At 47.4% G+C, this 288,358-nt stretch overlaps 1 protein-coding gene, 1 long non-coding RNA gene and 1 other non-coding gene across 4 annotated transcripts; 2 read left to right on the plus strand and 1 right to left on the minus strand.

Annotated features, from left to right (window-relative positions):
- Positions 1 to 31,383: 31,383 nt before the first annotated feature.
- Positions 31,384 to 209,084, plus strand: Ror2 (receptor tyrosine kinase like orphan receptor 2). Of its 2 annotated transcripts, none has more exons than XR_012910359.1 (9): positions 31,384 to 31,699; positions 176,724 to 176,801; positions 188,990 to 189,277; positions 190,082 to 190,112; positions 194,586 to 194,713; positions 199,381 to 199,695; positions 201,201 to 201,412; positions 204,954 to 205,156; positions 206,560 to 206,660. XR_012910359.1 is itself a non-coding variant. In XM_075969619.1 (9 exons), exons 1-9 carry the CDS (start codon positions 31,603 to 31,605, stop codon positions 208,003 to 208,005), a joined length of 2,832 nt encoding a protein of 943 aa, XP_075825734.1. In that variant the 5' UTR covers positions 31,384 to 31,602; the 3' UTR covers positions 208,006 to 209,084. The 2 variants fall into 2 exon arrangements, 1 of the variants encoding a protein (XP_075825734.1); XM_075969619.1 differs by having other exon boundaries at positions 201,201 to 201,446; positions 206,560 to 209,084.
- A 63,865-nt stretch (positions 209,085 to 272,949) lies between these two features.
- Positions 272,950 to 273,994, plus strand: LOC142848758 (uncharacterized). The gene is made up of 2 exons (XR_012910468.1): positions 272,950 to 273,287; positions 273,747 to 273,994. It is a non-coding gene; the product is annotated as an uncharacterized LOC142848758 (long non-coding RNA).
- A 4,928-nt stretch (positions 273,995 to 278,922) lies between these two features.
- On the minus strand, positions 278,923 to 279,139 carry LOC142849139 (small nucleolar RNA U3). Its single transcript, XR_012910537.1, has one exon. It is a non-coding gene; the product is annotated as a small nucleolar RNA U3 (small nucleolar RNA).
- Between the last annotated feature and the right edge of the window lie 9,219 nt (positions 279,140 to 288,358).

Raw genomic sequence — 288,358 nt, forward strand, 5'->3', positions numbered from 1 at the left:
CTTTCTGGAAACTGGAGAGGAGCCTTCCACACAACCAGAATCTCTGAGGGCTTGGAATCCAAATAGGATCTTCTCACAGAAATCCCTTCCCCTGTCTCCTGAAAGGGGCCTTTCCTCCACCCTTGTCAGTCTCTGAGGAACAAGAACAAATAACGTAGGGTCACACCACGTTCACTGCATGGCAACTAGTATTAGGGCCTTTCTCCCGACACTCTTGAATAACAATACTCTGAAGGGTCACTTCTTTAAACATCCTGTACATTTATGTAGTGTGTGTGTGTGTGTGTGTGTGTGTGTGTGTGTGAGAGAGAGAGAGTGTGTGCATGTGAGTGTGTGTGCATGTGAGCGTGTGTGTGCATGTGTGTGAGCGTGTGTGCATGTGTGTGTGTGCATGTGAGTGTGTATGTGAGCGTGTATGTGCATCTGTGTGTGAGCGTGTGTGCATGTGTGAGTGTGTGTATATGTGGGCAGAGAGGACAACTTGAGGGAGTCCGTCTCCTCCCATCATGATTTTCTTCTGTCAGAAGGGTTTTCTGGGAGCTGAGATGAAAACTGATGGTTAAGAGCGCCCGCTGTTCTTCCAGAAGCCCCGGGTCCCTGGCACCCACATGCTGGCTCACAGCTGCCTTAACTCCAGTTCCAGGAGGTCCCAAGCCCTCTTCCAGCCTCCTTGGGCACCTGGCTCATAGGTGCACATACACGCAAGTATGTAAAAACACATGCAATAGAATGGTTTTTTGTTGGTTTGTTTGGTTTGGTTGGTTTGGTTTTGGGTTTTGGTTGCTGATTGTTCAAGACAGAGCTTCTTTCTCTGTGTATGTAGCCCTGCTTGTCTTGGAACTCGCTCTGTAGACCAGACTGGCCTTGAACTCAGAGGTCTTCCTGCTTCTGCCTCCTGAGTGCTGGGATTAAGGTATATGCCACCAACACCCTGCTAAAATGTATCTTTTAGAAAAAATATAAGGCTGGGCAGTGGTGGCCCATGCCTTTAATTTCAGCACTCGGGAGGCAGAGGCAAGCTGGTCTCTGTGAGTTTGAGGCCAGCCTGATCTACAGAGCAAGTTCCAGGACAGGCTCCAAAGCTACAGGGAAACCCTGTCTATACATACATACATACATAAAAGAACTCTTTGAATTAAATTGATTTTGGTTAAAGTTCCATTCCAAGTTTTAACAAAACATGGTGAACAGATGTTGTTATGGGGAGCTAATAATCCTGCCCTCCTTACTTAGGTAAGGAGACAAGAACTGGTTAATCTAATCCAGCACTCAGCACGCGACCTGCTGAGGTCTTGAGCGAGTTTGTTTAAGGAACCCTGTTTCTCAAAGCCAAACATTAAGTAAATTAAAATACTTTACCATATTAAACAAAATTTAACAGATCCCGTTTTCCTGGTGGTACTGTTTTCCAAAGGAGAATATGAATAAAATCTATTTTACAAGCTATCAAAATAATTTGCCTAACACCATACCAATGTAAAGACACATGTGAGTGAGTGCCCGAGGGGAAGCCACTGTGCACGCCTGCACCAGGAGTAGGAACCGCACTGCGTCTCTCTAGCAAAGCAAGATTTTCACTGTGTGAAAAAAGGCTTAGCGTCACGGTGCAGACTATCTAAGGTAGTATTTTAATGTAGGAGGCCAGGGGGAGGCTGGGAGAGGCTAGGGGAGGAGGGTGGGTCAATGGTGATGTGCTTAATACTCAAACGTGAGGCCCTGAGTTCAGATCCCGAGCACTCAGGTAAAATGCTGACCAAGGTGCAGAGGAGAGACAACAGAATGCTCTGCTGAAAGGGAACATGTGTGCCCTTGGGGGAGGGAGGGTGAACATGATGAAATTCTCAACTAATCAGACAAATGTTTTTAAAGATTTGAAAAGGGGGGCAGGTGCTCCTGGTGAACGTCTTTAATGTCATCACTAGGGAGGCAGAGACACAGGTGGATCTCTGAGTTTCCTGTCTCAAAAAAGAAAAGAAAATGGCTCCTGAGGAATGCCACCCAAGGGCCATCTCTGACCGCCCCATGTACACAAATAGACATGCACACTTAGAGACACAAGAATAAATAATAAATGAGATCGCTAAGTTAAGATATATGAGTGAGTGTTTTATTAGTATATACTGGGGTACATTGAGGGCCATGTGTATTCCACGGGGCTGGGCTGTTGCCTGGGACCCTGTTGGTGTCCTAGGGCTACTCTGTCTCTAGGATCAAGCCGATCTGGATGGCCTTCACTGCTACCTGGGGCCATGGTGATATCCAGACCCTGGGGGCTGCCGAGGACCATGTCTGGGTCCATGGTCCTACTGCAGCTGGGGTCTGTGTTGTAGTCTGTGGCCCGTGCTGCCACAAGGGTCCACATAAAGCCCTGGTGTCTGGAATTAAAGGCGTGCGCCACCACCACCTAGCAGAGTGTTTGATATTCTTGCAGAGAACCAGGGTTCAATTCCCAACCCCATATCCAGCAGCTCTCAAACTCCTGTAACTCCAGCTCTAAGGGTCTTCTGTGGCCTCCAAGGGCACCACACTCAGGTATACATATACTCACAGAGAAACACAGTTATATGAATCACACTCAGGTGTGCATACACTCACAGAGAGACACATATATATGAATAAAAATATAAATCTTTTTTAAATGGCTATGATGAGGCATCTAGGATGTTGTGTACTTCACTCCAATTCAAGCTTTTGTCTTTTTGTTCGTGTCATAACCCCACTATGTAGTCCTGGAATATATGGAGATTAAGCTGGCCAAGCTGGCCTCAGACTCACAGACCTTGAATTGATTCTCCTGCCTCTGCCTCCCAAGTACTGAGTTTGCCGGCATTGAACCATGCTAGACTGTTTTCTGAGATGGGATCTCACCATGTAACCCAGGCAAGACTCAAATTCCAGTCCTGTCTTAACCTCCCAAGTGCTGAGATGACGTGTGTGCCACCATATCCGACGAAGTTTCAGGCATGTGTGTCTATGTGTATGTGTGGTGTGTGCACATGGATACATCCACATGTATATGAGTGACTGTATGCTGTGTGCACACACATAGAGGCCAGAGATTAACGTAGGTATTTTCCTTTATCTCTCCTCTCTTCATATTACAGTGATCTAGGAGCTCAATAACTCGGCTGGTTTAGCTAGCCAACCTGCCCCACGGTCTGTTTACTGAGGGCTGGGACTGCAGATGCTGCCATGCCTGTCTGGCTTTGATATGGGTTCTGAGAATCCAAATGCTAGTCCTTGGGATTGCGCAGCACTGTTTTATCCACTGAGAGCCCCCACTCACCTCTGCTCCATTAAAAGGAAAAGGAGCCAGGCGTTGAAGGGACTCAAGCAGGCCCCACACATGGCAAAATCTGCCTGCCATGTTTGCCATGCTCAGGCTGCTAAAGCCCCTTCTTGCGTGGTGGCACTTGAGGGCTGAAGACAGCCTGGTGGATGAGTGCTCATCTTGACAGTTCATGGCCCTGGATTCAAATGCTACCACTGCCAGAAAAAAAAATCACTAAAAATTTGCTGGGAGGTGATGGCACACACCTTTAATCCCAACACTCAGCAAGCAGGTGTGGATGGATCCCTGAGTGTAAGGCCAGCCTAGTCTATAGTACAAGCTCCAAGACAGCCAGGAGTACACAGAGAAACCCTGTCTTGGAAAACCAAAATATATAAATAAATCTAGCACCCAAGAGGCAGAGGCAGGTAGATCTCTGTGAGCTAGAAGCCAGGCAAGAAGGAGAAGAGGAGGAGGAGAGGCAGGAATTAAGTGTGGCCATAAAGCTATTCGTATACCTTTGCCACATTAGCAGTATTTTCCAGTCAAATCTAACCGTGTCACAGGAAGCATTTGTAACCACTTTCTGCAGCAGAGACTGGTCTTAACAACTTCCTTTCGATGGTTCCCTCTCTAAGGACCACCGTGTCTTGATGGCCTAAGCAGACAAGTCCAAACTTTGGCCCACTGTACCCCACCCACCCTCCACCAGCCTCATGCAACCAGAGACAGCTACAAATATGGCCCTAAATCATAAAAATACTTAGAACATTGAGGTTTTGTTTGTTTGTTTGTCTTTGCTACTTTTTTTTTTAAAAAAAGAGGAACATGGGGTGTACTCACTCATATTTGGTTTCTAGCCGTAAATAAAGGACATTGAACCTATAATTAGTGATCCTAGAGAAGCTAAATAAGAAGGAGAACCCAAAGAAAAACATAGAGGCATCCTCCTGAATATTAACCTTCATCAGGCAATGAAAGGAAACAGAGACCGAGACCGATACCCACATTGGAGCACCGGACTGAAATCTCAAGGTCCAAATCAGGAGCAGAAGGAGAGAGAGCATGAGCAAGGAACTCAGGACCGCGAGGGGTGCACCCACACACTGAGACAATGGGGATGTTCTATCGGGAACTCACCAAGGCCAGATGGCCTGGGTCTGAAAAAGCCTGGGATAAAACCGGACTCCCTGAACATAGCGGACAATGAGGAATACTGAGAACTCAAGATCAATGGCAATGGGTTTTTGATCCTACTGCACGTACTGGCTTTGTGGGAGCCTAGGCAGTTTGGATGCTCACCTTACTAGACCTGGATGGAGGTGGGTGGTCCTTGCACTTCCTACAGGGCAGGGAATCCTGATCCCTCTTTGGGCTGATGAGGGAGGGGGACTTGATTGGGGGAGGAGGAGAAAAATGGGAGGCGGTGGCGGGGAAGAGACAAATCTGTAATAAATAAATAAATTTAAAAAAATAAAAATAAAAAAATAAACTTTGTTACTCAATTACATGATTCTCCAACTCGAACTTGACAACCTCATACCTCAATGTCAAAAAGTCAGCATTCCGGCTGAGTCTCATGTCAAATCAGTTCTGCTGGCTTCAGGAGGGAGGTAATAAGAGCCCAGACTGACGCCCAAGAGCAAGCAAGGGAAAAGCTGGTTCAAGAATCTTCCCAACACAGTGGCTGGAGACAGAGGTGGCAGGGACAGAATTGATGGCTTTCCTTTGTTCTCAGTCTCTGCCTCTTCTCCCACAGCTGCCTGCCGGGGACACAAGGCTGGGCTGGGAAAGCAGCATTGTTGAGCCTGCAGGTGGCTACAGTTCCTGCCCAAGCACCCATCTCTCTCCTCTCCATACGAAGAAGGGCTCCCCCAAGTTCCCTCCAGATGGAACCTGAACCCGTGACCTCCCCACATAAAGACATCCGCGACACCCACCACACCATCTGGGGCTCATAAAATTGCGCTCTGTCTTTTCTTGGCTCTGGGGGCCGTTCAAAAGCTGCAAGGCCACATTCAGGACTACTCTGCTTTACCCGCAGACTCTAATTCGGAACACATTTCCACACAGAGAGGCAGAACAAAGCCCAAAAGCTCTGGAGTTCAATTTACATTCTCAGTCAGTGAAAGAAAATGGAAATAAAAAACAGTTGTGGGGAACTCATTTGTAACTGCACCGCAGCTCCAGGAGTGCCTTTCCTAGCATGTCATGGAAGAAAAGACGCTTTTAAAGCCACCACAGAAAAGCTGACGTGACCAAAAAAGGAGAGGTGAGGCTTGTTGTTTTTTTTCTTTCTTGAATTTGTTTTAGAGTGCAGATGACAGAGTGTGAGCACTCTCAATCTGGCAGACACAAGGCTGCTCCACTCTTGCCTGCTGGGGGATCTTACCCTTCTGGTCTTCACTTGTATGAGTACTGCCAGGCACTAGCCACTCCATGTGGTCCTGGGAAGTTTCCACCCAAGAAACTCGAGTTTTCTTTATGCTGGACCAGGCTTCCTAGATGACTGCCGAGCTGGTGTCATGTACCAGCACCGAGATTTCCAGGTACATATCTGCTGTCATAAGTAATGCCTGGCTCGTTCAGAGGCGGTGGGGGGATCCCAAGTACTTCAGGCACGGTATCAGCCGTCCAGTTAAAAATTGCAGTGCAGGACATGTGGTGTGCTTCCCTGATTAGACGGCTTGTAGGGCTGGAGGGATAAGGGGCCCCCTGTGCATATTCTACCTACATGTCACTTGCACATGGAAAGGTTGCTGCTCCCCTGGTGCCCTTTCTGACCATCCTGTGTGTTACCTTTTTCCTCTGCTGCTGTTGGAGACAAACCCCAAAAATGTCTGAGTCCTGTTATCGGTGCCCACAGAGAATGCCCGCGCTTTCGTTTGTTTCTGTAGGATCTCTCGCACATTCTGGCTGTGTTTTTAGACCTGTTTCTACTGCTCTATGCATATATGAAGACATGCAGCGTCACTTAATGACTTGTTTCAGCCCCACGTGTGGTGTGGAGCGAGGCAAATCTGGGGCTTGTTAAATATTTACAGGTGGACTTCAATGCTTTGATCCACAGTAAATTCAGTAACTTTCGATTTATTTTTCAGGGTATTTTTAGGCGTATGTTATTTTTATCCATACGATATATATAGGGGCCTGTGCGGGGGTTGTGCTCGTGTCTGTGGAGAACTGATGAAGCCAGAAGAGGGTGTGTCAGGTCCCCCGGAGCTGGAGTTACAGGCAGTTATGAACTGCCTGACATGAATGCTGGGATCTGAACTTGGGTCCTCTGGAAGAACCACACGCTTTGAATTGCTGAGCCAACACTTTAGCCCCAAGTTTTCAGGTTTTGGATTGTTTTGCTTTAACATTCGTAGATACCCTGCCAAGAAAATCCACTCAGAAGAACATTTAGATTTTGTCTGAAATGGTTAAGAACAAAATCTGTTTGCTAGCTTCCCAGTCCCGATTCCTAATCTCTTATTTCCTTGCTTAGCCCTGGTAGAGACTAGAATAGCTAAGATTAGCTGTCCCAGATTTCCACGCCACTCAGTTTGCTGTGTGGTCAGTTTTGACCTCACTGCTCCAGGCTAGGTTCTCCAGGAGAAAGAAAGGTGTTGATCTGCCCCGTTCAGCTCCTGCTGGAAACTACTATGGCCCCTTCTGGCCAGAAACACCCAATGCAAATCTGCCATTGTGCCCAGCCAGGGTACAAGATCATGAGAGGCCCTGGATCATGAGTGGATTGTGGTATAGAAACTAAATAGTAGCCAGGTGATGGAGGTGCTCAGGTGGATCTCTGAGTTCAAGGCCAGCCTGGTCTACAAAGCAAGTTCCAGGACAGCCAGGGCTGTTATACAAAGAAATCTTTTCTCAAAATAGTAAAAAAGATCTATATGGTATAGGATTATAGAAGAATCTATATAGTATAGGATGTATAAAAGAATCTATATGATATAGAAGGAGCAACGTCCCTTCAGGGAAAGCTGAAAGTGTGCTAACACTTTCAGTTTGACAAGAAGCCACAGTGCAGATGCTCAGTGAGCCCAGTGTTAGCTCGAGGGGAAAGGACACAGCCCAGTCAAGAACAGATGAGAAAATAAGTAGCTTTGTAAATATTTATAAGAAAGCAAAATTCTAAAAAAAAATTAATAAACTATTTGACAGTATTTTCATATTCTCATAACTTGATCTATATTTTTTTCTGATAACACAGGGCTATGTATGCATTTTTTCTGTGCCATTATAAAATGGGTTACAGATTTTATGCCATGCCACCTTTCCAAGAAATAAGACACAGCTGTCCCCTGGTATCCATCATGCATTGGCTGCAGAACCACCTTGGAGGTAGCCAAAGACCCTGAGTACCCAAGTTGCAGAGCCTACACACCATCCTCTCCATAGAAAACCCTAAGTACGCAAGTCACAGAGCCCACGCTCCCTACTCCCCACACATCTGGACAGTCATCACCCACATTCCCTCCTCCCCACACATCTGGACAGTCATCGCCCACACCCCTCCTCCCCATACATCTGGACAGTCGTCTAGAGGATGATGAGACTGAATCTGCACATGCTCAACACACACACACACACACACACACACACACACACACACACACACACACACTGCAGCTGTTGCAGGGAGCACCAAGACACAGACATGAAACACAACAGAAAACAGTCCCACTGTCCTGGATGGAATGGGCTTCGTGCTTGGTGATTTTAGCTTTGCTTTTGGAACTTTCTGGAACAGTTTTCAAATATTTTTTTCCAATCAACTTTACTTGAATCTATGGGTAAGGAATTTGTGGACACGGAGGGAGGGTTGTGCCTCACCCCTATAGCTCTGGTACCTTGGTCGTGCTTATCAAATGTGATGATTTCCACATATATTCCAACCCCTACTTCTAGTCAGTATTCAGGTGTTTCCATTTAGACTTTTTTTTTAAATACCAGGATCCACATGCTGGAGGTGGCTCAGTGATTAAGAGCACTGACTGCTTTAGCGAAGGACCCAGGTTCAGTTCCTAGAACCTACGCGGCCACACACAACCAGCCCTAACTCCAGTTCCAGAGGATCTGCTACCCTCTTCTGGCCTCTTCAGACAACAGGCATGAAGCGCCCTGATATACATGCAGGCAGAAAACTCATAAAGAAAAACAAACAAATCTTTAATAAATAAATATGATTCCGGGTCCCCTGAGATTCACAGGTGTGATGACTGGGCTTTGTAGCATCGTATGTACCCTCAAAACTTAGGGTGTCAATGTGTTACCTGGCTGATGAGTGGGGGAAGTAAAAGAAAACAGTAAAAGAAAACAAAACACAGAAACCAGATCTGCCACCGCATCGTGTTTGAAGCTGTGTTAGCCCACCCAACCACTTGTTTCGTCTGGACATTTGCTCGGCGCTAAGGCTTCATCAGTGTCGTGGAGGGCAGAGTTTAGGGTTTTTCTCAGACTATTTCCTCCCAGGGTTATTCTCTTGGGTTTTGTATTTTGTTGTTTGTTTGTTTTGGTTTTTGAGATAGGGTTTCTCTGTGTAGCTCTGGCTGTCCTGGAACTCATTCTGTAGACAAGGCTGGCCTCAAACTCATAGAGAGCCACTTCCTTCTGTCTCCTGAGTGCTGAGATTATAGACCTTCACCATCCCTGCCTGGCTTCCTGGAGTATTCTGAACCCATACTGTACCTCTGAGCTGTATCCTTAGTGACTTTGCCAAAGCAAACTTGCACGTATCAAGGCAAGGAGCTCCACCAAGACAATATGGAGCAGGAGCCTCAGTTCTACAAATTGTAAGATCCATCAAGAGCTAACAGCTAGGCCTGGTGGCTACTCAACAAGCTAAGGCAAGAGGATCAGAAGTTCAAGGCTAGCCTCAGCAACTTAGAAAGACCTTTTCTCAAAAAGAAACAAAACCAAACAACAATAACAACAGAAACCAGGAAGGGTATACCTTAGTGGTAGAATGCTTGTCTAGAATGAATGAGGGTCTATAGTCATTCCCTGGGGTGGTGGGAGGACCTCTTGGATGATCTTGAAAGTTAATCCTTTCCCCGTTTGAGCCCTCAGGTGAGCCCAGCCCTGTGTCCCACCGGATAAGGGATGTGTAACCCGCAGAGGATGTGACGTGATGAACAGGCATTCCTTTAAGACACTGACTGGAAGGATCATTTGTTGCTCAGCAGAAGTGGACTGATCCAGCCTTCATATATGGCGTCCATGTCTCAAGCAAGACCCGTCCTCAGGATCAGGCTAAGTAGGACAGTGTGCTCTGGTACCTAAAGTTCGGAGTCTCAAATGCCAGACCCACGAAGCCCATCTCCACCTAGGCCAAGATCACAAACATCTAACCAAGCAGACCACGTGTTCTCTGTCACTTTCTGTTTGTCTCAATATTCAGAGACACGTGCTGCTCACATTGAGCGTCTGTTATTGACAAGGTTGTAATTGTTGTATCCAATGCCCTGTCTCTGTGTACAGTCACTGTAACCCAGGTTTATTTATTTATTAATATTTATTTATTTATTATGTATACAATATTCTGTATGTATGTATGTTTGCAGGCCAGAAGAGGGCACCAGACATCATTACAGATGGTTGTGAGCCACCATGTGGTTGCCGGGAATTGAATTCAGGACCTTTGGAAGAGCAGGCAATGCTCCTTAACCACTGAGCCATCTCTCCAGCCCCGTAACCCAGGTTTATAACTGTGAGGTCTGTCCTCATATCTGGAGTTGGAGATTGGGAGGGGTATTTGGCTCTGTAAGAGAAAAACCATATTATTTGGTATTTCCTTGTTGCTTTTCATTTATTAGGCAAACAACACAAATGGAGTAACAATTGTCCCAGACAAGATGATAAAATATATAAACAGCCAGGTGGTGGTGGCTCATGTCTTTAATCCCAGCACTCAGGAGGCAAAGGCAGGCAGATCTCTGTGAGTTCGAGGCCAGCCTAGTCTACAAGAGCTAGTGCCAGGACAAGTTCCAAAGCTACAGAGAAACCCTGTTTCAAAGAAATACACACACACACACACACACACACACACACACACACACACACACACTTCTTTCCTAATCCTAATATTTTCCTGAGAAATTTCTAGTAGTGAGTTTATCTCTTTACCCATCGGCCTTTCTCCAATCTGCTACACTTCCTAGTCCGTTCCTCTGTGCTTGGTGTGCTAAGTACAAAAGGACTTGAAGACTCTTTTAAAGTTCCTGTATAGCTTCACAGAGAAACATTTGGAGGTACACCTATGTGTACTTATCTATCTGTCTGTCTGTCTATCTATGTACTTATTTATTGTGTGTATGGGTGTTTTACCTGCATGTATGTCTGTGCATCATGAGATTGTCTCGTTCCCCGAGAGCCAAGATCTTCTAGAACCAGAGTTTCAGATGGTCATGAGCCACCAGGTAGGTGCTGGTAATCAAACCAGGATTTTCTGCAGAGCAAGCAGTTCTCTTAACCACTGAGCCATCTTTCTAGCCCCCAGAGGTTTGTTTATTTATCTTTTTACATTTATTTACTTCTGAGTCAGGGTGGTGGTATCAAGGCATGTGTGTGGAGATCTATTGGTTCTCTCCTTTCTACCACATGGGGTCCAAGGATCAAATTCAAGCCTTCAGCCTTGGTAGCAAGGACCTTCACTTGCTGAGCCATCTCAACAACTCATAGAGTTTACTAAAAGATACTGACTCATTTGCTTGTGGAGTGAAGTGGTTTGATAGGAATGATCTCACAGATTCATGTGGTTGAATGCTTGCACCATAGGGAGTGGCATTATTAGGAGGTGTGGCCTTGTTGAAGTAGGTGTGGCCTTGTTGGAGGAAGTGTGTCACTATTGGACAGGCTTTGAGGTCTCATATGCTCAATCTATGCCCAGTGTGGCACACAGTCTGCTTCTGTTGCCTGTGGGATAAGATGTAGAACTCTCAGCTCCTTCTCCAGCACCATGTCTGCCTGCATGACACCATGCTTCTTACCATGAGGATAATGAACTAAACCTCTGAAACTGTGAGCCTGTCCCAGACAAATGTTCTCCTTTATAAGGGTTGCCATGGTCATGGCATCTCTTCACAGCAACAGAACCCTAACAAAGACATGGACTCTGAGGTTTCACAGTGTCCTGTCTACAAGCTGGAAACAGAAAGCCAGTTCAAGGGCCTAGAGCTGAGGTGGCAGAGATCATCCTGAGCCTGGAGCCTGAGGACCAGGAATTCAAGGGGCAGGAGAGCATAAATGTTCTAAATCAGACTGAGGGACCCAAGTGTCCTCGACCTTTTGGCCAGTGCAAGCCCTCTACAAATTGGATAGCAACCAACATTTTGGGTTATGGTAGAGGGAGTCTGCCTTCTGCATGTCCACCAATTCAAACGGTATATCCCTTCTGTAAATGCCCCCACAGACACCTTCATAAACAATGTTTAACCAGCTGTGTGGTCAGCACATGGCTCAGAGAAGTAAACAAATGAAGTCATTGGTCATGGCTACCACTCAGCATGCTGTCCTGGTCCCGCTATAAATCCCAATGACATGAGACCAAACATTTCTATAGGGGCTGGAGAAATAACTCAGCTGGTAAAGTGCTAGCTGAGCATACATAAGGACCCGTGGATGATTCCCAGAACCCGTGTAACCCATGTGTGTCATATAGCACTTAGAATCTGAGCACTTGGCAGAGAGATCCCTGAGGCTCACTGGTCAACCAGCCTGACCAGTAAGCATAACTCTTGGTGGGAGACTGTGTCTCAAAAACCGAGTTGGAAGTCTCCTAAGACACAGCACTGGAGATTGATCTCCACATGCAAACACATGTGTGCACATACATGCACATCATGTCTGTAGCCAAGTGTGGTGGGACAGGCCTGTGCTCATAGAACTCAAGACAGAGAAAGGAGGACCCCAGGAAGTTTGGTAGCATATGCTACCGCTGAATGCTGCTCATCACTAAAACCCAGACGCCATGTGCTCCTGCTCAGTGGTCACATTTTCAGACAAGAGGGTGACTAGGAACTGTGCAGACAAACAGCCAAGAAGTCTCCCTAGGGGCAGGAGAGATGGCCTCATGGCTAAGAGCATGGACTGCCCTTCTAGAGAACCCAAGCTCGAGTTCAATTTCCAGCACCCATGTTAGGCAGCTCACGACCTCCTGTAACCCCAGCTCTAGGAGGATCTGAATCCTCTGCTCTCTGCTGCCGACACCTCCACACAGCCCTGCACAGCCCCCTCACATGGCACACCACACACAAACACACAATACACAAATACATGCCCACACCATACCACAATACCACACCCACACTCCCACCTCTCTCTCTCTCTCTCTCTCTCTCTCTCTCTCTCTCTCTCTCTCTCTCTCTCTCTCTCTCACACACACACACACACAATTGAAACTAATTAAAAAAAACAGGTCTTAAAAAAAACTAAGGTTAAGTAAAAGAAGTCTTTCTGGGTATTTTGCATGAAGATGTAGGAACGGGAAGGATGGGATATGAGCAAGTACACTGGATTTGGACGGAAAAAGAAGTAACAAGGGAACCTGATGGGATGCGGTGTTGTGTCATCTCCACTCATGGCCCCCACATTGCAAGATCATCAGAGTCTTCGGCTCCCAGAAGCTGGTCCTGGCTGCTCCTGGGATGGTGTCTGCTTATGAAAGACACTTGTAAGAGATCAGGAAGATCAAAGAGGCGAGACGTTAAGTGGAACAGATCAAGTGGCCAGATGTTGAATCCTGTGCATCTTGCCAGGCTGTACTGGCCACTCCTACACATTTGCTGAGCAAGTTTACAAAGATCCAGTTGGGAATCAGGCCAATTTGTTTTTCCAGACAGGGTTTCTCTGTGTAGCCCTGGCTGGCCTGGAACTCACTCTGTAGACCAGTCTGGCCTCAAACTCAGAGATCCACCAGCCTCTGCCTCCCGAGTGCTGGGATTAAAGGCGCGTGCCACCACACAGGCCAAAATTTTTCATGAATCTGTGAATCTGTTTTCCCATCTGTCAATAGTTATGGGAGCCCTAATTCTTTCTATTAAACTCCTGATTGGACATGGGGAACATGCCTGTAATCCCAGAATTTGGAAAGTAGAGGCAAGAAAATCAGGGGTTAAAGGTCATTCTCATACAAAGCAAGTTTGGGTCTAGCCTGGGCTACATGAGATCCTGTCTCAAAAACACAATACAAAATAAAATAAAAACAAACTAATAAAATCCTTGGGATAAGTAGAAACCCTTGGGAAACCAGAAATCATAGAATTCTTTTCTTAATCTGAAAACACTTTGACTGGCATCAGGGTATGTACCTGTAATCCTAAACTGGGGAGACAGAGAAAGGAAGGGCCCTAAAACTCCCTAGCCAGCCAGTGTTTCCCATTCCACGGGCTCCAGATTAAGTGAGAGAACCTGTCTCAGTAAAGCAGGAGGCTAAAGAGATGGCTCAGTGGTTAAGAGCATTTGCCACTTCTCCAAAGGGCAGGGGTTTAGTTCCCAGCACCCACAGGACAGCTAAGGCTGCTATAAGAGTTGCCATGGTCATGGTGTCTCTTCACAGCAATAGAACACCTAACTAAAATAACATCTGATATTGGCCTCTGTCCCTCATACACATGTGTGCACATAAACACATATGCATACATACACACATACAAAAAAACCCACTCGTACTACTGTGAATTAGAATAAGAGCCTCAAGCTCTTATACACTGAAGTGGTGTAACAGAATGACAGATGCAGAAGTAGAACTCAGAACAAGTTTACTGAAAGAATTTTTTATTGTTTTTAATGCACTATACATTTTTCACCTTAAGTTCTTAATGATGTAGCTTACAGTAGACTTCAGTTGTTAAATAAAGACTCCTCCAACAGCACAAGTGTAGGTTGGTGTTTTGCACTTTTAAAAAGATTGATTTTTATTTTATGTTTATAAGTGTTTCATCTGCCTGTATGTATGTGCACCAAATGTGTGCAGTGCCTCCAGAGGCCAGAAGAGGGGATTATAGCCCCTGGGACTGTAGTTAACAGATGGTTGTATCATCTTCAAATAGCAGTACTTTGACTTCTTACTTTCCAATTTGCATCCCCTTGTTCTCCTTTGATTGTCTTAATTGCTCTAGCTAGAACTTCAAGTACTATAGTGAAGAGCTATGGAGAGAGTTGACAACCTTGTCTTGTTCCTGATTTTAGTGGAATTCCTTTGAGTTTCTGTCCAGTTGATGTTGGCTGTTGGCTTGCTGTATGTTGTCTTTATTGTGTTTAGGTATGTCACTTGGGTTTCTGATCTCTCCAAGCCTTTTATCATGAAAGAGTATTGGATTTTGTCAAAGACTTTTTCAGCATCTAATGAGATGATCATGTTTTTTGTTTGTTTTTTTCTTTTGGTTTGTTTATATGGTGGATTATACTTGCTGGTTTTCATGTGTTGAACCTTCCCTGCATCTCTGGGATGAAGCCTACTTTATCATGATGGATGATCTTTTTGATGTTTTCTTGGATTCGGTTTTCAAGGATTTTACTGAGTACTTTTGCATCAATGTTCATGAGGGAGATGGGTCTGTAATTTTCTTTCTTTGTTGAGTCTTTGTGTGGTTTGGGTATCAGGGTGACTGTGACCTCATAAAATGAATCTGGCAATGCTCTTTCCATTTCTGTTTTGTGGAATAATTTGAGGAGTCTTGGCAATAGCTCTTCTTTGAAAATCTGATAGAATTCTGTGCTAAAACTGTCTGCCCCTGGGCTCATTCTTTTGAGACTTAATGACTGCTTCTATTTTTAGATCTATTTAAATTGTTTATCTGATCTTGATTTAACTTTGGTAAGTGGAATCTATCGAGAAAGTTGTCCATTTCTTTTAGATTTTCCAATTTTGTGGAGTATGGGTTTTCAAAGTATGACTTAATGATTCTTTGAATTTCCTTGGGGTCTCTTGTTATGTCCTTCTCTGTTTCTGATTTTTATTAATTTGGATATTCTCTCTGTGTCTTTTAGTTAGTTTGGGTAAGAGTTTGTCTATCTTGTTGATTTTCTCAAAGAACCAACTCTTTATTCCATTGACTCTTTGTATTATTCTCTTTGTGTCTATTTTATTAATTTTGACCTTCAATTTGATAATTTTTTGTCATCTACCCCTCTTGGGTGTGTTTGTTTGTTGTTCTAGAGCTGGCAGGTGTGTTGTTAAGTTGCTGCAATGAGATCTCTCCAGCTTCTTTATGTAGGCACTTAGTTCTTTGAACTTTCCTCTTAGCACCGCTTTCATTGTGTCCCATAAGCTTGGGTATGCTATGAATTCATTTTCATTGAATTGTACAAAGTCTTTAATTTCTTCGACCCAGCCAGTAGTCATTCTGTAGAGAGTTATTTAGTTTTAATAAGTTTGTAGACTTTGTGTTGTTTCTGTTGTTGTTGAAATCCAGTTTTTGTTTGTTTGTTTGTTTGTTTTTTGAGACAGAGTTTCTCTATAGCTTTGGAGCCTGTCCTGGAACTAGCTCTTGTAGACCAGGCTGGCCTCGAACTCATAGAGATCCACCTGCTTCTGCCTCCCCAGTGCTGGGATTAAAGGCATGCACCACCACTGCCTGGCTAGTCCATGTCTTTTTATTGGGGAATTGAGTCCATTGATATTGAGAGAGATTAACAAATAATTTCTTTTAATTCCTGTTATTTTGTTGTTGGTGGTAGTGTGTGTGTGTGTGTTTCCCTTCTTTTGGTTTTGCTGGTATGAGATTATTTGCTTGTTTTTTTCACAGGTGTAGTTAACCTCCTTGGGTTGGAGTTTCACATCTAGTACCTTATGTAGGGTTGGATTTGTGAATAGATATTGTTTAAATTTGACTTTGTTATGAACTATCTTGTTTTTGCCATCATATTGATTGAAAATTTTTCTGGGTCTAGCAATCTAGGCTGGCTTCTGTGATCTCTTCAAGTCTGCAGGACATCTGTCCAGGCTCTTCTGGCTTGTAGAGTGTCCTTTGAGAGGTGGAGTGTAATTCTAATATGTCTGCCTTTAAATGCTACTTGCTCTTTTCCCTTGCAGCTTTTAATATTCTTTCTTTGTTCTGTATGTTTAGTGTTTTGATTATTATGTGGAAAGAGGACTTTCTTTTCTGGTCCAGTCTGCTTAATGTTCTGTTAGCTTCTTGTACCTTTATAGGCACATTTTTCTTAATGTTAGGAGAATTTTCTCCTATGATTTTTGTTAAAAATATTTTCTGGGACACTGGGCAGTAGTGGCGCATGCCTTTAATCCCAGCGCCCAGGAGGCAGAGGCAGGTGGATCTCTGAGTTTGAGGCCAACCTGCTTTACAAAGTGAGTTCCAGGACAGCCAAGGCTACACAGAGAAATCCTGTCTTGAAAACACAATAATAATAATAATAAAATAATAATAATTTTTTTCTGGGTTTTTCAGTTGGGATTATCCTCCTTCTATTCCCATTATTCTTAGGTTTGATCATTTCATAGTGCCCAAGATTTCCTGGATGTGCTGCATCAGGAATTTTTTAGATTTAACATTTTCCTTGACCAATGTATCTATTTCTTCCATATCTGCAATGCTTGACACGCTCTATTCCATCTCTTGTATTCTGTTGGTGAGGCTTGCTTCTGTAGTTCAGTTTGTTTACCAAGATTTTCCAGTCCCAGAATTCCCTGTTTGTGTTTTATTTAGTGCTTCTACTTTCATTTTCAGGTTTTGGAAAGTTTTATTCATTGACTTCAGCTGTTTGTTTTTTTTTCTTGGCTTTCTTTGAGGGGCTTATTCATTTCCCCCGGTTGTTTGTGTTTTCCTGGATTTCTTTAAGGGATTTGTTCATTTCTTCTCAAAGACCTCTATCATCTTCCTAAAGTTGGGTTCAAGGTTGTTTTCTTGTGCTTCAGCTGTATTGGGATATTCATAGCTTGCTATAGTAGGATAGCTGGCTCTGGTGGGGACATAGTGCCCTGGCTGTTGTTGATTGTGTTCTTACACTGGCATCTGAGCATCTGGGTTTGGTGTAATTGTAGGTTTAGGTGCTGATTTCTGAGTTTGTCTTTGTCGGATGTTTTGTTCCTTGGTTTCTATTTTCTCTTTGCTCTCCGGTCATTGTGGATTCCTGGTAGCTGGGATGATCTCTAGTTCAACAGGAAGTCTCCATCCTAGTTGGGACTTCTGGAGGTTAGAGTGGCCTTTGGTCCAGCAGGGGTTCTCTGTCATACTGGGGGAGTGGTCCATGGTGATGAGAAAAGGATCAGGGATTTCGGACAGTTAGGGTAGGCACTGAGAGAATGGTCTCTGTATGGGCAGCCTATCTGGGGTTCTGACCACCGTCACGGTCTCTGCTCTAGCAGGGAGGCTGCCTGAGTTTGCCTATCTGTTCTTGTGGCTGGCGTGGCCTGCAGCTGCTCCTCAGACTGGCATGGCCTGCATCTCCGCAGCAGATATCCACCCGAGGTGGGAGTGGGGGCATGGCAGCGGGGACAAGCGGTGAGGTGGGAAGGAGTGGCAGCAGATTGGGTTTTTGGGAACACAGCTGAGGGTGTGGTAACAGGGCAGGTGGACCGCCTGTCTGTTCTGCCTGGGGTGGCCTGCGCCTGACTGAATTTATTTTTTCACAACAAATTTAGACCTCAAATTTATCATATTTTCTCTTTGATTCTACTTTTCCCTTTGGCTGAGCTAATTTTTTTTTTCTGTTTTGTTTGAAAGTCACCCATCATGCTTCTATCTGTACTGATTATCTTCAGTAAAGGATAAAGTTAAAACAAAGCCTGTGGCTGGCCTTGAATTCACAGAGACCCAAGTGCCTCTGCCTCCTGGGTGCTGGGACTCAAAGGCGTGTGTCGCTGCACCCAGCACATAAAGAACTGTATTTTAATTCTCCCCCAAGGTTTTCTAGTCCACATTGTATGGCCTTGGTTTTTTTTTTTTATCATATCTTAAATGCTTGGGGATTTTTATTTTTATTATCAGTGCTTGTTCAGCTTTTAATCTTTTATTATGCTTATTTAATTTGTGTGTGCTTGTGGGCTTATGAACGTAGGTCAGGGACTAATTTGCAGCAGCTGGTTTTCTCCTTCCACCTGGGGATCAAACCTGGGTGGCCTGGCTTGGTGGCAAGTGCCTTCTGAGTCATCCCATCAGCCCCTTGCTAAGTTTCTTGACTTGCATTTTAGATGACCGTATTTAGAGTAAAACCAATTTTGAGGTCAAGTTGTTTCACGTGGGAGACAAGTGCTCTATCCACCAAGCCACCTCCTGGCCCTAATTAATGTACCTCAATGATAGCATCTTTCCTGGCTAGTCTTAGGTCAACTTGAAGCATGCTCAAGTTATATGAAAGGAGGGAACCTCAACTGAGAAAATGCCTCCATGAGAACAGCCTATAGGGCATTTTCTTAATAAGTCATTGATGCAGGAAGGCCTAGTCCACTGTGGGTGGTGCCACCCTTGGGTGGGTGGTCCTGGGTTCTATAAGAAATCAGACAGAGTAATTCCAGAGCGAGCAAGCCAGTAAGCGGCTCCCCTCCATGGCCTCTGCACCAGCTCCTGCCTCCAGGTTCCTACCTTGTTTGAGTTCCTGTCCTGACTTCCTCCACTAATGAACAGTGATGGAGAAGTGAGAGCCAAATAACCCCCCCCCAACTTTCTTTTGGTCATGGTGTTTCATCATACCAAAAGAAACCCTATCACAGCATAATTGTATCATTACCTTCCAGTGGGGTATGGAGTGAGATCCTCCATGATCCACCCTGCCCTACTGGAACGCCTTCCGACTCCGTTCCTCCCTGGTGTTTGAGCCACTGAGAGGTGGGCTGGGAGTCTTGAGGTCTCTTACAGTGGCTTGTCTTCTCTGCCTGGTGATGTCTGGATGCTCCTTACCCTTCTAGTTCTGCAGCTGTGCCATACGTTCCAGATGGGATCTTACTTTCATGTCTTCTCCTGGAGGCTGGCAGGCCCTTCGAGTCTGAAGATTCACATCTTCATTTCTGGAAATGTCCTAGTCATCACCACGGCCTTGCATCCGTTATTTATACCCCTAGGAATTTCCGGGAACTGCCTTTGAACATATGTGCGGTCATCCTTCATCACATCCATCTCTCCTTGGCACTCTGTTCCAAGGTTTGCATTCTGTGACCTTTCCTCCACATCCCAGAAAATCCCCATTCTCCCCCGCCCCCACCTCCCCATCCTCTGAACATTGCTGATCGGCGTTAACAGTGACATTTTAATTTCCTGGCCATGTGTGTCAGATCTAATATTCCATAGGGTTTAAGTATTTGGCTTCTTTGGCCCACAGCCCTGCTTTTGTTTTCTGACTTATTGCCCATATTTGAGCAGTTCAGGAGCACTGATAGAACGGATTCTCCTCATTGCTTCATTCTGTGCCCATGTCCTTGTCTTGCCTGCGATGCTGAATGGCAACTGGAGGAAAGGCCAATCCAGATGGGCAACAACCTGCAAAGAGATCGAAGGATTTCCTTCAGGTTTCGTGAGAACAGAGACGATGCTGTCTGTGCAGGTGGCAGTACACCAGGGGCTGAGATCTGCAAGGATAAAGGAAGGCAGGTGGGGAGGGTAGCCTGAAGCATAGCACAGGTGGGAAGAGAATCAAGATCACATGATGCGGATGCTGAATGATCTGGAAGCAGCAGTGAACAGGAAGGAGGATAGCTACCCCCCTCCCCAGCTCTGTCCAGGCTTACAGAGGCATGGTTTTCTTGAATGACGTAAGGGAAGGAATCCTGGCTCAGCCCACCTCTTGGCCTGCTCTCCCAGCATTACCCTTCCATTAGATCAGGATGGAGCTCACCCAGCTCAGCTCACTGACTGACCAAGTCACTCCACTGGGGGCTGTAGACCCAAGTCCCCAGATTCCCACCAGTGGATGGCGGGCCTGCTCTTCCTCTTCCCACTGCCTCCTCGCTCGTAGCTCCAGAACTCCCTCTTCTTTCACAGAGAAAAGCAGAAGTCCTTACCCTCTGTAGGTTTCGCTGAGTAGACTTGTCTCTTTCTTCTCTCCGTCCAAGACACTGACCAAAGCTCAGGTCAGCAAAGCCCATCTGTACAGGATTGCTGACACGTTCTCTCCCTGCTCTCTCCTGCAGCCAGAGCCCGCTGCAGCTCTGCTGGGTTAATCTCATCACAAATCAAATGTGCTACGATTTATTCCTTCTTTTAAAAATCCTCTCTAAAGCTGGGAAGACAGCTAAGCTGTTGAAGAACTTGTCTTGTAAGCATGGAAGCTCAAGTTAAAACCCCAGAACCCATGTAAAGAGCCAGGCATGGAACCTAGGGCGTCAGGGTCAGGCAAAGCCCTGGGGCTTGCTGGCCTAGGCTGCCTGGAAAATTCCAAGCCAAGGAAAAACCTTTTCTTAAAAACTAAGTTGGCCCATTGCAAAAGGCCTCCCAACAAAAAAGGACTATGGAAAAGTTCAGATGAAAACTAACAATCAGATTAGTGCTGCTCTCAGCCTCAATCGAAAAACTTCCATTTGTGTGGTCAACGCTTAATGCAGAGACTCCCTTTTAACAATGTATTTATGTTATATGCATTGGTGCGTTGTTTACATGTATGTTTGTGTGAGGATGCCAGATCCCCTGGAACTGGAATTACAGACAGCTGTGAGCTGCCATGTGGGTGCTGAGAATTAAACACAGGTCCTCTGGAAGTGCAGCCAGTGCTCTTAGCTGCTGAGCCATCTCTCCAGACCCTAATGCATAGACTCCAACAGTCAATGCCCTGAGAATAAAGGGTCGTTGAGTGCCCAGCCCCAAGTGGGACATCTATACCACCATGTATCCCAGCGCTCAGGGAATGTCTTGGAAGAAGGGCCAGAAAGAATATAAGAGCCAGCGGATGGGAAAGAGCAGTGTGAGGAGCTGTTCTGTGGGAAAGACACAGTGGTGGCTGCTGCTGCTGCTCCTTGCTGCTGCTCCCCACCCCCTTTCGCCTGCATCTCTCGCTGACCCCCTCTCCTCCCTTTCAGCTTCTCCTTCTTGTTGTTCTGGATCTCACTCTGTAGTCCAGGTTGTCAAGGAGTTCATGATCCTCCTGCTTCCCCAGTGCTGAGATTACAGACATGAAACACAGTTCCTGACACCAACATAGCTTCATATATATATATATATATATATATATATATATATATATATATAATGTATACAATATTCTGTCTGTGTGTATGCCTGCAGGCCAGAAGAGGGCACCAGACCCCATTACAGATGGTTGTGAGCCACCATGTGGTTGCTGGGAATTGAACTCAGGACCTTTGGAAGAGCAGGCAATGCTCTTAACCTCTGAGCCATCTCTCCAGCCCCCAATATAGCTTCTAAATGCTGGAATACCCTGGTTCCCTGGAGGCAGGCACATTGTTTCATGCCAACTACACAGCAACAGTCACTAATTCAAATCTCCAGTCACAGACGGGGTTGTAACTTAGTCGGTAGAGCACTTGCCGAAAAAGTACAAAGTACTAAAATGTACAAAGCCCCAAGTCAGTCCTCAGCACCACATAAAGCAGACATGGTGGTTCCCACCTATAACCTCAGCTTCACATCGAGTTTGATGCCAGCCTAGGATACACGAGACTTTATCTCAAGTAAAATAATTGAATGAAAAGCTGGAGCTGCAGCCCAGTTAGTCGAGTGTTTGCCTGGCATTTAAGAAGCCCTGGCTTTGACTCTCAGGACCACATTAAAAATGGGGCATAATGTAGCCTGTCTGTCATTCTGGGACTTGCTAGGTGGAGGCAGGAGGATTACACATTCAAAGTCACTCTGGGAGGTCATAGTGAGTTCGAGTCCAGCCTGGGATTGGCGAAACCCTGTGGCTAACTACAGTCTCCTGTCTAGACCTTTGCTCTGTGTCTCACCCGTGCAATGATACCCTCAGCATTTCTGCTTGAGTTTAGAGCTATTCCAAACTGAATGTCTACAAAGGAATTTCAGCTTTCTCCTCGCAGCCCCTTAGCAATTGTTTACATCCCAGTGTAAATATCACCAAGACTGGAGATTTCGTGTCCTCCTTGAGTCTTTTCTCTGTCTTACAGGCCATGTTAAATCCTGCAGGAAATATGTTGACTCTGTTTTTGGAAAATAACTCTAAACCAACCAATTTATGTGACCCAGACAATGCTTTCATTACGAACCAGACAGTTGAAGGTCACAGCAGCCTGTACCCGTGTCTTAGGATTCTCTTCTTCCTATTCTAAAGTTACATGCAAACTGACATCTAAGAAGACACACAAAAACCCAACTCACATCTTGTTCAAGTTCCCTTTCTGTTGCTGGGATGAATTACTCCAACAAATGCAACTTAGGAAAGAATTTACAACTCCAGATCGTGGACCATTATTGAGGGCAAGTCAGGACAGAATTCAAGCAGCTGGTCACCCCAACTTCACATTCAAGAAGAGAGAATATTCATATTCATATTCTTGCTTGCTTGCTCTCAGTTAATTTCTCCTCTCTTTGCCTAGGGAATGGTGCCACTCACCATGGGCTGAGCGTTCCCATACCTATTACCTATCAGGACAATCCCCATACAGACATGTGCACAGGCTCACCTGACCCAGATAGTTCTCATTAAGAATCTCTTCCCTGCCAGAGGTAGAGGCACATGCCTTTAATCCCAGTACTTGGGAGGCAGAGGCAGGAGGATTTGTGATGTGGGATACCCACTGGATGCTGTGAATATATTTTATTACCACTGGTTAATAAAGAAGCATCTTTGGCCCATGGCAAGGCAGAATATAGCTAGGTGGGAAATCCAAGCAGAGCTAGAGGAAGAAAGAAGGTAGAGACAGGGAGACGCCAGCAGCCACTGGAGGACTAAGATGCTAGAGCACTACCTGTAAGTCACAGGGCACGTGATTATTAGAAATAGGTTAATTTATATGTAGACCTAGCTAGTAAGAAGCCTGATCCATCAGTCAAGCAATTATAATTAATACTAAGCCTCCAAATGATTATTTTGTAAGCAGCTGTAGAGACCAGCAGGAAGGAGAGAAACAGGTTCAGTGGGACCAGGTGAGACAGAGAAAAGTCTCCAACTACAGATTTTTGTGTGTTCGAGGCCAGCCTAATCCATATGGTAAGTTCCAGGACATCCAGAGCTAGACATTGAGACCCTGTCTCGAGAAAACAAAAAGCCAAAGAAGAACAAAAGAGTCTTCCCGCTTGATTCCAGGTGGCAGAGAATTGACCTTCCAAACCATCCATTCTCATCTCTCTTTTCGCCAACTTCCCTCACAACTGTGTCATCTGTAGAAAGGACAATAACCTGCCCTTTGGCTGGCACGCCCACGTGATCAGGCCTTGACCCTATATATTCTGTGGTTCTCCTACCTCTCCCTTACTCACCCCTTCTACAAAGCTCCCTCAGTCCTCCCACTGCCCAGAACACTGTCCTCTGACAGGTTCCTGTTCCGCTCCTACTCCTTGTCCTCTCCTCAGTGGATGCTTTCCTCCCCACTACAGATTGTCCCCACATTTCGGCATATTGTCTCCTTAGCATGTATCTCTACCAAGAACCTAAGTGGACTGATTTTTATTGACTATTTACTTGGAACTTAACTCGCCCTACGAGCTGACTCCAATGGTCTCTTAGATTTCTCTTTCCCACTGTTCCATCATCTGACATTATTGAGATTTCAAACCCACCCAGAGAGCTGATTACTTCCCTGATGGTGTGTGTGGATTCTTTCGCTCCCTGAAAGGACCTGGCCTTTTAAAGCGATGTGTACTCATTTTCCTTTGAGACTTACATTTCCAGCTATAAGATGACCACGTCAAGTGGGCTTTTCCTCCTGAAGCAGGGCTCTGACACTCCCCAGATGTGTGGGCCGTTCCTTTGCAGGAGCACACGGGGACTCCTGTCCTGTCACACAGGAATGCATGATTTATGTATCTCTAGGGGGGTGTAGATTATACAAACGACACATTGTGCCATGAATTCCAGCCTGGCTCCTGTCAGTATTTATTTGAGAGTCTGGTGCCATGTCATAAAAATGATATGAGTACTAACAACTAGAATTTATGAGGACTAGCTGAAAACTAAGATTGATAACTTGTTGAAATAATAAAGCAAAAAAGGTTTTTCTTCTTAAGGGGAGAAAGAAATATTAGTATTCACGTGGGATGGAAACCATGTCATTTTTGGTAAATCCCAACCTAACCAACGAAGCAATAACATAACAAGATGGGAACTATCTTCAAAACAGGTTTTTCTTTCACGTGACACACTTTCTGAATTTTTATATATAGTAGTTCTCCGTGCCTTGCTGTAAATTGACTACGAGAAAGTGATGTCAAGTGAGTATCTGCCCAGCACATAAAGTGGTCTGTGGTAGGCCGCACACACGGTGCGCAAGTTGGAGCAGAGAGGGCCGCTTATTTCCCTGATTCCTACTGTGCCTCTTTCTTATTTCCCAAACTGGTCCAGCTTAGATCAGGATTGGTGTGCAGCTCTCTGGATGCAAGGCTCCTTTTACATCCACAAAGACCCTATCTCTGTAGGTCTGGGTGTGAGCTATGGCCCTTCCCCCGCAAAAAAAAAAAAAATCCCAAAAGACAGAGGGTGGTGAGAGACAGCATCACACAGCCACCCTCTTACACACAGAACTTCTGAACTGTAAGGGACAGTCACCCATATCTTTGTCATCTCACACTTGAGGACAGCCTAAGTCCCTGAGAGGATCCCTACACCCAATTAACATCACAGAGTGACTTCATTTGCATATGGGCACACAGAGTCCCCAGATGCACCAGTCACATGTCCTACTAGCTTGATGGGGGTTGCTAAGTGTGACACTCCCAGTCCCCCCCTCCCCCCGCACCCCGGGAAGTCATTCACCTTATCTGAAGTCAGCAGATCCAGTTTTTTCCCCAGCAGTCGGATTCTCCCTCTCAGGGTGGAAGGAGTGTGAGAAGGATCAAGGCCACCTGTAAGAAATAAATGCAGGGCTGGAGAGATGGCTCAGCGGTTAAGAGCACTGACTGCTCTTCCAGAGGTCCTGAGTTCAATTCCCAGCCATCTGTAATGAGATCTGGCGCCCTCTTCTCTCATGCAAGTATACAGGGAAGGAATGTTGTATACATAATAAATAAATCTTAAAAAAATAAAACAAAAAAAAAGAAAGAAATGCATTCATGTCTACAAAACAGTCATGCTCAGACCCTCCGGAGGGGATGGGGCTTTGCTCTTAATTCCCAGCATTTGAGAACAGTGTGAGAGGTAATTTTTTTTAAGCTTCATTTATTTATGTATTTTTATGAGTATTCTACTTGCATGTATGCCTGCCTGACAGAAGAGGGCACCAGAGCCCTTTCCAGAAGATTGTGATGATGTAGGTGCTGGGAATTGAACTAAGGACCTCTGGAAGAGCAGCCAGTGTTCTTAACTGCTGAGCCATCTCTCCAGCCCCTCAAGTGAGGGAATTTTGTTATGCAAGTTTTGTTACATTTAACATTCTTTTTTTAAAAAATATTTCTTATTGTTTATTTACTTTATTTTATGTGCACTGGTGTGAAGGTGTTAGATCCCCTGGAACTGGATCTTCAGACAGTTGTGAGCTGCCATGTGGGTGCTGGGAACTGAGCCCTGGTCCTCTGGAGGAGCAGTCAGTGCTCTTAACTGCTGAACCATCTCTCCAGTCCCACATTTAACATTCTTATAACAAGTAGAAGCCGAAATGCCTGCCTCTTCTCCTTGTGTTCGCCCCAGTTTCCAGGCCTTTTATAACCAAGTACATAAAACTGAGTGGCTCAAACAACAGAAGGGATTGTCTACAACTTCCGTTGGTCCAAGACAGAGATGAAGCTTTCGACAGCATCAAAGGCCTGGGGGGTGGAGGTAGGGGGTGGAGGCCAGGTTGGGATTTCATAAAACCTTTCTCCTAGCTAACCTCCTTAGCTTGTGGTGATGTGACCCAAACTTCTTGTGATGACTTTTTCATCCAATTTCTTCATTTCCTGAAGATAGCAGTCAAATTGGATTAGAGACCACCTTATTTGCCTCCCTGTGGTCTAAACTCTGAACTGCGCCCCATGCTGCTCGAAAGACGATGTTGCCTGACGCTCAGTAGGTTAGTGAGCTATTCCAGCCAGCTCTCAGTCTCCAGAAGAGAGTGGGAGGAACCTCTGCATTGCAGCACGCAGGAAAGACATGCATATGGCTGGCATCTGGAATGGGGCAGTCCTGTCCCTTAAGCCTTCGGCGGCCCAGGCTAACTCTGGTCGTCAGTGTTGTCGTGGAAGAACAGAGGGAACTGTTAGATTCCCGATTGGATTTTAGAGCCAGACAACTGGTATGGACAGATATCACACACTGAGTGTCATGGGAGGAGACCCTCTCCACATGTCATGTCATGCCACATGGCACTTGTCTCTGTATAAATGACGGGGAATGAATGTCCCATCTGCACCCTCCTGTGACCTGTACTCACTGATAGAAGGCTTAAAATTTCAGAGTTTCTTTGAAATATTTTCCTTTATTTATTTATTTTTGTTATGTGCATGGGTGTTTGCCTGGATATATATCTGTGCACCATGTGCATGCAGGGATCACAGAGGCCAAAAGAGGGTGTTGGGTCCCCTCGATTGGAGTTATAGATGGTTATGAGTTGCCATGTGGGTGCTGGGAATCGAACTCTGGTCCTCTGGAAGAGCAGTTAGCGCTGTTAAAACACTTTCCAGCCCTCCAGACAGGTTTTCAAGCTACAACACTCAAGCTTCGTGATCTAACCATTGTACCTACTGGTGTGAAAACTGGGGTCTTGTTTCACCATGCCTGGATCTAAATTTGTAGAGACATAGGCCAAGTGACTTAAACAGCTGTACACAGAGGTAAATAGCTGGAGAGAAAATATCTTTTATGAAAATGTTGTGGCTCCACATGGATTGTGAGGTCAGGACACACCTGTGAAAAGGTTCATGTGGCCATGTGGTTGGAAACGGAGAAGCCACTGCTGTTGTCTTTTAAAGCTTGGTTAACTTAAGAAGGCAGGGGAAGGCTGGGTGAAAACATTGACTGTGTTTGTTTTCGAGCAGCCTCTGTCCCCTTCCACTCTTTTTAGCATGCATTTCTTTGTTGTGTATGTATGTATGGGGGTGTGCATGTGCAAGGCATGTGTGGTCAGAGGACAACATGTGTGTGGTCAGAGGACGACATGTAAGACTTGGTTCTCTCCTTTCCTATGTGGGGCCCTGGGATTAAGTTCAGTTTGTCAAACTTGGTGGCAAGTGCCTTTGCCTGGTGGACCATCTTGCTGCCCCTTTCTTTTTCCAGAGACCTGCATGCACACTACTGTAATGTCTTGAGTACTCTTGAAGCCACACTAGCGCACCCTTAAGCTTCTTCAGGTCCAGAGGGAAAACAGACCTAAATCAGGAAAGCTGAAGAACATGGATAAGCTAGCTTTTCATCTCTGTGACAAAATCCCGGAGACAGACAGCTTATAAGGCGACAGGTTCATTTTCGCTCATAGCTTTTAGTCCTGGCTGACTGTGCCTGTACCTCTGGGCCTGAGACATCACAGTACCTCACTGTAAGAGCTCCTCTAACAGTGCATGGAAGTGGGGTGAGGGGGCTGAGTACCGATGTCCCAAGAGTATGCTCTGATCTACCTTCCTTCCACTCACCTCCACGTCCTCAGCGTCCTATAGCACACAGAGGGGAATCCCACATCGCAGGAGGCAAAGGCAAGATACACTCATGGATATCCTTGGCTACAAAACAAATTTGAAGCTAGCCTGGATATATGCCACCCCCGTCTAAAAAACAACAACAACAAATGAACCCACCAAAGCTCACCTTGGCGCATAGGAGTGGTTGGTGGTGGGGCTGGGGAGATGGCTCAGCAGTTCAGAGCACTGGTTACTTTTGCAGAGGACAAGTTCCCAGCACCCAGTGGCAGCTCACAGCCGTTTGAACTCTAGTTTAGGGGGATCTGATGCTCTCTCCTGACCTCTGGCAGGAAATATAGCGCATAAACAAACAAACATACAGGACTCACACATGCATGTAAAATAAAAATGAATATAGCTAACAACAGCGGTTGGGGATGTAGATCAAACTCCTGGCCCAACATGGAGAAGACCTTGAGTTAAATTCCAAGCCCCCCATTTCAAATAAGAAGAAACAGATTTGAAGAGATAGTTACCAAAAGAAGTTTACTAACAGGCTGTAGGAAACACAGGACAAGCTAGGTGTGGTAGTGCACACCTTAATCCCAGCACTCAGGAGATAGAGGCAGGTGGTTCTCTGAATTTGAGGCTAGCCTGCTCTACAAAGTGAGTTCCAGGACAGCCAAGGTTATAAAGAGAAAAATCCTGACTCGACAAACCCAAAACCAACCAAACCAAACCAAAGTAAAACAAACAAAAAGAAACACAGGAAAGATACTATAGTACAAAGCAAGGCACTTGACATTGCTGTTCATAGGAAAATGCAGATTAGCTCATACACGGCCACCCCGGTCTCCAGGCTCTTCTTTCAATATTCCAGGATCCCTGTGTCAAGCTCTCCCCAGGAGATTTCATTTGGTTTCTTCGTTTCCCTGGTGTGTGCTGGGTGCCGTCACAGCCTTGCCTGGCTCCCATCCTCCTACCCTCTTAGCAGTGCTGGCTTCCTTCCCATTGTGAAGCTCCAAATGGCGTCTCCTCCTAAGGGCCATGCCAGTCAACCCCAAGGATTCCTTTCTCCTGCTATTTCCCTGGCCCTGAATTCTTCATCCACAAAAATGTGAAATAATAAATATTGATAAAGACAGGTGGGAAAATGAAACTCCATGTTGGCTTTTGTTCGAAGTCACCTTCAGTTAACCATGGAGGAAGCTTGTGTTTTCACATCTTCAGTTTGACTTGTGTTTGTCCTTCTGTTGGGAATCAACAGGAATAAGACAGAGGGGAAGCAGCCAGAGTTACGAACATAGTGAAATTCAGAGGAGCCAGAAACTGGGCAAAGATAATTGTAAAAGAGCCCTAAGGAGTCGCATTCCACAGCCCACACTTCTGGTCCCAGCCCAGAAACTCTGTGTATGTGTGTCTGTGTCTGTGTTATTTTTTGGTCAATGACTGGGGATATGAATCTGTGTTAGAGATTTGTTTAGTATGTGCAAGGCCCCGGTCCCAATCCTCAGAAACACACACACATGCATGCACACACACATACACACATGCACAAAGCAAAAACAAAACAACAATAAAAAACAAACAAAAACACCCAATCAAACAAAACCAAAACCAGGATCCAGTTAGTGGGATGCGGTTGTGTGGAAACAACAAACAGCTGCGGAGATCCAGGCGATGGTTCATGAGAGAGGCTCCCTGGGAGTCACAGGAGCAAACAGCAGAACCGTGGAGGCAGTGGGCCTGGAGATTCAAGCTTCGCAAGTGAAAGAGGTGAGAGAGGCTCGGAGACCCTTCTCTGCAGCCCTTGACTGGTTTCCCCTAGATCCCAATAGTGGGGTTGCTCTGGGCTGAAGAGGTGATTGGGTGGGTACAGTGCTCTGTGAGCATGAAGACTTGAGTGTGACTCGTCAGCATGCAGGAGAAAACTGTGTCGTGGTGTGCATCTGTCACTCCAGCACTGGGGCAGGAGGGTGCAGGGTAGCAGAGAAGGTGCAGACAGACAGGTTTACCAGGGTCTGTGGATGGCTAACACAGCAAGTTACAGGTTCAGTGAGAGACTGTTAATTTAATAAGGTAAGTGGGGGGCAATAATAGAGAAAGAACCTGTTGATATATAGTCTGCACCCAAAACACATGGGGGTGATGAGAAGTGTGTGTGTGAGCACACACACACACACACACACACACACACACACACACACACACACTGTGCTCCAAGCCCACTCTTAGACTTTGCTCATTCTAAAGAAACACTGAAGGTGAAAAGAGGACAACCCTAAAGGTTCACCTCTGGCAACCTTTGACCCGTGCTTGCAGAAAGATGGTCTGGCCAGGGGTGGGATGGCGTCTCCTCCCAAGTAGCCCTGGTAGGGCCTCTAAAGTCCATTAGTACTGAAGATGGGAACTGGAAGAGATGTTTCCCAGTCAAACTGGGCCGGAGTGTGGGGCCAGTGCCAGCTCCGGCTTTCTGTGACTATGACCACAGAGACTCATTATCTGCCGCGCCTGAGGTTGTGAGGGCCACTTTTGAGGAGAGCAAGCTACAAGCCTTGCTCCCTCACCCCAGTTAACAGGTACTGGAGCCCCAGCAAATACTGATCAATTGGTAATCAGTTAAACAGCACAAAGCAAACAACAGAAAGGCAGGAGACTCCAAATGCTATCTCCAAGAGAAAAAACGAAAACATTTCCTCAGCTCCAAACAAGAGGCCCAAGCCTTCCGAATCCAGATCTGGGCATGTGCTAAACAAAAGCAAGAATAATCAAGAAAGCATGCGGTCTGAATTGCGTACAAATGTCTTTTTATAAGTGAAGCAAATTAAGTTTGCGTGTTCTGGAGAGTTCTGCAGAGAACAAATAGCATTCTGCTCTTTATGGGTAAAAAGACACAATTTGCTTTCAACAGTAAACGACAGGCCACTGGGACTTCAGATACTATCGCCGTCCCGCGGGCAGCCTCCTCATGGCTGCACTTGGAGTTTGTGCTCATTTCTTAGGAGGGTCCTGATAGTCCCCAAGGGGCTTGGCGGGGCGCCCATGGAGACCAGGCAGGTTATTTTCTGGAACATCTGTGCCAAGACCACACCTCCCTTTTGCGCGTCCCTGCCAGGATTTCGAAGACCTGGTAACTGAGTTTCCTCATGGAGGTGAGACTGACCTTCCTTAAGCGTTGCCTAGTTTCTGATTTGTGACCCAGGTCCTTAGTTTTCCAGGTCCCTTGATGGTGGACGGCAACAGTTTCGGGTGCCTGGGAGAGTGGATGAACCAGAGCCTCCACCTTTGTGCCTAAAGATCCCAAGTCGCTAGCGGGAGGGCGGGCGCAACAGGCAGCTCCTAGGACAACACACGGCTGTGGAGAGGGCTCCTTCCCGCGCGCTGGGGTCGCCGCCCTCGAGTCGCTCCGGCAGAGGGCGCCGCCGCCGGCCTCTCTGCCCATCGGGGCGGGCGAGCCGGGGACCCTGCCTCCTGCGCGCCTGCCCGCGTTCCGCCCCCCGCGCTCGTCCCGGCGCCCTGCCGGACGCCCGAGCCCGCTCTCCGGAGCCTCCGCACCCTAGCGGCGCACCGGGGCACGGAGAAGGGGTAGGCAGAGTGGCCTTCGAAGGGAACCAGCTTGCGAAGCGCGTGGGAGGAAAGCGCGGACGCGTGGAGGGGAGGGGTGGAGTCGCCCCGGCCCGAAGCCTGAAGGCCGAGCGCTCAGTAGGAGACCCGGCACCCACGGCCCGCAGCATGGCTCGGGGCTGGGCGCGGCCGAGGCACGCGCCTCTGTGCGCCCGGGCCGTCTGGACGGCGGCGGCACTCCTGCTCTGGACGCCCTGGACCACAGGTAAGGACCCTGCGTGCGCACTCCGAGCATCGCCCGATCCTCCACCACTCTCTACTGGCCGCCTCGCGGGCGCCGGTCCTCCCGATCGAGGGGCGCCAGGCGAGGCCATGCTCCGCGCTCTCGGCGCCAGCTTGGGCCCGTGCCCTCCTTAGACGCCTGGGGCTGGTTCCAATGAGATGCGCTCCAGGGACCACTAAGTGTTTCCAGAGGCCGCGGTGGGCAGCGGCAGGGAGCTTTTCCCAAGTGCGTTCCAGTCGGGATGTGCACCCATAGACGTGCTCCGTGTGTCCCAAGACTCGGTACTCCGTCGATTCCCCTCCACACGCTTCTCTTGTACCTCGTCTGCCCCCAGATGAAGTCCTGAGTTAGTCATTTTCCCAGGAACAGTGGGGGACGCATGATCGAAGGTCTTGGTTTTCCTTTTGTTGTAATTGGTGACCGAAGTGGTGTTTGGCGGGCCCTTCGCAGTGGGGGCTCGGCCCCCAGGGCTTGATATTGCGCGGCTGAAAGGAGAGTGCTTTTCTCTGCCTGCCCGTAGTGTTTCTTCCTCCTTTGGGGGATTCCGCGGGTGCTTGGTTAGGATCAGGAGACCCCCCTCAATAAGCACAGAAGTGTTTTGGAGAATACTTGAGCAGAAAAGACTGTGGTGGCCAGAGGAGGTGGAGATGATCCTCCCAGTGCTAATCCCAGAGTATCTACTAGCTATCAGGTTTGCGGCCTGAATCCCCGCACCCTGCTGGCTTGGGTGAGGAAGTCCCAAGAGGAACAGGGACTCAAGAAGTTTGCCTTAAGTTTCTGAACTGCCTGAGGTGCGCTATACTGGGACAGCAGCGTCAGTGTCCCCCAGCTACCAGCATTCCTGCAAGCAGGTGAGAATTAAGGAGCAGTAGCAGGCAGCAGGGTTCCGGGGCTCTTCAAGAGTCCTGCTGTGCAGGGCGCTGTCTCGCATCCGACCAAAGGGAGGAGAGAAACGTTGAGCAGCCTTTCCAGGGGGCGTTTGGGCTTAAACTGATGCTGATGGCGTCCACCGTTTCTGATGACTTCATTTCCATTGATACCTCTGTCCACGAAGGCAGGAACCGCTGAATGCAGGATGAGAGAGTACAGCACATGCTATATTAATGTCATTACCAGTTTGCCTCCTGTAGGAATTCCCACTGACTCTTCTACCATCAAGAATTTGTTTTGACCAGCACTCGGGAGGCAGAGGCAGGCGGATCTCTGTGAGTTCGAGACCAGCCTGGTCTATAGGGCTAGTTCCAGGACAGGCTCCAAAGCCACAGAGAAACCCTGTCTCGAAAAACAAACAAACAAACAAACAAACAAGAATTTGTTTTGAAACTCGGGGGTGGTACACTGGTCGCCTCCACAGGGATTTTGGCCTTTGCTGGTAACCTAGTGGCCATTGCTAATCCTGCAGCCTGGGGGCTTCTTGAGGTGTAGCTGGGGTGGGGGATAGGGTCTGCCATAGTGAGAGGTCCTAGGTGATGAAGGAGTGTGAAGCCCTGGTACCTTAAAATCAAGTTTGTAACCAGAATAGAAAAGTCCTCCTGCATTTATTTTGGATGTAGCAATTTGAGCACTGGCTTCACCCATGTGCAGAGGAACACGTCCGATGAAAAAACCATCAGACCCATTTTCCTTCTTTCCTTTTCCTTCCTTCCTTTTTTTTTTTTTTTTTGAGCCTTATGTGGAAGTTACATTACTTTGCTGATGAAATGAAATTCCCACTATAGAAAGAGTAGGCTATGTTTCTTTTCTTTCTGGATTGCTTCCTCGTTAAGCTGACAGAAAACACATACACACAAATACATAGATATGGAAATTATTAGAGTAAATTTGGGTGTTTGAGATCTTTTTTGTTGTCAAAGAGAGAGTCTCAGCAATTGGGGAGTTCTATAATTGAAATAATTTAGGATGTAAAAACACGGAAAGGTTATTTTTAAAAGGGTATATATTCTTTTTTTGTTTTGTTTTGTTTGTTTTTCGAGACAAGGTTTCTTTGTGTAGCCCTGACTGTCCTGGAACTCACTCTGTAGACCAGGCTGGCCTTGAACTCACAGAGATCTGCCTGTCTCTGCCTCCCGAGTGCTGGGATTAAAGGTGTGCGCCACCACCACCCAGTGGGTATATGTTCTGATCCCATACTTTCATCAGAATTAGGGAAGGCAGGAGTGACGTTAGCCTTCTCCTGCCGCTCCTTTTGCCAGGGCCCAGTTTGCTTCTGGTCCAGATCCCTGGAGTGGCGATCTCAATAGTCTCTTAGAAGAGAAGAAATGATACCATCTCGTGTAAGAAGACTTTGTGGAAACAGGAAAGATTCTGTGTACGTTGTACAATATGTTTTTCTTACCATGGCAGAGGACCAAGCAAGCAACAGCTGCACATTGGAAACTTTTCAGTGTTTAATAACAATTTCAAGTTGAGCCCTGACATCAGTGGAGAAGATTGACACCCTGAGAATCTGAGTGCTGTGGACTCCTGTGGGATGTACAATGTCAGGGAAGGGATTCAGTCATCCAGGTTCCATTTAAAACAGAACAGCTCCAAACCTTAGTTTCCTCCTGGGAGGCAGAACTGGGGCTGGCACTCTACCTCTGAGCTCCATCCCCAGCCTTGTGACTGCACTTGATTTAGTTAGCCTGGTGTAGCTCGAAAGCCAAGAAAAGCTCTGCTTGATATTTTTGCACAGCAAACAAAAACAAAAACAAAGCCATTGGCTGAAAAATGTGCATTTCTGGGAGCAGTTTTGATGATGCTTCTCTGCAGCAGAGTGAAGTCTCTGTTTTTATTGGTGGACATTGTGTCTGCTGTTTACTTGGAGGCTAGCTGTCACTGGTGTTTGTGTGACTATTACTGAGACTCCTCCCCCCCTCCCCTTTAAACAGCCTAGACTTCGCCTGGGGGATTGAGAAGCCTGGCGGGAGCCACATTTCATGCAGGCCTTTTGAGGGAGGACTCTTTTCTGAAGGAAATGGATTAGGTGCTCAGGGGTTGGCTCCTTTAACTGGTAGGGGAGGTGAATCTTCTCGGGAGTTCTTTCAACCTGGAACTGACTGTCCTTTAAAGAGAGTTGTGGGGTTGGCCAGTCTGGGCAGGGGTCATTAGGAAACACTGGTTATAACCTACTACTACTAAATGTTATCCCTGCCTGAAGGTTCATGAAGTGTCCTCTAAGGTGACATAGGTCTCCCGGTGTTTATCTGTTGATTTTCTGGGGACCTGGAGAGGAAGCAAGGATAGACACCTTTACTTGCTACCCACTGGTGACCACTGGGTTTGCTTTGCTGCACCCCATTCTGGGTTCCTTGGCTGGCACTGCTCTTTCCAGTGACTGCTTAGAGGGGACCCCACTCCCCAACGTCAAACACACGGGGTTTGAAAGCAGAGTCAGGGTTACTAGCCTAAGGGCTGTTGGGTAGAAAGAGCCCATTTGGTCACTGTGGCTTTGGAGGGGTCTTGATTTGCACCGTTCCATTGATCCGCTAGTCCCATTTAGGGGCTCAATGGGTAGTGTCATCTATGCAGTTTTGGAATTATAAAAGAATCAAAATACCTAGAGGAGCTGCAGCCCACGAATCATGGCGGGAGCTGATGGTGCTCCGAGGCCCCTCTTTGCCTAGCATGTATTTATTTGGTTTTGTTGAGGAGCCTGCCAAGTTGGAAACAAGGGCGCGACAGCTCTGCTTACATGTGCAGTGTTCGTAGAAACTGTCCAGGATGTAATCTGTTTGAAGTTCTCTTGACAGAGTGGCCAAGGAGGGTGGTTGGACCATGTTGAAGGTTTTCATAACAGTTTTGAAAACGGGATTGTTTTTGGTTTGATTAGCTCACTGATGCGATATCTGGGGGGTGTTTTCTTTAGGTTCTAATCCTGCTACCACTCCCCCCCCCAATAAAAAAGCCAAAGGGAAGGAAATAATTACAGAAAAAAATTTGAGCCCAATTCTACTAAGTAGCTTGGCCTCTAGAAGGTCTTAAGCTCCAGTGGGAAGTGTGTGTGTGTGTGTTTAATTGTGTTGGAATGAGCTTCAGTAAGCACTCTACACTTCTGAGATGTTATCAGGAGAATATGGCTGCTGCCCTGAACCTCCGGGAGTGGGGGAGGGCTCCCCCACCATTACCCATACCCCAGCCTAATGGCTTCCACACCCTTCTGGAAGGACAGCTCACCGGATATACAGTTAAATTACAGAAACATTTTGGCTTGAACTTACTGTAACTTTTATGCTGTGGAATATGGGAGCTGCCAGGCACATGTGACTATTTAAGGTCAAAATTATTTTAAAAAATACATTTACTTCCTTCGCGCCAATGGGCACATGGCGGGTGTCTTTAGCCACATGTGGTCAGCTGGTATTTGGTGAGGAACTGCAGTGAATCTGTGGGTTGTGTTCAGTAGTATTGGTTTCTTTACAGTATTGTCTTCAGTTCATAAACACAGATATATTGACGGCTTTCATTTCACTCATCCGTGTGTTATAGCCTTCAGTCTTTCGAGTCTTTTGCTTCCATAATTAACAACGCCTAAGTATTTTCTCTCTTTTTTGTGTTACGATAATTGAATTGCTTTCTTGATTTCCTTTTTTTATACGTGTGTTATTTGTTATTAGTAAGTTTATAGAAGTTAACTTATACAGACTAATTTTTTTTTCCTGTGGGTTTACAGAATTTATTTGCTCAGCTAGCACTTTGTGGCTCTCAGCCTCTGTATAAGGTCGTATTAGTTAACTGCAGACAGACGATTAAACTTCTCATTTATTTATTTAGTCTAATTGCTCAGTCTTGAACTTCCACCACTGTGTTCAACATGGGTTCAAAGGGGACACCCTGTTTTATTCTGATCCTGGAGGGAAACCTTTCAGCCTCTATCGCGTTCGGAGACTTTCCTTCTGTTCTCAGTGTATTCTTGAACCCTTTGTAACAATGCTTTGTCTTTTGGAACATGTTGAAGCTCTACTCATTGAAACTGTGATGTTCAAGTCCAGTATAGTGATGCACACCTTTAATCCCAACACCAGGGAGACAGGATCTCTATGAGTTCAAGGCCAGCCCTATCTACAAATTGAGTTCGAGGATAACCAGGATTATGTAGAGAGACCCTGTTTCAAATGAAAGAAATATGTACTTTTGGAAAATGTAATGTTAAGGCCCAAAAACTAAGGTCCAGGAAACTAGAACTGAATGCTAGTGGGTAAGCAAGTGTTATTACAAATGGTGACAAGACACCCATGGGATCCAAGAGAGAGGCACTTAGTTCATGTCAGTGATGCTTTGCTTGTGTAGCCTCAGCTGATGGGGAAAGCCATATACCATCGGCAAACACACCTGGCCTTCACCTGGATAGCGTGGATTTCCATTGGAAATGGCACTTTGTAGACACGAGAGGACTGAGCGAATGGGAAGCCTGCTTAGTGCTGCATCCAGACATCTCTGTGTAACGAGGGGATGCACACGTGCAATGGGGGGAGTCGAGAGGAGATCTGGGGGAGTGGGTTGGAATTGGAGGTGTCGGTATGACTCATGACTCCTGTATAACCACACGATGCATCATATTTAGTGGCAGACCCATAGTTTTTAAACCATGTTCTTTTTTTCTATAACAGCTTAGCACCTCATTAGCGCTGAGTGTTCCCAGTTCCCAGTCTTTAGTCCTCTAAATCCCACTGCACATACGAGGAGCTAGAGTGTCTTGGGGCGATGGCTGAAGATATGCCATGGTTGAGAAGGTCAGGCTGAGCTGGGGCATGGTCTTGGGGTAGTGGTTCAGTGGCCTGACACGGTCAGTGTGCTGAGAGCACACAGGGGCCAGTGAAGGCTCCCCAGTAGCCAGACCTGGGGCAATGAGACAACCTGGACAGAGTCGAAATCTGTGACTCAATTATGACAAAAATAAGTCTGAAAACCACATGTGAGTCTTGTAGGACATGTGATGTCACACAGATGTATCGTTCCACAGTCCTGGGAGGTGGAATTACATGGACAGTGAGCCGTGAGGTCCACAGTTTGGAAACTGTTCGGGAGAACCTTCTTTCCGTCTTCCGCTTCTTGGTGGCTCCTGGTTTCCATGTGCACACATGTCTGTCTTCACCTCTGTTCTGTCCCCACGTGGCCTGACTCCTTCAGTTCAGACGGCCATGATTAGAGTTCACCTTGAATCCTGGCTGCGTTCATCTCAATTTTCTTATTGTGGCCACAACGGCGCTTTTCAGTGTGGATCACATCCGAATTCTGAGTGGTCATGAACTTTGAGTGATGGTTTTCCTTATCTGCAAGGGGAAAAGAAATAACTAGGCCAGAGAGAGTTACTGTGACCTTCTCTAGGTGACCAGCAATGTTTCTAGCTTGGGTGATGAAGAGCCTAACCAAGGACAGGAATCGGGTCCTAAAGCAAGACTGGCAGGCTTAGGAGGTTCTTATTTGGAACAACTGTGTTGTATTGCTATCTGTCAATGCTGTGTAAGGTAGGTAGTCTGCAGAACAATGAACAGAAAAGGCCACTAAATACAAAAGGAGTTTGACGTCTTCATCAAGACAGTACAAACTAGACTGAGTGGTGGGAGTCAGAGCAGAGCAGGGGTATGGCATTTGGTGTGCAATTTGCCACTTTCAGAGCTGATTGGCGCTGCCTGCTGGCATGTACTCCGTGGTCTGCTGAGCAATGAACATGAGGCTTTGGTATACAGAAACCATAAAATCTGCACCATGTGAGTTAAATACTCAGTGTTCTTTCTCCATGTGGGTTGCACACCAGATACAGTGACTACACATGAGCACAGGGCTCTATGGATACCAAGAGGGATTTCCAAATCTTTCTGGCTAGCCCAAGGTAAGATTGTAGCAGCAGTGGTTTGCCCTGTGTGTGGTGCTTTAAACTGTCTTGGTGCGCTTGCTCCTCCCACTCTGCTCCATCCTGCTTTTGACAGGCTGCCCCTGAAATAAATTCTTAGGGTGCAGAGGGGAGTCGTATATTAACGAGGCTGTTCCTTTTCTTCTTCATCCTAATAAAGAAGCTATCTTCTGCTGTGGTTCAGGATTCAGGAGCCCCAGTGAACCCTATCCTTCATCCTTCCTATAGGACCCTAGTGAAAGAAGGAAGCTATCTTTTTGTTGTTGTTTTTGCTTTTTGTTTGTTTGTCAGAGTTTCTCTGTGGATCAGCCCTGACTGTCCTGGAACCTGCTCTGTAGAGCAGGCTGGCCTCAAATTCAGAGATCACACTGCCTCTGCCTCCCGAATGCTGAGATGAAGGGGTGTGGAAGGCAGCTATCTTTATACTGATATGCTCTACCTCTTTTTAGTCAACTATAGATTGAAAATGTTCAAGAAACAAAATCTAGGAAAGTTTCAAAAGTCAAAATGTAAGCTTGTAATGTGGGAGCTCTAGGTGACAAGGTGTCCCGTGGTCCTTGTAGATGAGGGGTTGTGTGAGCTGTGTGGGCCATGTGGACAAGGGGTCCTGTGGGTGCTTTGTTACTGTAGGCAATGCCAGGATGATTGCTCTCACCTGGGAAGAACGGAGCAGGTCAGCGTATTTAGTTCTTTTCTCTGAGAGACTTACCTCTCTTTTGATTTTGGTGTCCTGTGGGTCCTGGAATAAACTGTGGGTGGGCCGGGCAGAGGGACAGAGCCGGGACTGCCGACATCAAGAGTGCATCACCTCCTCGTCAGCTGTCTTGTTTCTAAAACCAGAGTTTGCAAGGAAGCGGGCTGGAGTCAGCTTAGTGAGCAACTCCAACGATTCTTTTGTTTTGTTTGATTTTTTTTACAATTTTTTTTTTTTTTAAATTTTTGAGACAGGGTTTCTCAGTATAGCTCTGATTGTCCTGGAACTCTCTCTGTGGACCAGGCTGGCCTCAAACTCATAGAGATCTGCCTGCCTATCTCCCAAGTGCCACTATCCTTGATTCCAACAATTCTTAAGGGCATTATTGGTGCAGCTTGACTTTTGGGGCATCCTGTGAGCGGTTAGAGGGGTGGAGGTTAAGACAAGGAATTTCATCTTGTTTCTCTGGGTTTTCAGACTGCTCTTGGGGAGTGGGGGAGGTTTGGGTTGTTCTTGGAGCTTTCTAAAAGCATTTGGTGCTCATTCCACTCTAGACATATTTCATGGGAATGCTGTGTAAGTTGTGCCTGCTCAGGCCCATTGTGTCCCCTGGTGTTCCCCAGATAGTCTGTTTTCCTGGCCGGCTCTGTTTGAATGAAATCCTGGACATTACAGCATGAACTGTAGAAATCCCCTTTCTTGTGTAAGTGGCCAGAAGAACGGGAATCTGAGGGGTATGGCTATTTCTGCAGTCCCACGTTTCCAGTGTGTGTGTGTACACATGTGTGTGCTTGGCCGTGTGAGCTTGTGTGGAGGCCACGCCATATTTTTTCGAGACAGATTCTCTCACTGATCTGGAGCTGATGACCTGGAGACAGTGAGCCCCCTGGGACCTGGCTGGCCTTCTGCCAGTGCTAGCCTCAGTGACTGCCATCACAACTAGGTTCCACGTGGGTTCTGGAGATCAAAGGTTAGGTCCTCATGTTTTGTGCGACTCTTTACCCACAGGTCTATCTCCCATTCCCCAGTTTCCAGTATTTTAGGGGTATTAAAATGAGGGTCATTTTGACTTTTAATAACATGAATATTGTACTAGTAAGATTGAATAATGGTTCCCTCTGCAAAAAAGGAAGTTACATTGTGGTCCTGACTCTTGTTTCTTTGAATTGTGGCCTTCCTTTGTAGAGTGGGTCTCAGGAGATGATATATTGAGGTCTTTGGGGTGTGTCTGATTGCTGAGGGACAGTGTTGTTACTAAAGGGAAGGTTGACTGGATGGTGGTGGCGCACACTTTTAATCCCAGCACTCAGGAGTCAGGCAGGTGGATCTCTGTGAGTTTGAGACCAGCCTGGTCTATAGAATGAGTTACAGGTCAGCCAGGGAGGGCTACACAGAGGAACCCTGTTTTGAAACAATAAAAACATAACCAAAACCAAAAGGGAATGCTTGAAGGGACACCCTCACTGTTGCTGGGATGTGATTGTCAACCCTGGTGATTTTTGTACACACAGGAGTCCTTTGAAGGGATGTAGAAGGAGTGGCAGGCTGCATTCCTGCCCAGCTCCCGCATGGCTAGCTTTACACCCGAAATAATAACACACAAATTGTATTTATTTAAACACTGCTTGGCCCATTAGTTTTAGCCTCTTATTGGCTAATTCTCACATCTTGCTTTAACCCATATTTAGTAATGTATGTAGCACCATGAGGTGGTGGCTTACCAGGAAAGATCTTAACCTGTGTCCATCTCAGAGAGGAGAGGCATGGTGACTGCTCACTTCCCTTCTTCCCAGCATTTTGCCCTGTTCAGGCAGCTCTAGCAGAGTGAGGCAGTTGGGCCCCATTAATGACTAGGTCTGTGAGAAGTGCTAGTGTAGGCCCATTAGCCCCTATGGTAGATCCCTAATCAGAAATAAATAGATGTTGGGCTTATGGCTATAGAGGCCGGCAGTCCATGAATCTGGTCCTGGTGTGTGGTTAGGGCCTCATGGAGAGACAGAGCAAGTATTCCAGCTGAGGTCTTCTGTTCTTACAAAGCTACCAATACCTTGATGGACCCCTCTCCCCATTAACTCACATAACCCTAATTCCCTCCCAATGGCCCCACCTCTAAATGATTTACCGTAAAGTTTGAGGATTAAGTTTTCAGTCTGTGAATTTCTGAGATGCATACTCAAGCCCCCACACAGTGACATAGACCCTTGAGCAAGTGTCCGTTTACTGCTGCTGGCTGCTGAGTCTGTGGCCAGAGTCAGGGCACAAGAATTTACCTGACACGGGGCCTCCACTGCCAGCAATGTGTTGCCGATCCTGGGCCCCAGGGCGGGGAGCTGATTGACCCTGCCTCCAGCACTGGTCAGGGTTAGTATGGAGAGCCAGAGACACACTCTTGGAGTGAGTGTGGTTGAAGGCAGCTCTCTCTACTGTGTTCAGCAGCTTGGATCGCGGGTCACCCAGTGCCTCTGCACAATTTAGGTCAGCTAGGATCAGGGCACTACTGCCCTGCTGGGAACTTTATGACCGCTTTGCCCCATGACAGGGTATAAAGGGTCCAATCTTTTCAGGACCTTCTGCAGCAGAGGCCTGCACCCCAGAGCTTTTAGGTCAGCTGCCTTTCCTTCTTGCTGTCCTCTCGGGGTGGCTGCCTAAGGAGAGAAAGGCCATGATTAGATTTGAAGCTTTGATGGGGGTAGGCAGTCCTTCATAGGGCCCACTCAGGTTTCAGAGTGGACCAGGTTCACCAGGGACCATGCGGCTCCCCGGGGACGTCTGCCTGGATCCTCCAAGGACTTCTCCGTCCAAGCCCAGGCCCAGGGCATCCAGCTCCCTACTGTCCTTTGGCCCTTGTTTTCCTTACAGAGGGCTGGGCAAAGGCAAAAGCCAACAAAAACAAACACCCTCACTGCCGCTGGGATGTGACTGTCAACCCTTGTGATTTATGGACACACGGGAATCCTTTGAAGTATGAAGCAGATGGTTTCACCTCTGGGGACTGAGACCCTGGGGTGTGTGTGTGTGTGTGTGTGTGTGTGTGTGTGTGTGTGTGTGTGACAATAGCTAGGAAGCGAAGGGGTTCTAGGATGTGCTTTTTGTCCTTTGTATATCTAGGCACTGTCTTGTCTTTTGAACAGAAGGACAGTTCCTCCTGCAGCAGAAAGAAGGGGATGACGACAGCAGGGTGCAGGGGTACTTGATTAGCATCTCCGGGAGAAGCATTGAGTCAGCACACCACTGGGTGTTGGAGGTAGATGCCCAGGGAGCTGGGTACATGGGAGTAGGTTACTGAGGGCGACCCTGGTGGCTCTAGAGACTTGAGAGAAGATAGATTTTAAGAAGGAGCCTGCTGACTACTCAGGATAGGAATGCGACTTGGAAGGGCTCTGTCTTCTGAGGGTGTTAATAGTTTTGCCAAGAATATAATTTCTCTCATGAGTCAACTGGCTTGGATGGGCTTCAGTTTTCCCTAGCTGTTTGCAATATTCAGTGTGTTATTATTTTCTTTAGGAAGCTTTATTTTGAACATAAAACACCCTCACCCCTTCTTCCAATGGGAAAATCCATTGTTTCGCAAAGCAGAGTGTTGCACCAGTTACCTACCTCTCGTTAATGGAGGGTTGGATGTGTTTTCAGAGTTCAGATGGGGTTCACTTTATCCCAGACTTTGCATGCACCCGTCTTCTCATCCGAGAGTATACTTCTAAGAAGAAGCAGGGGTCAGATTTCTCCTACTCGGCTGTATTTCTACAGGCCGTAAAGGCTGTGGCTGATGAAATAAATACAGAGAGAGTGAAGGCCAGCATGGAACATAAAGGGAGCTGTTGAAGAGTAAGTTTTAAAATTCTCTTCATCATTGCGTTTTTTCCCCCAATCAGAGAATGAATCCTGCAGTGAACTTGGGGGAAAGTGTTGGGAGTGGGAGTTGGGATGTTGAGTGAGCTTTGGCTTGGACCAACTTTTATAAGTATACTCAGAAAACAAAACAGGGATGGAGAATGGAGAGTCGGCAAGCTTTGCTTGGACCAACTGCTTAATTTTTAACGATTTATTTATTTACTTATTCATTTAATGTGCCTGAGTGTTTTGGCTGCATGTATGTCTGTGCATTTGTATGCCGTGTGCTCATGGAGGTCAGGGAGAGGGTCAGACTTCTGGAACTGGTGTTACAGACCTTTGTGAGCCGCTTTTTAGGAGCTGGGAATTGATTGAACCTGGGCCCTCTGGAAGAGTAGCCAAGACCCTCAACCCCTGAACCATCTCCCCAGCCCTGGAGCAACTTTTATGAGTGCCATTGAGACACCCTTCCCAGGTGAGTCAGTGGGCAGTTGAGCCTGTCAGAGCATCAGTCTCCTCTGTGCGGTTTCAGAACCTTCCCACCCTCCGAGGAGCACCCACACCTGTTAGCAGTTGGTCTCCACTTCCCAACTCCCTTTTCCCAGGCCCTGGCAAGCACTAATCTACTCTCTGTCCTTGAGGATTTGACTGTCCTGGAAATTTCATTTAAATGGAATGATGGACCCTGTGGCCTTTGAAACTGGCTTCTTCCATTTAGCACTGGTTTTCATATTGGTTAACAAGCACAGCCGCTTTAGACCACACACAGCGAGGCTTCTCATTGTTACAGTTCCTGCAGGCCTTCCCATGGTATGCAGGTTCTGCTGCCTTGCCAGCTCAGTACTTGGGAGTGAAGCCCAGGACAGTCAGGAGTTCCAGGCCACTCTTGAGAGCGTACGCAGTTCAAGACTAACTCCCGATAGTGAGACCTAGCTCAACCAAACCAAACCAAACCTAAAGCCCCATTCCATATTACTATAGTTCCAGCTTCTTCATTAAAAAGCAAACAACAAACAGAAAATATTGCTAGTATCTGTCATTTGTATATTCATGGTTTATTTCTAATTAATTTTAAGTTAGCATTTGAAATAATGGGTTTCACTGAGGCATCTTCTTTCATACTTTGTTCTTTGCGTTCCTCCTACCCTGTACATCCTCCTGCCCTGTCCTTGTGGTCCCTTTGGCCCAACAGTCCCATTTTTACTTTCATGTCATATTTAAGCATCCTTTATTTCACAGGTCTTCTGATTCTTAAGTATTACGTGAAATAACTTTACATCAACCAGACTTCTTCTTCTCCTTCTCCTCCTCCTCCTCCTCCTCCTTCTTCTTCTTCCTCCTCCTCCTCTTCTTCCTCCTCTTCCTCCTCCTCCTCCTTCTTTTCCTTCTCCTTCTCCTCCTTCTTCTCCTTTTTTCCCCAGCAGTTGTTTGAGTGCCTGTGGAATTGCTTCCCGGAAGTAAGATGCTTTTGTCTAAGTTACTACAGGCCCAGTCTTCCTTATCCTTATCTAAAATATTTGGGACCACAAGTATTTCAGATTTCAGAATTGTTCAGATTTTGCAATATTTTCATATGTGTAGTGTATATTTATGGGGGTGTCGCATCTCAACATGAGGCTCATCTCTGTTTTGTACACACTGAGCACACAAAGCCTGAGAAGCTTCTCACAGCATATGTTCTGTGCAAAAAGTTCTGAATCTTGGAGCATTTTGAAGTTTGGGTCTTCCCAGTAGGGGTGCTGGGCCTGTAGGATTGAAGTTTTCATAGCTGATAATGTGATAGTTGCCCATCCAGAAAGTGTGGGACAGCAGTTTCTTCTGAGTTGAAACATCTCATCCTGCAAGAGAGCTCCTTAAGACTCAGGAATTGGCTAACTCAAAAGTCTCAGGAAGTCCCTGAAACTTATGGTTTCACAAAGTCTCCCTCTCTAAGGTTAAATGAACGGTAAGAGGAGAGGAGCTTCCGGCCTGTGGAGCTGCCTGGAAGTTGTGCAGTGAGCTCCAGAGTTCCATGGAAAAGCTCCCTGGTGTTTTGCGCAGTCAGCATCAGGTCCCTGGGGACACTTGGTGTTTTGTGCATCTGTGAAGTAGCCACTTATTGATGGGACATTTCATGATGATGCCACTAGAGGTGACTTTGGGTTCCTTCCCGAGGTTCTTTGGCTGGGTTTTGGTGGTCACCCGATTAGCCACACCTTTCTCTGTATTTTAGAGTTGAATCTCTCAGGCGTTTTAAAGATGGAGCATGCCAGCTAGGAGAGTGGAGTGGCATGTCTTTGCAGAAGTTGCCTAGGTGGATTGCAAATTGACTTAATGAGGATTCCCACGGAACCTGTATCAGTTTGTGCTATTATGATGAAATACTAACACAGGCAAGTTCAAAGGTCGAGAAAGTGCTAGCATTTGGCTCTCCGTTCTGCAGGGTTGACTTTGTTCTTGGTTCCCTAGTGAAGGCAGCAAAGTACAGCAGGAATGTACGTTAGAGTGAACACACATTAGGAGCAAGAGCTGAGAGTGACTGAGAGGCTGGGGTCCACAGTCCTCTTTTAGGGCACACTAGCAATGACATAAAACCTCCCAATGGTTCCCCTCTTCTCAGCAGCTCTCCTGCCTCAGTAGCATATTTCTTGGGACCAAGCCATCCCATGTGGACTCTCTGGGGACTTTCATCCAAACCACAGCAGGTACTCAAAGAAAACTCTGGTGCCCATTTTCTGTGTCTTTTATTGTCTCTTATTCTGTGGGTGTTCCTTCCTTATCTTGGTAGTCATGAGATTGGCTTTGCAGGGTGGAATTCATTCTGTCCACTGGCCATGCCATGTGAAGCTGCCCTCAGGTGCTCTCCCACTGAAAAGTGTAATCTGAGAGAACGCTTACTGACCAACGGGAAGCTGCCATGGCCACGAGCGGCACTAGTGACTCTTCCGTGGCAGTGGCTGAGCACTGCTTCCTTGGCTCCTGAGTGGTCAGGTGTAGGAAGCTTTGCATGAAGCCATACAGTGACTTACTTTGTTTTTTCTGACACCATGTTTCCCAAATTGGAGTCCAGGGAGGATTTTATTTTGAGAACTGTTAGAAGAAGTTTGGGTGTGGAGGTTTATTGTTCCTGGATTTATAGAAACCACAAGAGGATGATCCAGTCTCCCACAGATCACTCAGAGCTACGGCATGCAAACATACTAAAGTCGCATGAAGCCATTAATCTGCAGAGACCATTGTCATCTACTGTCCCTGCTTTTCTCCTGTAGCCCTACAGCAACATAAAGTAGAGCCTGAGTAAGACACACGGGTTGTTGATTAATAACATTTCCACTTAATATTTTGGGCTATAATCAGAATTAGTTCCTATCCCTTGAGTCATTTCAGGTGAGCTCTGTATTCTTTAGACTATAAATGCCAGGTGGCCTTCTGGGTAGGCCTGGAGTGCATATGTGTGCGCTCACGCTCTTGTGGGTCCCTTGTCCAGATCAGGAATTACAATAGCTCCTTGATGTGCAAATTCACTTTTCCTGCTTTCAGTTACGTGAAGGTAAACATGGTCTACATTTAAAATGAAAAATTCCGAAAGTGAAGAATTCTTGTCTGACTTGCATGCCGACCACCCTAAGAGGTGTGTCGCCTTTCTGTGCCCTCTCTCCTCTTCCTTTATGGCACCTTCACTTTTGTTGTAGAGCAGTTTCTTCTGATTTCAAACATTTTCTCCTGGTAGGAAGTTCCTTAAAACTCAGAACGTTCAAAAGAAGACTAGTTAAGACTCAGAAAGTAAGCAACCCGTAAGTCTTAGGAAGTCCCTGAAACTGACCGGATTCACAAGGCCCTTCTGTCTCCAAGGTTATGTAAGCAGTAAGGATTCCAGAGAGGAGAATCTTAGTGTAGCTGCCTTTAAGTTGTGTAGAGAACTTTAGGGATCATGAGTAGCACCTTGCTGGGAAGGGCTTTTTGGTGATGCAGCTGTCTTTGACTCACCCCTGCTCCCGTAAGTACCCCTTACCCATACTCCTGTAAGTAAACCCAGTAAAACTCATTGTTTCACCAAGTTGGACTTTGGTGCCGCTATTGCTTAGGTCTGTATGGTTTCTCTATTTGGGACGAGTGGACATTCATGTCTCCCCTGACACAGTGTCACACAGAATCTTTGTCCAGTGTATCCACAGCATGTACGTTACCCTTCCTGTTATTCCATCCACAGACCCTTGGTTACCAGCTCAACTCTTGTAATATCGCAGCGTTTGTATTCAAGTAAACCTTACTTTACTTAATAATGCCCCAGACACAAGAGGAATAATGCTGGCAATTTTATTACAGTGTTATCGTCTCTCTTTTATTGTCAGTTATTTTATTTTTTTTATTGTTGTATATGTATATGTGCATGGATGGAGGGGGCGGGGGTGTGTTTAGGTCAATGGACAATATTCTAAAGTCAGTTTCCTTCCACTTTTGTATGGGTCTTGAATCTAATTCTCAGTCGCTAGGCTTCTTTCCTCTCAGCCATTTCTTCAACTGTTAGTTATTTTTAATTTTACTCTGCCTGCTCACTAAATAAAACTTTGTCACAGGTAGGTGTGTACTGGAAAAAATAGTATTTATAGGGTTTGCTACTGTTCGTGATTTCAGGCATCCAGGGGGTGGGGTCGTGGAATGCATTAGCGTGGCTTAGTCAGGACATTTGAATGGTGAACCCAAATCCAGCAGGGCTGTTTGGGTTTCTGATAATGGGTCTTTCTACCCACCAGCACCTGCGAGAGGGAGTGTTCACAGGAATGTGAATCTTTCTCTCTGTGTGTGGCCCTCAGGGCTCAGTCCCACATTGTGCTGTATGGTATGCCATAGGATCGTGTGATTTAAAAATAAAGAAAAGATTTCCTTATTTTTACTTTTTGTGTGTTTTTATATATGTATGTGCCCCGCATGTGTGCCTGGTGCCTCGGATCCCCCAGAACTGGAGTTAACAGAGTTGTGAGTCGCCATGTGATGCTGGGAACCAAATCCGGGTTTTCTGCAAGATCCGCAAGTGCTGTTAGCTGCTGAGCCATCATCCTTCCAGCCCCGCTCAGCTTCTCTTACATGAAAAGAGTTTATTCTTTGCATTGCTTGTGAGAAGGGAACCACTCCAATGAGATACCCAGGGCAGCCCAAGAAACAAGCTTTGCTTGGGAGGATAACTGAACAAGCAGAGGGGAACAGGGAAAGGGGAAGGGAACAGAACAAGGGGGAAAGCCGTTCTTGGGTTTCTTCAGGAAGGTCAGGTCTTGTAGGGGAGAGTTTGGGATGGGTTAGGGTTTGATGGTGTGGGGGAGAGTTAGGGTTGCGATTAGGGTTAGGTGGTTTAGAAGAGTGTGTGGGTTGGGGTTAGGGTTGAGGTTAAGAGTTTGGTGTAGGAAAGAATGAGGACTGGCCTGGGTAGTTCTGTTACCTTGGGAAACCTTGGGTGTCTCCAGCTGTCTGGTTGCTGGTGATTAGCTTCAGAGTTTTGATGGTAGAGATGTTTTCTGGTAGGATTTTGTACAGGAGATGGCTTAAGGCGGGGCTTTGGTGCCCCTGGAAAGATCCATGAACTATCCCTTGGCTGCCCCTAAGATTTTCCAGCGCTTGGTGGGATGGTCTCCATAGTCAGTGGAATCTCACGTGCTATGTATCAAGGATAGAAAAACAAGGTTGGGAAGATAATCTAGTCAGTAAAGTCCTTGTCCAAGACTCGGTCCAGTTCCCACCAACCCACATAAAACAAAACCACCACCACAACAACAACAAATCAAAACAAAGATATAAATAAATAAAAAACTAAATACAAAAGATGGGCATGGTGACTCATATTTGTAATCGCAGTGCTGGGTAGGGACAGAAAAGCCCATGGATCTCTGGAGCTCTCTGGATAGCCTAGCCTAGCGCAAATGGGAAGTTCTGGGCCAACAAGGAACTCCAGCTCAAGAGGTGGATGATATCCTGGGATGTCGCTCAAGGTGGCTCATTGTCTTCCACACATGTGTACCTTCATAACATGAACACACATGACTCTCTCTCTCCCTCTTTCTCTCAAAAGAAAAAAAGTGATTGCCTGTAGTGTATGGAAGCCACGTTATTTGTTCCTTACTGAGGCGATAACTGTCTCCAAGGTCCTTTTGATGGCTTCTCTGCCCATGTGCCCATCATCATTGAAATCTGAAGTGTTGTTCCACCTCACGACCCCCACCCCAAAGAGTCCAGTGAATGGGCTCAGTGTGAGGGGTTTCTTATTGACAAGCTGTCACATTACTGTAACTCATGAGGTAGTCTTGAAGTCTCTAGTGCTTCTCATGCCATTCTGAGGCAGAATTAGTCACTCAGATATTTGGACATTTCTTTAGTCCTTTGCCATACCTCTGTTTTGCTTGGCAATTAAAATTCATTTAAATAATGACAAATTTTCTTATCTTGGAAGGTTCTGGAATGAAGTATCAAGAGGCGCAAGGTTTGCTTACTGCTGTTGCTACACTGTGTAATTAGTTGATAGCCGTTCACCACAATCTGGCTGTTTCATCAAAATTTAGAGAAGTAATTAAATTACAAAGTGTGTCTCACCGTTGTATCAACCAAACAAGGAGCCTGGTGGCCACCCCACTGGAGCCTCCATTGTCATCAATTTCTTATGGACACCCAGGTTCTGTGCCTTTGCCCCCTCTTTGCAACCACTTGTGTGACAGGAACCTGTGTGTCTCTGCTTCGTTGACTCCATGAAACCTCAGGCTCCTTCTCTGCTGAGCAACTGCTCCCTTCCTGAGAGCTGATTGTTTAGCGCTTCTTTTTCTGCTTTCTTGTTTTGTTGTTAATAATGCTTTTGTTTTTCGCTGGAGAAACCTTTGGCATGAGAGGAAGATGGACCAGGGCTGAGTGGGAGGATGCTCAGTGGGACCAGAAAGGGTGTGGCCAGCAGAGCCCAGGGATGTGACATGCGCACAGATGGATGTGTGCTGAAGGAGAAGGGCCCTGGGCAGCGCTGCTGGAGCTGGTCATTTGACCCACAGTGTGGTGCTGACCAGCTTCAACGTTCTTTGTAAACAGCCATCTTGGTGTGATGTGGCACCACAATGGTCGTGATTTACATTTTCCTGGTAATTAGTGCTCTGAGCATCTTCCCAGGTGATGGTTGGTATATATTGTTCGTTGCAATTATGGACATTGAACTCTGGGCCTAGTGCGTGCCAGCCGTGCATTCTACCAATTGATGTATAGGCCCAATCAGGAATGGTTGCCCTAGTCCCTTACCCAGCTTTTACTTGAGCTAGTTATTATTTATTTATTATTCTTATTGAGAGCATTTCATTTACTTAAAAAACAAAAGACAGCATCATTCTCTTTCTGGGGTTGGCAGTGGGATATATAGATAGATGCTTGGGCCTCTCTTCACCACCATAACTGGTTTGCTGATATAACATGTGGAAGGCTAATACCCGAGGACTATTAAGGGGAAACTGAGGCACAGCCAGGTAGGAGAGAGAAGACGTGGTAACACTCTCATGCTGCTTTTCGGCATTCCTCAAAGGGCTCCCCAGATGAAATGCATTCTTGACGACCATGTTTGTGTGAAGTGTGTGATTCAACTTTTCCACTGTCAGGCTCCCATTTTAATAACAGCTTTCTGTGGTTCGCATGCCAGAAAACAGCACTGTAAGGAACACAACCCAGTCTTCTCTAGTGTGTTCGCAGTCCTGAAACTGACACCATAATCAATTTTAGAATGTTGTCATTGCCCCCTAAAGAAACCGTGTACCCCTTACAATCATAGCTTTCCCAGGGCTCTGGCAGCTGTGTGTGCTCTGGGCTCCGAGAGCTCATTTTTTTCTGATATTTCATATAAATAGAATCATTTCCACATGTGGCTTTCTGTGGTTGATTTCTTTCATGCAATACAGTGTTTTCAAGGTTCATTCATGTCCTGTGGGTGTCGGCACTTTGTTCCTTTCAGAAGTAAGGCAAGTTTTTTTTTTTTTTTTTTTTTTTTTAGAATAGTTTAAAACTCACAGAACTTAAAAGCCAGGGCTGAGACGGCTGAGTCAGTCATGCGCAAAGACCCGAGTTTGATTCCCAGAGCCCGTGTGAGAAGGTGGCTCATGGTCGTGTGCACTTGCCATCCCAGGGCTGGGAAGGTAGAGTCTGGTGGATCCCTGGAGCTCACTGGCCAGCAAGCATAGTTAAATTGTCAAGTTCTGGGCCAGTGAAAGACCCCGTGTCAAAAACGCAGTGGGAGGATAGAGCGATGGCTTGGTTGGTAAGGTGGTGGCCACACAAGCAAGCATGAGAACCTGAGTTCACATCTCCATCACAGACATAACAGCCAGGCACGATGGTGTGGGGCTGTAGCCCTTGCACTGGGAGGGTAGGGAGTCAGGAGGATCCTTGCAGCTTGCTGGCTAGCTGGTCTTGCTGAGTCAGTGAGTTCTGGGTTCAGTGAGAGGCCTTGCCTAATAATAATAATAGTAATAAATAATAATAATAATTGTGTGCAGGCCAATAGAGAAAGACATCTAATGCAGATTTGCAGGCTTCTGGCCTCCATGTGTGCACACAAAGGTGTGTACATTCATCTGTACATGCCTGTGCATGTGTTTGCAAACACACACACACATACACACACACAAAGGTGAACTGTACTGAGGAATGACAGCTTAGCCTCCATGTGCATGTTTACTCATACATGTGCACACCTAAACCATGCATGTGCATGTACATGAGTACACATACGCACACGTGTACGCCCATAGCCCACACCTCACTTCCCTGCTTACTAACATCCGTGTGCCCTTCTCAAGACTAGGGAACCCATGCGGCTGTACCATGTTGACAGTAGTCTACCCGTTAGTCCCATGTCTTTGGTTTCACCTGATGTCCCTTTTCTTTTCAGGGGTCCACTCAGGCCATGATGTTGTGTTTGGCTGTTCTGTCTCTTTCCGCTGCTCTTTACTGTGGCCGTGTTTCACACTTGACTTGTGTGGTGACCCTGGCAGCTCTGAAGGGCCAGTCAGTGTTTGGCAGAGCACCCCATAGCTGGGCTTGGTCTGATGTTTTCCTTCTGGTTTGATGGAAATGATGGACTGAGGGGAAATGCGCAGTGTCTTGGTTACTGTTCCAGTGCTGCAATGCAGCAGCATGATCCGGGCAACTCTTGATACAATAAAGCATTTGGTTGGGGCTGGCTTACAGTTTCAGAGGATTAGTCCATTATCATCATGTTAGTATCATGATGGGGAGCCTTGCAGTGGGCAGGCAGGCACGGGGTGAAGAACTTTGCATCCTGATACACAGGAGAGAGAGAGAGAGAGAGAGAAGAGAGAGAGAGAGAGAGAGAGAGAGAGAGAGAGAGAGAGAGAGAGAGAGATATGCTGGGCCCAGTGTGGGATTTTAAAACCTCGAGTTCACTCCCAGTGACACACTTCCTCAAACAAGGCCACACCTCCCCATCCTTCCTAAATAGGATCACTCCCTGGTCATGAAGAGTTAAGTATGTGAGTTTACGGGGCCATTCTCATTCAAACCACTACACACAGGGCTTTGTATTGTCGCCCTCAGTATATCACACCAAGGGGACCTGACGTGGAGATCGTCATTGCTACTGTTGAAGTCCATCTCCTCTCTTCCTTTCTTACGATGGAATAATCTTTCGTTGTGGGACTAGACCACAGTTCGTCAATCACGTGTTGCCGGGCACCTGGGTTGCTTCTGATTGGCTGTGAAGCACACGCTCTGAGGAATGCCGTGTCCGTCATTTTTGCAGCGTCTTTGTTATCATTTTGGGTAGATGCCTAGCCGTGGACTTGTCATGACCTGTGGGAGCTGCCTGCTTAATATTTTAGGGCAATTGCCAGACTCTGCTCCAGTGACTGAAGGAAGGTGTTCCCACTCAAACACAGTGTGCCAGCCCTTCTGTCTCCAGAGTGACTCCCACTAACGTGTGAGGGTTCCAGTCTATATTACTCTGTGCGTGTGTGTGGTGGTATGTGTGTGCCAGGCACATTATTGGTAGTACTTTTACGCACTGAGTTATCTTGCAGCTCTGTCCCAGCTTCTCCACAGCCACACTGACACTTTTGTTGTGTTGTCTTTTCGGTTCTGCTGTTGTTAAGGCGGACCAGCGTCTGAAGACAGCCTCCTTACACTTTCAGTGAGTTGTGAGTCCTAGGGCTGCTTCCATGATGCTGGTGGCCCGCCAGCTGGCCCCTAGCTGCCTCCCTCCCAGTACATAAACAGCAATAACAATATGGGAGGGTTGGCAGATGCCGCTACCTAGGTCCCAGGGTAGCCTTGGTAGTGTTTCCAGCTGGCCACGTAAGTCAGAATATCCAGGATGATAGGTTTATAAGGAGGAACGTGTGGAGGGTCAGTCATGGGCTGTTGGCTCTGTTGCATTCGAACTTGAAGTGAGGTAGAAAATCATGGTGGGAGAATGTGCTAGAGAAAGCTGCTCATGGCAGCTGGGAGGCAAAGGCAGGGAGAGGAAGGGATAGGGCTCCACCATGTCCTTCCAGAGAATGTCCCTGTCGACCTGACTTGTCCCACTCAACCTGCCTCTTCTAATAGCCCCAAGACTGGTGGCCGAACCTCGGACCTTCAGTGAGTCTTCCAGGGTGTTTCTTGTTTGCGCGATAACTCATGCCTTCCACTTTCAACATGGAGTGCTTCTTCTGTCATGGAAGGCTGTGGCCCACAGGGCCATTCCTGGTGAGGACGCCTGGCCCTCTCTGCCTTTTGCATAATGCATGTGTCCCCGGTCTCGGGCTGTCCATGAATTGTGTTGTCTTGATCGACTTCAGCCCTTTGGGGCTGGGGGGGAGGTATTATTTCTCTGCAAATTATTTCTTACTCACGTCTGTTGTTCTTTGTTTCTCCTCAGCTGACTGATAGGTGACCTTGACCGAGCAAGATGGAAGGCGTGTCAGTAATAGGGTTAAGGGACATAGGACAGCAGGGGAGACAGAACAGAGATTCCCCCCTGAGGTTTGGTGGTGGGGGGTAGAAATCTGTGCCAGTGCCACAATGACCGGGCTGCCGTTTGCTCTCCAGCTGTTGAAGAGAGTGGGAAGAATGCAGAGGGGTCATAGAGAAACAAATGACCTTCCGTGAATGGAAGGGGATGGAAAACAGAGAAGCGGCACATGAGTAAACAGGGGATTAATTTTGGAGCCACTGTGAAGGGAAAAAGCCAGGGCTCTAGAAGAGAAGCTATTGACTCATTGGTTGCCTCAGCCTTAAGAGCTTTTCCACAGAGCGTGGAACTCCTTGAGCATTTAGAATGCCTGTTCCTTTCAGGGATTTTTGCAGAGGATCTTCTTTTTCTTCCGCATTGATTTCTTGGGAGACAGTGGTGGTCTATCCTCACTCATGAGGCTGCGTATCCTGAGTTCCTGCCCAATCCCATTTCCCAGTTACGAAATAGAAATGCCCCTGAGAACCGCCGTGCTGAGACAAGGACAAGCACTCTCAACACAGTCACCATCAGTGTTTGGAAGCGCAGCTTGACGTCCACGTGACCAGAATGGGGAAGAAAAGAACCATCATGGAAACAGATGGGATTGGCTGGCTGATGCTGAGAAATTCTCAGACTTTTCGGCTTTGACCGAAGGAGTGTGAGCTCAGTTGGCATTTGGGGTGGAGCAGGAGGCCTAGGGGAAATGGTGGGGAGGACCCAGGGTCTTCTCAGGGTTACACCCCAGTGGAGAGGATGCTTCAGTAAAACCTTGAAGTGTGTGCCCAGAGGATTAGGGTCTCATTTTATTGCAAAATGTATTTTTATTAATGTATGTTCACTATATAAAATAACAGGTTTCATTATGATAACTTTCATGTTGTATATTGTGTATCCACATTTACCTCCTATTGTCCTCTTCCTCCCTTTTCCCCCTTCCCCATTGGTTCCTACCCTCCTCTCAGATAGTCACCCTTCCACATTCCTTATTATTTATATATATATATGTCATAAATATACATATGCATATATGTAATTTTGTATGATCTAGATCCCAAAAAAGAGAAAACATGATACATTTGTCTTTTTATTTTGATAGGGTCTCCCTATGTAGACCTGGCTGTCCTGGAATTCATTATATAATCCAGGCTGATCCAGCAAGATTCTCCTGCCTCTGCTTCCCAAGTCTATTTGTCTTTTTTATTGCAGGCTTTGTTTCTTTGGTTCTTGTGGTGTTGGAGAGCCAGCCTGGGGAAGTGCTCTACCACCAAGCCACATCCCAGGCCCTAATGCAGGGTTTTGGACTCCTGGCAAGAACATGGAAAAATTCCTGGGGCCAAAATGATTAGTGGGGAGGAAACAAATTTCCATGATTAGATCAGGCCAGCCTTGGCCCCAAGCCACAGCCACTCTCCCTCCCTCTGGGTTGTGGCTCTTTTGAGTGCACCCAGGATGTGATTTCATTCTGATCCCAGGAGCAGCTGGCTTCCTGAAGTCCTTTTTTTAAAAAAAAAAAATATTTATTTATACAATATTTTGTCTATGTGTATGCCTGAAGGCCAAAGAGGGTGCCAGACCTCATTTCAGATGGTTGTGAGCCACCATGTGGTTACTGGGAATTGAACTCAGGACCTTTGGAAGAGCAGGCAGTGCTCTTAACCACTGAGCCATCTCTCCAGCCCCTCATGAAGTCCCTTTAAAGGTGTTCTCAGAGGCACTGTTCCATGCCATAGTAGAATTAAGAAAGAAATGCTAGGAATTACCCAACGTTCAATTCTTGGTCCTTTGAGAATTTAGGCAGGCAGCTCTCTGTACACTTCTTCCTTCTCCATGGGGGAAATGGAGAGAGACTTATTGAACTCTGCAGGCTGCAAGAGGAGACCAATTCCTTCTAGAAGGGGTGACTCCTGCACATTAGGTATGTAGGTGTTATTGGGGGCTGTCCTCAGGTCTCTTCCATGATCCCCAGTGAGGCAGAGACTGCTCTACCTTGTTTTACTTTCTCTGTCTTATGAGAAAATTTTTATTTTAATTTTATTTTTTAATTTTTTTATTGATTTTATTGAGCTATATATTTTTCTCTGTTCCCTTCCCTTCCCTTTTTCTCCCCTTCCCTTCCACCTTCTCCCATGGTCCCCATGCTCCCAATTTACTCAGGAGATCTTGTCTTTTTCTACTTCCCATGCACATTAGATTCATGTATGTCTCTCTTAGTGTCCTCATTGTTGTCTAGGTTCTCTGGGATTGTGATTTGTAGGCTGGTTTTTCTTTTATGTCTAAAAGCCACTTATGAGTGAGTACATATGATATTTGTCTTTCTGGGTCTGGGTCACCTCACCTAATATGATGTTTTCTAGATCCATCCATTTGCCCACAAATTTCAAAATGTCATTATTTTTCTGCTGTGTAGTACTCCATTGTGTAAATGTATCACGTTTTCCTTATCCATTCTTTGGTTGAGGGGCATTTAGGTTGTTTCCAGGTTCTGGCTATGACAGACAATGCTGCTATGAACATAGATGAACACATGTCCTTGTGGTATAATTGAGCATCCTTTGGATATATACCCAACAGTGGTATTGCTGGGTCTTGAGGTAGGTTGTTTCCTAATTTTCTGAGAAATTGCTATACTGATTCCCAAAGTGGCTGTACCAGTTTACACTCCCATCAGCAATGCAGAAGTGTTCCCCTTTACCACACATCCTCTCCAGCATAAATTGTCGTCAGTGTTTTTGATCTTGGCTATTCTTACAGATGTAAGATGGAATCTCAGAGTTGTTTTGATTTGCTTTTCTCTGATGGCTAAGAATGTTGAGCATTTCCTTCAGTGACTTTCAGTCATTTTAGATTCCTTTATTGAGCGTTCTCTGTTTAGGTCTATATCCCCCCTTTTTTTAAAAATTGGATTATTTGTTCTTTTGATGACCAATTTCTTGAGTTCTTTGTATATTTTGGAGATTAGCCCTTTGTCCGATGTGGGCTTGGTGAAGATCTTTTCATATTCGATAGGCTGCCATTTTGTCTTGTTGATCATGTCCTTTGCTTTACACAGCTTCTCAGTTTCAGGAGGTCCCCACGTGGGCAATATTTTGAAGTGAAATGTCTCCTACAGGCACTTGAACACTTGATCGCTAGCTGGTGGGACTGTGGAAGGTTGTAGGGACTTGTGGAAGTGGAGTCTTGCTGGAGGAAGTGGGTTACTGGGAGGGTGTGTGTGTGTGTGTGTGTGTGTGTGAGAGAGAGAGAGAGAGAGAGAGAGAGAGAGATTCTTGTCTCTGTCTCCTGTCTCTTTTTAGGAATGCCGAGATCACAGATATGTCCTGTTATGACGAGCTTTATGTGTGTTCTGAATTTTGAACTCAGGTCATCCTCACACTTAGGCTGCAAGCACTCTACCCATTGTACCCTCTCGCCAGCCCTCGTTGACTGGAGGTTTGTAGTACTTCCTGGGAAGCCGAGCGCATGCCCGGGGAGGTAGCCTTCTAATGTGTTTGCCTGATGCAGCCATCCTGAGCGGTATTCTCCTGCGGCGTGGTTGTCGTAGGCAGGCCTCGGGCCACTGTAGTTGTCTCTTTTGGATGCCAGGTGTTTGCTGGGTACAGGCTCTTCGGTATGATGTGGGTTGCGTTTGTCTGTGTTTAATGTAAATCTCAGATGAATCACTGCAGCCTAGGCTCCCATATGTGGAATCAGCATGTCCTTTAGAGAATTGGAGGTGCAGATATTTCTAGTCAGTCTTGCATGTTTGCAACCGACAGATCCGATCAGGTGACCTCTGCTGCATGTCATTGATCCCTCTTCTACACGGAACGGTCTGAGATTGGCTCTTCCGCCACACTGCTGCCAGTGCCAGACACGGCCATTTTGTTTCTTCCTGATATATCGATGGCCAAGAATAATAAGCATGACTGTACTTAAAATAAGAACAGATGATTTGCAGAAAAAGCCAAGTACTTCCTTCCTTTTGAAGGAAATGTAGATTCTCAATGAATTAAAATCCAGAGATGGAGTGGAGGCAAAGCCAGCTCTTTCCTGACATTAAGCCTGGGAACCTTGGAGGGGAGGCGGCTTGCCATTCATTCCTGGCTTTCTAGGTGCAGGGGATGGGTGGTTTTTAATAGGACGAGCAGTTGCTTGACTCTCTCCTTCCCTACCCCCACCTCTCTCTCACACCCAGGACCTGGAGTTTGTTATTAGCCTTGTCTCTGCTCCCCAGCACTGGGATCGCAAGTGCAGGCTTTTTTGTGGGTTCCAGGGGTCAAACTCAGGTACTCACGCTTGTGTGGGCAACACTTTCTTGACTGACCCATCTTGCCAGTCCTTCTTTGGCTTTTTAGAGTAGAAACGAAACGGTTTGACAGGTGTGTGTGCTGTTCTTTGCATTTGATGAGCCTGCATCACCCAGACATGTGTTTGGTCCACACGTCTTTTGAAGGGTTCTTCGAGAATGCGGTCTAGTCGAGGGGGCTTAAGCAGGCCTCCTTGTGTCAGAGTGCACATGTCCTGCTCTTGTTAACCCGGCCTCCGGATTGGCGCGCTGACCGTGTGATTCGGAGACAGATCATTTCTTCTACAGAGGGGGAAAGTAATTAGCAAGCAATTTTAATTTTCTCATCAGAGAGAAATTCTATAGGTTGTTTTTGGCAGAGCAGTAGGTTTCGTTAGGCCCTGTGGACTCTGGTATTCCATAAATTCAAGAGGTTAGGGCTCATTGTGGTTTATTCTTAAAATTCCTCTTGCTGGCGTGCTGCTGACAACAGCCGGATCTTCCGTGATGTACTAATTTGGGGTGATATGGAAGGCAGGCTTGTCCAGGCTTTTTAACTGTCTGATGTGTAGGTTTTATGGGTTTTCATAATGAAGTTATAAGGTGTTTACATTTCAAGAATTCAAGTCACTTTTCCTAGTTGGCACCCTCCATGTGAGATCTCAGCGCTGTTTCTTTTGGCTCTATTGAATGTTTGAAAATCTCAGCGGAGCTCATTTTGGGTAATCTTTTAACTATGCCATTAATTTTATTTGTTATTAATATCAGTTTTGAAATTACAGAGGTAAGATGCTGAGTTTACTTTCAACATTTTTCTTATGGGCCAATATTACCGCTCTCCATGGTGACACTATGCACCTTGTAAACATCTCGTATAAACATTTGGGGCGAGTGTTGCTGCAGGCTTGCTTTGCGGGATTAAATGAGTTGTTAAGAAGCTCTTAAGGCCAGGGCTTGGCTTTGAGAGAGTGTGGTATGCATTTGTTAAGATGATTTCTCGAAAGACTGCTTGTGTTCCTCGTTCAAAAGTCACTGAAAGGTTCTATTTTTCTTATGACGCTTTTGAGGGTCACCTAGTTCACACAGTTAGATCTGTTCCCTGGTGCTAGAAACTGAACCTGAGACCACACACACACAGACACACACACTCACACATAGACACAGACACACACTCACAGACACAGACACACATGCTCAGAGACACACACACAGACACATACACACACAGACACACACTCACAGACACACACGCACACACACTAGTCCAGAACTATAGTATTTTACCCAAACACCTAGGACAATAGTTTTCAACCTGTGAGTCACGACCCCATTGAGGTTGAAGGACCCATTCACAGGGGTCATCTAAGAGGGCAGAAAACACAGATATTTACAGTATGAATCATAGCAGTAGCAAAATGATGATTGTGAAGTAGCACTGAGAATAATTTTGTGCTTCAGGTCACTACAACATGAGGAACTGTATTAAAGGGTCCTCGCATTGGAAAGGTTGAGAATCATTACCCTAGGAAATGTTTTGAATGTTGTTTTGTTGTTGTTGTTTTGCTTTTTTTTGTATCATTTACCACTGAAGAAGGCACAGGATATGTCTCTAGCTACCTCAAGGGTTGAATCTATGAAAACTAACCTTACACTCAAGTCCACTCATGGGTAGTGTCCCTGTGTTCTGACTGCCCTCCATCAAAGCTCAGATTAATATATTTTTTTGAGAAAGATATTTTGCACGTGCACACGAGTGTGTGTGTGTGTGTGTGTGTGAGAGAGAGAGAGAGAGAGAGAGAGAGAGAGAGAGAGTTTGTGTGTTTGCAATGCCAACAGAGATTAGAAGAAGGCATAGGATTCTCTGTAGCTTGAGTTAGAGGCAGTGATGAGAAGCAAGATGGATGCTGGGGGACCAAACTCTGGTCTCTAGAAGAGCAAGCAGAGTAACTGCTAAGCCACCTCTCCAGCCTTCATACAGAAATTAAGACCGGTGTGAGGTCTTAAGAAGGTGGAAACTTTACTTGTGTTTGGAGTGTTTGACAGGTAATTAAGGCCAACTGAGGCAGTAAGTGGGGGCCTAATCCAAGGGGACTGTGGCTAGGATAGGCTCTGATGTCCTGCATCACCTTGTCACTCTGCAGAGTCCCCATTAGCCAGAAAAGGGGGGGCAGTGCTGGGTTTTGTATTAACCCCTTTTTCCTTACTATTTGTCCAGTCTGTGGCTTCAGTTCCAGCAGCTGAAAACAGTTAGCATTCACCTGGAGAGCCAAGATCCACAGCAGCGAGCTGCTTCCAGTCCTCCCCCACCCAACCCAGTCATGTCACCGGTACCTCTGGACTAATTTTGGATCCGCTCTGTGTCTTATCTCACTTGTCCTGGGGTTTTACATTATGACATTGGCAAGGAAGTTCCTATTGTAGCTAGTTCGTGACAAGCCCCCGTGGTGGCATGAAGATCAGGCTCTATGGTTTGGCTCCTTCCCAGTCTCCCCTAGGGGCAGCCTGTGTGGGTGGCTAGCCTAGCCGGATGCACCCTGAGCCTTGGAGTGGGTCAGCCCTAGTTCCCTGTGGCATCTTGAAGAACCAGTACAGGCAGGAGGCTCACAGCACATCGAACTGTTTTCTGGGCCGTTTAGACCGGAATTGCCGCCTGTTCTGAGAAGGTGACCGCTGTTTAAGGAATGGTTTGTGGAGAGATCTCAGGGATTTGGAAAGCTGACTCTGCCCAGTTTGAGATGTTGGATGGGAAGCACCCAGGGTCCTAGCGGGGCTGTTCATGCATGCGGGGCTGTTCAGGCATGCTTTTCTCAGAAAGACGTCTGGCCATTCCATCTCCACCGTTTTTCTGGTTTTTCATTGCACAAAGTTAGACTTTCCAATAAGGAAAGAAACGTAGAAGTGGCTTGGGAAAGGCCAGCCACCTAGATCCAGCCACGTGTGTTTGGGAAGGGCATCTCTTGAGTATTGCCTCCTGGGGCACCAGGGCTGGCCCATTTGCCGGTGTGAGGAGGGGGCTGGAGGACTAACTGCAGCTGTGAAGGGGCAGGGGTGTTTGGCTTGGAATAACTGGCTTCCTGTTTAACATTTGAAGACAGGCGAACAGATTGCTTGCTTTTTGTGGACTTCTTGTGCTGCCGTATTCAAGCCCTTGATTTAAAGCCACAGCAACTCCAGTGGGGAGTTGTTGCTCAGTGGAGGCGGAGCTTCAGTTTTATAGGCTGTGGAGGGGAACAGAGGGATGGTGGCAAGGCTCATGGAACAGAGTGTCCTCAGTGCCACGGAACTGTACCTATAGAGCACCACAGGATAAAGGGGCTTCTGAGCTACATCTACCAAATTACAGACATGTACTTTTGGGGGGCGATCCTGGGACTAGAACCTGGGACCCCTCTGTGTCAGACTGACTGTCCTTCTGCCAAGCTTCATTCCCAGCCCTGGGCTAGGGGACTTCCAGACAGGAACCAGGCCATTTGACATTGCTTTGTACTTTTCAAACTGTCATTGGTAAGAAACAAAGCCAAACCAGAGCTTGCCTTCCGGTTTTTCAAGATACAATAAGAAGATTCATAGACAAATAGGGATAAAAGAAGATATAAAATCTACTTACTAGTGCAAGACAACCGACTGTAACTCCAGGACAAAAAGTCCCCTTGAAACAATTGAAAGCAGCATTTGTAAGCTCTGCAATGAGGGAGGTGGTTGGTTGTGCTGGGAGAGGTGGCCCCTGCAGTCCCAGGGACTTGCAGGGTCTCTTGGGTCCAGCTAGAAGACCCCTACTTGAAGCTGAACTGTCCCTGTAAATGACTGAGCCCCTGAGGACTTTGTAGTCATGCTCGACAGGAGGCTGCATGCCCGTCTCCTGGGTTTCTACTCAAAGGCTGCTCTACAGGGGCTCGGTGGGTCAGGGCTGTAGACACCCCAGCTTCACACACGGGAAAATAAGAGCGAGAGAAACGTTCAATTTTGTGGGTACTTGTGAGCTTTCCCAGTACTCTGGAAGGGCCTCACTGTATTGGGGTGAACACTTCTCCCTGTCCATCTCCTGCAGAGGTCACTGAACCTCACTAGCTGACCTGTCCTGGTGTTTGCTGTGGTTCAAGAACGTCCTCTGTTTTGAGTTTTAGCTTTGTTTTGCCTGCTTAGCAATCAGTACTCCGCACCCCACCCCACCCCAAACTTCTCTTCAAATGGCAGTGTATCCTTTCTTCATTAATAATAGTTTCTTCGAACCAGCAATTCCAAGATGTTCATACTCTAGTCTGTAATTTTCTATATTTCCTTTGATAGAGAGTCTTTTCGGGGCATCTGGGATATCCCAGAAAAGCACCACTGGGTTTAAAAGGGAAAAATAAAACATGCTGATCTGTCTCCTGTCTTCCCTCTTGGAGGTTTGCCTCAGTTTCTTCAATTTTCTTCGTTTTTACTTTTCAGATCTACGATGATTCATTCCCCCTACCCGCCTGTCGCTCACAGAAACCCCGTGATGAGAGGGTTTGTGATCTTTAAATTCAGGAAGAGATGAGTTTTAGATTCTGTGTGGCATGAGCATGTGCTGTGTGACATGCATGGGGTTTGTATGTGGTGTATGTGTGCTTTGTTTGGTGTGTTGGGTGTGCTGTGTGACATACATGGGTAGGTACACCGTCCCTGTATGCTGTGGTGTTTGCGTGTTGTACAGTGTGTGTGCTGTGTAGCTGTGGCGTGTGTGCCGTGTTGCTGTGGCGTGTGTGGTGTGTGTGGTGTGTGCTATAGCGTGTGTGTTGTATGTCTGCCGCAGTAGGGACCTCCTGCTGAGGCCCAGGTAGGCTGCTGAGTAGATGGTACCCAGGGACATTGAGTTTGCTTTACTTCATCCCGGGCCCTCATTGATTTGGATCCAGAGGCCCCACTGCCCTGGGAGGTGTCAGACATGAAGATCCCTAAGGACTAGGAGGAGCTGTATGAAGAATCAGGGCTATGTGACTCAAGACACTAGAGGTGGTTGGCCCTGACAGGTCCCCCTGTGCCGGGCTGTCTGCAGCCTCCGGTGGGTGGCACTCCACTGGCCTAACCATGTGTTGAATGAGGTTTAGGGTGAGCAGGGAATTGTAATTCTCACTTCTAGGCTGGGCCACACACTTTCTGTATCAGACACTCTAGTGGGAGACAGAAAGGTTGGACTCCAGGATTGTGGCATCTCTGGCTTTTGGCCTAGGGACTGTCACCCACTTCCAGAGGGAGGCCGGACACTGTGCTGTATGCTCTAACCTTTGTAGGCCTGTGCCTCTTCTTTGTGGCCTGAGCCCCTTCCTGAGACACGTTGGTTGCTACCTATGAGAGCTGTGTGCTGTCCTGGAGAACTGTCCCAGGGCCAGGCAGGATACAGTAGGCGGTTAGTAGAAGGTGAGGTTTGGATCTGAGGACCACACCTCACAGCCTTTGTCATCCTCGGTGCTAGCTCTCTGAGTCTGGGTATAAAGAACGATGTACGGAACACATAGTGTGGTGATCTTCACCCCTCTTGAAGTGTTCCTTTAATATCCAAAGTCTCTCTTTTTAAATGTTTCATCTGGGGCTGGAGAGACAGCTCAGTCAGTAAAGAGGACCTGGGTTCAATTCCCGAAACCCATGTAAAATAAAAAAAAAAGGTGCTGGGCATTTTAAACCCTAGTACTGGGGAGGCAGGAGCTATGAATTCCTGGGGCTCACAGGGCAGCCAGCATTGCCTAGCTGCGTGAGGCCCAGGACAATGAGAGACCTTGTCTCAAAAAAACAAAGACCAAAAGACTGGGTGGTGTTTGAAGATTGAGTCACCTGAGGTTGCCCTCTGACCCCCTCGTGCATACATGTACATCCATGAACACAAAATAAAACTATCCCATCCACCCACTGCCACTTCCTGGAAACTAGACGGGGTTTTGTGCATAAGAACACAACAGTGTCCATTTAACGACATGAAGCAAACATGGGCGCTTTATTGCCGTGCGCTTCGGGAGACCCCGGGCTGAGGTATTTTTATGAGCTCCTAGCAGGCCTGTTCTAGAAACTCACTGTGCTTGCTTTCAAAATTCCTCTTTGTTTGTGCGTTGCTTGAAGGTTCTCCGGAAGTGCTGGGATGTGGAGAATGTGGCCTGGGCTATGGAATGAGCCCGTGTGTTGGGGTTAGGAGAAATTTTCGTATTACCTCTACAGAAATTATGTAGGTTTAGAATAGTTTAATCAGTGTCTGCCCTTAAAATACCCCGGGAAGAAATCTAGGGACTTGGGAACTGGGCTTCATTTTGGAAGAAAATACTGCATAATGAATTGGCACAGGCTGCCCAGAGAGTGCCTGTGGTTAAGGGGTGGGGGTGGGGCGGCACACGCTGTGGGGGAGCCTGTAACTAGCTGTGCTCCTGGGCTTGCTGGGGCAGGAAGACCAGGCAGTGGATGTCTGAGGCTACTGAGTCAGTCTCTGTCTGTCTGTCTGTCTCTCTCCGCACTCCCTCCCTCTTTCCCTTACTCTCTCCCCCCTTTCTCGCTGACCCCTCTTTCTTTATCCCTCTCCCCTTTTCCTCCCCAGATTCTCCTGTCCTTCTCTCTCCCCCTTGCCCCCCCTCTTTTCTTCCCCTCTTTCCTTCTCTCCACCCTGTTCTTCTTCATCTCCCTGTTTTCCGAGATTGAAGACATGTGCCCACACTCTTAGCCTTCTTAAAGTGGCAGTTTTAGCTTTCCGTGCATTCATGGATTAGAGACGTTTTTTAATTTGTCCATCTCTGTCTTTTTTGTTGTAAAATGCACACGACGTAAAATTTACCCTCTTGTACACTTTCCATTGCGCTTCTGGTGGGATTCAATGTCCTCTCATCCCTGGGTATCAATGCCTAACTCCAGAATGCTCCATAGTTGAAGCAGAAATCCCTGTCCCTTGAGGATGCTGCTTCTGTTTCCTGCCCCCAGCTGCCAGCAGTCACTATTTCCTTCTGTGCCAATGACTCCACTATGCCAGGGTCCTCGTGGGAGAAGTGGAAGTATCTTATGGTCTTTGTTCTTGCCGGCCGCCTTACGCTACAGTGCCCCCTGGGTCTCTCCATGTTGTAGCGTGTCCCAGAATTCCATATCTGGGTATATGGCTTTAGTTTCTTATAGTTCTAAGGATGGAGCCCAGAGTTTAGTGTGCTAGGCAGGCAGTCTACTGTTGGTGTCAAAGGTTCATTTCCTTCCACGGTACAGATAAAATGTTCCCGCACTAACTCAGTCTGAGCAGGTTCATGTCAGATCATGTCAACAGTGCTTTTCCTGGTTTTTGTTTTGTTTGTTTGTTCATTTGTTTGAGACAGGGCTTCTCTATATAGTCCTGGCTGTCCTGGAACTCACTATGTACACCAGTCTGGGCTTGAACTCACAGAGATCCACCTGCCTCTCCCTCCCAAATGTTGGGATTGAAGGCGTGCACCACCACAACTTGCTGTCTTTTATTGGTTTTAAAAATAATCTTTATTATTTATTTTAATGTTTAAGTTTGTGTGTGTGTGTGTGTGTATTTATATGTGTGTAGAGATCAGAGAGTAGCTTGTGAGAGTCAGTTTTCTCCTGGCATGTGGGCCTGAGGCCTTGAACTGAGGTTGTCAGGTTTGGTGGTAATACCGCCATCAGCTGAGCCGCCTCACTGGCCTTATTTATTTTAACTGATTTTGTTGTTTATTGTCCCTTAGAAGAATGGCCTAACTCTTCCGAATGGCAGCGTGTGCCACATTTGTGTCAATGGCCCTGGCCTGCCACAGTGCACATTCGGAGGAGGTCAGACAATCTTGGGTGTCTGTTCTTTCTTGCCACTTTATTTGAGACAATCTCTTATTGTTTCCACGAGGTGACCCTGAGCTTTCAGGGGTGCGCCTGTCCCCATTTCCCATCTCACTGAAAGAGTGCTGGGATTCCAGATGTGTGCTGATGTGCCCAACCTCACATGGGTCCTGGACTTCTGAATTCGAGTCCTCAAGTGTTTGAAAAGTGGCAGTCACTTTGGTCCATCTCTCCAGGACTCTTCCGTTTTGTTTTCAGTGATGTAGGTTGAACTCAGAGTCTAGCGCATGCTAGGCAAACCGTCTGTTGCTGAACTGTGTGCCCAGCCCTACTTTTGTCAATTGATTTTTTGGGGAGCGGGTGGAAGTATTAGGGATTTGACCCAGAGCAAGTACTCTCCCAGTGAGTTCTGTTGTAGAAAGTTCTGTATATGTGTTGCTTTTATTGGTTAATGAATAAAGCTGTTTCGGCCAGTGGTTTAGCAGAGTAAAACCAGGCAGGAAATCTGATCAGAAATATAGAAAGAGAGTAGGCGGAGCCAGGGAGACACCAGTTAGCTGCTGACTCCATGTAGCTGCCAAAGGAGAAGAACTGCACCAGCAGGAACCTTACCAGTAGGCTGTATCCTCTTGGTGATACACAGATTAATAGAAATGGGTTAATTTGAGATATATAAACTAGCTAGAAATATGCATGAACCATTGGCCCAACAGCATTGGAATTAATCCAGTTTCTGTGTGATTGATTATTTGGGTCTGGGCAGCCAGGAAACAGATGAGCAGCCTCCGTTTACAGAGTTCTTTTATTACTATCTCATTTGAGATAAGGAAATTCAGGAGGCTGTGGGGAATGTAAATGAGATGCTCCGTCTTTTCTCCCACAGAGTTTAAGGACACAAAGGATGCTCCATCTCTAGCTTGCTTTCTGGTGCTGTGATAAATGCTACGACCAAAACCAGCTTAGCAGTGGAAAGGGTTGTTTTCATCTTCCAGGTTACAGCTTATCGCGGAGTGAAGCCAGGACAGGAGCTGAAGGCAGAAGCTGAAGCGGAGGCCCCGGATCAGTGACTGGTGCTCACTGGCTGTCTCCTCGTGGTTTGTTCAGCACTTGCCTAGGGATGGCACTGCCCACAGTGGGCTGGACCCTCTCATATCAATTAGCAATCAGGCAAACATCCCCCAGACATGGATGGCCACAGGTCAGTCTCATCAAGGCAACTCTACAGTAGAGGTTCTCTCTTCCCAGTGACCCTAGGTTTGTGTCAAACTGATTGCCATCATCTTAGCAAAGATTTCCATGCCCCATGTTGGGATTTTTGTAAGATCAAAGTATTTGCTTAAGGTCGCATCCTGTTCTTAAAAAGTTGCATTTTGTGCTGGTCAGTGCTGGCACACGCTCTTCATTCCCAGCACTTGGGAGATGGAGGCAGAAGCAGGTGGATCTCTGTGAGGTCAGCCTGGTCTACAGAGCAAGTTCCAGGACAGCCAGGACTACACAAAAAAATTACTGTCTTGAAAAACTCAAAACCAAACCAACCAATCAACCAACCAAACAAACAAACAACCAAACAAACAAAACAGTTACACTTTGCTTCTCAATTCATTGCTCTGTCTATTCAGAGCAAGGCCCAGGACCTGTATGAGCTGCTTTTCTGCTGTGCTGATAAAAACACCATTATCCAAAGTAACTTATGAAAAAAAGTGTTTATTTTGACATATGGTTTCAGAGGCACAGTCCAGGGAGGCCTGGCAGCAGGTAGTCGCGAGGTTGCATCTTCAACCACACCCAGGGGACTCAGAGAGTGAACTGGAAGTGGGGTGAGGTTGTCAGTCCTCACCCCGCCCCCAGTGATGTACTTCTAGCAAGGCCGCCCCTCCCCAATCACCCCCACTAGGTGTGGCCCAAGTATTCACATATGTGACCTGTGGGGGACGCTTCTCACTTAAACCACTGATGGACCCCTTTGCCTTGAGATAAAAATCCAGTAGGACCACCCGAATGCCTGTGCCTGCTTGTGTATACCCCAGATGCATGTGCCTGCTTGTGTATCACCATGCACCTTTCTGCAGAAGTCACACTTTTGCTTTGCTGAGATACTTTGAGTTGTGTGGTCATTTTTGATCTTTTTTGATCTTTTCTTGAGACCCCAGACCCATTCCTAACACTGGGCTGAGTCCCAGTGAGGACCATGGAGTCTGGAGGAGTTTGTAGCCTAAGTCATGTGGCTCAGAGGCCCAGGACAGACAAATCCAAAGTGTTGTGTTAGAGGCTAATTCCAGGCTTTTGGATCGGATTTTCCTAGAGGCAGAACAAAGAAGGGACCTTTCCAGGGTGTGGGGAAGTTCCCTAGTGTAGTGAGACTTCCAGTTAAAAAACGACACACTCTGCTTTGGCTTGGAAGGAGATATATTCTGCCATGTGGGGTAGGTAGGAAAACACGAGGACAGCCTTCTACATGTTCCTGGCTGCTTTCTGTCCTGCTTGGTGAGGCAGTTTGCAGCCTAATTATTGTGGGATTCTCAGAAGCCTGTCAGCTTGCATCCCGCCACCCCAGGGAGGTTGGAAGGAATCTCAAGCCAGCTGGTTGTGGTCTGAGAGACTGGGGAAAGAGGAGGCAAGCTTTGGACTTTCTCAGTGGGTGCCTTGGTTTCTGCAGTTTCAAAGTCAGTGTTAAATCTGAAGGTTTGTTGAGTGGGTCCAAGGAACTAATCTGTGTATTTAAAGGAAATTCAGGCCTGGCGGTGGTAGCGCACGTCTTTAATTGCAGCTCTCGGGAGGCAGAGACAAGCAGATCTCTGTGAGTTTGAGGCCAGCCTGGTCTACAAGAGCTAGTTCCAGGACAGGCTTTAAAGCTACAGAGAAACCCTGTCTCGAAAAAACAAAACAAAACAAACAAAAATCAGATGCTTTCAATTCTCTTGTTTGTCTAAACTTTAGGAACCACCCCCTTCATGATAGACCTTATTAGTGGGTACAGGGGTCCTGGAAAAACACAGTAAAGCTTCTAGCAGGATTGGAAAGGTCAGAGCACTTCAGCCTTCAAGCTTTGTGGAAGGCAGGGAAGCCATAGAGCTAACGTTTGCCATGAACTAGACTTTTTCTCCAGTGGGAGAGCAAGGTTAGCTCTGAATTGGGACAGGGATTGGCCTAGGCTAAAGCAGGTGTTTTTTGTGGTTCCACATACAACTCTTCTGGGGCCCATGAGGTATGACTTCCGGAGGGCATCTGAAACATGGGTACAAACGTTCTGTGTGGATCTGCCTTCCTGATGGATGCGTGCAGCTCGATGGACCGTAGTTTGCATTCTGTGTGCAGTTGTAGACGGAGTGACAGCATCTGTGCAAACCTCTACAGGTTTCTCACACTGTTCCCTGAGCAGGTCAGTGTCTGCAGCCCACGGTGTCTGCACTGTGTTAGGTGTTCATCATTTAGAGCATCTTCAAAGTATATATGGGAGGCTACTCTTAGGCTCAGTGTAAATAAACCCTTCTCCATTTTATTTGAGGGACCTGAGCAGCTTTGGAGTTCAGTGGCCTCAGTGAGGCCCTGGAAACTGATCTCGTGTGTGTGTGTGTGTGTGTGTGTGTGTGTGTGTGTGAATGTTGTAGTTGGTACTTTCTTCCTTGTGACAAATGCCCTACAAAAGCAACTTAGGGAGGAAGCGGGGCAGGTGAGAGGGCTCCGTGGGTAAAGGTGCTTGCCGTTTGCCACCTGAATTTGATCTCTGAGACCAGCATGGTAGAGAGAGAATTGACCTGGAAGTTGCCCTCTGACCTCCAAACTCACATGCACACACAATAACGAGTAAGTTCAATACAATTATTTTAAAAGGAAGGAAGGGTTTGTGTTGGCCGAGGATTGAGGAGACAGCCAATCACCGTGGGGAGGATGGCGGCAGGAGCGAGGGGCAAAGTCAGGAAGCTGATGTCCTTCTCCCTTTCTCCTTTGTATGCAGTTAGGGTTCCAGCTCATGGGGCGGTGCTCCCTACACGTAGGGCGAGTCCTCTCATGGCAGCTAACCTAATGTAGAAACTCCCCTCACGCACGCCCAGAGGTTCGCATCGTGCGGATTCTAAGTCCCACCAAGTAGACAATCAAGATGAATCACTACAGCCGTGCAGTTTATACTGTCCCATCAGAACACAGTCTGAACACACGTGATTAGTTTTGCAGCCAAGTGATAAGGGTCACAGTCCCTTCAGGTGGAGGAACACCAGGAATCAGAACAGCGGTAGGGGAGCCCTAGGAGATGGAAAGTGGGTTTGGTACCCTTCTCTGTTATTCAATGTGGTCAGCATGCGTGTGCACATTAAAAATGAATTTTGTAATCAATTAACTGACTAAACAGTGATTTTTTTATTTCCAAAGGTTTGTAATGAGAATCACTTTCTTACAATCAAATATGGGCTATGAGCTTGGTTGTTCCCACTCCCAAGGAAGGACTTACATTCCTGTTTTTATAGATGTAAAGTCTAAAGGCTGTGACAGTTTTGGAGGCTTTCCCATTTTGGCTCTGAGTCTGCGGCACAGGAGAGAAGGCAGGACCTTTGCCTCTGCTTTGCATTTGGTGACTCTGACCTCCCAGCATGACTTTCTGGTAGGTTATCTTTAGGTTCAAACTTTTGCTCAGGTTGGCCTAGAATTGTAGCCCAGGCTGACCTCAAATTCTTTGGAATCCTCCTGTCTCAGGCTCCCAAGTGCTGATATTCCAGGAGTAGTTGCCACATACGCCCTTTTTGTTTATTCTTTCCTTTCCTGTGTGCATGCATGTGCGTGTATGTGTGTGTGTGTGTGTGTGCGTGCATGCATGTGTGAGTGGCTGCATGCATGTTCATGTCAGAGAAGGATTCCAGGTATCTTCCTCTATCTCTCTTGGACAAGGTTGCACTGAACTTGCCATCTGAGCTAGGCTGGCTCCCCATAGGGCTCCACTATTTGCCATCTCTGTCACCCAGTGCTGGGCTACTGAGATGCACAGCTTCTCTGTGGGTCCTGGTCATTTGAACTCAGGTCGTAGTGCTTGAAGAGCACGTACTGTACCAACTGAGCCATCTCCCCAGGCCCTCTTCTGTTTATCCTTGACAGCCTTTCTGTTCCTGGATGCTGCTGTTTTTAATTTTTCCTTGGCCGCCTAACTGATTTTAGTGCTGTGGTCATTTGGAAGAACCGATGCCCCCAGTTGCCCTCGTCTGCAGTGCCGTTTCATTTCTTCGTGTTTGCAACAGCCACGTGCAGATGGCATTCTCTAGCCCCTCCAGACCTCTCCCAAGCTGTTCCCAGAAGAGGATTGCCAGGCGTTTACAACCTGCCTTCCCCACGGTGTCAGTTGGCCAGCTCTGGCTCCCTCCTGCCTGGGAGGGCAGCTTGTACACAGTGCAGGATCATTGACTCTTCCACAACACCTGTGCTCAGGTGGTCCAGCCTTGTTGCTTACTGGTCTTCTAGGAGCCACTTGTCTGTGTTGGCTCCAGGGTGTGCTGCAGTGGGTGTGGGGCAGGGCTCTTTGTGAGACCCTGTGCAGCAAACTGTGCCTTATCTCAAGAGCCACTCAACTCCGGATTAAAGGCAGTGGGATCTTTTGGTCTCTAGGTACTTAGAGATTAATGTTTTACCAAATTATCAAGGTTGCGTCCGCAGGTACCTAGATATTGTACTTCTATTCTCTTTCCCAGTGTGTGTGGATACACACGTGCTACTTGTATGCACTTACGTGCTTGTATGTCTGAATGTGTGTATGTAGTTTGATGGTCTGTTTGTGCATGTGTGTAGTACATGCAATCAGTGCTACGTGTTTGCTGTGTGGACATATACATGCATGCACACAAGTGCAAGTATGTGCACTTGTGATTTCCTGAGGTATGCATGCTTACAATGTGCTTATTGTATGTGGTATAATACATTTATTTGTGTTGTGTTTGTGTGTCTATCTTTATGAGTAGTTTTTTTGGTCTGTATGTATTTATGAGTGTGTGCACATGGTATGTGGTATGTATTATATAGGAACACAGGCTTACATTTTGGATGTGCATGTATGTTTATGTATGATTTCCTGGTATTAGGGAGAAGACAATATGGAGAACTCTGAAGAACCAGGGGCAGATTCCTTGCCTGTCCTTGCCTTGCCCATTTCTCCATGATAGAGGGGAAGGATCCTGCTGCATCCTGCAGCTGTGCACATGACAGAGAGGAGGGGTCTGCTGTGTCCTGCAGCTGTGCAGACTGCTGGCTGTCCTAGTCCATAGAAGACCTGCTTTCCCTGACCATCTGACAATGACATTGCCTTACTCCGTGTGCACTCCTGTGGACCCTGGGAACAAATAGGGTGACATCCTCATGCTGCCAACATGTAGAGTTCCCAGGCCTTCCCTTTGGTAGAGAAGGGTGCAGGCTGATCTTTTGGGGTCTTACACAGAGTACATACTTGGACCCGAAGGTCCTGCCTTTATTGCTTCTCTTCAAATATTTAAGGAAATGTCTTCGCTGGCCCTGTTTTCTCTACAGTGCTTGTGTCCACAGTTGCCCTTTGCGAGGCTGCCAGCGCGCAGGGCACTCTATTAATTTGCTGATTAATTCACGTGCCCTTACTTCAAGACATATATTCCTTTCCCTCTGCCCCCTCATGCGTTCATGGCAAGCTCCACCTTTGCTTGGGCTTTTGTAGAGGCTGACGATTAGGGAACAGACTCCGCTGGACCCTGCATCTGCCATTGATGGTCTTCATGCTGTGCTGAAGCTGGGCTGCCCTCCCCGCTGCTCAACTATGCTGAAGCTGGGCTGCCCTCCCTGCTGCTCACCTGTGCTGAAGCTGGGCTGCCCTCCCCGCTGCTCACCTATGCTGAAGCTGGGCTGCCCTCCCCGCTGCTCACCTGTGCTGAAGCTGGGCTGCCCTCCCTGCTGCTCACCTATGCTGAAGCTGGGCTGCCCTCCCCGCTGCTCACCTGTGCTGAAGCTGGGCTGCCCTCCCCGCTGCTCACCTATGCTGAAGCTGGGCTGCTCTCCCTGCTGCTCACCTATGCTGAAGCTGGGCTGCCCTCCCTGCTGCTCACCTGTGCTGAAGCTGGGCTGCCCTCCCCGCTGCTCACCTGTGCTGAAGCTGGGCTGCCCTCCCCGCTGCTCACCTATGCTGAAGCTGCTTCAGCGATAGCTTCGTGAGCACAGGGGGTGATGGGGCGGAGAGCAGGAAGATGGCTTCGTGTAAAATTAGGGGATTTTGGGTCATGGGTGCCTCTGGCATTTGGCCTTCGTTTGTCACCAGGTGACTTTTCTTCTGTTACAAGTGTGGCGTGGATGCTGTTCTTGGGGCTCTAGACACCATTTGTAAAGAGTGAACAGGATATGAGCTGCTTCACCGAGCAGACAAGGCTGTTTTGGCTTTTCAGAACTCTGCGATTACACGTGGTTCAGTGGCCTTGTAAGCCAGGGAGACCTGATGGTGCCACCCAACGGGGCATGGGTGTGTGTGAGTCTCTCTGTGGCCTGGCCTGGCCTGAGCTCGCTGTGTGGTCCTGTCTCACTTTTCAGGCATCCTCCCCCTGTCCTCTGAGCTCCAGGCACAGGGCTGCCCCTCTGCACACAAATCCACCTTCCTCAGCACTGCTCCTCACAGGGATGGAATGACCCAGAGGCTCCCTCATAGGCAGACCTCACAAGAGGAAAGTTGGGTCCCCTCACTGGCTTCTCAGTCAGTTTCTGTCCCGACCTCCCTCATAGAGCTGTGGTGTGGACCTTCCGAGGCCTCTCGTGTTTGCCTTTGGAAGAGTGAGTTTCTGAGAGACGCTGCACCCCAGACTTTCTGCCAGGCATGCCTCCGTGTCTGCTCAGCTACACTTCACTTCAAAGCTCTGGCAGCCTGTCATCTGCCCACAGGAGGCTCAGGGTCACCCTATATCCATCCAGTCCATATGTGTTTGGCCAGGTGGCTCCTCTCCCAGCTTCTAAGTCCTGCTTGCTCAGGGTACTGCTGGATGTCATTGTAGTTCTGATCTGTTGAAATCTCCCTCCAGAGACAGAACTTTGTGCTGAATTTATCGCTCCTTCTTCAGACTGACTTATCCTTTTTAATAGCCTAATAACCATTGATGGTGTCTTAGAAGAAGAAAATGTTCCAGAAAACCTCGTTTACCTTCTTTCCTCTACATAAGGGGTATGAGAAAATCTGCCCTGCATCTCTCGCAAGGTTATTTTGACTTCAAAGAAGAAACTGATTTGAATGTACAAAGAAAATTTAATAGAATAGTGTAATATATATATACATATATATATGTATATATATATTCATTAGATTGCTTGACTGTGAGATGCAGTGGAGACTGAATAGTCTTAGCCCTCCACTTACTTAGTGGGGGTGTGAGTTTATTTTGACCTCGGTTCCTGCTGGGATACAGGAGCTCCCCCATAACATGCACACCTCCAGTACGGCAGTCACCTGAATGCACCCTAGCTCCCAGCGCTACACGGAAGAGCCGCTTTTGTGAGGCACAGAGGCCCTCCCCTCCCACTTTGGGCACTCGCTCTTTCAATGAGCTGTGTTACCCAGAGGAGAGGATGTGAGGAGGCCGTGGAGAGCTCTGGAGCCCAACGGTGTTTGCTGGGTGCCTGCCAAGCAGAGAACTGAGGCCTGTCAGCGATGATTAAAGAGCCCAGTGTTGGAAAAGAGCAGGCCTTTATGCTGGTGGTAAAATGATTAGAAAGTAATAAGAAAAATGCAGGTTTGGACAGAACATTGTTTTGTTTAATCAGTTCTAAGCCCAAAAGAAAAAAAAAAGTGAAGTACCCTTGGAAGTATCTTTTATAGGGATTACGATATACATCTGAACATTTCTTTTGTCCAGTTTATGAGCTTAACATTTAAGGGGTAGGGGGTAGGTGAGTCCCTCTCTCTATTCCTCATGTCCGATGAGGCAATTTCTCTAATGGGATCCAGAAGTAGGAGAAATTGAGCGGGAAGTGTGTTGGTGTGGGCAGGCACCCGCTGGGGAAGTAGACTCAAGTCACGATGGCTTCTTCTTTTGGCTGCACAGAGTTTGGGAAGGGCTAGGTCTCCCTAGAGGAGGAAAGGGAATACCTGGGATTGGATCACTGTAAAAGGATCCAGGCATCTGAAGAAAGTGAGGCTTTTATTGTCTTGGTGTTTCTGGGGAGAAAGTAGCCGGGGATGGAACTGTGGAGAAACATGGTCAGAGGTGCGTCTGAAAAGACGCAGGAGATACAGAGTGAGGCCGTGGCGATGCTAACACAGTGGCACTAACAAGGACAGTCTGAGGTGCCATGGTCCCAGTGGGGTGCGGCTCTGTCTATGCACAGGAAGTGAGCTGTGGGAAGGTGGCAGACAGGCAAGGAGACAGCTGGGAAGGCCTTCCCAGGCAGGGCCCTAGGTTCTCTGGAGCCCTGTGGGTTTTATCCTTCCTGGAAACATTAAACATTGGTATTTGCCCAAAGTGGCGGCTGAATATTCTTGGGTGACTTGGAGATTTTTGACATGTGTTAATAATGCTTAAACAATTCCAGTTCTCACATGTTTGTTGGGAGGCGCTGGTGCTGGGGTGGAAGGGACCTGAGATTCTGTTGCCGAACAACTGGTCCATAGACTAAGGGGAGTGATGTGGGAGTGTCATATATCAATCTGTTGATTTCATTGTTTAAGCAATAAAGAAACTGCTAGGCCCATTTGATAGGCCCACCCTTAGGTGGGTGGAGTAAACAGAAGGGAAGGCTGGGAGGAAGAGGAAGTGAGGTCAGACTCGACAGCTCTCCTCTCCGGAGCAGACGCAGCAGAGACGCCATGCTACCTGCTCCAGGGAAGACGCACACCATGCCCCAGCTCCGACCCAGGATGGACTTAGACTAGAATCTTCCCGGTAAGCGCACCTAGGGGCGCTACACAGTTGATTAGAAATGGGCCAGAGCAGTGTTTAAATGAATACAGTGTCCGTGTAATTATTTGGGGCATAAGCTAGCCGGGCAGAGCCAGGCGGCTGGGGTTTTGGGGACATAGCCCCGCCGCCGCACCCATACTACTACAAATGACGCCCAGACGTGTGGCTAACTAAACCTACTTAAAAAACCTGAGAAGGCTTAAAAATAATGGAGAGAGAGTTTAACACAGATTTTTGCTGTTTGTTGGTGGCGTGCTGTAGAGAGATTTCCTGATTCGGCAACAGCAGCAGAAAAAACGCTGTGTCATTTCAAAGAGTGGCTTTCTGGGCTGTCCTGCCAGGGCAAACTCTGACTGTTTGAGGCAGGAGGGCCGGCTACCGAGAGAGGATTTGAGTGTTGTCTGTTGTAGCTCGCTGGCTGGCAGGGACCTTGCAGCCTGTACCTCAGCCATGAGGCTGGAAAGCTAAGGAATGGACTGGATCTAGCTGGCAAAGCCACGCCTTTAGTCCTACTGATATTGCTTGGCAAATTAAAGGCTCTTGTCATCAGAAAAAGAGAGATATACAGTAAAGAGAGATTCAAAGACAGAAAATTTCTGAATGGTTTAAAGTGTGTTAAAAATATATGCAGACTAAAAGTTAAAATTCTTAAAGCAAACTTCTGTGACTTCAAGGTGTGGTAGCACACGCCTTTAATCCCAGTGCTTAGAAGGCAGAGATAAACAGATCTCTGTGAGTTCAAGGTGTAGTAGCACACGCCTTTAATCCCAATGCTTGGGAGGCAGAGACAGGCGGATCTCTGAGAGTTCAAAGACAGCCTGGTCTACAGGGTTATTCCAGGTCAAAGATATGCGCTCAAAAAGCAAAAAGTTAACCTAGAAATGTTGCAGCTTAGCGCCTAGTGATTTAAAGGTGTAAATCAAAAGTGCTCCTGGATAGTAAAAAATTGCAGATTCACAATAGGACAGATTCAGACCACTAAACGAGTCACACTGTTGGATGAATGTACGTAGGCTTGAGAGAGAGAAGAAAAGGAATATAGAGAATAAAGTTAATGGTTAAAAAAAAAAAAAGGTAAAGTCTTTAAAGAGACAGAATAAAGTAAAGTGATAGAGTAAAAATAAGCCGCGTGAAGATGAAAAATTCACAGAGAGTCTGGATTCTTTGTATTATTGTGTTTTCTTTAAAATTTTTGACTGTGAAGGAGCTAAGTACAGAGAGATATTTCATTACATGGGCTGCCAAGCTAAACCAGAATGGATATAAGGGTATTACGATTTCAGAATTTGGGTCTAAGGATATGATGCTTTGGAGAGAGTCTTCTTTTGTTTTCACAGAGGATGAGACTCTATGGATTTCTTCTATTCCGATTTGGTATGATGGACCACGTCCTCCTGAAGGGTTGCTGTGAACATCTTCAGAAAATTGCTTTGCTCAACTGCCAACTGAGATGACCCTGGCACACAGGTTATACCATGAAAGACCTAATTAACGACGCCCCTATTCAGCAGGAAGCAGTTTGGAGAGAAAAAACTGCGCCCATGTTCCCAAATATAGTTTATAAATGTTCTTTTACATTTAAAGGGGGAAATGATATAGGTATGAATAATTTGCATTGGTATGGATTTTAAGGTCAATTTTGTTATATGTATAAATGTTTCTGATGTAACTTTTACTTGATAACTGTTTTGTTATATGTAATTTTGCTATGTTAAGGTTAAAGCCTTCCTTTTTTTGTTTAAACAGAAAAAGGGGAAGTGATGTGGGAGTGTCATATATCAATCTGTTGATTTCATTGTTTAAGCAATAAAGAAACTGCTAGGCCCATTTGATAGGCCCACCCTTAGGTGGGTGGAGTAAACAGAAGGGAAGGCTGGGAGGAAGAGGAAGTGAGGTCAGACTCGACAGCTCTCCTCTCCGGAGCAGACGCAGCAGAGACGCCATGCTACCTGCTCCAGGGAAGACGCACACCATGCCCCAGCTCCGACCCAGGATGGACTTAGACTAGAATCTTCCCGGTAAGCGCACCTAGGGGCGCTACACAGTTGATTAGAAATGGGCCAGAGCAGTGTTTAAATGAATACAGTGTCCGTGTAATTATTTGGGGCATAAGCTAGCCGGGCAGAGCCAGGCGGCTGGGGTTTTGGGGACATAGCCCCGCCGCCGCACCCATACTACTACAGGGGAGGGGATGTCTTATTTCTCCATTTACACATATGTACTTTGATGGTTAGATTTTTAAAAAGTGTGTGTTTGTGTATGTGTGTGGGTGTGTATGTATGTGCATATATGTGAAATGTGTATGGAGGTCAGAGGTCAGCACTGGGCATCCATTTCCCTTCAGGCAGTCTCCCTTGGAACTCTCACCTCTACCTAGAATTCCCCAATTCTGGTAGTCCAGCAGGTCACCAAGCCCCAAGTAGCAAGCCTCCCTAGTGCTAGAATTACAAGAGTTCATATGCCTTCTGGATATTAAACTCTTTATGTTCATGTGAAAAACTCTTTACCAAAGTTGTCTCTCTAGCTCTTGATCCATTTTAATGCTGTTAGATAGCGTTTTCCTTGGTGTCAGGATATTCCATCCTGCATAGAAACCACATAAGGTGCTAGAGACTCCTTACCACTCAGGAAGCAAACAACTCAGAAGTCTCAGGAAGTCCCTGAAACTTACAGAACACCCCTCCCTCTCTGAGGTTATATAAGCAATAAAAATGGCTGAGGATAGGAGAGACTCTACCCTGTGGAGCTACCTGCAAGTTATCCCAAAGCACCAAGGTTCTAGCTTGGGGCCATCATCTGTGCTGACTGGGATTTCAGCAATACAGCTGCCGTTCAGTCACCCACACACCTGAAACTAACCCCCATTCACACTTCCTCTTAGCAGTCGTAAAGTTCTTGCTTCACTAAGTTGGGCTAAGGTGGCAGGAGCATGGGGCAGAGGCTGCTTCTGTTCTGACGGGAAGAGAGAACATAGTTGGAACCAGGCAGAGTTATATCCTTCAAAAGCCCATGCGCTGGGATCTACTTCTTCCAGCCAGGCCCCTCCTCCTGAAGACTCCACAACCTTTCAAGCTAAACACAGCGGGGTACTAAATGGGGAGAATGTAAGTCTGTGGAGAACATCAGATTCAAACCGAAGTAGGGCTTAAAGTCCCAGGACTGTGCACTTGAAAAATGGTCTCTTTTGTGTTGTGTAGATCTTGACCACAATTTTAGGTGGAAGAGAATCTCTGAATGTGATTGGGTGGGGCAGTTGGTCCCTGAGGGATTGGGATATGTTTTGAAGGCAGAACAGCGGGCAGGCAGCTGGGAGGGTTCTCAGATGTAGATATCTTGTATTACACATGCGCAGTGTTAGATCTTGTCCGCCTGAAAGTGACTTCTCAGAGATTTCTTCCTTGGGTTGGCAGAGCAGAGCAGTGTGTCCCATGGTGCTGGGGAAATCCATAGCAGTTGCAGATTCATTGATTAGTCTATTGTCTCAGTTGATCAGTCCACTACTCATTTATTAGTCTACTCTACACTACAGATGGGTACCAAAGGCCCTCATGAGGGAGGTGTGGGAGGAAAGGCATCACACTTCAAGCCAGTGCCAGCCTGTGCCTACCAAGTGCCTGATGCCACTCTGAGCACCATGTATAATACTGCATTTGGTTCCTTTGGCAACCTTTGTCATTTAGGGTTGACACACAAGGAAACAGAGGCGTAGGCAAGAGAAAGGGGCTGTCCAAGGTCACAGCCAACCGTGGCAAGCGGTGGGTGGGCTGCATCCTTGGGCGGATGCAGATGCAGGCAGAGTTTGAGCACACTGTGTCATGGTATGCTTCCCAGGAACGGAATAAGGGTTCCTTTCCCTCTCTTCATTGGGCAGAGTCCTGTAAATCTCTACTTTGTGACTGAGATCGGAAGTCAAAGGTTCAATCTATGAGAGCGATTTGAGGGGCCTGGGCCTCACAAAATTAAGGATGTGGATCATCTGTAGGAGGTGCCTGGTGCTGACTGGCGGGGACATTTGTCCTACACTCCAAAGGAACTAAGTTCAGATATGGAATTTCTCACCCATAGAAGCCTCCTTTAATCAGCTGCCAATATTTTAAGCTGCTTGCTGTGTGGTGATGTTTGCTATGAAGCAACAGAATGCCGAAAGACTGAACACTTGAAAACACAGATGTAAACATCCTATATAGAATTCAGCAAGCAGAACATGGGAATGCATTAAAGGGATAACAATGAAATGTTTCTCTAGAAATCCAAAGGTAATCCAGCAATTAGGAAATCCGTGAGTGTATGATGTATGTGCATGTATGATGTGTACATGTGGTGTGTACAGATCAGAGGACAGCCTCCTCTGATGTCACTTCTCAACTTTCACCTTATTCCAGATGCAGGAATTCTGGTGTCCACTGCTGCATAGACCAACTTAGCTGGTCCTCGAGCTCCCAGGGCTTCTCCCGCCTCCAGCTCTCATCTCCTCATAAGTGTGCTGGGTTTGCAGACACATCCATGCACTGATGCATCTGGCATTTCTCTAGGTTCTGAGTTTCCAAACAGGCATGCACAGCGTCTCAGCCCTGGCCCAGTATCTTAAAATTCCACATTCAAAGGAACAGATCCGAAGAAAGAATAAACTCAGTGACTGCTGGAAATGCTTATTAAATTTCAGAATTCCTTGCAGGGGAGGATGGAGGCAAAATAGTCCCAGTTCTTTAATAAAGAGAATCTTCTAGAATCCATGGTGAGTGTTACATTTTGAAATAGATCATTGAAAGTACAAAAATGCAAATGTTTGCTTCTGATCTTGTGCTGTGTTGTGGAAGTCCAAGGCACTGAGACTTAGAGATGATTTGAGGAATTTGTCATCAGTGGTGCAGAGTGGGGTTGCTCTGAAAAATTCAAAGGAAGCAGTTGAGAATCAGGAGCTCTGAGGAGGCAAGGTGACTGCGGATTAACATCCATCAAGAGAAATGCTGAAAAAGAAAAAAAAATCACAAAATGCCTAGGAGCCAGTCTAGTACGAAATATGTCATGTCTATTAGAAAAAGTTGTCTGGGGGGCTGGAGAGATGGCTCAGTGGTTAGGAGCACTGCTTGTTCTCCCAAAGGTCCTGAGTTCAATTCCCAGCAACCACATGGTGGCTCACAGCCATCTATAGTGAGATCTGGTGCCCTCTTCTGGCCTGCAGGCATACATGCAGACAGAATACTGAGAATACTGTTAAATAAATAAATAAATAAACAAACAAACCTTTAAAAAAACAGAAAAAGTTGTCTGGGCTGAAGAGATAGCTCAGCAGTTAAAAGCACTGGCTGCTCTCCCAGAGGTCCCAAGTTCAAGTCCCAGCACCCACATGGCCACTCACAACTGTCTGTAACTCCAGTTCCAGGGGATCTGGCACCTTAACACAGACAGAGATGCAGGAAAAATGCCACCACACTAATTGTCCACTTTAAGAGCCCTAAGTGAAGATGGTACCCTTTAAGTTGGGGAAAATGTCACTTCCTGTCTCCTCACCTACAGAGCCCTCCTTGTTAGTTCGTATCCTCCACAAGTTGACTCAAAGATGCATGTGGCAACGTAAAGACTAAAAATGTCCAGGCCAGGCTGTCAAGATGGCTCTGCAGGTAAAGGCGCTTATCCCCCAGCCTGGTGATGTGAGCTTGCTTGATTTCCCAGGACCCTGCTGAAGACAGCAGGTTGTTCTCCGGTTTTTACATGTGCACTGTTGCGTGGACTACACCCCACCCCTTGCAGAAATAGATGCTAAAAAAGTGACCTCGAGGCTCTGTGGAAAATTAACATCCGTAAAGATGAGAGCGTCTTCCTAGATATCAAAGCATGCCTGTCTTAGTCCATTTCCTGTTGCTACAATGGGGCCCTATAGATAGGGCAATTTTATTTTATTTTGATTTTGAGAATCTTGGCTGTCCTGGAACTCGCTCTGTAGACCAGGCTGGCCTTGAACTCACAGAGCTCCACCTGCCTCTATCTCTTGAGTGCTGGGATTAAAAGTGTGCACCCCTACTCCTGGACTCTCTTTTACTTGTCCTTTTTTGGGGGGTGGGGGAGGGCAGGTAATTTCTTAAGAATAAAGGTGTACCGGGCTTGTGGCTTTGAAAGATGAGATGTTCAAATGTGGCAGTCATTTTTAGTGAGGTCGTTGGAAGTAGGTGACACTCGGCAGACCCCAGGAGAAGCACAGGGCATTGTGTAGCTTGAGACAGGGAACCTCTTGAAGTGAATGATTTGTATTTCTTTTATCTCCTAGAGAAGATTTCCCACTTAGGGACATAGCTCAGTGGTCTATTTTTCTGCTTCAGTGGGGCCCCCGGAGCTTGGAGGCCAGAGCTTTGCGTTTTGTATCTGTCCTACCAGCTACAACCCAGCTATGTCTACGGGCTGGATACCCCGGCCCGTGTTTCTTCTAGAGATATCATTTCAAATGATCTATGTCAGGCATAGAATTGTGATGTTCACCCCAAAACAGGCAAGGAAAATGGCCCGTGAGATAGAGGGGGCTCCCCTTCCAGTTGGAAGACCCTCCTTAATCACTGTGCCATCGCCTTAATCACTGTGTGGCCCTTTCTCTTTACATGACGTTTGTTCCTGTGCAGGGTCTTCATCCCTTTGAAGCCCAGCCGAGTGTTCTCAGAGTTGTAATCACTGTCAGCCCATGATTTGGGGTGAGCAGAAGTAGCTGTGTGTGCTCCCCAGGAGCCCAGAGAGAACTGTAGCCACTGAGTGGAAGCTGGGCTGGCTGGGAGTGGGTGGGACGTGGCTGCTCTGGGGACAGAAATGATGACACCTTGGTCCCACAACATCAGGCTATTAGGTTTCTTGCTTGGCCCTGTGGGAAGTGGTGACTGTTGCCAGAAGCTGAGGTTAACACATCCTAGCCTGGGGCTGACACCTTGGATCTTTGGAAACCCAACACTTGGTCCTGCTGTCATGTGAGGTACCCCACAGGAGCTCCTTGGGATCTGTTCTATTCTTGATTTTCTTTTTGGACCTTCCCAGAAACTGAGGGAAGGAGGTTCTAGCTTTTCTGACTTGCTGCTGAGCTTGGCTGGCAGCTGTCTCTGCTGGAGTCCTTTTCTCCCCTTCCCCTGGAGCTTCTTCAGCCTGCAACCAGAGGGCTAGTGAATAGCATGGACACCCAACGCCCTGTGTGTTCCAGGTCAGCTCGGTCACAGCATCCCCCAGGACAGTGCCAGGGGAAAGGGGAATGTTCCTGTGTGTGCCAGCTACACATAACGACTTCCCTTCTCTCATTCTGGAGGCCCCTAAAAGAGGAGGGCACACAAAAGTTTGCAGACCACAAAATAGGTGCTTCTTTGATCAGATCTCAAGAAATCCCATCAGTCTTTCCAGAGCCCGGTTTTAGACACACAGTGTGCTCTGGGCTGACTTTGAGGCTGATGCCACCGTTGGTGTTTGGTTTTGAGACAGGGTCTCCACTGAGACTGTCTTCCAACTCACTATTTAGAAAGGGTTGACGTCCGACGTCTGATCCTCCCCCCTCCAGCTTGCCCAGCGCTGGGATCATAGGTGTGCCCTAGTCCTGGTTTATTTGGTGTTGGCAATCAAACCCAGGGCCTCCTTCGTGTTAGACAAACTCTCTACACATGGAGTTATATCCCCAGCCATGGCTTTTGTGTTTCATATGCTGATGGGATGTTTTATTGGCTGAAGGGTCTACTGACATCTTCTGGACCACCCTAGTTGTAGGTGGCTTTGCCAGGAGTCACAGAGCTGTGGGGAGGGTGTTGGAGGTGGTTTCTGTCCATGTCTTCAGTGGGAGGACCAGCAGGCCCTGAGCTCAGGTTACCTGACAAAAGAGATACATTCCCCCCCGACTTCTTCCACTGTTTACTGTACCATGTGGCCACCAGCTGTGAGTGTGGTCCTTTCTTGACAGTACCCATAAGCAATGGCGGCAGAACAAATTCCAGACAGGGGCCTTCTCAGAGCGTACTCTTGCAGGTTTGACTGACCTGTTTAGCAGCCCCAGAAAGGCTGTCACCCCAACCTGTCACCCCTTCTCTCCTCTGCTTTGCTCAGCAATGGAGTGGAGCCAGCACTTGGCAGATTGCTTAGGACCAAGTGTTACTCCTCTGAGTTTCCTGGGGCCTCTGAGCCGGCTGCCAGTTTCCCTTTTACCGGTGAGGTAGGTGTTGGGGACCAGGCCCAACTCTCTGTTTTCTTACGGTCTCTCTTCCAACTAAAGTGATCCCTTTGGTCACAGGGAGAGCCTTGTTGGTCAGAGCCAGTGAGGGGAAAGAAAAGCGGATGGAGCTATAAACATTAAAAGTGGGGAAAGAACACCCACCACCAAGCTGCCTGGACTTGTCCCACCCTCTCCGCCAGCGCATTTTCTTTGGTGAAGAAAGGACTGCTTCCTAAGCAGAGCACACCCTGACGTCCTGGGCGCCCCTACGGCTTCTGGTTTCTCCCTAGTCATTTTGCTGGATTGCCTCATCTCCTATACACAGAGACATGTAAGGTTTGCCATGTCCTCTCTGAGGAGGTAATAAACATCTTTTCTGCCTCCCCTCCCTCCTTGCCAGCCCACTTGCCTGCACAGGACAGAGGGTGTCTCCTCAGCTGAGGGGTAGTGCTAAAATGTAGCCATTAAGTTTCATTGGAAGACGGCACCCAGGGTAACAGATGAATCCTTCCTGCAGGCCAGTGGTTTGTACTTAAAGTCTGTTCCCTTAAACCCACAATCACGGAGAAGCGGAACAAGTGGACTTAAAGCATAAAAAGCAACTGGCGAGGGGTGACCTTGGGGAGATCCCCAAGTCAAGAAATGAGATCCCCGGGAAGTAGCACTTTGTCTCCATCAGATGCACAAAAATGCAGAGAGGCCTGACAATAAATACCAAGTGCCGACAAGATGTGTCCAGAGGAGATGCCCAGTCTCCCAGGGCTTCTGGTCAATATACCAGCTTCTGGAGCAGTAGAATATCCATCCAGAAAGGAAGCGTCAACCCAGCATGGAAGGGGAAGTGTGGAGGCCTAGAGGTGATGTAGACAGTCAGAGGTGTGAATGGAATGAGCCTGTCCACCCAAGCCAGGTGGTGGACCCCCCCCCAGGACAGGATGGTGCTGCTATGGCAATGCTCATAACTTTGTAGGGATTTGAGAAAAAGCAAATAGCCCAAATGTTTCCTAGAGGGGAAAAACCTGGTTTTTCTCCTGACTGCACCGTTGCCTTCAGTTCGGAGAGATCGCTGCACACTGGGCAAAGTGTATACCCAGCTTCAGTTTAAAGACATAGAGGCCTAATCAAGGTGACGTGATGCTCTGTGTCACCTTCGGGTAATAATGGCATGGGATTGCTGTCAGTATAAAGTTAGAGTCTGGGGCGCCTTCAGAGAGAGGAGGAGCGGGCCTTCACCAGTTCTCGGGTTCATTCCCTCTGAAATATTATGTACTAAATTAAAATAACCCAAATGCGAGGAGCAAGAGGCTTCCCCAACTTCAGAAAATGGACTGCTAAGGGCTCTTCTTTCTTCTTGCCAGTACAGCCCACCCCTACTCAGGATAGCCGCTAAGCCCTGTCCCTGGGGAGGGTCCTTCTAGGCCTTTCTTTCCTCTGTGGGTCGGCTGTCGAGCCAGGGACATTAAAAACGGCCTTCCTGGGGATTGTGAAAGGGTTTGAATTTCCTGACCATCCTGGATTAAAGGAACACAGGCAGTCTGTCCTCCCAGGGAGCTGCTGGAATAAGTTTTTAGTATTCCCAGGGCTCCTTGTGGGGCTTTTAAATGTTAAGTAATGAGTTCGTGACCGGTGGAGAGAAGAAAGATGCCCGCCAGGTAAAGCTATCTGTACCTTTCATCTGTTTAATTTCCCGGCTTGGGGCAGCTCACCCTGAGCCCTGCAATTACACCCTTCCCATCATCCCCCAGATGGGGAACCCAAGTTTTTTTTGTTTTGTTTTGTTTTTGAAATGAGAGAAACTTCATCCCAGGATGGAGTTAGGTTTGTATTTCCAGAGAAGCTGCTGGCTCAGAGGCACTTCCTAGCCCTCCTGCACGAAAGAGGCTTCCACCCAGCGTGGGGGAGGATGAGAGGGTAACTTGGAGATTACGACGGAACTGGGAATGTAGTCGTTCTTGGGGAATGACCCTGGGAGTGCGGTCGTGGTCCAAACAGAGCCTACCATGTAGAGAGTCACAGAGCAGACAGTTTGGTGTGGAACCAGCTGTGTAGATAGATGTGAATGATCCATGTCCATGGGCTTCAGCCCAGGCTACTCTGGTCTTGTTTGAAGTCTCTTGAGACTGCAAGGGGGTGAGAACGGATTGGACACTTTCCTTAGGCACCGCCACACCCTGCAGAAGTGGTGGGAGGTGGTGGACCCTCCCCGTTCCAGTGATAATGGCTGTCCCCACCTTGCATTTTGGTGAGGGCTCCAGTCTTTTCAGAACCTCTCTCACCCAGGCATTTGGCCCTCTCCTTTGTGACACCCCTGTGCAGTGGCCCAGGACCAGGTGGCTGGAGACACAGGCTGCCCAGTGGGGGGGACGCTCTTGGGCCCACCTCCCCCACCTTGTCTCTGCCACCTTACCCCTGGGAGAGATGAAGACCTATTGAGAAGGCAGGCTTTGTTCGAGGCAGGGTGCTGGAAGAGTAGCTGTTGATGTCACTGAGCCTCATCCCTGCCACCCACCTCCTCGCTGAGGCATCTTTGTTAACCTTTTTGACCCCTTTGTTCTCCTTCTGCCTTTGTTCCGGGGAAGCCACGGGGAAGGCTGCCCGGGTGGGGGTGGGGGCACCGACAAATGGGTGATAGAAGCTGCCTAGCTTGTTCTTGGGAATTTTCTGCAGAAAGTGGGAGCAGGGCCACTGGGAACGACTTGGTCGGCTTCCTGGGCTCCAAGTCTTGTTAGCTTGTTCTGTTAGAAGGCTTAGTGAGCCTTCCCTGGCAACACAAAAACTACCCAGCGGAGGCAGTAAAACTGGCTCCCAACCCATTAATCACCTCTCAGCACGGGAAGCTGTAGCTCAATTTAGAAAATGTGAGTTAAAAGGGCCCGAAGTCTTTCCAGACTTAACTCAGTACATGCAAATTTCCAGCTGATTAAGTCCTGACGCTCACTTATGGGGGGAAAAGTGAAAAAGAACGAAAAAGAGAAAGCCCACGTTTTGCCAGACTGGAAGTGGAAGAGTGTTCCGTTCCATGGTGGGAGCGGCCTTGGCTGGGATCAACAGTACCAGGACTCCGCAGGCTCCAGCCAAAAAGCCGAGAGAGGAACCAGTTCCTTAGATCTGCCGGATGCTGACGGATGCAGTCAGATGGAGGGGTGTGATTCAGGGAGGCCCTTCAGCAGTGCCATGCAGGCAGTGTTAAAACTGTCTTCGAGACTGGCATGCAGCTCAGTGTGTGGCAGGCCTGGACTCCAACTCCAGCACTGCAAATAACCCTCAAACTGTCTCAGGAAAGGGGGTGTCAGGCTCAGTGGTTAAGAACACTTACTGATTTCTCAGAGGACTGGGGTTTGGATCCCAGCACCCATCTGTAGTTCCACCTCAAGGCAGCTTTTCCAAAGCCTTTCCTCTTGGCCTCTGTGGCGCCTCTGCACATGTGCACGCGCACACACACATTCACGAAAATAATAATAAAGCAGAAGCAGGTGTGGAGGATAGAGACCATGAAACACCAACTCTGTCTCTACAAGACCTGCTTTCCCTTTTCTTTATGAAAAGTGATCAAGAGTGACTCTTCAGGGGGACAGTTAGGCCAACACCACAGTGTCCTTCCCCAGTCCTTCCTGGAAGAATCTGCTGGGTCACAGCATCTGCCAGCATGCAGGTGTTGGAGCCAGGGAACTAGTCAGAAAAAAAATCTGTTTCAGAAAATCAGAACGAGGTAATGAAGCTTTGGCTGTAAGAGCAGGACCTGCGAGGTGTAGACCTTTTTCAGTTCTGGGGCCGGATCCCATAAGACCCCACACTTCTGGGGCTTGCTTGGCCTTGCATATGATGGTGCCTGGTTTGTCTTATGTGGAGGGATGGAGAGGTTCTGGAGAGCACAGCTCTTTGACTTCTGGCAGTGTGTGCATATGCTGGAAGTATTCAAGGTTTGTGGAATAAAGAGAGCTGGCATCATTACCTCTGCTGGGGAGGCAGGGTGTGACGGGACAGGAAGGAAGGTGGAGGAGAGCATTACTCTTCAGTCTCCCGTGACTCCTGAGTCCATCTCTCACTCTGTGTGTGTGTGTGTGTGTGTGTGTGTGGTCTGTGTTAGAAAGATAAATATAACTTAGAAAAAAGAAAGTAGAACACAGTTTTAAACGGGTGTTCCCTCTCTTTGCCTGTCCCCTGCCAGCAAACTTTAGAAGGGTGCTGTCACCTCTTGTTGTGGGATGGCACCCTGTGTGCCACTCATCTCTCCTGCAGGTACAGGGCCCAAGATCCTCTTTGTTGTCAGTGCTGCCAGCCGTGCTGCTTTCCTGCCAGTCAGTTTTCATGGCCTTTGGGGAAGGTTCGTCTCTGTCTGTTAAAGGACAATGTGTTTTCATTCTGTGTGCCGTATGTCCCCACAGTGAGTGTGTGCATCTGTGTGTGCTCTGTGTGCTGTATGTCCTCACAGTGAATGTGTGCATCTGTGTGTGCTGTATGTCTTCACGGTGAATGTGTGCATCTGTGTGTGCTGTATGTCTTCACGGTGAATGTGTGCATCTGTGTGTGCTCTGTGTGCTGTATGTCCTCACAGTGAATGTGTGCATCTGTGTGTGCTCTGTGTGCTGTATGTCCTCACAGTGAGTGTGTGCATCTGTGTGTGCTCTGTGTGCTGTATGTCCCCACAGTGAGTGTGTGCATCTGTGTGTGCTGTATGTCCTCATAGTGAGTGTGTGCATCTGTGTGTGCTGTGTGTGCCGTATGTCCTCACTGTGAATGTGTGCATCTGTGTGTGCTGTATGTCCTCACAGTGAGTGTGTGCATCTGTGTGTGCTCTGTGTGCTGTATGTCCCCACAGTGAGTGTGTGCATCTGTGTGTGCTCTGTGTGCTGTATGTCCTCACAGTGAGTGTGTGCATCTGTGTGTGCTGTATGTCTTCACAGTGAATGTGTGCATCTGTGTGTGCTCTGTGTGCCGTATGTCTTCACAGTGAATGTGTGCATCTGTGTGTGCTCTGTGTGCTGTATGTCCTCACAGTGAGTGTGTGCATCTGTGTGTGCTCTGTGTGCCGTATGTCATCACAGTGAATGTGTGCATCTGTGTGTGCTCTGTGTGCTGTATGTCCTCACAGTGAGTGTGTGCATCTGTGTGTGCTGTATGTCTTCACAGTGAGTGTGTGCATCTGTGTGTGCTGTATGTCTTCACAGTGAATGTGTGCATCTGTGTGTGCTCTGTGTGCCGTATGTCCTCACAGTGAGTGTGTGCATCTGTGTGTGCTGTGTGTGCTGTATGTCTTCACGGTGAAATTGTGCATCTGTGTGTGCTCTGTGTGCTGTATGTCCCCACAGTGAGTGTGTGCATCTGTGTGTGCTCTGTGTGCTGTATGTCCTCACAGTGAGTGTGTGCATCTGTGTGTGCTCTGTGTGCTGTATGTCTTCACGGTGAAATTGTGCATCTGTGTGTGCTCTGTGTGCTGTATGTCCCCACAGTGAGTGTGTGCATCTGTGTGTGCTGTATGTCCTCACAGTGAGTGTGTGCATCTGTGTGTGCTCTGTGTGCTGTATGTCCTCACAGTGAGTGTGTGCATCTGTGTGTGCTCTGTGTGCTGTATGTCTTCACGGTGAAATTGTGCATCTGTGTGTGCTCTGTGTGCTGTATGTCCCCACAGTGAGTGTGTGCATCTGTGTGTGCTGTATGTCCCCACAGTGAGTGTGTGCATCTGTGTGTGCTGTATGTCCTCACAGTGAGTGTGTGCATCTGTGTGTGCTCTGTGTGCTGTATGTCTTCACGGTGAAATTGTGCATCTGTGTGTGCTCTGTGTGCTGTATGTCCCCACAGTGAGTGTGTGCATCTGTGTGTGCTGTATGTCCTCACAGTGAGTGTGTGCATCTGTGTGTGCTGTGTGTGCTGTATGTCTTCACGGTGAAATTGTGCATCTGTGTGTGCTCTGTGTGCTGTATGTCCCCACAGTGAGTGTGTGCATCTGTGTGTGCTCTGTGTGCTGTATGTCCCCACAGTGAGTGTGTGCATCTGTGTGTGCTGTATGTCCTCACAGTGAGTGTGTGCATCTGTGTGTGCTGTATGTCCTCACGGTGAATGTGTGCATCTGTGTGTGCTGTGTGTGCTGTATGTCCTCACAGTGAGTGTGTGCATCTGTGTGTGCTGTATGTCCTCACAGTGAGTGTGTGCATCTGTGTGTGCTGTATGTCCTCACAGTGAGTGTGTGCATCTGTGTGTGCTGTATGTCCTCACAGTGAATGTGTGCATCTGTGTGTGCTGTATGTCCTCACAGTGAGTGTGTGCATCTGTGTGTGCTGTATGTCCTCACAGTGAATGTGTGCATCTGTGTGTGCTGTATGTCCTCACAGTGAGTGTGTGCATCTGTGTGTGCTGTATGTCCTCACAGTGAGTGTGTGCATCTGTGTGTGCTGTATGTCTTCACAGTGAGTGTGTGCATCTGTGTGTGCTGTATGTCCTCACAGTGAGTGTGTGCATCTGTGTGTGCTGTATGTCCTCACAGTGAGTGTGTGCATCTGTGTGTGCTGTATGTCCTCACAGTGAGTGTGTGCATCTGTGTGTACTGTATGTCTTCACAGTGAATGTGTGCATCTGTGTGTGCTCTGTGTGCCGTATGTCCTCACAGTGAATGTGTGCATCTGTGTGTGCTCTGTGTGCCGTATGTCATCACAGTGAATGTGTGCATCTGTGTGTGCTCTGTGTGCCGTATGTCCTCACAGTGAATGTGTGCATCTGTGTGTGCTCTGTGTGCTGTGTGCTGTGCTCTGTATGTTCATAGAGAGTGTGTGCATCTGTGCATGTTCTGTGCTGTATGTCTTCACAGTGAGTGTGTGTTGGAGGCCACAGGTAAAAAGCAGGGTGTGTAAGGCCCAAAATTAACCTGTAAGTAACTTTCTGGGATGATGGGAGTTGTAGTTCTTGAAAAATAACACCAAAGCCACAAGGGAAAAGTACAGTGGCCGCATAGGTTTTCCTTAAACAGCTCTTGCAAGGTGTGTCTCAGGGGCCACTCAGCTGGAAGTTCCAGAGAGTACCCTGACTGAAGACCATCTTGGTCAGTATTTAATATTTAAATAAAACTTGCTTCAAATTTGGCCTCAAATGGTGGAGCTGGTTTTTTTATTTCTATTTTTATTTTATTTTTAGTTCTGACAATCTCAGGATTAATAAGGGCCTTCCTCAATTCCTCTCTACCTTGTTTCTTTGAGACAAGATCTCTCACAGTGTTTGGAGCTTATCTTTCAGCCAAACTGGCCAGTGAGCTGCAGGGACCCACCTTCCTCTGCCTTTGCCCAGCCCATGTATTATACATGTTCAGCACGTATGTTACAAGTGCACACTGCCATACCTGGCCTTTCATGTGGTCACTGAGGATCCAAACTGAGTCCCTCATGCTTGTCTGCCTGCAAGCCCCTCCCAAACTGAGCCACCTCCTCTTTCCTGAAAACCAGAGCTAGGAGTTTCCTGGAGGAGTCTGACACTGTAGCTGGTGTTTAACTGTAGTCCGTGGAGAGTGAAGGTCGTTCCTTCTGCATGTGCCTCCTAGACAAGGCTGGGGGCCGCGGGTACAGTTCCGGCATGTGCTCCGAGTGTCTTGTAGGAGGCCAGCCAGGTGTGATCGGGAGCCTCTAGAATCCCAGACGGTGGACGTATCTAGGTGTTGCCCAAGGCACACACATTTGGTAGGTAGCAAGCTTGCCTATTTGGGGATGTGCTCAGGTTGGTTGGTGTGGAGTTCTTTTAAGAAGCTAAGAAAGAAATGCTGGCCTCTGTGAGGCCATCTGCTCACCCACGGAGAAGGCTAGGGGTGGCCCCAGGAGTCGGAACAGTCTTAAGACCCAAGAGCCCTCAGGTAGTGTGGCCTTTGTGGTGTCTTGGGCAAGGTTCATTCACTCATTCTCTTCCTTCCCCTGCCCGTGTGTGCATTTAGCGAATGTGTGTCATTAAAGTGTTACTCTGGTATTTTTTCCATAGCTATTAAAGGACTTATCAGGTCTTTTGTTGGAGAAAGGCAGGGTTAGTACTAGGACCCTGTGGCATTCTAAACACTATGGAAGCCCTCTTAAAGCTCCAGGCTTAAGTAAATTATGGGTTCTCCACCCTACAGCCTCTTTGTTGGCCTCCTTTTGATGAGAAAATAATTGATTATCTTTGGGGTTCATAATCCCTGGAGGTATTTATAGCCTTTCCTCTGAGCTCAGGAGCAGTTTGCAAGTTCAATCTAATTACAGCCCTGTCAGTGCTGCCCCAAGGCCGGGCCAGGTACCTCGGCTCCATGGCCCTTCCTCCTGGCTCAGCATAGCTCTAACTCTGAGAGAACACAGAGGCTTGTCTAAGTCTGTCAGCGGAAGAGACAGGAACCAGGCATATAGGTAAGCTTTGGTGACAATGTGGGTTTGGGGCCAGACCGGTACAGAGAAGTGACTGTCCCCGTATAGCAAGTCACACACAAGTTTCTGATTTCTCAGTGTAATGTGAAAGGTATGTTTATACTACACTCGGGTCTATTAAGAGTGAAATAGACTTATGCCTAAAAAAAATGAGCAAACTGTAATTAAGTTCTTTATTGCTTTAAAAAAAAAAATGCTGTGCTCGTCTGAGCCAAGAGGAGCGAGTCATAATCTTTGTTCTGGTGGGGCGTCTTGCCTCGGTGCCGATGGCTGCTGACTCAGCAGGGTGGTGGTTGCTGAAGGCTGGGTGGTGATGGCAGTTTCTTAAAATAAGACAGTGTGCCGCATCCTTGGGCTCCTCGCTTTGTGAACGATTTCTCTGTAGCTTGGGACAATGTCTGATAGTGTTTTTACCACCAGAATATGGCATTCCAGACAGAAGCCAGTCCTTAGATCCTCAGCCACTTGTCAGCTGAGTTCCTGCCATGTTCTTTTTTGTGTTTGTGTGCATGTATATGTGGGGGTGGTAGCTTGTGTGCTGAGGAAGGGGCCGGTGGGCAATGCTGGACCATTTTCCTTCTTCAGGTTCTGTCCACCCTTTCTTTTTTAACGTGACAAGATCTCATTAATGGAGCATACCCATTAGGCCAGGGGAGTCCCAGGGATCCCTCTGCTTCCTTCTTCCTAGTACTGGTATTACATTTACACCACCATGTCTGCCTTTTTAAAAGAATATTTTTATCATTATTTTTAAGACAGGGTCTCTTCACTATGTAGGCCAGGCTAGCCTCGAACTCACAGAGCTCCATCTGCCCCTGCCTCTGCCTCCCGAGTGCTGGAAATAAAGGTGTACAGTACCACGCCTGCTTTTAATGTGGCTTCTAGGGATTGAACTCTGGTCCTTAGACTTGTGCCGCAAGCGCTTTACTGATTGAGCCATCTCCCAACCCCAAGTCCATACGATAGTCTAAATCCTTTTGTTGTCATTTCAACCACACCCCAGCCTCTTCCCTCGGAATAGACTCCATATCAGGCAGCTAGTTTCTTTGTTCATGTAACAAGCAGCGCCTCACATGTGGTCCCCATGTTCCTCCTTGCTCTCTCCTTCCTGTCTGTAGGCACTCCTTCGCTGGAGTCCTCCTCCAACTCCTCCATAAGGACTGGAGGATCCTGGAGGATATGTCTTCCAAACTCTCGTCAGTGCTGCTCCTGTGCATCACGGATGTGCTTCCAAATGAGGATGAATCCTGTCCAGAAGGGTTTCATTGGCTTCTGCCCAGGTCCCTCAGAAGAATCACCCTTGATGGCAGTTACAGTGCCATACAGAATATGCTTTGACAAAGATGAAAATTCAGGATGACCGTGTTCTTTACTTGTTTGGTCCACGGTTAGATGGTACAGTTATCATGGTGGACAAGTCATGTTTGGTCCACGGTTAGATGGCACAGTCATTGTCATGGTGGATAAGTCATGTTTGGTCCACGGTTAGATGGTACAGTCGTCATGGTGCACAAGTCATGTTTGGTCCATGGTTAGATGGTATAGTTGTTATGGTGCACAAGTCATGTTTGGTCCACGGTTAGATGGCACAGTCATTGTCATGGTGCACAAGTCATGGCCATAGAAGTGTTAGGCAGTGGTCATATTGCACTTACAATTAAGAAGCAGAGAGAGATGAATCTTTGATGTTCAGCTTTCTTTCTTTCTCCTTTTTTTTTTTCAGTCTAAGAGCCCAGTCCATGGAATGGCACTGCCCACATTCAGGATGAGTCTTCTCTCCTCAATTAACATAAGCTAGATAATACCCCCATAGCCATGCCCAGAGACTGTGTGTTCAGTAAATCTGAGTCCTGTCAACTTTATAATCAGAATCAATCAACACAGACTCCTTGGTTCAGTTCATATTGAATGAATTCAGTGTTAAAGGCCGTGAAACCTCCCCACACATGTCCACTAGCACGCTCAGGGCTATCTACATTCTCAGTGATCAGTCATACTTTGGAAGGAAATTCATCCCCTGCCCCCCCTTTTGAGCAGCAGGTCTTGGCAGTGAGGCTGCAATATTTAGTAAACCACCGTGTGCTGCCACCTGGCCTTGTTTCCTCTTACAGAACACACAGTAAAGTTAAAAGTTGGCCTATGCTTTAAAGCTTAAAAACCAGTTGCCGGCTTCTCCTCTGTAGATATGAAATCAAATCCCCAGATGACTTCTTCTTCCAACGTAGATCTGTTTTGTCAACACTGAAAAGTGTGGCTTGATATAGCTGGCTTCATCCACGACCCTTGCTTGGTATCCTAGATGACTTCTTCAGCTTCTACCCACTGCTTTGTGCTGTACCTTTTATGTTCGGATATAACTGTCTTCCTTGAACCCCACCAGCCAGTCTTTGTCATCGGCAGCTTCCTCACCGATGAGGTCAGGTCATTGTGAGTGTGCTGTGGGAAGGGACGCTGGAACCCCAGCCTCCTCTTTTTGTTTTTTTGTTTTGTTTTGGGGTTCTGGCTGCCATACAGTGAGTATCTTTGCTTTTCACGTGTTTGGCCATGATGTAATTCTTTATCCCGAACTTGAATGAAGCAACTGGGCCAATTGCTCGTGCACCCAAGTCTGAAACTGTGACCCCCAAACAACCTCTTCTTTTAAGTTGATGGATCTGAGGTGTTGTGTCCGGGGGTAGAGAGCTATTCAGCATTATTCCTGCTCTGAACCAGGGGTTTCATTTCTTGACCTCAGAGTGGTGATGAAGGAATTTCTCTCTTCCTTGAGTGAGTTCAACTGTAATGAGGGCTGGGGGCCTTCCCTGGGCAGGTGACTTTGTCAGCTGCCTTCCAGGTGTCAGCAATCACTGTTCCATGTCACAACTTGATTTTCAACAGGTAGAGACAGAATTACAGACACTAAGTCTTTGTCAAGCCAAATACACCCACCCCTTCCTACAGCTCTGACAAGACCACCAGAAGTGCTCAGGTGGAACCCCTCCTCCTCTTCAAATTTCTCTCTCAAGGGAGAAGGGAGAGTTAATTTGTCAGAAGGTATTTACAGCTTGCATTTTCACGGAGGAGAGCTCCCCCGAAGGCATCTGTGGGAGTCAGCTCTGGACCCCAGTGCTTAGCAGTGGGTGGATTACAGGCTGTCAACGCAGCCCCAGGGTATTGCCTGGCCAGGCACACCATGCCCCTGTAAAGAGGGATGTGTGTCTACCCTGGGTTCCACACCTCCCTGACCCATGCCTGGGACCCCAGCAGAGCAGACCCTGCTGCACCTTAACTTTCCGTTGTGACCTTTGCAGTGCTTCCCAGAGAGAGAGCTAGCTCCCTGTGGTTGACAGAGAGGTTGCACCAGGTAGAGTGATGAGGGACCAGTTGATGAGCTGAAGAATCGTAGGTGCCGCCAGCCTGCTGATGGGCATAGACCTGGGTCTAGAACTACCTCCTCGAGGCTCACATTTAGGAAGGAACTAGGGGCGTTGGGAATCTCAGAGTTCAGCTCCTTACCCTTCACTGAAATGACAGGGGGTCTTCTGTGATGGACAGCGCTAACTCAACACAGGAGCTGTCCAATCACTTATGTGAGAGTCCACACTGGAGAGCCTCCCACAGACCATGGGCTCGAGTTAGTGGGAAATCTCTTCTTACACAGACATCTTCAAAGCGAATGATGAGAGCAAACCAGCCGGGCATAAATGAGTGAATGGTGAGTGGGCAACTGTTGAGAGTTTCAAGAGCTATGAACTCCCCATAGGTAGGCATTCTGTCTGTTGCTGTGTGACAACACCACGCTATAATTTAGGGGTGTTCTAAAAACAGTGGTTTTGTGTGTATGTGTGTTGTATGCTTGTGGAAGGTGTGCACCCTCATGTGTGCAAGGGTGCAGGCCAGAGGTGATATCAAATGTCATCCTCTGTCACTGTCTACCTTAAGTTTTTTAATGGAATCTTGTTTAGATTTATTTATTTTATGCACATAGCTGTTTTGCTTGCGTGTTTATATCTACACCATGTGCATGTCTAATATCTATGGAGGTCAGAAGAGGGGGCCAGATCCTTTGGAACTGGGGTTACAGATGGTTGTGAACTACTATGTGGGTGCTGGGAATTGAACCTAGGTCCTCTGCAAAAACAAGTGCTCTTAAACACCGAGCGGTCTTTCAAGTTCTGCCTACACTATTTTTAAAGACAGAGTCTCACTAAACTTATAGCTCACTGACTGCCTAGATTTGCTGACCCTCGAGCTCTGGGGATTCCCTGTCTCCTCCCATTTCCAACTCAGGGTGACTCACCTAAACAACCATGGCCGGCTTTATGTGGGTGTTGGGGATCAGAGCTCAGGTCCTCATGCTAACACATCAAATGCTTCACTCATTGAGCCATCTCCCCAGTCCTGAAAGTGATAATGTTTTGTACCACATAGTTGTGAGTTGGCGGCTTCTGGCTTGATGTTTCAGAATTGAGGGTAGGCTTCCTTCACCAGAGAACTCCAAGGCAGGCTCTTGTGTTTGGCTTCTTCATAGTTTAGCAACCAGGTTCCAGGAAGGATTCTCCCAAGAGTGTTTTTATAATAGGAAGAAGTGAATCTGAACAGTTGGACTCCATTCTGAACTGTCAAGGGCCACTTCCTTTCCACATAGTGGCTCACAGCAATCCCAGGGCCTGCTGGGATTCATGGAGAAATTGCTCCTGACCAGGGTAAGCCAGAGTCACCTTGCAGAAGAACTTGTAAGTATGAAACACTGACGCAGCCTTCTCCGGAAAAGCGCAGTGTGTCAGGTGGGAAGGTCAGAGTTGAATATCAAATCACTTTGGAATGGGTATTTACACTTCCGTGTTATAGACTGTGAACACACACCGTCTTCAGCTTTCTGAGTGGGTTCATTCATTATTCAGACAACTTTTAGCTGGTACCTGTTGCGTGGCCTTGTGACCAATAAGTGACAAGATGAGGTAAATGGATAAAAAGAGTTCGAGATGAGTAAAGGTTTAGATGGAGAAAGACAAAGAGAGTGAGGTTTTTGTATATGTAGTGTGTGCAAATGTATATATTTAATCTATGTGATTTATAATATATATATATATATATACAGTATCTTGTTTATTCTTCATGCATACATGCAATATGCCTGGTTTCATCTATATGTGTGAGTGTATATACATATGTATTTATCTTCTCTACACACGATGGAGACTAATGTGTACACAGAGGAAATGTTAATGTCCCAGTGAAAGGCATCAGAGCAGGGCTGTCTGAGAGCTGTTGGATGACACAGGGTGGTAGCCCACCCCACGCTGTTCTTTCTGAGCCCCAGAGAAGTTGTCAAAGCAGGCAAGGCCAACTCTGGGTGGCAGAAGCCTTTAACATGGGCACAGGCACCTGCTCAGAGCGGCTGCTTTCAAGTCAGGAGTTGTTGGTGACCTGTAAGAAGCGGCTGTTCTCCATGTTTATGTCACCAGGTCTCAGGCTGTGTTGGGAACTCTGCTAATAGCATCTCAGACATGGAAGATGTGCTCATGTGGGGCTTTTCTGATCCCACAGGTGCCACGGGATAAGTATTTTCCACAGGTATGCAGCACTGCTCATGCTGGCCTTGCTGAAACCCTCCCTGTGCAGTGTGATGTCACTATGTGGTGTGATGTCACTGTGCAGTGTGCAGTGTAATGACAGCCCTATGCAGTGTGATGTCACTGTGGTGTGATGTCACTGTGCGGTGTAATGTCATTGTGTGGTGTAATGACAGTCCTGTGCAGTGTGATGTCACTGTGGTGTGATGTCACTGTGCGGTGTAATGTCGCTGTGTGGTGTAATGACAGTCCTGTGCAGTGTGATGTCGCTGTGTTGTGTGACAGCCCTGTACAGTGTGATGTCACTGTGCGGTATAATGTCATTGTGTGGTGTAATGACAGTCCTGTGCAGTGTGATATCACTGTGGTGTGATGTCACTGTGTGGTGTGATGTCACTGTGCGGTGTAACGACAGTCCTGTGCACTGTGATGCCACTGTGTGGTGTAACTACAGTCCTATACAGTGTGATGTCCCTGTGCCGTGTGACGTCCCTGTGCAGTGTGATGTCCCTGTGCAGTGTGATGTCCCTGTGCGGTGTGATGTCCCTGTGCGGTATGATGTCCCTGTGCCGTGTGACGTCCCTGTGCAGTGTGATGTCCCTGTGCCGTGTGACGTCCCTGTGCAGTGTGATGTCCCTGTGCAGTGTGATGTCCCTGTGCAGTGTGATGTCCCTGTGCAGTGTGACGTCCCTGTGCAGTGTGACGTCCCTGTGCAGTGTGACGTCCCTGTGCAGTGTGACGTCCCTGTGCAGTGTGACGTCCCTGTGCAGTGTGACGTCCCTGTGCAGTGTGATGTCCCTGTGCCGTGTGACGTCCCTGTGCAGTGTGATGTCCCTGTGCGGTGTGATGTCCCTGTGCGGTGTGATGTCCCTGTGCGGTGTGATGTCCCTGTGCGGTGTGATGATGTCCTTGTGTAGTACAGCAACAGCCCTGTGCGGTGTGGTAGCCATGTGCAGTCCAACATCCCTGTGGTGTCTGGGGTTGTCTGCAGGCTGTGGGACCAGTGAGTCAGATGGAAAAGGGAGGCTTCTTTTTCCTTTGCCATTTATGTTTTCAGCTTTTAGTGTTTTATTAAATATTTAGAAATTGCTATAGCATATATTCTAACTGGTCTTAATAATAAAAACCCTGAGTCAGATGTTATGGGGTGAAAGCTGAAAGCTCAGAGAAGTAAAGCAGTCAGCCACTAGTTCTTACCTCTACGAAATTTTCAGACAAAAGGGGGCAAGATCCTTTCTGTACAAATCCTCAGATTGAGGGCCCTGAGCTCCTGTCTCCTCTCACCTTACATTCCTCTCTCCGCCCAGCCATATCCCTTCCTGTCTCCACCTTTCTAGTGCTGGGATTAAAGGCCTGTAATTCCCAAGGACTGGGATTAAAGGTGTGAGAATGTAGCCCCAGGGTGACCTTGAACTCAAAGAGCTCCACCTACCTCTGCTTCCTGAGTGTTCTGGGATTAAAGGTGTGCACCACCACTGCCTAGACTCTGTGGCTAACTAGTGGCTAGCTCTGCACTCTGATCTTCAGGCAAGCTTTATTTGTTAGAGCACAAACAACATATTACCACGATTTGCTTTCAATCTTTAATTCTTTCCACATCATAGGAATATGCATGCTGAGGAAGTGGGAAGACTGGCGGTCCTCACAATAGTCATGGGAATCAATGAGGGGTGAACAGCACCACCAGGGTAGCGTCGCTATGGAGACTAGCTGTGGTGATCTGTGTCCTCAGAACCGGTACCTTGGGCAGCCCACATACCAGAACTTTTCTGCTCTGTTCTCAACAAATTTCCTTGGTTTTAAAACAATGGCCTTGGAGCCTACGAGTGTGTGACTGTTTGGACAGTTGTGTCAATCAAGCAAAATACCATTCTCTTCTTTAATTACTGAAGTACCCAAATGCTGGCTTAAATTGGCAATTGGCAAGCCTTTTCCAGGGAAGACCAGGTTGCCCATGGCTAGGGTTTTCTGGGCAGACTGCCTCCCTCACTAAGCTATGGTGTGAGAACCCCTGGAGACAGGAGAAATGTGACAGTCTCATTCCTGTAGGAATGCTGTCGTGGTTGTGTGATCCTCCCAGGACACAGTATTTTATAAATATGGTTGTGGGATTTTCTTTCTGCATGGTAAATGTGGAGGCGTGGATTGCTGGCCCTGTGAGAGCCCATGTTCCTAAGAGCAGTGCTTGTGGTTTTCCTGTCTTAGTGACCCTCTAATCCTTCATTCCATGTCCTTCCAGCCTCCATTGTTTCCAGTAGGAAATCTGCTGTCACTAGGCTGTTTGTCTGTTATAAGACATGGTAGGCCCCGTTCAGATTGACAAATCATGGTTTGTTCTCTGTCTGTAATCTCTTTCTCTCTGATGTCTCTTTAAGAGTTTTATCCACTTGTCTGCAGTTTTCAGAGGGTTGGTGCCCATTGTTTTTTGTTTGGTTGCTTGTTTTATTTTGTCTTTTTTTTTTTTTTAGCTCACCCAGTTTATTTTGTGTGTCTGATTCTTTACCTCTCTTTCTAAGCCTCTTGACAGTAAGAATGCCAGGCATTTCATGATGTCCCATGGTCTTTTATGCTCTTGTCACATTTTAAATATTTGTATGTGTTTTATATTTTTAAAAAGTTTATTTTAGTATTTTTAGTTATATGTTTATTTGTGTGCTTGCATGTGGGTGGACAGATGCATGTGTGTAAGTGCCCACAAAGACTAGAGGTCTTGGATCCCTTGGAGCTGAAGTGATCGAAGGTCGTGAGCTGCCTGACTTGGGTGCTGGGAATCAAACTCAGGCCCCCTGGATGTGAGCAGTATGTGCTCTTGACCCCAGCCTCATAGGTTCTACAACTTTTTTTTGACATTTCTCTGTACTGTCTTTGGATGATCCATGGAGGTTTTGTTTTTGTTATGAGAAGTTTTTATTCTCAAATTCTATTTTTCTTTCAAAATAACTTTTATGTCTTTTCAAATGTTCTTTCTGTTTGTTTCTGAAGTTGCCCTTACTTGTGGAGGATTTTACTCGTAGTATTATTGAAGTCTTTGCTGGTTGACTGCAATGCCTGCAACAAATTGTTAATGTATGCTGGTCATTTGAGACGTTCTTGGGTCTTTTTGTGTTGAGAATTTTTGGATCGTGTCATGGGGAGTTTAAAATTATGTTTTGGTTCTCAGGCTGAGAGTCGGTGCCTTCCTTTTATTCAGACTGTTCTAACAGAGTCCACAGAGATGTGTGGGGTTGAGCTACAGGTTCCCAGCAGGGCTCTGTATCTGTACTTCTTGGGTGTGCTGCTTTCCAAGCCTTTGTGTGCAGAGCAGCGGATCTACATTGCACACAGCACACCCGCGCGAGTCCCAGACCAGGGTGGTGCTGGGCTGCAGACCTGTGCTCGGCATGTGTAGCCCATGGGTGGTCAGTGGAGTCTATAAACAACCCAAGGGGCTGGGGTTTTCAGTGTTTTCCTCTTTATCATGTCCCTGGTTCTTGGAGTCTCCTGGGGTCCCTTCCCATCCTACAGCCCCAAGCTTCGGACTTTAGCTGCCTTGCTCACCTGTATCGCACCCATGTCTGGGACCACGTAGGTGGAGGATAGGGAGATAAAGAGAACAACAATGGGTTTCGGGTACACCTTGAATCCTAGGTCCTCTGTGTGCACAAGTGGGTTCTTCTCTGAGTGTGAAGCCACTTATTGCCTGCCCACCCTGCCCTACCGCCATCATGCCTGTAGTACGGTGTGGAAGCCAGAGGGAAATAGGAAAAAGAAAAATACAATGAAATAAAAATTAAAACTTATATCCTCAAACCTGCAATATTCCCTGTATTTTCCTCTTTGTGCCCTTCCTTACCTCCCCTCCTCTTCCTTATGCCCCCTTCACCCTCACCATCTTCTCCTGCCCCTCTGCCTTCTTCCACGGTGGATGGAGTTAGAAGGCTGTCTCCAAGTGAGGGACTCTTGGCCTTGGAATTTCTGGTTTTTAGATGTATAAGAATTAAATCCCTGTTCTTTATAAATTAGGATTCGGTAGCTCTTTGTGCAGTTATAGCTGCATGAATGGTCTGATGCCAAACTGATTTTGTTTCTATGCAAGTTTGAATGTGTTGTGTGTTGGTGTGGGTATGTGCACATCTGTGTACCTGTGTGCATAGAGAGGTCAGAGGGTCAAAGGGAGTATTGAACGTGTGTAGCTGCTCTCCACCTCTCTTTCTCTCCTTATTTTTTCTTTCAAGAGGCAGGATCTTTCAGTGAATATGAAGCTTTTCATTTTGGCTAGAGTAGCTAGCTAAAGAGGTGCAGGATCTACCTCCCTCCATCCCCATCAGCATTGGGGTTACAGGCATAGGTCACTGTATTTGGCTGTTCATGTGGTGTCTGGGGTTTGGACCTAAAGTTCTCAAGCTTGCACAGCAGACACTTAATTGACAAGTCATCTCTCTTGCCTCCTATTGCTTATTATTATCTTTTGGCGCACGTATGTGTTTATGTGTATGTACAGTTGGACGTGTACATGCATGTATGTTTGTGTATGTGTTTTTGTACTCTCAGGAGATTGATTTCAAATGTCTTCCTGGATCCTCTCCACCATATGAGGCAATGTCTCCCACTGATCCCAGAGCTCATCTACTGTTTTGGCTAGTGTGTTTGACCAGCTTGCTCCAGGGACTCACTGTCTCTGTCTCTCAGGGGCCAAGATGACAGTCAGGAGGCCCTCTAGCTTTTACATGGGTTCTGGGGACCTGAACCCCTTCTTCATACCTGTAGGGCAAGCACTTTACCGACTGAGCCCTCGCTCCAGCCCCTAATGCCTGTTTTCTAAAAAGGTTAATTTAACATTGTAAAGTTAAATGTAAACATTTAACATTTCATAGCCCCCATGTGCCCAGTGGTTCCGGCTCCAGGGCAGCATTGTTCTGCTGTGGAAAACGGCTCTGTAAACAGACAGCAGGCAGGTGTGCGTGCCCGTGTGCATGCGTGCGTGTGTGCGTGCGTGTGTGTGTGTGTGTGCGTGCGTGCGTGCGTGCGTGTGTGTGTGTGTGTGTGTGTGGCAGAGAGCAGATGTGTTTAATCCCTTGCCCATCCACCAGAAAGCCTTTCCACTGTCATCACCATTGTACCTAAAGGCACTGGAGTGCTTGACTCAGGTAAAGTGAGACAGGGCTCTTTCTTCCGTGTGTGCCAGTACGTTTGGATGGCACATGCCCCAGAGGCAGCAGCTGGAAGGAAACATCTGTTGTGGCTCAGTTTGGGAGGAGGCAGGACCTGGTTAGAGAACTCTGGCAACCGGGGTTTAGCTGGTTCACAGGTTCTGGGGAGCTAATGCCAGGGGCCCACATTTTGAAAATATAATGTCACCTTGCTCTTGTCTAGTTTCTTTTGAGACTAGGTCCCACTTTGTAGTCCAGGCTGACCTAAAACTCATTCTGTAGACCAGACTGGCCTCCAATTTGTGGCAATATTGCCTCAGCCTCCTGAGTGCTGGGATTGCATTGTGAGCCACCATGCTGGTTTCCTTGTTCAGTCTTAAGCAGTGGGAAGGATTCATCTGTAGACAGTTGATTTTCTTTCTTACTTAGATGACAACCTTGGTTACAGGATGCCCCTTTTAAAATGATGTGATGAGCTGGGCGGTGGTGACACACTTTTAATCCCAGCACTCAGGAGGCAGAGGCAGGCAGATTGTGAGTTCAAAGCCAGCCTGGTCTACAAAGCCAGTTTTCAGGACAGCCAGAGCTCTTAACGAAGAGAAACCTTGTCTCAAGAAGTGGAGCAGCAGTAGCAGCAGCAGCAGCAGCAGCAGCAGCAGGAATGAGCCAGATGTGGTGGGACCCTTCTGAAATCCTAGGATTTAGGAGCCTGAAGCAGGCGTGTTACTGGGGAAAGTCTTTTGGGGGGTTCTTAGACTCATTCATAAAAGTATTTAGTGGACTCTGAAGGAGCCTGGAAGGACAAGTTTTTAGAGTTTAAGAGAAAAAACACGATGCAGATTTGGTGAAAATCCAGGCCTCCCCTAGGAAGAGCTGGAGGGAAAGTCATATCTCTAACATCAGGCACAAAGTAGAAACAGACAGCTTAGGTGAGCCGAGGAGGAGCCTTCAGAAGCGTCCGGTGTGGTACCTGATCCCTTGGGCTTCGCATCGCATGTGCTCAGTTTGTCAGCTACTGCCTGGTGAGGACCGGCTGCCAGTCCTCCAAACTGCCTTATTCCACATGATGATCCTCTTAAGAGACTGGCTTATGCTTTTTTAACGTATATCAGTGATTCTTTGCATATATGTCTATGCACCTCATACCCATACCCGATACTCAATGAAGCCTGAAGGAAACAGATCGCCTGGAACTGGAGTTAGAGGTGGTTGTGGGCCACCATGTGAGTTCTGGGAACCGAATCTGGTCCTCTGGAAGAGAAGCAAATGCTCCATGTTATCTTCTGTAGCATCTCTCAGTCCCTCTCCTGTCGCAGGAGGACTGGGAGTTTAAGGCCAGCCTGGGCTACAGAGCAACAGCTCACCCTGCTAGTGGGAAGGTGGAATGACTCCCTTTCCTTCCTTATTTGATGTCTACAAACATTTATTGGTTGATATAATTGTATACTTATAAGATACAGTGTGTGCTTTCATTTATGCATGTATTAGAGGAAGATTCTGTCACCAGGTTGATGGTGTGTGTGTGTGTATATGTGTTGGGAACACAAGAATCCTCTTGAACATTTTAACTGTGGTCATCATGCAGAACTGAAATGTATTCCCTAGTCTGAGACTTTGGTGAACATCGTTCCTGTCCTTCTGCCTTGTTCCACGCTGCCCCTGTGGCTCTGGTATCTGCCTTCTTACCCATCATTTATCTATGATTACCAAACCATCATCCTGGGACCTGAGTCTCTAAAGAGCGGGAAGGTGTTAGCAAATTTAGCTTCCCGTGATTGTGACAAAATGCCCGTGGTTGTCAATTTATAAAGAGAAAAGGTCAAGCTGGGGAGATGGCTCGATAGATGAACTGCTTGCTGTAGGACTGGCTTCTGGATTTCCAGAACCCGGGTCACTGCCAGGCAGACATGGCAGCCACCTGTAATTTCAATGCTCTGAAGGTGGAACATGCTAGCTAGCTAGCCTGTGTGGGTGAGTCCTGGGGTCGTCTGCCTCAGTGAATACTCTGGAGAGCGACTGGAGAAGACTGGCTGTCAGCCTCACCTTGGGCCTCTACACACATGTATGCACACATGTGCACATGTATCTGCATACATACTCATGCCCACACATGTGAATACACATGCATATCTGCATACCACACATATTAAAGTAAGAGAGAGAGGGTTTATTGTGTCCCATCCTTCCACATCTCACTCAGTGGTCTGCTGCCTTGACTCTGGGGCTCAGAGCTCATGGGAGCTTCCAGTGGAGATATGTTTGCCTCGTGGCTGTCAGGAAGTCACCACCTCCCAGTAATGCCCAAGGCTCAGGACAACCCTTTATCACAGGGGGCAGCTGCACCAACCATACCACAAAAACATGTAATTTTTTAAATTTAATTTGGGCGAAAATGTAAAAATGAGTTTTGCCATTGAATCTTTTGATTCCTTGGCTCCCTAGCCTGGAGACTCAGGACACCTCTTACAGGTAGCAGGTTTGTAATCTGCCAGCTCATGGCTTAAAGGCCATGGTGGAGAAGGGGGTGATGGCCTTCATGTTGTTTCCCCCTTTATCCTTTGAATAGTGTCCTTACGGTGGTCCCATTGTCTCCATGTAGAATCACTGTATCTGAAATTCATACTGAAAAAGTTTTAGCCTTCCTTAGCCTGCACGCTGGAGATTCTGCTTACTACAGAGAATTCCGCGGAAGAGTTGGCTGCTGGGAAGAGCATTTTGCAAGGAGCTGTACGCTTCCCACTACTGGGACTCCCATGCCCTTGAACTTACCTACATTTACAAAGCTTGTGGGGTTAAGTCACTGTTAAAGAATTTTATCTTCATGACCCTCCCCACTTCCCCTTTGGAGCAGACAAGGGGAAGACAGAATGGGGTGCGTAACAGCAGCATAAATAAAACATATGGCCCCCGAGGATGGTCCAGATGTGATTTATCTGGTCTTTTCTTTGTCTTTTAAGTAAGTTGTCTGCAATGAGCATGGCCTGAAGACATTCCATCCTCATCAGTGTCTTGGCAAGCCCTCGGGGACGTGGGGAATGGTTCACAGGACTTCTGCTTGGAGGAGGAAGCTAGACCTGAGACTGTCTTGGCAAGGTGGCTGGCTTGCCACAGACGTCTGATTCATGTGACTTTCACAGTCCAGGCCAAGTCCCCTTCACACACTTTGATCTATGGCAACGTTTTCCTGCAAACTTTGGCAGGGGAATTTATAACACATAAGGCATAATTGAGAGCGCAGCTCTTAAATACAAGACTTGACTTCCTGCCCCTCCTCTGTGCACGTTGACACTGGTCCTATTTCCCTGATCATCTCTCTCTAGAGATGCCCATGGCTATGTTCCCAGCATCCTCGGATGGGGCATTAGAGACACATGGTGTGCTCATGATGCTGGGAGATGAAGCTACTTAAAGAAGCTGTCCAAATGCCTATGGTTTCTGGTTTTGTTCTAAGCACTCTGCCACCAAGCTATACCTCTAGCCTCCAGTGCCTTCTCCATTGTAGGAACCAGACGTATTCTGGCTAAACGCCAGTCAGAACTGCAAGGTTTATTTTATACTGTTTCAGGGCAAAGTGTCCCATCACCTAGATAATCCAAGCTGTGTGTTATGGAAGGAAAGGATTTTTCATCTCATGTGACCAGGATGAGAGCTTCATATGTTCAAAGGGACCTGGGCACCCAGTCCCCAAACTCTACTGCTATGTTTTGGGTCAGGAATGTCTGCCCAAAACCCAGATATTGAAGGCTCCTAGTCTGTAATGATATTGGTAAGTAGTGGGGAGCTTTCAGAGGTGGGTTCTAGTGGGAGGAAGTTACATCATTGATAGTGTGTCCTTAGGGATACTGCACTTTCAGACTCTCCCTGTCTCCTTCTTCCTGACTGCCATGAGGTGAAGAATTCTAAACCATGTGCTCGCCCATGCTGTGCTGTGCTGTGCTGTGCTGTGCCGCGCTGCTACAGCCCAAGGTAATGCCACAGCTCACTTCAGCTCTGGCTGAGGGTCAGGCTGAGAGGCAGTGTTTGTTCTCTGTGTGGTTTGCCTAGGTATTGGGAGCTCACAGCTGCTAACCTCCAGCCTCTCCTCATTTCCCTCATTGGCCACTGTGTTTCCTTGCCTGCCCCCCCTTCCACCTCATTTTCTTCTAGCTTTGTAGTTGTCTGGGTTTGTTCTCCTTCACTTCCGTTTCCAACATCTCTAAATTGGTCTTTTAAAAGCAATCAGTGTTTTACTAGAATATGCTGATTAAACCCAGTAATGGGTTTCACTATATTTTACATATGTGTATGTCATATTTTGATGATTTTCAGTGTCCATTACTCTCTCTTATTCCTCTTTGATTCTCATCGATCCCCTTTCTACTTTAGAAACATCTATTTTCTTTCCATTTCCTGTCTCTGTGATAAATCGCCCGACAAAAGCAACTTCTGAGAGAAAGGGCTTGGTTTGGCCGCTGCTCAATGTGCAACCCTCTGTCATAGCAGGGGCATCAGGGCAGCAGGACCCTGCAGGACCCGAAGAATCCCATCCCATTCACAGCCTAGAACAGACAGCCGTGGAACATGCACGCTAGTGCTCGGCTTGCCTTCTCTATGAACACAGCCAGGACCCAAACCCAGGGAACAGTGCCACCCACTTTAGGCTGAGTCTTCCACCTTACCACAGTCAAAACAGTCCCCCCCCCCCAGACATACCCATAGTCCACCTAATCTGGACGGTCCCCTCACAGAGCATCCCTTCCCCGGCAATTCGGTATTATTTCAAGTTGACAGTGAAGACTAACCTATCCTAGGTGGGAAGTGATATTTCCTAGTAGTTCGAAATTGTGCTTTGTGGGCGGCTACCAGCACTGAGCATCTCTGTGAGCATTTCTTGGTCATTTGTGCTTTATGGGAGGAAGAATTGCTACTTAGATCTTTTCGCTATATTTGATCAAGTTGTCTTAAACAACAGAAATTCACATCTGGCCCTTTCGGAGGGAGGCTGTGAGCTTATGTGCAGTCAGTAAAATCAGCCCCCCTCTGCTGTGGTTCTTATGGTACAGAAAGCAGCAAACTCTCCACTTAGTCTAGCAGTTAATTCCATGTCAGGGCCACACCCAAGTGGCTTCAGGGTCAGCCTAATCGATTCCCATGCTACACCATTAAATACCATTAAGGTAGTTAGAGAGTCAGCATGAATTTAGGGAAAGTGCAGACACACTTCTTTGTAGTGTTCTCTCTCTCTCTCTCTCTCTCTCTCTCTCTCTCTCTCTCTGTGTGTGTGTGTGTGTGTGTGTGTGTGTCTCTTTCTGTGTGTGTGCATGTGTGTGTGAGTGTGTGTGTGAGGGAGAGGATATTTATGTAAGTGCATGTGTGAAGCCACAGGATCTCTCTCTCTCTCTCTCTCTCTCTCTCTCTCTCTCTCTCTCTCTCTCTCTCTCTCTCTCTTTTCTGTGTCTCACCGACCTGGAACTTCCTGAGCAGGGACTGATTGCAATGATCCCCAGGGACTTGTCTTTCTCCACCTTCCAGTGCTAGAATTACAAACATATGCCACCATACACCACACCTGTTTTGTTTTGTTTTTAATGAGGGTTCTGGGGCTCCAACTCAGGTCTGCTGATCAAGCTGTCTCCCCTCTGTATGTTCCGTCAACTGCCTGTTCCCAGATAGTGCCTGTTCCCAGATAGAGCGATTCCTCCTTCCCAGGCAGCTCTTTGTCCCCACTCCTGGGTTTCAGTGTCTTGTTTGTCTAGAGGGCAGAGGGCAGCTCTGAATGCTGACTTCTTTCACATACAGGAGTCACTGAGTGCTGCAGAAGGCTCCGATGACAAGTCCATCTGTCCTTGGGACCCCACAGCCTCCCCCTCATGTGAGGAGAAGGGGCTCTCAGAGACTAGAAACCTCCCTGAGCTACTCAGCATCTCTCCTTTTCTGTCAACCCAGAAGCCAAGCCCTTCAGGCTGTCTTGTTTTTTGTTTTGTTTTCTTCCCCCAAGCCTTACTCACACCACCCCTATTCAGAGTCCCTAATTACCTCCATGAGGCTGTTCCTTTTTCCAGTCATTCCAGAGAATGATTCCCTGGACCCTTCTGGAGCAGAAGGGTCTGGCCTTGCCTACTGCTTGGGGAAGACCTTATATGATTTTCCTAACTCTAACCGCTCCAGGCTGAGGCATGCCCCTTCAGTGACTCCAGCACCCACCCATTCCTATCCACTGGAAAGATGTCTTAAGATCTTCTTTCTAGAACCAAAGACTCCAGAAAATGTTCCAGTCTTCCAAGTGTGTGCCGGAGACACACCTTCAAACACTCCTGAGCAGAGCAGAGACCCTACTCAGACCCTTTGCAATGGTGTCATCCTCTCTAGAGGGACCTCCCAAGTTCCCACGGACGACCACCAGGACCTTGTGCTACTCCGAATCCAGGCTGCTTGGCTTCCTTCTCTGAGGCCACTCCCTGGAAGGGATGACTTTCTTGGTTACCTGGAGTCCTGTGTGACACCCTGGCGTTGTGTGTGCTGCTTAGGTGTGTGTGTTGCTGGCAGGTGGCGGGTGGAGTGGCGACAGGGAGCAGCACACAGTTCTGATCCCTGTTCCTGTACCCGGTTTGACTGAACCCTTCTGTGTAATCCTTCCTCTGCGGCATGTGGAAACCCTAAGAGCTGAGTGTTCTTTGTAGGAGTCCTTTGTGTGAATTAATGTGATTTTTCTCCCTTGTTTTCAATCAGGACGCTTCTGTGTGTGGAAGCCCTGCGCTCTTTTAAGTATCCATGGGTCCTCGATGTTAGCCTGCGTCCTCAGTCTAGAACCCTGGCTAGCCCTTCCCCATCCCCACCAGACAGGGTTTGATTCTGTAGGTATGGGGTAGGGTTAGTTCACTGCTCCACCAGAGACCTCTTAGGGGCTGCAGCTGTTGTGGCTGCTGGCCGTTAGATGTCTGGAGAGCCACTGTTTGTGTTCTTATAAGCATGACATGTGCCTGTTAGTGTTGTATGCATTCCTGTGAATGTACGTGTACTTTGTGCATATATACCTGTAGGTAAGTCACCAACAATCGGTGCCACTCTCCTGGTTAGCCCTGGTGTGAGACAAGGAGCTTGGGTTGGTGGCCTTAGGAACTCGGGTCTTATCCTTGGGTCCTGCCAGGTGAACTATGGTCTTTGTTCTCAGGTGTCTCAATCAAGAGAGCAGGTTGTGCCTGGCCTTCCTTTCTTCTTCCCAGGGCAGGATCAGGACCGGATTCTGGGTGGGAACCAGCCTGCATTTTTATTGGCTGGGCTGTGCGGCCTCACGCAGGCTCCCTCCGAAATCCAGAGGAGGATCTGTGGGTGAAGTTTCCACCCTCCCCCTCACCATCACGTTAACCCCCTTATTTTCTCCTGTTCATTTCAACAGGATTTATGCTTGATTAAGTTACCCTCTTTTATCATAATTAAAGAAAAATGTGGCGGGTGAGCAGCGAGGACCGTGTTCAATGAAAACCAGATTGTTGAACCTGCAGGGAAACAAGGGCCGCCCTGTTGCTCCCAGCCCCGCCCCGGGAGTCTCCTCCCCTGGGCACAGAGAGGAGGCAACCTAAGCTCTCAAAGGGGAAGTCTTTTTCCCTGCCTGACTTCTCAGAAGGTGGCAGGAGACAGTGACCCTGCCCAGGCATGTCATTCCTTGGCCTGCATCCTCCTGAGAGCTGGGCAGGGTCACCTTCTGCTCAGGGAATGACTGCAGGCCTCAGTCTGTGAAGGCCCTTTCTTAGGAAAGCCTCTGAGCCTTTTCAGATACAGCTGGAGTGTTTTCTATAAGTGTGTTGGGAATCGGTTTGGGAATTGGTTTGGCTCTTGTACCCTCTTGCACAGGTTAGCAGCCTCATAAAGGCAAGGCTGTGTGATACCGCAGTGGCTGCTCTTGGGGTCAGAATGCCTTGGTCAACGTTGGCTGTGGCGTGGTCTCTGTGCTGAAGGGAAGATGGCCTTGCTGTTGCTTCTGACATGGTTTTCTTACTTAGGAAACCGAGGTTCTTAGTTTCAGCAAGAAAAGAGTTTAAAAACGGACTCTGAAGGAAGACCAAGGACAGTCTTAGCCCAGTATGAAGCAACAGAAGCAACATGGGCAGCTGCCAGGAGGAGGGGTGATGGCACAAGAGCCATGGCCTTTCAAGTTAAGCACCAAGGCTGAGAACCAAAGAAAGCCCAGCATGTTAGAGAAAACATGCTTAGGCTTTTGGGGAGAGAGAGGGGCCAGGGAGAGGAGGAGGAAAAAGCATGTTTAAAGCTTGGCAAGGGCCTGAGATGAGAGGGCACCTGGTTCCAGCTTCTCCTGCATGCACCATGGACATGGACGAATGGCTAGAAATATAAATAGAGACAGTTCATTAAGAAAGAGACATGGCTCAGTGGTTAAGAGCAAAGCTTGATCTTCCAGAGGATCCAAGTACAATTCCAAATACCCACATCACGTGGCTCACAACCACCTGTAACTCCAGCTTCAGGGAGGTTTGACATCCCCGGCAACAGCTCTCACATGCACACATTCACAGATGGACACATGCACACAAGCGCAGACAGACACATGCACACACTCACAGACAGACACATGCACACAACCGCAGACAGACACATGCACACACTCACAGATGGACACATGCACACAAGCGCAGAGAGATACATGCACACAATCACAGACAGACACATGCACACACCCATAGACAGACACACACATACATCCATAGACACACATGCACACACCCATAGACAGACACATGCACACAACCGCAGACAGACACATGCACACACCCACAGACACACACATGCACACACTCACAGATGGACACATGCACACACCCACAGATGGACACATGCACACACCCATAGACGGACACATGCACACACCCATAGACACACACATGCACACACCCATAGACACACACATGCACACACCCATAGACGGACACATGCACACACCCATAGACACACACATGCACACACCCATAGACACACACATGCACACACCCATAGACACACACATGCACACACCCATAGACAGACACATGCACACACCCAAGACGGACACATGCACACACCCACAGACACACACATGCATACAATCACAGAGACACACATGCCCACACCCACAGATGGACACATGCACACACCCATAGACACACACATGCACACACCCATAGACAGACACATGCACACACCCAAGACAGACACATGCACACACCCACAGACACACACATGCATACAATCACAGAGGCACACATGCACACACCCATAGACAGACACATGCACACACCCACAGACGGACACATGCACACAACCGCAGACAGACACACACATACATCCGTAGACACAAATGCACACACCCATAGACAGACACATGCACACACCCATAGACAGACACATGCACACACCCATAGACAGACACATGCACACACCCACAGACGGACACATGCACACACCCACAGATGGACACATGCACACACCCATAGACAGACACATGCACACACCCACAGACGGACACATACACACACCCACAGACACACACATGCATACAATCACAGAGGCACACATGCACACACCCATAGACAGACACATGCACACACCCACAGACGGATACATGTACACAATCACAGATGGACACATGCACATAATTTAAACAAATAAGAATAAATTACAAAAAAAAGAAAGAAAAAGCTCTCCCAAAACTAGAATGGGGACAGTGAGCTGAGGAAGGAGTCCCCCAAAGCGCTGGACCAGGAGATATGTAGCTCTTTATAGGACTTTTTCATAGCACCTCCATTTTTCAGAGCTGTGTCTCTGGGGTTTTTCTCATGCACACTCTGTTGGTTAGATGAAGCCCAGGTAGGGGAAAGGTTTCCCGTCGTTCCCAGCCAGCTGGAGAGTCTTCTGTGCGTTAATCTTGATGGTGGCCTGTAGTCACCATTCTCCTGCCACACTTTCTAGGACAGGCTGGGATTTAAAAACTGCTGGACCCTGCGAAGCTGTATATAAGAGGGGTGGGTGGACCTCCAGGGAGTGGCGGTGGGTTCAAATACCGCAGTCTGCTGCTCTCTTGGCCGCACCACATACAGTGTGCACCGAGTCCCCTGAGGTGGGGGTGCTTCTAGGCTAGGAGTTAGCTTGCATCTTGGCACTTCCAGGGTCACATAAGGAGGCAGGGGATGGCGACTACAGGCTGAAACATCAAGATTAACACACGAAAGAAGCCAGCTGGAATTCTCTTCTGTCTGTTGTGCGTACAAAAGCTGTTCCCAGTGCATAAAGTCTTGTGTATCCCATGCTAGCCTGGAACTCAAGTGTAGCCAGAGGATGACTTTGAAGTCTGATCCTCCTGCCTCTACCTTCCAAACACTGGAGTTGCAGGCTGGGTTTATGTAGGGCTGAGGCTCGAACCTAGGGGCATGTGTGTGCCAGGCAAGCACTCTACCAGCTGAATTCTGTTGGTGATTGGGGCCCTTGCCAAATGTTGGTGTGGCTGTCTGTTTAGAGGCAGAGCCTCTGTTAGTGTTCTACAGCTGCCACACCAAGATCCGCACATAGGACAGTTTAGGCAACAGACATTTCATAGGCGGTACACGCCTTTAATCCCAGCACTCGGGAGGCAGAGGCTATCAGATCTCTGTAAATTCAAGGCCAGACTGTTCTACAGAACGAGTTCCAGGACTGGCTTCATAGCTACTGAGAAACCCTATCTCGAAAAACCAAAACAAACCAAAAACAAAACAAAACAACACACACACACACACACACACACACGAAAACAAAACTTTGCCACAGTAGTTGAAAATGAATGACAGGGCTCAGAGCCTGTCGCATCCATATCTGCAGTCTAGACCCTCCTACACAGAAAATGAGCAGTTTAGGTACAGCTTCCACCCATTCTACACTTCTCAGGCTTGACTTTTCCCGGGGTTCCCAGGAAGAGAGTTCTCTCTCTGTCGGCTCCTTGACTTGAGTGTTATCTCTATTTGATGGCTCGGAATTGCCTGACACACAGGCCATTAGAAATAGAGATCAAGAAATAAGATCAAACCAATGCATTTCCTCCTCTCCATTCTCCATAAAACACATCCGCCCCTTTGGTGTGAGAAGACTCAACTATCATTAGTCTCCTGCCCCAGGTGATAAACCTCCTCTCGTCTCTACTTGCTCTGAAGTATCCCATAATATAAATAACTTTTCCTGCAGCGGGCTCATCTGTTTTCCATTTCGAGGTGGTTTTGACCATGTGGGGCGGGGGAGGGGTGCAGACTGGAGGGATGCTGGCTGGTCTGGGGTTTCTGCAGAGCCAGAGCCTGCACTATTCTGCCCTGGACAGGGAATCTAGTGGGTGTTGCTTCCGAGATCAAAGACGCACTCCAGCCCAGCCCAAGGCAGGAACTTGAACTCCAGGGACCAGCAAGTTGGGTGGCACTGGAGACACGAAGGAAGTCTTTCTGTCTGCAGCACCCTGGCAAAGAGGAGCAGGGTCCCGAGCCTGTATTGGGTGGGCGGTTCCCCGCACCCCCATCTCCTACCCTAGCCTGTGGCATGCTCCATCTGGAAATGAGAAAAACAGCCCTGGGAAGACCTGCCATGGAGCATGGTGGTTCAGCCAGGCTTTGAGGAACAGGCAGAGTGGAAACTGACCCAACTGTCTCCTGGCATCCTCCAGTCTCTGTGGAAAATGGGGGCCAGTTTAGTGTGGGAGCCCTTTCTAGTAGAGGGCTTGTGGGGTTTGCAAATACAAACTACCTCCTATTGGGGGATGCATATTCCATTTAGATCTGTGACAGATCTTGTGTTCAAAAGACTGCCTACCTCTATAGGTCAGGAGACAGGTCAGGCCTCTGGTTCTTAGGACAGTGTGAGGCCACAGAGTGAGTCACTGACTCAACAAATGATCAAGTATTATTTTAACATATTTAAAAAATACACTTATTTAATTTACATGTGCATGTGTACACACCCATGCATGTGCCTTGGCACACATGTGGGGCTCAGGGGACAGTTTTCAGGAGTTTGTAGTTCTAGCCTTCTGCCATGTGAGTCCTGGGGATCGAACTTAGGATGTCAGGTTTGGTAGCACGTACTTTTACCCAATGAGCCATCTTGCCAGCCCTGAGGCATCAGGTATTCTGCTGGCGGGTGGCCAGCTCCTGTGAAGTCACTGCTCTCCTGGCTCCCAGCACTTTGCAGAACTGACCGCTACCAATACCTATACTCTCCCCGTTGGAGTGTGTATTGAGAATGTCCTGAATCTCCCTGGATTAGCTTCTGTCTTCCCCGTGACCCAACTGTTGCCTCATCTTTCTTTCAGTTTCCGCAGCCCTGCTCACTGGTACCTCCACACTGCGTCTGGTGGTTATCCTGGCATCTACATGGCTGCTTTCCTCAGCACATCTTTCTGACCAATACAGCTAATTTTGGGAAAAGCCTTGGGTATTTGGATGTCCTATCCCTTAGGAGGCATTGGACCAGTCAGTGGATAGACATTCTTTAGCCCACTGGCTTTCCAGAGTTCTAAGCAGAGGCTGCTTGTGGGAGAGCCACAGGGACAGGCAGGTCCGAAACCTTCAGTCCTTTGTACACTCGAATAGCTGGCTCTCTGACTTTTGGGGGATAAGCCGTCACCCGAGATTTCCTAGGAAACCTTTGCTTCTTCACTTAGCCTGCCATTATCAGCCTGGGTAGCCATGCAAGAGAGCCACAGACTGAGCAGCTGAAGTACACAAATGTGCTCATCACCCACAGTCTAGAAGCTGCTAGCCCGAGGTCCAGGTACCAACTGGCTCAATTCCTTTTGGGGATGCTCATCCTGGCTTGCTAACTGCAGCTGTCTTAACGCATCCTCATTGGAGGGCTAGAGAGCTCAGTGCTTCTCCTCCTCATAAGGGCAAGAGGCCTGGGGTTAGACCCCTCCCCTTAGATCTTACAGTTGCCGCCTGCATACAGATTCTGTCATCAGATGTAGTCACATTGAACTTTGGGCTTCATTCTATTTTGGGGAATGCAACTGCAGACATGGTCAAACTTTTAAAACCCACCATCCAGTGTTGTTAGCTTGTGGGTGCGTGCGTGTGTGTTTGTGTATGTGTGTGTATAGAGAGACCAGAAGAAGATAGTCCTTACTCAGGTCCTTCAAATTACTTTTTGAGACAGGTCTCTCGTTGGTCTGGAACTCAATAAGTAGGTTGTGTTTGTCAGCCAACCCCAAAGATTCTGTCATGGCCACCCTCCTGGAGCTGGGATTAGAAGCACAAGTCACCATGCCTGGCTTAATTTTTTTTTTTTTAAATCATAGATTCTGGTGGTTTCAAGGGAGGTCTTTATGCTAACATCTGAGCTATCACCCTGGCCAACATTCTTAGTTCTTCTTCTCCTCCCACCCCCCAATGCTGGGCCCAGAACCCAGGGTCTCTGGCACGCCAGTGAGCATTTGACCACCGAGCAGCCATAACTACAGACTGGCATTCCCAGCTTTAAGATGAGGAGATTGAGGCCTAGTTCTTTACTGGGATCCAGGTGGAAACAGCAGCCCTCTGGGGGTCTGCGTCTCCCCACCACATAGATGATCGTCGTAATAGCCCACGGGGCAGCATCCCCAGAGGGTCGTGTCCTTCGCTCCAGCCGTCCCCTGCCCAGATAACAACTCCCTGTGACGTTTCTCTTCTATTTGTTGCCCTCTGGGGATTGTGACCGTGGCTGCATTGGTGTGAGTGGGCTCACTGCTAGAAGGGAACCAACTGGGGACATTTGGGGCTGTCTGGCTTCATTCTTGTGTATTGAATAGAGGAAGTCAGTTTGGGGTAAGAATTGTATGCTGATGGCCCGCTCAGGCACACACATCTGTGAAATAACCTGTGATTTGGGGTTCACCCCGCAGGATGACCTGGGAGTCTAGGATTTTGGATAAAGCCTGGCTTTGCAGCCCTGGCTGGAAAGCTCTAGAAGATACATTCTGAGTGAGTCAGGACCTCCCCCGAGGATAGGCTCTAGCCTTATTTTTTTTTATTAGATTCATAATTTTGAACTGTGTCACGAATGTATTTTGCTTTATTTAGCAACATTTTGCAAACCGTGAAATGTCGGCTTTAAATTAGGACAGATGCGTAGAGAATGAGCAAGGATTTCTTCCCCTTTGTCTCCCAGCTCTTCCCATAAGAACCCGCGGAAACCTGAGGCAACCCCCTCTGTGTACAGCCTTCTGCCTAGAGAACTCACCTGGCTTCTGCCTTCCTTTCCAGCCTGAAGAGCTGTGAAGGCCCTGGAAGGCGAACCACAGCGTCTTACCAGGCTTACAGGTAGATGTGGGGCCCAACTGCGGCCTGCTGGGATTCCCATGTGGATGGCTAAACAAGATCAGCTTGTCTCCTCATTTAGACTAAGAAGGCCTGCAGATGCTGGACTGCTGTGGACATGGTCAGGGCCCGCCTCTCCCTTCATGAATTACAGACATGAAGAGTCCTGATGTGCTGAAGATAGTCCAAAGGTCTGCAGGGAAACAGCTCAGTTGACAGCCATTGGCAGTAAGCACACGTTGTCTTCGGGGTTGGCGGTTCCTCTGGCGAGGCACCAGTTCTCCTGACTGGGGGAGTGAGTACCCAAAGCCCACCTCGAGTGGCCTAGAGGAGGTCTCTTCGGAAACCAGCAAACAGGGTTTCTTTGTGCTCTGAGCTCCTAGGACAAATGAACTGGAGCTGGTAGCTAGCAGACTTGCCACCAGGCAGCGGTTTAAATCAAAATAATCACTTTAAGAAACAGTAGGGAACCTAGCTGGAGAACCATTTCCTCTGGCCCGAAACACTAAAACACGTCCTGATTTATGCTGCTGGCCAGGGCAGCCTGTTGAAACGTGGAACTCAGAGTTATGACGGCCCCGCCTCTCTGCCTGTCCACCAGTTGCTGGATGAAAAGGGCTTAGAGAAGGAAAGCTTGTGGAAGGCCTCCAGGGCCGGAGAGTAGCTGTTGAAAGGCCTGGGTCTGCAGGGAAGTCGCGACTGGGACAAGCTGTGCAGACTGGCTGGCCCTGCAGCCGGGCTCTGCAGCAGCGGGAACTACCCTCTGGATGGGTTGGGATTTGAACTGAGATGTTTTGGTCTGTGCTTGTATGTGAAGTGTGTGTGTGTGTGTGTGTGTGTGTGTGTGTGTGTGTGCGCTAGTGTGTGTGGAGGCGGGAGATCAAACTTCCAGGGTCTCCCTTGTGTTTCAAGACGGAGGTTTGCGCTTTTGGGGCTAGGGCACAGGCTCTAGGGGTTAGATTCAGGTCCTTAAGCTTGCTCTGTGAGCACTTCACCAGCCGAGCCATCTCTTCAGCTTCTTGATCGAGACTCTTGGAAATACTGTGCTCTATGCCTCTGACCCTCAGCCTCAGCTTGGGCATAGTTTTGGGACTGCCCTTCCTCCAAGAGACATATATGTGGTCTGTACATACAGAGTGACATGCCTAGGGCCCTAGAACATGGACTCTTACATCCACCTTTTACTGGCGGCTTTCTTCCACGGGGAACTTCCTTCCTAGGAGTTGTGTGAGTTTGGGACTGGATGCTGAAGTGACCTTTGTTGCCACTGGGTGAGCGAATGGCGTGGGTGTGGTAAACGAGACCCTCCCTACCCCGATCCTGTGCCCCTGTCCTTGGTGCAGGGTATCCCTCTCCTTTCCCTCGCTGAGATCCATCCTTGGTGACTTGAGCCTCTGGAACAGAATGGCATCCCTAGTCCCTGGTTCCAGGGTTGTGGTGATTGGGTGATGGGGCAGGAGATCAGAACCTAGGGAGGCGTTGATGGAAGCAGACAGATAGCAAGGATTCTTCATGCTCTTCCGACCCCACAGAGTCCCCACGGTGACCAGCTTTGATGTATGTGTGGAGATGTGGCTTAGTGGCACGTGCTACCGTGATAGCTTTTGTGTGGTTCTGGGAGAACCTGAGCACCCGAGTCTTAACTCCTTACAGAAGCTCATTTAGAAGTAGTTCAGTGGTGAGATTTTTAAATTTTATCACTTCAGATAAAGCAATGAAGCTTTAGAATTAATTTAACAATTAGTGTTTATCTTAAAGAACATAGTTTTTAATAACTTTTTGAATATAGATTTTTATTTTATGTGTGCATATGGCTTTGCATGTATGTCTATACCACATGCTTTCTGGCCCTTGGAGGTCAGAAGAGGGCATCATATCCCCTGGACCTGGAGTTACAGACAGTCATGAGCCACCTGTGGGTGCTGGAAATTGATCCCAAGTCTTCTGAAGAGCAACGGTGTTCTTAACTGCTGGGGTACCTCTTTGACCCCCCAAACTTAGGGCAGTTTAAAAGGTAGTATCTTCCGCAGCTTCAGCCCTGTCCGTGTGTTCCAGCTACAACTGTCCCTGTGAACGTAGGGGCTGTCGGCGAACAGACTATGCCGCTTCCTAGGACCTAGGGAGCCAATCAAAACCCACTTCCTGGGAAGGCATTTAAAGTGCCGATGTGGCAAAAATAGGAATAAGTCGCCCTTTTTGGTGGTGGTGGGGACTACTGTAAATCAAGAGTCTTGATAACGTTCCAGAAAATACCTTCTGTGTGGACCTGAGGAGAGGGACTGAGTGTGATAATTAGCTGTTTGTCTCAGAGACTAAGAAGTGCCCGTGGGGCCTCAGGTCACCTGTGCAGATCTGCCTGCCTTGCAGGGAAGGACAAAGGGAATTTTGTGTGTGCTTCAGGACTTCCAGTGATGGCAAACGGTGTGGGGACAGATGGAGTGGATGGCCATCTTGGTCCCTGACCTACCTGTGTTCAGGTGAGGCTGGACCAGAGAACCTACCCTTCAGCCCGGTTTGCCTGTGGGCCCACACCACTTGCTGTTTGTTACCTTATTTGTAACTTGGATATTCTGAACTTGTCTTTAACACTTGGACGCAGGGTTTTCCTTGCCAATCCCCAGAGCCTGTTGTTATAGCAGAATATGTGTGCAATGAAGAGTCTGTGAGTGTGGCAGGAGCCCCTCTGGGGCTGTGCCTCCCTGATATGGGCTTAGGTACTGTGTTTCTGGCATGTGGAGTTCTGGGGAAAAGCTGAGAAAAGACCCAAGCTGTCATTGGTTCCAGTTGTGACTTCCTGGACAGCGGGTGATGAAGTGTTTGCCTTTCTCTCCTTCTCACTGTGTGTGTAGCCAATACTGATTGCCAAGAGCAGAGGGCAGGTGCCAGTGGGAGCCAGGGAACGTGCTGGCTGCTGGCTGGGCTCCTCAGATCCTGAGCAGGCTCTCACCCAGGACTTTCTGGGAGGCTCCCTGCCTGGAGGAGGGGAGCAGATTGAGCTAATGGCTGGAAGGGGAACCCTAGAGACAGAGTGGCCTTGAGTGAACAGGGAACTCCTGGACACAAGCCGATGTGGCAGCCCATGCAACAGCTGTCTGTCATGGGTCTGCTTCCTGTAAGCTGGGGCCTTCCAGTGGGCTTCAGAACTCTGGCTTTCCTCAGCCATAAAAGCAGAGGACTAGCACGAGGAAGATGTGATAATGCGACCTTGGGTCCTTGTGGCATTTTAATGAGGTCACACACGATAACCCTGTGCAGCTGGTTGCTTTTGTTCTAATTATTCACATCCTCCCTGATGTGTTTAAGGCACCCATGCAAGACCCATTATTTTATTACCTGCCACCTGCTCCCAGGTCTGCCAGCTAAGACAACTGGACCCACGTGGTATGGTTAGGGAGCCGCTCAGAGCCTTGGGCGCCTGGTGTCTTCAGTAGGGATTGCTGCATCGTACTGCAGGAAGACAGAGCAGTCAGTCACATGGCAGAGTGCTGATGGGTGCCTTGGGCACCACCGTAGGGGTGCGGTCAACTCACTAGGCATTTCTGCAAGAGAGATGCACATTAGTGCCACATACTACGTTAAAGGTAGGCGACAAAGACAAGACCCAGCAAATGCACTGGCCTCCAGGTGGCCTTGTGGCCTTGGCCGAGGAGTGTGGCTGATTCTCTTGCTCCCACTAGATAGACAGCACCACATATTACTATGCTCACACCCATAGACACAACATGGATCATACGTTCAGATGCAATACTACCACACTCAAGTAGATATACCACACTCATCCACCGACATCACACACACACGCACTCTGTCACGCCCATACCTGCAGGCACACTATGGACCATGCTCATCCAAACGCTACCATGCTCTCACTATACGCACCGCGTTCGTCCACAGACACACTACACACACACACAAAGACTCACCCATGGATAGACCACACATAGCCATATGCACACCCACAGGCACATGCATGAACTACACTCACATGCGCAGCCATGCTCATACCACACACACTCACTTACAGATATGCCGTAGCCACCACACTCAGACACTATAGAAATGTCTGCACCATACACCACACACAAACCATGTGTGCTTGCTGCACACACCACACATGGCATAAAATTTGTACTTGTTTGACACACTACATACTTTCATACATCTGCTTCACACACATATACGGCACACTTATGGACACCACATACCTTCACACACCACACGTACATATCACATCACATGCTTAGAGAAACCATTCACATGCACATGCCTTGCCATACTAATATACTACACAGATCAGATCCATATGGATAGCACAAGCCCCATGCTCATGTGATAGACATACACATCTCGACAACACGCACTACACATACACATTCACACCGTGTACAGTACACTGCATATTCAGGGTACACACAGGCACACATATACCCACTCCTCTATCTAACAACACTAGGAATGGCTGTTGCCAGATTCTGGGGTAGGGGATGTTTAATAATGAAAAATAAATGAAGCCGTGTGTCCCACCCTGCACTACCATACCTGCCCCTTGGCCATCTTAGGAAAACAGAACCCACTCAGCCATCTAAGATAAAAAGCAGTTAATCCACATAAACCATTGTCACATATCTGTCATTGTCTCTGCCTGTGACTCCATCCCAGGGCTATCAGGTGCCTGTTTTGTTGCCCTGTGGCAGGAGGCACCCAGGGCCCTGAGCCTTTGTGCAGGGCATGCCTCGTGGTGGTTTGCAATAGTGTCGCCCCTGACTCTGCTTAGGATGCATCTTAGGGTTTTTCCTTTCCAACGAACTAAAGTTTGTTCAATTCTCCCTTTGAGTTCAAAGAGCACACTTCTGCTTTTGCTGAGGTGAGCTGCCCCTGCGTACTGGAAAAGGATTTTCTCTTCTGTGCTCCCTATTTAAAACTTGCTTGGGGGTGGGGGGTGCTTGCTTGTGTGAATGCTGGGTCTCTCTCACAGGCACTCCAACATTTAGACAGAAGTAGAAGCATCATGCCTACAGTGCTCATTCTATGCCTCCATAGGAAAGATCCCCCCTGCAGTGGGATCTCCGGCTTGGCAGTGTACCCTGATGTGTGTGCTGGGGGTCTAACTCCTCTGGAGGAGAGAGACCTAGTTTGGGGGCATCACTTGCTTCCTAGCCCTGATTAGACAGACCCACAGGGAATGAAGGACTTGGGATTTGGCTTAGGCTGGGAAAGGGACTTGCTCCTGCATGCCTGGGGCCCTGGCTTCATTTTGAGCACTGTAGAATAAAACAATAAATATTTGAAGTATAAAATACAGGTTTTATACAGGGGGGCCTCTGGATTTGACATCAGTCTCATCCCAAGTCTGTCTTGTACTTGCCCTAAGGCCCAGGAGAGCTTTTCCAGCCAGACCAGCTATCAGGTGACCCACCAGCTAAGCTCCACAGAGTGGGTATGAGGGACTGCGAACTGAGGGGAGGCAGCCAGCGCTCAGCCCTGTCCTGCCTCTAGGACCTTCAGGTCCACCGTGATGGTTGGTGGCTTGTTCTGTTCTAGAAAGCTGCCTGGTGCAGCTCATCTCAGCGAACCATCTAGAGAAGTAGTAGCTCCTCTCTTCTTCCCCCAGCCACTGTTGGCGTATTTCTAAGATCCAAAGCGAGAGTTGGAGGCACAGGTATATGGTGAACAGTGGTGATTTTAACTGCCCAATAAAGTATAAATCTCAAAATAAGCTCCTGGACAAGAGGTAAAAATCTACATGTCAGCATGCAAAGATGAAAACAGTTTTGTGAGGAGAAAGGGAGTATGGGTAATTCTGCCCCCCCCAAATATGCATTTAAAGAGGCAGTTTGGCAATGAAAACTATAATTTGGGGTTTTTCCCTTTTATGTGTTGCAGTTAGAATGTGTGAGCACGTGGCGCTTTAATTGATGTCTCTTGTTTTACTGTGCCTTGTTTAAATGCAAGGAATGGGGAAAGTAAATCGAGGCTGCAGTGGCGGTTAAAATATATATATATATATATATTTACTCTGTGTGAACTTTTTCCCTCTTTTTTCAAGCAGTTTTGAAATTTTGAAAATGAGACATCAGGGAAATGGAAACAATTTATGAGATAGTTTTGAGAGTAACGGCTGACCCCTTAATTGATTGGCCCCTGCGCCCGAACCCCTCAAGGACTCTTACTCTCTACCGTGTTAGTAAAGCACTGAGGTGGAGGGCTGCCGTGCTCTGGGGGGCTTCCCTTCCCCTTCTCTCTGCAGCAGTTAACTTTTGTCTTATAGGATGTTTCATAATTTTCATGTATTCTCACAACTTCTGGTTTCTTTACAGTGGGTATGGTGTGCTCTCATTACGTGGGTTTTATTTTAAGACCACCCTTAAAATTCTACCGTATCTATGTGAGTGTTTTGCCTACACGTGTGCCAGTGCACCGCATGTATGCCTGGTGCCCACAGAGGTCAAACGAGAGCATGGGATTGTCAGACACTGTAGTCACAGGTGGTTGAGAGCCACCATGTGGGTGCTATAAACGGAACCCAGATCTTCTGGAACAGAAAGTACGCTGAACTGCTGAGCCGTCTCCCCAGCCCCCATATATATAATTTTTAAAAATTTCAGAGGTTAGTTTTAAAAGGAAAGGTGTCATGAATTCTCTCTGATGACTCACAAATCAATAGTCTTAAATCATTGATGGTTTTTCCCCTCTAGAAGCATCCTGGATGCAGTTGACCAAAGTTGTAGACAGCTTCTCCTAACGCTGACAGTGCTGCAGGCTCTGATACAGTGTTGCAGATGGAGACCCTCTGGATGGTGGCTGTTCCCTTCAAGGGGGCCCTTGTCTAACTCCCGGGCTGGTGGAGGTTACTTTGTCCTCTTGCCTGGTTAACTAGGCTGGGAAAGGCGTCAATTTCCAGACAGGAAGTGGAGTCTGCTAGCTCATGTCTCTAGGTCTGTGAACTGGCAAAGACATCTGTCCCACCTCATCCTTTGTTTCAGAGCAGCTTCATCATCTGAAGATGAGGCGAGCAGGGGACAGAGAACTTAAAGCCACACAGAATTTTAGGCCACACAGTACCCGGTACCCGACACCCGGTACTGGACACTAATGCTCATGGTAACCATTCAGGAATGCTCACATGTGGGCCCATGTGCTCAGAGGCTCTATTGCTTAGTGATGGGGGTGGGATGAGGGAGAGAGGGAGGGAGGGAGGGAGAGAGAGAGAGAAAGAGAGCCCCTGAAGACCCTGGGGGCTCTCCTTGAGAACTTTCATTTCTTCTTGTGTTGTATGACAGATCCCTCCGGCTTTCAAGCCCCCTCTTCCTCCTGCCCACACACTCACAGTGATTTTTTTATTTATTTTTATTATTATTACTTTTTTTTTTTTTTGCCCAGAGACATAAGGCAGGACACATTCCTGGGCCAGACTGGAAAAGCAGTCATTTCCTGGCAGAGAGCATGGTCCTGTTGTAAAGTGGTCTCCCGTGAACAGAGCCTGCGCTGTGGAGTTTTATTGGGGCTGTGCTTGTCTTGGGCCCCATGGGAGTCCACAGCCGCAGCAAATGGAACTTTTCAGGGGACCCGCATATGTACCGTGGACCACACCTCCTTCACTTTCCCAGGCAGTGATAGGAAGTTCTGTTCAAAGGATTCTCATCCCCTTTGAGAAGGTCTTGCAGGTTTCCCTTGGAATCCCAGGGATTGTAATAGAAAAAATTCTGTTATCCAGGCCATACTTGAGCTTGGGTCCAGTGTTGTTGCTTCTTGTGACTCCTGTGACTCTCAGGGACATTTTGTTCTTACTGTGCTATGTCTTAGTCCTTGAGAGCGTGGCTTCTGCCTAGGGAAACAGAAATTGGTCATAAGGTACTCAAACCTTAAACGGGACTGGCTTTCAGAGCTATTGGTTGACCAGTGTGTGAGCGGTGGGCAGCTGGTCTTGGGGTGTCCACAGGGATCAGGAAACGAGGAGGTGAAGCATAGGGATGGGGCTCCAAGCAGATTCAGAGCAAAGTGGGTGTGCTAGAAACAGCTCAAGGCTCAGCTGTGGGTTCCTGTAGCTCAGAGCTCCTTGTCTTGTCCCCCCGCCCCCCAACCCCACAAGCTCCTACGTGCTGTTCTCTCCCAGTCCGGAGATTTGCAGGGCATTTCCATGGTGACCACTGTGCTTTGGAATGAGACCCATTTTTATTCTGTACCCCTCAGCTAGGCCAAACAGCCCATCTCTGAGATGGGTCCCTTTGGTTTTAGGAGATGGCCACCTAAGGCTGGGGGCAAGGCCACAGGAAGAGGCCGTCACACTGCTTGTTCTTGTGATGCATTTTCTGTTTTGTTTTGCATTGTTTTTTGGAGACAAGGTTTCTCTGTAGCTTTGGAGCCTGTCCTGGAACTAGCTCTGTGTTTATGAGTTCAAACCAGGCTGGGCTGCCTCTGTCTTCCGAGTGCTGGGATTAAAAGTGTGAGGTACCACCGCCCGGTTGTGATGTATTTTCTGAAGAATTGTACGGAGGACAGCCTGGTTGTTACAAAAAAAAAATACGTTTTTTTGTTTTTTTTTAAATGCACGCATGTGTGGCATAGGTATATATTAATGCATGCGTGTGTGGCATGAGTATGTATTAATGCGTGTGTGTGGCATGGGTATCTATTAATGCGTGTGTGTGGCATGGGTATGTATTAATGCGTGTGTGTGGCGTGGGTATATATTAATGCATGCTTGTGTGGCATGGGTATATATTAATGCGTGTGTGTGGCATGAGTATGTATTAATGCGTGTGTGGCATGGGTATGTATTAATGCGTGTGTGTGGCATGGGTATATATTAATGCATGTGTGTGTGGCATGAGTATATATTAATGCGTGTGTGTGGCATGGGTATGTATTAATGCGCGTGTGTGGCATGGGTATGTATTAATGCGTGTGTGTGGCATGGGTATGTATTAATGCGTGTGTGTGGCATGGGTATATATTAATGCATGTGTGTGTGGCATGAGTATATATTAATGCATATGTGTGTGGCATGAGTATATATTAATGCGTGTGTGTGGCATGGGTATGTATTAATGCGTGTGTGTGGCATGGGTATGTATTAATGCGTGTGTGTGGCATGGGTATGTATTAATGCGTGTGTGTGGCATGGGTATGTATGCTGCTGTGGAAGCCGAGGCGGGAGTGTGTGTGTGTGTGTGTGTGTGTTGTATCTTAGGAGCTATCCTCATGGCATCTTGAGCTAAGTTCTTTCCTGGGCCTGTAATTTTCCAAGTAGGCAAGCAGACTGGCTAGCATCCCCGTTTCTGCCTCTCGAATTACTAGCCTGCACTACCATGCCCAGCACTTTTATGTGGGTTCTAGGGATTGAATGAGGCAAGCGCTGTACTGACTGAGCTGTCTCCTGCATTCCAAGATGCTATAGTTAAATTCACATTAGGGAACAATCATCTAAGTTAAATCACAGTGACCCTCCCCACAAGGCTCAGGAGTGGCTCTGCTTTGGCCTCACAGGGTATAGAGGACTTCAGGGTCCCCTTGGAGGATTTCAGGGTCCCCTTGGAGCCAGGGGAAGACCCAACAGGACAGCTGATGATCACCGGGGTTGGCTAGCTCCCCTCTGCATGCTGCCTTAGGGCTTGAATTTTTTCTCCAAAGAAAGGGAGTTGCTGTGTCAGGTGTATGGATCAATTTCATGCATGAAAGAGAGCTCTGGGTATTCATGCGCCTGAAGTCGTTTGAAGGTAAAACAGGAATTTTGTGTATGGACACCTCACACACACACACACACGCACGCACGCACGCACGCACGCACGCACGCCACATATGGAGGAGATGGAACCAAGGCCTTCTGTAGGGAAGTCCTCTCTCACCATAAATTTAAAACTGGGGAAACCTACCAATGTCAGCACACCCTTGGAAGATCAGTAACATTGCTGGTGTTGCTGAGCCGTGGGCTATCCCAGGCTCTGGGAGAGATTTGCTCAGGGAGCCTCTGTTCTTGGCCCAGGTCTACTCAGTTAGCTCTGTAGTGATTTCTGCACAGTCAAGGTCACCAGAGGTCAGCATGCAAGTCCAAGTGGGATGGGAGGCCAGCTTGTGGCCCATCCTGCCCAAGGTATCTTCGGCCTGGGGCTTTCTGTTTTGGGTTTTCCCGTTCTTGGGTCAGAAACTTTGCGTTTCTCATTTGGTCTTACAGACAATCTTCAGGGGCGGGGAATGTACCACACCTGCTGTGATGTGAGCAGACTTTCACCTCTTCACACAAAGCACACAGCCTGGTACTGTTGAAACGTTTCTGTTGACCTAGTATGAGCCTGGGAAAGTGACCAAGGTTTCAGGCTCACACCCAGAGGTGTATTTCAAAGCTGGGTGTGATAGTTCCCACCTGTGATCCAAGCTCTTGGAAGGTAGGGGCATGAGAATCAGGAGTTCAAGGCCAGCCTCTACTACCTACCACGTTTGAAGCCAGCCTAGGCTACCTGAGATCCCATCTCAACTAAACAGATCAAAAACAATCACGGGCGTGTTTAAGACAAAGTAGCCAGAAGAAATCCTTGCTTCCTCCCAATAACTTCTTCCTTAGATTCAACCACTCTCCATGCACGAGTTTCTGCCTGGGTTCTTGTTCTTAGAACCTGTAACAAATGTATGTTATGTGAGAGTAATGTTCTAGAAGCGTTTTAAGGATGTGTGTTTGGCTGAATCCCTTTCTGCTTATCCACCCAGTATAATTACTGTAGCAGTTTGATACCTCGTTTTCCAACCTGGAGTTTCTACACATACACCTTCCCCCGCCCCATAAAATCTTTACATTGATGGTTACAGATTCATTTTTTCCTCTTAATATTGCAGCGTGTCTGTCTGTCAGCAGCTAGATATACTATAATAATAATAAGACCCCTATTTTCTCTGTAAATAAACCACTGGCCCCCAGTTTCAGGAGGATGGTGGGCTTGCCCCTAGTGTATCCACAGAGCAGCGGGCTGTGTGGTGTTAGCGCTGTGTGTTCCCAGACTTGCTTCTGGGAACTGTGCTCACATTGTAAGATATAACTTAATCACATAATCCATAAGTCCAGTGGACCAGAAGAAAGGAAATGCTCGAAGTGAAGGCTTTGAAAATAGAAAATGTGGAAAACTTGTTTAAACAGTTTCTGTTGACCTAAGTCTGAGTTCTAAGGCAGATTGATTGGGGTTTGTATTCAGACTTGTAGGTGTGTTTAAACACTTCGCTGTTAAGAAAACCAAGGCAGGAAGTGGATGATAAAATATAAGTGATTTATGGAGAAAGTAATGCAAACAGCAGTCAGTAGGCTTTTTTTTTTCTTTAACTTAGAGAAGGGTTGGGGTGCTGGGCTCTACATCAGCAGATAAATTACGGTCAAGCAATGTTTCCAGAGATTATGAGTTTTTTGCTGTAGCTGTGCCTCAGGTTTTGTGGTTCTCAGCCCCGCTTTGTCTCTGTTAATGCTCCCCACCTGCGAACCCCAGTCCCTTGACCAGAAGGTACGGACTACTCAGATGAGTGGGCTGGGTGCTCATTTCCTTGTCCCTGTCTAGTGAGTTACTGTCTCTCACTGGCCTCAGGTAATGGGGGAGATCACTCGCTATACCTGGGGCTGCTGCCTCCTGTGGGTGTCTGTGGCACTTAGAGATACACGTGCCCAGAGAGCTGTCATGACGGGATAGTGTTTGTTCCTGCCTCATGGGCTGTGCTCCATGGAGTGACCAGCCTGCAGTTCAGTTTGTTCAGTATTAAGACAGTGTGGTGTGATGTTTTGTTAATGCCCTCTGAGGTCATACGAAGATGGAAATCTCCCTTTTGTTGACCTTCTGATGGCTGTAACCATTCAGACACTTAAAATGGGGTGATTGGGGGACACCTCAAGGTTTTTATTAAAAAAAAGAAAAATGATTTATCTTTGTTTCCTTTTATGTGTATGTTTGTATGTCGCATATGTGTGGGTGCCCACAGAGGCCAGAAGAGGGCCTATAACTTAATTACCTAATCTATATGTTTGAGTTACAGGCAGTTGTGAGGACCTGGAGGGGATGCTGGGGGAGGAGCACAGATCTTTGGGAAATGCTCTTAACTGTAGAGTCATCTCTCCAAACTGATCCCAAGGCTTTGAAACACCCATTATGATTCCAAAGAAATTTAAGTAACTAAAAAAAAAAATGAAAGGATAGCTTGTTCTGTTGTTATTTAATATTCATGTGCCAAACTCAGACATCAGTCATAGAACCTCCGTTTTGCTGTTAACATCAAAGCCAATTAAAATTCCTTCTGTGAGATGCCCTGTAAGTCTGGTGCTAAGACGATGAACTCAAAACTTTTTGTGAATTCATTAATAAATTTGGATAAAATGTACTGGAAAGCACGTTTTGTGATAGGGGAATGTATAGATGGAATGTTCTATTCCAAAAAGCAAAACCACCATAAGCTGCACCGCTGTACCATCAACGCATGCAAGTGTTGGTGAAGTAGCCCAAAGCTTTGCCAGTCAGTATGAAGATGTGTTAGCAAAAGGAAAAATAATAGAATTTAATAATTCATGCTCCAGGAGACTGAATGTTTTAAAAGATGCCAATTTTTCCAGCATAGTCAACTTTCAAAGTATCTTCGTGCCTGCAAGAGGTGAGCAGCTGGCTTGTGCGTGACCATCATAGTCTCGGGCTAAGTGGCCCTGCAGCCCGCAGAAACCGATCTTCCTTTTGGCACAGGTTTTTGTGACACTTGTGAAAATAGGGAAGAGCAGGGTTCTCATGCATTGGCTGCAGATGTCTAAGTGGGGTTCATCCGTTTGGAGAACATTGCAGGCAGCGCATCCAAAGCCCACCTCTCCGTCTCGATGTAGTGATTCCAATTCTAGAAACCTGTTCTGGAAAAACAGAAACTATTTATGAATCTGGTGCTGACCCTGGCTCCACCTGGCACAGCAGACTGTTAGGGGATCCCCAGTTCAGGAGCAGAGGAATATCTGAGTATACTTGGTAAGTGGCTATCATGCTGTGTTCTCTGTTGCTATGATAAACACCATGACCCAGGCAACTTGGAGAGGGAAGGGCTTATTTTAGCTTACAGCTTTCAGTCCATCAGGGAGGGAAGCAGCAAGGGCTCGGAATCTGGAGGCAGGAACCCAAGCAGAGATCATGGAGCTGACTATTCACTTGCTTAGCTAGCTTTTGTCTTTTTTTAAATGCTTTTTTACATTTATTTTATCTTTTGATAATTTTTTAAAAGCTATTTTTCTTTTTAAAGGTTTATTTATTACGTGTACAGTGTTCTGTCTGCATGTCTTCCTGCATGTCTGTCTTCAGATCTCATTACAGATGGTTTGTGAGCCACCATGTGGTTGCTGGGAATTGAACTCAGGACTACACTTGAGCTCTGTTTTACATCGTTTACCTATTAGGGCGCTTGTCCCCAGAAAGGAGAACAAGACCTGCATGATGACGTCCCTCCGCCCAGGCCCATCTGCCCAGTGACAGCACCTGCCACTGTGGGCTGGATCCTCCTCCGTTAGTTAGCATGCCCACAGGCCAATCTAATGGAAAAAAATTTGATACAGCCAAGAATCTTTAGTATCATACTCATTCATAGAGATACAGCAATGTTTGTACAATACACTGTTAAACTTGTCTATTAATACTCATTCATAGAGATACAGCAATGTTTGTACGATACACTGTTAAACTTGTCAGTTAATACACCAGAGGTGTGTTTACCCACAAGGCAGTGCACTAGGCCGATGGGGGTGTATTGAGTGTACACAAGAATTGCCTGTGAGAAACAGTCCTGAGGGGGTGTGATAATGTTAATATGTTATTATTGTCAATAATGAGGACTTCACTTTGTCAAAAGACTCTAATCTTAAAGTGTTTGTACCAGTATGTGGAGTATATAATGTATTTTGGGAAACCAGAAAGAAAAGCATGAAAATTTTGTGTGTGTGTGTGTGTGTGTGTGTGTATGTTTTGGGTGTGTGGATTTGTTTTAGGATGTGTGAGTGTATCGGGTATGTGGGATCTTTTAAAAGGACCACGGGGAAGTTTTCTTTCATTTTGCTGTCTACTACTTTTGATTTTGTTGTTTTTGTTTTGTTTTGTTTTGAGACAGGGCCTCTCCATGTAGCTTTGGCTGTTCTGGAACTCACTCTGTAGGCCAGGCTGGCCTCTGAATGACAAAAAGAAATGAAAAGGAGCAAAGGGTGACAAGTCCTAGGTATGGTGGAGAAGAGCACAGCCAGAGGCAGGGCCGTCTGGGAGAGTCCAAAGTGAAATGACCCTGAGCTGTGTGAGGAGATGGGAGGGTGGGGAACAGGAGAACCAGGTGCAGCAGCCAGGAGGCCCAAAGAGAATAAACAAAAATGATTGGATTATATAGGGAATGCAGCTGGGGGAAGGGCAGTCCAGCCCCCTGGCTGGAGAAGTTTAGAGTAGGGATGGAGTATGCCAGACAGGAGGGCCCTGTAAAAGTAGGGACTGAGGGATGCAGGAGAACCTGGTGGTCAGTATCCGCTTCCATATGCTAAATAGACATTTCAGCCTTTTGTCCCAGGTTTGAAACCTAACAGCCTCGAACTTACCAGGATCCACCTGCCTCTGCCTCTGGAGTGCTGGGATTAAAGGTGTGTGCCACCACTGCCCAGCTGAGAAAGGTTTATTTTTATAAAAGCTGACTATACCTTAGACTGCAAGCTGGCAAGGCTCCATCCTCCTATTCGACAGATGAGAACACTGAGGCCTGGGGCTTCATATTTCTTGGAATGGGTGAGCTGGGATTTAAACCCAGGGAGTCTGGGCTATCTGCCACAAGACAGTGCTACACATACAATATACATGGTTGGGCACTCCTCCTTCCCAAAGCACAGCTGTGTGATCAGTGCAGGTCAGGAAGCCTCTGGGGAGCAGGTCCTTCTGGACCAGAGCTCAGTAGCCACATGTAAATCTCCATCCCAGCTTAGGTGTCTCTTTTGTCCTTGTAGCAAGCAGCAATGAAGTCAGAGGCTTCTCTGGTGTGACTGAAGTCTCCTTTCCCTCATTTTCCAGCATATGGGAGCCCTCCTTGCTCTCTGTTTAGGAATTGTCCTCTGTCCTCCTTGGGGAGGGAATCACAAGGCGAGCTGATTCAGATGTTCTGTGACTTAAGGACTGTGGCGCTGGCTTCACGTCCCATACCGCGGTGGGTGCCCTCTTCCTGCAGGATGTTCCAAAATACTTGAGCTGTGGGAGATGGATGTGGCTGCGTTGGTAGAGTGCTCACCTAAAAGTGTATGGAAACATCCTGGGTTTTTTTGCCCAGCATCACATAAAACGGGATGGTTGTTGTCTTTGTTGGAGTTCTCATTGCTGATAAAACACCATGACCAAAAGTGACTTGGCAAGCAAAGGGTTTACTTTAACTTGTAACACTCGGCTGGCTCCATCTGGCATCCTAGGAGGTCTGGGTAGGAACTTAAAACACACACCTGGAGGCGGGAACTAGATGGGTGCTGCTTACTGGCTTGCTCCCAATGACTTGCTCAGCCTGCTTTCTTCTAGAAGCCAGGACCACCAGCCCAGGGATGGCACTATTCACAGTGAGCTTGGCCCAATCATCAATAAAGAAAATATCCCACAGGCTTGCCTGTATGCCAGTCTCGTGGGGGGCATTTTCTCAGTCCAAGTTCCTTCTTCCTAATGACTCTGTCTAGTGTCAAATTAACATAATACTCAGCACAGGAGTGCACACACCCAGAATCCTGCACAGGAGTGCACATCACAGGAGTGCGCACATCCAGACCCAGGGTCTGAAGCACAAGGTCATCCTGGGTTATGTAGTGAATGTGTTGGGATACGGGAAATCCTATCACAAACAAAACCAGCAGACAACTAAACCAGAAAACTAACAAAATTAGTAAGAAACCTGAAGTCAACCATTTGCTGCCAGCTGACTTCCTGCTCTCCCCAGGTCCCAGGCTGAAAGGTCATGCTCAAAAAACAAACAGACTCTGTAAATGTGGCCAGCTATGGTGGTGCTCATATATAATCCCAGCACTTAGGAGCAGAGACAGGTGGGTCTCTATTCCAGGCCAGCCTGGTCTACATAGAAAAAAAAGAACTGTGTCCATCTTACCGGTCTAGCAGCCATCACGTATGCTCAGGGCCCTACAAGTTTGTTCCATGCTGTTGTGTGTTTTCCCCACGGGAAGCTGGAAGTGTCCACCCTACAGATTTTCACCGAGGGGTCCCTAGAATCCAGGTGAAGAACAGCCGCATTCCTGTCCCCGTTTCCAAAAACCATCTCTCCTTACACGATATTCTTGAGCCCGGAAATTTTACTCTGTTGCTTAGGGCTAATGTTCTTCTGTTCCTGAACACCTCTTTAGCGCGTAGGGCTTCTGTGTATTGTGTTGCCAGTGTTAGAAATAGTATGTAATTTTCTTTTTGGCCCCTGTGTCTGAAGCCACAGAGTTGCCTCGGGTTCCAGCTGTATTGCTTGACACTGGGACATGACTGAAGCCTGGTGCTATCTTTTCTCCCGTTTTGTGAGCCCAGAGGATTCTGCCATTCTTCGGGGAAAGGGGGTCTTGTTTTTCTGGAAGAAACAGGGCCTGGCAGGGCACCACAGCCCCTCCCCGCTGCCTGCAACCCCCTAATTGCAAACACATGGGCTAGTCTCCCTCTGAGGGCGCCTGATGAGGGCTGTGTGCATCCCACCCCTGGTGTCCTGTTTTTCGTCAAGGAAACTGGGGTGTCATATACCAGGGTCAGAGGACAGCTGCCTCAGGTGGGGAGCTGTAGCATTTGCTTGCATTTTGTCTTCCTCCATTTCCTGCAGCACTCACGGGGAAGGCCTTTGAAATCTCTCTCCTCTTCCCTCTTCTCCTGACAATGTGTTTGTGATTACAGACCTCTGAATGTGCTGTCTTGCACAGGGGAGGCCTTTCACATTGTGCATGTGTGTTCCTCCCCACTCTCGAGAGAAGCCTGTTCATTTTCCCCTGCTGGACTGGCCAGGGTCTTGCCACCTTCTGGCCTCTGAATCTCCAGGAGAGAGGGACACTACCACTTTCAAAGCCATGATGAGTGTGTCAGGGGAATCTAATAGGCTTGCTTGTCCAAAAGACCTGAGCTTATGTGTTTGGCTGTTCTGAAACAGGCCTTCAGATAGCCCAGGCTAGCTTTGGCTTAGTATGTGCTAACAGTCAAGAGTGGGATTGGAGAGCTGATTGTGTAAGCATGGGGGCAGGAGTTTGGATTCCCAGAACCCACATGTCTGAGTTTGCTTTGTCTCCATGATAAACACCATGCCCAGGACTGTAGTTGCAGCTCAGCAATTACAAGCAGTGGCTGTCCTTGCAGGGGGCTCCCAGCTCCCACCTGGTGGCTTACATCCTTCTGTATCTCTAGTTCTAGGGGATTGGACACCTTCTTCCGGCCTCCAAGGGCACTGGGCATGCACTTGGCACACAAACAAATATACACAACAAACAAACAAAACTTCAAAATACCATGACCCCAAACAACCTGTGGAGGAGACAATTTGTTTCCTATTACAGGTTATAGTTCACTATAGAGGGAAATCAGAGCAGAGATGCCAATAGGGCAGGAGCTTGTAGCAGGGTCCTGGAAGGGTGCTGCTTGCTGGCTTGTCTCCCAGCTCTTGTTCAGCTACCTTTCTTGTGTAGCCCAAACCTACCTGCTTAGGCCCACAGTGGTATGACATCAATTAGTCAAGAAAGTGCCCCGTAGACACGGCTACAGGCCAATCTGATGGCAAAAATTACATTCTTAAATGCTGGTTCATAATCCAGCCCTGGAAAGTAGAAAAAGGAGAACCCCAGGGCAACTTGCTAATGGGATTATCCATGCTGGTGAGTTCTGGGTTTGATTGAGAGTTCTTGCCTCCATGAATGAGACGGAAGAGTAGCGGAGAGTCATTCAACATCAATGGTGGGCCTCCACATGCGTGAGCACACACATGCATTTCCTATGAAAAATAAAACACCAGTCAATGATGACCAACTGCCACCGTGTCCCAGGTGCTGGGACTGTGTGCATCCCTCTGCACTCAGCTCCCTCTGGCTTTTGATTATGGAATTTTTAAGGGCTCTAACAAGCTGGGAAACAGTATGTCAAAGCTCACGTTCCACTTCCATGTCGATCGTCTGATTCTGGATCTCAGAGTTTTTCTGCCTCTTATGCATACAGTTTATAAAAGTTTTGCTGAACCGTTTGAGTATTGACATCTTGGCTTTCCCTCACCCCAAAGTGTGCAGGCATCTCCTAAGGAGGACGACTCCCTTCTCCATGGCTTCATAACCCGTCCTACAGAGAGAAGTTAATGACTGCCCTGCCGTAGCCCCCAATGGCTGCTCGGTACTAACATTCCTTCAGTTCCTTTTTGGAAGTGTTTCATGGCCTCCTCCTCCCCAGCAACCCTTGCCAATCTGTACGACTATTGGATACCGATGGAGCCCCTCCCTGTGTCCTTGTCCTTCTAACTCACCCGACCCCGTGTGTGGGTGGGAGCTGTGGGGGGTGTGTGTAGGCCAGAGAACAACGGGCTGTCCACCTTGGTTTTTGTGGCAGGGTGAGCTAGACTGGTAACCGGTAAGCCCCAGAGATCCCCTTGGCTCTGTCTTCCCAATGCTGGGATTGCATGCAAGTGCACGCCACTGCACCAGGTGTTTTTCACGGGTTCTGAGACTCAAAATCAAGTCCTCGTGCTTGCAAGGCAAGCGCTTTATGGAGTGAGCCATCTCCCTAGCCCAGCACTGACACGCTCAAGGCCACAGGGCAGTTTCCCATAGAAGTTCTGCTCTCCGAGTGGGCCTGGCTGCTACCTGCATGGTCTTATCCCTGCACCTCTGTTCTTGCTTAGATTGGATGTTTGAAAGCCTGTGACCCAAACACTGTTTGCTGCAGCTGGGTACTTCATGTTGTAAACCTCACCCCCCCACACACACACACTTTGCCTGTCCCTGTTTCCTTCATAGGCACAGATGTGTGTGCACACACACTGAAAGACACAGACACAGGTATGCAGACAGACTCACTCAGAGACACAAAAACACACAAACAGAGAGTCACATACATAGTCATAGACACAGATGCCCCTTGTGAGAGAGATCTGAGAAACAGGATCTCACTGTGCAGGGGTAGTTCTACAGAGACGGTGACAGTAGCCCAGTGCAGGCGCATGCACAGTCATGGGGGACAGGGAGGTCCTGTTATTGAAGTTTTGCTTGCTCTAATGTCATCATATTCCCCCAGCTCTGCTGGCGTCCCTTATACCTTCCTTTTCCCTGGACCACGGTTCCAGTTCCAGCCATGCTTCCCAGAGCCAGGCTCCCTGTGAAAATGATGAGTGGGAGGCATGATTTGTAATTTGATTGCTTTCCTGAGCCAGGGATCAGTTCCAGGAAAGTCCTCTTCTCACTGGGCTACGCCCCCATTTGGGATGGGGTTACAGTCCTGGAAAGCAGAGGAGAAGAGCGGAACTGAAAGGCACAGGCTCCCTGGCTTTGTGGGGATGCTAAGGTAGGCCTTGGCCAGGGCTCTGTGTGTCCATGTGAGACTTCACCACAGGGAGAGACTGATTACAGCCGTGCAGCCAGGAGGCCAGCAGGGCAAGCACGTAGATGCTGTATAGTTACTTGCTTTGTTGCTATGGCAAATGCCTGACAGTTGCTAGTTAAAAAAGGGTGGGTCGCTTTTGGACTCACAGTCCCATCCAGTCCAGTCCATTGTGGTGGTGGTGAGAATAGTAGCAGGATCATGAGGATGCAGCTGGTCACATAGTATCAGGAAGCAGATAGATGATGATGCTCAACTCACTTTCTCCTTTTTACTAAGACCATAGCCCACAGTGTGGTGCCACCCACAGTGGATAGAGTATCTCAATTTAGTAACCTAATATAAATAGTAACCTAATATAAATAGGCTTTTATCCCAGATGATTCTCAATCCCATCAAATTGAGGATATTAGCCATCATAGGCGCCAAAGTGATCTTGGTATTTGCATTTTTGTTTCTAACCCATGGACTAATAGCTGAATCCCTAAGCCTCTGTTTTCTCATAGATGCATCGTTAAGCCCCCGTGCCAGCTCTCACGTTGGCACTCATTCGTTCTACAGAGAACCACGGGGCTTCTCTTTCTTTGCCCCCTCCAGGAAATCCTGGTAGGAATGATTTTGTTGTAATCACGCCACTGGACCTTAAGTGTTTCATCCAGCACCTGGGGTCCGGGAGATGGCCGGGCCTTAGAGAGAGACAAGGCTGGTACAAGGCAGGTTGTAGCCGTGGGTGGAGGCCCAGACTGTAGCTTCAGGGTGTGTGTGGCGGACGTCAGGGTTGTGCAGTCGCGAGCAAAGCTCCCTTTGAGTGGAAGGAAGAACGTTAGCCATGCGTATCAGATAATGGCAATCTGTCATCTCACAAGTGGCTAATGTGCAGTTCTGTGACACCGATTTGAGTAATTAGAGGATTTGATCGCCGGCCATGGGAAACCTATATGAACATTGCTCTCTGCTCTTGGAAAGAAGTCAAAGACTGGGGCCGTTCCAGCGAGTCGTGATTTTTGAACGTGGCCGCAAGCGGGATTGATTTCACTTGGCAGAAACTACAAAAACAAACACGGGTTGAGAACAGCAGAGGCTCTTGTGATCCTGCCCTGGCCTTGGAGAAGAGGAAATGCTTTGTCAGTGGTACCCAGGGGCTGGAGGCTGTGAGGCTCCCCCCCACCCCCACCTGAGGATTTTAGTCTGGGACAGTTATAAACAAAACCTGGAGACACTCAAATAACCGGTGGCCCCTCCCCTTCCTCCTTCACTCCTTAACAGCTCGCTGAGCCATTGTTCTCCTTCAGCTCTCACTGGCCAAGTAAATCTCAATCAAGATCCTTAAACCCAGCCTTGACTCTCTTCACATTGCCATGGATACCAGATGAGGGCCTCATCTTTGGGAGATGGCCTTGGGACTGTTCATTCTTGGGTGCTGGACAAGGTGTTTGCTTTCTGAACTGGTGGCCGTGGTTGGTTTCTGAACAGGTTGGTCCTGGTGTCCACTGCCTGGATCACAGTGGCCCACATGAACCCCAACTCCCTGGAGTGGAATGTGCTGCTCATTGGTCCTCCAGGGCTTGGCCCAGTGAGCCCAGGTTCTTCTCTGGCCCCTTGTGTTAATGACAGTCTCTTCTAAGACACAAATACATCCAGTAGTAAGCTTGTCCTGACTTGCTGGACCCAGCTGTGTTGGTTGACAGCGCTGATGTAGGCCATTTTGACCGTGGTGGCTTTCCAGAACCTCTTCCTGGGCTTCTGGTGAAGGTCTGTTACTGTTGTCTGAGACAGGGATGTCTGATACGCTACATCACCATCGTCCTTTCCCGTGAGTGTCGACTGTATTAGAAAAGAGGCTAAGCCCGTCACTAGTCCCAAGACCCTGGAGGAGCATGACAAGCTTGTGTCATTTTTGAAAGCAGATGCTGACATTGTCCAACTTGCTGCTCCAGGCCCTGTGGCGGGAAAGAGGGCATTGTCCAGGTGACAAGCAGATCCCCCGCCCAGTGTTATACCCCCTGGAAATTCTTGGTAGCCAAGGTTAGCCTTGAACTTCCTCTTGATAGGAAGAAGACCTTGTACTTCTGGTCCTCCTGCTTCCATCTCTCTTAGTGCTCGGATTACAGGGTGAACCCGCATGCACTTTGTAAAGTGCTGGGGACCAAAGCCAGGCTTCCAAGCCTGCTAACTGAGCAAGCCCTTGATCAGCTGAGCCACATCCTCAGCCCCCAGTCCTGTATTTTCCCTCAGATGTGTTCCTGTCTCCACATTAACTTGAAAGCATTTATGTCAGTGGATACACACGTTTCAAGGCCTTGTCACAGGGTTAGATGTAAGAGAACAGACTCACAGTAGTTCAGTTTGCTCACAAGTGCCTCTGAATTTCCTCTTGTCTTAATTTTTAAGAAAAATTAGGCTCAAGAGCAGTGATAATTAGCCCTTAAAGGTCTTTGTCCTGTTGCATGACTTTTTCTGCCCCCAAGGAGAAATGAATGTCTCCTCACCCCAGGTAGGGTACCCAGACAGGAACAATGTAACAATTCTACTCCAGGGCAGATTGGTGACCCAGTGACTTTAACTAGGGTTCCTTAGAGAAGAGTGCACAACTCGTGAGTGGCTAGACAGCCAAAGACAAAACATTCTTTTCCCCCCATGACTGATCATGGCCTATATATCTTGGGAAGGGGTGTGCCCTCATAAACCCTCCCCCTGTAACTGTTAACAGCCTATAAATCCTTGAAATGCAGGGAGGGCCTCAGGAGTGCTTCTCCCTCATCCCAAAAGTTAATGGGCTTTACCTTGTGCAGGTCTCCTTGGGGCCCTCTCAGCCGCTGACAGAAAGCCCCCGCTCTCCACACCCATGCTTCTTTCACTTACGTCCACCCTCTGTGAGGGTGTTCTGGTCCCGCCTTAGAACACAAGAGATCCCTGCCGTAAGAAAAAGAGGCCTGGGAAGTCCAGGAGCATAGCACAGTAGCCATGTGACTTCTGTTGGGGCCCTTGTGCTATCCACCTTGTCTCCAAAAGTGTCACGGCAGGTTTTCTGGGCTGGGATGGAGTGGAGTCAGGAATAGACATAGTTTGTTACGGGCCCACTCTTGAGGTGGTCAATTCAGTCCCTGAAGAAATGCATTGATATTTCCCCCTCTGTCTTTCTGCCTCCCTGCACCCTTGTCTCTCTCCAGGGTCTCACTGCACAGTTCTGGCTGTCCTGAAACGCACTAGTTAAACAACGCTGACCTTGAACTCATATGGATCTGCCTGCCTCTGCCTCCCAAGTGCTAGGATTAAAGACCTGCACCACCACACCAGGCTACACTGGTCCCTCTTAATGGCCTAGTCACCTTTGGGATTTTTATTTATTGCCGGGTGGTGGTGGTGGCGGTGGCAGTAGCGGTGCACTCAGGAGGCAGAGGCAGGTGGATCTTAGTGAGTCTGAGACCAGCCTGGTTTATAGAACGAGTTCCAGAACAGCCAGGGCTACAAAGAGAAATCCTGTCTCAAGAAACAACAACAAAAAAAAAAAGAAAGAAAGAAAGAGAAAAGATTTTTACTTATTATTATTCCTGTATGTATGTGTGAATGTGTAGTGTGTGTTGCGGGGAGTATAGATGAGCATGAGCCACAGCGTATGTGTGAGGGCAGAGGACATCTTTGTGGAGCTGGTTCTCCTCTTCCACCTATCCATGGGTTCTGGAGCTCACCCTCAGCACCTTACCCAGTGAGCCATCTCCCTGACCCCCTCGTTACCTTTTAAAGGGCTGCCCCCTCTCACTGCTGTTACACAGGGGACCAAGGCTCAGTATCAGTTTGGAGGGGATAAGCCACCTGTAAATCATAGGAATCCACCATGCCATTTCCTTGGAAACAATCAGCCTAGTTGGGGCTGCCGACAGTAAAGCAACAAACAGATAGGGGATCGCAGATGCCAGTAAGCAGGGGTAGAAGAGGCTGATGGAGTCCCAGTACCAAAACTGTAGGCATAAGGAAGTCCATGAAAGCCTGGAATAAAGGATAACAAATATGTATTTGGGGAACACTCACAGTAAAGGTAGAGAGTTGCAGGGGTCCTCTGCCCTGGGGGTGCAGGAAACTGAACAGAACTCCTTCGACTACCACTCAAGAGAGCAAGCATGCTTCCTGTCTGCGCCTATCAGTCCCCACTATTACCTCAGACCACGCCCAAGGCATAATAAAATACACATATGCCCATCTTAGACGAAAACACGCTTCACCTAGTCCAGCAGGCTGGTCGAGTGGCTCCATGGTGGAAAAGGTACGGCTGTCTCCAGTGGAGGCCAGCTTTCTGCAGCTCTGGGGAGGATCTGAAGCTTGGGTTGGAGTGGCTAGGAGGCGATTTGGAGGGTTTTAAGAAAGAATGCAACAAAATCCCATTTAACTTCCCTCTTGAAAGAACATCTCTGTTGGGAGGTTGCGTGAGGCGGTGTGGACCTGGGGGGACCAGGGATAAAGTGCAAGGAGGGTGGTGGGATCTGCTGTTAGGGTTGTGGACAGGGAAGAGAGAAGAGACTGGGTTCTAGTATCTTCTGGGAAGAGGACTGAGGACAGATGCACAGACCACAGGAAATCAGGAAGGGGAGTGAGATGGCCTAGCAACTTCCCAGAAGTGCGGACTGAAGGTGCTACTTAGCAAGCTCACTGGAAAATTTGCTAAAACAGGAGGTTCTTAGACTGGTCACCATGTCGACAAGCAGTCTTAACGATGATCCTGGAAACCAGGGCTCATGAAGATAGCCCCCAGGTGGCACCTTCCATATCAGTGTCCCCCTTTGTGTGTGTGTGGGGGGGGTGTCCCTTTTACATATGCATGCCACCTCTGAGGGTGCTGGCTGTTTCTGTATAGCTCTTGGGTTTTGGAAGCATCTCTGTCTGCAGACATCTGCCTGTTGCTGGGTCATGTGACACACTGGAGTGCCAAATGAAGGTGGGGCTGGGGGTGCTCTGCAGTGCACAGCCCTGGGTTTCCTCAGCTGCTGTTAGAGTTTTTGCTCCTGGGAGGATCTCTCTGGAAGACTGTCTCCTCTCTAAGGCTGATGGATGGGGTGCTGTCCGTTCTTCAGCAAGAAGATCCCTTGCTAGCAGGCAGCTGATGTCTTCGGCAGGAACAGTATTTACAGTGTTTATCTGAAGATTAGTGAAAATCCTGGTGATTCACCCCGAGCCTGTCGAAAGCAAGAGTCAAGTTAATGCCTCTGTCTAGTTCTCCCACTTCACCTGCAAATATTGATTGCTCTGTTTAGCATCATGCCTGAACCGTGGGTTCTGTTTGTTTTATTAACATGTAGTGTATTAGGTTTCGTTGCAGAAATTTCAAACAGAATTTGTTTCCATTAATTTTTTGTCCCCTGCCCCCTGATTTCCTGTGGTCCGTGCATCTGTCCTCAGTCCTCTTCCCAGAAGACACTAGAACCCAGTCTCTTCTCTCTTCTCTGTCCACAACCCTAACAGCAGATCCCACCACCCTTGCTGAACTTTACCCCTGGTCCCCCCAGGCTCACACCGCCTCATACAACCTCCTAACAGAGATGTTTTTTCAAGAGGGAAGTTAAATGGGATTTTGTCGCTTCCTTTCTTTATTATGGATGGAAAAGCCTGCAGTTTCTTTGCTCCTGAGAGAAGCTGTGTGACTCAGTAACGATTCCTCATCGGAGGAAAGTCGCCTTCCACATGGCCTGGTCAGAGGCCGCCAGTCATTTAAAAGTGTGCTGCAGATAATGACCACGGAGAGGGTAGCTGATGTTGTTGGAGTTTGTTCCTGTACTTTCTCTTAAGCGCATGGTGTGAGCAGATCTTCCCACTTCTCTGGAACAAGCTGCTTGCATCCACTGATCCCGCCTCTGGTGCAGTTACCAGTGTTTCTGTGCCCTGTTTTCTGAGCAGATGTGAGGATGCTTCTAAGCTACTGGCGGTGATTTGGCTGGGTGCTTTGCAAGGTTGTCTTTGGAAGTGACAGAGGACTTTAGCTGAGCCAGGGAGATAGACAGAGCTGGGACTGAGTTCTTTGTTTTCCATTTCATATTGTAAAGCTTCCTGTCTCACAGCCATGTTGAGTGGGAACTGCCCCCTCCGTGTCCAGAGGGCTTTAGTTCTGCATGTTCGCTCCCTCTCCCTGTGCCTGCCAAAGTGCTCTAGATACGGGCCCAAGTCCCTTGTATAAAACGCAGGGTGTGTGGTGTATACCTTTAATCCCAGAGAAAAGTGGATCTCTGTGAGTTTGAAGTCAATGTGATCTACATATTGAGTTCCAGAGAGACACAGAGAGACCCCGTCTCAAAGCAACAAAAATGGCATGCTTGCACCTCGCCTGCACACGCGTTCCTGTTTCCTATGCTTTCGCTCATCCTCAGTTATTCATGCCAAAAGCAAAGACTACACCAGCTAGGTTTTTTATGGGTTTATTTTCAGTGTGGATTGGCCGTAGGCCCTGGTACAGCTCAGAGTAAGTACTCTGTGGCCGAGCTCCCCCTCGGCCTTGTAATAGGGCTACATTTCCATTTTAGGATCTAACAGCAACCAAAACAAAAATGTGTCCACATACCCCACGCACCAGGTGGGCAGCCCTGTGTGTACAGTTTGAGAAGAGGAAATGCTGTCCAGAAGACGTCGGGAACGAAGCAGTGGAGAGACAGTCTAATTATTTACATTTCCTGTCTGGACTAGTTGGCCGCTTATCTTTAAGACTCCACTGCTGGCCACAGTTGTGGGTTAAAGTCTGTCCATCAAGTCAGATTGTAGTTCAATAGGTGGGAAATCCCTTAGGTCAAACTTAAGAGGTCATCTCTAGATCAAGCAGTCCAACTTAACACTCGCAGGACCTGATACAGCGTGAGTGTGAACACACTGTTGCGCGGTTTGTTGAGTTACTTTTCTGCAAACCAGCTTAAGGAAGGAAGGGTTTGTTTCTGCTCCTGGTTGAGGTTGCAGTCCATCATGGCAGGGCAGGCGTGGCAGCAGGAGCAGGAGACAGCTGGTCCTATTGCAGTGGACAGGAAGCAGAGAGACGGGGGGGGGGGGGGGACTCAGCTGACTTTTCCTTTGTTTTGTGTCCAGGACTGTAACCCGTGGGACTACGCCTCCCACAGGTGGAAGTGGTGGGGTGGGGAGATCCTCCCACCTCAACTGACCTAATCTAGATCATCCTCTGTATATAGGACCTGAGGCGTGGCTCTTGGGTGATCCTAGGTCCTGCTAACCACCACAGCTGTGTTAATTATGGAATAACAACAAGGAAGATGGTCTGTGAGTGTTTAGTACAGATTCGACCGTTATAGGGCTAGCTGCATTGCACTCATAGGACCGGTGTTATCTCCCCCATCTTGAAGCTGCAGTTTGTTGAATCCCAGACACCCAGATCGTATTGCGCTAGCTTAGGCCTCATCGCGTTCCTCTCTCCAGAGTCCGTTGTCTTCACACCATCCTAACCCTTGCAAGAGAGAAGCTGGGATTTTTATTTTTTATTTTTGCTTGTGAGAAGTCAGGAGCACAATGTGGTCATGTCATAGTTTGAATGGCAGGGAGAGTCTGAAAACCTTAGGGAGCTGGAGTTTGGCTTTTCTTTTAAATTTGTGGATTTCTTCCAAAGTGTGCACTGAGCAGCCGGATGGATTTCACCATTGGTTACTGTGAAAGTTTTCCCTGTTTTCTGTTCTTAGGACATGGCTAGATGTCATCGTCAGTCACTGGCCTGTGAGAAAGCCATCGTCCTGCCCTGGTTCCCAGAGTCTCTATGCTGCAGTCTATGGTCACCTCTGTCCCCACAGCACACATATGGGCTAAGGACAGGGCCAGAGTTCTTTCCGGGATAACAGTAAAGCCTGGCTGTTCCACTCTACTGGGGGAAGATATTTTCCAGTACCAGAAATAAGTCAGAGTGTAACATTTATTTATTGTATGTGTATTGTATGACCCTGCACATTTGTGAAGGTGAAATACACACATGCAAGCATGCATACGAAGGCCAGAATTCAGCACTGTCTATTGTGATTGCCTCCATATTATTTTTGAGACAGGGTCTCTCACTAAAAGTGGGTCTTACCCACTTGGCTAGGTTAACTGGTCAGTGAGCTGCAGAGATGCTCTTGTCTTCGCCTCTCCAATGCTGGGATTACAGACGTGTGTCACCCCCTTGACTTTTTAATGTCAGTGCCAGGACTGCAAACCCCTGCTCTCATTCTTTGTACAGCGCCATTTTATGAGACATTTTTAGTTCACGGCTTCTCCTTTGGGAGAGAACATATCATGTGATTCACGGTGAGAATTTAGCACCCGTGCGTACTTGGCTGGCTCTTGGCTTTCTGCCACGCTGAGCTTTCCTGGTGGCTTTTGCTCCTTCCTGGCATCCAAGGGCTGCTCTTGCTTGGGGATTCCAGCATTTACTCTGGCCAGCCTCTGAGAACTGTGCAATTCTGATGGTTCATTTGCACAAGGGAGAGTCAGAAAAGCCTCTGAGATCTGTAAGAGCTGGCCTAGAATCCACACTGACAGGTACTGATGGAGTCTTTCTGAAGGGTGCTCTAGGCTTGAGATTGGTTTCCTTGACACTCCATTGTTGAGAGGCGCCTCCTGAATTCCAAGAGCAAGTCTTGCTGGTGGGCCTGTTTATAGTCTCTTGTGTATTGGTCTCGCCCTGAGTCTTTGCTCGACTTCTTTCACTCTGTGGGTTCTGCGGGCTATTCCAACAATGGCAAACCTTCCCCAGCCCAGATCCAACATCCGGGAACAGTCAGGGTACCAGTTAAACAGTCCATGGATGTAATGAGCCCTCTGTGCCTGAGAGCATAAATTCATTCAGACAAGCAGGAGCTCTGTGGAGTGGAGTTTAGGTTAGCGAAAGCTCCAACAGCTGTGATTTCTCGTGCTCGTGCTCCCATGGGCGTGAGTGATGTAAACGGTGAAAGTCAGCGTTTTCTCGGTGTGTATCCTGAGGTTTGTTCCGTTTCCTTCTCTGTGAGTTCACCTTTAGGGGGTACCACTTGCCAAAAAATATTTTCACTTTTTATTATAAAACTATAAAAATATGTGTATTCATGGGATTGGACGGGAGTGTGCACTCAAGCGCAGGGACCTGCAGAAGCCAGAAGAAGGCAGCAGATTCCCTATGTTTGGAGTTACAGGAGATTGTGTACTAAGGGCTGCAGTTGGTGACATCATAACTCAGGATGAGCCTCGGTTCTGCGATTAAGGAGAATCAAGCAGGAAAAGGGCAGCTAACACCAGAGCGCCAGGCTGACGGCGGAAATTGAGCCGATGCCGCTCTGCATTCAGAGCTCAAGAAGTGGAGCCCTGGACATGGGCGCAGTCCCCAGCTGCTTTCCTGCTGCTGAGAAAGTCGCAGGAAAGATACTTGCTTTTTTTTATCTTGGTCAGGAGACCTGAACAGGGAGCCTTTTCCTTTATAGGTGAAAGGGACTCGCTCGGCAGAGAACTACAGATGTAACCTGTCACTGAGTTTCTCTTGATCATTATCACACACAGCCAGCTCCAAGTCAAGTGCCCTTTATGAGCTCTCAGTGTGCAAGACCACACACAACACACACACACACATACACACACACACATACACACACACACACACACACACCTGACCACCCCCCCCATGCCCCCAGGTGATGATCCCACCTTGTGTTTGGAAGTAACATTCAGTGTTGATTTTCCCACTCACTTTGACTCTGGATTGGTTGGTGTCTGAGGTCTCCCTTTCCCAGGTGCCTGGCTCCAGAGCTTTGAGGTTACCTATGGCGGAAGTATGAGGTTTGGGTGCTGCCAACCAGTAATTCACTCCACCTGCCCATCTTCGTCTACATTTTCATTTCCAGAGACTGGATTTGGGTGTTTCACATGAATACAGGCAAACGGAGCTGGAGGCATTGTATAGGTGGTAGCAGAAATGAAGAACGGCACCCCAAAGCAAAGGGGGAGTCAGGGCTCTTGGAATACCAGGAGAATTCTCCCTGCAATGGGACTTAAGTTTTAAAAATGTATAAAATGTGTCCAGTACTACTCTCTCTCTCTCTCCCTCCCTTCCTCCCTCTCTCCCTCCCTTCCTCTCTCTCACCCTCCCTTTCTCCCTCCCTCCCTCCCTCCTTCTACCTTCCTACCTCCCTCCTTCTACCTTCCTACCTCCCTCTTTTACTCCGTGTGTATACGTCTGTGTGTGTGTGTGTGTGTGTGTGTGTGTATTGAACACTCCTGAGAATTGAACCCTTGACTTTGTGTATGCTAAATGAGTTCTAGCACTTGAACTGGCCCTCTTTCAATTTTATTTTGAGACATGGTGTTCCTTAAGCTGCCCTGGCTAGTCTTGAATCCCTTGAAGCCCCTTGCCTCAGTTTACCAAGTCCTAGGAGTAGAATGTGAACTACCACATGTGACCAGCATTTGCTTGAATCAAGGGTGATGAGGTATGCAGATATGGATATTATTGTCACAAAAGAAGTTTTCATGTTTGCAAACTCAAGACGCAGGAAACCTGGGAGTGAGGAGGGAAAAGGGAAGAAGGCCTGCGTGATCCCCTTGATTGTAGCTCTGAGGAAGCGAAAGATCAAGGCCCACAAATAAACAAAGCGTTTTTGGGGTTGGCTCATTGGAATGATTCCAGTGGCTCCATGCGCCTTGAGTTGTCCCAGTCGTCCACTCCCTGGCTCGGAAGTAGCTAGGGCCGGGGACACTGGCCTGGAATGAAGGAGAGGGTCAACTTGAGTGTTAAGCCACTCTTGTTAGCAAGCCATTGTTTGCTGTCTCTGTGAACTGACCAGCCTTGGGCTAGGCTGTCTCTCTAGGGTCAGCAAGGCAGCAGATGACAACCTTCAGAAAAACAAAGACTATCACACCACATATGTCCCTCTTCCTCAGGGGGACCTGGCTGGAAGAGGCTGAGGACCCTGGGAATGAGCCAGTTTCTACAGTGGGCTGAACAGAGTCACCCCCTTCTCCCAGACACCCCCAACCACATGTCTCCCTCTTGCTCTCTGTGAACTCGGGTGCTTGTGGAGGCTCCTTTGAGGCCTGACCTTTCCTACCTCTGGCAGGCTCCTGCTCAGCAGGAGAGGAGCAGCACACAGGTGGCCCTTCGCTTCAATCCCATTCTCAGCAATTCTCTGTATGGCCAATTTGGTCCAGCACCTCCCTCTGCTGCGGGACTAAGCAGCTTCCCATCATGCCCCAGGCTGCGATGATAACAGACTGGAGGTGAGCTTCCTGAGGTTCAACGGGGCTGCTGGTGTGGCTTCCGGGAAAAGTTTTCACAGCCATGTCATCTGTTTCACGGTGAAAGCCAACTGTGGCCTAGAGCAATCCTGAGAGAGGATTTAGGAGGCAAACACGAAAAGCCGTCAGCACACATCTTCTGAGAAGCGAGTTTGAAGCCTGAAGCGCCTACAGGATTGACAGGTGTGGTTTTGCCTTCTGCTCGAGCAGATGCTTTCCTGGCATTACGTCCTGTAATACACAGTCATTTGCGTCTGCATGCAGAGGCCCACGCATACCACCGAGCCAGCTCCCCAGTTTTGCACTTCCGACAGCTGCAGGCAGAAGGCCTATATTCCAACTGAAACAGCCAGCAAAGGAGCGGCTTGGTGGTTCCTGCCGGCATTGGGAAAGCCGTGGCAAGGACTGTCGTGTGTGGGCATAGCAGGTGACTTGTAGGGCTGGGCTTTGACTGCTGTAAACATTCTAAGCACTGGGAGAAAATCCTGGGTCTGCATAGATTCTTGTTCCTTTTACTTCCCAAGTGTCACATGCAATACTGAATTGTCACTTTCAAAGCTGCCCACTTTTCCTGCTTACCTAACCCTCAAGCTCAGTAGTCGGGAGCCTCGCAGTCTGGTCTTGGATCAGCATCTGACCACCTGTCCAAAGGTTTCCTCAGGGCAAGACACCCATGGAAAAGGATTCTCACTCGGCAAGGATCAGTAGATCACAGGATGGTTTAGGAATTTACAAAATTTGTGCATCTTGCAGGCTCCTTTCTCTCTCGTTATATTGTTGATTCTTTGGGCACTTTTTAGTTTTATCTTGTCAGTCACACATGCAACAGCTGTAATTTCCCCTGGAAATTCTGTTCTGCCTCAAATATTTCCCCCCTAAGATTCAGCAGGGGGCTAATGTTTCTCAAAAATCTTACCTGGAATTACTAACTACAATGCCTAAGCCTAGCAACTTTTCTGACTCAATAGAACTGTGAGAATATTAGCCATGTCTCACAGTTCTGGAAAGGAGAGTAAGACACATACAGAATAGGGGGAAAAGCCTCAGGAATACACACAGTGCCAACTGTTGACAGTAAGTTCCATGGTCACTAAGCATATAGAACAATGATAGGATCTAGAATGATCCAATGGGAAAAATGCAATGTAAAATATGGGATGGACAGGTCCATCTTTTTATATTGGCGAGAGAAGTATGGTCTAGTGGATGGGAAAAGAGCGCCTTATCAAAGTCTGCCTTTACAGAGAGACAGAGACATGGACCCTCTTGTAGAAAAGGGAACTGTATAAAAGCATATCTTGCAGACACGAAAGAATTGTTTGGGTTTAAATGTTGTCCTTAAAAGAATTGTCCCCATGTCCACTACTTTTTAACTTTGTAACCACAAGTAAGTAGTTCCTAGCTGACAGCGCTGTGAGAGCAGAATGTATTTGCCTTGATATTTAGTTAAACCTGCAAAAATGCTGACCTCTATGTCTAGAATAAGGTTATATAAGGAGTAGGAAAATATATTTGGGGAAACATGAAGAGGAACAATGGGGCTTTTATAATGATTATGGTGTATTTCTTAAAAGTCAAAAGCAGGAACCAATATTAAAGTTGTTCGTGTAAGCCTGGAAGGAAAAAAAAACTTGATTAAAGTGTAAATAAAGACAGCTCAAGCTATTTGGGCTGCTTGAGTACAATCTACCTAGTGGTCTGAATTTTTCCTTGCACCGACGCTCCTTCCCTGTCTCAGGACCTGACCCTGAGCTCAGGCTGGAGCCTGGCACTTAGTTTTTGTAAGACTCTTCTTAGTCTTTGATGTTACATTTTGTCACGGAAGCTATGTAGCATAATTATAGTAGCAGATACACAACAGGAACAAGCTGGTGTGGGAGCACAGCCTCCCATTCACGGTGTTGTCTGTAGTACCCATCACACAAGTCTCTGGTATCACCTGGCACATAGCTGAGAATTGGTCACCTGCGCTCTACTTTGGATCTTGAAGTTGCCAAAAGGGTTTAGTTGCCAGTATGTAGTAGTGATTGACGGGAGGGGTGAACCCTTGAGAAGCTGAGCCGAGTGAGAAGAAGTTCGGTCGCTGGGATATGGACCTGTAGTCCATCCATGTGTCTTTCCTTGCTCCTGGTCACAAGCGGTAAACTCTCACCATGATGCGCTGTGTTGCTGCAGGTCATGTGACCATGAACTAAACCCTAGAAACCCTGAGCACAGATAGACCCTTCTACATTTTAGGTTGATTATCGCCAGTATTCTGTCAGAGCAACAGAGAGGCGATTCCCACGACACTTCTCAATTTATGGCTTTCCTTTTTAAAAAATTTCCAGCTACCCCATGATGGGGGTTGGCTTTTTGCGTCTCCCCAAGTTCTTACATTGACATTCTGGCCCATAATGTGATAGCATCAGAAGGTAGATCTTTAGGAAGCCATAAAGTCATGAGACTGAGCCTATGGAGCTTTGTGAATAAGGTTAGTATTCTCAGAAAAGAGCTGCCAGAGAGAGAAAGCCCAAGGCAGTGAACACGAGGCATACAAGGAGATAGGAGCTTTCCACCTGCCAGAGATGTGCTCAGGGCCTCACATGTGCTGGCTGGGCACTGCAGGTCCCCATCCCCCCAGTTCTTACATATTTGATTGCTGCTGCCAGCCTTGGCTGGAATCCAGGACGGATCTCAAGCACCATGTGACCCCGTGCCAGGGCTAAGTATTTTTACGGGGTAGACGGTACGGCAAACCCCATCTGAGCCACCAGGAGCCTTCCTGATGTCGAAAGTTGAAGAAATGAGTGTGTCTGGTGATTCTGAGGTCAAGTAAATTCAAATAAAATTCAACTGTTTTTACTAGAGAAGAGGCCGTTCCAGAAAACATACAACGTGCCCCAAGGCCAGCTTGTTTGACACAGTAGCATAGGATTGAGGTATTGGGATTCTAGAGGGAAGCAAGCCCTTTGCCTGCTGAGTCATTGTCTTCCTTTTTGCGGGTCAGGGAGCAGGGCTCTATTTTAACCTGCTTCGTACATCTCCATGCTTGAACACTGAAAACTCAGTCATTTATTGCACACAGAACCCGTAGGCCCACAGATCTGCAGTCTGGGGCACAAACCGGTATTATTTTGTGTGGTAAAAAGTTGCTTTTTGAGATGGGGTTTCTCGTTGACCCAGAACTTAACAAGAACGCTTGGTTGTCAAGCCGGTAGCCCCAAGGGTCTTTCTGTCTCCAGTGCTGGGGTTGTTAAGTGTGGCCCTTCACACCCACACTTGCTGTGGCCCCTGGAGATCAGACTCAGGTCTTCATGTTACAGATCCGACAAAATGACCTGAGTTCGGAGCATCGTCTCCAAAACTGTGAATCCGTGCATCCTGTTGATCATAGACCACCTCGAATCACCCCCAGTCTGTGATGACCTAACCAGCCATGTGGGTTAAACCGGCCCTGCAAACTCGAGTCTGGGTGATTCTAACTGGAAGCATCTAGTCAGAGGATTGGTTCCAAGGGAACCCAGAAATGTTCTGTTTCTTATGGGACACACCTGTGTCAGTAGACTTGTCCCAGATGGCAGTACCTTGTGTAGACGCATCTTTTCCTCTCTGCTTCCTAGAGTGTCTGACTGGGCCTACTTGTTCCACTAACTTCAGGGAAGACAGAGAGAACACATTAGTGCCTCACTTTTACACAAACACACAATCTCTTATAAGAAAACGGTGACTGAAAGCAGTTTGAGCCTAGGTCTTATATGCTGGGGTGAACAAAGTGTTGGAGACTACACACTTATAGGAGGACACGGGTTTGGGCCTGGGCAGGTAGCTATGGAGAAGGGGGCAATTAAACTCAAAGAGAGTAGTGAAAAATCAAAGTGATAGTCTCCGTGGAGAAATGAAGAGAGAGAAGACAAGGTGGTAGCTAAGCTGTGTTGTGAAGACAGAGCCAGGTTCCCTGATAGGCCATGGTCTGTTGTTATTATTATTATTGATAGGTAAAAATACTGTCTGGTGGGAAAGCACAAACTGGGGTAGATGCTGGGCTTGTCCTGGCCATGGAGAGAGGCGGGAGGCCTTCTGTGGCTGCTCTCCTTGCTCTCTCTGTCAGCATGATTCTGCCCTCCAGGAAGAAAGTGTTTCAGGCCTCTTCGCTCATCCACTTTACATGGTGCTAGACTTGGCATCCATTTAGGTAAATATTTTAAATGGTGCTGTGACCAGCTAAGGGTACCTTGCTGTCTTGGAACTGGTGCTTATGGAGGAGGGCTTGTTTGCATAAATAATGAGCCTCTTTGGAAATGCAGCTGTGTTCTTTGCTGTGGTGGGGGAGCTGTTGAAGGGCTGTGAGCTTCTGGTCCTGCTTCTCTTTCTTCCTGACCCAGGCGCCATTCCTATCCCTCTGGTCTTCTGTTCTATTTGCTGTTTTAGAAAAGGATTTATTTTTATTTTATGTTTGTGCCTTTTGCCTGCATGTATATATGAGCACTACCTGTGTGGCATTCCTGGTGCCTGCGGGAGGATAGAAGGAAACACAGGATCCCCTGGAACTGGGGTTACCGATGGCTGTGAACTGCCATGTGAGTGCTAGGAACTGAACCCAGGTCCTCTTAAGAAAATCAAGTGCTCCGAATCACTGAGCCATCTCTCCAGAACTCTCAACAGACACCTCTCTGAGACAGGGTCTCACTGTGTAACCTTGGTTAAAACTTATAGCGATCCACCTGCCTGTGCCTCCTGAGGGCTGAGATTAAAGCTGGGTACCCACAGTGCATTCGGTTTATTACTGCTAAGCTCAGACTATTGTGTGACTTTTTCCTAGGGAGCTGAACAAATGCCTGTTTACCCTAGATAGGGTACCTGCGGCAATCCAATAAACTTATTCCACCCAGGTCTGGCTTAGCAAAAGAGTAAGCTTACTGGGACCACTTCCAGGAGCATGAGTATAAAATTGGAGGTTTCTCTCCTGCCCACTGGTTCCCAAATAACTACTCTGAGGCTTAATATTAATTGTAAACTGTTTGGTCTATTGCTTCAGGCTTACTACTAACTAGCTCTTACAACTTAAATTAACCCATAATTCTTATCTATATTTAGTCATGTTGCTGGGTACTTTTCTCAGTAAGGTATCCTCATCTTGCTTCCTCTGCATCTCCCTTTCCTCTTCCCAGAATTCTCCCACTCTGGTCGCCTCCCCTATACTTGCTGTCTGGCTACTGGCCAGTCGGCATTTTATTAAACCAATATGAGTGACAAATCTTTACAGTGTATGAGAACATTATACCACAGTATGGATGACTCAAAGGCAGATGAATTACCAGAAAGCTCACCCCAGTATGGGTGACAGCCATGAAAACCATATCCCTGGAACTCCCTGTGTAGCTTACAGTAAGGCTGGGGGACTCCTCAACCCTAGCAGTCATTACTCCTTAGTTGGGTAGTAGCCTTACTAATCTTGTAATTTCAGGAACTTCCTGAGACTTGTAAATTTTACTTCCCGAGTCTTAAATTGCCTCACTCCAGGATGGAATATTTCAGTCTGGCGTAAATAGCTACACATGACAACTCTTAAAGGGAAGGCTGTCAAGAAGTCGCATCCTTCATCCTGCAGGTCAAGTGTTTCCTTAAATAGCATTTTTGGTGTTCTGAACTCTCTTGAGCTAGCTAGCATGTTCCTCCCACCTCTGAACAAGATAGGCTGGGCTCAGAAATTTTATTACAGATATGGAAGGCGTTAAACCCACTGAGTTGAAAACTGCATCAACTGTAGCTAACCTGTAAAGCATGCTGGCTGAGCTGTACTGAAAACTGGTGTCAGCCATTTCTCCTCATGATCACGGAGCTGATAGGATGCTACAGCTTGTTGCTGTCCCCAGCGTTGACAGAGGCTCAGACTGCTCATTGCCATTCAGAGAGGGGTCGCAGTTAAAATGAGAAGTCCAGTTCTTACACATTCATTCTCTACTAGCACCGCCATAGAGCTGAGCAGTGTGAGCTAAGTCACCTTAAGCTAAGGACCCCCGGATACTGGGGATGGGGATGCATGCACAGTGCTGTTCTCTGTGAATTCAGTGACCCAAAGAAACAAACACAAAGGCTGGTAATTCTAGCACTCAGGAAGCTGAGGCGGGAGGATTTCCTCAGATTCAAGGTTATCCTCGTGTTCATGAGTTCCAGACCAGCCAGACATGGTGAGACACTGCCTCAAAATAAATAAATAAATGAAACAATCCCCACCCCTAAAAGCAGAGTAAAATAAAACACAAAGAAACGGGGCCTCTTCAGATGGTTTAGTGGGTACGAGTATTTGCTATGTGCCTTAGTGATGGTTTCTGTTGCTATGAAAAGACACTATTAGTATGGCAACTCTTATAAAGGAAACCATTTAATTGGGGTGGCTTACAGAGTTCAGAGGTTTAGTCCATTATTATCATTGCAGGACATGGTGGCATGCAGGCAGACATGGTGCTGGAGAAGGAGCTGAGAGTCCTATATCTTGATACACAGGCAACAGGAAGTGAACTGTCTACCATACTGAGCATAGCTTGAGCCAAGAAGACTTCAAACCCTGCCTGTACAGTGTGATATACTTCCTCCAACAAGGCCACACCTACTCCAACAAGGCCACACCTCTAATAGTGCCACCCCGTATGAACTTATGGGGTCCATAACCCCATCCAAACCACCACACTATGCAAGTCTGGCGACCCAAGTTCCAGCCCTGGAACCTGTTCCCAAAAGCCATCTTCTGACCAGATGGGCTCTGCCACCTAGGTGCACTACCATGCCTCTCATACAAACAGGAAAATGAAAAGTTTTAGAGTTTCAAAGTAGAAACAAAAGTTAAATACAACAGTAATGCTTTGTCCCAGCATGTACCGTTTCCTCTTCCTCAGTGGGTGGGAGAGACGAAGATAATAGAATCCTGCCAAAAAAGGCAAAGTCTTAATTATCCTTCCCTTAGCAACAGTCCTTCCATGTCAGGTGTTAGGCGTCAAATCCCATTCCCTGGGCTGGCTGGGCTCTAGGTGTAGCGTGCAGGTGGTCCCCTGAGGTCGTTGTAGTCACATCCTGGAAAGCAAAAAGGTCATCATGGCCCTAGGGCATTGATGGCATCTGACTTGTCTAGCAAAAGAATTGAGAGATGGGTTAAATCAGAACTGGAGGGACAGGTGAAGAAGAAAGAGCCCTAAGCCCGTTTGGTCTCCAAAGGACTGTGAAGCAGGGCTGAGAAGGTTTGTTGGCATTGAACTTCCCAGACTCCTCCCTGGTTCAGAGCTCAAAGCAGAGACAGGATTTGCACAAGAGTTCATCTGACTGGGCTTTTCTGACACACCAGGACATCTCCGGGCTCAGCCTCAGTACCAGAGAGCCTATTCCATCTGAGGCCTTGTCCTCTAGGCTGGGGCACCTTCTGTGTGGAGCACATTCTATCACATCCTTGACTTTATTTCCCTTTACAAACTCAGAGGATTGCAGACATTGCCACATGTGTCTGGGGGCAGACAGAGTCCCTAGAAAAACCTGGAGCGGGAAACAGAAAACAGAACCTGACTGGTCGGGACTCCCTCCCCGCATCCACATGTGGCCAGGAAACCACTCTCTTGCTCTGACTGCCATGGTCCGCCAGGTAGACTCCTACCTAGATAATGCAGCCTGTGACAGAAACAGGACTTCCTCTGGGTTCATGCTGTCTGAGATTGGTTTGAGGGGAACAGAACTTAGTGCTTGGAGACAAAGACACTACCAGGGGTGGTGGCGCACACCTTTAATCTCAGCACTTGGGAGGCAGAGACAGGTGTATCTCTGTGAGTTTGAGGCCAACCTGGTCTACAGAGCTAGTTCCAGGATAGCCCGATATACACAGTGAAACCCTGTCTCGAAATATCAAGAAATATTAAAAATAAAAAAATAAAATAAATAAGGACAAAGACACTAAGACCCTCTTTCCCCCATTCCACCCTCCCCACTAATGTCGCCAACTTCCGTATCCAGCCAGGTTATGGTTGCCTCCGGGCTTTGAGTTGTACAAGTGAAACCTGTTACAGGCACCTCTGGGTGTTGTTCTGGGAGAATACAGAGTGTAGAAAGGCTGACCCATGCTCTAAGAATGTGGATGGGGACTGCTGGAGACCTGGCGGTGCACTTTAGAGGAGGTTCAGATGGCCTGTCAACCAGAGATTCTCCATGGACCCTTGCTGGGGAGCCCAGGCTCCCTGTGACGTGTGAAGACAGCCATAGAGGTTCTTCTCAGGAGCACCGCTTTGCCTCTGAACGCAACCACAACTCCAAGAGTGTGCTGTTTCCCCTGGACGCGCCCCCCGCCCCCCCCCCCCGGTAGACATGTTTTTGAAATAATAACAGACTCCTTGGTGCCATTTGACTTTAAAGGCCAAAGTGCTTTTGCCTGCCGAGCAGGACGTCCACCTACAGAGCCAGCCGCAGGCACCCGTGAAGCAGATCTTGAGCCGATTCGCTTAGTGCTTCTGGCTGTGAAAAGAAGAGCAGAAAAAAAAAGCAGCAAAGAAAATAAACATGGCCCCCGCCCTGATTTTGCGAGTTTTCAAGTCTAGAGCGAAACATCGCATGGCCAGTTATCTCTCCACTTCCCACCTTTTTCATTTAGGCCGTTGGAAGTAAGTAGTGGCCAGCAGCGTGACTTCTAGCTCAGATCTGTTGATGAATTCTTTTCCTTTAAAAGGAGAAGTTTAGAGGTGACACAGACATCCATTCAAAGAACACACATACTTGGCAGCAACATGCATTCTTACAGTGACCACTAACCAGCGGTGGCTTAGATTGCTGTCATATTGTCAGCTTTAACCACACCACGCTGCCACTATAAAACTCCAGCGCTTATGTTGTCGGCGACCAGTCCTTGTTGTCCATGCTGCAGAAATGGGGCAGCATTCCTAAAGCAATGGTGTACACTCTGTGGGGGTTGTTCGGGAGCTGGGACCCAGGACTGTCCTCCTGGTGTCCCACTGCAGGGTGGGACTGTGCGTCTAAGTGTAGCAGCCTGTCATGTTTGTGTCGTCGATGTTTTGAGTCATGTCCTTGACGTTTTAGTATGCTCAAAAGCAGAGATCATCTCGTTAGACAGCATCCAACAGGAAGTACTCGGCATGACTTCCTGTTTAAACAGTCAAGGAAGATGTTTTTCTTTTACTTGACAAGGAGATGCCTGGGCTGGAGAAATGGTTCAGCTGTTAAAGAGCACTTGCTGTTCCTGCAGAGAACCTGAATGCTATTCCCAGCATCCATACTTAGTTCTGGGACTCCAACACCCACTTCTGGCCTCTGTAGGCAATTGCAGGCATGTGGTGTATATAAACAGATGTGGGCAAACCCTCATCATACACATAAATAAATTAATCTTTTTTCAAAAGGAGAGATGTTTAATAAGCTGCAGTTATCCTGACGCAGCGGCCGCTGACCTTGGCCTCTGCCCTGCTCGGTTCTTATGGAGCTCTCGGTCAGCAAATAGATGCTGTGTGTGTCTGCCAGTGGGAACAAGCCACAATCCTGGCTTCTCCTCTTACTGTAATTGCTCGTGATCCACCTCAGCCCAGGTTCGGTACCTCACACGCCAATGAGCTTGTGCCACAAACCACGAGGAACAGCAATTTCTTCACATGGGCGGATCACTGTGTCGAGAATTAAGTGAGGTAATTTGCGGAGCTTTTTCTAATTCTTGAGGCATAAAGTTTATCAGTTTGAAATCATCTAATTCAATATAGACAAAAATGTAAAGCTATAAATTACTCCCCAAGCTCTGCCTCAGCTGCTCCCCAAGGTGTCCTGTGACCCTTCCCCACCCCCAATTACTTGGAGATGTCCTGTTTCTTTTCTGCATGTTGGCCAATTTCCTAGGTTTTCTTTGGTTGTGCGTGTTTACACATTCCACTCTGATGGGTGAGATTATCTTATGATTTTTAGTCCACTCATATTTATTGCAGCTCATTTTATAGTCTTGCATATGGAAGCGTGTTCTGTGTGGGCTGTAGATGTATGTCTGCCGTGGGGAGGAGTATTCCCGTAGTGTTTGCTGAGCTCATTTGTGATGCCCAAATGTGTCGATCAGCTCCCGGCCTGTTACTGTAAGTGGGTATCGATGTTTTTGGTTGCTGTCATCGAATTGTCTCTTCCTCCCTTTAATTTTTCAAGTTTTTGTTGCTGTTGTTGCTTCTTCTGCTATGTGCATACGTGTTTATAGATGTATGGCTCTTACTGTAAAACACTTCCTTTTTATTGTAATGACTTTTCCGCTCATAATTTATTTCTGTCTGCCACCTGGGGTGGCCACTCTAAAATTCTCATGGTGGTTATTCTAGGATGTAACTTTCCAGCTTGCTTGTGTTTTGATTCTGAAGTGGATCTTTGCAGCTCTCATGTGCTTGGGCAATGCTTTTAGGGAATCTAGTCTGCTGGTCCTTGTGTTTTGATTTGCTTCCTTAAAACCACTTACACTTGATTTAATTATCAATACAGTAGATTTTGCTTCTCTTTTGCTGACTGGTATATGCCTGTATATAATTAATATTTAGCATTAATCAAATGTAATTAGTATACAAAACTTCTACTCCAATATATCTTCAATCTGCTTTCTTTCAAGGCCTTTGTGACTTCCTCCTCTTTTTTCTCCTTTTCCTTTCCTTCCTCCTCCTCTTCCCCTCCTCCTTCTTCTTTATAATCCACTGGATATAATTGGTGCTGCTTATTTGTAAATCAGTGTAGGGCATTCGCCAAGCACGACAGCCTTCTAAATGGTTATGCCCCCAAAGAAAAATGGCTCCCCGTCCCCAGCAGCTCAGCCACACAATTCTTTTTAATGATGCTCTTTATTTCCTTTATTCCGTGTCCTTTCATCTCAGAGGGGTCTTTGATCTTTCTTGGAGGGCCGTCTGCTAATGACAAGTATTTCTAATTTTCAGTTTGTTCAGAAATGTCCCGCCCTTTACATTTCTGAAGAAAAGTTTACCGGCTGCGGAATTCTGTGTTGATAATCTCGGTCTTTCCAGCTTGTCCAGGGCTCTGTCCCTCTGGGCTCTGAAGGAGACCGAGTTCCTTACGGTACCCCTGTCCCTTGTGCGGCACGAGTCACATCTTTTGCTGCTTTTCTGAGTTGCTTTTCTTGGTCTTTCAGTAGACCATGATGGCGTTAACTGTGAATGCACAGTTAATGTATACCGCATAGAGCTCTTTAGAGTTCCTTAAATGTGGAAATCAGAATCTATCAAACTTGGTGAGTCTCTGTTCATTCAGAAGTTGTTTTCAGTCCTGCTATTCAGCCCTGGCTAGGCTGACATTCACGCAGTGCTCCAGCCTCAGCTTCTTCATCCTTTTGCTTTCCTTTCCTCCCACTGGGCAATCTTTACCTGACGTGTTCTCCAGTTCTTTCTTCTGCTGTCATTGTCTTAGTTGCTAAGGTTCAGATTCTGTATATTGAGGACTTTCCTGTGATTTATTCACTTCCTTTGACACAGCCTCCATCTGGGAAGAAAGGCCTGTTGTGTCGTCTATGGCTTCTTAGGTGTCCTTCAAACAGATCTATTCAGTGACTTCCAGTCTTTCTTAGTCCAAAGTCTCGGCTTACTCAGTGATACTTTCTTCTGATTAGCTTTTTTGTCCCTTCTTCTCCCCAATCCTGTTGCACCCTCCCTTCATCCCTCCTCCTCTCCCTCCTCCCCTCACTCCCTCCTCTGCTCCCTCTCTCCTCCTCTCCTCCCTCTCTCTTCCTCCCTTCCCTCTCCTTTTCTCTCTCCTCCCCTCTCTCCCTTCTCCCCTCCTCCCTTCCCTCCTCCCTTCCCTCCCTCCCCTTTCTCTCTCCTCCCCTCCTTCTCTCCTTCCTCCTGGTACACTGTTTACTTGAAGTTGGCCTGAAGACATTGCTTTGCAGCAGTTTGGCAGGAAGCCTTCTTGTCTTTCAAAGTTTGCAGCGGGTCCTGCTTTTGCTTTTGCTTGTTTTCTGTCTTTGCGAGGCCTGCCTTTTCTTACCACATTTCATTTTTAGCATCTTTCCTTCCCTAGTCTTGTGGTTTCTGTACTGACTAATGCATGACTGCCGAGATGCTTGCTGTACACTTTTTCAAGTTCTTTTTATTTTTAAGCCTTAATTCCTCAGGGCCATATCTGAATCTGTGTCACTGTCTGGTTAGCCAGTCATTGATTGTAGACGGAGGCTGCAGGCTGCTCATTTGTTCCTAGCTGCTCAGACCCGAAATAATCACCCAGAAACTATATTATTTGCAATACTATTTGACCAATAGCTTAAGAGTATTTCTGGCTAACTCTTATATCTTAAATTAACCTACTTCTATTAATCTGTGCATCGCCACGTGGCTGTGGCTTACCGGCAAGGTCTTGGTGGGATCCGGTGGAGGCGTCTGTCTCCTGTGGGCAGCTACATGACTTCTCCCTGACTCTTCCCACTCTCTCTATATATCTCTTCCAGCCTAGCATTACTCTGTTAAGCCATTGGCCGAAAGCAACTTCTTTATTAACCAATAGCAATAAAACATGAAATTCACAGCATACCTCCCACATCCGTTGATCAGATTTCTTCACAGGCCTTGAGTCTTGGGGGACCTGCAGGTTACAGGACAGCCTCAGATCTCAATTCCTGATGGCGCAGCAAGGGCCGAAGCTCACCAGAGCTAAGGGTCTGTTTCTCACCTAGGTCTCTGCTGCTTGGGCCAATAGAGCTTGCTATCAGCCTCTCCTGTCCCACAAATGTTAGAGTTTATGGTGCTCTTCACATCTCCTAAATGTAGGGAAACCCGAAGTCAGCTTAAGACACCCCCCAAGATCGAGTTCTCAGCACAAAGGGGATTTGTCTGCTCCAGAGGGACAGAGGGCAGGGATAAGGACAAAGACAGGAGATAGAGGACAAGGGCGAAGGGGAAGGGAACAAGAAAATGAAGCAGAGGCATTTGTCCCAGACAAAGGACTGGCTGCCTCTGGATCAAGACGGACGTGGCACACGAAAAACGGCGGTTTACAAAGGCAAAGTGGGAAGCCCCATGTTAGGATGCTTAATTTTAATTGGGCGTGTTAATTAGGTGAACCAAAGGGGGCTTTTGATTGCTGGACTTTAATACTTTGATAGCTGGACCTTGGTAGTAAGCCTCAGGAGGAGGGATTGGCCAAATAAGGGAATAGACTCTGGGGGCTAGCTTCAGGAATGCAATCTAGCTAGCGAGGCCAGGGGAAGGGAAAGAAGGGCAAGGCCTGCCAGAGCACACGCTCGATGAGCCAGTGTCCCCTTACCAAATTCTTCAGCTTTTCCTTTAAATTCTGGACCAAGCTCATCTCTCCTGTGTCTAGAGGCACAGCATTGGGCCCTGAGGTTAGCCCTCAAGTTATTTTTTTGGCAAATGCCACCCATTCTTTCAGGCTACTCCCCAGATTGTCAGATCTAGAGAGAGCCCAGAAACCATGAAATGAGGGATGCCGTGGAGTGTGGTAGATGAGCCTCAGGCCTCGTGGCTGTTTGTGCGCAGGATGGGTGGCATCTGCTATGTCGAGTCATACACACCAGCTAGCCTGCTGAAATGCAGAGGGTTCTCTCGGAGTGGGAATTTTCTGCCTCTGGGGCTCTGAGGTATAAAATTGTTTTTTCGTTGTTTTTGTTGCTGAAGCAGGGAGTAAGGTCATCCTGTCCTCCCTCTGTGCTGGAAGCCGTCGGCAGCAAGCTGCCGCTGGCATGTGGTGTCTGCCTCAGAGGTGCTGGATGTGCTCCACGGTTGAGGGGGATCTGGCAGAGTCTAAAGTGGTAACGTTCCTTCTTACCCATTTGCAGTTCTATGTGGTGGGAGGTCTGGGTGCAGACTGTACAGGAGGACTCTTCAGAGAGACCTCAGTGCCTCAGCAGGCAGGGCCGCTGAGGAGCTGGGGTGTCGGAGACCACAGGCCGGAGGGCAGGGCGCAAGTGAATGCCTTCAGCAGACACAAGGACTGAGTGATGCGTGGCAGAAAGATGATTGCTTTGCTCCTGGGAGGAGGAGGGGACACAGCTGGTAGGCGCTACTCCACCTTTGGTGTGCACTCTGGGTAGAGCCTCAGAAACTTTTTGTTGGTGGGAGTAGTGGTTTAATTAAAAAACAAACAAGTTGAAAACAAACCAAAGACCACTGTTTACTCTCTTAGTGTGCAGGTGAGGTTGAGAGAGAATGTGTGGTTGTTGAAGTCAGGGGACTCACGGCAGTTGGTTCTGTTTCTGAGAGACCAGGAACTGGACAGATCCCTGGCAGGCACACACACACACACACACACACACACACACACACACACACACACACACACGTGAAGGGGCCAGTGGTAAATAAAAACGATGTCAAATCTGCAACTTCTTCACCTTCCTGACCAGGGACAAAGGCCTGGGGAGTTTTTCTTTCTCATCAGCGAGGCTTCTTTCGACCAACTAGTCCAGATTGTCAGATATACAAGGTTGGTTGTGTGCGTGTTTACCTGAGGCTGTCTACCTACTATCTGCTGCCCTTTCTTCATTCAAGTTAATTGATCCAAAATTAGGGGAAGGGGACGTGCCCTCTGCTACCAAAACACTCAGATGTCTTAGGCTCTCCTGAGAAATTTGGATTTTGGTTTCTGGATCCCCTTCTCACTTTGTGGGGTGTCTTTGTCTGTCTGTCTGTCTCTGTGTGTGCGCACACTCACACTCATGCCTGACTCTTTTGATAAAGGTTTTTACTTGTTGCTTGCTTGCTGTTGTGTTTGAGAGCTTTCCTCCCTTTTAATCGCTCAGTTGTTAGAGAAAATGAATAAAGCTGGATGGGGGCCCTTTATAGTGACACCTTCACCATGTGGTTCCTGGGGATCAAACTTAGGTTGTCAGGCTTAGTGGCTGATGTGGGATTCCCCTCTGTATGCTGTGAAAATGTGTTATTACCATTGGTTTAATAAAGAAGCTGCTTCGGCCTAAGGCAGGGCAAAATAAAGCCAGGCAGGAGATCCAAACAGAGATATAAAGAGAGTAGGCAGAGTCAGGAAGATGCCATGTAGCTGCTGAAGGAGAAGGATGCCAGACCTTATCAGTAGGCCACAGCCTCATGGTGATACATAGATTAATAGAAATGGGTTAATTTAAGATGTAAGAGTTAGTTAATAAGAAGCCTGAGCTAATAGGCTAAACAGTGTTGTTATTAATATCATTTCTGTGTTATTATTTGGATCTGGGCGGCCAGGAAACGCTTACAGGTGACAGCTCCCTTTACCTGCTGAGCCATCTCACTGGTACCCATTGCTTTTTTTTAAAGTCTACCTCTTTATTCATCTATTTAATACATGTATTGAGGGCAGCTATGCGCCAGGCAGTAAGTGTAGTGGTCTGGGAATGACTTTGGGACTTCTCGTTTTCCACCTGGTTGAGGCAGGGTCTCTCGCATTATTTCCACTGCAGCTCTTCAGTGCACACTCTGGGCTGGCTGGCTGGCTTGTGAGCGTGCAGAGGATCCTGTCTCTGCCTCCCATCTTGCAGTCGGCACGCTGGTATCACAGGCCCAAACCACCGTGTCCGATGTGGGCCTCCACATCCGGCTTCCACATGGGTTCTGGGGATTGAACTCAGGTCTCACACAGTGCTTTTATCTGCTAAAGTCTCTCTCTGGCCCCAACTCAGAGACTTCTGCAATTGCTGTGATGGGACCCATCATCACCAAGGCAAGCTTGTCTGTCAGCTAGCTGTTGCCCCAGTGACTGGGGTCAGTTCCCAGTTCACACACCACATAGTGACTAAACACTGCCCTTTAAAGCTTAGCTTTATCTAATGTAAGACAGAGGCAAACGGGTGCATGTTCTGTGCACTCATGTACAACACACCCTGCACACACACACAGACACACACACACACACATACACACACACACAATGTCAGTAAAGCTGTGACCAGGCCAAATCATAAGAAATGACGTGACCAGAATGGGCTAAGATGAAGAAGGAAGGAGGAGACTATGGATGCCTGGCGTCCTCTTGGATATCAGAAGTCTCTTAGGCAGAATGAAGAGTGGCTGCAGAGTTCAAGAGGAGGGGGCAGCTGGAGCTGAGAGACTGAGGAGTATATGGCCAGGGCCAGGGCAGAGGTAACTGGCCTGTTTCTGTCTCTCTGTCACTGTCTGTCTGTCTGTCTCTTTCTCTGTGTGTATGTATGTTTGCGTGTGTACAGGACTCTGTGGGGGGGGGTGCACGCACACGCATGCGAGTTCAGGGCTTTGGCTTTAAGTCTCATATAGATGAGAAGATGCTGGAAGGCTTTGAGTCCATGTTTTTCACTCAGCCATCTGTTTGTCTAAGGGGCACCCACAGAGCCATGCCCCAGGTTCTGGGCCAGGCGATGAGCAAACAAACACACCGATGCTCTTATACTTGTTTCAAAGGGGAGTCGGGAGCTAAGCAGATAAATAGCCCCTTTCCAGAGTGTCAAGGAAGGGCTAGGGCTCTGGCTCAGTTGGTAAAATGAACCACATGAACTGGGTGTGGTGGTCCACACCTATAATTCCAGCGCTGGGGAGGTAAGGGGAGGGGGACCAGAAGTTCAAGGTCATTGTCTTTGAGGCTACCCTGACAAATGGTCTGTCCCAGAACGAAGAATAGGAAATATCAAGGAATGGGATAAAGCAGGGAGGTCGCTAGAGTTGTTAGGATGTGTCCATGAGAAGAGGGTTGGGTGTTTTGGTAGGACCTGGGCTTTGCTTGAGGAAGTGGCCTTGTGAGCCATTTTAAAATTAGTTATGCATTGTACATACTATTGTTTATATATTCAAAGGTTCCTAAGTGCCAATTGTATATTATGGGGTGTTAGCATAGTGTGCACTCTCACCTAGTTACCAACCACTCCAGCAGCTCCTAAAGAAGGGAAGTTTCCTCAGGATTCTCCCCAGACAAGAGCCCCCTGTGGGACACGCTCCGGAGACCTCTTGAGAGACTTCCCCCTGCCTGGGCCTGAATGTGAGGCCTGAGTGTGAGTGGACTGTAGCCCTACTGGGTACGGGAATGCACTCTCTTACCCTGGCTTTGAAACTTTGGCCTTGGCATTTGATGCCTTGCATGTTTGAAGGACCCCAACTGGGTGTTGGTTTAGAGGTTCAGTCCAGAGGCCTTGTTGGAGGCAGTTTTTGTGAAGTCACGCAGAAAGGAGAGTAGCTGGAGCCTGGTGCTATTGGAGTAAATGGTGAGCTCTGGGAGTGTCTGGGAAGCAGAGCTAAAGACGCTGGGTGCTGCTCTGGTGTAGCTGAGGGAAAGGGAATCGGAGATAACTTCAGTGTCTGGGGCTTTAGCGGGCAACAGAGCGGGGATCAGGTCTCGGAAGCCACAGAGCTGCTGGGGAGCAGACTTGGGGAGGAGGCCAGATTCGTGTGTGGACACGCCAAGTGTGACTTATCTCTCAGACATGCACGTGGAGGAGGGAGCGGGCTGTGAGAATCGGCTGCCTTTGCGGGGAGCAGTTCAGCCTGTAAAGTTAACTTTGGGGATTGCGGCATCTCAGTGTCACTAAAGTGAGTCATCCAAGGGTCAAGGCTGGAGAAGGGAAACTTGTCTATGTGGAGGACTGGGGAGGAGGAGAACGGGGAGAGAGACTGAGGCAGGTCTGTACAGGAGGCCATGAAGAAGGCTTGTGCATAAATGGAGAAGCATCAACTGTACGAGTATCCAACAAGACCATTATCAAACATGGCCATGGTGGCCATGCCAGACTGGGCCCCACACAGTGCCCATGGGCTTGACATACTGCTCCTCAGAGTGAAATGGCAGTCATATAAATACTCTGAGAAAAAGGAATGAGAAATTTATCTGGCACAAAACGGGGGCAAGTGGCTATGTCCAGCTACTGCTGGAAATGCCAAGGGAGGAGCTTGGGGTCACACCTGCTCCAACTGCCGGCTAGTGGGGCTGGGCTTTCTGGCAGTGACATACCTCCATAAGGAGCTGGCATCCAAAGATAGGGTGAAGGTGTTTCTGTCCCCAGCAGGTGCTGGCGGCGAGTGAGACAATCAGTTGCCAGGACTGCTCTGTCTCTCAGGACATGGAGGCTTTTCTGTCCATCCAAGCATGTTCGTCATTAAGTCACTTGAAGCCAACATTAATATAAAGACCACCTTTGAGACAGTTGGTACCACCTCAGAGGGGAATAAAATGATGGCGTTGAAAGGGGCCTCACAGGAGTCACACCTGTTTCCTTCCCCCAGGGCAGCTCCAAACAAGGACCTAAGTGGGAGTTGATGGCTCACGTGCAAGCCGGAATTAGAACCTCAGCGGCCCTCCTCACGTGGATGCCAGTCAGGGTCGAGTTGGGGCCAGCTCTAGAGACTCTGCCAGACCCTGAGAATCGTAAGCTGAGCAGGCGCTGCCCCCGACTGAACTCAGAACTGAAGCGTTAAGGACCTGACCTCTGCATGGTTGAATGCCTAGTTTGCTTGAGATAACATGGAGTGGGAATTCTTCCCATATAAGGTGCCCTTGTTCCTGTGTGGAGAGTTGCCTACCCGGCTGGCTTTGCTCGATCAAAGCTTCGTAGAGATGTAGCTTAAGTGGATTGCCCTAAGTAAAGCCTTTGGGTCTTGTCTTGGTCCTGACAATTCTGGGTCCAAGAACTCATCCCAGTGATGTAGTGGGGATAAATAACAGCTCCCATTACAGTCTGAATAGCATCAGCTTGCAATGTCTGTGTTGGTGGATCCTCACCTCTGGGATTCTGAACTTGACCTCAGATTTGGAGATAGGGTCTCTGCATATGTGACTAAGCTAAACTGAGATCCTTGGGGACACTCCTCCCCTATCACTAGTGTCCTTTAAGAAGGAGGAATGTGGGCACAGAGATGGACTGAGGTTGAGGAAAGATGATGTGGTTAGTTCAAAGGTAAAGAGAGACACCTGCAAGCCAAAGAGTGTCCTGGAGCAGGCTACCCGGGACCCTCAGAGCAAACAGACCCACCCGTACCTTGATCTTGAAGTCAGGGCCTGCAGAGCCATGAGAAAACCAGTCTCTGTGGTTTAAGTCATTAGTCTTAGCCAGATATGGGGGTACATGCTGTAATCCCAGCATCTGGGAGGCAGGAACAGGAGGGTTGGGAATTCCAGGCTAGCCTGAGTTACTTAGTGACATCTTGCCTTAGAAACAAACAACAAGCAAGAGAGTCACCAGAACGTGGCCTTTGCTATAGCTTCATGGGAAGGTAATATGGAAGCCACTTTTAGAATAATTATTTTATCTTTAATTATGTATATGTGTATAGCTACAGATATTCTCTGTTCTGCTGCTTTCCCTGGACTAGTTTCTCTCCACCCACCAGGTTCCACTCACTAGCTCCTGTAGCCACTTATGAAATAACCATTCTGAGGTTTAATATTAATTACATACTCTTTGGTCTATTAGCTCAGGCTTCTTATTTACTAACTCTTACATCTCAAATTAACCCACCTCCATTACTTTATGTTTTACTACGAGACTCGTGGTTTGTTACCTCTTGCTGCTTGGGTGGCTACATGATGTCAGCCTGACTCTGCCTTCTTTCTCCCTGCAATCAATTTAGTTTTCCTGCCTAGCTATTTTCTGCCCTGCCATAGGCCAAAGCAGCTTCTTTATTAACCAGTGGTAATAAAACATATTCATAGCATACAGAGGGGAATTACGCATCTTTTGTGTGTCTGTGCATGTGAGTGCAGGTGCCCAGAGTGGCCAGGAGAGGGCATCACAGCCCATGGAGCTGGAGGTACAGGCCATTGTAAGCCATCCCTTGTGGGTGGTGAGAACCAAGCTTGGATTTTCCACAAGAGCAATACATGCTCTTAACTGCTGAACCATCTCTCCAGCCCCAACAAGAACTACTTTTAAAAGTCATTGCTGTTGAATGTATAAAACATGTCTTTGGTCCCAGCTCTTGGGAGGCACAGGTAGCTGGATCTCTGAGTTGAAGGCCATTCTGGTCTACCGGTCTATTTACCAAGTTCCAGACCCATCCGGGATACATAGTGTAACTTTGTCTCAGTAATAATAATAATAATAATAGCAACAATAAAATAATTTTAAAAATTGAAACTTCTGCCTTTGATGGTGTCAGATGTTCACTCCTTGAGTGTTTCTAGAATCAGGTCATAGTTGTCAGAGACCTTTAACCCCGAATAGGCTGAAGACTCTGGGGACAAAGGTGCCATCTCCCTACAAGGCATCCACAGATTCCTAGTGGAACCATGCCAAGCCTTATGCCCTCAACTGACCTGTTACCTGATCCTAAAGACTCTATAAAGTAAACGAAGGAGTGTTTTTCCATGGGAAAAAGGCAGTTTTGTGACTTGCTTTTCAGACTTTTGTTTCCAAATACCTTTCTCCACCTCTAATTAAAATTCTCAGAGATTCAAAGTGGGCAGTTGATGGCAGTGACTCACTTTCAAAAGACTCTTCTGTGAAGACCAAGTGAGAAAACACAGGAGCTGGAACTATTCTGCCGGCATTCCTGTTTGCCCTATTCCTGCTCAGTCTGGTGCAGAACACCACCATCCAGAAAGCAAGCCCCAGAGCCCGCGTCCCTGTGAAGGGTGGAGTCCCACCTTCCCCAAGTATATGGTAGGGCATGCCTGGCAATCCCCCTGCCTCTAACTGCCAGAAACCATAGTGTCAGAAAGAGAAAGTTCATGAAAGGCCCCAATTCAGCAGCTCTCGGGGCCTCTCTCCCTTCAGCCAAATATTCGCTGGGCTCCTGACAGTAGGCTTTTGTTGGGGGGCTCAGGGCGGTGAGAGGCAGAAGGTAGAAAAAGCTTTATGAAAGCAGATTCAAGGGATTTGAGCCGGCGTGTGGACTTGTTGGGAGTTTAGTATGTTTGCTGTAGAAGTGGGATCAAAGCCAAGGTCAGGCCGGCAAGAGACAGTGGTTATTCTATCTTCAGGTTGCTGAATTTTATATCGTATTTCTAAAGCAGAGTTAAGCAACTCTTTAAGGAATATAGAACCAGGGGCTAATATTTACCCAACTTAAAGTTAGACATAATGAAAATAAAGCCTTACAAACCGTTAAGACCATTACTGATTAGATACTGACAGCCCACCGCCAGTGCTGTATGGGCTTCCTGCTGGCAGGGAAAACTCACAGTGTCACACTTAATAAGTGTTCCTGGAAACACGGTCCCTAGCCACCCACCGTCTCAAGACTTTGGACCTTGCTCATTCTAGGTAGTAATTTCTCTCCTCTTAACTCATGCTTCCAGCAATGTGCATGTTCTTGGATTGTTGATTTTGTTATTGAGATAGTGCCATTTTGCCACACACAACCAGTGTTTCTGTCATGGGTTGGCAGGTGGCTACATTGTCTGAATTTCCACACAGCCTGCTCATCATAAGACCTATCCTTGCTCTCCGGAAGGCTTGCTGGCATAACACACTCCAGTGTCTGTACCGACTCTTTCCTCACATCTTGGAAATTATCTTTTCATGGGGACCAGCTCCAAGAGCGTCAAGCCTTGGAGAATAAACCCCTCACTAATTAAAAGGAGGAGGCTTTGAAGTGTGCACGGTCCTCTGAATCCAGCCTCTAATCACATCACGGGGAGCATGCTGACTCAGATCACCAGGTGAAGAGTCATAGATGAAAGGGCTGACGACAAAATGTGCCCAAAAAGAAGTGCCAATCAGAGCTAGCCTGGCACCGTGGAGTCCAAGAGTACAGGCTGAACTCCATTAGCGAATTCTTGCCTAATTCTGTCTCTGCTCTTAATGAGAGCTAGAGGCTATGATGAAAGGAGCCCAAGAATCTCTCCTGGATGCTGTCACTCAGAGAGTCGCACGAGAGGCCACGCTGAAGGAAGGCCTGCAGGCGAGTGCTGCTTGACTAGAAGGCGGGTCATTCATTCAGCATTCACACGCATCTGAGCAGGGCTCCCTGCAACTGCGTGCCCCTGTGTGACATGCCTGCTACACGCGTCCTCCGTGGCGACACAGAGCCTATTATTCCCTTTGGTTGTTGCAGAGATAGTGGTTTGTCCAACCCTGACTACAAAGGGCATCCACTGCTAATGTGTTTCCAGAATATGCCACAGGTTGGTTCTGGAAAACTGGTGCCACCTAGCCAAGGGCAGCTACAGTGGGGTTCAATTAAAACCCTCAGCAGTCCCCTGGCTATTTTGTGTGAGCGTTTTTGTTGAAATGCCCCGTGAATCAGCCAGTAACACATGAAACCCTCACGTCTGGGTCATGTTCTGCTTATTGGGGTCATGCTTGGATCATTTTCCCCGGATACTGTCCTGGAACATATAAGATGTTGGGAGGCAGAATGCTTTAGACAGCTCTTTGTGATCTGCAAGGATGGAACGGCGAGGGAGAGTGTAACTAGCCGGACAGTACACCCGCATCCCGCACACCTGTCCCTCCCTGTCTCCTATTGGTTGGCATTTATATTAGCATGGGTCATTTGTCACCCAGTATGGATATGTTGTTCTATTTGGTTGGTTGGGTTTAGGGCTTCTTTTAAGATGGGGTCTCAACCTCGTCTGGCCTAGCCTGCCTCGCAGCCTTGCCTCAGCCTCCAAAGTGCTGGGATTACAGACATGAGTCATGGTGCCTGGCTGAAATATTACTCTTTAAAAAAAAAGATAGAAAGAAGAAAGAAAAGGTCTTAAATTATGTGTCTATGTGTGTGTGTGTTCCCATGTGGGGGGTATGTAAACATGAGAGCAGGTTCCCTCAGAAGCCAGAAGAGCCTGGTGGATCCTCTGCATGTGTGCATATGTGTCAAGTGTGTGCCTAATGCCTGAGGTTAGAAGAGTGTCGAGTATCCTGGAACGACAGCTGTGAGCCACCGTGGGGGTGCTGGGAATTGAACCTGGGTTTTCTGTAAGAGGAACAAGTACTCTTACCTTCTGAGCATCTCTCTGGTTCCAATGTGTGAGAGTTTTCAGACTCGGTTAACTGAGGTGTGGAGATGCATCCTGCATGTGAGTGGCACCATCCCATGGCCTGTGTTTCTGTCTTGAATAAAAAGATGAACACCAATGTTTACCTCTTACTGTCTTCAAAACTGCCGCCATGAGATTAGCTGGACCAGGGTTCTGCCACCATCCCTTCCTCTTCCATGATGGACTGCTCTTCCAAACTGAACTAAAAGTAAACCCTTTTCCCCTTACGTTTTTTTAAATTAGCATTTTTGTTTCAACAGTGAATGACTGAACCAATCCATCACCCCAAGTATGTCCACCCAAGTAACAGGGGCACAGACATGCTTCACAGCCTTGCCAGCTGGCTGGGGACCAAGTCTTTGCACAGCATAAACCCAAATGGCTTTTGCTGTAAAGACCAACCGGTTTCTCTTGCACACATCTCCCTTATCGGAGGAGGATATCCTCCAAGACCCCAAGAGATGCCTGAGACTACAAATGGGTACCAGGCTCTTCTGTAGAATGTGCTTGTTCCCACGTACATATACTTGTGAAAATCTTCCCTCTGTAAGCTGGGTACAGTGAGAGATGAATACCGGCAACTGGTATTAAGATGCGCAGCTATAATGGTGACTGTAGCGTCGTAGAGCTGTGTGAAGGGTCTCTCTTCTCACGCCTTATCTCACTGCTTTGGTGTTGTTGATATGAGGTGGTATGTCTCCATGGTGAGATGCAATGAGGGGAACGAGGAAGGCATTGTGACGTAGGCACACAAAGGCAGACAGTATGGTAACTAATTCCTCCGTGACTAACAGATGGCAGGGAGGTCATACTGTGTGGACACACAGACAATTTCTTTGTGATAGCTCAAGATGGTATCCCACTGGCCACAGCTGCACACAATTCAAAACGTATGAAGTATTTATGTGTGGAATGCTTGTGTAATATTTTTGTACTGGTTGACTATGGGTGACTCAGACACTGCAGAGCTCAACACTGGAAACAGAGGGAGACTGTTGTACTCAGGATGGCACCTGGGAACACTTTCTGGGCACAAGGACCAACCACCAGCTAACCTGGGCCAGCAATAGGGACTAATGTGGGTCATTGTGTGGAGTTGGTAGAAAGCCATTAGGCCATGAGCAGAGACTGACTGTTGTGTGGTCATGGGGTGGAGGGACAGGGGAGGAAGAGGTACAGCTGATGTGTGTTCTTTGAGTTACAGGAGCTGGACGGCCCCCATCCTGCAGTTGGGAAATCCAGCCACCTGTCCACCAATTTCCCAACTCTAGCAGCAGGAGTGTGGCTGTGTTGGGCTTGTCCACCGCAGGAGCCCATCTGTCCGTAGCCTCACCCACCGTGCACCGGTGATCACCTTACGCTTTCCATCCTGGAGCCATCTGGAGTGTCTCCCACCTGTCCCGTGCCTTTTGTGTATGGACATTTCTGACCCACCAGTAGAGCCGTTTCCCAACCATGCGGGACGGTGGGCCTCATTTAAATACCTCTCCTCCCCCTTTTTTTTTCCGTTTTGCTTTTACAGGCTTGAAGAGACACCTGGTTTATAATCAGAGTGTCCAGTGTAGGGAAAGTGTAGAAGGCTCAGGGATGATCAGGAGGGAGTGGGATCAGGGTGACTGCTGACGGAAACAAGGTCACTTGGTGGTGGTGTGAGCAGGTGATGAAAGTTCTGGAATTTGATCATGATAATTTGAACTGGCAACAACACCAGCCAGCTCAGTACTACTCTAGGTGTGGGGTAGGGTATGGGTGCTGTTTTTATCTGTTCTTTCTGGGTTTCCTTCATATTACACTTAGCCCCCTTTCAAGGCCAGGAAAGGCCTTCTTGGGCCCTGACCACACTTCTCCCCATCTTCCAGTTTAATCTCTTTCCCTGTCCCAGTTTACTTATCATTTTCAGGAGGCCATAGCGCCTGAAGTGGGGACATTTCTCCAGGCCTGAATATTATGTGACTTTTAATTTTCAAAATATGGAGGGCCTACCTTTTTTTTATTCTATTAGAAAATAATCGGGGGAGGGGTAGGGAAATGGGAGGCGGTGCCAGGGAGGAGGCAGAAATCTTGAATAAATAAATAAATTAAATTAAAAAAAGAAAATTAAGAAGCAAAAAAAAGAGAAAATAATAGAAGAGTCCATTTCTGCTGAAATGGATGGTATGAGGATTCTAGGGTCTCAACACCCCGAAATATAGCTACCCGTAATTTACAGAGGAAACCGAACCCCTGGATCCTCTCACATCTGAGTCCCAGAGCTGTGTGTGTTGCGGGGAAGGGGTGTCCATATTCATCATGCCAGATCCAGCACCTAGTTTTCTAATTATGTGAGTACTACTTTTATTTGCTTAGATGTCCTCATTGGCATAGCACGAGAGGTCAGAAGGGACAAGAGCCAAATCTCAGTGTACAAGCGAAGGGCAAAACAGTCCCAGGGATGCCAGCCTTGAGTATCCACTGTGACTGGCACTGTATGCCACGACTTTGCAGGTGGCACCCACTCAGGAGCTCACCTCTGTGTCCCCTTCCAAAGCTGACCAAGTGAAGCCGGGCTGCCCCCCCCCCCACCAGTGGAATGGATGCCAGCTCTTATTTTTGTGCCAGGGTGGATATCCATTTGACCGTTTCACACCATTTGTGGGTTTCCAAGAAGCTGATACCTTCGCTGCCTCTTTTGTTGTGTGTGTGCACAGTGTCAGCGTGTTTGATCTCGTGCGGTCTCTTGACCTTTAAGCCGTACTGAGTGACGGCTCGCAGAATGCACCACTTTGAACCTTGGAGCTGAAGTGCAGTTCTCAGGAGGTGTCTGTTGACAGCCCTATGTAGTTTCCACGGTTGCCTTTTTTAAGAATTACGTGTGCGTTAATGCGTGCGCGTGTGTGAGTGCATGCGTGTAGAAGCTGGTGAACAAACCTTGACCATCACTCGCTCCTCAGGTGCCCCCGACCTTGATGCTTGTGACAGGCTCTCTCACTATCCTGGAACTCAGTAAATAAGCAAAGGTAGCAGGAGAGCGAGCCCCAGGGACCCGCCTGTCTCCATTGCTCCGGCACTGGGGTTGCAAGTGCTCTACCAAGCCTCTTTTCTTTCTTTCTTTCTTTCTTTCTTTCTTTCTTTCTTTCTTTCTTTCTTTCTTTCTCTTCCTTTTTTTTTATATAAGTATATCGATTACTTGTTACATAGGTGCAGTAAACATGGATCATGGGCTTCTGGGAATTTTTTTTTTAAGTATTAAGTGTGGATTCTGGGGATCAAATTCAGCTCAATTAAGGGTACATCTCTCCAGCTGCCCCATCTTGGTTTTAATGGTAACACTACAGGTTCTTCCTCCCTATCTCAGCAGCCGCTGGGCTCTAGCTGTTGTGAGATCAGCGTGCCTGCTGTTGGTCCAGGGAGGCCTGATTGTCCCCAAGGGATGTGTAGCGTTTCGGGGGCAGGTTTAAAGAATAAAGACATTGGTTCCCAACAGTGGGCTGGAGATATTTTATGAAAAATGGTGTAGGTGACTTTAACTAGGGATGCTGGGAAGACGATTAAGGTGAGGCTGGTCAGACACCAGTCTGCCATGCGGGTGGGAAGGAGACTAGGCCACGGGCACCAGAGTTTGCCATGGATTTTGGAAGCCCTGTGCTGCGAAAGCCATTATCCCAATGGAGAGATGAAAGAAGCAGCTTAGAGACTTGTGCATTCAAGAGTAAGTGAGCCAGCATCTCCTTGGTACAACAAACTGAAGAACTTGGTCCCTCGGCTCTGCCTCAACCACAGCCTGACCTTTATTCCACCAGGCAAAGCTTCCTCCTACAAGGTCTTGGAAGTGAAGTTACTTATACAGTTCTTGGCTAACCAGAAGTCAGTCACCCAACACTAAATTATAAGCTTTGACATTGCAACACAGTTACTTTTTATTGCTGTGTGGGAGAAAGAGTTGATTTTGGCTCGTGGTTCCAGAAGGAGAGTCTGTAATGGCAAGGAGGTGGGGGAGGGGAGGAAGGCATGGCAGGTGGCTAGAGCAGGAAGCAGTGCAATCACTTTAACCACAAATGGGAAGCATATAAAGCAAACTGGAAGTGGAATAAGCTATAAACTCTCTTTCCTTTAGCAAGGCTGCCCCCCCCCAAGTTTCCATAACTTTCCCAAATAGCACCACCTGCTGGAGACCAAGCATTCCACTGCTGAGCCTATGGGGGACTGCTCGCTCAAAGCGTGGCAGAGAGGCTCTCTTGAGTTATGGTCAGTATACATAAAGTGATGGGAACCATTGTAGCGTTCACCATATCTGGTGTCATGCAGCCATCTCCATCTCTCTCCAGAATGATTTTCTTCTCCCTAAACTGAAATCATGCTCCCCATTCTGGGGAAATACTGGCTCCCCATTTCTGTAATCCCAGAACCTGGCATCTGCCGTTTTTTCTGGCTTCCATGACTAGGGGCTCACATGAGTGTAACCACACTGGATTCCTCCTTTTGTGCCTGGCCTGTCCAACTTAACAGCAGTGTCCTCAAAGGTCCTCCTACAACACCCTGGGTCACAGCCCATCTGTTGTAGTCTTTGATGCTTTTAATCCAGGTCTGAATAGAAAGTGCTCGTCACCCCAAGCCTCACCGTTTCTTACCCTGAGCCACCAGGACGCTGTTGAGTCCTGGATCCGGGGTAAAGGCTGGAAGTGAACACGATGGGTTGGTGGGGCAGTTGGGAGTTGGGGAGCTATTGAGAGCTTCTTGTGACTTCCTGGTTTGGTAGTGCACCTGCCCCTCCCCCTGGCTGAGTAGCACTGAGCCTCTTCCTGTTTGTATATGGAGATGAGAAGTCAATCCAAACAAACTGAATCCACACTGCCCTTAGTGTTGAAGCGTATTGGCAGCTCTGCCAACAAGCTCTGAGCTTGCTGGGGTGGATAGTTGTGCTGCCGGAGGTGGTGTTCAGCCGCCCTTATAAAGAAAAACACGTTCCTGTCATTTACAGTTTTAAGAACGTCACACTTGGTCCGGGGATGTTGAAGGGATGAGTTGCTCAAAAAATTTTAATTCTCAGGGCTTGGGGGGTGGGGACACACACACACACACACACACACACACACACACACACACACACACACACCTGTCATCCTAGAGGCAGGAAAATCAAGAGTTCCAGGCTGCCTTTGGCTTTCTAGTGAGTTTGAGGCCCCGGGATGACAGAAAGAAGGGAAGGCTCTGAATCTTAGTCTTAATTACCTGGACCGTCCATGCAAACTAATTCAGAATCCTTTATTTTAATAACCAGCCCTGCCTTTCTTTGTCTTCTTACTTGTTCTCTCCCCCTGGTGGCACAGAGGCTTCTTCCAAGTCCTATTGCTCTGTGGTTGTTGTTGGGATTAAATTAAAAACCACTTTTTCTTTCTTTATTTTTTGGTTTTTGAAACAAGGTTTCTCTGTGTATTCCTGGCTGTCCTGGAACTCTCTCTGTAGACCAGGCTGGCCTCGAACTCACAGAGATCTACCTGCCTCTGCCTTCCTAGTGCTGGGATTAAAGACATGCACCACCACCACCCGATAAAAACCACTTCTATAATGGCAAGAAATATGATTATATGAAAGCCAATAGGAAGTGCCATGGCGTTTCTTTGCCTGCATTTGCTGCTGCTGGGCAGACTGGCACTCACAGTGTCTGCCCTGGTGGGAAGCCGCGTCTCATGTGTGTGTGTGTGCTCTTCTCCCAGGTGAAGTGGAGGATTCAGATGCAATTGACACCTTGGGACAACTTGATGGACTGGACAGCCCACTTCCCACTCTGAAAGGTAAGATAGAAAGTCAGCTAGCTGTCCTTGCTGTGGTTATAGAATATCACGGGGTGTCTGCTTTGCCCTTGTCACTGGGGGCTAGACCTGCCTGATTAAGCAGAAGGTGGTGTCCCCTGCTGGGGCTGCTCCATTGCTGGTCAGGTGAGATCCCTACCTGAAGTCTTTTTTTACCCCCAGGAAAGGCTTTGGGGGCTGATGAGGCTGGTAGAAGCCCACAGGTGAAGCTGCAGGAAATATAGCTGACTGGGGAGGAAGGGGCCTTAGGGTGCTCAGAGGTTCCGAGCAGGGACTCAGAGGCTGGCCTCCCATCTTGACCATTTGTTAAGTAGCTGCAAACAACCGTCTCTCCTCCCCATTTACTTTACTCAGTGAAACAGCCACGCGGTGGCATCTCAGAGGGTGGCACTCTTCTGTGCTGCCATCTGAAAGAGGATGCTGTGTTCCTTTGTGGGGGCTTCCGTCCTCCATGGAAGTTTTCTGTGGGCACCATGGTCTTATTGGAAGAGCAAGGAGAGCAGCATAGTCTACTTCTTGAAAAAGTAATATCTTTTCTTTCCTTAAATAATCCGTCAGCTCCAATGTGTGCCGTCCGTGCGCTTAGGATGTGGGCTAACCAGCGGAACATGGTTGACCAAATAGGAGCCGCATCCTTCAAGAAAACTGGCTCTCTCCCAGCAGCCTCCAGCTGTCTCATAGCTGGAGCCTCAGGAGCTGAGGCTCACAGACCCTCCCCACTCTGTACCGGGATGTTGACCAGCTCGTTCCTGTGCAGGTCACCACAGCTGCCCATGAGCACAGCAGCCCTGCTGTATCCAGAAGGCACAACTTTACTCTGGCCGCCCTGACTCCTGGTTCTTAAGAGTCTTTCCACCTCCCTCTTCTGCCATGGTCCCTGAGCCTAATAGAGGAGTGTTGTGTTAGTCGGGGTTCCCCAGAGAAACAACACTGATTTGTTTATGGTCTGACAATTCTAATAATAAGTAAGAGTTTCCTTCTTCCATGTCCTTTATATAGGCTGCCATGAGAAAAGTGGGCCCAGATTAAAAGTGGGTCTTCCCACCTCAAAAGATCCAGATTTAGAGTGGGTCTTCCTACTTCAGTGGTTCAGTTCAAGAGCAATCCTCCAGGCCTACCCATCTACTTGGATTGTAGTTCATTTTAGACATAGTCGAGTTGACAACCAAGAATAGTCATCCAGGTGCGATATGGATGTTTCATTTGTGTCCCACGTCACCTGTTCTCTGCACTGTGACCAGCTGTGAGTCCTTTGTTGACCACCACCCACTGCACAGAGACTTTCTTCTGCTGGGGTCTGAGAGCTGCGCTAATCAGGGTACAGAGGTAGGAACTTAGAGGGCAGTTTGATACGATGTCCAATCAGCAAATTGTAGTAGGTTCCCTGCTGAGGCCCGTGAGCCCCCCAGCCATGGGTTCTTGGCCAGACTTGCAGTACGAAGCATGTGTTTCCTCCTGTGCAGCAGGTCTTAAATCCAAGCGCAAAGCGGTTGGCTGCACCTATAACCTTTGTGCCGCTATTGTTCCCATGGGTATATCTTGCCGTGCAGATGTTACTGCAGTTCACAGAGTTCACAGCCTGGTAAGTCGGTTGAAGACTGACTCCCTTTCCCCTCACCAGCCTGCACAGCACCTTTTGGTACTGAGAGAGATGGCCAGGAGGGAAGAAGCTTCCTGGACAGTGTCCACTTAATTTCTCAAGTTCTCTGTGTGCCTGGTGTGTGTGGAGTCTTAAGCAAGATGGTCTTGCTATCAAGTTCTGGTGGGCAACAAAGAGCAAGGGGAGAAACTTGTATTGTTTGGGGGAATCTCTAGGATTTCTCACCAACAACTTAAAGGGAGATGTCCCAAACCTTGCACTGGCCTTTTTGTTTGACAAACAACCTGTGGCTTCTGGGGTGAGCATAATCCAATTAAGCTCTTCTTTATGGAAAAAAGTATGTTTATATATGTTATAGAATAGTAGGTTTCCATATGCCTTCTCCAAACAGTCTTCAAGTTAGTTATCCCTTGGAAGGGTAAGTCAGAAGAGGGGGAATGACGGCTTTTTTAATTGATGTATTCTCACCATGGATTCGTTGTGTCTTTGTCACTGTGGCTATCATGCCAGAATCCCACAGCCAGGGCAGGCACGATGCCAGACATTCATTTGCTCATAGTTCTGAGTGCCAAGAAGGAAAGGTTAAGGCTGGGCATATAGGTTTGTGGTAAAGCATGTGTCTAGACTGTTAGGCCTGAGTTTGATTACCAGCACTAATAAAAGAAAAGACGATTCTGTAGGGGAAATTAAAAGATTAAGCATTTCAAGGAATGAGGCCTGATATAAAATTTCTATTAAAAGAAGAGTTGTTGTGGCTGGAGAGGTGGCTTAGTGGCTGAGAGCCACTGGCTGCTCTTATTGAGGACTCCGGTTCCAGGGGGTTCTAACGCCCTCTTCTGGCCTCTGTGTGCACTGCAGAACACCCACACGTATAAATTTTAAAAGCAACCCTAAGAGGACTTTTGTGGGTGAAACAGCATGTGGCTGTGGTCTCAGTTTGGAGGATGAGGTGGAAGGATTGCTTGAGCCAGGAGTTTGGGGCAAGTCTAAGCAGCATGCTTCCAAACAACCTTAAACAAAACTTGCAGAGAGGGTGTGATTCAGTGATAGAGTGTGTGCGTGGCACGTGCAGTCTTGTGTTTGGTCACCAGACAAACCAATCACATGATGAGTCTTAACCCCTCCTCCTTCGACTTTCCTCACAGGACAGTGCAGCTCCTCACCCTCCACCCCCAGCACACAGCTCTGCAGGCTCTGCATACGTGTGTGTGTGTGTGTGTGTGTGTGTGTGCGCGCGCGCCCACGCGCACTGTTTTTCTCTCCTGATGTAGCCATGCACTCTTCTCAGCTCTGAAGATTCTGTGAATCATGAACAGTGTCTACTCAGCCCTATTCTTCTTTTCTGTGCTGAGTCCAACCCTGCTCCAGGTTCAAGTAACAAAGTTATTTCTCGCAAGAGCTGGTCCCAGACTCTGCAACAGCTCCTTTTGCTAAAGGCTCTTGAGAATCACCCTGACATCACTGGGAAGGCCTGCCTCCCAGTGTGTATGTGTGTGTGTGCTCGTATGAGCACACGTAGGAACACCCTAACTAATGTCCACGTGTGCTCAGAGAACTGAGTTAGAGCCCCATGCATGTTTAGTGTGTGCTTTACTGCCAAAATGCACCCTCAGCCTTGTCTGGTTTCTGAATAAGATAGCATCTTGGTCACTGTAGCTTAACCAGACCCCGACACCACCTGGCACATCGCACTTACCCATCCATTCTGCTTTGTTGAATCCTTTGATGCCTCTCATTTTCATAAGGAAGGGGTCTCTCTCTTTTTTTTTTTTTTTTTTTTTGGTTTTTCCAGACAGGGTTTCTCTGTAGCTTTTGGTGCCTGTCCCGGAACTAGCTCTTGTAGACCAGGCTGGCCTCGAACTCCCAAAGATCCGCCTTGCCTCTGCTGGGATTAAAGGCTGGGATTAAAGGCGTGCGCCACCACCGCCCGGCAGGAAGGGGTCTTAGTTAGGTTTTTATTGTTGTAAAGAGACACCATGACCACAGTAACTCTAATATAGGAAACATTTACAGTTCAGAGGTTCAGCCCATCATGGCGCGGAGCATGGCGACATGCAGGCAGGCATGGTGCTGGAGAAATAACCAAGTGCCCTACATCTTGCAAGCAACAGTCAACTGACTGTCACAGGGAGTGAAGCTTGAGAAAAAGAGCTTAAAGCCCACCCCCATAGTGACACACTTTCAACCGAAGGTGTGGCCCAGATTAAAGGTGTGCCCTTTAGCCTCAAGGTCTTTTAGCCCTCATCAAGATCACAGTTCCTCCAGCAAGGCCACACCTCCTAATAGGACCACTCCTTAGGAGCATTTGGGGACCAGATACAGTCAAACTATCACAGAAGGTCCATGTGCTCCGTGACCCAAGCTGAAGCCGTTCCATGTGGGGACACGGAGAGAATACAACAGTGGAGAACACTGGGATGGGTAAGAGAGAATAGGTGTCACCAAGTGTGAGTGCGGCAGCGATTTAGAGAGAGGGGACACCACGCCTCACAGAATGACTTGTAGAGACCCAGAGAAGACCTGGAAGCTCTGCATTTCCATGTGGGATTCTTCATTCTTTAGCACTAAGTGTTTTATAACTGGGCAAGCGGGGAAAAGTTTTGTTCAGCCCACGAGAAGTCTCACTGGTAGCTTGGGGGATGAGCTGTGACCTTTTAAGGAATGTAGTACTTAGTGTTTCTGCTGATACTGGTTTCCATCTGGTCCACATCCAGTAGCCAGGCAGAAGCTTGAACCTGCCAGACAGCACGTTTATTAACACAGCGTGTCCCGAAACACCAGAAAGAAGCCTGGAGAGCGGGCAGGACAGGCGGTGCCACCTGTCCTCCGCCTGTCCTCCGTCTGTCCTCCGCCTGTCCTCCGTCTGTCCTCTGTAGCCACAGAGGCTCAGATGGAGGAAGCGTTCCAGCATGAGGGTAGCTGCCATCACACTTTAGCCGTGAATGTATGGGTTACCATGGAGACGATGCTCGCTGCTCTCTGTTCGCCGAACCTTTCTTTCCTGGTTCTTGTAGGTCGTGTGGATCCACGTGCAAATGTATTGAGTCTGTTTCGGATTGCTTTGGGGCCTTGTGAGATTTGTGCAGGTCCGTGTATATATTGTTGGGTTTTTGCATGAAGCCTAGGTCCCCAATTCTAATCAGGTAACAAAGAAAATGGGATTCTGACTACAAGCAGAGGCAGCTTGTGTGTGGCCACTGAGAACACAGACTCCAGGTTCCAGCCTGTGTGTAACCACTGCGAACACAGACTCCACATTCAGCTCTGTGGTTAGGACATGGGAACTGCACCTACAGAACTGCCCGAGTGGTTGCTGAGACTGTCCAGACCCCAGGTGCTTTCTGTGTGTGAGTGTACCGTATATGGTGTCCACCTGTGTGTGCAAACTTTTGTGTGCAGTTGTTCATGGAGGCGGGCGGGCAGCCTCCACTCCTCCATGGCCGTCCATCTTGATGTTTGAGAAGCAGTGTCCCTCAGTTCCTGGAGGCAGCAAATGGGGCTGGGCTGGCTGGCCAGAGCGGGAGTTACAGCTGTGTGCTGCTGCTCTGCCAGGCTTTGTATATGGGTGCTGGGGGGTTACAGCTGTGTGCTGCTGTGCCCGACTTTGTATGTGGGTGCTGGGAGGTAGGACTCGGGCCCTTGTGCTTTTCGAGTAGATACCTTCCAACCGAGCATCTCCCCAGTACCAAGGTCCAGTTTACGTTACAGAATTTGCGCCCTGATTGTTAGTCTCTGACACTGTTCCTTGTCTCTCTGAGCTTTCGGAGTTGCAGGCGACCTTCAGCATTCCTTGGTACTGCTCCTCTTGGGGAAGCGGTGTTCCACCTTCTGACTCCTTCGCTCTGTGTTTGTGTCCAGCTCCACCATGGCTTAACAGGACCCGGTCATTGCTTCAGAGTCTGCTCGTCTTAAATTGAGGGTATCCCCAGTGACCCCCAAACTAGATACGACTGCACTCACGCTTACCTGGGGTCAGAGCTTAACATAAGATTTGGGGAGTGGGCTCAGATGAAGAGTGGTTCCCAACATGCACTGAGTCCTGGGTTTGACCTCCAGAATTGCATAGATTGGACAGGGAGGTCCATGCCTGTAATCCCAGCACTCGGAAGGAAGAAGCAAGAGGAGCAGAAATTCAAGGTTATTTTTAGCTACATAAATGATTCACCATCAGCCTGATAGAGACTCATCCCCCAGCCTCCCACAATGAATGAATGAATGAATAACAACAGCAAACACCGTTAAGGGACATCGATCACTCCTTAGAGTTCAAACAGTATGATCATTTGTTTTTATCTCTCAGGAGGTTCCCCCTCCCCGCACAGTGTGTGTTTGAGTTTTCACATTCGTGTGTGTGCAGGTGCACTTGTGGGAGGTTATATATGCCCATGTATATATATGCGTGCAAAGCCCAGGAGGTTATACGTTTACATGTATGCGCACATGTAGAGTCCAGAGGAAAACCCTAGTGTTCGTTCCCTGGACTCCATTTGTTTACCTTGATTTTTGGACAGTCTCTCCCTTTCTCCTGGATCTCACTGGCGTGGCTGGCTGGCTGGGCAGTGAGCCCCAGGAATCACAGCTTCCACCTCCCCAGTGCTGGGGTCACAAGCACATGTCACCACAGCTGGTATTTTGGGGTTTGGGGTTTGCCTCAGGCTTTCCTTCAGCACTTCCCCGGCTGAGCTCTCTCAAGCCCCCTCCCCCACCTACCCTTTGTTTTCTTACTTTCCCCAGTGCCTCTGCTTCCCTCCTGTTTCCCCCATTAGTGAGTCTGGGCTGGATGACTCAATCAGAGAAGCCTGAACCCAGGCCCCTGCTCTGGCCTCTGGCTGGTTTATTGACCTGTAAATATTTTCCTCCAGGGTTGGCAGCTTTCCATCCCTCCTGTGACCTTCTGGGTCTCCTTTTCACTTGCCCCTCCAGGTAATTGTCTGTTTTGTTTGCCACCAATCTAAGCCCTGTGACCTTGTGACCCCAGGCACAGGGGGCTTTCTTTATTTCCTTCCTACTCCAGATTGTCCTGGTCAGGAAGCCAATCCCCAGGCTCCTAAGACATCTGACAACATTGGTGACTATCTGGGCAGTTGGTTGGGTTATAAAAACCATTATTGATCTGTGTGCATTGGGCAGAAGAGAGCGGCTACCTAGTGATGGAATTCTCCTGTAGCCTCTGGGCAGAAGGGAGCGGCTGCCTAGTGGTGTAATTCTCTTGTAGCCTCTGGGGTCTTCTAACACTTGGTCTCTGTCCCTGCACAGGGCTGGCCAGGCCACTGCAGAGAGGAGGCCCTTTGCATAGCAGTTAAGGATGCCTCGGCACAGAATGGAAACTCTTCTGCATGAACGGAAGAGGGGTGGGTGGGGGTTCTATTCCGTCTATGCTAGACGGGTCCATGTCAGGGAAATTCTGTGTCAGTGCTGCCTGGCTCCTCATAGCCTGAGCAGTCCTCTAGAGAGGTTTGGGGATGCTCACAGAAACGTCTGCGAGCTGATGGAGGGCTTAGAAAACGATTAGTGCAAGCCTCGTATTTTAGCTGTCAGAGAAATGAAGCTGAGAGGTTAGCTAGCCGGCTGCAAATTCAAGCCCGAGGGGAAGGGATATTGTACTCAGTCTGCAGGGAGCCTGCTCTCTGGCTTTCACTTCTGGCCTCAGGAGAATTGATGATGGGGAGACTGGTGGGCCAAGCTAACTTGGCAGCACACTCAGGTCAGCGACACACGTGCTTGGTAAAATGTTAGGAAACGGTGTAAATGCTTTGGCAAACGTACAAGCAAGATGGAGCTGTGCCCAGGCACCAGAAAGAGAGAGGATTAAAAGCAAGAGCCCAGGTCTGCCAGCTCTAAGCAGCTCTCCACATTTGCAGCCTTGGAGAACAACCTGGTTTTCCTGGGCCCTCTAGTTTAAGTGACCTGTGACAGGAATTTAGATTCTAATGATGTCACATGGTTGGGCACATGGTGAAGAATGGGGTAGCCTGTGGCCGTGCTGCAGACTTGACCTGTCTATGGACTTCAGAAAACAGATGCCAATAAGACATAGATGCCCTGGCCAAAGAGCAGCTATGTGTGTCAGAGCCAAAGCTGTGGGGTGGAGGAGCTCCAGGTACATGTTGTGGTGGTGGGGAAGAGCACACAGGATTAGAAGATTCTGATGAGAATAAGTGCAGTAATGTTTCTGATTCATTTGGATCTGGATCTTGTAAGTTTACTTTCAAAGAGACGTGATGGGTCAGGCTAAAAATCAAGTGAACTTTTAATAAAACTTGAAATAAAATAAAGGAATTTCCATGTCAGGCCTGAGAAATCTTCCAACTATGGAGACAGTTACACTGCTCCGGCTTCGTCAAGAGTTTTGAGTCTTACTACGAAGCCATTAAAATGAACCAGCCCACAGGGTCCACAGCCCTGAGGCATTGTGTGCAAGGCTCTCAAGCAAAGCTCCTGTCCTGCGGCACTCCCAAGAAGTGGGAGCTTTGTATTTCAGCATTTAAAGGTTCTTGTGTTTGGGAAGCATTGTCAGATGAGGCTTGATGCAGATTAAAATCAGTTAAACTAATTAACAAACTATAGCTGTCAAAGTAGTTAAGAGGAAAAATGGAGAGTTTTTTAAAGATTCATTTTAAAATAAAGTAACCGAGATTTAAGAGGCAAAATGAAAGCATCAAAACAAATTTAAAATTCATATATTAAAACATTAGTAAGTTCAAGTGTTAAATTATATATAATTTATAAGGTTCATAAACAATGCATTATCATAAAAATGGTAGACTATTAAGCAGATGAAAGTAGAGCTTTAGCCAGAAGAACCTTGAGTTGCCTTTGATGAATCATAAAGTGTCCTTCTAGACGATGCCTCCCGCGGTGACCTAAGGACCAAATGATACAGTAAACTCTGGAGTTTGATGCCCCAAGTCACAAGGTTTCTAGTAGTTAAGCGGAAATCAAGAGAATTGTGGACAGCTATTTGACAGAGAATCAGTGAGCAAATACCTCATTGAAACAACTGAAACCCAGAAAAATTGTCAACAGCAAGCAGGCAAAGCTTGACTGAACAGGCACCTACAGACTTCTGTGACAGTCAGGCCGAGGAAACACATCGCTGCCCAATATATGTGAACTGTCTACAAGAACCAATCCAGCTTGAATCTTTTAGAGAACCTTGTTGGCCTCAAAGAATCATCATTATGTAAAAGATTTTTTTTTCAAAGAAAAACATATGTTGTCTTTGGTGTTTTTGTCGTCCCCCCTCTGCCTTTAATGTTTGTGGGTGTTTTGCCTTCATGTCTCTCTGTCTGGTACGTGTACGCCTGGTGCTCGTGGAAGCTAGAAGAGGGCATTGAATGCCTTGGAACCGGAATCACAGATGGTTGTGAGCTGCCATGCTTATGCTGGGGATTGGAGTTGGGTCCTCTAGAAGAGCAGCCAGTGCTCAGGATTCTCCAGCATTCAAAATTTTGCAACTCACTTTCTTTCTCTTCCCCATCCCCTCTCTCTCTTATTTGAAGTGTGTGTGTGTACATGGTGTGTGTGTCCTTGGTATTAAACTCAGATCATCAGGATTGGTGGCAAGCACCTTTATCCCCTGAGCCATCTTGCTGGTCCCTAAAATTTGTTTTTCTTAAAAACAAACAAAACAACAACAACAAAAAAGCCCACAAAACCTTTAGAGCTGGTGAAATGGCCTAGTCGGAAGTTATTAATTTGTTCCCTGGAACCCAGATGGAGGAAGAAGAAAGAACTGTCTGCTTCCTCTAACGTCCACATGCATGTGGTGGCCAGTGTTCACATGCGCACATGCATGTAAATAAATTAGCAGATGTGAAAAGGCACACCTTTAGTAATTCATAGGTTAAAATAAAAAGCCTTAAAGTGAATTACAAGCCACTTGAGTCTGACCAAATATAGGAAGATTAAAGTGATTTACTATGGAGCTAGAGAGAGACTTGAAGGGTGATTTCAGCTTTGACACCTTGTTGTTAATAGGGAAGGAATTAACTGTAGAAAACGGGAAATAAGAACAGAAGACGACGAATAGACCATTCCTAAAAAGACACTCAGTGTCCAAGAAACATTCTGGAAGACCTGGTGCTTGCGAGGACTTCTAAAACCACTTCCTACACACACTGATTCCTGCACACAGCAGTGTGGTGCTTCATCACACGCAGCTGAATGACAAGCACCGCGAAGACCCCCAAGACCAGTACTGTCAAAGTCGTGGTGGGGGGCACCTTAACTCGGGTATGCATAGGGTACCCATCTGCAGAGACTTGGAGACGCCATAGCTCCCAGGACTTGGACCTCCACCTCCTGCAGGTACCTCTGAGGGACTTTTGAACACACACAGGACCAGCTGTGCACGCAGTCAGTAGACCCTTCGAAACCCAAATGTGGAAACGCCTCACTGCCCCTCCGCGGGGAAATGAGTAACAAAGCTGTGATTTGTTTATATAGTGGACTATTACACAGTAATTAAGGAACGGTACCAACATAAACCAGTTTGAGTGAAAGCAGGCAACTGGAGGAGGTGGCCTGTTGAGAGAAAGTTCCTGAATCTATAAAATAATACAAACGGGATGATGGATGGTCATTCCCTCGAGGGACAAGTAAGGGTCCAGAGACTTTCCATTGTATCCCAGAAACCTTAAATGTTCTAGGTCAAGTATGGCAAAAGGTAGCCGTCAATTTTTTATGTTGTTTGTGGAGATATGTCTAGCCTTGATTTCTGTGTGCTGTAGTATTTCAACTTTTATTGGCTTTTAATCTACCCAAATAATGGACCAAGCAATTGACGAAAAGGCAGGAGAGGGGTGGGAATTCACAACAAAAGGCTGTATTGTTAGTGAAGCTATGTAAAAATCCAAGACAACGGCTCCGAAGCTCCTGTGACCAAGAGGACAGCACAATAATGGCATCCTCGGAGTTCATGATGCCCTAATGTTTGTGTCCTGCCACTGTGTCTGCTTGCACAGCAAAGGCCTCAGTAGGCGTCAGTAAGGTTTGTAGATGGGGAGATCACCCTGGGTTTACAGGTGACCCCAGGGTAACCCAGAGCCCTTACAAAAGGGAGGCAGAAGGACAAGAGACCACAGTAGGCGTGCGATGACGACAAAGTTAAAGAAGGAGTCTTGAGCCAAGGAGTAAGGGTGGTCCCCGGGGAGGAGCAAACACAAACAGATTCACACTCAGACCCTCAGGACAGAAGCAGCCCCGCCAAGACCCTTAGTTTTGCCTTTGTGTCCCTCCTGTGTGTGCAGTAACAAACGTGTGCTGTTTTATACCGTGATGTTTTAGACGTCTGTTAAGAGTGGTTCTAGGAAATCAGTGTATGTCGAAGAAGATTGCTGTTTTCTTACAAACCTTTCACCATGTGGTCAAAACACGATCGGAATAAAAATGATGCACTTCACTAAGGAAAATTACAGAGTGGCTGGTGATCGACCTGAAAAGTAAAACAGGAAGGTCTGTGTGAAGAAAGTTAGAACTCTCTTCTGCGGATGAGGTCCAAAGTAGGAACTGGACTGCACTGCTTCAGTGCCTTCCAGAACTTAGCCCGACCTGCACCCACACCGCAGGCCTTTCTCCATCAGAGATCGGATGTCTGCAAGGAACGTAATAAGGTGGTTCAGAATTTAATTTAAGAGAAAATGCCACCAAAGTAGCAGCTGTCACTCTTGAAGTCAACATGTACATGCCTCATTGTGACTTAACAGATGTGCCGTGATGTTGTAATGGACACTAGGAAGGTGGAGGGGCATGATAGAGCTTCTTTTACAGAGAGACAGCAGTCAGGGAACACCTTCCGAGGAGCCACACCATGGGCCTAGTTAATGCTGTGGGTTTTGTCAGTGATTTTCACACTTATAAGGGTCCCCAGCCAGGTATGGCAGCAAACAGCTGTAATCCCAGTGCTCTGGAGTTTGAGACAGAAGGTTCATGCCCAGCCTGGGCTACATGAGACCCTGTCTCAAAAAAATAATAATAATGATAATAAAATAAAACCCAAAAGACCTTAGACAGTATGGAAGGGCTACAGTGTGCCTTCCGGAGCGAAGGTGTGTATCAGAGAGGCTTTGTCCAGGCATGCGTCTCAGGGCTGTGGCCAGGACATGAACATAAATGTCTCAGTTATATGCATTCAATCAAGTCTTCTAAAACAGAACCACTTGCCATTCATGCCAAAACCTGTATTCCAGCCAGCACTTGGGAGGCTGAGGCAGGAGGATTGCTGTGAGTTAGAGGCCAGCCTAAGCTACATAATGAGTTCCAGGCCAGCTTGGGCTAGAGTGAGACCTGTCAGAGAAACAGTCATAAGCAAAATACAGAAGGCCAGATCACGTCTAAGATTGCCATGCGCAAATAGGATGGCAAAGTGTGACCAGCGGCCCTCAAACCAGACCGTGTGTCCCAGAAGCCATCACTTGAGTTCACTGACTCAGTGTTCCAAGCAGTATTTTAAGGAAGTGCCGTATGCAAATGAGAACGGACACCGTCCCCCTCAACGATCTTTCGCAGGAGCCCAGGCCCTTCTTCCTGACCTTACTGTGTTTGCACTCTGTGACCCCATCCCCTGCAGGTTACTTCCTGAATTTTCTGGAGCCAGTCAACAATATCACCATTGTCCAGGGCCAGACGGCCATCTTGCACTGCAAGGTGGCGGGAAACCCACCCCCCAACGTGCGGTGGCTGAAGAACGATGCCCCGGTTGTACAAGAGCCACGCAGAGTCATCATCCGGAAGACAGAATATGGCTCGAGGCTGCGGATCCAAGACCTGGACACGACAGACACAGGCTACTACCAGTGCGTGGCTACCAATGGGCTGAAGACCATCACAGCCACCGGAGTTCTGTATGTGCGGCTCGGTGAGTGGGGACAGCAGAGGCGGATGCTAGCAGATAGCGTCCTCAGTGCGGAGCACGGGATGTGTTTGAATTTTGTAGCTGAGCATGCACAGGTCAGCAGAAATCCAGGAAAACACCCCAGGGGCCTCCCGTGTGGAGCTCAGGAGCTCCTGAGCCTGTCTACGGTAGGAAAGGAGAATGATCACAAATGGAGCAGTGTGTAAACACAGGCCGCAGGAAAGCACCCCAGACACACAAGGTGAGCAGGGATGAGTTTAGCAAGACCACGTGGCCGGACACCAGGCCGCAGGATTTTGGTGACAATGCCACAGACTGCAAAGGCCAGAGCCTAAGACCACAATGGCTCCACTGCACTGGCCAGGGCTCGCCTGCTGCTTTTTCTGTGGTTCTTTCCCAAGTGCACACCCATCATACATGGATAAAGCTGGCTCCCCTGGGCAGGAATATAGGGCACATATACACATGGAGCAATAGGATAAAATGGCAGCAGTAAATGATCCCTCTTTGATCCAGCAATGAATGTCTTGGGCCTGTCATCTGGGCTCACATTAGAGCCAGCTCTAAGGAGTGGAACAGATTTTTGTGGTTAAAGTTTAGATGAGGAACGAGCAGGGACAGGAAAACTGCCCACTTGTGCTCATATACAGAAAGTTCTGTTTCTAGGGTGTCTGATGTCACTGGCATGTCCTCATGAGTGGAAGGAGAGTCCAAAGCCACAGAACAGCTGGCCACAGAGGAGCTGCTGGGCTGCCCGTGTTTATCACTGGCCATGTGAATAACTTGTCTTTTTGTTTGACGTTTTAGGTCCGACACACAGCCCGAACCACAATTTCCAGTAAGTATCCATCTCTGGACACTCGACTGACATCCTGAGCATTTCTCTTAACATGAGAATCCAGGGTGAGAACCCTACAATGGCCGTGCCTATACTCCTGAGTTTGCTGGAAGCTGGCTCGGAACTCAGATAAATGGGCGTTTAATTGGTGTTGGGAAACTTACAGTATCGTAAAAACAGATGTGAATTGCTTTCAGCTACCATGATTGCACAGGGCAACGGAATGGGATCTCTAAACCTGCTCACCAGATTCCCACGGGGGTGTTTGTGGACGTGGAATTCATTCTCATTTTGCAATCTAGCACCACAATCTGCAGTTCCTGTTTTTTTTTTCTGGGATTAAAGATTGAACCCAGGGTCTTGCACAGGCTCTGCCGTTGATCTGTATCCCTGCCACCCCACCCCCCACTCCCCGTGCACCTGCAGTTTATAGGTGTGCCCTGAGCCTTAGGACCCCTCTGTAGCAGGTTCTCACATCCGTCTTAAGGAGGAGTCTGAGGCTCATGGGTCTTTAGGGAGTTCTTGATGGATTCTGACCTTGAATTTGGGCCTTTCGTTTCCCTGTAAAACACCACTCCTCCGCAGCCCAGCCACTTGGGAATGCCTCTACATTGTGGCTTTCTAGGTTTTTCTCTGCCTGGAGAGTTACTCTTTCCATTGCCTGAGTGGCAATCATTCTTCCCGATAAGGCCCTTCAGATCTCTGAGCAGAACTTGTTCACTGGTTCCCATTTCCACATGGCCTTGGGACCCACCAGGTGATGAACATGTTGAGGTCACAGTGTGACTTGGAGGAATTAGTTCTCTTCTTCCATCCTAGGGGTCCTAGGGATTAGAACTGAGACTTGGGCAGGTCTCTCTACTCACTGAGCCATTTAGCCAACCCCTAGGTGGCAATAAATATTTTCCTTGTTTATGAAGAATTCCTGGGCTTTTCGTGTTGTGTGTTTTTACGGAATATCCCAGTTTCCTTGATCTACTCTGATTAATCTCTGTTTAGGTTGCACTAATAGTGAATTCACAGAGCAATGGGTGAGGAGTGAGTTTTCCTTTCAGAACCACTCCCTCCTGCCTTGCTCTAAAGTATCCCCAATGTTTTATGATGAAATATGTCAAACACGAAGTGTTGGGGGAGTTTTAGAGCAAGCATGCAGGCACCACCAGCCACAACCAAGCCCTCACAAATCTGCTGGCTTTATTGTATCTTTCTACCACCATCTGTCCATCCATCCATCCATCCATCCATCCATCCATCCATCCATTCATCCATCCATCCATCCATCCATCTGATTTCTTCCTTACTTCATAGTGTGTTGCAGATAGCTTCACACCTGTCCCGAAACACTTTGGTGTGGATACCTACAGTGTTTACCCTATATAGTGTTTACATCTAGCAATACAGATACAAAGGTGACTGTAGCTTTCACAATGGCAACATTCTGCTCCAGAACAGATTTCCTGTTGTGGGATGACGTCACAGACTTAGAATATTAGTGTGAGCTAGTTATTCTCTTTACTTAGTGCTGAGTCAATCTGACTTTGAATGTAATTAATTCATTCTTTAAATTGCCAAATGAAAACGTGTACAGCCAGGCCTCTTGGTACAGGGTTGTAATACATGCTATGTGGGAAGCTGAGGCAGGAGGAGAGTTCAAGGCTAGCCTGGGTTTCAGAAGGAGTTTAGGGCTAGCCTGGGCAATTTTGTGAGACTTTGTACTTAAAACAAAACAAAACGACCAGAGCCCTTGCCTAGCATTCTCAGGCCTTAGGTTCGATTCCAGATACACCACACAAAATAATGAATAAATAGAATAAACACTAAAATTTGTCTTAAGAGTGTAGCTTGACAGTAGAAGTTTTAGCATACAAAACACATTGGGGTCAGACCCCAGCACCAAAACCTTACATGTGTTTACAGACTACAGCATGATGTCTTGATATATTTACATGTTGTAGAATGGCCTAATCGGGCCAGTTAGTATATGCATTATCTCACATAATTACCGTGTGGGGTGTGTGTGTGTGTGTGTGTGTGTGTGTGTGTGTGTGTGTGTGACACGAACAAGTAAAATCTGTTTGTTAGTAATTCTTAATTATACATTGTTCTTAACTATACTCACCATATTGTAAATAGGTTGCTTGGTCTAGGTTATTGTCATGCCTAATTGAAATCTTTCATGCTATGATCAGCATTCCCTCAAGTTGTTAACTCCAGTCTCTGGTGGCTGCCATAGGTGGACAGAGAACTGTCTTTGATTGTATCCCTGTCACTGAGGTGGTGGCCCTTTCTGTGGCCATGACTTCATTCTTTCTATTGATTTGTTTGTTTGTTTGTTTGTTTTTTCGAGACAGGGTTTCTCTGTAGCTTTGGAGCCTGTCCTGGAACTAGCTCTCGTAGACCAGGCTGGCCTCGAACACACAGAGATCTGCCTGCCTCTGCCTCCCAAGTGTGGGGATTAAAGGCGTGCGACACCACTGCCCAGCTTTCCTATTGATTTTGACAGTCTTATACTAACCTTTGTAACCATTTCTCCAGCAGTTCAGCAAAATGAAAAGCAAAATGGTGAACTTACAGTAAATAATCCCTTGGTTCTCTATGTGTTCTAGAAGTGACCAGTCTGTCCTGCTAAGTGGCTCCTTTGTGGGTCTGTTTCCTTGACAGACACATAGCCTTCCTGGCTGCCCTCGGGTCGGTTGGTCTGTCCTGTAGGTGTAGAAGGCAGGACAGTGACTGACAAGGGAGGCTGAGTTCATCCTGCCAGAGGGTGATATGGGGAGGGGGGGATCTGTTGTTGGCCCTTACACAGGAAGGTGAGCCCTGCCTTCTGTCCTCAGAGCATATGTTGGTACTGGCAGCCTGCGGCTTCTGCGGCTGTGCAGCACAAGACAGGTGGGTGTCGTAGGTGGTTGAGGGATTTGCCACCCTTCTGTGTGCCTTCAGTTGGTGGTGAGGAAGGTGTGTGTTGGTAACAAAAACTTAAGAAAGGGTGGCGCCTCCCTTTCCTGTAGGCTCACGCAGGTACAGTTGGGACGATGCCCAGGGGATCATGCATGCCTGACATTTCCTACGTGGGCTTGGTTTTGTTTACGCTGTGTTAACTTAGGGTGGCTCATGTTCATTATAATCAGCCCATATACCCCCAGACCACGAACAATTAGGGGTGGCCAGCAGTGAGGCTTCCTGGAGCCTCAGCATTAAAGCCCCATCCTCATTCTGTTGTCCTCTGCCAACCTTGAAGGGCATGGGTGTGTGAGTCACACTGCTTCAAGAAAGTGCCTTATGCTTTTGAATGGTTCAAAAGTAAACTAAGCTAGTTCTCGGTACTTTGAAAGTCACCTTCGGAGCCATGTCCTAAGCCCTACTATTTCCTGACTTATTTGGATACTAAGCATATCCAAGACTGCCCCCCTCTTCTCCAGCAGCGTGCTTGTGGCCCCAGAATCCTCATTCCCAAATCTAGCTTACCCGGTGGTCTGCAGACCTGGGACCTCAGTCGAATAATGAGTGTCTGTCTCCCCGCACCTGGCTCACAGTCACGTGCACCAGTGTGTCTAAGCCGAGCACCATTGACTTGTACCCCAGTTCTCCTGCTGCTTTTTCAGGAGAATGTTCTTAAGTCTAGTTCAGACTTTATCCTAATTACAGGAAAAAAATAACACGCTTAAAAACAATTTAAGTCGCACTGACAAGCCGGTGGCTACAGATGACTTCAGACGCCAGGCTGATTTATTGTAAGGGGCATGCTCAGCAAAGGATCATAGACCAGCAGTCCTCAGAAGCTCAGCTCAGCCTCACGTGGAGCGTGGAGGAGGGACACTGGTCTCAATTTTCAACATGCAGCGCCTTGCTATCATAGGAAGCATAACTCATGGGCTAGGGAGATGGCCCTGTGGATAAAAATGCTAGCTATGCAACCATGAGAGCCTGAGTTCAAATCCCCAGAACCCATGCAAAACCTGGACGTGGTAGTGTGTGCATCTGCAATCCATTGTTTTTATGAGGTGGAAGGAGGGGCTAGGAGAGTCTCTGAAGCTGATAGGTCAGCTAGCCTGGAGTATACAGTAGCAAGCAGCAGACACCCAGTTCTGAAAAAGGTGGAGGACAAAGATTTGCCCTCCTCAGCCCCTCGTGTGCGTCAGCATCACCCGTGTTAGCCACGCAATGGGCACCAGGCCACTGTGTGCTGTTTTTCATGCTGATGGAATATTTGGACCAAGTAAAAAATTGCTGACCTACTATGTAATCCCAGCCCTTGGAATGCTGAGGCAGGACAGCCCCTGAGAGTTCATAGCCAGCGTGGACCACAAGAGTGAGTTCAGAATTAGCCTGGACTAAACAGAAAGGCCCTGTCATAGAAAGAAACAGACAAATCAAAATAAAGCAAAAAGTAATGGCTTGTAAAATTCTGAGTTAAAAACGCTTTGTGGACTATCCATCCTCTGCAGTCACTTAGAGAGGTGTGTTTCTTCCCAGGGATGACTATCAGGAAGATGGCTTCTGCCAGCCCTACCGGGGGATCGCCTGTGCGCGTTTCATCGGGAACCGGACTATTTACGTGGACTCTCTCCAGATGCAGGGGGAGATTGAAAACCGAATCACAGGTACGGAGCACACAGTTTCCTCAGGACACGGCCAACACCTATGCAGGCACCCGTGCGTGCGCACAGTTGGTCGCCACTCTCGTGTTTTATGACGTCTCTTGCAGTAGGAAATAGAAGGTCTTTCGTAGAAACGGTTGCACTTGCTAACGGGTTTTGCCCTAAAATACCCCCAGCTCATGTGTTTACGTTAGCATGTTAGTCTCGTTTCCCTCAGAACTAAACACTTCATAAAGAAATGTTTCTTTGTGTCACGTGTAACCCGTCACTGGTATGTGGGTTCACACGGGTTGGTGACATGAAGACTCAGACACATTGAGAATGAACCCCTCTGCCTCTGCAGGGGCGCAGTGCCTTTCCTTCCCTGCTCTTGGCATCTTTATTTTTTCCTGTATTTACACTTTAGCTAGTAGATTTCCACATCTCAAAACAAACTGTCTGAAGCGTCCAAGGATACAATGCCAGGTGCAAAGACTTGATTCAGGTGGTGCTAGGTTTTCCAGGTTTCCCCTAAATCAAGTTTAGCATGGACTCTGTATCCATGGGAAACTCTCAAGATTCACATAGGGCAACAAAAGGTATTTGTAACACAAAGGAAGGCCTAGGGGCTGGGTGAAAACTCTGGAGCCAGGGCAGGTATAATTCAGCAGGAGTTCATGGCTAGCAAGGGTGACTAGCTAACCCTCTGGTGCAGGCCAGCATTAATTCCTGCCACTTCTTTGGTTCACAGCTTCAAGACTGAGATCCCAAGCTACATGGCACCAGCCTGTTGAGGTTCCCTGGCTTCTTCACATCACAGTGGGAGCCATTGTGGTGGGAGCCGAGGCTCCCACAAGGGGCTGCAGTTGGTCCCCTGTTGAGTGGCCTACAGGGGAGAAAGACAGACATGTGCCGTGTAGAGAGAGCTGGGGTAGAGAGTTTATTTAGTGGGTTATGGATGGAGAAGGGAAGGGGAGAGGAGGAGAAGAGAGAGGCAGAAGCTGCCTCTCCAGAATAAGAGGAGAGACAGAGAGAGAGAGAAGGAGGGGGGACTTCAGAGGAGGGGGGAGATCCTCTTGCCTTGGCTGAAGGGAGGGGTTGGGAGTAGGTGGAGCTTGTCTCTCAAAGGGGCAGGGTGCCCAGGCCAGCTGATTACAACATAAACCACAGTAAACAGATACAGATTGTTTGGAATGCACACACATTCACAACCCGACCGGGCCAAGGGTGTCAGGGGCACTGACATCATGGTCACTTTCAATCTACTTGAATGTCGCTCTGGATTTTCCTGGATTCCTGCATCAGCAGCTGTGCCATGTCTGGTCCACAGGTACGCAGTCTGGTACCAGCTACTTGGGAAAGGAGACAGTGATGGGCAGAGGAGATGAGGCAGTGAGCGAGCGAAGCCGCAGGCCTTAGCTCCAGAGAACAAAGACAGGATTCTGGAGACCTGGTTCTGGGTCTGTATGGTGGAATAGGTCAGACAGGAAGCGAAGCTGTGCTTCTCAGTGTCTTGAGGACCTTGCCAACTGACTGCTGTGCGATCTCTGCATCCCCCTTGGGTCCCTTGGTGGGATCTTGGTCAGAAGAAGCTCTAGAAAGAAAATGAGTCAGATGGAATCCCGCAGCCCTGCTCCCTTTTCTTCACCATGCTCCAAGGAGGATGCCTTCTTCCTCCCCAGACTCTGAGGGAACAAAGCTGTGGGGGAGGGGCACAGGTACCCAGCTCCCCTCTTTAGTTGGATGCTTTCTGTGGAGTTATTGACCAGGTTTCATGTTAGATCCAGGGATGAGGTCTGGTGCCGAGGTTGCTTGGAGAGAGGACGGCAGAGCCCTGCCCTGGCAGTAGCATAGGGTGGCATGAAGCTTAAGGTGGAAAAACGCCCTCGTTGACTCAGAGGCTGAGTCCATGGTCCCCACAGAGCCTGCATGACCTGTGTAAGCCATGTAGGTGAGAAAACTCTGTGAAGGAAGTGTTGGCGCTCTTACCAGAAACATGTTCGAATGGCATCTCAAGCAACAGTGAATCCTCGGGGTTTGGTGACAGATTGCTTCATGCTATGACTCCGCATAGGCAGGGCCCATCTGCTCCGCAGACGCAGATTCCAGTGGGCTTTGAATCATTAGCTCCAGAACCAGCATGACGCTGCCAAGCTTGTTCCCCACTGGCTTTGCTGGTTCAGCAGGCACGGGCTCTTTCAGGCAGAAATCTATTAAAAATGTGATATAAAATCACCTCAGACGGTGCGCAAGAGGCCAATGGGAAACAAGTAAATTCCGTATTGAGTCTGGTTTCCCCACCAGAGATCTCACTAAGCATATGCACACGTTTTAGAATCTGGGTGTGTCCCTAAGCAAAAATACTCCCAGTCTCTTTCACAGAGCTGGTGGGTTTGGGGACGCAGCATTCACCTTCATAGATCAGCACACTCGAATTTGCCTCCTCAGGTTCGTTTCATTAAAGACCTTTAATTACCCGTGGGAGAAGCCACGTGCCCTGACATCCTTGAGTTAGTTTTCAAAACGATACCCTTAGACTCCCGATGAATTTGACATTCTCCTAATTGGCAAACGCTGAGTCTAGCTAGGCCTACGACTGACCTGCATGCCATTATCTCTTCCTCTTTGCTTACAAGATCAGAGAGAGGACCAGAAAACTGGGATAGCCACGCAGCCTGGCTTCACAGCTGCTCTGAAAAGGGGTCAAGTGAGCCATTGGAGGTGGAGGCCGGCGCTTTCAGCTCTTGGGAGGCTGAGGCAGGAAGATCAAGAGACTGAGGCTAGGCCGAACTCTGGAGCCTTTCTGGATGGCAGAGGAGGGTGTAGAATAAGGAGTTTCTAAATGTGTGGCTTTTTATCGGGGGACAGACTTTTGGCTGTTCTGATGATCTGAAGGGCCTGGCTTCTGCTGAACAAGCTCTTTAACGCTGGCGCTACCCCAAGCCTGACACACAGAACTGTGAAGTCACTCGAGATTGGCTGACTTCCGAGGACACAACGGTGTAGACCACATGTCTTAGTCATGGTTACTGTTGCTGTGATGAAACTCCAAAAGCCACTCGTGGAGGAAAGGGTTCCACAGCACTGTTCATCATCCAAAACTGTGAGGCGGGAACTCACACAGGGCAGGAGCCTGGAGGCGGAGCTGATGCAGAGGCCGTGGAGGGTGCTGCTTGCTTTCTTGCTCCCCACGGCCTGTGCAGCTTGCTTTCTTCTAGAACCAAGGTCACCAGCCCCGGGATGGCACCACCCACAATGGGCTAGGCCCCTCCCCATTAATCACTAATTTAAAAAATGTCCTACAGGCTTGCCTACAGCCTGATCTCATGGAGGTGTTTTCTTACTCGGGGGTCCCTCCTCTGAGATAGCTTTAGCCTGTGTCAAGTTGACGTAAAACTATCCAACCACATTTGCATGGCTGTATTCTGTGTGGAGCTTGGCCAATGGATGGCATTCAGACTGGGCAAAGATGAGGGCAGGGGCTGTGGAAGCGCCCTCCCTGCCTAGAGCTGGATCCCACCCATCTTTTAGGTACTGTGTGAAGTTTGTTTAATGTGTGTGGTTTCACCTAATCACCTTACAAATAAAGAAACAGGTCCACAAAGGATGGAGGGACCAAATGTCACTTGAATACAGTAAATGAGAATGGGCTGGAACCAGACTCACCAGCTGCAGCTGGGGCCTGGGCCTGTATCCTGGGAATAAAGGAGCGGCAGCAGCGCCACCTGCTGGCCATATCTGATAGTAGACACAAATGTGGACTAGAGGCGTGAGCGCCCCAGTGGAGGAACCCTGCTGCTTCAGTTCCCCACTTCTTCTGCATACCTAATCCCCACCTCTGATGCTCTCCGCCTGGGCCTCTGTGGTGAGCGTGGTTTACCCCAGAAGACCTCTTGCTTAGAGCCCTGCCCCTTCCTGTGCTGTGTTCCACAGCCCTAGGCTCCGTAGCCTGCGCTGTAGCCCACACCCATACTAGATGCTCAGGAGATAAATCCTAGAGCTGGGTGTTAGGTGGGGTGAGGCCAAGGCTCCAGGGCTGGAGTTAGGTGAAGGTCATGGTGTCCAGTGCTCAGAGTCGCCAAAGAAGTGAGAGGTGGGGGGTGGGGTTCAGGATTGTAGAGCGGGTCACTGAGGGTGCTAAGGTTGTGGTTTGGGCAAAGCTTAGAGGTGTTGGCATACAAAAGAGTTCCACAATAGCCCAGAATGGAGTATAACAAAGGTTTATTTATTTGGGGATAAACTCAAAGAAAGAGTTGCGATCCTCAGTCCACGCCCAAAGTGGGCCGGTATCTTAAAGGCTATTGGTTGATTTAGAGTGATGATTCTGTTAGGGCACAGGTGTACATCAGAGTTTGTCAGAAAGTGTATGTGTCTGGAATAGGATAATGGGGGTGCGGAGCAGTGTTTCAAGATGGGCACCCAGGTTAGGGGTTGCAGCTCCGTGATGGGTTGCGGAGTCCAGGCAGAAGTCAAGCAGGTGTCCGGGAACCCAGAGGTGGGGACTGAGTGGGGGCTATCTTGGATGGGGGGGTGCAGTTGAGAGGGTGGAGAGGATCAAGAACCAAGGGTAGGGGCTTGAGGGTTTGTGTTAGGGATGGGACAGATCAGAGACCAGGTGGCATGGCTGATCAAAAGGCCTCGGGCAGGGGCGGGGCTGTGCTACCGCTCACAGGAATCTCTTTTCCCCGCAGCTGCCTTCACCATGATTGGCACCTCTACACACCTGTCAGACCAGTGCTCACAGTTCGCCATCCCATCCTTCTGCCACTTCGTCTTCCCTCTGTGCGACGCTCGCTCTCGGGTGCCCAAGCCGCGAGAGCTGTGCCGGGATGAGTGCGAGGTCCTGGAGAATGACCTGTGCCGCCAGGAGTACACCATCGCCCGCTCCAACCCGCTCATCCTCATGCGGCTGCAGCTGCCCAAGTGTGAGGCGCTGCCCATGCCCGAGAGCCCTGATGCTGCGAACTGCATGCGCATCGGGATTCCTGCCGAGAGGCTGGGTCGCTGTGAGTGTCCTGAGGGTGCGCGGCTGAGGATCCAGGACAAAAACAAAAACAACAACAAACACCTCTATGCTTCCCCAAGGCCCCTATGCCCTACTAAAGCAGGGCCGGGACCACAGCCAGAGCCCACAGTGCAGACAGTCCCAGGACCGCCCTCTAGTGGTTGTGAACTAGCGATTCGGAATTAAGCTGCCCCAGGCTCTCATCTGGGTCCTTCTTGAACCTGGAATTTCCTGAGTGTGATCTTGGTTCCTACTCCAAGCGATGTTGAGAGCGTTGGGGTGGCAGGGCCAACCTCCTAGCCTGTTTAATGGTCTCCAGGCTCCTGCACCCCTTAGTCTCCTTAGCCCCAAGGATTTCTTGCTTTGGACAACTTTCAAGAGCTTAGACAGCCCATGTACCCCTAGAGAAGGGAATGGGGGCTGACCAGCTTTCCTAGGTGCCTGTCCTTGGACCGTCTGACCTCAAAGAAGGGGACTGTCCCATTCTTCTGAGATCTGACCTGGTGGGGCCTTTCTTTGGGCCCACACAGGGCAGCGGCATGCTCCCCATCTCTCCTCCATGACAGCATACCCTGTGTTTCCCCGCCTTCCCCAGTCTGGGGAAGTTTAGTCAACTCCATGATCCCTGGCAGGAGGGACAGAGGCCAGTCAGGGTAGATCTAACATAGCTCTGCCAGCATCAGTGAGGAAAGCCATTTCCTAATAGCATTGAAGACTTCAGCGGTGCTTCCAAAACAGATGGGGGGACCCAGGCCTGTGACTTCCTTTCCTGTGGACCTCAGGGATATTTAATATCTGTAGTTCACGTGGGTGGTACAAAAGTGGCAACTCCTTGCCAGGGCAGTCAGGTCCTTGACCCAGCGTGGCATACATCCACACCTTGACATTGGGTTTACGCTGTGACCCAAGCAAGAGACTGAAACTCACATACTCTCTGTGCCTATGACGGTGATAACATCACTAACCTCGCTAAGTTGGATGGAGCCTGAGTTAAGAATTAGACTTGTCTTAGGAGAGCATTTGTAGTAAATACATGTGAAGCTTAACCTGCACATCCCGGGTTCTAGCGTGTTCTCACATGTAGATGAGCCAGACTCTCAGTGGGCAGCAGAGGTGGCCGATGGGGTTGTAGGACCAGGCCTGGGACTTGGCCCAGTTGTTTATATGGGTCCATTCTGCTTCTAGAACAAGCGAGCATGAGGCTGTTGTTGGTATCAGCATTCTGCCCTGGGCATGGGTGTGGGTGCCTGGCGGGTCTCAGGGCTGGAGCAGCTGCAGTAGGTGTCCTTCCTGCATGTGTCCCTCTTTTACCTTCCATTTCACTGCTTCTAGTGCTCCTTCTCCGGGTCATGTGTCAAACCCTAAGTCTTTTGGATTTCCTGCAAGGAGGCAGAGTAACTTTGACGTTCCTTTCTGGAACCCCACCCCCACACTCCCACTCCCGAGGGCAGCAGGGATTGCCAGCGCCCCTGGGTGCTCAGGCCCCTAACTCTCTGCTTCTCTCAGATCACCAGTGCTACAATGGCTCCGGTGCTGATTACAGGGGCATGGCCAGCACCACCAAGTCAGGCCACCAGTGTCAGCCCTGGGCTCTGCAGCACCCTCACAGTCATCAGCTGTCCAGCACGGAATTCCCAGAGCTGGGAGGAGGCCACGCCTACTGCCGGAACCCCGGGGGCCAGATGGAAGGCCCGTGGTGCTTTACGCAGAATAAAAACGTACGCATGGAACTGTGTGCCGTACCCCCGTGTAGTATGTATTCTCTCTATTTTTTTTTAAAAAAATGTTGGCTGTTGAGTTTGCCTGTAGTAAGAGTTTGGGGTATTTATTGCCAGGGGACAGCGGGGACCCTACTGTCCCTTCTTACCATCACTATCACTTGTTTTAAAGAAAATTGAAATACCAGACCATCATAGGATGTTTTAGGGTATGAAAAGCCTGAACACTGTGCTGGGCAGCCCTAATCTCACCATCCAGTGGTAACTGCTGTGTGCATTCTAGAACCTTCTTCCCATCAGGTCCCTGTGTGTGTGTGGTCCTGGGACATTCAATTTGACACCTGGGTTCTCTCTTCAGTGTGACTGCCCAGGGTTTTCTAAGCTTGGCAGAAGTAATTCTCCGTTCCCCTTGTCCCATTTTCTCTGCTCCCACACATACGACAGAGTAAGGAGACAGTAGATTTCAGGTTTCAGCATCCCCCAAGTTGTCTCTGTTATGCCGTGAATGAGAGATGGACATGCATTTCCTGGTTTAAAACATCAGTTGATGGAGCTGGAGAAATGGCTCAGAGATTAAGAGCACTGGCTGCTCTTCCGGAGGACCCTGGTTCTGTTCCCAGCACCCATATGGCAGCTCACAAGTGTCTGTAACTCCGCTTCCAGGGGAGCCAACACCTCACACAGACACACATGTAGGCAAAACAACAATGCACATAAAAAATAAAAAGGAACCATCAAAAAAAATTTTTTTAAAAATCAATAGTCAACTAAGAGTGCCCCACCCGTCTGAGGAGCCTGGAGCCACCGCCTTTATTCATCACCACTCTGGGGGGACTGAGCCACACCTCTTAAGCATATGTTCACTTGAAGGAACACTCCTTGAGAATGAAAATTCTAGTTCTGAGGGAACGCTATGGCTCCGTAAAACCTTTTCTCTGAGAAATGGGCTCACAAGGCCTGCTGGGGAAAATCCTGACTAGTAGGACTTGAGTATGCAGGGTCTCAGCCATCCAACTCTAGCCGTTGTCCTGGGCTGAGTTTTAGAAAGATGGAGGTCAGGCTTTTGATGATGATTTCCTCAGATCTGTGGGGGTGTTCAGGTAGGAGACATTTTGATAAGCAGCTATTATTTCGTAATTTAAAAATAAACTAAAGAAAAATATATAGGTTATTGAACCTGGAATCCTGGGTTACAGAAAGGTCTGCATTCTTGGGATAGAAACGCAAGGGGCCTCTCGAAGAATTGCTAATAAGAGCCAGGTACAGGTAGTGTGTCATGGGAGGCCCCAGGGTGGCCCGGATGGCTTTGCTGGGAACGGGATACGGGTAAAGGGGCCTGAATCTATTCTGACAGAGCAAAACAGCTTACTGTGCTCCAGAGCCAGCAGGGAGTATAGACAACATGGTTCTATTTACAGTCATTTCCCTGCCCACCTTAGGAAAGCGCACTTTGGGTGTGCCAGAAGAGTTAAGTATAAGTTACATTGTACGCTCCAGCTGGAGCCACACACACAGAAGTTTGAGCACCGATCCATCAGCAGCAAGGCAGCCTTTGTGCCAAGCATCTCTATGAATAATGACTTCCTTTTTTTTTTCTTTTCCTTTCTTTTCTTTTTCTTTTAAGACAGGGTTTCTCTGTAGCTTTAGAGCCTCTCCTGGAACTCACTCTGTAGACCAGGTTGACCTCAAAGATCCACCTGCCTCTGCCTCTGAGGGCTGGGATTAAAGGTGTGCTCCACTATCACCCGGCTACCTTCCCATCTTTCTAATACTCCCCCCCCCCCCAGTGAGCATGTGTTGTGTTGGTAATTTTTAAACAAATATAAAACAAACGAGCCCATTGCTATGTGGGCAGGATGCATGTTTCTTCTCTTGGGGGTAGGGGGGTGGAAACTCCTCCACTGCCTTTAGTTTTGTTTCATGGCGCTGTGCAGGCACTGTGGTAAAATACTTTTAGCAAAGGCAATTTAGGGTAGACTGGGTTTTTCCGGCTTCTAATCCCACGTCAGTCCATCATTGCAGGGAAGTCGGGCAGCAGGATCTGAAGCCACCAGGCACATGACAGGCAGCAGGAGCATGAAGGGATCAGTGAGGACATGCCAGGGCTCAGCTCATCATCTCCATCATATTCAGTCCAGGATTCCCAGCCCAGGCAATGGTCTTCCCACACCAACTCTCTTAATCAAGAGAGCCCCTTAATCCGGATGGTCTCACAGGGGTTTCTAGAGGCTTGCAGCCCAGGTATCTGGCTGGTGATACAAATCATCACACCTACGTTAAGAATAAAAACAGAATTGGAGTCTGATTTCTCTCCCCTCCCCCAACTCTGGACTTGTGGAACATTCTGGGATCCTTTCTGGAGAAGTTACTGCATACTTATGCATACACAGGGAGGGGTGTTGTCTGTGATTTTTGTCTTATTGGATGTCGGTTGTTTCAGAAAGTCAGGTGACAAGACTGAATTTGGGGTACAGTGATTTTTGTTCTTCCCCAAGGTGGCACCAGAGACTGAGTGTTCTCTTTCAGACACCACAATCCCTAGAAAGGGTTTGTTTGCTTCCACACAGGAGCTCACTGCTTCCTGGCTAAAGAGCTCACAAGTCTGATGTCATTATTTACAGGCTCAAGGGGGTTCCTTAGGCTCTCTGGGGAGCCGGACTCATGCTCTTGTATGTGTGTGTGTGTGGCGCGGGGGGGGGGCAGGCTCAGCCTTAATTTCTCAAATCACACCAGCTACTCTTGAAATTCAATGGCTTGTCAGAGTGATACAGGGCGCGGGAAGCCATCCGGGGACAGTCAACCCTCTGCCATGCCTTGCCCAGTGCTCGTCAGTCCCCACCCAACCCTTCTTGCTATTGTCCTTCGGTCTATCTCCCTGTGTGCCCCTCTGAACCTTCCTACAAGTCCTTCATATAGAAGATGAAACTCTCCCTTGGGGCAAAGTGAAGGGAAAAATCAGAAGGTCTTCCTTGTTTATTGGCCCAGATTGTCTGTCTAGAATTCTTTTTCCCTGTTGCGTATTATAACAAGGACAAGGTCTCAGGACAACTCTTTGCTCTTTTTCCTTGTTCTCTTCTTTACAACAACCACATCTGTAATTGTTAGGTTACAAGTGTCATCATTATACAGAACTGTTCAAATATATCCAGATGTTAAGTAGGGGAAAGGTTATCAAGGACAATGAACTGTGGAGCCCTGGGTAAAAATGAAAGAGAAAGCCAGGTAATGGTGGTACATACCCTTTAGTCCCAGCACTCGGGAGGCAGAGGTAGGCAGATCTCTGTGAGTTCAAAGCCAGCCTGGTCTACAAGCAAGAGCCAGTTCTAGGATAGGCTCCAAAGGTACAGAGAAATCATGTCTCTAAAAACAAAAAAAAAAAAAGAAGAAGAAGAAGAAGAAAAGAAGAAAGAAAGCAGAATATTGAAATAGCCAGTCATATTTGAATACTTTACTTAGTGGTGGGAGGGATGGGGTTGGGGAGCTTATAGCTGAAAAGGTGGTGTCTTTTGAAAACTGATAGCCTCCCCACTGTGGTCCCCAGGTCCCCGAGACAGCAGCAAGATGGGGATCCTGTACATCCTGGTGCCCAGCATTGCCATCCCCCTGGTCATCGCTTGCCTCTTCTTCCTCGTGTGCATGTGCCGCAACAAACAGAAGGCTTCGGCCTCCACTCCACAGCGCCGGCAGCTGATGGCCTCGCCCAGCCAGGACATGGAGATGCCTCTCATCAACCAGCACAAACAGGTCCTCTGGCCAGTATCCTAGTGAAGCAGCTCTTGCCCAGCCAGGCTCGCTGCGACAGGGCCCAGCACAAGCATGGGGTGTTAGCTGACCGACATACACACCTTCAGTGTGGCCTGGTCCGAGCTCAGGGATGGGGGGGGGGGTACCTGTAATGCTGGGCTCTGAATTTCCTCTGAGCTGAGGAGCCCTAGGTGAAAATCAAAGAGCAGCACCCAGGAACAGCCAACCGTACCTGAATCCTTTACCTGGGGGTGGGTAGTTTAGAGTTAAAAGCGGTTGTAGTTTCGGCAGCTGCTTCTCTGAACTAGATGGGAACGTGCAGGTCCATAGAATTCAGCACCTCACACCGTGGCCCTACCCCTCCACCTGCCCCAGGACCTCCCAGCCCAGAGAGCTACCCCAGTTTTGCCCTCAGGGTGACGCTGAAAAGGAGAATTCAGACTGCTCCACCATTTGAGGATTACCACAGCATTTTTGAGAGTGGGGATCCTTTTCTCTTGCTTTGTTTTTCAGGGGAAATTGCCAGCCCTTTAATCAGGAGGGATGGCACCCCTGAATGACTGGCCCCACTCTGAGTGGTGTAGATGCCAGGGAAGGGAGACGCTGAAATATGGCAGCCGATGGCCTCACCAGGCCTCATGTGTGCGTACTTAACTCATGACTGACATTGAGAGCAGTGTTCTCACTCAGGTGACTTCGAAGGGGTTCTTGAGGTGCCGGGGACAGAGCTGGCTCATTGATCCCTTCAGTCAAGGATTCCTGGTCTCTTGCCGTGGTTTGGGGTTGACATTTGAGGAAGAGACGGGCCTTTAACTGGAGTGTGGCTGCTCAAGGCCTCGAGTCTGCAGGTAGCTCACCCAGGAGTAGGCAGGGCGGAGAGAGAGGCAGGGTCCGTGTCCCTGGGTATGCCACTTCTACCCAAAGAATATCATCTAGTGCATAGGAAAGCCTGAGACTGACGTGGAGGTGGGCTTCATGCCAGGCCCTGAACTGAACAAATCCCCATAGGCTCAAAGCTAATGGCAGGGTTCCATGAGCCTACGGGAGAAGCAGCATCTTTCTGTGATGTGGGCGTGCTGGGAGAGGTGTGACAAACACCTCTTTAGGGTCCCTGGGTGACTCTGGAAAAGTGGTCTCCAGGCTCAGCTTTGAGTGTGAACTGATGTATACTTATATGTGCACAAGGTGTTGGTGGGGGCACAATTGGAGAGACCTAACTTGTAGCTGGGTTAAGACCTGGGAGGGTTTCAGATGGAGGTGTCCTCATAGCATCGAAGCTGTACTTAAGGTGTTAAAGGGCTGTGGGGCAGACAGGACCAGCAAGGCCATTTCAACAATGGTGATCCCAGCCGCTCTGCTTTGGTATTGCATTGACAGTTATGTTTGACTTTTCTTCTTGGCAGGCCAAACTCAAGGAGATCAGTTTGTCCACAGTGAGGTTCATGGAGGAGCTCGGTGAGGACCGGTTTGGGAAGGTCTACAAAGGCCACCTGTTTGGACCCGCCCCAGGAGAGCCAACCCAAGCCGTGGCCATCAAGACATTGAAAGACAAGGCAGAGGGGCCCCTGCGGGAGGAGTTCCGACAGGAGGCCATGCTACGGGCACGGCTGCAGCATCCCAACATCGTCTGCCTGCTAGGTGTGGTGACCAAGGACCAACCCTTGAGCATGATCTTCAGTTACTGCTCACACGGTGACCTCCACGAGTTCCTGGTCATGCGCTCACCACACTCCGACGTGGGCAGCACCGACGATGACCGCACAGTGAAGTCGGCGCTGGAGCCCCCCGACTTCGTGCATGTGGTGGCACAGATTGCAGCGGGGATGGAGTTTCTGTCCAGCCACCATGTGGTCCACAAAGACCTGGCCACCCGCAACGTGCTGGTGTATGACAAGCTGAACGTGAGGATCTCAGACTTGGGCCTCTTCCGTGAGGTGTACTCTGCTGATTACTACAAACTCATGGGCAATTCGCTGCTGCCCATCCGCTGGATGTCACCGGAGGCCATCATGTACGGCAAGTTCTCCGTTGACTCTGATATCTGGTCCTATGGTGTGGTTCTCTGGGAGGTCTTCAGCTATGGCCTGCAGCCCTACTGCGGGTACTCCAACCAGGACGTGGTGGATATGATCCGCAGCCGGCAGGTACTGCCCTGCCCAGATGACTGTCCCGCTTGGGTCTATGCCCTCATGATTGAATGCTGGAATGAGTTCCCCAGCCGGAGGCCCCGATTTAAGGACATCCACAGCCGGCTCCGGGCCTGGGGCAACCTATCCAACTACAATAGCTCAGCACAGACTTCGGGAGCCAGCAACACCACGCAGACCAGCTCCCTGAGTACCAGCCCTGTCAGCAATGTGAGTAATGCCCGCTACATGGCACCCAAGCAGAAGGCCCAGCCCTTCCCACAGCCTCAGTTCATTCCCATGAAGGGTCAGATCAGACCCTTGGTGCCCCCAGCACAGCTCTATATCCCAGTCAATGGCTACCAGCCAGTACCAGCCTACGGGGCCTACCTGCCCAACTTCTACCCAGTCCAAATCCCCATGCAGATGGCCCCACAGCAGGTGCCCCCCCAGATGGTCCCCAAGCCGAGCTCACACCACAGTGGCAGCGGCTCCACCAGCACAGGCTACGTCACCACAGCGCCATCCAACACATCTGTGGCGGACAGGGCAGCCCTGCTCGCAGAGGGCAGTGAGGATGCTCAGAACATCCCCGAAGATGCGGTCCAGGGTCCTGTGCAGGAAGCAGCAGAGGAGGAGGAGGGCTCTGTCCCAGAGACTGAGCTCCTGGGAGACAGCGACACTCTCCAGGTGAACGAGGCCCATGTCCAGCTTGAAGCCTGAGGAGCATTCAGGGCCTGGAGCACCAGGATAAAAGTCCCTGATGTGGCCACATGGGGACCTCAGAATGGCTCTGAGAAGTTACAAACAGCGGCCCATCACCAGGGCCCAGGACTGACAGGCTGGTTTGAGCCTGCCTACCTGAGACTGTGAGAAATCCTACACTTTCTCCTGCACTCTATGCCCTTAAAATTGCCACTGTGGCCCCAGCGTGGCTGGAGGGCATTTCAGACAGCAGTCTAACATGGGCAGGGGTCCATGTTCAGAAACAGGACAGGGAGACCCCCACCGTCTGCTTTATCCTGATGGTGGTGAGGTAAGGATGTTGTGCAAAGAGAAATGGGCTACGCCTTCACACCCTGTTCTTGGGGCTGAGGATCCAGAAACCTGGGGAAACAGGGCTGCAGAGGGCAACAGAGAGGCACCTTGGGCCTAATATACCCAGAAAGCCTCCTGCTGGCTGAGGGTGGAGGGAGCATTTTCCTCTCTCCTGCCCTGCACACTGCCATGCATGTTCTTTTTAACAGCCAAAGTCCAGCAGAAGCAGGATGCTGCCACCTGCTGGGGTCCAGGGATAAAGGAGCTTCTGAAAACAGTTGGGAGTGCCTTGTATTCAAGAAAAATGTGCCTTTACAGAAACCGACACGATTTTGTATTTTTGTGAAGGGTTTTAATTATACTGCGTATGTATTTTGCCTACTTTTCTGGAATTTAAGGGAAAATGTTTCCTGGGTTTAGAATGTTCAAAGGGAAGCAACATTGTACAGAAAACAGTATTGTTATTATTTTTTTTAAAGAACCATGTGCAGACCTTAAATGTAATTTATATGGTTTTCTGTGTGCAGTTTTCACGGAGGTGTTTTGATCCTAAATAATGGCTTAGTAATTTAACTGTGCGTATTATCTCTGGGATGTCATCACGTTAGGATGGTATCTGGCTTCATTCTGCTACCCGTGAGTGAGGTCCTTTCACTTCAGAGTTCCTGTTCCCATGGGCCATGGGCCACCTGTCTGGTGCATGGTGTCAGTTCCTTTCGTAGGCTCATGCCTGCTGTACCCAATAAATGAATGTTTGTTTGGCACTTCTGCAGGCTGGAAGGACATTGGGCTGAAGCAGGCACCTGCTGGATGAGGGAGCGCTTGGGTAGGGTTTAGGCTGAGCCTTTTCATGGGTTTGCAGTTTTGCGAGGACCAGCGACTCCATGAGAATGAAGCAAGAGTATGGAAAAATGACAGAGATGAATTCTCATTGCGTTTTTCCTCCTTCGTGGGAGACAGGCATGGGGAGGCAGAAGAGGCAAGGGTGCCCTTGCGGGGATAGTCAAGTCCTTACCCAACCCCTCCCCCCACACACACACACAAGTCCTGTTTTCTCCCTCACTCTGCTCTCCCAGTACAACCCTGCTCAAGTCCATCAGACACCGTGAGCTGTAATGTGCCCCGATGTCAGCCTGGATGCTTCCCTGGGGGAAAGAAAGAATGGACTAGGCTACGGATGAGGAGCCAGCTCCAGGGCCCCTCTCAGCCAGTGTGGCCAGGCTGTCTGGAATGGGTATCGAAGGGTCTGAAGCTGCCTTTCGGAGGATAGTGACATCTCCTGAAAGAGGAACTTAGCTTCGTCTCTAACTTGTACACCTGGTGGTTTAACTGTTCTGTGGACACCCGAGGGTGAAAATGGGAAATGGCTTTTTGCGTTTCTTGGTAAGCAGGGAAGCCACTTCAGCCGACCGTAACTGGCCACCAGGTACTAACGGTCTCCACTGCCGGCGCCTTGGGGACATGGAAGCAGAAGTTCTGTGGAAACATTGGGAGGTATTTCTGTCACAGCGAGAGAGGTGTGTTTGGGGATTTCACGAAGGTTAAATATAAAATGTTCATTTCCCCTCATTCTAATCATAAACTCAGGGTGAAACTTGAGGAAGGCAACCAACCTTTGAAAGTTCCTGTGGCTGAGCAAGAGTGGGTTTAGTTGGAATGTTCTAGAACCAGGAACTATAGCGATAGGTCGCTCAGTTCAGGAGATACCACTGGTGGGTAACTGTTCTGCCTGTGTTTGCACAAGAGTGATGCTCTCGCAGCTACAGAACAACACCTGCACAGAACTGAATTCCAGGTGAGCCTTACAGAACCATGTGCACTTTTTACACACCTTACCTTTCTGAATGAGCCGCCATTACTGAAGCAGTCTGTCCAAGCACTGGATACATTTTTCTGTACTGGTTTAAGGTGTGTGACTCCTGTACACGACAATGTCACCTACCTGCAGCCATCTTGTTCTCTATGAGACCCTGCTTCTGCCTCACTTTGAAAATAGCTCACCAAACACTGCAGTGTTGGTAGCCACCTGGGGACAGTTTGTAGGCTTACCTGTTCCTCAGACAGACCTTATGAAAAGTATCAGTCCCTTGTGGCTGTGTATAAGAACTCACATTTAATATTTAAAGTCTTTCTGAAGCCAGATACAATGGCAAGGAGATTAAGGAAAAAGGATGATCTGAATGAAGCCCTGGCATTCAGGACTAGCCTGGGCAAAGTAAAGAGGCCGGCATCTCAACAAACCCAATGTTCAGGTGAGTTTTTAAGTGGGTGTGTGGGAGGTCGGGGTGCCATCAAGGCCAGTGACCTCCGTTGGTGTGCCTGTACTTCCAACCTGGCTCTGTGTGCTTTCTGAGGGCCACCTCCACCCCCAACCACTCCCTCCCCTCATCATCCCCCACGGCACCTGAGACTTGAGTGTCTGAAGTTAGAGGATCAGTCCTCTGTGGGGCACTGAAAGCCAAAGAGCAATGCTTACCTCGGGAGAAAAGTCTGCATTTAGCATTTTCTGATGCTGCCTATAAACAACCCAAACCAAGTGTTGACGCCAGACATCAACATTCAGGCCAGGAGAGTCTGAAGGACACTGCACTGTCCCTTGGTCACTGACTCACAGATGTGTTTCCAGTATCCAGAGATGTGACAGGGCACTGAGTTTCTCAGACCTCCCTCCACACCTTTTCATAAAACTCTTGTGTGGGGTCTTCCCAGAGTTTCTTTAGGCACAAGTAAGTAAATCGTTAGTATATTCATATGTTTATTTCTTTTCTGTGGTAATGTTTCCCATAAACTCTTTTCTGCGTTTTTCTTCACTGAGCAGTGAGTCTCCCCCATGGCCAAGGGTCTGGGGTTGAAGTGACTCTTGGTTGGCTCAACCCATTGCCTACTTGGATGGCTTCCCTCTGTGGCTGTCATAAACAGTATTGCTATGAAGAGCCTGTGCCTGCCTCCTGCAGACGTCTGAGGCTGTGGGGACAGTCCTGGGATTGCCCTCACTTGTGAAAAGTGGGCGCTGTCTGTGGGCCTGGCAATTCAGTATTGTGTGAGTACCCAGAGTATTTAATCCTCCCGACTTGGGATGGGACTCAGCCTGCAGACAGACGTGCCCCAACCAGAAGTATGAGGGCGTGAATGTACCTGGAGATGCCTGTACTCTCGGCCTGAGTATATGTCATAGTATAGGAAGTCAGGCCAAATAAGCAGGCTGCCTTTGTTCTGTTACTCTTCCCATGGGCTGAGTTTTGGTGAGAAGTTTAATCCCACCAAAAAAAAAATTGTTAAACAAGTTTAAAATCAGCCTTTGGGCATTGCAAGGCTCTAGCAACATCTGGGAGAATCCAGAGAGGATCAGGGAAAACATGATCATTTCTTTGAAACCTCAGAAGACAACAATAAGTTGCTCACTTGGGTGGTTTCCCTCTGTAACTGTCCTAATCTGTGTTGCTATGGAGAACCTGTGCCTGCCTCACCTCATCTCAACCCCAGCCCCTAAGGGGTTCAGAGCTCCTGGCCATGGCAAGACTCACTGCTCAGTGTGCCAGCGCGGGGGGCAAGAAAAGAATTTATGGGTGAAATTACCAAAGAAAAGAAATGTAAGAGTATATCAACCGTTTAGTCATCCCTTCCCCTGGATGGCCCAAGCCTGTCTATTTCCTGTGTCTGTTCAGTTGAAGTATGTCAGGGTCAACGGGGCACCTTCTTGTGTGATGCTCTACGGGTCTAGATGGAAGGACAGCATCTGGAAAGGAAATGACACCCACATTGATAGAGAGAATCCAGAACAGGGAGAGCGATCCACTTCCCCCACAGGCTCTGGCTGCCCATGTATCCCCCCCCCCGCCCCCTGTGTGTCTTCTCCATATGGCATAGTCTTAGCTTCTCCCCGTCGCTTGCAGGTTATGTTCACCACTGTCCACTGCCAGCAGCAGCTCCTCCATTCTTGACACTTCACCTCTGCGGGCCATGAACAAGCTTCAGTGTTTAATGTAGGTTTTCCTTCCTAGGCTTGGTTGGTACATGTCTTGAGAGCTGTTCTATGTGCTTTATTACTGTGCCAGAAGGCTATATAACTTAATCCTCCTGCCTCGGCTTCTCAAGTGCTGGGATCGCATTGGGGACGACCATGCCTGCCTCTACTAAGTTTTAAAAACTGTTCTCTCCTTAGCATGGTGGGGTCTTCACTATGAACCACACCAGAGCTGCCTCTTTGGAAGAAAGCCAGCGTAATCTACTAGGAATGCAGAGCAATAAGATTTTGTTAAGAAAAAATCCATCATTTCAGAGGGGTAAACTAACTCAAATTAGGCTATAGACGCCAAGAGACCAACATGGTTTGCCTGCAATATCTCCTACCATCCCTTCTTTGCTACCTGGCTCCTATCTGGAGCTGGACCAATCTCTTCCCATAAATAATGCAGAGGCAGACTCATCGGGGCTCTGGGTTAGCCAGCATCTGACTTTACAGGGTGGGAGAAGTCAGGTACTCAAACTCATGGAAAAGTGTCAGGTCCTAATAAGGATACATTTCTCTAATCAAGGGATACTGGTAGCATCATTTAGTAAGATGTGTTTCTGGGCCCCAGAATAGGATCTTGTGTTCAGGGCTCACCATCCTCTGTGGATGGAGCCATCACGAACTCTTCGTTTTTAACAGATTTGCTGTGCTGAAGTTTACTTCCAGAGCCTCCCCCATTGCTAGTGCACAACTCGTTAGCAGTAGGTAAATGTGCAAAGGGCGTTGCCTTCGCCACCATCCCATTTTAGAGCGTTTCTGTCTACTTGTCTCCAATCTGAGGGGTTGTCTGCTAAGCATTTCCTGTCAATGGAATTCCTGGGTAAGCGGTGTTTTCGCTTCTGTGTTCTTCCACTTAGCAATTTGTTTTTCAACTCCCACGCTGTCCAGGTATCAGAAGTTCCTTTTATCGCTGCAAAGTGCTCTGTTGTTTGGGTAGCACCCCGCCCTTTCTGTGTATAGTCGTCCTAGGTGACTGTGTTTCTCTAGTTGGGGCTGAAGACGTGGCTCCGCGGTTAAGAGCACTGGCTGCTATTCCAGAGGACCCAGGTTTGGTTCCCAGAAGCTCACAACCGTCTTAGCTCAGTTCCAGAGGATGTAACTCCCTCTCTGACCTTTGCAGGCACTGTACATGGTACACAGACATACTTGCAGGCAAAACAATCCTACGCATAAAAATAAGCAAAATGTTTTAAAAACAATGCTGCTGTGAACACTTGAGCGTGTTCACGGATGGGCGTAAGTTTCTGTCTGTCAAAAGATAAAATTATGACAAGTTTACTATAAATATTCAAATTTCACTTCAGTGTAGGCAACAACTCATTGTGTAAATTAGGAAGAGTTTCCTGATGCGCTACACAGAGGAAGTTGGCTTCTTGGGCAGAAAAGAGATTGAAGTCTTCAGAAATAGAACGAAAAAGGACTGCTTCCTTTCAGACTCGCTTTCTGCACGAAGATGGAAGCAATGCGAGTTAAGTCCCTGGGTTCTGGCTTCTTGATGAATGAGGGGCTTTAGCAGCAAATCAGTTTCAGCTGGGTCCATTGAACATCGCAGAGAAGTCCAAGCCAGCCCGATAAATGCCTGTAAGCTTTATATAAGAAACGTCTCTCAGGTGGGCATCCTAGTGCAGGAATTGCTGAGTTATATATAAAGGATTGATCTTTACAGGAAACTTACAAACTTTCCATAGCAAGGAAGGGCGGTTTGTTTTTTCACATCCTTGCTGGCATTTGCAGTCACCTTTGAAACATGTGTAGCTGTCTTTATGGATGCAGAGCGGAAACCGGCTGCTTTAAAAAATTTCGAGGCGGGCTGGAGAGATGAGTAGGTGGTTTAGAGTGCTTGCTGCTCTTTCAGAGGACCTGAATTCAACTCCCAGCTCACACATCAGACAGCTCACAACCTCAGAACTACCTATAACTCCAGCTCCAAGGGATCAGATGCTCTCTTCTGAAGGTAACACACACACACACTTTAACAAATACATGTTTGTAAACACATAAGGAAAAATTGATTAGGGTTTCCAGATCGAGAGTGATAGTTCATAATGGCAGGGGAGGCGGGGCAGTGGGTAGGTAGCCGGAGCTTGAAGCTGAGCATCACTTTTCCAGCTGTAAACAGGAGGTGGGGGGAGATGGTAAACCTGCAAAGCCTCCCCATAGTGACTGCCTTCTTCTAGTAAGGCTCCACCTCCTAGAGCTGTCTAGTTCTCTAGTTATTTTTCTATTGTTGTGAAGAGATGCACAAAAGGCAACTTACAAAAGAAAGCATTTAATTGGGGCTGGCTTACAGTTTCAGAAGGTTAGTCCTTGATAATCATGGCAGGAAGCGTGGTGACAGGCAGGCAGGCATGATGCTGAAGAAGTAACTGAGAGCTGAACATCCTGATCCACAGTTGAGCTGCCATTATGTCCACACTTCATTGCAGCCAGGGCATCTACCTGACAAGATGTCAGGGCTTGCCTTGGCATCTAAATGGAGCTCCAGAATGCTGGATGAACAACTGGCAAGATCCCAAGAGCCCCAGCGATAACAGGTGGATAATTTGTAGCTCATTCGTATCGCGGCAGTGTCAACAGCACAGCCATTAAAGCAAGTGAGCTGGATTCCAGAATACTAAGACGAATTAATATCACCGCTGTGAATGCTGACAGAGAAAGCTATTTACAGACAGCGTGAAACGCCATGCGCCTTAGACAAAGTGAAATACCGGAACACGTTCACAGCGTGTTCCAGGAATGCGTTCACACAGCAAAAGAAGGAGCCTTCCAGTGGCCCCACCCACGAGGAGTTGCCTTTCCTGGAGGGGAGAGGGAGGGAAAAGGTAGCAAAGTGGCAACTGGGGAAGGAATTCTACAGCTTCCGGCTGATTTTTCTTTAGAGTAATTAAGTTCTAAATGTATATGCTAAAAGTCCAGTGTGTTGAATCTGGTGAATACTGTAACAGTAATGAGGAATTTGGGGATGCTGTTCAGTAGGGCTATTTTGAATTTAAAAAGTAATAGTGAACCATTGCTCTCCACTTTTTTTTTTTTTTTTGACACAGGGCTGTTGGATCAGTTTGTACCAGGCTCTTTGTAATCACAAATTCCAAAGATCCAAATGGGAGGAACCCACCCTGGCCAATGGACTACTGTGACCAGTGGCAAGGCTGTGATTGGTCCACAGCCTGAGACCTTTGGACTGATAAGTTCAAAATGAACAGCTGTGATTGGCCAAACATGCGGCTTCATTTGGCCCAAACACTCCTGCTCAGACCCACACAAAGAAGATGCTCCCCTGGGCCTCCTGTCTGGGCACTTCATGTCAGGTCAAGCCCCTCCCCCTGCTACCTTCCACAGCGCATGCTGAGCCAGTAACCAGCAGAGGAATCCAGGTATCTGTCCCTCTTGCCAACCCCGAAGTTCTGGGGTTATAGACATGCAAGTCTCAACAGGCTTTTATGTGGGTGCTGAGGATCCAGACTCAGGTCCTGGTACCTGTAAAATAGACACCTTACCCACTGAGATATCAGCCCTAGCCCTGCCTTTGATCCTACCTAGCAATCCCATCCACCTGGGTACCACCCTCTCAGGAGGAGGATGCACCTGTCCATCTGAGTGATCCTAATGGAACCTGAACATTAGCAGGTTCCCTGCTCCTGCACATTCCTCGAGTGCCAGACTCCCAGATTCTGTCCCAATAGAGGCAAGGATGCTGAGGCTGGGCTGAGACCAATTATCGCAGGGGCCTGGGGCAAGTGTGGTCATCTAAGGGTACTTCTGAGCTCAATCCGTAAGATGTCCATAGATGGAACTGTATGTCCTGGAAGACCTGCTCACACTGGAAAGTGAGGTGACAGCTGAAGGGGAAGGGCCACTGGCAGGAGATGACAGAGATGAGGTGAGGGACACAAAAGTAGCCCCAGAGTGAAAGTCGTGGAGATCATGAAGGCCCCGACCAGGGGCAGATGAGCAGGAAAGGGAGACACTCCAACCATAGAGAGAGAAAGAACAAAAATGTCTGATGCTATTAGGACAGACAAACAGCTCACAGAATTGAGAGGGAAAATTCAAGGAGCCCCCAAAAGTGGAAGCCCAGCTGAAAACTTGGGCGCTTTTCATAGTGATGGGGAGCTGGCTAATGTGCTCAGGCGCTGTGGTGAGCAGGTCTATGAATGCCTCTCCCTTAATGTTAAAACAGCTTTAGTAGATAGGTCAGAGGAGCCATGCTTTGAGAGTTTAGAGTTTATGGGCAGGAAGGAGAGGCAGACCATTTCTACACGGAACACATTTAAACACACACACACTTGCATAAACACATTTTATAGTAAACTATATATATATTATTGCTAAGGTCTACATATGTACACACACACACTTATAAAACACATGTTTTACTTATTTTTTTTACAGATTTATTTGTTATGTATACAGTATTCTGCCTACATATATCCCATAGGCCAGTAGAGGGCACCAGATCTCATTACAGATGGTTGTGAGCCACCATATGGTTGCTGGGAACTGAACTCAGGACCTCTGGAAGAGCAGTCAGTGCTCTTAACCTCTAAGCCACATCTCCAGCCCCTAGACACATGTTTTATAGTAAACTATATATATTATTGCTAAGGTCTGCATATGTACATATACATACATATATACACAAATATATATTTTACATGTACTTAGTAAGAGGGCATATTCTCTCCTAGCCATACTGATCTCTTCAAAGGGTTATTCTCTGCAGGTCAATGGAGCCAGAAGTTGGTGTTTCCAGCTTCTCTAGTCCTCTGCAAGTACTTGTGTGGACAGCAGGTGGCGCTAGAGTCCTCACCATGCTCCTGCTGTATTTATACCCAAGCATCTTTAGCTTTTCTCAGGATTGACCCAGGTGGGTGGTTTCATTACGGCAGATTCTTCATCTCTGCATTTAGTGTGAATAGAAGAACCAGAAAGGAACTAAAATCTGACCAACGATTCTCAAACCTGATTTAGGTGGGTGAAGGTCAAGAAAGTCCGGGTCGCGTCAGAATGGAGTGTGGTGTACCTACTAACTGTACAGTACTGGCTTTGCCTCCTGAATCCTACAACATCCTCATACAAGAGGGAATATTGTGTTCTCACAAAGAGGAGGAAATGGGGCCCAGAGAGCCCCATTTCTCTTCTAAAGAAACAGGAAGACGGTACCACAGAGATAGCTGCATATCAGGGTTCCCCGACATGCTAGTCACAGTAGCAGGTAGATATGAAACTATCTAGGTCGGCAGAGGGGACTACTGGGAGGGACAAAAAATAAGGAGGGACATGCGCAACATACAATATTTACATGAAAAGGTTAAGGAGGTAAGTTAAAAAAAAGACAAAGACTAAAAGCAGCCAATGGTATAGAGACAGAAACTACCCCCACCTCCCAGGACAGCGCCAGAGCCCACAGGAAGCCCTGAAAGGACAGAGGAAACATTAGTCCCTATGGAATCCTTTGTTGCTAATGTTTCTCTCTCATTCGTCTTCCAAAAAAGCCAAACAAACGAGAGCAGTGGCCATGCTCTGGCACCTCGCTTTGGATATTGTGACCTAAGGAAGAAAGGTGTGGATGTCCCTGCCTGTGGCCAGGTTCCTTTTGTGGAGGGTTGACGGTGGGGTGGTGCATGGTGGGGAGAGGGTAGCGACACACCTCTGAGAGTGTGTGGGGAAGGTGCCCTCAGAAGGTGTTCCTTCTGCTACTTGTGTCTGTCATCCTAAAGAGCCACTGCCAAAAACAACCAAAGAAACAAAAACCAGAGGTTGAACCGGCATTATTCTCTGACCAAAATATCCTCCAGTGCTCATGTGCTGGAGGCTTGTAGTCTCATTGCAGTAGCGTCCAGAGGTGAACTCTGGGAGGCGATTCGGTCTTGAGGGCTCTGATTTCATGACTAGGTTAACTCATAGACGGAACTGAAGTTTAGAGGCACTATGCAGAGGTGGTCTAAATACAGGAGATGGACCGCAGTGGGAGCAGCAGGCAATTGGGGCCTCGCTCTTCCTTAGCGGGGGGTATTTTGTTCCTGTCTCACTTACTTCGTGGTAAGCAGCAGTGTTCTACCACACACTCCGATATGCTGCTGGTCAGCCTCACTAAACTAACCATGGCCGAAGCCTCACGAACCTTCCTCCTGCCATCTGGTGCCTCTCCAGAACTTGTCATGGCAACGGAAGGCAACTCAACACCAACCAGATCTAGGCCAACATGGTAAGTAAACAAGATTTCAAATTCAAGCTGTTGGATTTCACATAGAGACCAGCACAGAGAGATTATCAACTCTGATATCTGTAGGATTCTGTGGCAAGGGGACTCGTCAGGGAAAACCCAAGATGGTTTCTGGTAAAGCTGAGGGGACAGCAGGACGCTTTCCTGATCATGTGATCCAGGAAACCTGAGCTTCTAGAAAGGCTAATGATGATATGCGCTCCATTGGCATCGTTTAGCCTAAATTAGTCCCTTGTAGGAAACTGAGAGATAACTAGGGGCCAGCAGAGAATCTTCATTAAATTCACGTGTTTGCCAGAAGTCAACAGGAGTCAAAACTGAGTGAGACAAGTGCCCTGAATTGAATTACACTAATTTTGATTGTAACAAAATCACAAGTTGTCATTTGTATGATGAAGAAATAAGCATCGAGGTAAATTTTTGTGTTTGATTTGTTAGGCTTGAAGCTAATTACCTCTGACTATGGAATCTTTGTCAAGTATCCAGGGCTGCAATGCTGCCTTGCAACTTGCAATAGCTCTCAAGTGAGACCAGGGGTTATTTATAACGTAGTTACCACATCGGCTACATGATGCCAACACTGTTTTGCTCTGGTTTAGCTGAATGGCTTACCAGGGATGGAGTTTGTCTCTGATGACTTCTAGACACAACTTTTCTAGACTCCGTGCCCGGCATTCCTTTCTCTTGGGACCATCAAGATGCTTTGTCTCGCTGGACGCACCCACCCCTTTAGCACACTGAAGGGAGGGGCTCTCATCATTTCATATTTAGGAAGTATTTATTTAACAGATGTTGGTGGATTGGCATTTGAGATGAGCTCTCTGATGTAACCTGCAGGATATGTGGACCACATTTCCTTCTGCCTCTGCCACACAAGGTCTTTCTGGGCTCCTTAGACTCACTGAGCATGGGAGAATACAAATAGAGATGTGTTCAACATTTCTTACTCTTTCAACATTTCTAGGAGCATGCAGAGACTTTCATGTAATTGCTCCATTATTTATCAATTAATTTTTATAGCTTATGAAATAGTTTTTGGAGACAGGATCTCATGTGTTCCAGGCTGGCTCTGACTTCACTGTATAGTCAGGGATGTCCTTGTCTTTGAGCCTCCTAAGTGCTGGGATTACAGCTCTATATACACTGTGTTCTATACTCTACCAACTGCACCCAACTCTCATCAAATATTTTGAAGGTGCATATATTTTAATGAGCCAAGCAGCCACACTCAACACTGAGAATGCAGTGTCCAAACATGGGAGCTGATTTCCTGGAGTCCTGTAGGAAAGTTGCTAATGGTAGGTAACCATGATGCCAGGAACAATCAGGAGAACAAAAGTCTAGGTTTGTGCCAGGTCCTTCATGGTAAAGCATCAGCATTGTCCAAAAAGGGAACAAAAAAAGTCACAGCTGTGCCAGGCAGTTTACAGAGACTATGTCCTGCATAAAAATCCCCAGGAAGACGCTAGCTTGAGATGTTTGATTAAATGGTGTGTGTGTGTGTGTGTGTGTGTGTGGTGAGTGCTGTGTTATGGATGTGTTCCCATGGGTGGATATACATGTTATATATTCCTGTGAGTGTATATGTACTTAGTGGTAGGTACATGTGCACTGTGTGTGTGTCCATGTGACAGCCAGAGGTCAAGTGGGATATCTTCAGCTGGTGCTCTTCACTTTATTTTCCTAAAGGCTCTTCACTGAAGTTGGAGTGCATAAATTCAGTTAAGTTTGTCGGCCAGTGAACTCCAGGGATTTGCATATCTCTGCCCTTGTGCCCATCCTATGTAGCGTGAATCCACAGGAGTCTGATAAAGGTTCTCAGGAACTTACTTAGGTATAAAATAGGGATAAGCACTCACTGACACAGATGTTAGATGCTACCCCTGATCCAGCTGCCTTGAAAAAGCACCAACAAGCTGCCTGCTCCGCTCTGACCACCCAACAGAGCGTGTGAGCAAGAAAGAGAGCGAGCCTCTCCCTTGGCTTATAAGTTGTTTGGGAGAGTCCATCTTACACCTATAAAAATGACCCATATAAAAAACAGGGAGCACTCCTCCATTGCTGGTGGGAGTACAAGCTGGAACAGCTACTTGGAAATCAATGTGGTGATTTCTCAGAAAATTAGGAAACAGTCTACCTCAAGATCCAGCAATACCACTTTTGGGTATATACCCAAAGGATGCTCAATCATACTACAAGGACATGTGCTCAACTATGTTCATAGCAGCATTATTTGTCATAGCTAGAACCTGGAAACAACCTAAAAGACCCTCTACTGAAGGGATAAGGAAAATGTGGTGCATTTAAATAATTCCTACACAAAATAAAAAAGTAACGGCATCTTAAAATTTGCAGATAAATGGACGGATCTAGAAAACATCATATTGAGTGAGGTAACCCAGACCCAGAAAGATAAATATAATATGTACTCACTCATAAGTGGCTTTTAGACATAAAACAAAGAAAAACCAGCTTGTAATTCACAATCCCAGAGAACCTGGACAACAATGAGGACCCTAAGAGAGACCTACATAGATCTAATCTACATGGGAAGTAGAAAAAGGCAAGATCTCCTGAGTAAATTTGGAGTGTGGGTACCATGGGAAAGGGTAGAAAGGGAGGGGAGAGGAAGGGAGGGGAGTGGAGAAAGATATATAGCTCAATAAAAACAATAAAAAAGATTGTTTTAAATAAAATAAAAACATTCATTTTACTAAAATTAATTTTAAATATGTAAAAAATGTCACTTCCACAGACAAAAGACATCACCCTAGGTTTATAATACCCAAAAGCCATTGGCTAAAGGGATGGAAATCCCGCAACAATCCTATGTTGGATCTCAGACACATGTCATGAGATCCCGCAGCCTTCCTACACTGGATCTCAGACATGTATCACCACACCCAGCCTTTATTTGGGTCCCAGAGACCTGAACTGGGCTCCTTGTGCTTGCACAGTAGACACCTAATAACTGAGCTGTCTCCAAACTGATGCTACCTTATCCAAGAAATGACTTGCTTCCCTTTTGTTCTTTGTCTATATAAACGTAAATTGTTTTTAAAACTCATTTTTCTGCATTTGCATCACTACAGTGAACTTCCTGCAACAGTCAGTTCAGGGTGTTCTGGCAAACATCCCAGACTGGAGGCTGAACCCACAGATAGGTCTTCTCCCCCAGTTCTGGATGTTGGCAGTCAGAGGCCCAATCCGTGGCTAGTGGATGTGTCTTCCCTTGATTGGGACCCTCTAGATTTGTCTGCCCAAACCCTGGACCCTCTCTAGGGACCTCGTTTTTACTCCATTACCTTTGAAGGGCCCCTTAGCTGCTAACACAGTTACCTCTGAGACTACATTAAAGGATACAACTACAGCAAATGAATGCTGGGCAGGGTTGGGCCAGGGACCAGAGGACTCAATCTAACCCATGGCATCCTACTCAAGTAAAATGCTTTTGTCCGAGCGTCACTTCCAAAGAATGTTAAGATGAAGGAGCAAATACGTTTTCTCTTGAAACTTTGGGAGCACTCGTGACAAACTCAACCTTATCTGCCATAAGTAACTGTGTACATACGTACAAAACAGCCAGCCACTGGCTCTTACCTCTACCTCAGTCCAAAATGTTGATCCTGCCTCCAAGAATCTCAGAATGAGACTGTCTAAGAGCTGTCTCCTCCTGTTTTATAATCTTCTCTAGTTCTGGGATTAAGTACATGAGCAATACCGCCCAGTTTATATGGCAAGCTAGTGTGGCTACTGGGATTAAAGGTGTGGGTCATTGCTGCCTGGTCTGTAAGGCTGGCCAGTGTGGCTGTTTTACTTTTCTGAGCCTCAGGCAAGTTTTATTTATTAAAATACAAATGAAATGGCACTACGACATCCCACTTCAGAAGAACTCACTATTGCTTGTGTGACTTCAAACTTTTGATCTGAGTGGGCAGGCCCAAGCCCAAAGATTATGGAAAAAAGTACCTTCCTGCTATCAACTGCATTTTACTTCTTGTGGATTATGCAGACCATGGAAGGCTGTTAGAATCAAAAGAAGAACTTGAATCACTAGGGACAAATGAAACCATTGCCAGTGTGCTTATGTTCATTCTTGGAAATAAAATCGACAGACCTGAAGCTGTCAGTGAAAGAGGTCACGGTGAGAAATGTTTGACTTGCGTGGTCTGTAGTGCAATCCTAATTAGTCTTATTAAGTAAAAGCTGAGAGATCAGAGAAGCAATGCAGCCGGCCGTTAGAGAGACCGTTTACCTCTACTGAGTCCTCAGCCTGAAGGGGCGAGCCTGTCTCTACTAATCCTCAGACTGCATGCTCAGACTGCGTCCTCAGTCTGCAAGTGGTCAAACATGGGAAAGGGCAGTGAGTTGCTGAAGCAGCCGACCGTCCAGCCTCGGGAAGTGTTTACAGACAGTGTGCTGTAAAGGCAAAGCTACAGGGAAGGCTTCCGCCAGATGGCACAGGACATCAACTAGCAGTGGCCTGGCCCACTCACATCCAGGCCTCCAAGACCCATTCCCCAACAAGCATAACTTGAATTCAATAAGGTTTTTGTTGGTTTCAGAATAGGGTTTTTTTTTTAGATTATTAATATATCTACCCGAGCGGGAGTTGCAAACTGGTTCACATAGGTTTGAATGTCACAATGTTAGCTTTCTAATTCCACACCGATAGTTTCTACCGTGTACATCAATCCCGTCACCACTTATAAAGATCAGTTTCCCAGCAGTACATTTGAAGCACGTTTTAACCGTGCCAAACTACAAATACAAACCATATTTAAAAATTCATCATGTGAAACTTATGTACTTTTTGAAAATGGTTTTCAATTTTATATTGCTACCTATCATGTGTACAGTTAAAAAATTTTCTCCTCAGTGATTTCAGGATGCCTTGCCAAGACTTTTTTCTTATGCAAACATCATTCACTAAACCAAACTCCAGTGTTTAAAAACAAAAACCTGAGAAGAGAAATAGGTGATTATCACATTTACAGTTGGAGGCTTTGACACTCCTCTCAGTAAATGAGAGAGAAAGAGTTAGGTTCAAAAATAGGAAAGACAAAAGAATTCGCTGTGGTGTCCTTCAGGGTTAACCAGCAGCAGGGCGCACCTTCCTTCTAGGGATGGAGAACACACCCCTAGAGAGATCGGACTCTGAGCCATTACCTCTGCACCGTTACCTCTGTTATTTAGTTCTAGTTTAATCCTAAAATGGCCAAAAGTAGTGTCTTTGTTATGGTCTCTACTGCTGTGAAGAGTCAGTATGGCCACAGCAACTCTTTCTTTTGGGGGTAGGCAAGGGGATTTAAGACGGGGTTATAAAATGTTGAATTGGGGTGGATTGCTTACAGTTTCAGAGGTTCAGTCCATAATCACTATGATGGGGCAAAGCGGCATGCTAGCAAGTCCATTCCTTCACTGGTATTAGAGCCTGTTTTTTGGGGACTCCAGTATATACTGAAGACCAGCTGATACATCCATCCTCACAGACTGAGCAACTGCTGGGTTCATTCACAGCCACCCATTATTGGATCAGCTGGACCACAGTCTGTTAGTCAATCTATAAATCCCCCTTTCTACTTATAGAGAGAATTTATTCTATAAGTTGTTACTCTAGAGAACCCTAACTGATATACCGTATTTTAAAATAAAATGTCAAGTTTATACAAGTAGAAAGGGCACAGAGGGAAGTCTTTGGGGCCCAGTGCCCAGTAAAGCATAAATTCAAAGTGTGCTGCATGAAGGGAAAAGATGAGAGACGGGATTTCATAACAAAATGACAATTCTGGGTCAGCAAGATGGCTCAGCAGGTAAGGGTGCTTGCCACTAAGCCTGGGGACTTGAGCTTGACCCCCAGGACTCACAAGGCAGAAGGAAAGGACAAACATCCACAAATTGCCCTCTGACCTGCACATGGGCAGTGTGGCAAGCACCCTCCCTGAACTTCAAGCACAAAATATACAGAAATTTTAATATGTGATAAAATATTAAAACTTTTGTTCTGCAAAGGCTGTACAGGGTTCATGAAAGGGCAAGCTACAGACCAGAATTAAGTATTTGCAAACCATGTATTTGATGTGAACTCATGTCTAGAATAATAATATCCAAAAGTCAACATTGAAAGAAACATTAGAAAGTGGGCAGGAAGCATGAAGAGGATGTAAAGATGGCAAATAGTCATTGTAAGGGTTTTCAGTATCGTTCGCTTATTAAGAAAAAGTCATCCGGGCAATGGTGGCACATGGAGAAACCCTGTTTTGCAGAAAAAAAGAAAAGAAGGAAGAAAAAGAAAAGAAGGAAGGGAGGGAGGAAGAAAGGAAGGAAGAAAAGAGGAAAAGAAAAGAAAAAAGTGAATGTTAAGACTCCATTAGACAATCTAATGTTAGATTTGAATAGTGGTTGTAACCCTAAATGTGGCTGCGGGGGCAGAAGAACATGTACTGTGTGGGTGAGGCTGTGGGGCGGTGCAGACACTTTGTACAAAGTAGCTCAGCGGATTCTCAAAAACAGAAACTTCCTTTGGGAGTTGTTGAGTAGCAGAGCACCGACCTAGGGTGTGTGACAGTCTCATTTAGTCACCAGCAAGGCAAAACACACACACCATGCAGCACACAGTTACAGCCCAGCACCCTTCCCTGAGCTTCCTCTTACTCCACTCAGGGCTATGTGGGGCTCACGAAGAACCTGTGAACAACCGGGGATAGCATCCTCATTTGTACCAGCCACAGCACTCCTCGCAGGTTGGCTGGTTAGGGCCACATAGGATGCTCCACTTGTGGATTGAGCGGAAATGGCTTTGGCACTCAATGCCTGGGCATTACACAGAGCACAGACAATGCCAAGAGAACACACGTATATGATCTCATCTGCGTCACAACCCTGAAATAACAAAATTGCCGAGATGGGAAAGAGATGAGCGGTTGTCAGAGATAAAGAATGTGGGTCGGTGTGGCTCTAAGAACAGCATGAGGGAGCTCATTACAATGAGGGAATACATTTGTTTCTGAGCCACAGTGGTAACTGCAAAAATGCTCCCATGGCAAAGTGACACTCACCGTTCAATGTCAAGTTCCTTACTCTTAAGTTGTCCTAGGAAGAAGCTGGGAAGGACTGGAGACCTTTCTTTGCTCACTCTGAAGTTTTCATGGTCTCTCTGCATTCAAAGGTTTTAAAAATAACATAATTAGAAAATTACAATAATTAAATTACAGTGTCTAAGTATGGACATGTGGCTTATGATAATTTTTCAGGTTAATATAGAAAAATATAGACTTTTTTTTTAATTGAGAAGATTGTCAGTCCAAAGCAAAACAACTTAGGTTTTCAGAGCTACACACACATGCCAGAAGGGAAAGGAACTAAAAGCCCAATGTTTGGCCCTAGAAAGAATAGGCTGTCTTCATACCAGGTAGAAGGGGCTTTCCAAACAGACTGTGAACAGCAGAAGCTTAAAGAGAAAAACCAATCAAGTTGATACTTAACAATACTGTGCTGTGGGACAATGTTTTTATGTGCTGTAAAGATTTGTCACTCGTATTGGATTAACAAAATGCTGATTGGAAGGCAGGAAGTACAGGCAGGGCGACCAGACCAGGAAAATTCTGGGAAGAGGAAAAGCAGAGACGCAGTCACCAGAGTCAGAGGAAGCAAGAAGAGAACGCCTTGCTGAGAAAAGATACCAAGCCACATAGCTAAACATAAACAAGAATTACGGGTGAATTTAAGTTGTAAGAGCTAGTTAATAAGCCTGAGCTAATAGGCCAAACAGTTTATAATTAATATAAACCTCTGTGTGTTTATTTGGGACTGAATGACTGCAGGACCAGGAGGGACAGAAACTTCCATCTACAATCCTGGTTCTGTTCCATGGCCCATTACACATGCAGTCATCCAGGTGGTGGTGGTGCATGCCTTTAATCCCAGCACTTGGGAGACAGAGGCAGGCAGATCTCTGAGTTGGAGGCCAGCCTGGTCTACAGAGTGAGGCCCTGGACAGTTGGAGCAAATGGATAAACCCTGTGTTTAAAAAAGAAAAGGAAGGAAGGAAGGAAAAAGAAAGGAAGGAAGGAAGGAAGGAAGGAAGGAAGGAAGGAAGGAAGGAAGGAAAGAAGGAAGGAAAGAAGGAAGGAAAGAAAGAAAGGGGAGAACGTGCAATCAAAAACGGTTCAAGGAAATACACAGAGGGAAGAAAATCAAAACAGGAACAATACACAGAAAGCAGCCTGTGCTCTGTACAAATAATCCATGAACCTCAGAAGAAGGTACTGTTGTGTCCTAGAACATTCCCAAGGGAATTTCAGAAACTTAGCAGAACCTCGTTTTCAAGGGTGTGCCAAATGAGTGCTTGCAACAATGTCATGAACAAGGTCATTCCTTGAATACCAATTTAGTAATAGCCATAAAAATTAAATATGGTGGCCCTCGGAGCCATTTGAGCTCTAGAAATTCATCTCATGGAATTATTGGGTCAAGGAATGGAGGCTGCAGCATTGTGTCTGAGGTCCAGAGTTAGAATCATTTCCACCTTTCAATCAATAGTGGTGTGGTTACATGCAATATGGTGTGGTCATGCATTAGAATACCATACAGACCAAAGATCAGTTTGGCAAAACTACACATATCACAAATAAAAATATAGAAGGGACAGTTAAAATGAAGCTGGGATTTCAAGAAGGAGGAAGCTATTTAGGCTTCTGCCACACACACTGACAAGTATGGAAACACACATATACACACATATACACAATGTATATGCATTCAGTTTCTCCCCACTTCCATGGCCTGTGGTTTCAAAGTCTCCCATTAAAAAAGAATTTGACAGCATTCTCCACCTATGTTTTTTTGCAAACTTTCTGGCCCCTCTTCTGGAGAGCTCTCTGAGCCTTGGGCAGGAGGCAGAGGGAGGCTTGTCACCTGCATGTCCCATTTAGGACTGAGAACTCCCCAGCCTTCTAGTGTCTGCACATTACCAGCTGAGGGTCTTTGTGTTGCCAGCGATTGTGACAACATTCAGAAGACCTGCACAAGCTCGAGCCAGACAAAATCCCAGCGTGGAGGGGAGAAGGGGAGGCCATAGCTGAGGATCCATTGGCATTTGACAGCTCCGGGAGGAGGAGAGGCCACTTGCTTTAATGACTTGACTCCTGGTCGGTTGATCACGGTCCAGGGCTGGCACCACGCCCAGGAGTAGTTGGGCAACACAGTGGGGTGGGGATCTCAAAGTTGGGTGGACAAGGAGTTGAGGGTGGAGACGGGAGGAGCTGGAGGATGGGTGAATATGATGAAAATACATTATATGAAACCCTCGAAGACTTTATAAAAATATTATTACAAAGATAAAAGAATAAAAATAGCTTGAAAAGAAAGCTCACTGGAGCAGCAGCTGAGGCAGCAGGGGAATAAAGGGGAGAAAGTAAACAAGACAGCTGCTAGATCCACACCCCACCTTTGTCCCCTTGCCTGTGGCTCTTACACCTACCTGTGGACCCCCACTGATACTTCCAAAGCAATAGAGTGTCATCTGTGGCTGTGACCACACAGCCAGGAAGCAGGGAAGCAGCAGGAGACAATGTAGCGGACATGCCTTGGCACTCGTGACGTGACATGGGGGTGGGGTCAGACAAGGCACCCTCGGAAGGAGAGCTGCCTTCTTGGATGGTCTGGGCTGTAGTAGTCACCACTGTCTCTTCCTGGGGTGGGATCGGGAGCACGTAGCTAGGTGAGGATCATAGACGTAAAATTTCCCGAGGACCTGTGGCTGCCCGGAACCTCCACCTTGTTCCCAGTCTGTAATGTACTTACCTTGCAAGCACAAGGGCCTGAGTTTGAGCTCCAGAATCTATGTGAGAAAAAATAAACAAACAAACAAAAAACAGTGTAGTGGTATGTGCTTGTGACATCAACACCAAGGAAGTAAGTAGAAAGATCCCAGGTAATCTGTCAGTGGCCTAGATTACCTGACAGTAGAGGCCAACATATAGCCTACACACACACACACATACAGACACACACACACACACACACACACACACACACACTGGAGAATATTGACACTCAGAAGGACTGACCCCTGAAGCAATGAGATGGACCCAGAGAGAACACCCTGTGCTGTGTAAGCCCCATGCTGTGCTTGGCAAGCTAGGAAAAGAAGCCTGCTAGCCCTTCAGAGATCCTACTCCCCGAATTCCAGAGTTCCCTTGTCATCTGAACTCCTAATCTTTCCTGATGGCTCTGGGAACTGCCAAGCACGTGATTTCTCTTAGTATTTATGTCTTCCTTTTACATTAACAAGCAGCGATGTTTCTCTTTGTGGAATTAAACTTCACAAAAATATCTTTGCAAGCAGATTTGTGTCTTGATAACAATCTGTTGATTAATTTGGCTGCAGAATGCTGATGGGTGTGAGAGTCTCTGGGAACGCTTCCAGCAGATCCGCATCAGAGTAATTAAATCCTTCCAACATCTCCCAACTGTCAGAGGGAGGCCTCAGCGCTGACACCAGCCTGGCTTCAGCACCAAGTGATATGTGTGTGCATATGTACACGCATTTCTCTCTGTGTGTGTGCGTGTACACTTGTGCGTGTGTGCACATCTGTGCATGTCTTTTGTAGAAGATCCTATACTATGTTTCTCTTTCCCCGGTGCCCAGTTTTTTAGGTGAGTTTGCTCAAGACTCAAGCGCTTTGTGTCTGAGGTGCTTTGTTCTGAACAACTGTCCCCTGAAGGCTTATGAGTGTGAAAGGCTTGGTCCCGAGCTTGTGGTCCTCTGAGGAAGTAGTGGCATTTTTAATCTCAGGGTTAATAGTGGGAGGATGCCAGAAGTCAAGTCAAGGGCCAGTGAAGATGGCTCAGCTTGCCACTCAAGTCTGGTGACCTGGTCTTAATAATAAAAACCCAGTGTCAGTTATCAGAGTAAATGCTGAAAGATCAGAGAAGCAAAGGAGCCAGCCACTAGAGAGGCCTTTCACCTCTACTGAATCCTCAGACCGAAGGAGGCAAGATACTGTCTCCATGAATCCTCAGACTGAATGCCTTGAACTCCCGTCTCCTCCTGCCTTATATTCATCTCTCCATCCAGCCATATCCTTTCTTGACTCCTCTTCTGTAGTGCTGGGATTAAATGCATGTGACTCCCAAGTACTGGGGTTAAAGGTGTGAGCCACCACCACCTGGCTGTTTACCTTTTAAACTGGGTCAATCTCGTGTAGCCCAGGGTGGCCTTGTCCTCACAGAGTACTGGGATTAAAGGGACGTGCCACCACTGCCAGGCCTCTGTGGCTAACTAGTGGCTTAGCTCTGCACTCTGATCTTCAGGCAAGCTTTATTTGTTAGCGCACAAAGCAGAAAGCTGGCTAATACACGAGGGTGTTCTTCCACCTCCCCACAAGGTCCTCCCCTGCCTCTGTCCAAGCTAAGTCAGTCAGAAAAGGATGGGAAGAGCCCAGGTTTGGGACCTAAGTAGAGCCATGTTAAAGAACTGGTGCTGCTGTTTGATGGCTGTGTCTCTGTTTCCTCCTCGACAAATGGGGTGACGGTGTTTTAGAAGGGGACTCAGAAGGTGATGCTGGCCACGTGTTTCCAGGCAGGGATTGGGACTTGTGATGAGAAATGTTTTTCTTACAGGACAAAATCACTTCGTTTCAACGGAGTCACAAACGGAAACCCCACACGGCTAGATTAAGGCAGCCAATCAGATGCTTGCCCACTCCCAAGCCCCACCCATCGCGCTGAACTCACTGAGGACAGTGGGAATGGCCATTCTGAAGCCTTGGAGCTTCGCCTAGGGTCCCACACTTTCACCGTCAATTACAGTTTTTCTGCACACATCCTCTGCTGCCCCAACAAAAGGGAGAAAAGCCAGGGTAGATTGAAAACGAGGACAGGCGATTCACTTTCCCTCCTCTTACATGACTCGTGGGTGCTTTGCCTGCACTCCACCCTTCCTCCTCCCCGTGTCACTTTTCCTTGGTTTCCATGTTACACTACCCTACACTTTCACTGCTTACATAGAAACATGCATATTACAGACTAAGATCTGCACAGGAGGGGGAGCAGCCATTTTTTTTCTGAGATCAGGTGACCTTGCTTAGTATTGTAAGAACTCTTTAACGCACGGTTCTGAAAGTTTGGACTTACATGGAATCATGTGGTCACCTTAGCAGCCCAAGGAGTAGGGTTGGCCAAGAGGAGAAGCTTACTGCCTCGGAGAGAAGGAAATCAAGGCATTGGTGGTCAGGGTTTCTAGAATATTCCAGTCCTCCATGGCTGTAGGGTGGGAAGGAAAGGGATTAGAGGGAAATAACGTGGCATTCCGGCCCAGGTTTGTGAGCCTACGATCCCCGGTAGGGCTAATGGTGCAGACCCAGAACAACAAGGGGCCTGTTTTGTTGTCTCGTGTTTGTTTTGTTTTGAGACAGGGTTTCACTTTGTTGTCCATGCTGGCCTGGAACTCCCTATGTAGATCAGGCTAGCCTCAGATTCACAAAGGTCTATCTCCTTCTGCTTCCTGAGTGAAATTAAAGGTGCACACTGCGGAGTCCAGCAGCGAAGATCCTTTAACACTCCTCATCCAGTTCTGGGAGCGTGGATAGTTCTTTACTCCGTGCGGGGAATGCTTTTAGCAGCAACTGCGCTTGCCCAGGCAGGCTTCTTCATTGGGAAGTTACCATGCAGTCTCTAGACCCGTGTCTTTTTGTTTGCTTGTCTGTAGCGCTGGCTGGCTTGGAACTCACAGAGATCTTCCTGCCTCTGCCTCCTGAGTGCTAGGGTTAAAGGTGTAAGCCAGCATGCCCAGCCCTAGACTCCACGTCTTAACCCTCTGATAACGCTGCCTGAGAGGTGGTGACAACTCTGCACTGTCAGAACCCTGGAGCTGAAGGGATTGCTCGGCTTGTGGACAGTTCCCTAGCCTTGTGTTCACAGCTACACCGCAGTGTCTTGGGGTTTATAAAACGCTCCTTTGCACTACTCAGTCACCCAGATGCCCAGCAGGTCAGGACCATGTAAGTCACTGGACCAAGACCTGGCAGCCATGGAGAGAAATGTTAAGACTTAGGCTTAAATGCTTTCTCTAGTTTCTGCCAGAGTTCCCCATGCTGAGAGGCACACCAGCCTCCCCACGGGACTGTACTCTAGAATACATGTCTCATTCTGCTCATTCTTTTCTCACCACAGGCTATAGGTTTCTTATTTGAAATGTGTGTGTATGCATGCATGAGTGTTTGTATGTGTATGCATGTGTACATATGCATGTACGTGTGTATGCATGGATATGTGTACATATGGTGTATGCGTGTATGTGTACATGCATGTATCCATGTATGTCTGTGCGTGTATATATGTGTATTATGTGAGTATGTATGTATAGGTATGCGTGCATATGGACACATTTCTAATCTTCAGCATGTGGTAGTAGATTATGAATGTAGACTGTAACAAAGCATATTAGCTAACAAGTGAAAAATCAGAGGCGCTCACCTTCTTTCATAAAGAAAGCTTTATTAGCACAGTCACACGCACTCCCCTATCTGCTGCCTGTGGCTTTCCTTGCTATAGCAAGCAGCAGGCTTAAGCAGTTGCTGCCTGGGCAGTATGTCCTTAGGGAATAATGTTAAGCCTCTTCGTGCTGATCAAGTGTACTGAGCTCCTCAATAGACGATATACTGTATGACATATCTAACATTGAATACAGCACGTGCACCATAAACCTATACATCACAGTAATGTTCTACATTGCGGCCAGTATATGCAAAACAGATGATCACATGTGAGATGGTTGTTCATGGAGAACCTTATCCTGGCTAAAGTTTGTCCTCTGGAAGCAGGGTGTTTCTTGTCTAAGTGGACTTTGTTATTTTGTCACATCTGAGCGCTGCCTGGTGGGTTGGGTTAGAATGCACAGAAACTCTTTGGGAAAAACAGTGATCGATACAGCAGTTAGCAAGCATAGCCCTGGCGGAGGCCTGTCTTGTCTTCCTCAGAAATCACTAGCAGATGTGGCTCCCTTTAAGACTGGGCCTCACCACGCACTGCAGTTCAAACGGGGGTTGAGTGATTGCGTCCCTGAACCTCTCAGAGAACACAACACTGGCAGGAAGTCAGAAGATTTGAATGTCAGGGCCCAGACAGAGAAATGGCTTTGGGGTCTAGAACATTCCAAAACTAATTTGGGGTGGGGAGAATGGTATAAAAAATCAAAATGTGGTAAACAGATGTATGGAGACTTTTTCACCATGTGCTTCCCCTGACCCCCTCAGTTTGCTGTATTTTGTTTTCTGGACAAGAAGTTGCCACAAAATACCCAGGTAGAGCCGTTCTCTGGTATTATGCACCGTTTATTCCACAAGGTGGCATAAGAAAGCAGGGCCATTTCTTTGGTGTTGGCTCCTCAGTGTGCACCCAAGTTGTTGACCGCAACAAAGCTTGCTGGCTCCGACCCACGCAGCTGAAGTGGGACTTTGGTTTACAGGCGTTAATGAAGACTACATACATAAACCGTTGGCGGAACAGCACACCTTCCTGTCTGTTGACAAAGATGACTGCATAGTCTTCCTGGAGCCAAACAGTTCTCATCTGGTAAATATGAATATTCACAGAGGGCACGGGAAGGAAAAGCAAAGGCATCCGTGGCTCCGTGGACAGCTACTGGGCGCTACCGGGCACTGCTTTTTGAAATGTCAACGAAGAAAGTGTCTTCTGAAGAAGACAGTGAACTCTGAGGCCGCGTGAAACTCATCACCTGGGAGTTCCAACTGTGGAGGTGGGCCTGGCCAGCGGTCTACAGCCGTAACACAGCAGCATTGCCAGAGTCGATGACACTTCCTGTGGTCCTGGTCACTGCTTAGATACTCCGTGGAATGTCTTCCCTCTTCATCTTTTCCTTTCTTCCTATCCCTGCTGTCCTTAGGCCTTGAATGCATAGAAAGTTGATGACTGGCAACAGTTGGTGCTTTGGAGATCCGGCCTATTAACAGAGAAACCTATGGCTCTTTCAGCTGGGAAACCTGTCTCTGAGCATCCCAGCCCTTCCTGGCAGAAGAACACACACAGGAGAAGGCTTGTCCACATGACCTCAGGATGGCTCACTTGGTGTCCTTTGCAACACGCCTCTCTCTCTGGAGTGTCGCAGCTAATGGAGGCCCATGTGGGCTTCTGGGGATGGGTACTGATAATCTGTCTCACGTTAGCCTCATCCTAGTCAGCGCTCCAGGAACTATAGCTGGTGATACCCGGTGGTCCTGAAAACTACACGGGAGTCGTTCCAGGAGTCCCCAGCTCTACCTATGAACACCCAAATCTGCAGATCCTCTAGTGTTTACAAAGCCAACACCATCTCCATACACACTGACTCTTCATACCTGCTCCATTACTTATAAAACTTAACATAATACAAATGTCTTATAGTGACTTGCTTTATTGTTTATGGAATAAAGACAAGAAGCAACGCTACGAGGCTGGGAGACGGGTGGCTCAGTGGGTAAAATTGCTAGCCTGGCAAGCCTGATGACCTGGGTTTGATCCCTGGAACCCAAGTGAAAAGCCAAATGCAGGGGTGTGATCTGCAAACCATTGCTCCTACTGTAAGATGGGAGTGAAGTTACCCTGGAATCCCCCAGGCAGCAGCACAAACTTCAAGTGAGACTTTGCCTCAAGGAGGGAGCCAAGAACCAACTCCCTCAAGTAGTCCTTTGACCTAGACACACGCACGGCAGCGATATGCAAATACTTAATTGTGTGCTTGTGGAGCATTCTCTCTCTCTCTCTCTCTCTCTTTCACACACACACACACACAACTTTAATTTTTAAAAAAAGAAACATTCAGCACAGATGCCCTTTTTATCCTAATAATTGCACCCTATCATTGGCTGACTGACCCCATGAATGTGAACCCCATAGAAATGTGGGGGGAAGGTAACTATATTTTTAAACCCATTCTTATTTCCTTTCAATAGCCACAGAATCATGGTTTGAGACTCACTGCTAACAGATGCCACCCTCTGGAATATGGTCCCTTGGAGTCTTCATGAGTCTGTCTGAGGCCTGCAAAGGGATGAAGTGTCTGCGTGGTTTGACGGTGGGCAAGTGGCTGCCTCATTAGTCGGGAGGCATGACATACAGTCGAGGAAGGATTCTTTAATTGCACTAGGCTTCTCTATTGCTAATTAGCCCTCCTCTGGATGAAGCACAGCTCTTGCTGGGAGAGATAGGGATCTGCCGTCCATCGCTCAGTCCTGCTCTTGCCCGGCAGGTGCTGGCATCATCCCTTTAGATGGTTTTTGGCACAGCCTGAGTTAATTCATAAGGCTCCTCAAGTCACTGGTGTTTGGAAATCCTCTGGAGCTCAATTGCTGCGCTGTCATGCCTGCGGGGCACTGTGTCATCTGCCAATTATCCTCAGTTCGTTAGCTCTCGCTGTGATGTAGGAAGAGGGTCGTCTCCCCACACGAGGGGCTCCAGGACAGCCGTTGTGTGGATGTGCGGAGCTTGCTGGGACCCAAGCTGCAGGCTACATCCCTTCTCTGTTACTGACTGAGAGGACCAGCAGGGCTGCTGCTTCTCTCGGATGCTGGGAGCCTCACTGCATGGCCATGTGTGAGCCCTGTGTAGAGAACTCAAGTTTTCATCTCCTGAAGCTGGACCGTGCCTGGACTTTGGCCAAGATGAAGGGCTCTGGGCTTGGAGGGAGATGGCCCAATCGGGTAAAGGGCTTGCCTCACGAGTGTGAGAATCTGAGTTCCATCCTGAGTGCCCACGTAAAAAGCTAGGCATGGAGGTGTTCTTCTGCAACCCTGGTGATGCAGAGCTGGAGATTGGGTGGGGGTGGGGGGTTCCTGGTGCCCAGGGACCGAGCTAGTCAGCGAGCTTTGTCCAGGTTCAGAGAGGGACCCAGTCTTAGAAAGTGAAGTGGAGGAGTGACTGAGAAAGTCACTTCCTTTCGAACACGTGTACTTTGCATGTGTGTGCACATACACACATGACGGGGGTGAGGGCTCACGGTACCCAGGCTGATGGGATGGCTTTCAAAAGTGGCAGTGACACGGTTGCTAAAGTTCAAGACTTTGGGTGAGGGAAGGAGACTGGAGTATATGCTTGCCTAGCAGAAAAGCAATGGCGGACCAGAGTGACCCTGAGGGGAGGGAGTGGCCCCATGACAGATGGGGGCTGTGGGCTAGAGCATTTCTGCCTAACTATGCGAGCTGAACCTTAATGCTGCCGTGCAAATGGTTCTTGTGTGGTCACATGGCTCGCTGCATTTTTTTTCCTTCCCACAATAATTTTTAGCTGGAATGAAAGATAGCACTTGTATTGGACGACCCCTGATGTGCACACATGCACACACAGAGCCACACACGTTAATACACATACAGAGGCATGCAACATGTATATACACAGGTGTACACACAGGCATGCACAAGCAAATACAGACACATTCATATGCACATATACATAACAAACATATACACAAAAGTGCACAGAGGCATACATATATGTTGGTGTACACACGCACAAACACACACTGCAGAAACTGTGCAGGAGCATCTCCTGTCACTGGTCCCAACATCTTGGTTTGCAATTAGCTTACGCACATGTTCAGCCAAGGAGACAGTGTTCTGCGTCCCTTCGTAGGCACGCAGCGTGTGTGGCTTATTTATAATCACTTGGGGAGTTCCCGATTTGTTATTCGGAGGCATGAATGATCCTAGTAGCAGTGCTGGGGGGTTGCAGTTTTCTCTGCTTAATTTCCCCAGTGTGCCTGTAATTATTGATTTACCAAATGAGAGAATCTTCTTTTCGGCAGGCAGTCATTACTTCAGCTAATCCCGTACACCTAAATGAAGGAAGCCATTGAACGCCTGCTGTCTTCTGTGCCTTCCAAGCCCCAGGCTTATTGGGGTCAGAATTCCCTCCGCCTAGGAGCTGCCCAAGGAGACACTGGACCTATTTATAGCCTTTCTGGCTTATCATTGAATGTGTAGCACACGCTCTACTTGTCTATATGTTTTCTGCAATATTTTCATTCATCTTCAATTTCTCCTGAAAACACACACTGCTGTTTGAAGCGAGACAGTAAGATTCCTAGACTCAAGATGTACCCATTATTTCCGCCGGCATCCTGGCTAGCCAAGGTTCTCCCTTCCACGACCCACAGTCCAACTGCCTCGCCATCACTTGTGAATTTTCCAGGGCTCCAGCCGAGTCCTACTGTGGCAGAAACCCAGGGTTTGAACAACTGGCCAATCATTCTTCCCGCTAATGAGACTTTGTCCTCAGTCTGTGGGCCTCCACACCCCGCCTTGCTCCTGGGGAGGCTGCTGTGAGCCCCTTAGAGCCCTCCGCTCTCCTGGCCGAGTGCTGGTGCTGACTGCAGCGAGGATGCTGGATGCCGAACACCTCCTCGGCCACCGACATCTCCTCTCCCAGGAGCAATCCTTTAGTTCTTCCTCTCCCTCCAGCATTTACCCACGCAGCTGCTGGGGACCCTCCAGGGTCCCTGGGCCTCTTACACTGTAATTTACGTACACCTCACTGCGCATGCTCCTGTCTGGCGCTTCCTATTCCTGATCTCTGAACTAAAGCGCTTCTCCGGGACTTTCTTTAAAGTCAGTGCTCTCATCCTTTTCTGGTTCCTCACATCCAGGACCTTTAGATTTTATTAATACTTGGACTTAACAAATGATGTTTGAGGCCCTGGGGTTGATATCCCTGGAAAGGGTCTTCAGTTTGATCTGTCTCCTTTAGTAGGATTCCCTGGCTGAATTCCAAGTTTCTATCCAAGAAATCTGTCTCTCAGCCTTAGCTGGGGTGCTGGCCTCAGCCATGAGGAGGCCAGAGGCTGTTACACTTGATAACAGATGTGTACACATGTTCTCTCCCTTGCTCCCTCCCCCCTCTGCTCTAGGTGATTTGTCCCCATAGTCTTTGTGTTTCATAAGCTTCCTAAACAGTAAATTATTTTGTTGGAGGGCATTTTTGTTGGTTGGTTTGTTTATCCTCATGGTCCTCACCACTATCTTCCTCATTTTTTCTTCCTCTTTATGAGGAATCATTTTTATGTTTTGTAGCACACCTGCCCTGTATTCCCATCCTTATTTGCAGGAAAGTTGATCTAATAAGAATCGTGTGGATCTTACAAAAAGCTGAGACATTCTAGTTTTTTGGTTTTGTTCTTTTTTATATTTCTTTTTTTGAGAGTTTCTTACGTATCTGAGGCTGACCATTCTTGCTATGTAGCAGAGGACGACCTTGAACTTCTAATTGTCCAGTGTAGCCACTGTGGCTTCTCACCAGCGGGTCCATACTGTGATAGTCTAAGGATACTTAACTCGAACAGCCAGAGCCGAGTTCGAGTCTCCAGACCTTATGGTAATTTGTCAAGATACCACTCACCATAAATGCCTCCTGGCTTAAAATTCTGAACTTTGGCCACAAAAAGCTAAAGGCCGGCTCTCAAAAGAGCAAGCACCCATTTTTTTTCACAGCAGAGAACATTAATGGTCAAGAACCAATAGCAGCTGGACTGAATGATTCCTATGCTCCCTCATTCTGCTTCATGACACAGAGTGAGAAAAAGATCCTATTCAAGTACAGAAGGACAAACCATAAAAAAAAAAAATCTAGAGTGGTCTGGGGCTGTGGTTCATTCAGCTGGTAGAGGGTTGGCTTATCACATACGAAGCCTTGGATTCTGTCTCTGATACCACGTGACCTGGGTGGCACATGCCCGTCATCCTTTTATCCCCTGATGGACATCTGAGCTGTTTCCATTTCCTGTCTATTATGAAGAGAGCATCAGTGAACACAGATGAGAAGGCTCCTGTGTAGCAGGATATGGAGTCCTTAGAAATTTGCCCTGGATGGATATAGCTGGGTCATGCGGAGGACCAGTTTCTAGCTTTCTGAGGATCCTCCACGCTGACGTCTTTCCACCGTGGCTGCACCAGTTCTCACACTCAGCAGGATCTCCCCTCCCCGCTCCCCACAGCAGCACTATGGCTGTTTGTTTTCAGGGTCTGAAGTGTTCTGACTGTAGTAAAATGAAACCTTAAAGTGGGTTTAGTTCTGCATCCCTGATAGCTAAGGGTATGGAACCCTAAAAGGGTGTGTTGGAAAACTGGATGCTTAGTTCTTTTTGTTTGTTTGTTCGTTTTTGTTTTGATACAGGTTTTGCTAGGCAATCCTGGCCTGGCCTGGAGCTCACTCTGTAGACCAGGCTGGCCTTGAAGGTTTTTATTTTCTTGATGTTTAGATTTTAGTTCTTTGTGTATTCTTGTGTATTCTAACCCTCTGTCACTGGCTTCCTTGTCAGAAATTAGACAGCAATAGGTGTGTAGGCTTCTGTCTAGATCCTCAGTTCTATCCCAAAGACCAATGTCTCGTTTTATGCCAATACAGTGCTGTTTTCATTACTCTGTGGAAACAGGGGTGGGGACACCTTCAACAGTGTTCAGGATTGTTCAGGCTATTGCAAATCTTTTCCATTTCTGTATGAATTTTGAAATTATTTTTTCAATTTCTGTGGAGAGTTGCATTGGAATCTTGATGGGGATGATTGTGCTGTATCTACAGATTGCTTTTGGTAGAGTGAGCATTTCCCAGCATTAATCCTGCTGACCCACAATTGTGGGAAGTCTTTCCATTGTCTGGGGTCTGCTTTCATTTCTTCCTCCAGTGTCTTCAAGTCTTCATTGAACAAGACCTTTCCTTTCTTGATCATATTTATCCTGAGATTGTTTATGTCTACGGTGAATGGGATTGTTTCCCTGCTTTCTTTCTTGGATGTTTGTCACTAGTACGCAGGAGGGCTGCTGATTTTTGTGTTCTGCAACTTTGTTGAATGCATTTACTCAGTTGTAAGAGATTCCTGGTGGCATCTTTAAGGTCTCTTATGTATAGAATTAACTCACCTGCAAATAAAGATACTTTGAACTCTTCCTTTCCTGTCTGTATGCATCTTATCTTCTTTACTTGTCTTATTGCTCTAGATAAGAGTTCAAGCCCTGTACTAAATGGAGCAGACAGAGTGGGCATACTAGTCTTGTTCCTGATTTCAGTAGTCATCTTTGACTTTTTCTCCATTTAGTATAATAGTGGCTGTGGGATTGATGCTTGTCACCTTTATTTTTTTTGAGGTATGTCTCCTATACCACTAATGCCTCCAAGATTTTTATCATGAAGGGATATTGGATTTTGTCCAAGGCCTTTTTTGTGTCTAATGAGATGGTCCTGTTATTTCTGTCCTTGAGTCTACTTATGTGGTGGGTTATATTTATTGATTTATATATGTTACACCATCTCTGCATCTCTGGGATTAAGCTAAATTGATCATGGTGGATAATATATTTGATGGGTTTTTAAATTCAGTTTGTGAGTATTTTCTTGAGAATTTTTGTCTATGTTCATTGGGGAGATTGATCTCTCTCTCTCTCTCTCTCTCTCTCTCTCTCTCTCTCTCTCTCTCTTCTGATTTTGACATCAGGACAATACTGGCTCCATAAGAAGAATTTTGAGATGTTCTTTCCTCAATATTTCCTGGACAGATTGAGGATCATGAAGCCGGTGCAGAGACACAATAGAATTCTATGCTGCATCCATCTGGCTTTGAGCTTTTTCAGTTGGGAAAATTTAATTACTGTTTCTATCTCACTGGTTGTTATGTGTCCTTTAATTTTATTTATTTCATCTCGATATAACTTTGATAAATCATATGTTTCTAGAAATTCATACATTTCTTTTAGATTTTCCAGTTTAGTGGAGTATAAATGTTTAGAGTTCTAAATGTCCTTAGGTTCTGTCTTTCCCCCTTTTTTCTTTTATTGAAAATAGATTATTTTCTTATAAAATATATCCTAAGTATAGTTTTCCCTCCCTCTACTCCTCCAAGTTCCTACCTCCACACCTCCTCACCTCCTGATGCATTCATTCCCTTTCTGTCTCTCATTAGAAAAGAACAGGCTTCTAAGAGATAACAACCAAACATGACAAAATAAAATATAATAAAATGGAGCAGACACTATCATAACAAAATTGCACATGGCAACCCAACAGGAGGGAAGGAGTCCCAAGAACAGGCACAAGGGTCAGAACCCCACTTGCTCTCACAGTTAGGAGTCTCATAAAGCACGAAGCTAACAACTATAATACATGCAGAGAGCCTGATACAGTCCCCTGTGGGCCCTGGGATGGATGATTCAGTCCCATACATGCCTTGCTTAGTTGATTCAAAGACCTTTGTTCTCCAGGTGTCCTCCTTTCCCTCTGGCTCTTACGGTCCTCCTACCTTCTCTTCCACGAGATTCTCCGAGCTTTGAGGGGAGGGATTTGATGGAGATTTCAACTTAGACTGTCTCTCCACATATGTCTGGCTGTGGGTCTCTGCATCTGTTTCCATCTGTACTGGAGGAAGCCTCTTTGATGATGGCCGGATAAGGCACTGATCTACAAGTATAGCAGAAAATCATTGGGAATCATTTTATTGATTTTTTTAAGACCAGTAATGTTTGGTTCTACCCTAGATCTCTGGGCTCTACAGTCTCTGCTTCTTAGTTACCCAAGCAGTATCAGGGTTATGTTCCACTCAAGGCATGGGCCTCAAGTTCTATGGCACCATTGCCTTAGCATATTTTGTGGGCAGAACGAATTGTTAAGTCCAAGGTTTTATAGCTGGGTTGGCATCCATGTGTCTTTTTGGATAGCCTATACAATATCTTCCCACATCAAAGAGACTAGAATGCAGGGATGAGGACTCCATTTAAGGACCAGTTCGACTTCTCCATGTTCAGTGAGTTGTGTGGCTGTTGACCTTGGCAGTGGGGCCCTGCTGTCAATTTGCAGGATGCAACTATTTGTCTTAGCAACAGCCTGGGTTGTTTAGGGATTTCTGTGGGACCCCTTGGCCAATAACTCAATTGAATGCACCCTAGTTCCACACTGCAAGCCTCGCCTGGCTACAAGAGGTGGCCAGATAAATCTCTGTGCTCCCCATTACTAGGAGTCTTCATAAAGATCACCTTTATAGATTCCAGGAAGTTTCCACTGGAGTAGGTTTCCACATCACCCTCCAAAATCCCCCCAATTCCAGCCCTCTCTGTCCACACTCTCTTCCTCCTCCCCATCTCCCCTCACTGCTTCCCATCCCCACCTACTCCCAATCTGCCCATAAAATCTATTCTATTTCCCCTTCCAGGGAGATTCTTGCATTTCCCTTAGAGCCTTTCTCTGAATCCTAACCTCTCTGGGCTATGGATTGTAGCTTGGTTATCATTTACATAATGGCTAATATCTACTAATAAGTGAGTATATACCGTGTTTACATACCTCACTTAGGGTAGTTTTTTCTAGTCTCAGCCATTTGCCTGCAAATTTCATAATGTCTTTCTTTTAACAGCTGAGTAATATTCCATGTATAGATGTGCCACATTTTCCTTATCCGTTCTTCTGTTGAGAGACCTCTGGGTCGTTTCCAGTTTTTGGCTATTATGAATAAATCTGCAATGAACATGGTTGAGCAGGTGTCCTTGTGATAGGATGGAGTGTTCTTTGGGGAGATACCCAAAAGTGGTAGAGCTGAATCTTGAGGTAGATCAATTCCCAGCTTTCTGAGGAACCACCATATTGATTTCCATAGTGGCTGTACAAGTTTGTGCTCCCACCAGCAATGGAGAAGTGCTCCCTTTGCTCCATATCTTCTTCTCCAGCATGAGTGGTCACTTGTTTTAGTGATCGTAGCCAATCTGATAGATGTAAGATGCAATCTCAAAGTCATTTTGATTTCCATTTCCCTGATGGCTAAGAATGTTGGACATTTTTTAAAGTATTTCTCCACCATCTGAGATTCCGCTATTGAGAATTCTCTGTTTAGATCTGCTCCCAATTTTTAAAATTGGATTACTTGGGGATTTTTTGATATCTAGTTTCTTGAGAACTTTATATATTTTAGATATTAGTCTTGTATTGGAGGTGGAGTTGGTAAAAATCTTTCCCCATTCTGTAGGTTGCCAGTTTGTTCCTTGCTTCAGAGTCTGGTGGCCGTGTGTTGCCTGTTTTTCTGGCCTGTTCAGATGTGTGTTCACGTGAGTGCTGCTGATGTTGGAGGCTGGGATACTGGGATGATTTGAGGGAAGGAAGGTTGGAGGAGAAGGTTTTTGTGATCCTGATGGGATCAGAGAGTAAAGGGAAACCACAGTAGGTTTCCAGATACAGATCTGGGGATGCCCCTGTGGGTATTGATCTCAGGAGCAGAAAGACTCCCTTAGGGAGTCAACAAAGTCTGGCATATCAAATTGAGGCAGGACTAAGCCCCTCCCTCCTGTATCAAGGCTGAAAAAGTATCCCACCATAGGGAATGGGCTCCAAAAAGCCAGTTCATGCACCTGGGATAAGTCCTAGTCCCATTGCTAGGGGGTCCCACAAACTGTCCAAGCCACACAACTGTCACTCACATTCAGAGGGCCTAGTTTGCTAGTTCGGTCCCATGCAGGTTCCCTGGCTGTCAGTCCAAAGTCTGTGAGCTCCTACTAGCTCGGGTCAGCTGTCTCTGTTGTCCCCGCCCCCATACTGGCTGTAGATCACAGCATATGATTCCATCAGTTCCTGGATATAGGTCCTAAGGTGACAATTAGGATAGTCCCTAATCTGATTATAGGGGAAGGCCAGTTTGGGCACTCTCTCCACTACTGCTAGGAATCTTAACTGGGGTCATCCTTGTGGATTCTTGGGAATATTCCTACTACCAGATTTCTCCATAACCCCATAGTGCCCCCCCCTTATTGCAATATTGCTCTCAATCGCTCTCCCTCTCTGTCCCTCCCCCCACTGGGCTATCTCCATCCCTCATGTTCCCATCCCCCATCCCCTCTCTTCTACCCCCTCCCGGGTTACCCAGGAGATCTTAACTAGTTCCCCTTCCTGGGGCCCTCCATGTATGTCCCTCCTGGGGTCCTCCTTTTTCCCTAGCTTCTCTGGGGTTGTGGACTGTAACCTGATTCTTTATGTAGGCTCTGAACACTATAAGTGCTCCTCTGAGGACCGCTTTCTTTGTGTCTCATAGATTTTGGTATGCTGAATTTTTATTTCCATTAAATTATAGGAATTACAGTTTTTTCTTCTTGACCAGCTATCACATTCCCACCGTTTTGTTTCCATGAGTGTGTGTGCCTTCTTAGGTTTCTATTTCTCTTGAGATCTAGCTTTATTTCACTGTGTTCTGATAGAATGCAGTGTGTGTCAATTCTCCTATATTTTTTTGAGACTTGCTTCATGTCCTAATATGCAGCCAGTTTTGAAGACAGTTCTATGGGGTGCTGAGGCAAATACGTATTCTTTAGTGTTTGACTGGGACATTCGGTAGGTGTCTTCGGGTCCATCTGATTTGTGATGTCATTTACCTTGGGTGTTTCTCTGTTTAGGCAAAACATTTGTACGCATAAAATAGAAATAAATAAGTCTTAAGAAAACATCTCAAACCAGTGTTGTGGGTTGAATTGAGCAGCTCAGAACAACTCAGAACTGTTGTTTTAAAATGCTTGTGGGTCGGTCAGGAGTTGGTCATTGCCCTGTGGCTCCTCTGTGGGGCGCTGTTGGGTACCAACCAGGGTGGCTTCTAATCAGAGGCTTGACCAGGAAATGTATCCACTTTCCAGTGATCCTTCCAGAAGCCAGTTCACATCTCTCTCCTCTTTCAGTGTGGGGACTGGACTCTGAACTGGGACTTGCGGGGCTGTTCACAGGCAGGCAGAGCTCAGGTGTAAGGCAAAGGAAGGCAGAACCCACAGCCAAGTGAGCCCTCGGGGCTTCACCAAGCCTCTCTAAATTAGAATTGCTGATTTTCAATGGTGAGGGGGTAAATGCTGGGGCTTCGCTTTCTGTCCTGACACTGAGGTAAATCAGGAGTGGCCGCTACCGCAAGGTTTTCTAGTTAGATTATGTTTTTACTCAGTCTATTTAATGGGTCACTTGAGGACCCAGAATCCCGAGGGTGACCCCATGATCTCCATGTGAAGGATGAAAGTCCACTGGGCTGTTTGGATGTGAACGTGTTAACATAGATGGATAAATAATTCATAGGTGGGTTTTTCTCAAATGTTGTAAACAAAAATTGACAGAATACCTTGGGGAAATCAAACTGTAATAATCTCACTTTATGGTTTCCTTTAGAAAGAAAAATTATTCAGAAAACATTGTGAAATGTCACGGTATTCTTGTCTTATGGGGAGCATTTTCTTTTGAGAATGTATTCTGAATTTTAAGAGAGTAATAAATAGTTAAGAAGGGGGAGGCTCACCAGCCCCAGCTCTAACTGAGAAACTATGGGCAGCTGAGGGAGGGAGGTGGCTTCTGGGGAGGGAGAGTCAGTTTCCTTTAAGGGTGTGGTTGTGGGCAGGTTCACCATGCTCTGTACACCCAGAAGTATGTCAGTGCTACAATTAGACTCAATAGGCTATTCTTTTAAAATGAGGGTGAGAGAGAGCATGACGTTGGGGGTGTAGATTGTGGGAATTGGGGAGATACAGTTGGATCTAGGAGGAGTTAGAGGGAGGAGAGGAAGTTGAATATGATCAAAATACATTTATGAAATACCAATGAATTAATAAAAGTTTTATATTAAGAATTAGATAAACCCCATTGGCTAAGATACTGCCACTGTGCGAAGCTAAGCAAAGAAAAACTATTCTGCAATTCACAATCCCAGAGAACCTAGACAACAAAGAGGACCCTAAGAAAGACATTCATGGATCTAATGTACATGGGAAGTAGAAAAAGACAAGATCTCCTGAGTAAATTGGGAGCTTGGGGATCATGGGAGAGGGTAGAAGGGGATGGGGGAGGAAGGGAGGAAAGTGGAGAAAAATATATAGCTCAATAAAAGCAATAAAAAAGTAAAAAAGACAGCAATCAATCTAAAGAAAACTGCAAAGTATAGAAAAAAAGAATTAGAAGGCCTGGAGACATATACTTTATTTTTAATTAGAGACTAGTGAAGGCTAGATACAGGAACTCATTGTACTACTTTTGCAATTTAATTTTTAAAAAAGATTTATTTTTTAATGTGTATGAGAGTTTTCTCTGTATGTATGTATGTGCACCACATGTGTGCCTGTGCCCAGAAAGGCCAGAAGAGGGCATCCGATCCTCTGGAACTGGAGTTGCAGGAGGTTTGTGAGTGCCATGCCCACAAGACTCAGACAAAGCCTCCTCCTCTGTGATGGTCCAAGCACTCTAAACTGTGATGGGGCACACCGAGTCTCATCTCAACAGTTTTCTTTCTCTACATGGAGCCTCTGTACTTGCAAAGAATAATAGTAGTGTCCCAGTGGTACTAACTGTCCTGCACATTCTCCAGGCTTTTTTTTTCTACCATTGTAGAAAACCCTGTGTGGATATATGCTTTGTCTGTTCAGCTTCAAGCTTCCTGCATAGATATCTGTGAACCAAGTGGAAAACAGTAGTAGCATTGATTAGTAACATAAATGCTGAGCTCTGGGTTTCTCATCAATGAGGGTCATGACTCATCCCCCAAACTTATTTAGAATCACACACACACACACACGCACACACACGTCTTTTGTCTCCTCCAGTCATGCCATGAGCGCACACACACACACACACACACACACACACACACACACACGTGTCTTCTGTCTCCTCCAGTCACTCTGTGAGGCACAGATTCCCCTCTCTATAAACTGCTGCAAGTCCTCTTGATGACACTTATCCCCATGGTCCATCCCAATGTCCTCTGCTTCTTTGTGTTCTTCCCACAACAGTCAACCTTTCTTGTGACTTCCTACAGTGCAGGGACAGACACAGATCCTTCAGTAGACCTGTGTTAATAGGAAGCATCTTCCGGGCATAGTGCGGGGTCCTCGACCTGCTACAGAAGCCAAGACACTGCTCCATCCCATAGTAACCAAGACACCATCCCGCCCTCAGAGCTAACACCTGGGAGACAAGAACTAGAAAATGTAAGAACTGAGCTCAGCAGTGGAGCACATGCTGAGGATGTAGCCCCAGCTCAGTCCCAAGCAGCCGTATACACATGTGTCCATACACATGTGCACAGGAGATACAGCAAAGAGGCATGTACAGAGAAATCTGTGGGCTTTGAAGGCGAGACCAAGGGTCCTAGGAGCCTCTTCTGAGAAAGCTGCTGTGCAGAGTCTGGAGTTCTTGGATGATGTGACTTGTCCCCTCAGTCTGGAGCAGGGCTGCACTCAGCACAGAAAACAGGGATCAGGCTGAGGGGACCGTGTTCACAGTGTCTTCACAGCTGAGAAAAGTGGGGAGCGCAGCGAGGAAAGCTCAGCACAGGAAGTTAAGAGGTGTGTGCTGGGGTGAGGGAGGAGTGGCTGACCACTCTCAGGGGAAGGTGTCCTGTGGAGGGTGAGAGGTCACTCACTAAAGGTCTGGCTTGTCGCCTTCTCTTCAGAGCTGGTGATCATACATAAGGCCCCGCATGCACTGAGCAGGACACGCGTGTTCTGCTACTGAACTTCAGCCTCACCAGAAGCCTGTTCTGAGGTGCAGAGATCTGCTCCTCAAGATGCTCCCACACTCCTGACAAGCAATCCTGTCTCATCCTCCTGGGCAGCTGGGACCACAGACACCTGTCACTGTACCTAGGTGTTATAGGCATGCCTTCATTCCTTCATATGTTCAATCTTTTCATTTTCCACATATATTTATGCTACATATTAACCCATGTGGATATTTTCCCTTGATTTAAGTATCATCATTGATCCCAAAGTTGATAAAAATGACATAATCTATTCTTTTAATCCGTCTGTCCTATTAAGTATAAAAACAAAATGTTAAGGATATCTCCCAAGGATATAAATAAGGTCTTTGAACTGTAGTTCATGTATGAGTGGATATTAATAAAATTTGAGATATTTGACTTTGTCCATATTTCTTGTTTTTCTTTGTCATTTTGAAATGACAAAGGACCCCACGCATTCTAAGTACATACTGGACCACAATACCCTCCTGAAAGGATCACATGGACCCAAGCCTCCAAAGAGAATACTCCTGAAGTTTTCCCTTCCCCCCAGACTCCATAGCTCTGGCACCAGAGACAATGACAATGGTGGCCTTCAACTGGGAGTGCTGATAACCACGAGTGGGTGCTAACTTGGTGTGCTTAGTCTCCCCACCACTGCCTCAACACCACCACCCCAAACTAGAAGCCTCCCTTCCATGGAATGCCAGGGGTTTGCAGACCTTGGAATAAGGCAACACAGTGAAATTTAGCTGTGTCTCTGGGTTGCAGCGCAGTGGGGCTAGGGTGTGTGCTCAGCCCTAGGCCTGACCCACTGCAACAGCGCAAAAACTATTTACTTGGGGTGAGGAAAATGCTTTCTTTTTTAGCCTGTCAAAATTTCAGTTTTTACCTATTTTTATTTTCTGTGTATATGGTGGTTTGAATGTAACTGACCCCCATAAGCTCCTAGGGGGTGGCCCTATTAGGAGGTGTGACTTTGCTGAGTACCTGTGGCCTTGTTGGAGGTAGACTGTCACTGGGAAGGTGGGCTTTGAAATCTCATTTATGCTCAGTGTCTCATGCCACTTCCTGTTGCCTGTGGCTCAAGATGTAAGAACCCTCAGCTCCTTCTCCAGCACCATGCCTGTCTGCATGCAGGAATGCCATGATGATAATGGACTGAGCCTCTGAACTGTAAGCCACCCCAATGAAATGTTTTCCTTCATAAGAGTTGCCATGGTCATGGTGTCTCTTTACAACAATAAAAACCCTAAGACACTGCGTGGCAGGGTGTGGTGTTTAGTTCTGATTGGATTGAGACATGCTTAGGAGATGTGTCTTAGGTGGTTTCACAGAAGGGGAGACTCACCCTGCGTGTGGGTGGCTTCTTCCCACAGGCTGGAGACATGGATGACAGTAAGGGGGGGGGGAGCCCTGGTGTAGGCTTGTACGTGAGCTGTTCTTCTCCACCACACTCTCTTCTTATGCTGGGTTGAAAGCTCTGAAACCTTGAGACGAGGTCTCCTCTTTAAGACAGTATTTTTATTAGTGATGAGGAAAGTCTAATGCAAAAGGTTCTGGCAGGGCCTGGGGAGATGACTTAGCAGTTAAGAACGCTTGCTATTCTTCCAAAGGGCCCTAGTTTAGTTCCCAGTACCAACGCTGGATGGTTCACAACTGCCTACAACTCCAGTTCCCGGGAAATCTGACTCCCTCTTCTGGTCTTTATGAGCACACACACATCCAAACACAACATATACGCAGAGACAAACACACATACACATAAGTAAAAATGAAAATATTGATAAAATGGTGGCATGACATGTTGAAGACACAGTTACAGTACCAATTAAGAGGCACCAGCCTGGAGGGCTGGGGCAGGTTTCTCCAGAAGGTGGTGTATGCTTTGACTCAGGGTCCAGAAGGTGGAATGTTCTTTGAAAAATAAATATATGGTGTGGATTCTCCCATAGCTGGGGTTCACAGATCCCGGAATCAGGAGGTGGAAACGGGACCGGTTCCACTTGCTATCACCCCTAGTGAGCCATTAGGGGAATTCTATCAGGCTAGATGCTTTGGGGTGGTGGGGAAACATGGTTAAGGTTAGCAGATCCCATGAACATGGACCAACTGTCCATTTCTCTGGCTGAAAAGTGGGTCCCTTGGTCAAGAGCAGTGCTATGTAGAATGCCATGATGGTAAATAAGGCATTCTATAAGTGCATGGATGGTGGTTTTGGTGAAAGCGTGCAGGAAAGGTTTATCTATAAAGAGAGTAAGGATATATTTTAGTAAACTACATGCCCGCCAGAGCTGTCCTGAGGCTGGCCTCTACCACTTCACGCCCGGGTCGTCCTTAAGTGGCCCAGCTTTGACCTGTGAGACTTGCACGTGGGGATACTTGTTCCTGTAGAAGCTGTGTTCTGAGCACCCTGGTGGGTGGCTGATACCGCAGTTGCTCCCGAATGCTCTGCAGGTTTGTTTTCCCACACACACCTGTGAGGACGTTCCAGGAAATACTCCACAGTGAGCAAGGGACTGGGGAATGAAGGCAGCACTGTGTGCCCAGGGGACGCTTGGTGGAGTGAGCTGTGCCTTTTCAGCCCCAGTACTGGGGTTGACTGGGAAAATCACACCCAAGGAACCTGTCCCTGGAGTAAGCAGAGCAGTTACGTTCTCGCTTCCAGTTGACTCCGGATAGAACCGGGTCTTCTCTAAGATGCACCATAATGTGGGGTACATTCAGAAGCAGTTTATGGAACCTATTTTTTTTTCAGGATTAGGTTCACACCAGGGCCTTGGGCACCAAGGCAAGCCCTACTATTGAACTACACGCCCAGTCCTAAGAGCGGACTTCGGATGCATTCATTTCTTGTCTGAAATTGTTCTTTGCTAACAGGGAAACCCTTCTGTTGAGTTTTAATAACCAAATGAATGTCTTTCATCACTCTTTGGCCTCATTTCCAGAGAGTTCTGTGGGCCGTGATGCCAGCAGAGGTGAAGATGATGAGATGGGATGGGTTTGTGCGGAGTGAGGAGCTGGGCTGGGCTCTACGCACAGATCAAGCGGCTGACAGTCTGTGGGAGCATCTACTGGGCATCTCTGGTGGAGGCTGCCCACATCAAAGCTCTCTGTGAAGCTCCCTGCTGCCCGAGTCTCCACTTCACGCTCTGCAGAGACTTGCTCAAATGGCAGTGTGTCCACCACAGACACTATTAAGAACTCCCATTCAGAAGACAAGCAGGGTGCGTGTTCTTGTTGGCTCTGGGCAACAGCCAGGTGTGTTGCATTCCAGAGGCTACCAGAGTGCTGCTTCTTTACTTTCTCCATCTCTGGCGGGGGAGTCTCTGCGTCTCCGCCCATCTTCCCAGCATCCTCTCTGCCCTGCAAATCCTGCCTAGCTATTGGCCATTTAGCTTTTTATTTAACCAACCCAAGTGACAAATCTTCACAGTGTATACAAAAAAAAAGATTATTCCACTACAAATTCTGAGTCCATTATAAATGACTACATGCAAGCCAACCCAACGACTAAATGCAGTCTGCTGGGACTGGAGCTGGAGAGGCGGCTGAGCAGTGAAGAGTATGAGCTGTTCTTACAGAGAATCAGAATTCAGTCCACAGCACGCATATTGGGAGGCTTATGACTGCCTCGAACTCCAGCCCTGGGAGATCTGACACCCTCAAAGATTTCCACAGACCTTGAAAAGGGTTATCCCAGGTTGATGTATTTAAATTCTCTGAGTAATTGTTTTCCATGTGTGTGTGTTCGTATGGCTGGGGCTGTACACCTGTGTGCATGGACAGGCCAGAGGACAACCTCAAGTGTCATTGTGCAGGAGTGCCATCTACCTTATCTACCTTATTTTGTAGGTCTCTCATTGGCCTGGAGCTCCTCTAGAAGGCTAGGCTGACTGGCGGGGAGCCCCAGGAAGCCCCCCCCCCCGTCTCTACCCCAGCGCTGGGCTTGTAAGTGCCACCACTTGCCACCACACCTGGCGCTTCTTGTGGCTTCTAGGCTCAAGCTCAAATCCTCATGCTCGCAAAGCAAGCACTTTACTGACTGAGCCTTCTCTCTGGCTTTCATGAGTAGTTTTTAATGGAGAGCTGCATCAAACCTCAGTGAGGCCCATCTCACGTCTCAGGAGGGCTCCACATAGGTCAGCTCTTTGATTATAAACAGAAGAGACCACTTCCCTTCTGGATCCATCATCCTGAAGAAAACCGATCGCGGCTGCCACTGTCCTGGAGCTGAGCATTTCTTCACGGGAGAATCGATTCTCTGAAAGGGAGGGCTCACCTGTCAGCATCTCATCCCTTTTACACAGAGGCGGCCTCCGCGTATGTAATTCTCAGCGTCCGTGCTGGGGATGTTTGGCACTGCTGTTGCTTTCTGTAAATGCTTCCAGAATTGAATTGATTTTGCTCTTAATCCCTCCAAGGAGTAAAACAGCCAGATAGAGTTCCATATGTCTTTGGCATCCCTGCCTAGGATGATCACGTGGTTTCCTCGGCCACTAACCTGCCTTTTCCTTGGTTTTCTTAGGCAAAGTGGGATAATTTGAGAATTGCTACTGAATGCTCAACTGCTGGCTGTTCCAAGGCAGGTGTTCCATTATTTTGAATTTGTCAATTTTCATAGTATACATGCTCACAGCACAGTATAGTGATATAAAAACCGGACAACACAGAACTCTGAGCCGAAAAGAGATACCTAGTACCATAGCAATAGAGTAAGCCCACTAGAGAACAGGGTGGGCATAGATGGTGTTAGGACATAACATTAAACGATAGACTATCAAATAAGAACTGGTGTGTTTTGAGTAACTATTACTATTACTGATAATACGTTGAGCGTAATTTTGTGATTCTCTGATTTTGCTACAAGGTCTTGCTAGGAAGCCCGGGCTGACGCTGGACTTGCCATCCCAGCCAGGAACTGGAGCTGAGCTGGAAGTTTGCTTTCAGTGATGACCTTGTTTACTAAACAGCAGACTGCAGGGGCCCTGTCATTCAAATGAGCTCTGCCTGTTCCTTGGAGGGCTGTACTGGTTCCTTACTGCAAAGGGAATGCCTTCCCCTCGTCATTAGTGGAGGGGGTCTCACCATCAGGTTATTTGCTTCATCCTCCTCTTCTGAAAAACACATTCTTAAAATACGGTTCAGCCTTTTTAAATCTCTTCCTCTGGTGCCTTACAACCTCACCCCTTACACCCTCACCCTTTACCCCTCACCCCCTTACACCCTCGCCCCTTACACCCTCACCCCTTACACCCTCACCCCTTACACCCTCACCCCTTACCCCTCACCCCCTTACACCCTCACCCCTTATACCCTCACCCTTTACCCCTCACCCCCTTACATCCTCACCTTTTACACCCTCTCCCCTTACACCCTCACCCCTTACACCCTCACCCCTTACACCCTCTCCCCTTACACCCTCACCCCTTACACCCTCACCCTTTACCCCTCACCCCTTACACCCTCACCCCCTTACCCCTCACCCCCTTACATCCTCACCTTTTACACCCTCTCCCCTTACACCCTCACCCCTTACACCCTCACCCCTTACCCCTCACCCCTTTACACCCTCACCCCTTACACCCTCACCCTTTACCCCTCACCCCCTTACACCCTCGCCCCTTACACCCTCACCCCTTACACCCTCACCCCTTACCCCTCACCCCCTTACACCCTCGCCCCTTACACCCTCACCCCCTTATACCCTCTCCCCACCCCTACACTCTCACCCCCTTACACCTTTGCCCCACCCATTCACAATACACACTGTCATGAAAGATTTCCTACAATTCATGAGACACGGGAACAAATAGGAACATGACATTCTTAGGAAAGCTCACATCATGTATGAACAAGACAGAGGACAAAAGACAAGAAGTAAGTGTTCTTCTCAGTAAGCTGCTCAACAAGCCAAGACTAGGGACCCCTACCCCTAATGGGAATCTACACAAGTCAGTGGCCAGTGTGCTTGGGAGTGAAGGAACTTTGGCGGGGAGAAGGGTGTCTGTCCTTGCTGCTAGTCCACACAGATGGGGGCACTTGGAGGAATGAGGAACATATGCAAGGAAGAGGGTAGGAAGAGGAGAGGGAAGAAAGCAGGGAGGCAGAGAAACAGGAAGTCAGGGAAAGGAAGTACCCAGACTGGAAAGGAAGAAGTAAATTTTTTCTTACAGATGATATAATCCACTATATGAAAATTCCAATCTGGTAAAAAAATAAAAGAGGCAGCACACACCTTTAATCCCAGCACTTAGGAGGCAGAAGCAGAAGGGTCTCTGTAAGTTTGAGGCCATCCTGGTCTATAGAGCAAATTTCAGGACAGCCAGGGCTACACAGAAGAATCCTGTCTGGAAAACCAAATAATAATAATAATAATAATAATAGTACAAATCAGCTTGATTATAACCACAGTTAAAAGAATCAGCACACTTTTTATCAAAGTTCCAGGTAGGCTTTTTTTTTCAAAAAAAAAAATAAGCTGTTTTAAAATACATACAGAGGATCAATGAAATTTCTCAGTGGGTAAATGTGCTTGCCACCAAACCTGATGACCTGAGTTTGATTCCCAGCACCCACACATCAGAAGAAAATGGACTCACACAAGCTGTCCTCTGACCTCCACACCCATGCTGTGGCATGGGTACTCAAACATGTACACAAATTAATTAACAAGCAATTTTTAAATAAAAATAAAGCATACATAGATGTTGGTGGAGACTGCTTGTTCGTTTTCCCTCACCCAGACCCGAAATAACCACACAGAAAGTATTAATTAAACACTGCTCGGCCTATTAGCTTATGCATATTTCTAGCTAGCTCTTACATCTTAAATGATCCCATTTCTGTTATTTTATATTTTAACACAGGACTTGTGGTTTACCAGTAGAGTTCCTGGGCGTCTGTCTCCTTCGGTGGTGGCTACATGGCATCTCCCTGCCTTTGCCTTCTTTCCTCCTCTATCTGCTTGGAATTCCCACCTTGCTCTGTTCTGCTAAGTCACTGGCCTAGACAGCTTCGTTCATTAACCAATGAAAGCAACACATAGACAGAAGGACTTCCTACACCGCATAGAAATGGAAGGGCCTGAGGAATTTTTAAACAGAGCAAAGTTGGAGGATTCACACTTGTTGACTGAAACAGAGCAAAGTTGGAGGATTCACACCTGTCCACTGAAAAATACTGCAGATATACAACAGTCAAGACTTCAGCTGGCGCAAGGTGAACACACAGGCCAGGGGAGTAGAATACAGAGTTCATAACAAGCCCTTACATGTCTAGTCAACAGAGAGCCAGGGCAGTTTAACAAGCAACATCTGTTCATTTCTCTGTGTGTGCACATGTTCGTGTGTTTACACAACTTGTATGTGTATGGTGTTGTAAGTTCTTGCCTTGGCTTCCCTGTAATGATGGGGTGCAGCCTGGAATTTCAATCCAAGTAAACGTTTCCTTTCCTAAAGTTGCTTTTGGTCATGGCATTTTATCACAGCAACAGAAATGAGGCTGGGATGGGTAGAAGCCTGGAGTTTGAGTTGCTGTGCTGTGCAGTTTAAGATCCGGAGTGCTCCAAGAGAACTGAAGATTATATATACAGAAAAAGTGTGCCAGGATGGTTATAGCAACTCTGTAAGAGTTAAAAGTAGAAAAGCACTGTTCTGTTCATCAGCTGGCAAGTGGGTAGCAAAATGTGGTATCCTTGTGAATGGAGTGATCTCAGCCATGAGGAAGGAAGCACCAGAATGTTAAGAGGCTCACCTTTCTTCAACGACACATTCAGCAGCACTTGGAGAGAAAAGGAAAAGCCCTTGTGAACACTCCTGAAGCTTCTAGTTCTTGCATAGGGAGGTTCTATAGCCTGGGAAGGGCAACAGTCTGTGCAGGGCAGGCGCTGTCTTATCATGTCTACATGGCCATCCTAGGGTGATTTTATCATCCCGCCCCCAAGGAGATTGTCTCTGAAGCTAAACACATTTTAACAGAAGCTGATGTAGCACGTTTCTATTTAGAGCAGTTCTTTCTGTGATTACAAAAACATACTAAGACACAATGAATCTTAAATACCGCCCCCCCTCTCTGTGTGTGTATGTGTGTGCCCTAGAAGGCTAGAAGGGGACATCATCAGAACTAGAGTTTGAGGCAGTTGTGAGCTGCCTGGCTTGGGTGGTGTGGTGGGATTTGAACTCAGGTCTTCTGGAAAAGCAGCAAGGGTCTTAACTGTTGAGCCATCAAGCCAGCTCTGTCCTAGTAGTCACAGCCTGCATACTTGGTGATGCTGTGTCTAGAAGATGCCCAAGGCACACCTATTTATACAGACAGGAAGTATTTTAGGGGCTGCTTATGGAAGGGGCTGCATAGGAGGCTTATGGACACTGACTGCTAATGGCTGTGGAGTTTTACTTGAAGAAAAAGATGAAAATGTCTTTATAAGATTCAAGTTTGGTGCTGGTTTTGCACAGCCCTGTCAACAGGTTAAAAAAGCATTTGAGTGACACACAAAATGAGTAGATTATTAATTACATAATATATATGAATTATGTATATACATATATATACACACACACATGCTTGTATCTGAATGATAACAATGTTAAAAAAAATTGGGGAGTCCCAGAATGTGAGCAACATCCTCTAGTTCACTGCTCTGGGTCTGAAACCCTTCACCGTCCTTATTAGATATCTCCTAAACATCCAGCCTCCTGAGACAATAAAAGCTTTCCATTTCAGCTTGGCCTACATGTCATAGTCCTTCTCCAGTGTCCATGGTGTCAAGAGACATTGGCATCTCTGAACACCTCCTTGCTATTGGGGTTAGAGTCCCCAGGATGCTCTTCGAGGTCTCCTGGGTCTGGAGAGCCTGTACCCTGAGGAGAGAGATTGACAGCAGAACCTCGGCAGAGGGGGCAGTGTTTGTCTCTGTGGAGCATCGATCTAGTGAGGTATTTTTCAGAGGAGCGTATCACTCTGGTGTACATGAACTATGTAGGAGATGGGCTCGCTGTGCACAACACAGGAGTGAAAGACTTGATTGCAGCAAGATACTCCTACCCACTCTGGCAGCCTGCTCATGTCCTACCATTTTGGAGGACATTCAGTCCTCAACATCCAAGAGGACTGGTTTACAGCACCTCAGAACTGCTATCCCGCCTGATGTGACGACTGGGCAATGACAACGTGTCTCATTTGGGGAAACATTGACATTTACAAAGTTTCCCCAGACACTTTCTAGGAGTAAAACAGTGCTTTGTGTATCCTCCAGCCATCCTTTCGGAATATTTATTCCCGGTAAAATGTTTGCCTTTGCAATATTTAATTAAATTTCATTTCATGGTTTAGGGATTTTCTTGATTTGACTTGTCGTCGTGTGAAGATGATCAGCCCGCGTTTGGTCTCTAACTGAGCAGAACTGTGCAAATGTTTTGAGTAAATGATCATTTCTTTTGCCAGGAGCAGCTATTGCCATAGGAGGCAATGGGACTGAATTATCCAAGCAAAATGGAATGATGCCAGCTGCTAGTAGATGCAGGGAGATTGACAGGGAGCGTCTAAGTGTGCCTGTTACCAAATAATCAGCAAAAAACAGAAGGAAGCATCAATACCCTAAAAACCTTACAACTGGTGGGCCTTGTCACCAGCCGTGCTGGGACAACCCCTTTTCTATAGCCCTATAAACTGTTTTCAGCACAAAAGCAAAACTCAATTTGAATGCTCCAGAACATTCCAGGTTTGTTCCTAGTTTCAGGGGGCCGGTTCCTTTTCCTATAGAAACAGTTCAAAGAGCAATGTTTCAGGCTAGCCCGTGAGCCTGTTTTCAACCCGTTGTGTATCAAAACACACAATGGTAGGGCAAAAGTGTAGAGAATAAAACCACAACCATGCTGGCTATTCAGACCTGGAAACTATAAAAATGAAAAGAGAAATGGACAATTATCCCTAAGGTTCAGCCCGCGGAAATGCATTCAGGGCATCTTGAGGTTTTATGGAGTTCCAGCATCTTTCTTGATTCTGACCCTGTCCTGATTTGGATGTGACCTTTACAAACAGGCCTCAGAGGCGAGCATGGGGGAGACAGGAAGGTAGTTCAGCTCAACACCACTCAGTAGCCAATGCTGGTTCAGATTTTAGGAGGCTGGCTCCGAGTGGTTTATTTTAGGAGTATTTACGCACAGCCCAGTTTGGTGAGAATTATTCTGGTGATGGCTAAGCTTCCACAGCAAAGCTTCCATAAATCTTGTTTGAGGAACAAACAAGCTAATACAGATCAGCTGGGACTACATTGAAGCTCTTCGTAAAGTCCATAACGATGGGCTTTATAGATTGACTGAGAAAAATTTACCATAAGGGTCTGGAAAAAAATGCCTGTTGCCGGAAAAGTCTCTGGCCACAGGGACAGCACAAAAGTCACCAGGCTAGTTCCAGCCTTCTGGGTGGATAACAGGTTTTGCATTCCTTCCCTTGAAGAAACAGCTCCCTGCATATCTAACATCTTAGGTTCCCTAGTACACGTCTGCGAGTGCAAAAATCTCTGTGCCCCTGTACGTGGTTCCTAAAGCCAAGCTTTGCGGTTCCTTCTTCAGAATTGAAGCATCCTCTTGGTAGAGAGTCCCAGTGAATCCCAGAAAGCTCCTGGAACTTACAAGGTCCACAAGACTCTGAGGTTATATGAACGCTAACAAACGCTGAAGAGAAGAGACCCCCCCCATGAGCTGAGCTGCCTGCATGTCAGTCAAGAAGTCACTCCTGACCTATGTGATGTGGGCATCTGGATGATATAGCTGACCCTTTATCATACTTCAGTAAGTCCCATAAACTCACTGGTTCACCAAGTTGACTGCGATGCAATTGTTTCTTTGGTCTGTCATCAGTACCAGGAAAAGTAAGTCACACATCACAAACTAGGAAGTTGACTTTAGGGAGCAAAGAGAGGAAGCAGGAAAGTGTGGGCAGGAAGTCACTGAAGGGTGTGTTAATAAGCATTCACTCACTCACAACTGCACCAGGCATTGGAGAGTCCCACCGTGAAGAAGGCGGCTTGAATACTGACCACTGGGTTCCTTGTCTGTACTAAGCTCCTTCCTGTTTGTGCTGACCGCAGGGTACTGTCGGCTTGCCCTGAGCACAGGACCAGTGTTTTACACAAGCCCCAAGCTGCAGCATACATCAGAACAGAAAAACAAACAATTCCCGCTAGTCGGCAACCACTCTTAACCCTCATCTTCTACTGCGAACATCTTACATTAATGTGTTCCAACTGTTACTATCCCTGAATCATATGGAAGCATCTTCTGCAGCTCCTAGAGGCATCAGTCTGGATTCTGATAGATGCAGGAAGAAATGTGTCCTCATCAAAAAACAAAACAAAGCAAAAAAACAAAAAAACAGGAGTTTTACTGCCCTGAATATCCCAGGTCCTTTTCCCACTGATGCTTCCTGCTGCCCCTCAACTCCCAGCAATCTCTGATATTTTTACTGTCCCATGGTCCTCTCTTCTCCAGAATACCATCTAATTGGCAGGCACCCTCTGCACCCTGGATCTATTCACTTTGCAATACACATGAAAATTCCCCTAAGACTTTAGTAGTTCAGTAAGTTGGCTTCTTTATATACCTGAGGGTGTGTGTGGTGAGGGGGATGACATTGTATATATCAGATCCAGAAGAACTTGGGGCATTCTAGTATCAGATCCAGAGGAACCTGGGGACAAATGGCTAAGTAACTGTAGTGCCTGTTAGCACGCCAAAATGCACGCTAGCCTCCAGGATCTCTCAGCATCTCAAGTACCTGTTACAGAGTCAATGTGGGCATCCTGGCACCTCTCAGCTATTCTCACCCTTCTCTGAACCCTAAATTTCTCCAGTTCATGGACTTCCTTCCCTCCAGCTCCTCATTCCTATGGAAGCTATTCAGCTGTGCCCTCTTTTGGCTCCTTGCTCTCTCTCTAGGTTCTCTTGGCTCTTGGTCCCCTTTCTTGGCCCTCTCTCCTCTTTTCTCTTTGCTCTCTCTTCTCTTCTTCTCCTGTCCCCCCCCCCCTCCTTACATGCCCTGGTTCAGTCTACTGGCCATGTTGAATTTGCTACTTTCTCTCCTAGCTCTGGACTCTTCCAGATGTTTCTGGCTGTACTCTCCCTCACACCTACAGTAAAAATCTTCTCTTGAACCACACCTTAGAGCAGTCATGGTCTTACTTATTTTAGTGTGGATGAATCACATCAGGTGTCAGTCTGACACACACAGGAAGAGGCTCCCTCAGTGAGGCATTGCCATAACCAGATTGACCTGTGGGCATTTCTGTGAGGCAGGACATTTTCTTTGTGATTATAATTTACTTTTTCTTTTCCTTTTTTTAGGCATATGGCATTTTTGCCTGGGGCCAGAGGAGGCCAGAAGGCTGAAGTTACATGCAGTTAGCTGTGAGCTGCCAGCCTGGACTATGTAAATGATACCTTTCCTTGAAGAGAAGAGGAAATGACTTGCATATTTAATATTAGGGTGCGGTTTCATTTTGATATTATATACAATCACAGCCACAAAAAAATATTACGGTATAAGTATCAGTTTGTTTAGATGAATTGAGGTTCAAAAGTGTGCGTCTCTGTGTAACAGATAAGGTCTTACAGTAGCACGTGTCTTGTACTACTGTTTTTGCAAGAGCACATTGAATAGTTGTTTGGAATAAAGTCTCTTATCGTTTATGCTTATGGAATTATATGTACTTTCTACTTATTTTTATGTATTATTTTATTTTATTTGCTTGCTTTATAAAATAATTCTGCAGCGAGAAGAAAAGTCGAGGGACTAAAATGACAGCTCAGTAGTTAAGAGCACTGGCTGCTTTTCCAGAGGACCCAGGTTCAATTCCCAGCACCCACATGGCAGCTCACAACCATCTGTAGCTCCAGTTCCAGGGGATCTGAAACCCTCTGTTTGCTACCAAGAAAGCAAGCAGTGCACAAATATACATTCAGACAAAACAGTTATACACATAAAAAATTAAATCTGTGTGCAGAAGGTCTAAGGATAGGTGATCAACAGGAAATAGATTTGACAAACATAGAATTGACACTAGTAACATACAAAAAGGTTTAAAATTTCATTTTTAAGTTTCTAAAGCTCATTTAGAAAATGAGTTTAAAATCTCTCTGCTAAGTGATCAGAAATGAATACTAATGATCAATAAACATGTGAGAATATGCTTACCTTATCAGCCAGAAGAAATTCATGAAAAGTTCTGTTTTAAAATGAGGGGAAGAAAATGACACCCCAGTGACAGCGAGGGTTTGAGAGAGAGGGCCTTTGTGTATGTTGCTCGTGGGAAAAGGAAAAACTGCAGTGTTTTGGAAAGCAATCTGGCAGTCACTACTAACAGTCAAAATGCATGTACCCTTTGGCCTAGTGAGCTCTCTTCTCGGAAGCTAGCCTCTAAAAATAAGAGCACCCAACTTTGAGGGTGCCTACTGCAACACTTCTGGCAGGCAAAAGACTGTGGGCTGTATGCACAGCTCTCCACAGGGACATGAATCAGGCTTTGCAAAACAAAGACTGATTTCATAAAAAATGTAGCTGAATGTTGGCCTCTGGTCACAGGAGCATGGTGGAAGGTGTGGGCTGGTTAGCTTTGGGTGTGGTCGCAGAGTGTGAAAGGCAGATAATGTGGTGGTGGCAATATGGTGGCTATAGTAGGGTTGGTTGTTATGATTATGGTTACAGTGGTGATGATGGTGGTGGTGGTTACAGTGGTGATGATGGTGGTGATGATGGTTACAGTGAGGACAATGGTTGCAGTGGCGATGATGGTTACAGTGGCGATGATGGTTACAGTGGTGATGATGGTTACAGTGGTGATGATGGTTACAGTGGTGATGATGGTTACAGTGGTGATGATGATTACAGTGGTGATGATGGTTACAGTGATGATGGTTACAGTGGTGATGATGGTTACAGTGGTTATGATAGTTACAGTGGTTATGATAGTTACAGTGGTTATAATAGTTACAGTGGTTATGATAGTTACAGTGGTTATGATAGTTGCAATGGTTATGATGGTTACAGTCGTGATGATGGTTACAGTGGTGATGATGGTTACAGTGGTGATGATGGTTACAGTGGTGATGATGGTTACAGTGGTGATGATGGTTACAGTGGTGATGATGGTTACAGTGGTGATGATGGTTACAGTGGTGATGATGGTTACAGTGGTGATGATGGTTACAGTGGTGATGATGGTTACAGTGGTGATGATGGTTACAGTGGTGATGATGGTTACAGTGGTGATGATGGTTATAGTGGTGATGATGGTTACAGTGATTATGATGGTTACAGTGGTGATGATGGTTACAGTGGTGATGATGGTTACAGTGGTGATGATGGTTACAGTGGTGATGATGGTTACAGTGGTGATGATGGTTACAGTGGTTATGATGGTTACAGTGGTGATGATGGTTATAGTGGTTATGATGGTGGTGATGATGGTTACAGTGGTGATGATGGTTACAGTGGTTATGATGGTTACATTGGTTATGATGGTTACAGTGGTGATGATGGTTACAGTGGTGATGATGGTTACAGTGGTGATGATGGTTACAGTGGTGATGATGGTTACAGTGGTGATGATGGTTACAGTGGTGATGATGGTTACAGTGGTGATGATGGTTACAGTGGTGATGATGGTTACAGAGGTTATGATGGTTACAGTGATGATGGTGGTGATGATGGTTACAGTGGTGATGATGGTTACAGTGGTGATGGTTACAGTGGTGATGATGGTTACAGTGGTGATGATGGTTACAGTGGTTATGATGGTTACATTGGTGATGATGGTTACAGTGGTGATGATGGTTACAGTGGTGATGATGGTTACAGTGGTGATGATGGTTACAGTGGTGATGATGGTTACAGTGGTGATGATGGTTACAGTGGTGATGATGGTTACAGTGGTGATGATGGTTACAGTGGTGATGATGGTTACAGTGGTGATGATGGTTACAGTGGTTATGATGGTTACAGTGGTGATGATGGTTACAGTGGTGATGATGGTTACAGTGGTGATGATGGTTACAGTGATGATGGTGGTTACAGTGATGATGGTTACAGTGATGATGGTTATAGTGGTGATGATGGTGGTGATGATGGTTACAGTGATGATGATGGTTACAGTGGTGATGATGGTTACAGTGGTGATGATGGTTACAGTGGTGATGATGGTTACAGTGATGATGGTGGTTACAATGGTTACGGTGATGGTGATGATGGTTACAGTGGTGATGATGGTTACAGTGATGATGGTGGTTACAGTGATGATGGTTACAGTGATGATGGTTATAGTGGTGATGATGGTGGTGATGATGGTTACAGTGGTGATGATGGTTACAGTGGTGATGATGGTTACAGTGGTGATGATGGTTACAGTGATGATGGTGGTGATGATGGTTACAGTGGTGATGATGGTTACAGTGATGATGATGGTTACAGTGGTGATGATGGTTACAGTGATGATGGTGGTTACAATGGTTACGGTGATGGTGATGATGATGGTAGTGATGACTATAGAGATGTTGATAGTTACAATGTTGATGATAGTACAGTGGTGATGACTATAGTGGTGATGATGGTTACAGTGGTTATGGTAGTGGTGATGATTACAGTGATAATGATAGTTACACTGATGATGATGGTCATGGTGGTTATGGTGGTGGTGATCACAGTGATGATGATGGCTATGGTGGTTATGATGGTGGTGTTGATAATTACAGTGGTGATGATGGCTACAGCGATGACAGTGGTTGCAGTGGTTATGGTGGTGCTGGTGATGGTTACACTGGTGATGACTATAGTGGGGAAGATGATCACAATGATGATGATGGTTATGGTGGTTATGAGAGCTGTGGTGATGGTCTTCCCTATGAGAGCAGATTACAACTGGGCCTCAATTCTCTCAGCTGGTAAATGGCTCACAACCACAGCGAAAAGAGTTGCTGGACAGTGAAACCGTTATTTGTCTTTATACCCAGAGATAAATGTAGTCCTAACCACTCATCAAAGTAACTCTCTTTGCAACAGACAGAAACCATTATAGAAAACTATAGCCAATCAGAATGCAGAGTTGCGGAGCCCAGTCCCAACAGGTACATCTACAAAATACACCCTCACTAGGCCTCAGGGAACATTGCAGACAAGAGAGTAGGAAGATTGTAAAGGCTAGAAGATCAGGGAGTTTGCTGGGAGACTGTGTGAGACTGTCTCCTACTAATGTCGGAAGCTATCCTCTCAAAGTCTCACTAACAAGGCAGTCCAAACATGAGCTGAACAAGGGCAACAGTAGACATGCCAGAGTGAACCACGGAAAGCCCAAGAGGCCTCAAGCTTACACAAAGAGCTCGAGGGGACTAAGAAAAGTATGGACTGGGAAAAAGAGTCTTCTCCAGGGAAGAGCCCACCAGCTGGTTGTCTGATACCAAGTGGTCAGCCCCTAAAACATACATCCAAGAAACATTTTATAGACCAAGCAGGTTATGCTTAGGAATGTGTGTATACACATATGTGTGCATACACATGTGCATGTAACAACAATGAACTACAACAGAAGCCAAGAAAGAGGGCAAGGATGATTATCCGGGAGGGCTTGGAGGGGAGAAAGGGAAAGGGGAAGTGACGTAATTATAATCTCAAAAATAAAAAGAAATAATTAAGAAATGAAAAAAGCTAGAGGTGAGTATGCTATCTTACATATGGAGTTCATGCATTTTTAATGGATTATTTTTGCACCCTGTTGAAAGCATTGGTCCCAACATACATAAACTGATTATAGTTTGTGCTTGAGTCTAAGGTTCTCCTCAAGTGTTTTGGCATGAACTCACTTGTTAATGAAGTCTTACCTTTGGGGGATAAAACTTCAGCATGTCATAAGCAACCCCTGGACATCTCAAGGACAAGTTTCCTGTAAACTTAGTCATTGTTTTCTGCAAAAATCAGGGTGTCTACAGACTAAAAGGACCTCAAGGACAAACATACACACATACTACACACCACAACACACACAACAACACACACACCATACCATATGCCACATATACAAACACACTATCACATACACACACACCACACACACCATAATATATACACACTACAACATACACACATCACACCACGTATGCAACACATACCACATGACACACCACATACATACCATATAACACATACACACACCATAACATACACACATCATACCACACCACACAACACATACACATAGACACACATACCACACAGACACATGTAGACAGAGACTGCTCTTTCATTCCTGGCCACCCAGACCTGAATAATCACACAGAAACTATATTAATTACAACCCTGCTTGGCTGATGCCTTAGGCTTCTTATTAACTAACTCTTGCATCTGAAATTAACCCATTTCTATTAATCTGTGTATCACCATGAGGCTATGGCCTACTGGTAAGGTTCCAGCATCTGTCTTCTTCGGCAGCTACATGCCATCTCATTGACTCTACCTACTCTCTCTATATATATCTCTGTTCGGATTTTCTGCCTGGTTTTACTCTGCTAAACCATGGGTCAAATTAGCTTCTTTATTAACCAGTGATAATAAAGCATATTCACAGTATACAGAGGGGAATCCCAATAGACAGACAGACACACACACACAGCATCTGACGGACACCGAAGGACTCCAAAGACAAATGACGTTCCTTCATCGGGTATTTTGCTGCATGGCAGCAGTAAGAAAAGCAACAAGCATAGTCTTCTGCTGTCCCATCTGAGAGGTCGGGACATGAGTTTGTCTCTAGAGCATGTGTTCCACACTCCCAAGCTCAGTGGTACAGGGCACTTGCTGGGGCAAGCCCACCCCTACAGGGTCATCAGAGCTCCATGACCTTATGTGCAAGCTACCGAGCTGGTCCAGCAAGAAGCCCAGGGAAAGGGCAGACAAAGCACAAATAGCTCAGAAGGACAGACCCCAAGGTCCCTAAGGAAGTCAGTTGGCTGTGCTCATCTATTAATATAGCAGAGTTATTGGTGTATGGGCAGTGCATCTGTTTTCTTTGCACATATTCGATTTTGTGTCCTCTCTGGGTGGGAAAGGGCTGCAAAGGCCAAGAAAAAACTCTCCTGGGTGAGCCTTTTCCCACCCACGAAGAAGAGCTGCTTGAAGAATGCAGCCTGGCCCTGTGAACATCTTTGACCAAAGCCACAGAAATCCAGACTAGAGCCCTATTCCATGGCTTTCTGATGAAATAGGACAGCAAAAAGAGCCATCCCAAAAAGATTGGAGGTCCAAAGATCCAAAGGGGACTCACCTGTCCCTCTGTAGGTTGAAGCCATCTTCTGGGTAGATGAACAAGTTAGCCTAGAGCTTTTGTCATTGCCCTGTGGGAATGAAATTTAGGTATACGACAAAGCCTGACAGCTTGTTGCTTGTCCTTCATGACATTGTGAGTCGTAGCAGCTGCAAGCTTCACAGTGCCACATGGTAAATACATGGGAACTGAAGACTCTGAAGAGGCCTGCTTCAGAAGACAAAGAGAAAGTAGACTTCATGGCCACGGCAATGTGACAGCCAGAAGTCATCAGTCGAGCCACAAGCAGCGACTGTGAGAGCTATTGTTCTAGAACATGTGCTTTTGAAGGTAGAGCGTAGCTTTTTGCCAAGGCATCTTCAAGGTGAAATGGGATTATCCTGCTCCCCTGGGGTGTCCCCAAAGAAAAACCTTTGTCAACCAGAGCCAAGCACACATTCAATTCAACGTGACAATGCATTTGAGAAAGTTTCCACTCTGAACTTGTTACAGAGATTAATTCCAGTGACTTCTAACAGCCCTTTACCGGGATTCCCACAGCTCTCTCTCTCTCTGCAAAACCACACTTCCACACCTGGCAAAGGGGGCTTGATTCTGGGTTACAGAGAGGACCTGACTGCTCATCTCAGCAGCTCTGAGACTTGTATGGAGCTTTTTCTCTGGGTTTTCCCCACTATTTTTGGATCACTGTTGACCGTTGGAAACTTCCACCACCAAAAGCAAAGCCTAGGATGAGCAAGTGCCGCTGTTCCTGCTGCTCATCAGCCCTCAGCTGCTGACTCTCGCATCCGTTGAAAGCCACACAATCAAGCATTCCCTGACCATTGCCAAAGACGGTCCCCTGGTTCTTGCTTTAATCCACACCAAGGGACATAACAAAGCAAAGAGCATTAACCTCCTCCTCTCTTGAAAGCCAAGGAGCCTGTTCTTCCTAAGGACACAAACCTACCTACAACATGAGACCTCAATCAAGAACGGAAGCTTTTTTTTTCTTCTGTGGTGAAATATATTTGTTGACATTTAAGGAGGGTCTGAAAATTAGACAACTTTATATCAGTACTAACTTTCTGATTTTAATACTTGCATTATGTTTTTAAAAATCTTATATTTTAGGAATTCCACACTGAAACTTTTAGGAACAGAGGGGATTCAGGGTGAAACTTTCTTTTTAAAAATGTATGCTTATGTATTTATTTGTGCATATTGTGGGGTGCGTGCAATGGCACACGCATAGACAACTTGTAGGAGTCTATTCTCCCCTTCCACCAAGTGGGTCCTGAGGATTGAACTCGGATCATCAGGCTTGGTGGCAAGCACCTTTATCCACTTAGCCTTCTTGCCAGCCCTGGATAAATCTTTCTGGCACACGATTCAGACAAAAATGGAACATAGGAAAATGATGATAATAACATGGACTTGGAGGTAGACCCCAGTAGAAGAGCTTAGCAAGAGCAGGGCCCTGGGTTCCACCCCCACATTGCAATAATGACACAGTAGTAATCAACAGGGCACGACAGAGCACTCACGTTCCTTTAACTCAGCCAAGGTCTCCCAGAATGGTGATGCCTGAGGCAGGGACTAGGAGGACTTCTAATAAATCAGGAAGGGGTGACACAAGGAATATATAGTGTCTTAATTACTTTTCTATCGTTGTGATAAGATTCATGCCTAAGGCAACTTATAGAAAAAAGAGTTTGCTTGGGGACTTACAGTTTCTGAGGGTCCAGAGTCCATGACCTTCATGATGGGGAGCAGGACGGCTGGCAGGCAGACATGATACTGTAAGAGTCCCTGAGAGCTTGAGACACAACCACATTTAGGTCTCAGGATGCCTTGCTCAGCCTTCAGGGTCCACTAACATTTGCTCAAATGAATGGGCCGAGGGAGCGAGTCCTACCAAGGTTTCAGGGGCTGACCCAGACAGTTTTTCTCTGTGGCTGTATTTCTCAGCTTCAGTGTATGGTAGGCAATGCATTGCCATCCCCGTCACGTTGCTCCCTGGCCCTTTCAGTGTGGTCCTGCAGAGCGTGTAAACACAGAGAGAACCTGGGAGTGGTGAGCTGGCTGTTTCAGAAAGCCTCCATGAGTTTTGGGGGACGATGCTCTGATGTCATGCAGAAGCTAGCTTATGCACATTCCTTTAGACTAACCTTGGTTGCGTGAGCCTAGCCACATTCCTTACCAGTGAATAGGAGGCAGCACCCAGGGGTGGGGGTGGGGGTAGGGGTCGGGTGGGGACATTTTTTTACTCTTTTCATTAGTAACCTTTCAACTTCCTATCACTCAGGGGAGAAGGGGGTTTGAGGGAGCTGAAGACTTAACAGGGAAATTTTCTCTGGAAGCTGCAAAGGATGAAGGGAAAAATCCAAAAATAGTTGAGAAAATTGGTCATCTGCCTCCAAACTGCTTTCAGTTACAGTTTTGGATTTCACTTTATGGGGCTTTAAAAAAAACTGGACACACAGAATGTTTCAAAATCTCTTCTGTGGAGGTCAGAAAGGTTCATTTTTATCCCCCAAAGAAGAGGCAATGTTCTTATTGACTAAAATGTGGTAAACATACTTTTCGTAATGGAAAACCATATTCTTGGAACTTGGAAAGAACTTGCTTTTTCTACTTTTGTTAAGTTTGACGTCTCAAAGGTCAATAATTAGGAGGTGTTTTGACTTTATTTGAAACAGGTACTGTGGTTTGTGGAAAGCATTTCTGTAGCACACACATGAATATCATAAGGCTAATACATTAAACCCATGTTTACCCATTAAAAAAGTATTCCTGAAAGACAATTAAAATGGGAGGACAATAATAACCAAACATTTGTCTTTCACTCTCTGGGACACGGGTAGCACAGGCTGGCCACCCACTTGCTAAGTACTCAAGGGTGACCTTGGACTTAAATCTTTCTGCCTCCACTTCTCAAGTGCTGGGATCACAGGCATTTGCCGCCACGTTCAGTGCACTGTCTGAACACTTCAGTATTATTTTCAGGCCAACTGACTGCGTGGGCGCTTCGGGGAAGCTACTCTTCACTCTGATTTTGCCTTCAGCTGTGTCTTAAGCAATAAGAGTGTCTGGGGAAATGGAAGGGAATGGTTGCTACAGGCTTTGGAGTGAATGAATGATACCGAGTAGTTCTGTGAATGAATGATACCGAGTCTCAGTGAGAGAGAAGCCGAAGTGAAACCCTGAGCACACTATGGCACATGTAGAATAAGTGCATTCTCTTCTCCCACCCAGTGTGGTCCTGGGGCTCACTCTTAGGTCACTAGGCTTGTTGGCAAGGACCTTTATGTGCCGACTCACCCTGCGGGCCCAGGCCCAGGCCCTCTCTTTCTGAGAAACAACTGATACTAAGAATACATTAATTCATATACTTAATTATTTATTAAACTTGTGCTTAAGTTTCTGCATAATGTCTCCGGGTGTCTGTATATTTTATAATTTTTATAATTTTACAAGTGCTATGATGAATTTTGTTGTAGAAATTTTCAAAGATTAAACCACCCTGGAATAAACTTGCTTGCTAATGGTTTATTTTACTTTTAATGAGTGTGCTAAATTTCACGGTAGAAGGAGAGAACCAGCTCCCACAATCTGCCCTCTAATCTCTGCAAGTCTGCTGTGGCATACACGAATACACATACATACATAAATAGATAAATGTAATCAAATCTTTTCTAATTAAATAACAGTCTTGGGCTTGATGATATGTATCTCAGATTTCTGTTCTAGTAGCAAGAAAATGAAGTCATTTCGTCATTTTCTGCACCGTCTTTCTCAGGCTCAGCTGTTATCAGAACTGACAATGAGAAACCTAGGGCCGGAGAGCTGGCTCAGATGTTAAGAGCACGGACTGCTCTTCTAGAGTTCGGTTCCCAGCACCCTCACGGTAGCTCGCAACTGTCTGTAACTCTGGTTCCAGGGGACCTGTTGCCTCTTCTGGCTTCTGCTGGCACCAGACACACATGTGGTGAGCAGATGTACATGCAGGCAAAACATAAAACCATATTCAACACATTTAAAAAATTATTAAAGTCTTGCAGGGCAGTGGTGGCACACGCCTTTAATCCCAGCACTCAGGAGGCAGAGGCAGGGGGATTTCTGTGAGTTTGAGGCCAGCCTGGTCTACAAGAGCTAGTTCCAAAACTACAGAGAAACCTGTCTCAAAAAGACAAACAAAAAAAATTGAAAAGCTTTATACCATTTACATATTTCACCAAGCATACAGATGTTTTTGATATTTTTGATCCAGCTCTCTGTGAGCAGGAAGGGAAGAGGACCCATAGTGAGCTCTTTTTTCAAAGTTCTCATCAGCGAGTGAGAACCAGCTGGCAGATAGTCAAGGTCCATAACTAACCAGCCAGGGTCATGGGTAAACAAAGCTGGGTGGGCAACCCATCAACAATGTGTGATCATCCTCAGGTGGGCCAGAGCGGTCGTGCCAAGCGTGTCAATCTTCAATACACCTAGGGAATTAACCAGTCTCAAAGCAATGACCTCAACTGTGGTCCGGTGGCTGCTGTAGCACTCCAAACCCCTCAACAAGGAAACTCAACGCTTTCTCTGTCTTGGGAATTGGGAGTTTCTCTCACTTCCTTCAATTTCTCACTTTTCTGTAATTCTGCTTAATAAAGCTGGCTTCTCCTTTGCTTACTCCCAGGACTGCCCGCGTTTTTACTCATCGTCAGCATCAGATGGCAAACTGGAGAGTCACTGTCCCAGGTCAGCCTTCGGTGACCGTGGGTGTCTGGCACCCTAAGCCCACAAGTACGGCCACAGAGCTGAGAAAGAGCCTGTCACACTTTCAACAATTCTGTGAGGTTTGTATTGGGCAAAAGAAACTTTTCTAACTTATTCAAATTTCAGGGGAGAGAGAGAGAGAGAAAGAGAGAGAGAGAGAGAGAGAGAGAGAGAGAGAACAGAAATAGTCCCGAGGGAAAAAATAAAAATAAAAGCAGCACTGGCCAAATGAATCCCAGGCTGATGGAAGAAGTCAGTCACTATCACTCCTTGTGCGAGCTTTAAGTGTCTGCCCCTTTCAGCTTTGGGGAGTATTGACAATAACAGGCTGTTAGGCTCATCCCTACAGTGAGCTCAAGGATGAAAGACTCCATTATGAGAAATCAGTGTGCTTTTTATCCTTATCAAAGCCTGTGCTGACTTTGTAATAATCAAGTTGTCAACTTGACACAAGCTAGAGTTATCTGAGAAGAAACGACAGTGGAGAAAATGCATTTTAAAATTGTCCTGTAGGCAAGTCCATGCGGCATTTTCTTCATTAGGGATTGAAGTGACTCCTGGACTGGTGATCCTGGGTTGTATAAAACAAACAAAAAAGCTGAGTAAGTCAGGAGGAGCAAGCCAATAAATAACATTCCTCTACGGCCTCTGAATCAGCTCCTGCCTCCAGGTTCCTGCCTTGAGTTCCTGCTCTGATTTCCCTGGATGATGGACTACAGGCTCTAAGATGAAATAATTCCTTTCCTGCCCAAGATGCTTTGGGTCAGGGCTATGCGGTCAGCAGCAAAGTACTGATGTTAAACAGAAGCCCTAGCTAAGACAGGGTCTCAAGTAGTTCAGGCTAGCCTTGAACTCAGTAGGTAGCTAAGCATGACCTTGAACTTCTGATTTTTCTGCACCTGCTGTGTGTTGAGATTACAAGTGTGAATCACCAAGCCTATTCTGTTTAGTGCAGGGGATCAAGCCCAGGGAGCTTGACATATGGTGGATAGCCACTCTACCCAGTCAGCTGCCTGCCCAGCCCTCCTGCTAACTTTCCACATCTTTCAGCCTCTTCTTTGACATGCTTTGTGTCCTCTGAGTTCTTAGGTCAGCGTGATTTGATTTCCTGCAGTTCGCGGAGAAATGGTGCTTCTTATTTTCTGTCTTTTGGATGCATTTTTTCTTGTTGTTCCTGTCCCCTTTCTGGGGGAGTGCTATGCTAACGAGGACAGCCCCTTGTGGACTGGTGACTTGCTAAGAAGCCATCGAGAAAGGGCAGGTTGTAGAGGGCAGCAGTGGCTTTAACCCAGGACTGTGTCTAGAAGGACTTGGCCACGGCCTCTGCGATCCTGTCGGTGGGTGCAGGCCCATGTGGTCAGCAGTGCAGGTCTGCAGACAGCTGGGATGGGAAGGTAATCAAAAGCAATGGGCATGAGGTTGCCTGGGGGCGGTCAGTATGCTTGCATGGAAACAAGAATCTTCCTCTTTACTCACAGCCTGGTTCCCTGCGATGTCAGACGTGGACACTCCAGGCCAGGACCTTTGATTGGATCCCAGAAAGCCTTGCTACCGTTTTGTCGCTGTCCTTTGTTTTGAGGCAGAGTCTCAAGAAGCTCAGGCTGGCCTTGTAGCCAAGGCTGACCTTTTGTTCCTGATCTTCCTGCCTCTACATTCGTGTGTTGGGAACTACAAGCCTCCATCTTCCGTTTATTCGGGTGCTGGGAATGGAGCCCAGGGCTTCCTGCAGGTGAGGCAGCGCTTGATCAACTGCACGGCATCTGCAGACCCTTTATTCCCTTTTATTTAAAATTCCTAAGAACCTGAGGCTGAAGTGATAGTGTCTAAGCAGAAATGAATTGTTTGGCAGCCGTCCTCTTTGACATAGCGTGAAAACAGCAGAAAAGAAAGTCAGCTATTGCTTTTTCTCAGCTATTACTTGTTCTTTGGGTCATTTTTAATTGGCTGCTAGGGAAATTAATGAATTTAGAATCCTGAAGTGTTTTTATAAAATATTTACATACATATACTCATTTTAGGCTTGGGGGTTTTATTTTCTCTGACTTAGTCTGGGCTCCTCGGTGGTTTTGTTTGTTTTGAGATGGGGTCTCTCCATGTAGCCCTGGCTGGCCAGGAACTCCCTAAGCTGGGCTCAAACTCACAGAGATCTGTCTGCCTCTGTCCCCCAAGAGCTGGGATTAAAGGGGTGCACTACTGTGTCCCACATACTCATTTTTGAAGTTCCAATTTATTTTAACGCTTCAGCCATATAGTTGTGGTTCTATAATATTTTAATTATTAAGAAAATGTCAACCCAGGACCAGGCATGGGAGCACACACCTTTAATTCAGCACTCCAGAGGCAGAGGCAGGAGGATTTCTGTGAGGTAGAGTCCAGCTTGGTCTACCTAGTCAGCTGTAGGTAAGTTGGAGCTACATAGTGAGCTCAATTGACACAATATAAAAGAAAGTTACTTACACACTTAAGAGCATGAAGAAATAAAGACACTTAATACCTGAGGACACAGAGGTTTTTTGGTTTTGCTTTGTTTTTAAATCATGAATTAGAAAGTCAGATTGGAAAATGAAAAAGATCAGTTTGGAAATTCTTCAGAGACACAAGATCACAGGCAGGAAAGGCGATGCTAACTGAGCCCCACACGGCATAAGCAAGTTGTCTTCAAGCAACGGTCACGTCGTCTGCAGAGAAGCAAGTTAGAGCAAGGCTGGGCTCCCCCAGGGGTGAGGTCAGGAATGAGGTCATTGTGTTGCAAGCAGAAGGAGCTTGTGCCGTGGCCCGGGTTGCAGCTGGCTACAAAAGCAATCTTTGTCTTGCTCTCTCCCGCTCTCATTGTTACCCAACATCGAGGCCTTGCCAGATGTCATCTCACGAGGACATTTCTCAGTAGGAAGCAATTGCCTGTCTCAGACTTGGAGTTGATCTGTGATGACTCACCTGTGGACAGAGGAGAGCAGCCCAACGGACCCTCCGCCACCTTCTTCTCTGGATCCTCAGGCGGTCAGTGCTGCCTCAGATTCCCCCCCCCCAGCTGTTTCAGGTTCTCACTATCAAAGTGACCCCCTGAAAATGAGGAAACTGTGGCAGAAAGGTTGAAGTCCAAGTGTGGAAAGTCTTACCCACTTCTGGATTTTGAAGTGTCACGATGAGTACAGTCCAACGAAGCCAACAACCTGCTGTTCAAGCTGAGGTGAGACCACGATAGGGCAAAGCTATAGCTGGGGGAAGGACAGAGCCGCCCCTCGGTCATCCTGATGCTGCCTGCAGGCAAGCTGACTATCAGCCTCCCCAGTCGTCCAATAAATGTTACTTACACAGAAAGGGGGCTTTTGTGGCTGCAGTGAGGGGAGGGGGCTTACTGTGAGGAGATGGTAATCCTGAGCTATCTAGGTGGGACTTAAAGCTATCACAAGTGTCGGCACATGAATGACGTCAGAACGGCCACACGCAGGTGGAGCCCAGAAGCTAAGGAATAATGTGCAAAAGGAGGAACCTACGAGAACAAAGCCACTGTGCTTTTCTGGCCTCATCCTCATTCTCCCTCCCTCCCTCCCTCCCTCCCTCCCTCCCTCCCTCCCTCCCTTCCTTTCTTTTTGTTGTTTTGTTTGGTTTGGTTGAAAGGGTTTGTTTGTGTGTGTTTTGTTTTTAGATAGAATCTAACTTCACCAACTTCATAGCCCAGACTGACCTGGAACTCTTGCTCTTGCCCCTGCCTCTCCCAAGTCTTGATTACAGCACAGCAGCTACCCCTGGCTCAGTCCCTCGGCTTCATCCTTCGTATGTGCAGGAATTTGCTGTGGTGGCAACAGGGAACTAACAAACTTATACAAACATGGTGGCTCTCCCATTACTAACATTAATTATGGACATTTAAAAAAATTAAAAGATAAACTGAAACAGGTGTTTAGAATTTGCTCTTTTTATTTTCCTTTACTTTTTTCCTCTAGGTGCTGGGGGATGTGTCTCAGTTGGTAGAGCCTTTGCCTAGCACGCACAAAGCTGGTGACTCTACCCCAGAATCACATAAATCAGGCTTGGTGGTACACACCTATAATCACAGAACTTGGGAGGTGGAGGCAGGGGCTCATCCTCTGCTAGTGAGTACAAGGCCAAACTGGGATAAATGAGACCCTGTTAAGGAATTAAAAAAATGGAAATTGGAGGAAGAAAAGGAAAGAGTGAGAGAGGAATGGAGAGAGGAAGGGAAAGAGATAGATAGATAGATAGATAGGTAGATAGATAGGTAGATAGATAGATAGATAGATAGATAGATAGATAGACAGACAGACAGACAGACAGACAGACAGACAGACAGACAATATTTCTTTGGGGCATATGGGCGTACAAAGCTGGCCTGTGACCTTGTACCAGTGCCATTTTCCCGGATGTGATCCTGTTCTCCGTCATACCGGTTGTTACCACCCGGAGATGCTGGGAGCTGAGCACAGTACTTTCCCTCGCTGTTTGTGTGGCTTCTTATGAGCCAATGTTTATTTCAGACTTTTAGGAAGTTACACAGACCTTGCATCTGGTCTGTCTTCTGCCTCCACCCTACCCCAAGCCTCGTGTTGAGTTGAACAAGTGGAAAGTGAAATGATCTATTTGCTTCTAAGGGAGGAAGCATCAGAAGCATCAGCACCTTAGGGACCACGGAGAGATTGAAGATCCCATTTTCCAGAAGCTGTAACATAAGGTAGACAGGAAGTTGGGGCTGTAATGACCATTGCCAGTGAAGGGAACACAAGAGGATCACTCTGTCCTTCCTGCACTGAGGTCAGTTTTCACATTTTGCATCTAAGACAATAGAACAAAGCCAGTCCCACCCCAACCTGACCCAGCCTTTCTGAGATGACAGAGTCTCTCCTGGAAGTGACAGGAGAAAAGGCCTGGCGGTCTGATCACACAGAGTCTCCATGGAGAGATGGCCTTCCTTCCATAGTGAGATATCAACTGGAAAACAGAAGAAACCGGTATTACCAGTCTCCCAAAATACAATAAAACCAACGATGAAGCTGTCAAGCATGGAAGAAATATGTTATATCTACAAAGAATGGCACCCTTTTCTTGTATTCCCCAACAATGCCAGGACTCACCGGGAAGTGATACCTTGTGACCACTTGGGTTTTTGAAAAGATTTATTTCTTTTTTGTTTATGTGTTTGTGCGAGAGTATACGACACATAGTGCAGTGCCCATAAAATCCAGAAGAGGGCGCTCGATTCCCCTGGTGCTGAGTTGGAGCTACAGATAGTTGTGAGCTGCCCCAGATGGGGGCTAAGAACCAAAGTCAGGTTTGCAGAGCCCTGAGTGCTCTTACCTGCTGAGCTTCCTCTCCAGCCCTTTGTCCAGTGGTTGAATCCTAGGCACCACATTCTGTAAAGGACCTCAGTGTTTCTTTGTGTATGTGCACGTGTGAGTATGGGTATGCACATCCATGTGTGTGTGTGTGTGTGTGTGTGTGTGTGTGTGTGTGTGTAAGCACATGTATGCATGCTTGTACAGAGGTCAGAGGGCAACATGAGTGTCATTCCTCAGGTGCAGTTCCTCTTGGTCTTGTTTTTTCTTTTCTTTTTGAGACAAGTTCTCTAAACAACCTGAAACACATCAAACAGCTAAATTGGCTGGTTGGTGAGCCAAGGGTATCTGCCTGCCTCTGTTTGCCAAGTGCTGGGGTCACAGTACTTGCTATGACACACAGTTTCTCTTACATGACTTCTGGGAATTGAACCCAGGTCCTCAGACCTGTAAAGCAATTGCTTTGGTGCCTGGCATGTCCACCCAGCACACTAATGTTTCCCTTCAAGGTATGCTTACAGTTAGTACACCCATCACTCATGCTCCAGAATCAGTGTACGACAGTAAACAAAATGGACAAAGAACTCTTCCTACCCATTGAAGTGTATATTCAAGTAGGAATAAACAAGCAAAAACAATAAGCATTTAAAATAAGAATTGCGATTGTACATAAAGTAGCAAAGGAAAGGAATAGTGAAAATGACATTCAAACAGACTTGAAAAGGGGTGGCGAGGTGAGGAATGAATGTGTGGATGCTCCTGGAAATCAAGAAAGTCTGTGGCCTGCCCTCTGGGCAGCCATGTCAGAGAAGAACAAAGACCCACGCTCTAGAGTATGGAGCAAGATGGGGCCTTCTACATGACAGAAAAAATTGTCTTAGGTTAAAGCAGGGTTGCTCCATTCCTGTTACTACTTCCCAAGCTTCATGCACATCAAAAAAAAAAAGAAGAAGAAAAGAAAAGACTAGCTTGGGAAAAAACAGATTGCTGGGGGCAAGACTTCCATCGTGGTATACTGGAGAGCCTAGACACCTTGCTTGGTCCCATCTTCAGTGGTAGCAATGCTGAGACATTTCTTTGCCAAGGCTAGCATTACCCTCATAGCAAAACCAGAAAATGATACCATGGTGGGGAAGACTGACAAAACAAAAACAAGTAAACCAAAAATACTGCAAGCTAATGTCCCCAATAGTGCAAAAATTCCTAACCCAATGCTAGTAAGGCAGAGTTCCACAGCGCTTTGGAAGAACCATTGTTCACGATTAAATGCTGCGTGTCTCTGGAACGCAAGGACAGTTCAATTGCTGCAAAGCACCAAAGTGCTCCGCAAGATTAAGAGAATGAAGAGCACATTCCATGTTCCTCTCTCATCAGAAGCAGAAAACACATTTGCCAAGATAAACACACTTTTGGGATAAAACTTCTTGAGCGATTAAGTATGGAAGAAAAGTACTTCAGCATAATAAAGTCTGTAGAAGACAAGCCCATAGGCAAGACCCTACTCAGTTATGGAAAGTTAAAAGCGTTCCTTCCGGTACAGGGGCAAGACAAAGCTGTCCAATCACTGACTCTCTTCTCAAAGCACTGAAAGCATAACCAAAGTAACCATTCCAAAAAGAAATTGAAAGCAGAAAAGATGGTGTTAAATTTTAACTGGACGCAAAAGGAGCTTTAAATCACTGTAGTAGACCCAAGTCTTTATTCATCAAAATAGTAATTATACAGTCAGTACACCCTTGCCAATGAGAAAGGTTTGCTTATTCCTGTATTGCAAAAACCCGTGCTTTGGGATTTTATTGGGCTCTTGGAAAGCCGTCCTGCATCCTGTTGGTTGTGGGAGGGTTTCCCTGCAGAAAGCCGTCAAGACACTTGAGGAAGTGGTCAGGTGTAGTAATATGGGCAGCGGGGCTGCGTCCCCAACACCCCAGCCACCTGCTCGGCTAGCTTATGCCCCGAAATAATTACACAGACACTGTATTCTTTTAATCACTGCTTGGCCCTTAGCTCTAGCCCTTACTGGCTAATTCTGATATCCCAATCAACCCATCTCTAACAATCTGTGAGCACCGGTCTTACCGGGAAGATTCTAGGTCGGAGCTTCATCGCGTGTGTCTGCCCGGGAGCAGGGCATGGCGTCTCTCTGATGCATCTGCTCGGGAGAGGAGAGCTGTCGAGTCTGACCTCACTTCCTCTTCCTCCCAGCGTTTTGTTCGGTTTACTCCTCCCACCTATCTCCTAACCAATGAGAGCCAAGCAGTTTCTTTTATTTTAACCAATGACCTTCCTCCATCAGTCAGGCAATGAGAGGTTATGAGAACGGTGGGTGAGGAAGACACTGTATCCATGTGAGAAGTTTTGCTTCAAAACTTCAAACAGACCGCTGTATTTTGGCACAAGCACTGCCACAGTTCTAAGAATTCCTTAATCGAGCCCTGGACAGCAGCGGCTTTCTCCATCTCCCTTGATACCTTGGGAGGAGATGTGATCCTACTGGGGCCTGGTGTGGAATTACTAGTCCCTGGAGTCACAGAGAAAACTGCCTGGGGTGAGTCACACTCAGCAGGGGGCAGGCTCCCTGGCTCTCCCCCAGGATCTGGGCTCACAGCTGACCCCGGCTGTTGGGTCAGCGCCACCCACCAGCCTTACCTCCTCTTACCACACCCCTCCACTGGAGTCTGAGAGTTTGGTTTTTTTCCCCCTCCATTCCACTCTCTTTTATACTTTTTCCTCCTGCTCTCACTCGTCCATGTTTGGGAAAGTGAGTATCCCACTCCGATCTGCTTGAAGCACGGACATATAACCTCTTACTGGAGATGAACCCTGCTAAGAATCGTCTGTCCCATTTGCTTGAAGTAAATAACTAAATGTCTTTTCTCAAATGGATAGACAATTAGAGCTCACTTACCCATTCTTTCCTCATGGATGTGACATCCAGTTGTCATTGCCTTATGTGCACCCTCTTACTGCCATGAAGCTGGTTTAAGACTATGGTTCCACAGGTCAGGTTGTTGGCTGTGCCAGTATCATCCTGTCTTCATACAACAATAGCTATGACCATTTCAGACTGTGATTGGCTGCATGTCCCCAAATCCTCATAAGAGTGTCCCAGGCAAGTAAAACAAATTGCCCTTCTGTGACCAAATCCACAGGTGCTAGTCAGACCTGGCAACTCAGGCAGGACAAGTGCCAGACAGGGCCTCTTGCCCACTGTTCACCTGTGGCTTTGGAGGTCGTGATTGCCTGAAGGCCAGTGGGTACCTAGACATTTTTTGCAGACAGGATGAAGGGGCAGGGCAAAGGAAAAAAGTGATCCCTAATCTGAATGTAGCCTGTTTGTCAGGAAGTTTCCTTGAAGAGTCTTTGCTTAAATCTGAGTAGAAAGAGCCACATTTGGGGACCTCTCTGAAGAGAGAAATAACATGAAAAGTTGAGGATGTCAGCACCCCAAAAGCTTCAGGAGTGTTAGCAGTTAGGTGGGCGAATGAATGCTGGGTGATGAACAAGGCATGTCATGATGAACTTGTTTTTCTGTCTGCTCAGACTGTGTTCCTTTCCTCTCGCTCTCCTAGAGGGAGAGAAGAACGGTCACCAGCGACAGGAGACAGTCACAGAAAAGCAGCGCCTAGAGCCGGCTTCATGCTCAGGAGGGAAAGCTACATCTCATTCTCATGGTCTTGGGTGCTCTACACAGTGAGAGAAACTTCTCTAGTAACAAACCCTTCAAGTAACAGCTTAGAAGTCCAATCTTTTAAAACAGGATACTCATGTTTATTTATCAGTGTCCATAGGGAAGCTAGCTGAGTGCCTGATTGTCAGTCCTTGGATGTCACATTAAGGCTAAGAATAAAATGACTTGGCTTCCTATTTGTTAAGATTTTTCTCTAACTCATTCAGTGATGTTTGCCAGGTTTGTCGACAAAGCTCTGTTCTCAACAATACAGTCAAGAGCCGCTGAACAATGGGGGTGTGTTCTGAGACAGTATCGTCTCTGTACCAACTTCAGGGTGCTTTCACAGCGCGGAGGGCTGGGGCAGGCACTGGATGTCACCTCTCAGTGCAGTCAAGAGCTGCAGAAGCCCCGAGTGTTAATGCTGCTGCCAGCTGCTGAGGCCCAGTTTGCAAGAAGTTGTGCCTTTAGGGGGAGGCCAGTAAAATCAAGGCTGAGAGGGGAGCAAAGGCATCAGACAGCAGCTGGGACCGGGGAGCGGTTGCTAGAAAGCCTGCTTAGCATCACAAAGCCCCAACGGTCTAGTCCCACCCCTGTATAAACCAGGCATGCAATGTACACCTGTAATCCCAGCACTCGGGAAGTGAGGACAGAAGGAGCGGGAGGTCAATGTTCTCTTTGGCTGCATAGTAAGTCTGAGACTAGCCTGGACTACATACATGAGACCCTGTCTGAAAAAAGAAAAAAGAACAACAACAACAAGAAGCAAGCAATCGTTGCCTGACAACATCAACAAGTGCTGTGCCCTGTACACTGCTGTATGTTTGTGCTCCTGGTTGGAGGCACAGTTAGGGATTTGGAATTATCATCAACATACACACATATACACATACAGATACATACATGCACATAAGCACACATAGACATTCATACACGAACATACATACACACAGAGACATATACATGCACATACATACATTGACGCATATACACATATAGACATATGCATACAAATGTTTGCACAAAGAGACACACACATGGACACACAGATATACATAAATACACACACACACACACACACACACATACACATGAGAGGGGTAGTTAGATACTGACTTTCCCATGGCTGTATCGGCTCCACTGTCATCTCACAGGCCCACCTTCACGTATGCTCCTCAGTCTCGGGAATGCCACTGATGCTCATGTTACACCACGCTTTTCCCTGCCTTCCTACCAGGATATTATACGATGCACTGTTCTGTTTCTGACCTGAATCAGAATGCCTCTCATTCCTGTTATAGAATGTTATGGGGGCCGCTGGGGAAATGGCTCAGTGGGTGAGTGCCGTTGCTGCACAAGCAGGAGAATCTGGGTTCGAATCTTCTGAATCAATGGTAAAATGTAACTTCTGTGCTGCAGGAGGTGGAAATAGTTTGGTGAATGAGCGTGCCGAGACCAGCCTAGCTCTGGGTTCAGTGAGAGGGACCCCATCTCAAGGGAGCCAGGCAGACAGTGATAGCGCGGATGCTCTATGCCCTCCTTCAGCCTGTGTGAAAATATGCATGCACACACCTGTACACACACACAGCATGCACACACCTGTACACACACACAGCGTGCACACACCTGTACATACACACAGCGTGCACATACCTGTACACACACACAGCATGCACACACCTGTACATACACACAGCGTGCACACACCTGTACATACACACAGCGTGCACACACCTGTACATACACACAGCGTGCACACACCTGGACACACACACAGCGTGCACATACCTGTACACACACACAGCATGCACACACCTGTACATACACACAGCGTGCACACACCTGTACATACACACAGCGTGCACACACCTGGACACACACACAGCGTGCACATACCTGTACACACACACAGCATGCACACACCTGTACATACACACACAGCGTGCACACACCTGTACATACACACAGCGTGCACACACCTGTATACACACACAGCATGCACACACCTGTATACACACACAACATGCACACACCTGTACACACACACAGCGTGCACACACCTGTACATACACACAGCATGCACACACCTGTACACACACAGCATGCACACACCTGTACATACACACAGCATGCACACACCTGTACATACACACCTGTACACACACACAGCGTGCACACACCTGTACATATACATACAGCATGCACACACCTGTACATATACATACAGCATGCACACACCTGTACACACACACACACACACACACACACACACACACACACACACACACAGTGTTCTTGGATACCATAGGCTTAGCCAGTCTCCTGATGTTATTCATGTCTCAGGATTTGCTGACTCTTTTATTACAAGTGTCAAACTTTAGCAAATTGAAAATAGTATACATTTTGATGTTTACTATGATGCTGTGTTAAATACACTGAAGAGAGAAAACATCTCTTCTTTGTATAAGGTAATTGACTATTCTAGCAGTTTCTATCCACCCTCACCTGCGAGTAGACTGACTTACCGGTTTCTATTTCTGTTGCCTTTTCCCATTTGACACCAGGTTCCTGCTGTTGTCATAAAGTGGGAGTTTGATTTCTTGGGCTCTTTGGCATTTAGGACACTGTCCCTGGCCCATGTTGCCACCAAGGGCCACATAGATGCCTGGGCTGAAGGCTGCAGCCTGTGGTCATATTGGCATCATATTGGTGTCCCAGGCTGATTTGAGTGGCCAGGGCTATCACCTGGAGCCACGATATGGTCAGACCATGGCTGCTGCCAAGAGCCATGTTTGAGTCCGTGACCCTGCCACAGCCAGGGTCTGTGTTGCCATCTGTAGTATAGCTCATAAGACCTTCCAAGGCCATGCTGATGCCAGGGGCTGAGCTGCCACCTGGGGCCATGTTGGTGTCTGAGGAGCCATGCTGCGGTGGTGGCCAGTCTGGATGGCCTGTGCTGTCACTTGGAACTGGGAAATAAATTCAGCAAAGCTAAGAGAGCAAAATCGGCACGTGAAAACCAGTGTTGTTTATGTAAACAGTATGCAGCCTTTATTTGTAGTGTGTGTTTGTGTGTATTGTCTGTGTGTGTGTGTGTGTACTCTATTGGGATTCAAATGCTGATTTGCTTGTTTATGCTTTTTGTTTGTTCAGTTATTGGAAAGTCTGAAGGCATTCTTTCTGGAGAGGTTACCAGAGGGTCCTGTTATGTTGCTCCGGATGGCCTTGAATTTTCAGGTTCAAGCAATCCTCCTGCTTCCGAAAGAGCTGACACCCAGATATGCACCACCATGTCTGATTCCCAAGAAGAGGCTAAAAACTTGGAGTAGGATGCAATGTGGGGTTCAGAAGGAGTTAGGGGGTTGTGGATACCATCAAAAGACATTGCTATGCATGTGTGAAATTCTCTAAGAATACGTAAAATATTTTTTTAAAATGCAAGCGTTGGGAGCTTTAAAAATGGTTCAGTGATTAAGAACAATGGAAGCTCTTCCAGAGGATCCAGGGTTCAGGTCCCAGAATCCACATAGCAGCTTACAAACTGCATGTAACTCCAGCTCCAAGGGACCCAGCTTCCTCTTCTGGCCTCTGTGGGCAACAGGCATGCACACGGTATGCATACATATGTGCATGTAAAACCCTTACACACATAAAATAAACCCTGAAATGTAAAAAACTTAATGTAAGCATTGTGTGATATAGATTTTGTCTCTTTGTGTGCGCCTGTATATATGATACTAGGGATGCAACCCCGGGCCTCTTCAGTACTGGGCATGTGTTCTATTCTACCACTGGTTTTGTCCCTGGACTTTGTGTGTGTGTGTGTGTGTGTGTGTGTGTGTGTGAGAGAGAGAGAGAGAGAGAGAGAGAGAGAGAGAGAGAGAGAGAGAGAGAGAGACTGTGTGTGAGATAGAGACAGTGTGTTTATGTGTGTGTATATGTGTTATCAATTATTTAATTTGAGAAAATGTTTCACTGTGTAGCACTGGGCCTGGAATCCATTCTATAGACCAGGCTGGCCTCAAACTCAGCTGTCCCTCTGCCATTGCCTCCCAAGTGCTGGGATTAAAGGTGTGTGCCCCATGCCTGGCATGAGTGTGTTTTAAGTTTCCACAAAGTGTCTCCTGAGATAGATTTTGCCTTATAGCTCAGGCTGACCTTGAACCTACTAGCCTCCTGCCTCCACTTCTTGAGGTTGGGATTAGGGAGTGCATCCCAAGTCAGCTGTCAAGTCATATCAACTTTACAGAAAAATTTTAAGTGACAGGCCCTCTCTGCCGGGGACCCAGAAGATGCTACCAAGAGCCAGTGGCTGTATGTCCTATCGGATTATAAATATAAATAAAGTGGTTTTTGCCTTTACAAGTGGGCACGCGGCTTCGCTCCCAGTTTACTCTATGTCGGCACCGATTGCATCGACAGCTGATTCCTCTGAGTGGAGCCTCCATCATCCACCTAGGAGGTCACTGGTGGCAGGGAGAGTCGCTTCCCATCTTCCCTCTCACGGACAACACTGCAGAGGCAGTCGCGGGTACGTCTTTGCTCACTTGGATGATTATTTCTGGGGCGGAGTCTGAACCACAGTGGCTAGCTCCACTGAAGTAGACCCTGTTGGTGAAGATGTAGGGCCAGCTTTAAACCTGATGCGTACTGCCAAAGCCACCAGCAGGGGGCGACATCGCTCCTGAGCGCACTCCCTTGCTTGTTTACATAAAAATCACCTGGGGCTCCAGACAGGGCTTAATGGTTAAGAGAGCTTGCTGCTCTTTCAGAGGGCCTGAGTTCAGTTCCCAGCATGCACAGTAGGCAGCTCACAACTGCCTGTAACTCTATGTCCAGAGGTCCAGCTCCCTCTTCTGGCCTCTGTGAGCACACACACACACACACACACACACACACACACACACACACTTAAATATTTTTAAACACCATGTTTTATTCCATGCTTCCATTATTAATGAAGTTGGTCTCTCTTCCTACCCTTCAAAGTTCTTCAAACTTGATCTTTTTCAAACTTAATTAATTTGTATCATCTAGCTAATTCGATGCTAGATGCCCTCTTGCTCTTGTGGATGTACAACATATCACACACAAAAAATTTAACATATTTTATACTCTATGCCTCAAGGATGTTGACCTCCTGTCTAGAAGAAAAAGTTCTAAGCATTTCCCCCAAGTTTTAATTTTAACAAGAATTATTGTAGTTTTTATTTATGGGTGTATGTGCACATTGGAGCAGTACCTGTGACGGCCAGAAGGGGGCATCAGATCCTATGGTCTGGAGTGGGCTGGTTGACCGTAGATCTCCACAAGAGCAGCAAGCGTTCTTAACTGCTGAGCCATCCGTCCTTCCAGCCACAATTTTTAACGACTTAATCAGACAAAAGCTGATTGATTGTACTTGCTCAAGTATGTTTATCTTTCTTCTGTAACTTCTCACCCAGAGTTCCCATCTGGCCACCCTTGGTTAGGTCCCTTCCATCCTTAACTTGTGGGAGTATTTTTCTATTTGGGATGAGGTAAGAGTCTAGCCAAACGGTCCAGACAGGACGCATTTTTCTCTGTGTTGGCTGATACTCTGCCTCAGTTTTCTCAGCTGCTCAGAGAACACTGGCATGCTAAATACCCTTCCAGGTTTCTCTGAGCCCGAGGTCCGGGAAACTGACTGTGGCTGTAGTTGGGACAAAGGCAGGAGTGAGCCTTCCCCTCCCCCTGCTCCCTGGCTCCTGAACAGTGATACTGGTGAGGGTACTCAGAAGAAATGAAGGAGCAGGGTGAGGGGCAACCCTCCTGTGGGCCGAAATCCCAGTCCATGGCTCTGGGTTCGGGGTTCACATTCCTGAACAGGAGAGGCATTGGCTCGGTCTCCCATTTACCTCGAAGCATCAACAACAATATGTGGAACCATCAGAAGAGTGGCTGACAGCCAGTCACCCAGCTCAGTCATACATGTTGACGGTGACTAAGCCCAACAAAGATCACCTTCTGCACAAGGTGCCTGCATTAACACCTGCTTCCTGCATGCGTTCCCAGCTGATATGCTCTTTGATTTCAATAGTTACTTTTATTTTTTTTCTAGATTGAGTTTTATTTTGTGTGTGTGTGAACTGGTGTTTTGCCCGCATGTATGTGTGAGGGTGTTAGATCGCCTGGAACTTAGAGTCACAGACAGTTGTGAACTGCCATGGGGGGGGGGGATTGAACCTGGGTCCTCTGGAAGAGAAGTGAGTGCTCTTAACAACTGAGCCATCTCTCCAGCCCCTCAATAATTACTTTTCAAATATTTGGTTTTCGATTTAAGTGCCTGTGTGAGCCTGAATACATTCATGTGCTCCATGTGCACATGCAGTAGCCCACAGAGACCAGGAGAGGGCAGCAGACACCATGGAGCGGGTGTTACAGGAAGCTGTGGGCTGCCTTGGGTATGTTCAGAACCAAATGCAGGTCCCGTGCAAGAAGTGGTGAACAGGGGGCTGGAGAGATGGCTCAGTGGTTAAGAGCACTGCCTGCTCTTCCAAAGGTCCTGAGTTCAATTCCCGGCAGCCACATGGTGGCTCACAACCATCTGTAATGAGGTCTGGTGACCTCCTCTGGCCTGCAGGCATACGCACAGACAGAATATTGTATACATAATAAATAAATATTAAAAAAAAAGAAGTGGTGAACAACTCTCCTAACCACTGAGCCATCTTTACAGCCCCTGACTTTAATAATTATATTTATCATCATATATGTTATTTTATATGTATACATGAACCTATCTAATCAAGTTCTAGAATATCTATTCTGTTTTGCTAATCTCCCCTCCCTTTCCTACTCTGTGGGTGGGGGGAGAACGGGGATAGTTTGGTGACTTGAACTCCACTGAGCACATGTTTAGAACATACCTGCCACTGTGCTATATTATCAGCCCATTCTGCAACATTGTGTTGTTTTAATTCATTTAACTCTCTAAGAGCTGGGGAGAAGTCACCCATTGGCACTTGCATGCAAATAGTGTCTCTAGGATATTGGTCCTTTTTATCCAGAAATATGTTCAATTTCTTCATTTTGAGCTCCATTTGTATGTCACTATTCAATGTTTAATCGCTTCTTGAAAGTTCTTTTTTGATTACTAGTCTGCGCATCATGTGTGTGTAGGGGGTGTGACACAGCGCGTGTGTGGAGGGCAGAGGCCAGCTTTGTCCCGTCATTCTTTCCTCCCATCTTCAGGGCGGTCCCTGGGATCAAACCTGGGTTTGAGGAAAATCCAGCTGCATAGCTTGTGCCACCAGCACCTCCCTCTGGCCCCTTTAATCATTCATTTGTGTAGATCAATTTTACTTTTCCGTTTGATGTATCACTCATTTTGATAGTTTTGTTTTACAAATACCACACTTCCCTGATTATATTTAAAACATTCAAGCCTATCTTACACCACAACAAAAGTTATCATTTATGAAACACTGCCTGAGGAGTGGAGGAGAGGGCTCAAAGGTTAAAAACGCTTGCTGCCTTGTGACGGCAGAGTTCAGCGCCAACAAGAAGGTAGGCAGCGTTAGTGGATATGTAGGTTTTTGTAGGTCGGGAAGGCGATCCCCAACACTGGCAGTGTCTCCCTGAGACACTGAACGACCTCGCTCTGTTTGCTGTTTTAGTGAACGGCTCCTTTTCAGAAAACTTAGCTTCAAGAACAGAGCTGAGTTTGACATCTGTGTTTTCAGGAGGAGTGAAGGAACTTGGTTGGTCCTGGGTTTCCCAGAAACGGGAGCTGAAGTCGTAAGGGTTTCCAGGGAGGGCTGGTCCCAGAACTGCCAGGAAGTGGGAAAGAGGTGGAGGGAAAGGAGGCATAGTGGAAGAAAACACTAGGACCAGGGGACTCGGTGCTTGGTGACTAGACCTTCCCAGGACACAGAACTGGGGTCTCCCTCTGTGCTGTCAAACGCCGTGGTGCTGCTCATTGCTCACAATCTGCCTTGTGATGGATGCCCTGTGGTCCCTGAGGAAAACAGACATCTAGTCCCTTGTCCTGGTGTAAGTTCCCAGGTGATAGGATGCACCCTGTCTGCTCTGGGGTCTATAAAATCCAGATTGCTAAAGCAGAAAAGCCCAGATGAACCAGCTGGAGTCAGACTTGCTGGCGGGGACATTGAGGCGAGACATTGAGCCGTTAAGATGGTTGCTCCAGAGGGCAGGTGCTAGGGCCTGACACTGCCAAACCTAAGTGGTTCTGGGAGTGTTATGTTGGACCTAAACACAACCCAAGTGTCCTGGCTAGTTTTAGGTCAACTTGACACAGGCCAGAATCATCTGAAAAGAGGGGACCTCAATTGAGAAAACGCCTCCGTAAGATCTGGCTGTAGGGCATTTTCTTAATTAGTGATTGATCTGGAGGTTCACGTGGTCTCAACTGTGGCCAAACTTGTATTCGTTCCTTTTCTTGTTACTATGAAAAAATGCCTGGCAATATGCAATTTAAAGAAAGAAATGTTTCTTTTGACTTGGTTTTAGAGAATACAGCTCACCATGGCGGGAAGGCATGGTGGCGGGGGCCGAGGCCGCGGTCATAGCTGCTCTGCAGTCAGGAAGCAGAGAGAGTGGAAAGGAAGTTGGCCTGAGCTATAAAACCTCACATCCCACGCACAGCAACCCACTTCCTCCGGCGAGGCTCCCCTTCTTAAAGGTTCCACAACTTTCCAAAACACCGCCACTAGCTGATGTCAAAGGGTTCAAATCCAGGAGCCTGTGAGGACGCTGCATGTTCAGATGCTGCGCCGCTGTATCCTGGGCCACACCTCTCTGTCTCCAGCTAAGTGGCTTCCCTGGGAAGGGTGCAGGGGACCCACTCTAGCAATGCACAATCCCCAGGGTGGAGTCTGCTTCCTCCAGACACCCACTGCCTCTCTGTGCAGCAGCAAAGGGTGGGGTCCTTATCATATGGGATGTCCTGACAGGGTGTGAGCTCGCTGAAGCTGCCTGGGCCGTTTCTCACGGCCGCTCCTGTACAGACAGAGCTAAAGCACAGACACAGCGTGTGCTGCTCTACTCCATGGCTTTTCAGAAGAGGAAACTGAGGCCTCGGGATTTCACACAGAGTCCCAGCTAAGTCCCTACGGTCTTTCTTTTATTTACTCTCTGGTGCTGGAGCTGGAAGCCAGGGCTTTATGCATTCTAGACAAGAACTCTAACGCTAAGCCCCAACCTCAGAGCCGCTAAACTGATTCTTACTGTGCATGTGACATTCGTCATTAAAAGCTCAGTTGGGGACCACTGAGATGGTTCAGTAGGTAAAGGTGCTTGCTGCTAACACTGGTGATATGA

This window comes from Microtus pennsylvanicus, chromosome 4, assembly GCF_037038515.1.
Source record: "Microtus pennsylvanicus isolate mMicPen1 chromosome 4, mMicPen1.hap1, whole genome shotgun sequence".
Taxonomy (NCBI): domain Eukaryota; kingdom Metazoa; phylum Chordata; class Mammalia; order Rodentia; family Cricetidae; genus Microtus; species Microtus pennsylvanicus.

What these genes read in the sequence shown, in the direction of transcription:
- Ror2 (XM_075969619.1), top strand. Translation starts at nt 31,603, where the DNA reads ATGGCTCGGGGCTGGGCGCGGCCGAGGCACGCGCCTCTGTGCGCCCGG. An exon ending in AGTTCTGTATGTGCGGCTCG is followed by an intron (nt 189,278 to 190,081) that starts GTGAGTGGGGAC and finishes TTGACGTTTTAG; the next exon opens with GTCCGACACACAGCCCGAAC. An exon ending in GTGTGCCGTACCCCCGTGTA is followed by an intron (nt 201,447 to 204,953) that starts GTATGTATTCTC and finishes TGTGGTCCCCAG; the next exon opens with GTCCCCGAGACAGCAGCAAG.